The sequence below is a fragment of the Camelus dromedarius genome, chromosome 4 (assembly GCF_036321535.1).
Source record: "Camelus dromedarius isolate mCamDro1 chromosome 4, mCamDro1.pat, whole genome shotgun sequence".
In the NCBI taxonomy this organism is placed as follows: Eukaryota; Metazoa; Chordata; class Mammalia; order Artiodactyla; family Camelidae; genus Camelus; species Camelus dromedarius.
Window position 1 is genome coordinate 58,109,148 of NC_087439.1, and position 288,358 is coordinate 58,397,505.

General features: G+C 33.4%; 2 protein-coding genes across 6 annotated transcripts; both read right to left on the bottom strand.

Annotated features, from left to right (window-relative positions):
- Positions 1 to 24,403: 24,403 nt before the first annotated feature.
- Positions 24,404 to 119,161, bottom strand: CALCRL (calcitonin receptor like receptor). Of its 2 annotated transcripts, XM_064484969.1 has the most exons (16): positions 118,799 to 119,161; positions 100,470 to 100,537; positions 64,937 to 65,023; positions 64,699 to 64,778; positions 63,599 to 63,691; positions 61,162 to 61,297; positions 58,531 to 58,641; positions 58,321 to 58,433; positions 56,810 to 56,901; positions 42,998 to 43,124; positions 40,110 to 40,263; positions 38,700 to 38,760; positions 38,548 to 38,614; positions 33,145 to 33,363; positions 32,950 to 32,991; positions 24,404 to 27,720 (listed from the first exon to the last, which is right to left on the bottom strand). In XM_064484969.1, exons 5-16 carry the CDS (start codon positions 63,650 to 63,652, stop codon positions 27,505 to 27,507), a joined length of 1,392 nt encoding a protein of 463 aa, XP_064341039.1. In that variant the 5' UTR covers positions 63,653 to 63,691; positions 64,699 to 64,778; positions 64,937 to 65,023; positions 100,470 to 100,537; positions 118,799 to 119,161; the 3' UTR covers positions 24,404 to 27,504. The 2 variants fall into 2 exon arrangements, with proteins under 2 accessions (XP_064341039.1, XP_064341040.1); XM_064484970.1 differs by lacking the exon at positions 100,470 to 100,537.
- Positions 119,162 to 129,206: 10,045 nt separating this feature from the next.
- Positions 129,207 to 183,172, bottom strand: TFPI (tissue factor pathway inhibitor). 4 transcript variants are annotated; one of them, XR_004136767.2, is made up of 9 exons: positions 182,854 to 183,170; positions 160,248 to 160,370; positions 154,729 to 154,926; positions 150,644 to 150,685; positions 147,257 to 147,433; positions 146,482 to 146,577; positions 134,529 to 134,553; positions 131,160 to 131,339; positions 130,365 to 130,449 (listed from the first exon to the last, which is right to left on the bottom strand). XR_004136767.2 is itself a non-coding variant. In XM_010991781.3 (8 exons), the coding sequence occupies exons 2-8, from the start codon at positions 160,366 to 160,368 to the stop codon at positions 130,343 to 130,345; spliced, it is 921 nt and encodes a 306-aa protein (XP_010990083.1). In that variant the 5' UTR covers positions 160,369 to 160,370; positions 182,854 to 183,168; the 3' UTR covers positions 129,207 to 130,342. The 4 variants fall into 4 exon arrangements, 3 of the variants coding, with proteins under 3 accessions (XP_010990083.1, XP_031307632.1, XP_010990090.1); XM_010991781.3 differs by lacking the exon at positions 134,529 to 134,553 and having other exon boundaries at positions 129,207 to 130,449; positions 182,854 to 183,168; XM_031451772.2 differs by lacking the exons at positions 130,365 to 130,449; positions 131,160 to 131,339; positions 134,529 to 134,553 and adding an exon at positions 135,471 to 135,554.
- Positions 183,173 to 288,358: the final 105,186 nt, after the last annotated feature.

Consider the following 288,358-nt stretch of genomic DNA (forward strand, 5'->3'; position numbering starts at 1 on the left):
CATGAATGAGGATGGGGCACTTTTGTCTCATAAGAAACATATTGTTTGTATAAAATCTTTCTTAAACTCTTGGATATTAAGATATTTGAGTAATTCTGTGTTTTCTTGTGTTGAAATGACCACATTTCCAAACTGGAAAGAAAGAAGTAAAACAGTTACTGTTTGCAGATGATATTATGTATAGAAAATCCTAGAGATGCCACCAGAAAACTACTAGTTCATCAACGAATTTGCTAAAGTTGCAGGATAGAAAATTAATATATAGAAATCTATTGCATTTCTATACACTAGCAGTGAACTTTCAGAAAAAGAAATTAAAGAAACAATCCTATTTACCATCACAATGAAAAGAAAATACCAGGGAATAAACCTACCTAAGGAGGCAAAAGACCTGTACTTGGAAGATTATGAGACACTGTGTTGTCAATTTATTTCATCAGATGGAAAGATATACTGTGTTCTCGGATTGGAACAATTAATTTTGTCAAAAAGACCATACTACCCAAAGAATCTACAGATTCAATGCAATCCCTATCAAAATATCAATGGCATTTTTTCACAGAACTTGAACAAATAATTTTAAAATTTGTATGGAAACACAAAAGACTCCAAAGAGCCAAAGCAATCTTGAGAAAGAAGGACAGAGCTGGAGGATCATGTGCCCTGACTTTAGACTACAATACAAAACTACAGTAATCAAAACAGTATGGCACTGGCACAAAAACAGACACATAGATCAATAAAGCAGAATAGATAGCCTAGAAATAAACCCACAAACTTATGGTCAATTAGTCTATGACAAAGGAGGCAAGAATATACCATGGAGAAAAGACAATCTCTTCAATAATTGGTACTGGGAAAACTGGACAGTTACATGTGAAAGAATGAAGTTAGAACATTCGCTAACACCATACAGAAAAATAAACTCAAAATGAATTAAAGACCTAAATATAAGACTAGAAACCATAAAACTCCTAGAGGAAAATATAGGCAGAACACCCTTTCACATATATCATAGCAATTTTTTAAAAACCTGTCTCCTAAAGCAAAAAAAAGCAAAAATTAACAAATGGCACCTAATTGAACTTATAAATTTTGCACAGCAAAGGAAACCATCAACAAAACAAAGACAATTTATTGAACAGGAGAACATATTTGCAAATGATATGACAGATAAGGGATTAAAATCCATCATATATAAACAGCTCATATAACTCAACATCCAAAAAATAAACAACCTAATTACAAAATGAGCAGAAGAACTGAATAGACATTTTTCCAAAGTGGAAATGCAGATGGCCAACAGGCACATGAAAAATGCTCCACGTTGTTAATCACCAGGGAAATGCAAATCAAAACCACAATGAAATATCACTTCACACCTGTTAGAATGGTTATTATCAAAAAGAATACAAATAACAATGTTAAGGAGAATGTGGAGAAAGGGGGGACCCTAGCAGACTACTGTTGGTAATATAAATTGGTGTAGCCACTGTGGAAAACAATATGGAGGTTTCTCAAAAAACTAAAAATAGAACTACCACATGACTCCGCAATTCTATTCCTGGGTATGTATCTGAAAAAAACAAAAACATGAATTCAAAAAGATACATGTACCCCAATGTTCCTAGCAGCATTATTTATGATTGCCAAAATATGGAAACAACTTAAGTGCCCATCATCAGATAAATGGATAAAGAAGAGACAGCATATATATACAATGGAATGTCCAATAATTCCCTATTGGACAGAGAATAAAAAGAAGTTTCCCATAAGTCAGTAGTAGCTTCCCAAACCTTTGCTGTCCAACTGATTATTCTTGCTAAATTGCTCCATTTAAAAAATTATTGACATATAATTGACATAGAACATTGTAAGTTTAAGGTATACATGAATTGATTTGATAAATTTATATATTGCAATATGATTACCACCATGGCATTAGCTGATACCTCTATCAGGTCACTCAGTTGTCTTTTTGTGTGTGTGTGTGTGTGTGTGTGGTGGGAACAGTTAAGATCTAGTCTCTTAGCAACTTTGAAGTTTTTAATACAGTGTTGCTTTCTATAATCACCATGCTGTGTATCAAATCTCCAAGTCCTCAGGACTTATCTATGGTTGCAAGTTTGTACCCTTAAACAACACCTTCCCAATTCCTTCACCTCACCTCCCTCCCACCCCAACCGTAACCACTATTCTGCTCTCGGTTTTTTACAAGTTTTGACTTAGATAAACTGCTCAAACATAGTGAGAATTCTCTGACTCCCTATAGTTTTGTGCAAATTCCTAGTGTCAGTATCCTCCTTTCATGAAAATGAAAAATAGATCCATTTCTGAAAAGAGTGGAGACTTACACTGTTTGTAAAAGTATACTGGATGGTCTCTGATGACACCATTAGATGATCCTTTGGCTGTAAAATCACCACAGTACATTTAGGTCAAAAGGGCTCTTAAGTCACAGTTAACATTTTTGCTTCTATAGGATATTTGGAAGATACTATAGATAAATCGTTTTTATTCTCTATAATGCTCCTGTGTCTATGTATAAACATTTAGATAAAACATTTTGAATGTAGTACAGGATATGTAAAGTAAATTTCAAATTTAACTAAATACCCAAATCTAGATCACTCTTCTTGGAACAATGTCCCTACTGCCTCTCATCTCCATGTTTGGCGGCCTTGGAGCTCTCTCTAGCGGTGACTTCCTCAGGGAGGACTTGCTGATCCACCTTCCCCTTTTCCTAGGGTAGGTGAGATATCACCTATATTTCTTCTTTCATAGCACATTGTACAATTTTTATTATTTTGTTGGGAATTATGTTCCACCCTTCCCAGAAACAAATTGTAAAACTTCATTATGGTACACACTTTATTTCTATCCATCTTACCCATGCTGTATCCCCAGCATATAGCAAGTTGACTGACATGAAATACTCAATAACTATTTGTTGAGGCAATAATTGATAGATTAAGTTTTTAATCTTACTGTTGGAATAACTCAGTCTATCATATTGATTTTTAGTTTCATGCGCATACATATGTTACCTGACTGGCATATCTTTACAAGTTACTTCCAATAGTTGGTGATTGAAAATAATAGGTGGATAATTATGGCCACATCAGCAAATTTGAATAACATCAGATAACTAAACAAATAAGTATTCCATATCATTATCACCAATAATAATTATTTTCATTCATTCATACATTTGTTCAAGCAGGATTTATTGAGCATCTATCTTTAAGCCTGAGAGAGATAGCAGTCAGCAAGACAGAATATCCCTGATTTATGAAGCCTACATTTTAATGGAAACAAACAAGCCAATAATATATAAGCAAATAAATGAAAAAATCAAAATAATTAAAAAAGTAAACCAAACAGGATAGTAAGATCAAGAGTAACTAGATGAGGAAGAGGGATGGAAAGGTACTTTGGCAGGCTGCTCTGAGTAGGTGATATGTGCCCTAATTCATGAGGAGTCAGTCAAATTGGTTATATCAGAAAAATTCTACTTTTCTAAGATATTTAATAAAATGATTGACTGCATGTAACACACCTGAAGGACATACTAACTCATTTACTTAGTCCACAAATTATGGATTTTAAAAATAGAACATTGAGAGTAACAAATTATAAATTAATTTATAAATTAAATTAGGTAAAAAAAGAATTTCTTTTTTTTCCAGGATTTTAGCAGTGAATATGAGAGATCTTCTTGGCATTAGTTTCAGAACTTCATACTGACACAATGTAAGATCTATAAAAACCAGAGTAGATTTTAGGAGATAGAGAGCTAGAGATACTATCGGCCTTTGGCTTTTTTCTTTTTAAGTATTTCCTCAACAGCCATATTATCATCCATGGGAGAATATTTTTCCTTAAATACAGACAGTTGAGAATAAGAATGGTATCATTTATGGACTTTGTGTAGTGTTATGTGCAAAGGAAAGGAGATGGAAGGGTAATCTGGTCAGTTTAGTAACCACTAAGCGTGGGATACTCCCACTTTAGTATGGAGTGGATGGAAAAAATGGCATCAAAGGAACGTCTACGACGTGTAACTCACAGAACTGAATGGTAATGTGTGCAATATTGCTTTGTTTGATATTTCAACTCTCGAGTGTTAATTATGAATAAAAATCAAAATGTTAGCTAGCATGTTTCAATTCTATCAGTCTATGTTTAACAGAAACAGTTTTTATAAGAATTGTATCAGTTTTTAATGTTCTTGGTTATACATACATAAAACTGTGACTCAAAATTTTTATATCACTATTGCCACCCAAGAAAGAAGCATCAATTGATAAAGAAGTATAGAGCTAAGCATAAAACGATATCTCTTTGCCTTTAGAATGTGAAATAAAACATCCTGGAATGGTTTTATATCACTATTTATAGCCAATGTTAATTTAATTGATATTTATATTTTCAAGAACTACAGTTCTTCAGAGCAGGGAACAAAAGGGCATCTTCCTCTCTTCCTCTTCCATTTGTCTGCATATTTGGATACATTCACAATTTGAATGCCTTAAATTAGATATTCTCACAGTCTTTCTTGGTATTTCAATGCTAGATATGAAAATATCAACAATAGTTATTGGTGTGCTTAATTTAACAGCTTTTTGATATTTGCAAAATCCCTTTTTCCCATGTACTTAAAAAATCATACAATATAAATATAAACATAGGTAAGTTGTCTCTGTGTTGTTTTGTTTTGATTTGTTCTATTTTGTGTTTTGTTTTGTTTTGTTGGTAGAGACTGAGTTGCAACCAGAAATGTCTGCTCTTTATCTTGTTTTTATTTTCTGTTTCTTTAAATAGTGAACATTTTCTTTACTCCAGAACTCTTTGGGCTTCTGGAACCATGGAGGGGGCACTAATTGTCCTTTGCTAACTTGCACAAAGTCAGTACAATGTATCTACTAGTAGCACAGGCTCCAGCAGCAGAGGACCTCCACTCAAATCCTGGATCTGTTCTCTCTATACCTCTAAAAACTCCTGGAAACTACTTACCTACTCTGTACCTTCTTTCTTTCACTCCTTGATAAAACAAGGATCCTACTATTGTAGTCACTTACTTCATCAAGTGGTCTGAAGACAGACTGCACTTAAGCATGTAAAGTGCTTAGGAATACCCTGATATATAGAAGCAGTGCACAAAATGTTAGCTGCTATTATTATTCTCACTTCCCTCCATCTGAGGGAAGGGGAAAATGTAGACCATGCTATCCTACTTCTGTTGGTGAGCCCCTGGGTAATGCAAGGACATGTGAGGGAATGAAATTTTGTAGTATCAGAGAAAATGTGAAGATTATGTTGTAAAGTACTTAGAATTGGTATCTAGAACACATAAATAAATGTATTCATCCAACTTTCCTTAGTTCATGGAATTTATAGATTGTTTTTTATTGACGTATAGTTGACATATGGCACTATATTTGTTTCAGATGTGCAGTGTATGATTTGATATTCGCATATATTGCAAAATGATCATCACAATGTCTAGTTAATACCTGTCCTCATAGTTTCAAAATTTTTATATATATAACCATGTACAGACTATTTTTGATTCATTTACTTTTTAACCAAATGAGCACAGAGCTGAATGGTGGATAAGAGGCAAGAGATTTGATTTTTGTCACTGTTTAGGAAAGGTTCCTTAGTGTTTATTGACCTAGGGCTTTTTAATATATATTAAATGTTTCTGCTCAGTCACACCTGGGATGAATGCTAACTCTGCTCTTTACTAGTTGTGTGATTTGGGGTAAGTTAAAAAAGCTCTATGAATCTCAGTTTCTCACCTGCAAAGTGGAGACATAATGACTGTCTAAAAGTTTTATTATGAAAATTAAGAAAATAGATTTAGAAAATGTAGCCTCAGGTCAAGCACATAGGGTAGCACTAAATAAGTGGTATTAGCTGTTCTCTAATGTTTTCCTAAATATCTAAGTTATAATTTACTGTCTGGTTGACCTCAGCTTTTATTCTTTCTCTTATAAAGTCTTTCCCCTTCCCCATCAAGTCAAATGAGGCAACAGGCATATGAAAACACTGATGACACAAAATGCAATACAGACATGTTATAATTTTATTTTTAATTTTTTCATGTTATAATTTTAAAAGAAGTATCAATAACTTCTCTACTGTGGCTATTATCATGTTTGACCTTAGACCATCTGTTTTCCTTTAAATGTTCTCTCTCTATTTCTTCTCTTGCATGACTTCAACAATCATCTTTCCTTGCCCTTGGGCATAAAATTTCAGTCTTGCCCATCTCTGCCTTCCTTCTCTCTTTTCATAATGAAAATCTTACAAAATATTTCTCTGTATTCCTCTGAGAAAAAATTTTGTTTCATTTGTCCCCTTTTATCTATCCTAGTAGGATAACCCCTGGTAAAAGTTTGAGTCACATCACACAGTTTTCTTTCAAATCAATGCCTCTTTAGCATTGATAAAAATCCTCCACCTAACCTGAAGATTCTCTTATTTTTGGACTTTCAAGTTCATTGCTGAGCACCTCAAGATCCTCAGATTCCTCCTTAACTATGTGACTTTTCTTTCTTTCCACTTCCACACAAACCTCCCTTTTTCCTTCAGTTTTTGTTAGTGAATTGAGTAATTTTAAGATTCATTAGGGTTAATGACCATTTTCTATAGTAACAAAGGATATAAATATGATTTTAATTTGTATGACTGAATTAATATTGTTTTGAAAATTGAGCAATATAAAGAGCAACAAGTTTTTATTTGTTCAAATGTAGTAAATTCTAATTCAAGACATAATCATTGTAATATCAGTTAAACATCTCTCAGAAACTCATCTAGAATAAATGTACATAAATATATTTATAATGATGTAAGGATCACAGTTTTTAAACAGAAATAAAGGAAATTATTTTAATACATGTAAAAAGCCACATATACAAAAGGAAAGATTTTTTTCTGGCTACATATGTGTTTGTTTAACTCACTGGACAAACAGTGGCTGGGAAAGTACAAATCAATCTGTGAGTCCTTTCAAATTGGGAGTGATTCCAATTTGATGAAATGAGAAAGGGGAGTATGGGGAAAGGAAAGATTTGGAAAATGTTACTCTAGTGGCATTTGTCTTCTTTGTTACTCTTAAGTTTTGCTACAACAGATTCATAAACTTATGACATTCTGAGTTGGATTGAATTCAGCTGTTTAGAAGAAAGTAATTACGACTATTGTCCTCAAGCCAAGATAATAACACACCAATTGTGACTAGCCAAAAATCCTGGAATTCACAAACTGCCCTATATTTATTTATTTCTCCATGTTGGCTGTTTATCAGGAAGTGACTTCAGTAAAGAAGAGCTGTAATTCATTTATTAAGTAAACTCTCAAAACTCTTAGAAGAATGACACATATGCTATATTCAAAAACTACTCTTTCAAAATATGTAGACGTTCTTTGCATTCAGTTTGACTAACACTTTTTAACCATTTGAAAAAATAAGTCATAATGATATAGGTGAATTTGATTTTTAATCTCTTCACTTTTGTTTCTGAAATAAGTTATTTATCTATGTACAATACTTCATTTACAACAGTAGATCAAATGACAATATAGAATACAAATTACAATTTCAGACATTCTGAAGAGCAAAATTCAAAGTAAAGTTTATGTAAGTAAACTGAAGGCAAGTTTTGACTGAGATGACTTTGATAATTGTAGATGTAAAAATACATTCTCAAAAGTTGTTTGTAGCAAACTCTAAAACATCTAAATGACCAGGGAAGTTTTCTGTTTCATTTACCCCTTTGTCTCTATTCCAAATAGTAAATAAAATAGCAACATGGGAGATAATTATTTTTTAAAATATCCTGCTTTATTTTAGAATTCTCTCAAGATTTTTTTTTAATTGAGGCTCTCACAAGAACTCTTAATTATTGCCTTGGAATTATTTTATTTCTGTTCTTATTCTTTCTCTCTCTCTCTTTCTCTCTCCCCTGCTTTTTGGGTTCTTAAACTTCTGGGTAATTATAGGTTCCCTGGAGAATCTGATAAATGTTATTGACTCTTTTTTTATTAAAAAATACTGCAAATTATTTCCTGTCCTAAAGCCCATTCATGGTACTGCATTAAGAACACTTGCTTTTCCATTTCACTCTTCTTTCTCATCTATATACTAAATGCATATTAGCAGACAAAATAATATCTAATAATCCTTCACCCCAATAGGAGAAAGGGGCATGATGATCATGGCCATTAGAATTGCCTTGAAAACTATACTTTTTCGCAAAGGCTTCTGTATTACAGTTCTGGGCTATGTTTTGCATGTATATTCACACTGTCATGGAGATCATGGAGCATTTACTATTTTGTGGCAAAGAATAAGGAAAAGAAATTCCTTTTCCTTTTCTGTATTTCTAATATGAGTTGTTTAACTTGTGAAATTTGCTTTTCTTCAAGATAGACAACTTGGTGGTATAATTGTATAAATAATATTTTCTTAATCACCTCCTATATACCCTTTAAATCCTTCACACCTCACTAATTTATTAGCTATTTTAACTACTGAATTTCATAACTTCTTTCTCTTTCAGTATATATAGCATACTGATTTCTATCTAAAATTTAATTTGTTTATTATAGGAATTTTTTTATGTTTTTAGTAACACAGTGCTTTGCCAATCTCTTGGCCAACAGACCTAATAATGTAGACTGTAATGAAGACTGTAAATGCTGTGAGGACAGGCACACCATCTTTGTTCACCATTGATTGCATCTCTTGCACAGTATAGAAACTTAATATTTGTTGAATAAATGAGTAAATTAAAAAGAACGTAATTAAAAATCAGGCGGGTTATTCCAATTGCCATAGAATAGAAGTTGATTACTATAGTTCCTAGTAAATGTCAGTATTCCTAAACATAACCTGCTACCCTTACAAGGGTACACTAGATCATTGAAATACAATTTCTTCCATAAAACTCCATCACTAAAGCCATAGATTTTATTCTCTAAGAGAGGCCAATAGATTCTTCCCTGAGGGATATTTATTATTTATAATGTAATTTTAATATTATATTCAAACAAAATCATATTTTTAAAATTATACATGAATAAACTGTAATCTGTAGACTTAGCAATAGCAAGAGAAACCGTAACTAATAACCTATCATGTAGGCCTGCCGCACTAAGACTAAGAAACAGATCTAGGGTAAGAGATGTAATTCATATTGATGAATATATGCATGCCTATAAGGTGGCATGCAGATGACATTAAAGGTCATCATCATGCAGGTCATCATTTTAAAAAACATAAAATATTAAAATAATATATTTCAAATAATAAAATTACATTAGTGTTTGCCAAAATTTTGAACTAGTCTAAATCATTACTACACTGACCACAATAACATTAAGCTGAAAGGACAATATGAAATCATTTTGAAAGAATATTTGAATTAAATTTTGGCATGTAATTTGTGCATACATAAATTCAAATTATTGTACAATTATTGTATTAGGGATGGAGGCACAGATGAATAAAGCAGAATAGTGGAGAAGACAGATACCAAAGCCAATTACCATTATAGCATGTAACCGCTGATATAATCACCACTGTGTAAGCGTGACTCCTTTGGGAGAAGAAAACAGAACTACTTGCCTGAGGGAGTGAGGAAAGGTCATGGATGAGATACATTTGGACTGGCACTAAATGAAGAGTAAGGGTTTGCCAAGAGGAGATGGAGTGGGATAGTCCAGGCACAATATTCTGAAAGCATGTTGTATGTTCAGGGAAGGAAGAGGTCAGTGTGCTTGGCACAAAACTATGGAGAAGGGAGGAAAAGTTGGGTAGAGAAATAAGTTGCAGCTGGGTTACGAAAGACATAACATTCTGTGTCAAAGGTTTTGGACTTTACATTGTAGGTAATGCTAGGGCAGAGGTTTTAGGTAGAAAAAAATAAAATGATCCAATTTGATGTGGGCAAAGAACATCGTATGTGGAGAGCAGCATGTAGTTCTTGCCCAGATAGAGGAGAGATCAGCAGAAAGAGGCAAGGCAGGAGGAAGGAATAATACCCCAAGTGAAAGATTTTAAGGGACTGAACTAAGGCAGTGGAAGAAGAAGAGTAACAGGCCTGAGATATTAGTGAGAACAAATTAATAGGTAATGGAGATGGATTGAACAAAGATAGCCAGCAAAGGGAGTGTGTTAGAAGGATTCTTAAAATTTGAACTTAAGCAAAGACAGAAGATAATAGTGATCATTAGCTGTAGAATACTGGGGGAAAATCAGGACTAACAGGAAAGGTAAGTAGTTCTACTGTAGACATAATGGTATGAGAAGATGGTGGGATAGTAGTTTGATATTTCCAATAGCCAACTTCCCTTCCTTCCTTCCTTCCTACCCTCATTCCTTTCTTCCTACCATCCTTCCTTCCTTCCTTTTCTTCCTTCCTTCCTTCTCTCTTTCCTTTCTTCTTTCTCGCCCTTCCCCATTCTCTGTTTCTTCAATATAAATATGATAGTTGGAGCCTTGGCAATGATTGGGATCACTCAGAGAGAGTGAATATGATTGAGGAAGGTACTTAAGAACAACCAGTAAAAACTTGCACTCAGCAGATGGTTAGAAGAGGAACAGTCAGTAAAGGTGAGAGAGAAAAAAATGATCACAAAAGTAAGTAGGGTAAACAAAAAATGAGTAACATCATAGAAGTTAAAGAGAGTTTAAAGAAGTCAACTTGTCAAACTTCGCAAATTCTGCAGAGGATATTGGTGCCCTTGGTTAGACCAGTAAGTGTGAAAGATTTTAACTAATCCATTTATTTATTTCTTCAATAAGCATTTTTCATAGATCTTCTATGTGCTTGGACTGGAGACATGAATATCAACAATGCATGTCACAATGTACATTGCAGTGAAATATGGAGATTTCTGCAGTATCAATAATTTTGCCAGCAAAATAGTCCATCACGGGTAGGTCATTATGGTTATGTTGGATGCTTCTCCTTCAAAATTCCTTCTCACCATTTCCTCCATCTTTTTATTCAATTTCTTATATTTAGCTTTTCCCATAAATTGTTAGCAGGCTTCCAGAAAAGCAGAATTCCAGAAAAGTTGATTTTCTGAAATTCCTTTAGTATGTGCTTGTTCCTAGCATCAGTTACTTGGAAAGCCTCAGCTTACAGTTTCACAGAGGTCCTATCCTATGAGATCCCTCTAGGGTTTCAGTGATTTTTATTAGATTTAAGATTTTATACATCTAACCATTCAAAATATTTTCACCAAGACTAAGATTTTCTCTCTTTCTGACAGACACACTGAATGATCGCTTTATTTCATTGAAAGTAATCACTCTGAAAAGTGGATCCCATGGACAAGAAAATGGGAAAACCTGAAATGATAACTAAAATAGTCCTTAGGAATGCAAGCTTCAGAGCTATATTATGTTTACTTTTCATGAGAAAGAGACTAGTATCAAATTAATCAAGTGATTGGCTGTTATCAGTTACTATTTAGTAAGTGTTCATTCTCCCTTGAACATTTGAAAAGATTAAAGATGATAATAATTCTACTAATAATTTTCCCAGCTGCTTATTCTTTGAACTAGAGTAAATCTTGGAATGTCTTAGAGATCTTGGATGCTAATGAAAGTTTTTATTTATTTTGATGAAAAAGGAAACTAAGAAGTAATTTGCTTTTATAGTTTAGTATCTGTATTTCAATCATTCTCTCCGTTGCTTCCTTGGTCAGTAAAAAGTAATGTTTGACAGTGAAATGATCCAGGCTTTATCCTTTGAGAAATCTAAGTGTTTTTCTATTTGGGATTCTCAAATTCTAAATGCCTGCAGTCAGGCATTTGGCAGGACTTACTCAAATTACTAAACCTGTTTGATTGCTGATGTTTCCACATAATTAGTGGTGTCTTCACTCTGAGCTATGACAGCTACCCACCATCCTGGAAATCTCGTTTGAGTATACACATTTCCTTTAACTAACACACATTAATACTGATCCTCCATACTTTTTCTTACTCTGACTTCCTCCATGCTCAGTCAAATATTATCTTTTCTTTTAATATATAAGTTAATCTGTAATGAAATGATTGTATGGGCAAAGATTTGTGTACACTAGGTCCAGGAGAATGGAATGACATTAGAATTCTGATCTGGACATCACTTTCTAGAACATAGTGTGGAGAGAACACTTCATGTATCGATTCACAGTCACACCATCTTTTTTCCTTTCAACTCTTGTCTGTGCATCAGTCTCTTCTTTCTTCTAGGAAGTGTTGCTAAATGTGTAATCTAATCCATTAACACTCACACACATAACTCAGGAGCTAATGCTAATTAAAAACCTGCAGTCACAAGGAGGAGAGGCTGTAAAACAAGAGTTTATCACCACACGACGTTTTAAAATACCTCTGCTTGAGAAGAAACAGACATGCTCAAGGGGAAATTAAAGACTCCATGGGCAGCTAATCTAATTTGGAGCAAGATTGACTCTGAATTATAAATGCAAAATCAACCCTCAGAATTTAAATCAATTATAGATATAAAAATCCCTTTACTATTCATCAGTTCATATTAAGATCTATGCAATTGGATTTAAAAATTTCCTGTCTTGGACAGGTTTCTGAAAAATGGCCTGGGTTGGAATAAGAGGAGTAGAATGAGTTCTCTGTCATTGCAATGACTCATTCATCACTCAAAAGCGAGACTTCACATGCATGGTACACTTAGAGACACTGAGTTTTGAAGGATATACATTTGAAAATACATCCCGACTTGCAGATTTCTTTCCTTCATCAAGGTGAAAATGTTTTATCTTTGATAATGGTGTAGATGTTGTCTATTAATTTGTATTGTTATTGTTATGAGAGGAAGCCAGTTGTTCAAAAATCTTCCTACAGTGGGATTTGCTGTGCTCTGAGATCAAGAAAACCATTTGAGCATCTCTTAATGTGTGTGATCTTCAAGTTTTTCTGAACTATTACTTGCCAATATCCCTATAATATTTTTAAACAATCCTAGGCTTTGATTTTAAGAACTTCCCATCCTTTCTTCCAAGCAGTGTTTTTGCATTCATTTACAAAGTGTCAGCCTTGGACCAGTTGAATTAGCATCACCTCGGAACTTGTTTGAAATGCAAGTTCTCAGGCCTCCCCAGACTGGCTGAATCAGAAACTCTAGGGATGGGGCTCAGTAACTGATGTTTTAACAAGCTCTCCAGGCGATTCTAAGACACCTCAGTTTTGAGAACCTCTTCTCTTCTGAACTATGTCTTGTCACTATTTTGTGTTTCCTTGACACCTCAGTTTTGAGAACCTCTTCTCTTCTGAACTATGTCTTGTCACTATTTTGTGTTTCTTTGACCCCTTTGGCAATATGGTGAAGCCTATGGATCTTTTATCAGAATAGTATTTTTAAATATCCAAAATAAAGTACATGGATTACTAAAGAAATAGGTTATCTTGAAATTAAGTTATCCAAATATTAAAGACAAATCTGTGATACAATAATACATGTGCTTCTTTATTAATACATTTAACTAACAAGATTCATGGGTGAGTCTAATAACTATCATAGTTTTAAAGTATTGGTAATCAAAAAAGTTATCCGGATATCTGCAACAATCACAATGTGACATGATTATATCTGTGGTTTATATTAGTGACAACGTCACAGATAAGACTAATGCTCTTGTGGTTTATGCCTACATTCATAATTGAAGGAGACATTGAATTTTAGTCAGCAGTTAATGAAAATGAAAATAGGAGTTTTTGTGCATCTAAATTAATCCCCTGAGTTCTATCCACAAACCCTAGGAGAAAAGAAGCCTTACAGAATGGGTCATTTTTAGCCCATCTAAACTATGCTTATCTTGTAATCTAATAAATATACTACATTTTAAAACAAGGTGGGAGACAAGATGTGAATCAGAGGTATTCTGGAAGCCATAGGGTGTTCTCCCCTAGGGCACCCCATGGCCTAACACCTGTGACTGCTAAAGCCTAGCTGATTTCATAGTTTACTGGAAGGACCACCCATGCTACATGTTTTCCTGCTTGGTCACCCAAGACCTTTATATCCATTATCGCTTTACATTTCTTTCCACGTACTTTGCAAATCTTTCCTGTCATTTACGTATTGACACCTCTTGATTCTTTAGAACCTCTTAGAAACAGTGAGTTTTCAACTCTCCATATTGTCACTGTGAACTCCATTTGAGGAAATGGGTATTCAAAGATCACATAAACAAGTCAAGGTCATGGAACAGAGTTCAGAGCCATGACTCCCATTTGGGTGCACATTTCAGGCTCTGTGTTCTGACCTTGCTGCACAGAGGCAGGGAGCCAGTGAGACCTGACATGGTCACCATTTGAGATAGCTGAGTGGCCATATCAGCTGAATAAGAAAAGCGAAAAAGGATTCTTTCTATGTCAGCCACTTATGACAGACTAGTCAAACAGGAAATAATTAGAAATAATTAGAGTATAAAAGGATGAATCTACTTTCATCATGAGACAGAAGACAATAGACTGTCAGAAAAAAAAAAAAGCCTCCCATTTTGTAGATGGGACAGTGTACAAAGGAAGTTTTGACAATTCCTTATTTTGGAAATCATTATTTTAAAACCATGTCTTTAAGCTTTCAGCTCCTTTCATTTGACAGATTTTTTCCCCAAACCCTGATTATTAAAGGATAGCAAAAGGTCTTCTGAGGGGCTTTCTTATAAAATATTTTCTTCTATATTGTCTCTTGTTGGTATGAACATTTTGATACTGTTTATAGTATCAAATACTGACACTCATTTCTAGTCTTAACTTTATATTTTGGAAACAGTGTGACTTTGACATGTGTTTTCAAAAGCTCAATTTTATTAATCAACTGAGGATTACATTTGCCCTACTGATTCAAATGTATTTTTAATTGAGTGCCTACTATGGCATTCAATTAAAATATTTATTTATATGTAAATAGTTGAGTGCCTACTATGTGCCAAGCTCTTGCAATATAAAGGAAGCACTGTAATGCAGGAAATAAGGTAGCACATCCAACTGGACAGGAAGAGTAGAGGAAAAGAAAGTGAGTCTCTGCAGATGTTACAGCTGTGCAGAGAGCCAGAGGCCAGCAGTGAGCAGGCACACAGCAAAAAGACTGCAGTGCAGGAAGAACCCATGAGCATCTTAGTTGGGTGTAAGAGTCTGCAAAGGATCAGCTGTGGCAGGAATAAAACCAAGTATTTTGGTCAAGCAGAGTACTGTGTTTTCTCCTTTAGCGTTAGCCAGGGGTGTAGAAATGTCTGCAGGCAGCTGCAGAAGGCAAATTTAAGAAAGATAAAAGACAGGGCATTTTTACAGGAGAGAGAGAAGGGAAAGCAATGTTTTCTGTTAACTTCTGTTTCTCATACGTAATATCCACATTTGGAGAGTTGAACGAAAGCAGAGGAGGAAAGCTTGCAGAGTTCCTGTGCAGGAGGGCGGGGGAGGGTCCTTTGGAGGAGGGCCTTCTTCATGAGAACCAGTGTCTCCAGAGACAGAACAACTGCCCCCAAACTCTGGAGCTAAATTCAGTGTTTGGGAATGCAGTAGGTATTTACTATTATGTTAATGCCAGGAAATAAAGATTTCCAATGAGCTTTGGAACAGGAATAAATCAGGGTTCTAAAATGTATCAGTGGAAGGCACTTCTGACTTTCATATGAATCCTGTGCAATTCCACTTAGCAAGTCAAAGACTGTTAGTTACTTTCAGGGGTGGCCCATGCTTTACAGAACCATGCAAGTATAATATCTGATCGATAGAGTTGTCAGAGTAACACCAACAAAACTAGCTGTTTTCATGTTTATTACCAAGAATTAAGCTATGACTGACTGAAAATAATGGGTAAATGTGAGGTTTAGTGTACATAATAAAAGCATGAAATAGATCTGAGGGGGAAAAAGGGAAAAGAAAGAAAGGAAAGGGTTTAACTATTTAATATCTACTTTTCAAGTGGGGTCAGGGAAGGTTTAGAGTAGAAGTGAATAAGGGAACATATAATTCATTATCCAAACTAAGAAATGTTTATCTAGGAAGATTGCTCAGGCTCTTCCCTAGTATCTGTGGAGCCTGAGTCCAGAGTACAAATTCAAGCCCATATTTTGACATATATCAAGTATACAAAGGAAGCCACAAAACTGTTCTGTAGCTTTCTATATCTGTCTTTACACATAAATATTCAAAACACCCAAGAAGGTAAGTTTCCAATTTACAGTTCTCAGAATTCTTAGGATCCTTGGAGTTTTATATAGGAACATGCTGATTTGGGGTAAACTGGCCCCTGGCCTCCAGAAGGGCCATCCCTTTTCTGTATCCCTGAGCTCCTCCTTGCACTGATGGGGCCTCTCAAGTGGAATGCACACTTCAGCCTGCACATCTGTGTTCCGTTCATTTCTCAGTGTCAGCACTCCTCCCATGGCCACTTGTTGAGACTAGGGGTGGGCATAGAAGAGGCAAGATCTGCCCTCAGAAAGAAGAGCCCAGCTAAAAGATTCCTGCAGTTCCTGGATATGAGCATAAGTCATTTGGCTTGGAAGCTCTGGGGCCCCAAGGTTCCCCAGACATGGATAGAAGGGGAAGGTTAAACTTCAGTTGGACATGCTGCCTTGGCTCAGATAACTCATCACATGGAAAGAGATCAAGCTAGAGTGAAACCAGTATTAGAGTCTCTAAAGTGCCTGGAGAAGAACATAGCTCCTTTCTCATGGATCTGAGACCAGTACTGCAAATGCTAAGCTGGAATTGACGCCAGGACAACAAGCAACAAACATAGACTTGAGCAAACAAATATATATGGTTGCCCTAAATTTGTGGAGCACATGCACTGGAGTGTAAACTGCAGTCTGGAAAACTGTCCTGGGTGTGTAGACCTGGATCAAATAGGTTTTTCACTGAAAGAGCTCTTTGTATATCCTGGGAAATGAAGACCATTCTCCTACAAACTTTGTATGACTAAATAACAGTAAAAAATAAGACTGATACAGTTGGGCAAAGTTCCTGGACACAGAATCCAAAGGAGAAAAATGGCTCTGGCTGCACTGGTTACATGAACACACACACACACAAATTTAAAGTAACCAAAATGAACCTTTCATAGATTTTGAAGTTTATGAGGAAACTGGATGCCCTATGAAGATTAAGAGGATAGCCATTAGCAACTGTCTGGAAATAGACTTAAGCAATGACATAATTTTTGCAGAACTAATTTCAGGAAAGGGAGCACTTTCTGATTTATAGGAAGAATGCAAATTTTAGTTTGTTGTTTTGTTTGCTTCATTTTGAGGTAATGGGTTATACACAGAGAACCCGTAATGAAATAATGGAGTGTTATGCACTGAATGTGTCCCATCTGTCCCCAGATTTATCTGTTGAAGTCCTAACCCCCAGTGTGGCCGTATTTGGATATGGAGTCTCTGAGGAAGTAATTAAGGTTAAATGAGATCAAAAAGGTGGGGCCCTGAGAAGCAGGATTAGTGTCCCTCTAAGAAGAGACACCAGGTAGCTGATTCTCTCCACATGCCCAAAGAAGAGTTCATTTGAGTACACAGCCAGATGGCAGCTGCCTAGAAATTAAGAAAAGAGGTCTCAATGAAACCTTAGTCTTGACATCTTGCTGGCACCTTGAGTTTGGATTTTCCAGCCTCCAGAATGGTGAGAAATAAATTTGTATTGATTAAACCATCCAGTCTCTGGTGTTTTTCTTATGGAGCCTGAGCAGACTAAAGACATGTAATAAAAAAATAAGAAACTGGGGATTAAATATAAATGTTTTTCCAGAAAATTTAAGACAATAATGGGATGAAATACAGCATATACCCAGAGATAAGATAACAAGAAAAAAGATATAAGGAAAGTTAAGTGTAAAGGACAAACTGAATAGCAAAGTTATTTAAGAAACACTTTAAAACAAAATTATGTAAAGAAAATATTTGCGCTTTCAGGAGCCCTGAGAAATGCCCTCTAGCTGGGGTCTGAGAGAAGAGAATATAAATGGAATTTAGAAACAAACGAATATCCATTCAACTTTGCTGAAAAGATAGGCTAAAGGGGTTTGCTTAGGATTTAAGTACTCCTAGATCATTTACAGGTGTGGTTCAGAGTCCATGAGTCTATTAAATCACTGAAATTATATACAAAGTCTTACATACTTAGAATAGTAACCTGAAGAAACAAAGCAACTGGCATCTCCACTTTTTTTCCAGGCAAAAATTAATGAGGAGGCTGGCTTTTTTTCCTACAGACTTCTATACTTAACAGGTGATAATTTCAAATTTTAAAGCCAGGAGAGCAACCATTACCAGTTATTCCCATTTCTTACACCTGGTATTCCAGAGGTGGCACATTTTTAAAGAGAAAGTGACAATGGAAAAGAATTAATAGTTCTCTGGTGAAAATCTCATTCCACTCCCTGTTTTGATTACTGTTTTCTGCTCCAAAGAGTGGTCTGCATACACACTTCCTCTCCTCCTGTTTTCTCTGTCCTTCTAGTCATGTTACCACTGTTTTAATTATTGGGTTACATTATCTCTGTCAGGGCTTATCTCCTACCCCCAGTTATTTAGAACATTCATGACTATTTATTTTTATTACCCTACAGTCAGCCCTCTTATCCAAGTGTTCTGAATCTACAGATTCAACCAACTTCAGATGGAAAAAAAAAATTCTGGAAAGTTCCGAAAAGTAAAGCTTGAATTTGTCACCTACCTGGCAACTATTTACATAGTATTTACATTGTATTTACCAACTGTTTATATAGCATTTACTTAGTATTAGATATTATAAGGAATCTAGACATGACAAAGTATACCGGAAGATGTACATAGGTTATACACAAACACTATGCTATATTATATAAGGGAGTTGAGCGCCTGCATATTTTGGTATCTCTAGGGAGGGGAAGTGTCCTGGAACCAGTCCCCAAGCATACCAAGGAATGACTGTATATTAATAATTAGCTACTGTTATTTTTATTTGGCTCATGTATACTTTATAATTTATTTAGTGGCAAACAGACATCTTTATGGTGTTCTTCCTAGTTAAGAACATGAACTACTATCCTCTGTTGTGACTGTTAGTAGTATTTAAAATGTATTTCATTCATTTCTTGTTTAATTTATTCTTATATATTTTATTTATACTGACGTTATTACAGATATACTCCTTTTTCCCCACTGCATCTTCTGTGTGGTTGTTATATGTATATTAGGAAAATAATGATTTGTGCCCATTTACTTTGTAGGTTTCTACATTTGTGAATTCTCCTACTGCTTAGATTAGCATTCCAGGTGTGTCCATAACTATCATCAGAAAATCTTGTTAGTCTTTTGCTCCTTCCCATAGTTTTGACCTCTATTTTGTTTAGTTTTATTTTATTTTGCATTGTTGAATCACATTGGTTGGTTCATCTAGTTGGATATTAAATAATAGTCGTGATATGTAAGCATTCACATATTGATCCTGACTCTGGAGACAAAGCTTCTAGTATCTTTCTATTGACATGATGATGATTTGGGGGCTGAAGTATCTTTTTTCATATCAGTGAAGTGTCTGTATATATAAATTTCTTATTTATATTATTTTAAAAAATAAGTATGTAATTGAATTTTGTCAAATGCTTCTCCACTGTATTTGGAGATGACAGTTTGATTTTTTCCTCTTAATACTATTAACATAATGTATTAAGTTAATAGATTTCTAAATATTGATTCATCCTTGCATTCCTAAAATAGATCTTACTTGATCATGAAAAATCTTTTAATATGCATTTAATTCTGTTTGCCAATATTTTACTTTATCAACATTCATAAGATAGCAATTGTACTACCTTGATGCAATATCTGATTTTGAATTCAATGATGTTCTCACTTTATAAAAGAAGTTTGGAAGGTTTACTCTTCCATATATGTTAATTATGTCTTTGGTTTTTTTCTGATATTTCTATCCACTTTATCATTGTTGAGAGAGGTAAAATCTCCTACTACTTTTGTGGTTTTATCTAGTTTTCCAATTTCTGCTATATATTCATAATTTCATGGCTATTCATAAATGTTATGCTTTCTTTTGGAATTGTACCAGTTAAGCATTATAAAATACCTTTCTTTTCCTCAAATAATGCCTTATTTAAAAACCTAAATTCCTCCCTGCCTGATATTAAGAGCAGGACTGTTTCTTAGTTATTTGGATTTGCCTGGTATCCTACCTTTGCCGATCCTTGTATTTACAAGTGTTTAGGTTTGTCTTTTGTCTGCCTCAGAAAAGTGGTTTTTCTTGTGATTCAAGCTGAAAATCTATTACTATATGCGTTAAGCCCTGTGCCTAAGTTTACTAGATGCATTGGGCTTGATTCTGTCATGCTTTCTATTTTTAAATTTTGTTCAAAAAAGTATTTTACGATAATCCATTTCTCAGGAAACCACTCTAATGAGGATTTTACCTCAACAACTCCACTGAACCTACCTTTGTCAACGTTACTAATGATGCTTATATTGCAAAAAAAATTAATGAAATTCTCAGCTTCATTTTGGCTAATGCCAAGTGTCAGTACACACAGACTTTCAGAGCATACCAAGTAGAGTGAACCAGAATTTTGCGAACCTTTTTAGTTGCATGATAGACATGTTGGTGAGATTTCTAACCTGAGATGCAGCATAACAAGAATTAATTTCACAGGACTGAAAGAACTGATTAGGGAAAATACTCTATTGTATTTATGTGGAATATTTTTAATATTTCATTTTAATATTCTATTTTCTGGATATATCAGTAAACGTCTTTCATTTCAAGAGTATAACTCACAATAATTTTATATATTTTATTTTTAAATTGAAATAAAATATTTAAAAATAATAGTAGATTCTGATACACCAGAATTTTATGTAAAACAACCTTTATTAAATATTCTTACTTTTCATGATAATATAATTATTTGCATAGGTTCAGTAAGAATATACCCTCCTTCCTACCAGTATGTAATTTTATAAATAGATTGTGTACTGAAGGACCTAACCAGAAGTCACATATTTGAGAATGATAAATTAATTATGATCATTTGGGGAAGAAAGTTTGACTGTCCTTACAGAGCCAATGACTACAAAGCCCTCCTGCAAAAACTGGCTTGGTGCTTGCCTTACAGGTCCCACCCAGGCTTGGTGGTGGTAAGGAAGAACAATTCCAGGCATGCTAGGAATCATATCAGATTTGGGGAACCTTGAGAAAAATGGAATTCACTCAAATTTATAGACACAGCAAGTGAAATCTGGCATAGAGACTTTTTTTTTTTTTTTTTTTGGTGTGATTGATTAGTTCCAAGATGGCAAAAAATATAGACTTTAAAAAATCCAATCATAGATTCCTTGTAAAATTTCCAGGGAAAAGTTAAGTTACTAACCTTGGTGGTTGATCAATACTGTATGGTTAACAAATTAGACAAACTAGATGAGATGGACATAGTCCTAGAAAAACATCAACTCCCAAAACTAGCTCAGGAAGAAATAGTTAATCTGAATAGACTTATACCAAGTGAAGAAACTGAATCAGTGATTAAAAAAATGCCCATATCTGGTCCAAGTTCAGATGGCTTCACCACTGAGTTTCACTAAACATTCAAAGAAGACTTAATACAGACTCTTCAAAGAATTCTTCTTCACAAACTCTTCACAAAAATAGAAAAGGAGGATTACAATCCAAATTATTCTACGAGGCTGATACTACCATGATAACAAAACCAAATGACCGCACAAAAAAAACTACAGACCAATATGTCTTATGAATATGGATGCAAAATTCCTCAACAAAATACCAGCAAACTGAAATTAGCAACACGTAAAAAGAATTAAACACCATGACAAAGAGAGGTTATCCTAGGGATGCAAGATTGTTTTAACATCTGAAAATTAATTAATGTAGTACATCATATAAATAAAATATAAAACAAAAATCACACAATTGTCTCAATAGATGTAAATAAATCATTTGACAAAATCCAACACCTTTTCATGGTAAAAGTAATTAACAAACTGGGAGTGGAAGGGAACTTCAACTTTATAAAGGACATCTACAGAAAACACACAGTTAACACACTTAGTGATGAAAGAGTGGATGCTTTCCCCTAAGATCAGGGACAAGACAATGATGTATTCTCTTGTTGCTTCTATTCAGCATTTTACTGAGCGTTCTAGCCACGGCATTTAGACAAGAAAGAAATAAAAGACATTCAGATTCAAAAGGAAGAAGTAAAATTATCTCTGCAGGTGACATGATCTTTTACATAGAAAATCATAAAGAATCCACTAAGATATATTATAACTGAGTTCAGCAAGGGTTGCAGGATATAAGACCAATATACAAAGGTTAATTTTATTTCTATACACTTGCAATAAACAATCCAAGAGTAAAATTTTTTAAAAATTCCATTCATAATAGCATCAGGGAGAATAAAATGCTTAGGAATAAACTTAACAAGTGAAATGCAACACTTACACTCTGAAAACTATAAAACATTGTTGAAAGCTGAATATAAAGTCATCCAATGTTCATAAATCAGAAGATTAAACATTTAACATTATAATGACAATACTCCTCAATTATCTACAGATTCAATGTAATCCCCATCAGAATTCCAACAGACTTCTTTGTACAAATTGACAAGCACATGCTGAAATGCATATGGAGATGCAGGAGACCCAGAATCCCAAACAACTCTGAAAAATAAGAAGAAATGCAACAACTCACACTACTTGATTTTAAAACTTACTACAAAGCAAAGTAATCAAGACATGTGGTTTGGGCATGAAGAGAGAGATAGACCAACAGAATTATTCAGAAATAAACTCATACATTTATAATCAGTTGATTTTTGATAAGGATACCAAGACATTCTTCAATGCCAAAAACGATATTTTCAACAAATAATACCAGGATAAATGGATAGCTACATGCAAAAGAATGAATTTGTCCCTTTATCTCACATTATATACAAAAATTAAGTCAAAATGGACCAAAGACCTAAAGGTAAGAAAAAAGAAACCTATACATTCCTTAGAAGAAACCATAGGAGTAGATCTTCGTGACCTTGCATTTGGCAAAGGATTTTTAGATAAGACACCAAAAAAAAAAAAAAAAAAAAGCAAAAGAAAACTAAAGAAAAAAATAAACATTGTATTTCATCAAAATTGTAAACTTTTGTGCTATGAAGGATACCATCAAGAAAGTGACAAGACAACCCACAGAATGGGAAGAAAATTTTTGCAAATCGTACACCTGATAAGGGACCTACATCTGGAATACATGAAGAACTCTTTCAATTCAATATTAAGAAGACAAACAATCCAATCCAAAAAATGGACAAAAGATTTGAATAGAAATTTCTCCAAAGAAGATACACAAATGACCAATAAACATGTGCAAAGATGCTCAACATCATTAGCCATCAAAGAAATGCAGATTAAAACTACAAGATACCACTTCACACCCACTAGGATGGCTAAAGTACAAAAGATAGTTAATAACAAGTGTTGGGAAGCATGTGGAGGAATCAGAATCTTCATTACACTGCTAGTGGGCATGTAAAATGGTCCAGCTGCTTTGAAAAACAGTTTGGCAGTCCACAAACAAATATAGTTAACACGTGACCCAACATTTCCACTTCTAGGTGTATAACTAAGTGAAATTAAAACATATGTTCAAAACAAACCTGTACACAAATGTTTATAGCAGCATTATTCATAATAGCCAAAAGATAGAAACAACACAAATGTCCATCAGCTGACAAATGAATAAACAAAATATGGTGGATCCATACAATGGAATAATTTAGGAATAAAAAGGAATGAAATATTGAAACAAGCTAAAACATGGATGTACCTTGAAAACATTATAGGTGAAAGAAGTCAGTCACAAAAGAGCACATTCTATATGATTCCATTCAAATGAAAGTCCAGCACAGGGAAGTCTATTGAGACAGAAAGAAGGTTAGTGGTGGTTAGAGCTTGGGTGGGAGCAGGGATGAGCGGATAGAGGAATAATAGCTAAGGATCCATGGTTTCCTTCTGAAGTCATGAAAATGCAATAAAATGGACTGTAGTGATGGTTACACATCTTTGCATATGTGTAAATCTACTATACCAGTATAATACAGTAAAAACTAAGAGAGTGAGTTATATATATTTAAATTATATATATTTAAAGTTCTTTTCCTTCTTTTTCTTTCTGCTATTCAGCACAAAACTATACAATGGAATATAATGATGAGAAGAGACAAATCTGTACATTTTCCTATTTCTGGTCATCTTTTCCTTTCTTTCAGCCTAGGAAGGAATTTTCATATACTGCAGTTTATTTGGAATTTTCTAGCTTATAAAACAAATTCATAACTTAAATAAATTGGTATGAAATGATTTATAGGTTTATTGAAGACTTCAAAGAGAGTAATAGTGATACAGTCATTGATTTTAAGAGGTATTCCACTGATTGCTGTAAGGAATTATGTTTATAATTTAGAGTATTCAGCACTCCAGTAAACATGAGTGAAGATCAACTTTAGCTCATAACTTTAATATTTTCATACAATCAAATGACAGAGATATACATTAAGTAGGCATAATATGAGTTGTTTTAATTGTTCAGAATAACTTGGGTATATTTTAGATGTAAAAGAAATGGTGATTTCAATTAGCATATTAAAACCAAGAGAAAATTAAAATAAGTTCACATAAAAAAATTATCAAGCAATAAATACAGCACTACAGCTACCACTACTTCTATGTACATTGGATTGCATTTGAACAAACAATAAATTCCAGAATAAATATTTTATGAAAAAATGCACTAAATAACTTTAGAAATTAAAAAATGACAGAATTTTTTTAATTAAAATGACTCTCACAATTATTTGCAGAAAAGTAGCAGATTTGCATTTTAAAAGTTAGAAATTCCCCAAATAAGTTTTTAGATGCCAAAGATGTTGGCTTTTTAAAAGTATAGATTTTATTTATTCTTCATGAGTAAGATACAAAGAAGAGCTTAATTATTAGCACTTCAGCTTTTGAGAAATCTAATACTTAAAAATATTACTCCTAAAAAAAACGGGTACAAAAACTAACACTGATTAATCATGAAATGCCTATACCTGAAGACAGTACAATAGATAAATCCTGACCGTAAAGGAAATCTGATCTAAGCTTAATATGATAAAAAAAAAAAAAACTTGAAAATTACAATGTAATTTTAATATAATGCTCACTGATAATTTGACATTTTCTACTGTTATTTATGGTTGAGACTCAGTAGTTCGTCTGGAAGAATGCTGAAATACATGAATAACACCAGCAAAGAATATGAATCTGTGTCTTTAGCTAAGAATATGAATCTATGTCTTTAGCTAAAAAGTGAGTTTATTTAAAGGAATTTTTGTATAATTTAGGCACTAAGAAGTCCAGATTAGCCTGTGTTCTTTTTGTATGACAGCTTATTATGAAATTAATAAATCTGAAACTAACACTGTTTTTTACATGCATATAGATAAATCATAAATTATAAATCTATTGACCAGGTCATTTAATAAATTAATTCTTACTAATTTAGATAATCTACCTGGACAATTTCAAATGACCTTTGAACTTACCATCTTTTGACAGCTTAAAAACCAACCTATGATGACTAAGTCATTGGTTTAATCCATTTTAAGCAGACTGACACACCACACAAAAAACACATAGACAATGAATTCTCCTGCCAAAATTAACTTTTTCTAATTGAAGTCACTTTTGTTTTCCAGAAATTTCAATGGAAAATAACATTAGGGATACTAATTCCCATTTAAATGTTACTTTAATTCATTAACATGGATTTCTTCCATCTAAATTATTCGATAAATATTCTGACAACAGTTCTTCCTCACTGATAGATTAAGGTCTTTCACTGAATTGTATTATCATATAGAGTAGCTCTATTAAAATATTAAAACATTGTAATATGATATATAGTATTCCTTTTGCAAAATAGCCTGGAACATTTCCAAAGCCATACATCTTCATATAGTAAAAGTCAGAAAAGTATTATTTTTAATGAGGTAAAAACCATAAAAGTAGCAGATTGGCATTTACTATAGGACTTGTTTAAACTTTCTGGATTAGAATGAAAGTTCATCATCAAAATAAAAGGAAAACATGTAAAACATACCTGTTATTAAGGTATGAATTACCAAAGCTAATATATTTAATAAAACAATGGCCTTGAGGGTTTTTTAAAATAAATACTTTATATCTTATCATAGATATTTCTGTTCTCTTGGTTCTCAGATAAACTTCTGATGCTGGCATCTGGTTGTCTTTAAAATATTTACCAAATATAGAATTCCAGATTCTATTTTATTATAAAATCAGCCCAGACACAGTATCAGATATTAACATGCATATATTGTTACATTAAGTATTTGTTTTTTAAAAAACTTACCTAGATCGAATATGTTTGGTTTGAGACTATAAAATAGAATAACAGAATATTTATAAGTTCATTTTTCACAAATTTTTTTTAAGAAATTAAGAAAAACTTTTAAGAAACTTAAAAACTTTTAAGAAAATAAGAAATCCTTCATTGATTTCCTTCATGTAAAATAATTGTTAATTTGTCCACACAGTGAAAACGGAAGGGGCAAAATTTCTATTTACAGGTACATGGAAATGGATTCCATTCCACTTGTGTAGTAAGATAGGAAAGAAATTGACATGTTTTGTAGTATCAACCAAGATGTCTCCCTAATGATACCAAAGTAGGACTGCATATAATACATACTATTCATCAAGTCACAAAAATGTATATGACAAAGGATATGACTGTGATGTATCAGGAAATAAGTAGCTGATAATAATTCTGCTCAGTTATTTTCTTGAGGAGAAGAGTGTAAGCCAACAGGAATAATTCTTTACCTGGTCCATTTGAAAGGATAAATCAAGTAGGGTCAGAATACTTTTGGGGCAAAAAATCAACTGCACCAATGAATATGGGATAAAGATTTAAAAATAAACACATGAAAAGCTCATTTTCTCTCCAAGTCTATAGGTGTTAGCTAGGTTTCTTTAGGAAACAGAAGTGAACTCATACCCAATGTGAATGTTTACAGCCTATTTACTTGTGGATTCACACAATGCTGTGCTGGAGCTGGCTTACACCAGCCTACAATAACTGACTGTGCCCATCTGTACCCAACTCCACATTCAGTGATGTCAAGTTGACAGCTTGAAATCAGTCATGGTGGGAGTATTTACACCATAAAAACTGGCAAACATTACAAATCAGGGCTATTCCCCCACCCCCACAGAGCTATTGTGAAACATTTATCAATACACTACTGAATTCATGGGAGGGTTTTCTTTGTCACCTTCAAGAAATTCATATAATATTGAAGTCTTCTGGTTGCAAAGTCTTGGATCCAAGTCCTTGAGTTAGAAGTGGCACAAAATAGTTCAGCAATACTCCCTCTACTATCAATCATATAACTTTTCCGGTTTTATGACAACATTTTCAATATCGTGGATGCTTTTTCCATTTAAGTGTTCACTTGAACAATCATGACTGTAACCTGCACCATCACTGATGGTTGACACTGTGTAAGATGCACTACGGAGAGCATCTGAGTGGGAAAAGCTGTTTCCAAATTGGATTTTATATTGATTCCAGTTTCTTTTCAGAATTGCTTGAACCTGTAAAACAGAAAAGGCAAGAGCAATTCATTAAATGAAGCAAAGATAATGTGTTTAATGGTACAGTAAGTTATGTACAAAAGCTGTTTTTTTAAAAAAGCATTGATGTTAGTGAATAATATTACCTATCTTCTTAATTAAAAATGAAATTGAGTAAACCGTCTTTATATTAGGAAATTCATTGCAATTACTTTCTACTTTAGTACAGAGTACAGAAAAAAAAACAAACTCATTTTGTTTGTGCCTTATCTTTGAAGGTCTATAATGCATATGAATGCCTCGTTGTCAGTTAATCCACACCCTCAAAAGCTGGCACATGCAGCTTTTAATTTTATATCAATATTTCTATTAAAAGAACGAGAAGATAATTAGTGAGAATATGAAAGAGGAGGGAAAAGAGATAAAAGAAAAAGAAGTTAGGGATACAGGGAATATATATCATTATCATCATCACCATCAACAGCAGCAGCAACAACCTTTTATTGAGTGATTACCATATGTCAGGTCTTGAGCTACATTGGGGGGGTAGGGGAGAGCAGGATTTTTGTCTTAATGGAGCTTATGATCCAGAGGGAAGATGTGTTGAACAGGTAATTACAAATGGGATGAGTATTATGAAAAAAAAGTTTAGGAATGTCACCACTCCACTTTTTTGTATTTAGATTCACCTCTGCCTGGATAAATTTGAAGTTTAATGACTCTTCTTCTCTGCTTGGGATTAGAGATCAGAGCTGGGTAGGCCCTCTGTAATGACTTTGGTTTTAACTGAATGTAAGACACTCAGGTGGTTGTATTCGTATTGAGTTGGTGAGCATGTAATGAGAAGATTCAAATACATCTCCAACTGGATCACCTCCACATTTCCATGTCTGATGAGGGAGCAGACCCGTTTGGAGCAGTCAGCTTCTAGGCGAAAAATGTATTAGCTACATCCTGTGACCTGATCTATGTCTTTCCAAAGCATGTATAGCTTTGAATTGTCTACCCCAAATCTCTACAGCTCTTTGACCCCTAAAAGAAACCTGAGCATCCAAAAGCAATTTTCCAGTAATTCATGTACTACAAACATACTTATGAATACTGTCCAGCTTTCTACTAATTATATAGAATTCCTGAACTTTTTATTCACTATATTCAAGTGTACAAATCGATATTAAACTTTAAAATAGGGCTGGCTTGTTTAAGTCTTTTCATTTTCTTGTCTAATATATCAAGAAAACTTACTTCTCCAAATTACAAACACTCTATGGTAAATAGGTATTCCCAGGATGTCTACAGCTCTGAGGGATACTTTAAAGTCTTATTAGAGTCTCCTCTATTTTGTCACTTGAAATGAACACAAAGTTGTACTGTTTCATTTCATGTTTTAGCATGTAGAAAAATAAAAGAAACAAATGGAAAGTTAGTGAGATTCTTTAGCAAAAATTCAGAATGAGTTATTAGAATTTCCAGGAGGCTTTTATCTACGCTATAATTCAAAAATTATGTAACTAGAAATGTAATATATTGGTTTTAAAAGTTACATTACTATGAAATTCAGGACCTCAGGGATTTCAAGCTTACTTCTTTTCATATGGTAATATATCTGAAGGAAATAATTTATATTCACATAAATTTTCTTTGAAATAAAAGTATTTATAGGACAATAAATACACTTATCTTACAAAAATTACACTTTGTTTTTCTCATGGTTTGTAATGTATTTCTAAATTCTCCAAATAACATTTAAATTAAAGAAATTTAAAAATAACATCTGCATACATAGTATCTTCAAGAACATAAGCAAATGGTAAATGGAATGGCTTTAGAGTGTGACTTTTAAATATTCAGAGATTTAAAACAAAAATTATATTTGGCCAATTATCTAGATATTTCTAATGGGAATTGATTTGGATCCTGAGTTTTACACTAATCAACTTCTCACTTTGTTACTAAACGCTGGACTGGTTGAATACAAGTGCTATATAGTTTCCACTTGAAATGAAGTGGAATGGAGCTTTGTACAAATGACTCTACGTAAATGTTGGGAAGCAGTTGACATGAAGAAATATTTTAGCTGTGAAAGTAGTACTTATAATCTTAAAAAAGAAAGCTTAAATTCAATTCTAAAAGCCAAAATGGCTTTTGAAATATCTATTTGCTCTTGAAGTATATACTTTAAGATCATCACCTTATTTCTTCCTTGCAATTAAATCATCAGAAAAACCACAGAAAGACAATTTCCTGACTTATCTACTGAATTAAAGATAAAGCTAATTAAAGACCTCTAGTCCTTGTAGATGTCTGTTTATCTATATTATTCTCTATAAGAATGTTATTTTTTCAACTGCTTTCTCTATACAATATCACAGCTGTATCAAAGTGGCCACTCTTAGCAAACTTACAATATGAAAAATTTAATCGGGAATGATAGCAAGGAAAATGTTGCCATTGGCATTCGGGAAGAGAGCCTACCTGGTGTTATTAAAGATATGGAAATGTTTTCCATTGTTTTACACATAAGTGTTATATAAATAGTAAGGTCAACTTTTTAGATGATAACACAGTAATATATAACTTTATGCAATATAAAGAATATAGCTTTACATGCCCATTAGTACCTGATAAGAAACCAACTCTACACTCCTTAACCTAGATCAATTAAAAGATGTTTAATAGGGCTTTATATAAAAAAAATTCTACCTCGTTCTCAATACAGAATGTGAGAGTGGTTATTCTGAACAAATCTTTTTGTTCACTCTTTAAAAACATCTACTCTCAGATGTTAAATATAACCATGAGATGAGGGAGGGCCCTTCTGGTTAGACTAGAGTCACTAGTTAGCTAATAGTGCACATTTTTTGGCTGAGTGGCCTAGAGATGAGATGAAAGTGGTCTGAGTACTTGTCAGGCCACAGTTATTTAACAAGTGGGAAATGCAAATAGGAATATTTTGGCTAAAAAATAAAAATAAAATGTGACAATAAAAAAACAAATATACATATTAAGATAAAGGCAAGCCATTTGACTTGACGTGGAAAACCAGAAGGAAACTGAGCCTGAGCAAATGATTTTAAGAAGTACATGACATAGTTGGAACCACACAAAATGAATTTGGCAGCTATGTCTTCATGTCATGAGAGTGGGAAAAACTAGAGGCAAAGAGACAAAAAAAGGAAGGATTATAGTATTTCTTAAGATGAGAAATGAGTCATACATAAACGGACTGAGTCTCGAGAGATGAAGAAAAGGGGACAGATACTGGAGATGTTGTGAGGAGCTGAAGGATTTGGTAACAACTTGGCTCAAAGGTTTTATATTATTGTAATTTTCCAGTGCCAAAATTTTCTCAATCTTAGGACATGGCAAAAGATCAAGTCCAGTATATCTTCTGCTTACACAGATAGAATGCAGCTAGAGTGTTAGACATTCATTTAGATATTCTCTGAGCACTTTTTCTAAATACAAAAACCAATTCAAGATTTGATTCCAATAAGATTAATGTTCCCATCTGTACATATATTTATGAAAATGAGTGATTTGACAAATCTAATAAGGAATCTATAATGTAATGAGTATCTTACTGAGGGTGGACCATGGGGCTAAGAACTTTACATTCCTAGTTTACATTATTCCCAGGAAGATTTGTGTAAGGAACTTGCATTTATTCCCCTTTAAAAATAAGTACACACTGAGACTCCTGGAGGTTCAGAGCACTGCCTAAGATGTCACAGCCAGGAACAAAGTGGCATCTTTGAGGTTTAAATGTATTCCTGTGTCGGTGCCTTTATTCTGCACTGCCTTCCATCACAAAATATTTTACTAGTGATTATGTTTTGTACATTTTAAAAATACCCTTTAGAAAAATCAAATCTCTTACTGCAGACCAAAGGTGTATCTTCTGTAATTTCATACATGCTTTCTGACACATTGTCCTTATCTCTCTCATCTATATTTAATTGTAAAATCCTATACAGGCAGTAACTAGGATTGTCTAATTCAGTTTATATGACAATAAATTTATAGAGGTACACAATAAATACAATTTGAATTTTATTATTAAAACAAATGATATATGTATTCTTCCTAATTGCATTCTCTGTCTGTACTTCTCACTGAGTTCAGAAAAAGTCACCCTTGTCCTCTACTCAGCAGAAGAATCATGGAAACAACACCTAAAGATAGAGAATATAGTCTACTATGCTTGGTAGTTCTACATCTCGTAAATAATAAGTATATAAAGTAAATACCTATATTTTAAAGTTGATTAAAAATCAAATACGAAATTTTATTCTATGCCAAGAGAAAGAAGTAAAATATTACATAACAAGGGAAAGCAATATTTTATAGTTTTTCATGGCATGTACATGATTTCTAACATTGATTAGTTTTATAGGAATAGTTCTTATAATAAAGTTACACCCACTGGTTTCATGTATGGACCATCTGAAGCTTTGTGATAAGCTTCACAGATACCAAGTGTTTAAGTCTCACTCAGTTGCTGTCTGAATTTCTAAATTTTGTTGAATTTTGCCAAAATCCTCCAACAGATTAAAAATTTATCAAGTGGATTAAAAACATACAAAGAACTAAAACCTCTGAGCTATAGCACTATTCACATGCATAAGAAATAGGGTACAAATTTCTAAAATGCCATAGACTTTCCAGTTAGGAAAGCCTTGGATAAAAATCTTCAAATATCCAAGAAAATGTTTCTATATTATGAATTAGAGCAATCTATTGTTTCCTAACCCATCGCAGCTCCTTCCTTCATAACTGAGAGTTTAAATTTTTTAAAACCCTCTTTTATTCACTGTAAAACTGTTTCCAAAGACCACGTTGGAAGATAGGCAAAAAGAGAGAATGGGGAAAATGAAAGAAAACAATTCTATTTCTTATTAGAGTGTAAGTTCTAGGAGGATAAGGAATGCCTAACATTGAACCTAGGACAAAGTCCAAACTTAGGAGGAGTAGTTCAAAAGGTAGGTTGAAAGACTATATCAATAAAAGCTATTGATGGAATATTTTAAAGTGAGTCTGAATTTGCCCTAGCCTTGAGCTCCATTATGACCTGAGATTTTGGGAAGGAGAGTTGCATCTAGAAAAAGAGATTCTATGGTTCTTTTCCTTGATACAAATGGAATTTGAAATAGTTGTTCCTAGGGCACATATAATTCTGTCTCCTTTTTTTAAAAGAAAAAATGTATTGCAAATATAAAATGATAAAAGGAATAAAACCAATCACCATACCTCTCCATTAAAGAAGCAGAAAATTGTAGATACCAAAAGACCCTGTAAAAGAAAAACAGAATTATGTGATTCCAAATGGAAAAGATACATTATTTATAACCAACTTACTGCATATTAGTAAAAACTAAAACCAAAGCTGTATGTAAATTTAAACCAAATTTCACAGGGTACCTTCCTGATGCAAGAATACCATACCTGATAGTGCATAAGGATGCTCATGATGTAATCGTATACCTCCTCTGCAATCCTTCCTTCAGGTCTCCATGGAAGCAGCACAAATTCAATGCCGAGTAATGGCACCAGGATAAGCGTAGCTCTCACAGCTTTCATGTAGAGATTGGATTCTGCTTGGTGAGTAACTTTTAACTTAGTGATAAGAACACGTACAATATTTAATAGGAAAAAAAGATTCACCTAAAAGAAAAGAAAATGACATATGGAAATTATTTCATATTTCATATTAAAAATCATTATTGAAGGATCTTTATTTTTATAAACCTAATAATATTTTCAGCGTATAAGACTATTTTCTAGTGAAGAGAATATTTGTCTAAATATTAATTTGTATTTTTGCTATTGAATTTTTTCTTTTTTTTTCTAGTTTTACTGAAATATAATCAACACTATATAAGTTTAGGTTGTTTAGCATAATGATTTATCTTACATATATTATAAAAATGATTACCACAATAAATTTAGCTAACATCAATTCATCTCATATAGATACCAAAAAAAGTATATATATATTTTTTCTTATGATGAGAACTCTTAGCATTTACTCTCAGCAACTCTCATATATATTATACAAAAGTGTTAACTATAACCATCAAGTTGTACATTACATCCCTGGTACTTATTAAACATGGAAGTTTGTGCCTACTTATTAAACATGGAAGTTTGTGCCTTTTGACCGCCTTCATCCAATCCCTTCTCCCCCAACCCCTGCCTCTGGTAACCACAAATCTGATCTCTTTTTCTAAGCATTTGTTTGTTTATCTGTTTAAATTCCACAAATAAGTGAGATCAATACAGTATTTGTCTTTCTCTATCTAACTTACTTCATAAGTAGGTACATTAGCATAATACCCTCAAGGTCCATCCATGTTGTCTCAACAGGCAGGATTTCCTTATTTTTTATGGCTAAATACTATTCCTGTGTGTGTGTGTTTGTGTATCACAACTTCTCAGGTTGGTACCATGTCTTAGCTATTATGAATAATTATGCTATGAACATAGGGTGCAGATATCTCTTTGATACAGTGTTTTTTTTTCTCCAGATATTGGAATTGGGATTTATTAATTTTAAAAATACATCAATTTTAATGGACTTAGGTTTTAGAAAAATAAAATTATGATGGAACTGTTGTGGAACACATTCATTTGAGGAATATATGATTGTTTTGCTTAGCTCATTTTCTTGTGCAATTTTTAAAAATTTTGCTATGATTAAACTAAAGTGTTTGAATATTTTCAGCTCAAAGGAAATAATTGTTTATAAAAATGCTAATTTTTAAAGTGTCTCCTCTGTATTAGTGTCCATACTAGATAGTTTTCAAATATGTAGTATACCATAATAACCATTTTCCTCTTCTTGGTTTATTCTTCCTGTTTTTTTTTTTTTCTTGGTAGCAATAATCCTCACAACTCCTCATGGTAATACTATAATCCTCTATCCTTATGACGAGGTTGAATCACACACTTGAACCATTTGATATTTAACCTAGATCATCCCAGAGATTAAAAAAAAAAAAATATGGGCACCTAACAGAGCCTTTGGTTAATTACTTTCTGTAATTATAAATTTACCATTTGTTAACAACACTTCCGAAGAGAAAGCATTGTCTTTGAAAGGGAGACATAAAACTTCAAAAATACAGCGGAGATAACTAAGTTACTCAGGAAATGAACAGAGTTCTGCTCAAATCATTTTTTTCCCTCTCTCTCCCTGAATATTACTTTCTCTTTCTTATCTTCCTCCAAGTCAATATCTTTTACTTTTGTCTGTTTCTCTAGGCTCCTTCCTTATGCTTTTCATAGAATTATGAACATTAACTCCAGAAAGGCCCTTTAGGGCTCTTATGCTACTATGCTATTCTCTTTCCTTTCTTCTCGCCATGACATCTAGCCTCTGTGCTTTGTTTAATGATTTAAAATTTTCAAACTGCAAACTGCAAACTGCAAATTTTCAAACTGCAAACATACTTTACTTAATTGGAAAAATAATGGTAGCATCTCATTTAATATAGAAAGCAATGAACAAATAATCTACATTTGTGGATTTAAGGCAGGTGTTATAAAAATAACTGGGCCTAAAAATACTCCACTACTATTCTTTTAGAGAATTCAGTGGAACATATGCTTCAAAAATACGCAGCTAACTCTAATCCTGATGGAAACACATCTATGAAAAGTAACATGGTTACAGACACAGGAATGTCTCTGCTAAAGACAAAAGCAGAATAAGCCATTTCAACAGGTGTAGAATTGAAATACGATGAATCAGCACATCAGCTGTTACTCCACCCACCCTGCTCTATCCCCTTCCTAAACGTTCATTGCTGTTTTAATAGTTTTTACTAAATGGAAATTACTACAGCCCATAGAAGAAAATATAACAATGCCCTTTTATCTGCTTATAAATTTAGAATGCAGAATATTTTATAATCCTAATATGTAAAAATGATAAATTATAAAAATCAGTATAGATGTTACCGTTTAGATGCCCATTATATGAAACTTTCTAAATGCAAAGTGTTTCTCCAAGATGGCAAGTCTGATTTATACTGTGAAACCAGAAACTATAAAATCATCCTACTTTATTTTCTTCCATTTATTTTACTTCCATTTGTTTTAAGCATAAATAGAACAAGAACTGTGAATTTCAGATGAACTACATCTGAATTTCATCTATCTTAAAGCTAGGTAAGGAGAAGAGAGGAAGTTTGTTTTTACTCCAACACCCATAAAGCTCACACAGCTGTACAACGGGACATTTTCACATCGTGATACCATCCTGGGGTCAAGACAGGAAGCTGTGTGAATCAGCACAGTGGCGGTAGGATTCCTGGAAGCCACTCTCATGCTAGATCAGCCAGCAATCACTTAACCATGAAATGACCTAAACATCTCTCACTAAGCACAAGTTAAATGCATCCCCTCTCAACTTCCTCTTAGCAGGATCTCAAAAATACTGTAGCCACACCAGTGCCACCCTGCTCAAGGGGAAATGTGACAGAGGAAGTCTGGGTGGAAAGAAACTGATTGCGGTTGAAATATTTTATTTATAAAAATTGCACAAAAACATTGACCATATAAACACTTGCTAGAGCCTCTTCCAAGACCTTGAAATTGGCCAGGACCAGTGAAAAGCCCTAACTTAAACAAGGCCAGAACATTTTATCCTGGCAGAAAAATAGACTCCTAATCTTTTTTTTTCAGGATAAGAAAAGTGGAAAAATCTTTATGTAAAGAATGTGGATTTTCACTTCCTTTTTTACTGAGCAGCTTGATGGGCGATATTCCTATGTGACGTTTTATCCTAGCTGCATTATCTCCACTTCCCTCCCAGAGCTGGTGTGGACAGGCTCTTCCAAGGATTTAGTTAATTGCTGTTACATTTTTCATTTAGTAGGTACTTCTACTTATTTCCTGAACCTCTCTGATTAAGGAGTTTGGATCACATATTCCTCTCTAGAGTCAGATCTCTTATAAGAAAACTTTGCCTTATATTTGTTTTGTAAGTTCCTGGGTGGCCCCCAAAAGAATCTCAAGTTCTTTGCACTTTCCTCAAAACAGAATCATGGTATCATGTGGACAATACAAGTGAAGATACTTTTAAAAAGCATTTTTTTGAGAATTGATTATATTCTAGGCACTGTGTTAATTGCTTAACAGGACATCTCATTTAAACTTTACAACACCCTGTGAGGTATTTATTCTTATTATTCCATATCATAGATGAGAAAACAAAGGCACAGAGAGGTTGAAAACAAAACAAAGCAGAACTTGCCCTGAGATACACAACCAGCAGTGGTAGGGCTAGGCTTTAATGCTGGCTCTTTCCAAGAATACAAAGCTAGGATGTCTCAGGATACAGCTTAAATAGTGCAGTACATGTGTACCCAGTATGTGCAGGGTGCAAGGGAAAGGAATGCTTCTGCTTCCAAAATTTTCACTACAGTCTATGTTAAGGTATAATAATATTTTCATAAGAGATATAATAAATTCCATGTATTGATTTTTGAACTGGCTGTCTTGTGTGGCCTGGCACAAATCAGAAACTTGACATTTGCTACGGGCTTTACACATGCCAGCTAACTACTTTTAATGTATTGACTCATTTAATTTATCATTAAAAATTAAAATCTCTGCTACTGCATTCTCTATTTTGCAAACAAGGGACCTGAGGCACAAAGCGATTAGTTTAATTGCATAAGGTCACACAACACACAACGCACAACACAATAGGTAGAAGATTTCAAACCCAGGCGGTCAGCTTCCAGAATTTACTCTCTTAATTATGACACACTTTGAGAATACCGTAACAATGATACACTTGAGAATGGCTTGAACAGTGTTCTAACATAACCATATAGTAAAATGCATTACTATATACAATATTTACTAAATATAGTAAAATAATAGAATATTTCTCTAAAAATATCTGAAGACAAGAGTTAGGAAGCTTTAAATCTTGGCTGAGAATCATACCACCTTCATCCTTTTATATATAATTAAATACCAGCTGTAATTACAGCCTTAGAGACTAATTGCATTCTGGTCTCTAATGCTCTATGAGAGAAAACATGTTAATTGAGATTAATTTATTTCCCCATTGAAACAATGTAATAAAAGCACTGAATGTGACTTCTGTTTCCCTGCAACCACACTTAAAAATGTCCAGTTGGTGCACTTGTATTAAACACTGATGATTATAATAATAAAATAACTGTTTAAGCAATACTATCTTTTTCCAAATTAAAGTTGTTTCTTTATTGGAATATTACTCTTATTACCATCACAGGTACATAGGTTTTCCTGTTTGCCATCCCCACTCACTAAATCCATCCTCTGCCCTTCTCTGCTCTGCTCTGTGCCCTGAGAGTCTCTGAGGCAGCTCCGAGGACTGCATCATCAGCCAGGCTCTCCCACCCTTGCACATTTGCTACATTTGGCCAACAGGAGGAACCAAGAGATCAGGGCATTGGGAGAAAGAGAAGTTTACAAATTTCTCCTTTTTCCCTGTCTGGTTGTGGTTTTGGCAATAATGTGTTCTTCTACCCAAGGCCAGACCCCTGTTGGGCCACCTGTCCTAGCACTCACCCAACTCCAGGAACACTATTCTGGCCCATCTTCAGGTCCAGCCTTGATAACAGCTTCCTGCTGTTAGTCCCTGGTGCCTCACCATTCCTTATGAATTAGTTCCTTTACTCTTCCTGCCAACACCTAAATATAACACCTTCATTAAACCCTCTTCAGTCAAACACTGTAGGCACATAATCTATGTCCACTGAGATCCTAAAGGATACCATAGGTCAGATGTTTCAGGAAATAAAGTTGAAATATGAACAATAAGGAAAAAAGGAGCATTTTAATTACCAGTAAAGCAGCACAGATTGGGCCATGGATAATGTAGAGTAGTTGGGTGTCAGAACTGATCCAGCAGCTGGGGGGAGAAAAGCAGAGAAATTACGTTGAAGATTTTCATTGTACTTGGCTCCAATAGAAATCAAAAAGAGAGTTTATCTTACTTGTCATTGTAATATAAGCTTCTGGCAACAGCATGTATACAAGCAGGAATCAGTGGGAATCCTGTAGGTAGCAAACAAAGAAAATAAACAGACAACTGTCTCCACAGATGGAATTCCTAATGTATCATGAAATATGAAACTCAGAGACACTCTCAGAACAAAAATAACTGTCACCATATGCCTTTTGAGTAAATATTATCTGTTCAGTCAAACAGTAAATGTGGTAAACTATTAGGTATTTATATTTTCAGGGTTGTGTGTATATGTGTGTGGACATATTCTAATATGAGTTATTCTGAATCAGTGGACTCCAGAGCCTGCATTTGTAAATGTGCTGCCTATACTCAAAGGCTTAGGAGAAATTCAGCATCCACATATTTTCTATAAGATAGAACTGGGCCACTATTTGGTAGATTATCAGATGTGAAAAGAAGTTGAGACTGATTATGTGAAGAAGAAGAGAAGGAAGAGGGAGACAGTTAATATGTCAGAAATTTTGCATGTTTTTAGCATTCTAAATCAGACTTTTGAAACATAAAATTAAGTTATGTCTTACAGAGATAACCTGAATATACTAGTAGCCTCAATATATACATAAATTTAATCGAGCAAAAATTGTACTCACTTGCCAAATACGTATCTGACATTATTATCAATAATATCAAATAACCGGAAAAATATTTCAATAAAAAATAAAGAAAAATAAAGATGGTATGTGTGTGTACACATTTCTATATATCTACATCTATTATCTGACTGGATAGATAGGTAGATGGATGGATAGATAGCTACAGATATATAATTTCAGTTATGTTTCTGGAAACTAGTCCTAATGAATTCATTTTCAGCATTGTATGTTTTGCATTTTCTGGTTATTTTTAAAAATATACTAGAAGTGTATCATTGTTTGCTTTGTGAATAATATGCTAGGAGATTGTGTGAAAAAAGTAGATTTTTTTTTTGGCTGCCTTTATCCAATTACTGAGCCCTCTACTCTTAAAATAAAAACAGTATATTTTTATAACAAACATTTTTAGAATGGAACTTCAAAGCTGGTGAATCTCAATGCCCTCAGTTTGCAGATTAGGAAAAAGAAGTTTCAGAATAGTGCAAGACTAGATCCCTGATTTATGATTCTAATTCTGTTGTTTTAGTCACTGTGTCTTTGGCCAAGATACACACTGGAATATTAAATAGAAAAAAACTATTGTTAATTGACCTGTGACTACTGAAAACAATGAGTCAGTGGGACTTTGTTTAAATATTTCAACTTACAGCAGTGAGCAAAGTCAAATTACCTGATATTGATTAAAAATGACCAATGACAAGTATATTTTATTACAAAGGAACTCTGCATCCTTCAAGTCTTCCTTAAAAGGCGAGTCCGTAGGTATGTGTAATGGCACTTACCCCAGCCAAGAAAATAATACCAGTTCAAGTGCTGCTTCTCTGCAAACACAGCCACCACGATAAGCGTGTGCAGGTAAATGCCTTCGCAGAGCATCCAAAAGTAGTTACAGCCAATCAGGTAGAGATGAATGAACTGGAACACTTTACAACTAACCTGTGAGGAAAAAGGGAAGCAATCAATATTTAGTTGTTCGTGAGTACCCAGGTGAAACAGCAGTCTAGTTCAGCTTGGTTATACAGAAATACAGGATTTTCTCTCTTCCACACAAAATCTCACACACGAATGATTCAGATTTGTAAAAACCAGTCTTCATCCTCATCTAACAGTGCCTCTAAAGTGTGTAGCCACTGACTCCAGAGATTTATAATGATACACCTTCCATGAAATGTGCAAATTCTAAATTTACTACATTTAGTTCATGTATATTCTCCTAATATTTCTAATATTTCCTAATATATGTTTTAGGTATTATGTAATTTACAAGTATAAAAGTTTCACACATGAATGACTGTATCTGTTTTAATTATGTCATCATTAACTCCATGATTGTTACATTCTGTTGGAAAAAATCTTAATAATCATCCTGACAATTTTAAAAGCAATTCGTGAAAAGTGCCAATACTTGGGAAATCTGAATATCGTGTGCTACTAGTGCAGATACTTACTAAACAATAATCTAATGAGTCCATACTTTATCTTATTCAAATATGAGGTTTGAGGGTTTCATGTAGCTAAAAGGAAGAAAAGTTATGGTTTACCTTCCTCATTCCTTGAGGTCTCCACATTCTGTTTTCTACTCTTAAAGGGATAGGAAGAGGGAGGTTTAAGTACAAGGTAAACAAAACAAAGGAGTAAGAGATATAGTTTACTCCCTTAACAAGGGGAATGAATTTAAAGCTCTCCCAGAAATACATGGCCAATTACTCCCATCAGCTCCAATTTCCAGTCTACAACTCAAATATTTAGTGGAAATTATTACTGTTTTTAAAAGAAACTTTTTTTTCACTAAAAAGAAAACTAAAATTGAATGCACTAGCAAATGAATATTGGATTATCATAGAAAAGTAGTAATAGCATTTGCATATATGTTAGCCTAAAATATTTTACCACGTATTGTTTTATTTAATTCTTAAAATAATTCTGTAAGGCATGATTTATCACTAGTTGCATATTTTATAGTTAAAATCTGTGTACTGGAGAAGTTAGATCATTTGCTAACATTCATACAACATCAATCACAGTTACACCCTGAACACAAGTCCTGTAATTCCAATTTTGTGTTCACGACTATACATAATGCCTTTTGACTGAGAATATTTATAAAACCTATTCTTTCATTAAATACGTCTGCTAAATGCATGATGTTAAATTTTAAATATTGTACCTTGAGGTCAAACACATTATATTAAAAAATCCTCTCAAAAATAAAAATGAGTTATCTAATTATGTTATATAGAAATGATAAGCTTCAGCTTCAAGATTTTATCTGTATAGTTTTTAGACATGCATATCTAATTAGACTTCTCACTCTTGACTTCATTTAAAAATTAACCTATAAACTATTATGGTAAAAAAGAACTTAAAACATGCTTTAGAGAAATATTTTTATGAAGGGCATGGTGATGTAAACAGACAATAAATTTTCTAAGAATATATTAAAAATAACTATGATACATTTTGTAACATGTGTGTTAAACAGAATATCCTTGCATATAAATGTAAGATTTAGAATCTCTTTCTCTGCAGCCTCATGACAAAACTCCAAATCTCCTTGCTCTAGAAAAATGCATACTAAAATGGCCGGATATTCACCAGTTTTTTATATTACTAATTATACCCCAGTGTTTCCTCACCCGGTGACTTTAGAGTGGAACATATACAAGATAAAGCAGTCCGGATACATATGTGCAAACAATGCAGGGAATTTTAGGATTTTGGAAATTACCCTAAAAACACACATAAAACACATATGAGAGTATTGTTTATTGACCCATTGAGTGAGAATTCCTTCCTTTCCCTGATTCCTGAAATCTTTAAAAAACCACTTTATATATACACATATACACACCCCTCCACAAATCCATACCCAAAACTGTAGTATAAATACTACAAACATTATGAAAGCATATGATTTTAAGAACTTGAATATTTGCTATTTATGCAGATATTTTAATTTAAATATAGCTATATATGCATATAATGTGCATAAAATATATACATATGTATAAGTAAATTTCAGGTTATGTTATTAATATATAGCTTTTATGTTATGATAGTCTCTGTCCTTACTTTTGTGTATCTCTTTGACATTTATTCTAAAAACTAGGCTTCCAAAGGGATTGTATGGGAACAATTTATAAATGTTTGCTGAGATAATGAGAATGTGGTAGAGCCTTTTAAAAATTTTATGTTGATAAAGTTTAAACATTATATAGGTATAATTCATTTTCCCCCTGGTTTTTATTAAAGTCTCTTTAAAGTCAGCCTAATAGCAAATATATAATTTAATTTAAAATTTCCATTTTCATGTGCTGTCTTTTTCTAGCTTTGATTTTTTCATTCTATTGAGTAAATGTTATGTCCCATCAGCAGCAAGATTCTAACCATAAAATGAGGTGAAGATATATGTAACATGCAGATAATTGAAACAAAGAAAGTATTCTTCTTTTTTCTATTCAATCTTTATAAATGGAGAATACTGAGATTTACCCTTCTAGATTGGAATATAGCTATATATACATACTCTATGTCATACCTTAAAATATACATGTATTACTAAATAATATACATACATATATCAAGACCCCCCCACCCCCACCCTCGGTACTTCTCCTGTGTCTTCCCCACTAACCCCTTGAACCTAAGGGCACAATCTCGTTTTACTTACAGGATTTGTAGCCACTAAGGCCTGGTTGTTGGCCACTGCAGTGAAATGAATGATTGTTACAATAGAGTTACAAACGAAAGAGAAGAACAGATTTTTGTGCAAGGTAATCCTTTGGCAACTTAAGCTCCTAAAAGGCAAGAGAAACCAAAGTGTGTTGTCATCATAAAATGTTTCCACATTTTGATTAATAGTCATTCAAATAAGATACATTCACAATTCATAACAACTGCTCTAGTTTTGAAAGAATTCTTTTTTCTCAGGATTCATTCATGATATATTCTTAATTAGGGAAAACTTTTAATTCTTTAAAACACAGAGACACATGAGTTGCTTCAGTACAGGTAGACATATGTAGGGATAGGAAATTTATCTATACAGGGCCTCTACATAAATTTCTTCTGTTAATCTCTCAACATGATTAATATTCTAATTCATTCTGAAAATGTAGGTACTGTAGATTCAGTGAAGATAGATAACTGATCAAAAATCATGCAGCTAATTGACTTGAAAACTTTGGATTTGTCTGTCAGATTCTCACACAGATAATGCTCTTCTCACTACACCACACAGGCTGTTCTGTTTATATAGCCTGCTTATGGTCTTTTGTGGTGTTCTGTTTATACAATCTCTGTGTGGTAGTGGTGATTATGTAGACAAATCATGAGAAAGATAATACTGTATTTAGAAGAAATGAGTTGATAAAAATATAGATTTAGCCACCCATGAGGTTTGTTCAGCTTTACTGAATTTGCTTTACTTGGCCCAGCCATACACAAAATACAAGAAATTCTTATCTTTTACTGAAGGTCCTCATGTATAAAACAAAATTAAAAACCTGGCTGAATGGAGTTCATATAGAAACAGATTTCAGGAGCAGGCGTCACTAAGGACAAGTAATGCCGCCCTGCAGACTGAATCCACATCTGCTCTACAAGACTGTATGTGACTGCCTCACCCATGATCAAAGACCATCTCCAGTATACCTCCCTCATGAAGCATTATTCGAAGACTTATTGTGGGTAAATTTTTAAAATAATAGAAAGGAATCCATTTGAAACTGAATACGTAATATCAAAACAAAACACACATGTAGGAAAACATAAGAAATCATTTCATTATAAAGACTTAAAAGTTCATTTAGGGTTTTATAAGATTATGCAATTAATCTGGTCAACCTAGATAATCCACCCTATATAACTCAAACCAATAATTTCTACTTTGGAAACTTTAAGGAGATTTTTAACTGAGTTTTATCACTACATCACCTTATTCTAAACAGACTATGTACCCAGGATATTATAGTTAGGCTGGGATGCCAAGGTATTCTGTATCTAAAAATGCAAAGTTTAGGCTACATTGTCTCTGTAATTACTTGCAGCTACAGGTCTGTGAGCCTATGTGTAGCTCTAGTATTTTAAAGTATCTGGAAGTAAATCTAATTCAATCAGTATTTATGGAGTTTCAATACATGCCTTTCACAAAAGTGAGTGCTGTCAGGGAAATGTCTTTGAAAGGCTTCATGAACAAGATGGCCCTTGGATCAATCACTGTGTGTGAGTCAGTCATACAGCAACAGTATGTGAGGTCCAGCTGGAGTCCATCAAAGTAGAAACAGCTGAGAGCTGCTGGTATTTTTATATTGGAGTCTTTAATTTGACTTGGCTTTGCAGTGCATGAGAGTAGTGAGCAGGAGGCAGGGATCAAGCTACAGAGTACAGATAATATTCTATACAGATGAAGAATTTTGATGTTTTTTGAACAAAGGAGAGGCATGAGTCCTGTTACTATTTAAGTGAAGTCAACACTGAGGTAAAGATGGGTCTATTTTTAATAAAATACCACAGTAGTAACATGAGTGCTTTGCATTAAGAGAACTAACGAATATGAGAAGTCTAGTAAAAAATAATTCTTTTCAAATCTATTATGATTACATATAATGTGTTGTTTATTTCTTGTAATTCATCACTCTTCTGTGTTGAAAATTATGAACATGTAAAATTTGTCCACATGGTATTATTTTTAATATGCCTGTATTCAGCTTACCCTGTGTCTTTGGAGTGCCAACTATTATTTAGGGAAAAACTGCTTACCCATGAAAATATAAAATACTCATGCACTTTTTTTAGTAACAGATTTAAATAACTCAGCTACCATCATGGGAAAAAAAGAAAATGTTTTCTTTAACTAGGCTTTTTGCCCTTTTCTGCTGAGCACACTTTTATCCAGGTCACACATATAAACAACAAAATTTCATAGTTTTCATATTATGACCAAAAGACTGGAAGAGTTTGCTTAAACAGCAAATCAGAAATATTTATAAAAAGTAAATTGGAATGAAGGAAAACAAACATTAAAGAAGGCCTTCAAAAAATAGCAATCCATCTTGGAAGAGTTGAAAGATAAGCGCTGAGGAACGTGAAACAAACAGCACTTATATAAATGTGGACATTTATAATATTCACATGTGAAAAGATTGAAAATAAGTAAAATAAAATTCTAACTGTAGTCAGTTGAAAACAATTTTAATTTTCCTTGTGTTCATTTAAACTTCCTTCTTTTCTCTATGATGGTCTGTTTCTGTTCCTCTCAGAATTCTTTGTTTTTTTTTTTTCCTGAGGGCTCTGCTCCCACCTTAATCTGGCTTGAAAGTTAAAGACTTATAAATGAGCTGCAGGTATCTGTTCTCTTCTAATGATGTGGTTATTGTGTGTACAGTCACACACACACACACACACACACACACACACACACACAAATGGTTTCTTATTCTCTTACTATGTGATGAAAGAATATACCACATTTCCCTCTTTTAGATCCATGCAATGCCATATTATGACAAAATTTTGAAATGATAGAATGAAATTCTTTTGTAAACGAAATACTGAATGTCAAAACCAAATACTTAAGAGGACACGTGAAATCATTTCAAGAGACACATGAAGCTTATTTTGAGTGTTCTAAAAAATTACCCAAATAATATGGCCAGTGTAGATAATCCACCCTATATAACTCAAACCAAATACTGCTTTGCAAACCCTGATATCCAGTCTAGCTGTACATGTTGGTGTAACATACTGGACCACTGCAAAATCATTTCAGTCTGTGTTATGTAAATGTGCCCTACTATCTACAGTATTAGCCTTTTGCTTTGGTTTCTTCTATTTCATCCTCTGGGTTCTGTGCAACTTAAATGCAGACAAATGCTATATGAGACATGTTTTCTATCAATGTCTAGTGGTAACAATGGCTCAGATTTTTCTAGTGGTATCTGCTGTATTCTTCTAAGCATATTCATTAATACATATAAGTACAATAGTACAAATAAAATCAACTTGAAAACGAAAACCAAAATATGTACTTGGGAAACACACTGGTTTGCTAAAGTGAAATACTAAAAATATTTGGGTATTTTTTTCAAATGTTGACCTGCAACCAATTTCACCTATTCTAAAAGTTTTTAATGTGCTTATATTACTCAAAATATTAAAATAATTGTTTTATAGGCTTGGAGAATGTTTTACAAAAATCTCTCTCTGTTTCTTTAAATGTTACAATCTCTCTTTCTATCCTAGCATAACCACAGAATAGAAAATGTAGTTTGGGGGTCTGGATTGTTTCCATTTCATATTTTCTACATACAATTATTTTAGAACACTACTTCAACATGCAATTTTGACAAGCAGAGTTACAGAGGCAGTTGACATAAGAGTGTCAACAAAACCATTACACTCCATGTGTATTGCAAGTATGCCCTTCAATTCTCTTTAGGAACAGTTCGAAGCAGGTAGCATCAAGTCAGCACATGTTGTTCAGATGGGTTTTGAAACCTGACCTGAGAGTGAATCTGGACTGTGTCACCTACTGACAGTGTGACTTTCGACAAGTTATTTAAAAATTCTAGTCCTCAGTTTAGTTTCTTTACCTGTAATATAGGGATAACAACAGTACTTCGTAGGATTGGTGAAGATTAAATGAGATAAATCATGTCTAGTGCTTAGCATAATATCTAACCTAAGCTAAACACTCAATGTTAACTATTATTTTTAACATAGTGATCATATGGCTATTTTTAATCAAGTTCTCGGAAGGTTTTCTCTCACAAATAACAAAATAGCATTAAGATTCATGTGAGTAATATAAAACTACCCATGTTTTAAGTAATGCAATGACAAATTACATTGCATTGTCATTTTTTTGTTACAAAACACAAGAATTTAGCATTAGAAAGATAATTTCCATGTGATGAAAGGCAGTAGGTCAAGAAATCTAAATTATCTTCCCAAGGAATTTCATCCTTCCCAGAGTTGTCTCCCAATCACCACTTTCATTATCATGCTTGACCCCATGCTACTCCATATTTAAAGTTCTGCTACAGAACAAAAAGACTTGAACAAAAGAACTTGCCTTTGTTTCCTATTTGGTTTTGACATGAGGTAGAAATTTCCAAACTACTTTCCCAGTACTACTCCAGAGCAAAACTAGTCATGCAAGGAGGAAATACAAGGAGTACAAGGAAGAATAGCCCACTCTATGAAGCTCTGTTTCCTTATGCTAGTTTATCTAATTTAATTTCCAAATGCTCAGCTCTTTTCCCAAGAAAACACTAACAACACTAACCATGTATCTGACAGGAAAGCCCATTCCAATGGGAATATTGCCAAAAACAACAGGCAGAAAGCAATAAATGTATCAAAAGAATAAGCAGACTGGTTATCTTTTGTCTACTGAGTACAGAACCTTGAGTTGATGGAATCACTTGGTTGTGGATGACAAAGTGACATCACCTCTATCAACAGCTCTCCTTTGGAGGCTGCTGGTGATCCATCTGGACAGATCAGAAACAGTACAAGAGTGTTTCAACCAAGGTGCTCAGTGAAGTCCTGCTAGAGGGGAAATGGTGGCTCTTCCTCCATCCTGCTCCCTCCTCCCCTGACCCTGCCTTTCAGGACTGCTCGTTTAACATCATGTGTCAGTACAAGCTGCACAAGGAACAGACATGCTCATTTTATGTGGCCAACTGGTTTTCCTCATGTGTGAGCAAGGGCTCTTCCTGGCCTCCTAAAGGGCAGAAAACTAAGAGAAGAAATAGTCTGGCTTTCTGAATGCCTACGATTCTTACAGTCTCCCACCCACCCACCCAAACAAACAAACAAAAACAAAACAAAGACCAAAAAATAACCCTTTCAGAGATAAAATTCATAAAAATAGCAGGCACCATAATAACAAGCCTTTATAATATCCCAGGCACAGAGATAAATACTTTACATTCATTATCTCATTTAACAGCCCCTTGAGGTATCATCAGCCTTTAATAAAATTAAGGTAAGCTGCTTCAGGTCACACTCTTATTAAGTGATCTGTTGAATTTGGATGTTTAAGTTTTTAAGAAAGTACTATGGCTTTTGTCTCTTTTCATACTCATTTAGTCACTTATAACCATTTGTTGATGTATAAATAATATATTGTGCACTCTCGATCCTGGGGAAACAGTTGTGAATAATGCAGAGCAGACCCTGATCTCAGGTTACCCATGGGACAGTGGAGGGTAAATAGACACATAAGTTGCATGATGTAATTCCAGATAGTGTTTCGTGCTTTTTAGAAATTAAAACAGGATTTGGAGATAGATGAAGACTGTGGCCAGAGTGAGAGGAATACTCAAGATAGAACTGAATGAAACAGAAGATTGGGGAAAAAAGCATTCCAAGCAGAGAAGCACCCTGTGTCAGTTTTTTGGGGTTTTTTTTTTAAGTTAAAGCTTACAGTTTTTGAGGAGCAAGAAGGACAGACAATGTGAATAAAAAGCCAAAACTACACATTGTTTTTCTTCCATTCTAAAATGAAGAAAATTAAATTCAAAGAGCATAACTTATTAACTGACTTCTTGACTCTGCAGCTCATATTCTTGTGTTACATCTTAATGTTCCAACAGCGAATGTTAGCAGTGTGATATCCAGTCATCCGTGGTTTTTGTTTTTCCTGACTACTAAAAAGGTGCTACAGTTTGGAGGGTTTACTTTGACTTTCTTCTCATATATAGTCATATTAGTGGGTATGGTCTAGGGAAATAAACTATGTCTGCAACAGTGGAAAACCAGACTGCAAAACATATTATGACTTTGGGAAAAAAAATGTTATTTTATATATGTTCCTTATTTCAAATTACAAAATTTTAATCCATTCAAATGACTATATAGTTTTTACACCAAGCAACTGATCATTAGCATTCTTAAAATGATTAATCATTTTAGTCCCATGAAAATTCAGTTGTGCTTAAACAGTACTTATGTTTCAGCTTGCTCAAGCAAAATAGACGAAATACACTTATAAATAAGTTGCATATTTATCAAAAATAACAACAGAAGTATGTGATCCTTAGCATTTGGTTATAGTTTAAGTAATAGATATACTCTTTAAAATAAGTAAGCCCAAATTCTTTAATTCAGTAATTTACTTTATATTTCCATACTTGGGGCTCCTCTCCATAAACCAGTACAATTACATTATAGAGGAACTGGTTTTTGTTAGAGTAAATCCATTACTTCTTGCACCAGTTTGTCCTTATTTAAATCTGATACTCTAATGTGGAAATGCAATGCTTTTACTATGTAATTACAGTGGACATATTTTAAAAGCTTTCCAGCCAAGACTAACATGACTGGATAGGAATGTTTTCAGCTCTCATCATGTTCAGCGTGAGAGGGAAGGATTTTTCAACACGTTGATTAAATTCACTAATTTGGAAAGAGACTTAAGTAGTATGATCTAATAAAACATTATATGAAAAGCTATAGTAAATTTAACAATATCCAGTGTTAAGTTGAAGGAAACCAGGGATGCATACAACAAACAGAACAGAGTATTTCTCAGAACTGTAGTGCATAACAATCTTACAGTAAATAAAATGTACCACAAGAGTGGAGAAAGCAAGGACGATAGTGGCTGGGCACTGAGAGGTATGTGATTCAAGGACTGCTAGGTGACTTTCTGAACTAAGCCATTCTCAAACTTCTGACAGTGCAGATTTGCTAGGTTTTAAACAACTGATTTAAGTGATAGTTCTGATTTGCAAAAACAGGTACATCAGAGTATGATTTATAGAGGAAGACTCTCTATTCTTAGTTTCAATGTAGGACTTCTTCAAATAGGTAGCTTTGCTTAAAACCAATTTAAAGATTGAATCATGAATAGTTTTCAGGAGAAAAATTATAGCTTAAAGAAGAAAACCAGACATGCTATAATTCAAGAGATTTATGAAGAAACTGGAAGTGAGAGAAAACTTCACAATGTTGATTGAATATTTTCATATATGATCTAAAAAAAAGGTGAGAATTTGGGTCACTTCTACTGAAAAGCAGAAATATAAGCATTAAAGGATTATTTTACAAACTTGAGAAATCTCTGGTCTACTAACTGGATAGATTTTTTTTACTGAATTTTATTTAGAACTTTATCTGAATTACCTAGAATTGATATCATTGTCTACATAGTTGCAAATATACAACCTGGCCTTAAAATTACTTGGACTCTGTTTTAAATGTCAACAAAATTAAGATGGTTTAAAAAAAAAAAGAACCACTTTTTCCCCATGCGAGTTAGATTTCTACATGTGCAAGAAGATGGAACCCGTTGTCTGGGTTGAAAGTAAGAGCAAGATTTGCTATGCTCTCAGATTTTAAACAGTAATTAAAATATAATTTATAACTAATTCCAGTAAAGCTTATTTATTTTTTTATCTAAAGGGTTCTGCTTTGTTTTTCCAAGGATCATTATGAGTACGAGTCATTGCCTCTCAGGGCTTGGCAAATCCCAAAGTTCTGTCTCTCTCTCTCTTCCCCTCCCTTTCTGTTCCCTTTCTTTTTATCTCCTACTCTGACTCTTTCCTTTAATTGGCTCTAATATAAAACTGAAGTATATCTGGTAAATAGTGTTTCATGTTCTCTGGTTCTAATTTAAAGCATGGGTGAGTAGTAGAGTTTTCTTTTCTCTCTGTAAATAAAAAAATAACACAGTATCCTAAATCAACTTCTTGTGCGGTTCTTGGTATTTATCAGTGACCTTCAATTAACAATTGAAGGAAAAGTTACCTCTACCAAAGACTAAGCAAGAATGACTATAGTATGAGGAACTGGGTTCAGAAGCAGAAAGGGGATATTGATAGTTTTTTTGTTTTTGTTTTTTTTTATACACAATGATTTTATGTGAAACATCAGTCCCCCTAGGAATTGTTTCCAGGTTAGCTGGAAGAAAGCTAAAATTTCTGCTGCTCCTGATTATATGAGCATGCTTCACAATCATTCAGTTAAGGGTTTTCTGAGACGGCCCTGGTCTTCTTCTGATCCAGCTGCAGGGTATTCTATATTGTTTTACACAGATGCTTCTCCTGCTTGGAGTTGTTGAGTCCTGGTCTAAAGCCTCTCTTTGTTGTTGGAGACAGCAAATGCCAGGCAAACTCAAGGAACTGGTCCAAGTTCACAGATAAGTCATGGGAAAGTCAGTCCCAGAAATGTTTCCAACTCAGTTTATGTCTTCATTCCTTAAAAATATATTAAGTGCCTACTGTGTGCAAAGTTACGTGCTAAACCCTGGAATGTGTACAGAAACAAAGCAGAGATGTTTCCTGCTCTCATGGAGCTAACTCTGTGATATTATTTCCCTTCCTGTTTGAGTGGGTAGTTGTTTTTGGTAGATAGTGGCTTTTCCTGTTTTAGTACATAGTTCTGTGGAGTATATATTAAAAATGTCTTAAAATCAAAGACTACAAATTCTTTAATATGGATTCAAGTTCTGAGTAAGCTATATGGTACCTTATGAGCATAAAAAAGGTTTTATTATTTTTGACTAATTCACTTAACCACAAGTTTTTTCTAATATAATTATACTACTAATTTGGTTTATAAAATTTTTCATTCATTGTGTACTTATTTTTCTGCATGAACATTATAACAATTTTTTTTATAAATATGGTACATGTAAAACTAGAAATTGTGTTCTTTAATTTTGTTTTTAAAGAGCCCCCTGGTACAATATACCTATTATGGCTAAATATTTATATACAAATATTTTAATGGATTAATAAGAAAGATCAAGAGCAATAACTATGACAATAATAGACCATAGAATAATAATAGACAATATAATAGACAATAAAAGACATGTTTTCCTAAAGAAGACTTTCCACTTAATAATGCATTACAGATTATCTCAGCCCTAAGACTAAATCTATCATATAGATACTAATAGAATCTGGATTTTAAAGATGTGAAAATGATGATTAGAGAAATAAAAGAAGTCGCTCCATGTTATGCAGCAAGTATGTGACAAAGGTGGAATCTGAGACCAGACTTGCCTGTTTAGGGAATACCTGCTTCTACACAGAGGCCAAGAACCAAATTCCATGTATAGGCAAAATAATTTGCCTGTGTAACATGCCACAAATTTTTTAAAAAGCACAGAAATTTTAGCAATTAACATATATATTTATTTCATATAGTACTCAAATTTAAAAAAGAAAACTTGCTCTTTTTCTGAAGCAAAGAGACCCATTTATATGTGAAGCATGAGGACAATGTTTGGGGCAACATGAAATTTCTAGTCTCGCTTTTAAAAAGAGAAATGAGTCTTGTTATTGTATCTTTAAAAAAGTACTCAGCATGTATATACACAATTTCAGTTTTTTAAAAAGTATTTTTCTATGGAGGAAATAAATTAATTCTGCAGTTTTAAATTTTAACACTTTGATTAAGAATTAAAATCACTTGTGAGTATTGGTTGAATAGTGTTGGCTTTTTTAATATAATGTACATTAAATACAGGTATAAAAATACTGAATCAGATTTTCTTTCAATTCTTATTCGATAATAAATATAGTTTATCTATGTAGACTGCGTTCAGCCTTCAGAATACTTTCACAAATGTTAACTTTCTTGATACTGAAGTTGTGTATTTTGATTTAAAAAATTAATTCTTTCTTTGTAATCTTCTTTACTAAAATATAGACTTGGGCTTGGAACTAGCAAAATCATGAGGTCCAGCTATGAACCCAGTATAGAAATCTTCCATTTCAAAATTCCTCATAGGTTGACATCTAATATCCGAAAATCTTCTGGCTTAACATTTTTGGTACCTTGACTCCCTGATCAGCAGACATTATCTGCTTCAATTTTATCACTATCCTGATAAGTCAATTCTTGTGACATCCTCTTTTCCTCTTACAATTTCAGTCCACAGTGGACAGAGTAAATGACTGGTCTGATTAGAGATCTGGAACTGGGTACTTTGCACTTACTGTATACTCTGGCTTGCAGTACTGTTTTCACTTGGCAGTCCCACTACTGCCTCATTGTCCCACATCAAGCATTTGTTTAATTAAATCATGACTCTTTCATGAGGAAACTTTGCTAATTTTGCATTTGATTTCATGGAATTAGTTCAGGATTTTGTTTATATTCTTGAAATTCAAACTTGATTGGGGCCAAAGGGCTTGGAATTCTAGGACACCTTTTTTCTCTTTTTGACTACTGATTTTGGCATGCAATATAATTACTATACTTCACTTTGTTCCTTCAGAAATTTAATGTGCTTGAATATTTTGGCTTATTACAATGCAAAATAAAAAGAGATCATTTAATCTGAAGGATCTCAGCTGTATCAGCTTTAAATCTGCAGACATGGTGGTCTCCTAAATGGTAATTAAAAATTTATTCCACATCCAGCACAAACTAATTGCAGTTTCAGAAACACTACATTAAAAAAAAAGTCACAAAGATTTCACTGAGGAAATGATGCTAAAGTTTAGATCTGAAAGATGAATACATTTAACTGGACTAGAGAAGGCAGGAAGAGAATAGATATTCAATTATAGGATATGTTAATGATTTTGATTTTATATAAATTACAATAGGAAGCTTAAAATTTTTAAAGCAAAGTATGACAAAATCAGATCTATATTTGACATAAATGTTTGAAAATATCCTGGCTACAGTGTTTAAAATTGAATGAAGGTGGTGAGAGTGGACTTACTGAGGCTTAGTAAGACTCGGCTCGTGGGGGTGGCAAGAGAGATGAAATAAACTGGATAGATTGGAGAGCTGTTAGGAGGTTCTATCCACAGAGTTATAAGGAGAGAATGATAGGGAGGAAAGCTGAGAAGGTATCACAGATTGCTCCTAAACTTATGGCTAAGGCAAGTAGATTGCTGGTGGTGGTATTTGTAAAGATGGGTCACTCTGAGAGAAAAACTACTTTGGGTTAAGAAGTGGTAGATATTGTGAATTTGTTTCGAACATGTTGATTTTGAAATACTCCAAAGATGATGTATTTTAAGAGCCATAAAAAGATATACACTCTGTGACCAAGAAATCATGTCTCTGGGAATGTAGCCTAAACAAATAGTGCAAAATATGGGAAAAGTTAGGACTGAAAATGTCCATTGCAGTGTTTTTTATTAATAGGAAAAATTGGAAGCAATGCTAATATTCAAAAATAGAAGAATGATTTAGTAAACTTTTGTCAAGTTACTAAGTGGAATATTAATCAGCCAATTAAATGGTTGTTTTAACTTCTTAGTGACATGGAAAGAACTGTATAATGCTGTTATAAAAATAGTTAAAATAACTTGTACATTACAATAAAAACTCAGTAAAAACAAATGGATATGAAACAGAACTGGAAAAATACCTGAAATTACTCAATTGGATATTAGGATTATAGATGTATATATTTTTTTACTTAAAAAATAGTGATATGCTTAAATTATTTTCAATATTTAAAAAATATTGCAAATTTAAGTGCAATTCTTGTTTCTGGATTATGGTTTGTTTTAAATTAATGGTTGTATTCTTTTTACTGAAGCTAGAAATACTTAAAACATAACTTTTTTCCCCAAGGGTAGAGGCTGATCTACTTCATACTTAGTCGTGGTTGTAAAACTCTTAATGTGAAAAAGAAGAATCTTAGCTAATATTAGTTATATTTAAATTGATTCTTTCTGTGTTTGTATGTGTGGTAATACGTAATTTTCATGAACTGAAAACCTGAGTTCTAGAATATTGCATAGGTTTAAGGAAATTACTTGCATCATTTAGTTCCAAGATGCAAGAGGTAATTTTTTCAAATTTAGATACCTTTCATTTTTAAATTGTTAAGATTTTGTTTACAATGTCGTGTCAATTTCTGGTGTAGAGCATAATGTCTGTCATACATACACATACATATATTCATTTTAATATTTTTGGAAAAAAGAACTTTATCTTAAGCTTATACTGAGATTTTGAAATTTTAATTTCATTTTGTGTTTTTAAATTCATTAAATTGAATATTAACTAAGTTTTATTGCCATATTTTACCAGTAAGTTTGTTAGCATTGGTAACATTATTTTACTTTGTCAATTAGCATAAATAATATATCACTGTAGCCCTGTGGACTTTATTTAAAAATTGTCACTTTGGAAAATGGTTTATTTTCCATATTTTAGAACAGATATTTTTAATCTATTAGAAAGTCATAATGAAATTTTTCCTACTCCAAAGATAGTATTCACTTCAAAAATCTTACAAAAGCTAAGAAAGAATGTGTGCAAGGGTAAAGACATGAAGTTTTAATAAACTGCATATAAGCAACTGATATTACATAACTAATTATAAAGGCAGTGACTGAGAACTAACAGCTTGATTTGAGCAAGAACATTTTGGAAATTCGTTGCAAAATATAATATAGTAAATTTAATTCTTTAAGAAATGATTTCCATATTTTAGTATAAAAATTATTTTCAATGTATTTTGATACACTTTTTTACAAAATGCAATCTGTAGATTTCCATGATTTTGAACCCATGAGACATAATGTTGGTTGGTTCATATATTATATGATGTACTTTGAATACCTGATGGACTATGGACTAAAAGCTAGTATTCCAGTTACATATCAACCTAACATCCAGCTGTCTAATAATTTCTAGATTTGGATATTTTGATGTGCTACTACTTTAGCTGGTTCTGAAACTGCTAGTGTTACAAGATGGTTGCTGAAGAAGGGGAAAGAGGGAAAGGGGGGAGGGGGAAGAGGATGGGGGAGGAGCAGCAAGAAGGAGCAGGGGAGGAAAAGGAGGGAAATAAGAAGAGGAGGCAGAAGAGGAAGAGGACGGCAATGGCAGTGGTGATGAACACATCATAAAATACTGCGACTTGCTCTTTACGCTGCATTGTCGGTACTGGGGGGCGATCAAAATTATGAAAATCATGTTAATGCATAAAATAATGTATGCATGTTTTAGAATTAACCTTCCTATCAATTAAAAAAAATCACTGTCAGTTGGTTGAATCAAGACATTGAAATTGACTCTCCCTCCCCAAACCAGGAAAAATAATCTATCATAATATATTGAAATTATTATTTTTAACAGTATATATTACATGCCGTGTCTATAATTTACACAAAATACCAGTTTCTATAATGTACCTTGTATCCTGATACCAAAATTGACCAAGAAGCTAAAAATTTAATTAGGGAGGCCTATAATGTTTGGCAGTTTCCAGAGCAAATACAGATAGATTTACATACTGGTTTTGGCTCCCTTCTTAATACATGACTTCATTCTTATAGGTGAACTAATTTTGTAAAATTGGCTTCAGATGTTTCATCAGTCTCCTTTCTCTATATTTTATAAAGTCAAGATAAAGTCAACATAATTTATTTCAAACATTGTAAATCATCTACTTTTCATATATTTTATCAGCATGACATAAACATGCATATGACACTGCATTCACCAAAGACAATTAAATTGAAAAAAATATTTTACATGTACTTACTTGAAATAAAAGAATATACCAAGTGAGATAAGGAGTGATGCAATAGATAATCCATGTCCAATTATAGTCAGGTAAAACAAATTCAATGCCGTCTGTAATTTACATAAACAAAAAAATTAAGGTACATGTCAGTACAATAATTCTATGTGTATAAGCTCAAAATCAATGAAATAAATTATATTTTTAAAAACATGTGATGGTAGCCTTACCATTTAGCTGGCAAATCAATAAATATTTAAATATACTAGAATGTAAAATATCTGTGCAAATTTATTAAGTGATTTATGAATTGTCTGCTATTTTTATTTAAAAATTAGAAGTTAATTAAATAAATGAAGGATTAATTTTCTTGATCTAGGTTGGTGTAATATATAAAACCAGCATTTTAAATTTTGAAGTGTATTGACAATTTTCACTCTATCACTTTGTACACCGTAAATAAAATGCTATTTAATGATTTTTGTTTGTTTAGATTTAAATGCCAAATAAGGCTTACTTTCCCAACTGGCTTTTTTTTTCCTTTGACCAATTTGAGGCTCTGAAATAAATCTCAATATAGTAATTTATGGGGAAATTCTGATCTATACAAATAAGTTATTTCTCCTGGTTTTGACTTTTTCTGTTTGATTTTTGTCTTTATTCTGTTTGCTTGTAACTTACTGTATTATTGTGCATTTTTATAATTCCCTTCAAGCCCTTCTCTGAATAAGTAAAGAATACATGATTAATAACTGTAATGATAGCTGACAGTTATCATGTGTTTACTATATGCTTGGTAGTCTTCTAAGTGTTTTCCTTGTATGAAGTCAATTCTTATGAATACCCTAGGGGTGGGTTTATTATCCTCATTTTATACAGGAGGGGACTGAGGCAGGGAAAAGTGAAGGCTTGCCCAAGGTCACAGCTGGTAAGGGGCAGAAATAGGAACTCAGACATCAGGGCTCAATTTTAATCTCTGTGACAAACAGCCTCCACATACACTCACATGCAAATATATGCAGACACTTTGTAGCACAGTTTTATTGTTGTGACGAACTGTGACTAACCTTGACTTTAATGTATGGTGTTAAAAGTGAGAATGCCAGTGCCAGTGACCTGACAGCCAGTCAGAAAACAAGCCTTCTGCTGAGGGACAGATAGAACTGTTTAAGCCCTACTGGGTTTATCTTGTTTACTTGAATACAACTCCTGAATGTAATTCTAGAAATTCCACCACAAATGAAAATCTTCCTTTTTCTTACACTTTAAAAGTATGTTTTCTTTGGAAAATGTGAAATTCCAATACTGAGACATTGACTTGTAAGTACACTATTATCTAGTAAGGTTGCTTCCTCAGTGTAATGACCAAATCAATAATAATTGTTTTACAAAGCTATTTTCTTCATTGTCTTTATTATGAAAAGCCTTTAAAGTGGAATGAACACTAGCTAAAATTTCCCCAATACTGTATTGGTAATTAACTTTTTAAATAGATACTATAAGTTAAATTTTTATTTATAATTATTACATACCTTTACTTTCTCATGTGTATTAACATTACATTGGGTATAATTTGTCCATGTTCTGTTGCTTTCTGGATGTCTAAACCAGTTTCCATCTTGGTCACAGATTTTTGTAACTTTTTCTTCAACATTAAAAAGGAAAAAAGGAAACAATAATTTAGTTAACCTACGGTTTATTAAATAGATGTCGAGGAGATTTCTAAACAAATTTCTGTTTACCTGAAGGATCAAAGTCCTGAAAGTAATCAGGGCAGCGCTGCATTGATTCCGTTCCTGCGGCAACATCATTCCAGCACAGCCAGCCATCCCAGGTTCTGTTGCAGTAAATACCTCAAGGGGGAAGTAAAAATTAGGGCTTACTAACTCCCTCTAGTTATATATAAAGACACAATGGTGGACTTACACTGACATGGAATGAAGATGTCTACTGAAAATGAAGACATCATATAAAATCTAGAGCAATTACTTGGATTTTTTTTCATCAAGTAATTATTAGAATAACTAATTGTTAAGTTTAGGAATATCTGAAAAAAATTTATAAGAAGTTTAGTTTCAGTTCTAATTCTCAAAGGTAGCTGTTTATTCAATAAATCAAATGGTCTTTCCTGGTTGTCCTTAACCATAAAATAGTGGTTAATAAGTATCCCTATGCTTGCAATTAAAACAATATGGGACACTGGAAACATGTTTTATTTTAGAAACTCTGTTCTTAGGGCAAGATACAGTATTTTCTGAAGTGAACAGATTAATATTCTAGTATTTCCTACTTCACCACATTAACCCTGACACATACTTATTTAGGTCCCTCCACTAAATTCTAGCTCTTCCTTCCTTCCTTTTCTTTTTAAATGGAGTAGAGTGTCTAATATGCTCACATTTTTCTCTTACTAACATTAAGAGAAAGAACCTCTTACATAAAAAAAAAATAGTTTTTTAAAGTCATAGAAAAATAAAATGACAACATTCCAATGTTAGTCTGTAATCAAAGAAAGTAATTTTCTGCCTTGTTAGGTAAGCACACATGGAAATTTGAATGTTCCATGAGATGTTTATTATTTTTAACAGATTTGTACAGCAGTCTCAGAATCAATCTAGGCTTCATGGAAGTAGAAAAAAAAATCTATTGGCCTGAAAATCTAAATAATTCTAGTTTTTTAAAAAAAACCTCAGATAATCTTAGTATTCTCTCCTGAATTTTTCAAATAGTTTTATTATTAAAATAGTTTTCTTATCTAGATAGTTTTTGTCCACATATTACTACATGAAATGCATTTTGTGGCCTATTAGAGAAAAAATTTCCTGATATCATTTTAGAAAGCATCTCAAACAATTCCTTATGACTTTTCCAGAAGATTCCACCTGATTAAGGACAGCACTGGCAGCATGACAGATTGAAGATCCAGAAGTTTTTTTAACTGTGTTGTATATCATTTGAGTGGGCACATGAGTAGGTATTCCACTTAAAAAATTTCTGGGGTCAAATAGACTTGAAAAACATGAAGTTAAAACAAAAATGTTTCTTTATCACAAGATTTTCTAGAGTATTTAAAATTATAAAGTGCATTATGAAGCTCCAAGGAGAAGACTGATTATGCACTAATCTTAAACTTAGTTTAATCACAAAATTATTTTATTACAAAACCCTCATAAATATATTCCTATTGTTCAACAATTAGATTTGAAGCTCACTTTAATATATATCTAGATGATTTGGAAGGCATTAATTCAATAGTTTTAAACTAATAACATATATAACTATATAATAGTAATAAAAATATTTGGGCAGATATCTAACTATATCTCCAAAGATGAACAAATTATATTATTCAGTTATATTAAGGTTAAGGACTTGACCAATGTGAAAAAATTGCTGCTTTCTCTTTCTCACAAGCAAGTTCATTTTGACAGTTACAAATATTAATAATAACCTACTTTTAACATTTCATGTATATAACAAACATTGTATTTTATACTATCAAGTATTTTCCATCAAATTTCAAAAATTTTGTTTCCACTGATGGTTTAAATATTTTAAAATATCTAAAAAACCTTTACATTTTGCTTGTTACACTATGAGTTTTGCATCTTATAGTTTGAAGATAACCCTGTCTTTAGAGTTGGCAGATAAAACACAGGGCTTGTTTTTGGTTTTCTTTTTGCTTAATTTGGCAACTCTACTTGTGCTACTCTTCTTTATATCCTCAGAACTGAGACAAATATATGGCACTGAGTAGGTGCTCAATAAATGTGACGTCATTAGCTTTACTACCAAACGTACTATACAAAGTATATGTTATGCAAAATATATATGTGTGTGTGTGTGTGTGTGTGTTTGTGTGTGTGTGTGTGTGTGTATGCCATTTTATTGAGAAGCGCCTATCAAGCAGCTTGTGAAAAGAAAGAAATACAAAACTGAAGATCAACTGTCACTGATTTTTTTGGGGGGGAGGTAATTAGGTTTTTATTTACTTATTTATAATGGAGGTACTGGGGATTGAACCTAGGACTTCATGCATGCTAAGCACGCACTGTACCACTGAGCTATACCTTCCCCCTCAATTGTCACTGATTTAATTCAAAACACATACATGTTTGATATTTTAAATATACCATAAAAAGTTAGTAAAACCTTCCCTGTTGCACATATTTTTATTAGAATTTTTTAAAAGGAGCAAGATTAATTATGTTATAAGATGTTCTTCATAAATAAATAATTAAAACTGCACATATACCAGAAAAAATAGCAACTAACCCATTTTTAAGAATGAACCTAAGGAACCCATAATGATGTAATAGGGTAGTTTTCTTTTAAAAAATATATCAAATGCATTTAAAATTAGTCATGTTTACCTTCTGTTTGTTGAATAGGGTCTTGCATAATTTTTTGGTAACATTCAAATTGAGCTGTCATGATTTTATTTCTAGTAACAGGCAACTGAATTGAGCCATCAGGTTCCTCTTCTTCTGATTCTGCTTTGACCAGAATCTAAGGGAATAAAAATAATAAAATTTCAGAATTGTGAGACTATCTGTCAGAGTCAGTCTATCACAGTGGAAAACAGTAAAAGCAGTGATGTGCTGCATGGTCAACAGGCTCTGGGGGGAAATTCCTGATACGTAGGGTTTGCCAATTTCCATGGTGTAAATATCCCCACCATGTCCAAGTTCGATCCATCAACAAGAGTTGCCAGTGGCAGCACTGGGAAACATAGTCCACAGTCTCCTCTCAGAAGCCTGTGGGAGCCAGCTCCAGGACAAGTATTCTGGAATGCAGACAGCTGTATTCAAAATCCACCTCTATGTTTTACTACTCTGGGAATGTAGGCAAGATATTTATCCTCCCTAAGCCTCTGCTTTCTTATTGTAAAATGGAATAAAATAACATCAAGATAGCAGAGGGGAAGTATCTGGCACATGGTAAATGCTCAAAATCACTACTGTTTTTATCATTACATTTTGATAATCAAAATAATGACATGTTCATTTATGATGTTGGAAAATAGAATTTTTATTGTATGCACATCAATAAAGATTTTAGAAAAGGTATATAGGTGGTTTTAGACGAAGTATATAGGTATATTCTTCCACTTTAGTAGAAGTATTTTAAGCTCCACTTATGCTTTAATTTCTACATGACTTTTCTCCTGTTTTGTAACATGAAGACTATATAAACTTCTCTTCAGCCTTATTTCTTCTTTGCTTTTGCGTTCTTTCTATTAACTATTTTCCGTAAGCAGTTATCTTTCTACTGTTATTTGTCCCTTATTCTTGATTTTCTGTTCTCTAGCAGGAAGTTGAATTTAATTTAAACTTAAATTTAAATGGTAATATTCCCTTAGTGTATGGCACCACCCAAGTCTCACCATCACCTCACCAACAATGAACATTAACTCTTTCATTCTTTGATTGGTTTTAAGTTCTTAATAAAGATTTATGCAGCAGTTGTGCTGCACAAGTAATAAATAGAAATTTACAACATTAAGAAAAGTTGTTTTTCTCCTGTTCTCATAATGTTTATAGAATTGCATAAACTGAATATCATTTTTATTCTTACCTAAAAACTCACATTTGCACATTGTCTGAATGAATTCAAGAGAAACGGTCACAATTCCTTAAATTACAGTAATCAGACTGGTCATCTGTTACAGAAGTACCTGCAGGGAAGCAGCTTTGGCCTGTGCAGCTCATTGGCATGCTCAGAGGGGGGTGGGAGCTGTAGGAACAGGAGTCCTATTTCTTGAATTTTAGTCTGTTTACCTAAGATAACATCTAAGAAGTGTAGAATTTGGACTGTTCCTAGACTTGAGAATGTTTTCAATACAAATGCTGACAGGAATGTAGTCTTGCTCCCCGCCCTGTTTAGGTTTTCTATATTTTCCTTGAGTTTCTTTGTTTGAAAACCTGTGGAGTTTACTTGGAAACACCACAGAAAACTATTTGCTGGCACAGAACTAAATGAGATTATGTCTCTCAGTTTCTCTTACATATAATGAGATAAGAGTACAGTCACTGTTTTCATGTAAGACAGAGAAAAATAGGAACACAACTATTTCTGTAAATAAAAATAAAAGTAAATGTCTAAGGAGACAGAGAAAAACAGGAACAAAATAATTCTGTAAATAACAATAAAGTTAACTGTATAAGGCACACAGCCCCTCCAGTATAGTGGTTGTTTTTAGTCATCTTAGTCTAGCCTCCACCTCCAGCCCCACATCCCCTGCACATGCAGGCAGAGGAACACAGAAGTGCACACCTCACTTCCACGTCTGCCTCATCAGTGCCTCTCGGACACCTAATACTTTTCTGAATGAATGGATGAGGATATTAATTTGAAACAGTGCATGGTTCTGAATTGCTTTTCAATTGCTATGAGTCAATTAGTTGGCAGAATGGGAGAAAAATCAACAGGTTGGAATCACTGTTTTAATAGCTCTAATTCAGAATCAACAGTTGAAAATATTTCATCTATTATTTATGACTGTAGTATCGAGCCAATCCATTTTTTTTTAACCTCTGTTACTTTCCTCTGGTGTCTGCATATTTGTATCCATTGTCCTTCCTCTCTTTTACACCCCCCAACTGCTTGTTGTAAGACAAAAGCCTAAAAATGTGTACTGAAGGGAAATAAACTATTGCCATGTTGATTAGATATTAAAAGGTATGTAATCTATGCATCAAATCACTACACGTAATTTTGTGTTATTACCTTCATCAATTATGGATATACTGGAAGTTAAAACAGAAAGAATCAGAGATAGGGAGATACATTAGGGGAATTTGTGCTTACCATAAAAAAAGGCAAGAGAAACAGAAAACACAGGATGCACTTTTTCTCCATCATTAAAGCCAAAATGAAACAAGCTATATAATATAAATCAAACTGCAATAGAAAATAAAAGAAATATAATTTATCAATATTTATGAAATAAATGAAGGTGGTTCTCAATGGAAATTTTATTTTAAAACTACACAGTAATTTTGCTTTAAGGCTTTGATTGTCTTACATATTACAAATATGAAGAGCATAGTGACTTAAAGTACTAAAGAGCTTAATTAAACACATTTTAATTTAATTTGTCTTACAGGCAAGAAAGCCTCTTACAGATTTTTTAAAGTAATTAGAAAACATCTTTCTTTACTTTTACCAAAATTGGAGTAAAATAATTAAAGTATCAAAATAGTTTCACAAGAACACAAAAGCACAAATTTTGACCACATGTTTTACTATAAAGTTTGCCTTTATTTCCTATAAGTATTAATTTCATTTTAATTTTCTGATCCTTCAACAATTTCAGGGAGAAAATTGTATTGGGGCCAGTTTCTCAAGAATTAGCATCCATAAGCCATAAAAATTGCCTTACAATTTAACAGAAATTATTCTTCACTGCAGGATTCAATTTTTTAAAATCAGGAAATAAAAGATTCCTTAAGTCATCTACATTATTAAAATAAGGTTATAGGAGATGGACAATAGCAAATAAAAGTATTTCTGTTAAATATTTCTAGTGGTAGATACAATTCCCTGCTATCTTCTTAATTCTAAGAGACAAACATTGCAGGGGTCAAGTATACAATGCTTACCCCCTTTAAGGTCTACCAACAACCTTATTCTGGCAGTAGTTTTATGAAATATAAATAACCATGGGGTAGTCATAAAATATAATAATTTTCTGAGAAAATAAAACATTCTAATCAATAGATATTTGCCAGTGAACTATGAACTGAGATTTAATTTTAAGAAATATGTCATGATTTTTATTATAGGGCAAATGTTAGAATAAGAATTATAAAAACCTTTTCTGTTTTTTCATTATCCCATGCAATGAGAGCACACCATTAACTAGCACATAGAATCTATGCCATTGCTTCCCCTCGCTAATGACTCACCTAGAAGAAGCTTTTCTTTTTAATTGTAGCAATCTTCTGAATAATGTCTTCTCTTCTATCAGGGTTTTTATTATTATGATCTTAAAAATACAGCCAAAAAACAGGAAGAATTGCATTAATTTTAGATATAAAAATCATGTAACAGGATCAAAATTTTTATAATTCAGTAATTAATGAGTTGATATTTTAGTTTTTATTACATTGTATCATGAGAAAAATCTAATTTTCCAATACTTACAAGCACAATTGTCTCCAGTCTCAAATCACATTTTCTCTTGGATCATATTCAATATTATCTTGAGTTTTTAAATCCAGAGGTCATGACCTGAAATATTGATTGGTATAGTAATTTAATATTATTTTAATGAGCCAAAATCATTTCCATGATAAACTGACTTTTCAAAGAAAATACCACTATTAAAATGATATTTTTATTAAGCTACTCCAATTTTAAAAAATCTCTTTGCTTACAATATATTTGAGTTTTGTCACAAATATTTGTTGTTTTCCATTATATGGAGAAACTTACATCAACTCATTTATCCCAGGATGGTCAAGACACTGAGAGATTAGCTCAATATTTTACTTAGATAAATTTCAAAGAACTAGAATTTGATAAAAAGTCTTTTAAATTAAACTATAGTTTAAACTTCCTTTGAATAATTTTATCAAATCATTTATTGAAATGTTATTAGTCTTAGTTACTTATATCTATTTTCCTAGCTGGGAAGGAACCATATCTGATTGATCTTTGTATCCTTTGTGTCTGGTAGTTAATATACATTTACTGTATAAATGAATGAAAAAAAATGAAACAATAAGTATTTTAGGATTTTCAGCTTATAATCAGGAACACTAATCATAACTATTAGTCAAGGGTCATTTCTTCTATTAGAAGTCTTTAGATAGAGTTTGAATCTGTACTGACAATGAAAATTGGGGGGAAGTTCTAATCAGTATGTTTACTTTCTTACAAAATAAAGTTCTTTATTCAGTTTTTGAGTTCTGTGGATGTTTGGATATCAAACAAACAGTAGTTTACTGTACTGTCTTTAGAAATCATAAAGCTTAAGCCAAATTTAAAACATCAGTAGTTCACATTTTTCTGTATTAAATACATACAACACTGAAACATACAAATAAGAATGTAAAGAAATATCATTTTCTTTGGAAATCAGATAGGTTTTTATAAAACAATGCTTTGATGATTTACACGTGTCAGGATTAAATTACCTGCAATGTGTATATGGGCTAAAAAACTGAAGGGGAAAAATATCTCAAAAAACATGTTTGGAGTATTCTTATATCCAGCATATTTGAAAAAATTGTATCCAAAACCAGCAGTTATTTTTGTTGCTTATCTAATAGGTTTCAAAGTCAGAGTTCCAAAAAGTATCTTAGTGAAATATCCCTTAGTGTTCAGTAGATCATCCTGGCACCAATAATTTGAGTTGAATGATTTATTCAACTCACAAAATATATATCAACACAAGTAATTCCATTTTTATAGCTTTCCTTCTTCATCTTATTCCGTAGTGATCTGGAAAATGTGCTACTAGGAACAAGACTGTATTTTGCACTATGTAAACTTGTAATACTCCCAACCAAGGGGGCAGGTCTCTGGTCTCTGGTTTTATAAAGGATGCAGCAGAAGTTTGAGTGGCAATCTTCCAAACACGTGGTAGATACCTGTACTCTTCATTAGATCTGGCAATGTCCATTTTATGTGGCAATCCAATTCAGCTGAGTCATCTGCTCTACAAAGGACCCTACCAGTGGGGAGTGGTAATCATGGAAGAATCACCCCTTTCACCAAGAGTTCCCTAGGTCAATTACAGCAGTATCATGACTGGGCATGAAGATACCACCACTGCAGATATATCTGAAAGTCAGTTTAGGTTGAGTCTCATATTGGTGTGTCTGATGGCATGATTATTATCAGAAGTATGTTCAACTCATTGGTTTCGCTCATTGGTTCTTAGCATATGACCTCTCATATGTTCATTCAGCAAGAGGTTCTCTCTTCTATATTTGGCTTATTCCAAATTTATTTTTGCTAAAATATACTTAATATTAATTGACCAAAGCTGTTAAGTAAATTACTATAAATTTCTCAGATCTGGTTAAATTATTGATTGACCACTGAGTTGCATGTTGCCTGGTGAAAGATATTAGTTCCTGCTCAATTGTGAGGAAAGATCCAGTACATAATTAAAGGAGGTCAAGTTAAATGACTAAATCTGGCCGTGGATTTTTCCAAGTGAGCTTAGGTTTGCTTAATGGGAAAAGGACTTTTTTGAAACTGAGAGAGCTCTAATTGAAACTGGTAAGTGAATCTGTATCACAATAGTGCCAGCAGTAGTCACTGTTATTTTCTCTTTCTAACTGCTAGCCTCATGGATCCTATAAATATTATTTTATTTTCATTCCTCAAAATTAAATGGGAGATTTGGTTCTACTACTCAAACAAAATAACTTTTTTACTGTACACATGGAATAAAAAATAGCTTATTTCTAAATAGGCTTCTTGCCCAAAGAATCACCAAAATAAAATTAAAATGATTTATTTCATAACAGAAAGAACTTTGACTTAAAGCCTCAAATAACTTTTGAAACATAGCTTCCTAGTCATTCAAGGTTTTATGTAAAATCACTCTGGGTTCATTTCTTAAAATCACAATAGATCTGCCGGACAAGACAGTTCTACATTTTTTACGGTTCTACATTTCCAAGTTCACAAATTTTAACCAATCTTCTTGGCTTACTTCAGTGTGAAAACATACTTTATTCTACATAAATATTATAAATCAGTGTGCCTTAATCAATACTAATTTACCAGAACACAAAAACATTAATCCAGTGCCTTTCAAACTTGCTTCTTAATCTCTCAAATTTTTATTATACCTATACACAATTTCCATTAACTTATTTTTCTTAATAATAATTCTTATTTTTAGTTGAGTCATCTCATCACCCAGCCCTAATATTAAAAGTGTATATTCACTCTAAGATTGAGGAAAAAACCCAACTTTCATATTCCATTCCTCCATTTCCAAAATATCTTGGATTTTCACAGGCCCTAAGCCATATCCTCTTCTCCATTTATTTATCCAGTCACTATAAAGTTGGCTAGCAGAAGCTTTTCCCACACATATCTAATTTGCCATTAAGTATCCTAAACCTTTGTGTGGGGAAAGTGAGGCTGTTCCCTATCCAGTGCATGCCTTCCTTTATGGCATTTTAATCAAGCTACATTTCTGCTGGATCAAAACAAGGAAAAAGTACTCTTCTTCTCCAGTCCCTATATTTCCTACCTCTATGGAAAATGAAAACTTCTCTCTGTCATTCTTCAGCATGTGGAACAGATTGTGCCACTGAGAAAAGGGTATAAGATCCTGGTTACCTTTTATGCTCTCCTCACTGCTTATTTTTTGGCAAAATCTAAGTCTTAGTGTTGGAATGACTTTTACAAATGATAGTCTTTACTTCCACTGGTGTCTTTGAGAAAGAAATGCCAGTGTAAGATTTTCATTCTCCATGCCCATCCTGACCTGGAATGTTCCTGAGACTTTCAATATGTGAAACAGTAAGAAAATTAAAATAAATTAAATTAAAATATAAAGAAACTTCTCTTTACTGAAGATCTGCTACTGATGTAAGAAATTCAAACTGTAAGTCCTTTGTCATAATAAGGCCTGGGCTTTCGTTACTGAATGAACGGGTGCCAAATCACTGCTGTAGCATAAGCCAGTGTTCCTCAGAGTGTGGATTAATGCGTCGCCTGTATCAGAACTTGAGCATGTTAGACTGTCTAGGCCCCACAACACACCCTCTGAATCAGAATATTCCAGAGGAGAACTTGGGAGCCTGCATTTTTTTGTAAGCACCCAAGGAAATTCATGGCTTGTTAAATCTGGGGGAGCACTATTTAAATACATCATCCTCATTGGGCCGTGCTGCAACCTGGACACACTTATATTCTTTTGTCTCTAGGTACTGGCCAGGGTATTTGAAAAAACAAAAACTATCAAGTATGTATCAAGCAAAATATTCTATAACATTCTCAGGCACACTAACTGTCTCAGAACTCCCAGAGTAAGTTATTCAAATATCTATTTTAAAATATTTCATGTAGTGTTGTAATTATTCTTTTGTACTGTTTGTGCCACTAGATTGTGATCACAGGAAGAAGAGGACATGCATCGTGCCCATCTCTGTGACTCCAAACCCTAACAGTGCAGGAGCATAAAGAGGGTATATAGAAAGTATGTTTTGAGTGGATTATTTACAAAAATGAATTTAATCAAGTTGAAGAAACCTGGTATTTGGGGATATTCTCAACCCTCTCAAGTATACTATAATTTTCTGACACCTTAAAAAAATCACCACCTGGATTGTACTACAAGAAATTTAGATTCAGTTCATCTTGATTGGGGTCTAGGGATAAGTATTTTGTCAAGTTTCCCAGATGATACAGGAATATACAGCGAGAGTTGAGAACCAGTGGGCTAGACAGAAGAATCCTGTGGTGGGCAGAATAATGAGTCTCCAGAGATTTCCATGTCCAATCCCCAGACTTTGTGATTTTAAGGTTATGGACCTTAAAATAGGAAGATTATCTTAGATTATCATGAATTTTTCTGGTAGGCCTAAACTAAGCCGTTCAAAGTAGAAGAGGAAGGCTGAAGGAGATGCAGCAGGAGAAGGAAGCAGAAGAGACACAGTGACAGAAGGAGTTGCTGCACTGCTGCTGGCTGAGCCACGTGGGAGCCCATGTGCAAGACCAGAAAGAGACCTCTAGGAGGTAAAGGTGGCCCTCAAGCTAACAGGCAGCAAGGAAATGGAGATCTCAAGGAATTTAATTTTCCAACAGTTTGAATGAGTCCAGAAGCAGATTCTCACCAGAACCTTCAGAAGAGAGCACAGCTCTACCAACACCTTGACTTCTGCCTGATGAGACCCAGAACAGAGAAAGTAGCCAAGCCCATAGGACTTCTCATGTATAGAACTGTGAGATGATAACAGTATGTTGTTTTAAGCTACTACATTTGTGGCAATTTGTTACTGCTGTGATTAAATACAAAACAAAACAAAACAAAACAAACCAGAAAAACTAACTACAAATCCTTACCTGATAAAAAATTACTTTTCCCCATCAAACCTAAGTGGTAATTGTCTACTTTTCAAATGGCCAGTCATTCCTCCTAACTTTGGAATACAGATCTCTTTCAACTTACGATGAGGCTACATCCTGATAAATTATAAATTGAAAATATCCTAAGTCAAGAATGGATTTAATTCACCTCACCTGTAGAACATCACAGCTTAGCCTAGCCTACTTTTAATATGCTCAGAACACTTACAATAGCCTATAGTCAGGCAAAATCACCTAATGCAAAGACTATTTTATAATAAAGTGTTGAGCACCTCATGTAACTTATTGAACATGACAGAGAAAATGAAAAACATATGGTTGTGTAGGTACAGAATGGTTGCTGGTCCATCAGTTGTTTATGCTCACTAGCCTGCGGCTGCCTGTGAGCTATGGCTGCTGCTGCCCAGCGTCACAGGAGAATGTCACACTGCACATCACTAGCCTGAGAAAAGACCAAAATGCAAAGTACGAACTCTACTGAATGTACATTGCTTTAGCATCATTGTAAAGTCAAACCATCACTGGGGAACATCTGTACATTGATTATAGTGCAAGGCAATCACACTAGCTAGCAGAATTTCTTTCCAGCTGCTCCTAAATTGCTCTGTGATTTTGAGAAAATCCATTCAAACCTTTTTCTGTTTGGTTTACCCAACTAGAAAATGAGTATTCAACTTGATCCTTGGCTTATTGTTCTCTATTGCATACTCGTTAGAAGATATATGCTGGAATCAGAAAGCCACGGCTTCAAACTTCAACTCTTGCAACACTTAAACTCACTAAGTCTATTTCCTGACCTGAAGGTGGGTATACAAGTAGTGGCTTAATCACTGCTGCCTAGAATTTTTTATCGTAACTCACCTTGTTGGGCTGTTTTAAATGTTAAACTGCATGACAGAAAGAATTTGTCTTATAATAAATACCCAATGAGCATTAGCTATTGCTATTATCATTATGACTCTATGATTTCAATTAGTTGTGAAAATGATCATCTCAACTGAATTAACCAAGGAAGTCCAGCGTACATATTTTAGTGACTTGACCAAGGTCACCTAAATGCTTAGGGCTGACACCAAGCTAAAAACTCAGATTCTCTGATCCTAAATTTGGGCCCTGTTGCCCTACACCATCCTGACTCAGAGGATTGACTCCTTTATTTGGATAATTAAGGTTTAAAAAGTGCAGATTACATTTCTATTTTGCTTAGTTTGCTATTTTGCCTAACCACTTTTTTGCATTGCATTTCACTTTTATTCATTAAACACGTTTCTATTTTTTCTCAAACAATTTCTTCTTTTCATTCCTTTCCTTAGAAATGTTGTGATACTTGATTTTTTTTTAAACTTACTTATTTGATTTTTTTTAAACTTAGTAAATTGCCTGACAGCTCAGACTTGCCATTCTGTTAAGGTACCAAAATCAAAAACATATGCATTGTTCTCACTTTCAAGCACTTTAAAATGCAGCTGAAATTAAGAAATACTTCTAAAAATTCAATTAGCCATCTTACCCTATTTACTGAGCATCTGCTTTCTCCTAGTTGTGCAGGGTGCCACCAGTGAACATAAGTTTAGATTTATCCCATCAATGAAAGTGTTTATCAAATTAGAGAGCAGTAATCTTGTGCTGGTTTCACAGGCTCAGTTCAGTACTTTTAAACACAGTCCCTAAGAGTCATGCATGAGGTTCTAAAGAGGGATGATTTCACATTTAAGACAGGGAGCTAGTGCTGGGCCTCAGTCAGTACACTGTCACTCAGCGAGCCTGAGCGAGTTCCATTCCTTCCCAGGCACCTCATTTGCAAAGCAACGGAGTAGGAGAAGGTAAATTCAAGTCTTGGATTGGGGCTCAAAATTTATACAAAAGAAAAAATGGTTAGCATAGGAACATTGTTGTTCAAAGTAACCCAAATCCCAGTATCCTTGAAACTAAGTCATTCCTGATTCTGTTTTTTCTGGCTTGGGAAGACTTTCCCTCGGTCTCCTACTAGCAATTGCCCAAAGGAGTTTGAGTTTGAATCTAAGACAGTGGAAAGTGGACCATTTGGCTAGATGCTTTTTCTTTTCTTACATGGGGATTCAGGGAAAAGTATCAAGGCCAAAAAAATCGCATCTTGACTTCACCTCTTCATATACTACCATTCTTATTTTTTAAAGGCCGTTTGGAAAAAAAAAAAGTCTAGTTCTTTCTTCTCCATTGCAGAAAACTGAAATCAGAAAAGCAAGCATACTTCTTCATAAGCTCCCTTGCCAGACTCCTCAGAATGGAATCTGATCAGTTCATCTAGGCCAAGATAAACTTATTACAATCATCACTGGAATAGCCTTAATACTCTAAGACTGGAAACCAACAATTTCTGAAATTTAGTTACATTGAGTTTTTATCTCTTTTGCATTTAACGGAAAATGACCTAGGTAAAAACTTAAAAACTATGTACATGTAGAGCACCAAAAATTACAGAACATTTTAAGAAATGATTCACCAATAAATTCAACAAGTTAACTAACAAAAGAGTAAGATTATTACATGTAATTTATCAAAATCCTATGAGTGACTTAGTATATAGAAGCATATCTAATAGTCAATTTTAAAAGTCAATAAAATTTTCTCATAAAAACCTCCAGAAAGTATTTTATTTTTGAAGAGACACTTTAGTTTAATAATAGCTATTAAATTCCACATGCTAAGAAAATACGCACTGTAAATAGTGTTCCATTGACTAATGATACAATTTTCCTTTTTTCAGAGTTATTGAAATAACTAGAGGAACATTGAATTGATATTTATAATTAGCATAATTAGAGGGATAATGGGTAGTATCAGTTATAAGTAGAGGTGATAGTTGTACTGATTACAAATATGAGCTAGATTTCCTGAGTTTAAAACTCAGCTCAGCCTCACACTTGCAAATTAAAAAAAATTCTGTAAAAATAGTTTGCTCATTTGCACAACAGTTTCTAAGCCAGAAGGATATTGTGAAAATAAAATGAGATAATGTACACAAAAATTTTAGAACTCAGTACATGTTAATTTTTAGAAATATAAGTAAGCTTACACATGTTTTAAGTTATTTGCCACAATTTCAATAGCACTATCGGTGAAATTAAGTCTGTATTTCAAGGACATTGTCATATACATCTTGAGTTTTTTTATCTTCTGCAGAAGTGATATGATTGCTTTTTATTCTGTCATTTAAGTCAGTTAAGAAAATGTCAAATAAAATGAATGATAGCAAGCACATTGCCAAATATGATGTCCATCTAGTTAATAAACAACTGCGTATTTCCTACGACTGAGCTGATATAAACTAAAGCTCTAGCAAATTGTACACATTGTAATCAGTCACATCTTAAAGAATATAATGTGCTAATCCAATTAAGAACAAGACATAAAACTTACCAAATTTGACTTTAATTTTAGCCTTTAGTAACCCCGTATCAGAACCAAAAAGAAAAAATATTGACTCAATGCTTACTTGCTAATCTAATGAGCATTCCAGATTGAATAGCTGCGCAACCATTAAAGAGAGATAATATTGTGATTCAATTTCAGGCTTCACTTTACACTCTGAAGTCCCTGCTCACGGGAATAAGTTTCCCATTGTGGGCATAATTAGCCATTTCCGGTGATTTTGGTCACTCTTTATTTGAAAGAGGCAAGTGGCCAAATTTCAGCCCAATTAATAAAAGGTGGGAGGGAACCTGAAAAAAATGCTTTGTACTTGATGGAACACTCTCCCTCCAGGAGATCTGCTATGGAAAGAATTGCTTGCCCAAGAGCATAGAAACAAAACACATCTTTCCAGCTCTTTGGACGAAGAGCTTTATACCTATTTCCCTTCCACAAAGTCAGGAGTCAGGTTCGACGTGAAAACATGTTTTCTTCCTCAGACAGTAGAATCATAAAATAAATAATTCTGCTGGAACTTTAATATAAATTAACATAGTAGTCCACTATCAAAGTTATGACATTTTTGTTATTTGGAGTTTTCAATCTTTCTCAAAAATTTTTTATACAGCACCTACTAGTATATCTCAGCATTTAGGAAGCACTGGAACTCTGTTGACACTGTCACTCTAGCACACCTTTTTTGTGTGTGTGATAAAACAAAGCTCTCTTTCCAATGGAAAATCTGTTCCCTTTGGTTCAGGTAAGGCTGCCCTCCCAATCACTGAGGTAGGAAGTGACTGAAATCTGGTCAGATTAGCACAAGCCTCTGATTTAGGTTGACTTAGGCATGGAAATGTTTTCCAAGCTACACTGTCAGAATTCTCTCTGGGACGTTTCTCTTAGGGTTATCAAGGAAGATTTTCTCTTTCTGTTGGGTTGCAAAGCAAGTAGGGCATGGTGAGTGGGCTATCCTCACGCATCCTTCCTACTATGTGCAGAAAACCTATTTTAAAAGTGGAGCCAAGCAGAGACAATCAGCTGAGAGCTAGGGATTGACGGAGAATCCCATGACATTATTAGAACCCTTAAATCTGGCCATATCTGAAATCAGTTACAAAGATAGACTTCTTCATCAATGTCATTGTTAAATTACACTTTATGTCTAAACAGGATTGATTTGGAGTTTTGTCTCTTGCAAACAACACATTTCTAACTAACAGTTTGAGAAATGCTGATCTAGTGGAAGGATTACTAAAGGTTCCGTTTTGCATTCTGCCTAGTTTACAGAACCTGAAGATTCTTAGTTAGTCACATTGTCAGCTTCCTGACCTGTAAATAAGTTGACTTCAAGCTCTTTTCCATCTTGTAATATAAATATCTACAGATTATTTTCTTTTTCATCAAAGCAGGATATCATTATTCATTTCCGGGGCATATTCCAATCTCAGCCAGTAGGAGTTCATAAACTAACTTTTCTCCCCAACATATCTATGAAGTTTTTTTTAAATCTAAAAGAGACTTAGCAGAATAAGCCTTTGGATAATCCACAACTGATATGTGCCGTGACAAGATATTTATAACTAGCTCAAACATTAAACACAATGCATACATGAAAACAAATAAGTAAATTTTTGTGACCTTGGGTTAGGCAAATTTTTTTTAGCTGTGATACCAAAAGCACAAGTGACCAAAAAAAAAGATAAATTGGACTACATCAAAATTAGAAACTTTTGTGTTACAGAGGATACCATCAAGAGAATGAAGAGGCATCTCACAGAATGGGAGAAAATATTGCAAATCACATATTTGATAAAGGACTTACATCTAGAATATACAAAGAACTCTTACTACTAAATAACAAAAAGACAATCCAATTAAAAAGTGGGCAAAGGATCTGAAAAGACATTTCTCTACAGAGATATATAAATCACCAATAAGCATATGAAAAAATGTTCAACGTTAAACATAGGGAAATACAAATTCAAAACCACGGTAAGTTATGACTTCATCCTCACTAGGATAGCTACAATAAAAAAGATAAACAATAACAAGTATAAGAAAGGACGTGAGGAAATTGTAACCCTTATATACTGCTGGTGGGAATGTAAAATGGTGCAGCTGCTTTGGAAAATGGTTTAACAGTTCTTCAAAATGTTAAACATAGAGTTTTCATTTAACCCAGCAATTCCACTCTAGGTATTTACCTAAGAGAAATGAAAACATCTACCCGAAAAACCACTTGTATATGACTGTTCATAGCAGCATTATTTTTAATAGCGAAAAAGTATAAACAACTCAAATGTCTATTGACTGATGACTGGATAAACAAAATGTGATGTATCCCCCAAATAATAGATTATTTGACATAAAAAAAAAAAAGATTACTAATATGTACTACAGCATGGATAAACCTTATAAACAGTGTGCTATGTAAAAGAACCCAGCCACAAAAGACAAATATTATATGACTCCTTTAATATGAAATGTCCAGGATATGTAAATCTATAAAGACAGAGACCATGTTAGTGGTTACTTGGGGCTGGGGGCGGGCAGTGAGGGGGTAACTGCTGATGGGTACCAGGATCCTTTTTAAGGTGATAAAAATGTTCTAAAATTAGATTGCAGTGATAGTTACACAACCATGTGCATATACTAAAGCCATTCAATTATATACTTTAAATTCATGGACCATATGGTATATGTTTTATAAATTAATAAAGCTATTTTTTTAAAAAGTAAATGCAAAAAAAGGTGTATGTATCTAAGGGAAGATGCTGAGTAGAACATCTGGTAACCCTTCTCTCTTCTTTGTTAAGGGACAGATAATTTTCACATTGTAAAACAAAGCACATTGACCAAAAAACCTGCCTAGCTTTCAGAGCATCCATGGATGTGTACTCTGAATTGTTCCTTCAATTTGATGCTTTAACTAATGAACAGCAAAAGCCAAAAAAAATCACTCTATTTTACTCGTTTAGAACTATCTTCACTTGTAAGGAAAAGTACATTTTCCTTTTGATTCAACTCACACACAAAAATTTTATATTTCCCTTGAGAAATAAATTTTTTATTTAAAATAACAGTTATACGTAATTGAGGCAAAATGTATAGTAATATCTTAGAAATTTTCTTTTAGGTTTAAATAGGATCTGTAGTTGTCCTGACAGTGATTTCTTTTCTTTACATTTCTATGATATTATTTCATTTCCTTATAGGAGTGAAAAACAGAAAATTTGTATATAAAAATGCAGGTATTTTTATCCCATTTGTGGCATACTATATTATTACAAACAATAACAACAAAGAAACAGTATACAAGAATATTAGCAATAAAGAGGAAAGAAATGATGAACTTTTAGTTGGAAATAAACCCTGGCTAAAAATCTTATATCCCAACTATTTCCCTTGTATGAAGTTATTAATAGGTAAAATAAAAGTGAAGGAAGGATAGAAAAAAGAAAGGAAAGAAAGGAAAAAGAGAAGAAAGAGGGAGGGAGGGGAAATAGGAAGGAAGGAAAGAGAAAAATCAATGTGTGCACCTCAGGTAAATGCACACGAATTAAAATTAACTATATTTTTCATTATTTTTATAAAGAATCAAACAGAATGTTGATAATACTGAAATTTGTTTCTTCAGTTTCCTTTTCTCATGACCATTAAACATAATTCCATCTGAGTATTTTTAGGATATTCATTCATTTATTCATGAATTCAAACATTTAGAACAATATATTTGAAAAGATATGTTAAGTACTGAGGGTCCAGAAAGGCTATCATTTTTTATCTTAGACATAATAAAAAATCTTGTAGGGGAAAGAATGTACAAATATAGATAATAGAGTGTTACAGGTAGTCAATTAATGTATTTTAGTGTCTGATCAGCTAGAATGAGGCATTTTACATTGCGTGTGTGTGTACAAGCGCACATGCGTGCATGTGGAGAGAGAGAGGGACATACAGAATATGACGCTTGAGTTTCAAAAAAAATCAGTAATTTGGAAGTGTCAGATCCTGGAAAGACGTAGGTACATAAGAGATAAGGGAAGCAAAGTAGAGACGGTGTCTTCTGTCGTATTGAGGGGTGCTGATTTCATGCTTTAGACTAGAGGTCGCCATCTCTGCGCCCACTCTGATTTGCTGGTGGGGGTGGGCAGCGCTGCTGCACTGGGCAGCGACCAGCTTCAGTCTAGACTCGGTGAGCATCGCTGATGCATCAGCGATGTCCGCAATGAGCATCGCCCTGAGAAGGGATCGTGTGTACTCCAAATACTTCCTAACCCAGCTGCAAAAACACCACAATCAGTGTAGGGGAATTCAGCAGTAGAGCACTATGACAAGATTTTCATTTTATAAAGTAGGAGGACTAATTTGAAGACAGTGACAAGAGTACAAGAGACCAGTTAGAATACTGCAGGGACTTCTAAGCAAGTGAGGCAAGAAAATAATCATGGAGGCTGGAAATTAAGATTAATAATAATGAGGATGGAAGGAATATTTAACGTCAGAGATATTAATAAAGGGTTCAGTCTGTGAGGATATGAGAATTCAGTGAGTGTAAGAAACCTAAATAAATTTCCCCAATTCTGAGTATCTGGGTTCCAATCAGTAATGTAGGGGATACAACAGAGGAAAAGGCGTGGTGGGAAAACATCTGAGTACAGGTCAGATATTTTAAAGAAGAGCATGCCTGACAGTGTTTGTCTAGATAGTTCTGGAAATCAGTAAGGAAGGGCCTTGAAAAAAAAAATGTTCACACTCATCATCACATCACAGAACAGTGAAAGGTGCCATTTTGTCCAAAGGAATGTCTATAATGGGAAGGGAGTAGACAGTGTGCTCTAAGAGGTATGTACGTGATTGAATTAGAGAACATTTCAAAGCATGAGTGGAATTTAAGGAATTCAAAGGAAGAATGTGTGTTGATAGAGGTAGAGCTTTCTAGAGACAAGGAAGGAGAAACACAAAGGCATAGGTACAGGAAAGAACAAGTCTTGTGTAAGTGAGGGTAAAGGTGCAGGCTGGTGAGGAACTTGAGATGCTTTGTGGAATTAATGGGTGGAAACCTGGGTTTGTGACTTGAGACATTCCCTAGGCACCAAGTCCTCTGATGCACTCTACAACTGCTATAATTTCACACATACCAAACACAACTTATTTTTAATTATTTAGTCCTGTGACTAAGTCTGGGTTGTAATTTAAAAATAGATTTTCCAGTGCAAAAGGACTCGCACAGGAAGAAGTTCCTTGCTGAATTAAGCCATGCTTAAGTGAGAACTGCTGCTTAAGAACAACACGTTCCCTGTGAAAAACGATGGCAAGTCCATCTCAGTGAGTCCAGCCTTTGCAGAGTGCTATTATCAACTCAATTGTATGTTTTTTCCTGTTTCACAAACATGTTCCCAAAAGACTTCTAAAATAGCTTTCTTTCCTGCTAAACTGTTGTGCCAAGCACTTTTTCTGAATCTCAGCCTTCACTGGACCAGGATGTGTTAAAGAAATAAAAAAAATGCCCTGTCACACTTGACATGGTGTAATAGGCCTTAACAACAACAGTAAAACATTTTCCTAACCTGACGGCCCCCGTCTCTCACTGAATCTAAAGACAGTGTATTTTCGTGAAAATGCAAAATACCCTGAAGAGACAACAGAGAAGAGACAATTTACCAAAAAACTCACCGTCTTAAATCCAGTGAAAAATGTGTCCACTAAGGTAGGATTTTTTCCCTAGTAAAGAGAAAAAAATCACTACAGAAAATGAATGTTTGTTTTGAAAAAGTTAAAATAACCTAAAAGAAAATAAATTAATCATGTGAAATGGTTCTCTAGGTACCCAAGTTGATTTTTTTTTTCCTCTTGGAGGAAAAGAAAAGAATCACAACACTCTGAAATCTGTCTTGGTAACTTCAAGTTGAGTCCCGTGCATTGTTGGGCTCGTCCGTCAAACTGCACCTCAGGCTGTGGTACTCTGGGTACCACTCCAGAGAGAAGGGTTTTCCCACCAAAAGTCTTTCTGAACAGTAATAACAATAGCAATCTCAGGGGGGAAAAAAGTGAAGGAGAAGAAGAGGAGAAGGAGGAAGACAAAGGGGAAAGTAAATCAAAGGAAAACACAGCTTGATGGCCACTTCGGTGGAAGTTATGGGTGGAAAACCCACAGGTGGCTTTCTGGGACAGGAGTCAACACATCCATCTGACCAGCATGCTGCTTTTGGCAGCGGATAACAACTTTTTAAAAATAACAGCAGGGAACTTGTATTGGAAAAAAAAAAATGACAGGAAAATGGCAGAAAGCAAGATGCAGGGCAGAGAGCACAGGTCTTTGCATCAATGGGCTCTGGGTTTGGGTACCAGCTGTGGTATTTACTAACTGGGAACAGAGGCAAAAAAACTCACCTGCAAACTTTATCTGGGTTTCTGTGGTTCTCAGATGAGTATAACACTTCTGTCTTAAGTATACTGTGGGGGTTACATGTAATAACCCACCTAAGCATTTACTGCTATCTGAGAAGTGATACGTGCTCAGGAAGTAGTGGTCTCGCTCCCCTCTGCAGCAGAAGGGAATACCTTGGTTTGCTGTAATTGGCCCTAGGGACAAGACTTGCAATTTGGGGTAAAATTATATGTATATGTTTAGCAATGACAGTTTTCTCAGCTTTTTGTTAAGGAGGAGATTATTAGCCATCAAAGGCATGGGATTTAACATATTCAGTATATTCAAGAGGGAATGACAATGGGCACTATATCTAAAGTCACTTGTCTTCTTATCAAAACTACTTTGTTCTGTACCTAACACTGCTGATCCTTGCTCTGTTATGGGGTGCCATTTCCTCCCATTTCCTCTCTCTCTATGTATATGTGATATACATGTGTATATGAATGAAAAATGTTGCCTGCCACATCAGTAAACAAAGGATATGTCAGCCAACAAGTCACTACAGCTGCCCTGGATGGCCTCAGCCCCGGCTGTCACCCACAACAGTGCACCCAGAGGGTACTCAGGATGGGAAGGAACAGGATACTGGCCCTGGACAGCTAAGGCGCATATCAAAGCCTAGACTTTTGCATCTTCTCATACACAGAAAAGCGCTCAATTTCTTAACTTGAGATACCTGTTTTCTTTAATTAGCAGTAATCCTGTTGTTCCAACTACCTGGTCTTTGTTGCAAAAACTCCTATAAACCTGGCTCCTCCCTTACCTCTTCAGAGAAGTCCCTATATGAGAGGCTGTCTCCCAGACTTGAAGCCCTCAGGAAGTCCGCTTAATAAAACATAATTCTCAACTTTTAGGTTGCATTTTTTTTCAGTCAGCATATGTATCAGGCCTTTCCTCTAAGAATGGTAATAAACACCAGTACTCAAGTCTCATCTTGGGATCTTCAGGACAATATTATTAAGGAGGTGAAATCTTTCATGCTTTTTCAAAAACTCTATACCCTGTAGAGGTTGCTGCATCTGGGTTATCAAACCGGTTTGTTACTGGTTTTGATTTGCTTAGTCTATTTCCGGATGAAGAAAACCTGTAAACTGAAGGTATCAGACATATTATCTAGAAATAGCAAGGAGTTATTAGTTCGAGACAAAATGGTGCAAAGATATGAAATGTAAATAGTTGAAGGAGAAAGGAAAGCTTGTAGCAGTTTTTAGTTAAGCTTATTTTGTTGGCCCAAACAATTAAAATTTAATACAGACCTCTACCTAATATAAAATAATTAAAAGCTAAAAAGTATTATTTAATGTTTTAAAACATAATGTTGCCTTTTGATGTAAAATAGTACAATTATGGGCCTATAAGCAGCTGGGCTTTATCACTTCAGTCTTATTGTCAAAACTTAATTCTAGACCGTCTCACCACCATCCTGAGCCAAAAAAAGGAAAAAAAGACAAAAGTTGATATGTTTGTTTGTGGCAAAGAAACAACAAAAACAATAGTTTATCATTTAAAATGAGTTTTTAAACTTAAAAATAATTTCTTATTCTGTAAAACTGCATAAAAATTTTGATTTAGCTTTATTTTATGAAAATTATTTGTAAGAAAACATATGCTTTAAAAAATTAGAAGTACATTCACTAACTAATAAAGATGTTTAGACTATTCCATTCACAATTCAAACTTGAGTTTTCTGCTAAATACCTCCATCATGAAGAAAGTCTTAGGAGGATTCTGTCTTTGTATGTAAGTAGGTACAACTGATAGGAAAAAGAAGGAAGAAGGAAAAGAGGAAGTATTGGAGAAACTAACATGTCAGTCTGTGTATATCTATGGTCTTACATTGCTTCTAATGCTATGGTTGGTACTTAAAATATGCACCCAATAAGTATTGAAAAAATACATGGTTTGGTCCTTTTTTGCCTCTCTCTCTCTTTCTGTGTGTGTGTGTGTTCATACATATGAGAGAGAGGACAGACAGACAGACAGATCTAAAACTATAAGACAAGAGGATGGGATTGCCTATTTTATTTTCTGCTCAAGGAAGGGGTAATGGAATCCACGTCATTAAATACACATGTAAATTACTTAACTGGAAAATCTTTTAGTTGGATATAAGAAGAGTAGAATTTCTCAAAAAAAAAAAAAATAGAACTATTCTGCACAATAATGCTAATGATGCTCTATGAAAGATCTTATTACTATCTTTTCAGGACAACTTTAGCTCTATCATCCTCAAGAACTTGTCTCTGAAGTCCTTATTTCCCTAATCTTCCCAAATAGAGGGGCTGCACCCTGTAATGGCACATCATCACACTAGACTTAGTTGTCTGTATTTTGGTAACTCTCTCCCACCTAGTGTGACTGCTATTTGAGGGCATTTGAGGACACTGCCTTAGGCCCCCAGGACATCACCTGGTATATATCTTCACCAAAGTTTTTAATGAATAAACAAATGAAATAAATATCCATTACGAAGTGTTTGTCTATAGTGATAACTATTGTCATTTTTTAATGATTTACAAAGACTAGTCACGGCAAAATTCATGTACATTTAGGAAGAGTATGGTTTGTCTCATCCATTTGCCAAATAAAGAAAAGGACTTAAGGTAAGCACTTAAATTTTTTCTCTCCTACTTCGGAAGAAAAATTTTAAAAATTAAAAAAAATATTATGGCAATAAAAATTTGAAAGTTGCTAACATTTTCAAGTGAACTATTTCTTTAATCCTAAAATAGTGCATTTTCAAAGCTTTAGTATATATTTTTGCCTGTTAATCCTAGAAATTTGTGCTTTTATATTCTAAAAAAATCCAAATTTAAAAATTAGAGAATGTGAAAACTTTGGGTATAAAGTGAGGGCTGAGATAAAGTGAGATAGAAATATATAATGTTTGATATTAAAGTTTTCTTTAGCAGTAAGCAAATGCTTAGATAAAATGTTGCATTTAAAAAATTCAAATGACATCTGGTTGAGTATGAATAACCCAGGGTTCTGATTTTAGAGGATCAGGGGATCACAGAGGAAAAGGCCTGAAGGCTGGTTCTAGCAAGAGCAGATACGACCTAAGCCTTCCTGTGCATAGTGCATTAGCGTTACTAATATTCCCACCTCTATTGTTGTCTAGGTTTCTGTCTGCTAAACAAGCTCTATGTAATATGAACAAAACCATTTATCTCTGGTGGTCTCAGCTTTTTCTTTTTTCTTTGTAAAGTAAGCACATTGGAATAGATTTGTAAGGTCCTTTTTTGTTCTTTAATTCTGTTGTTCTTGGGGGACTATCATTGTTACTGTACCTAAGGTATATATTAATACAAATATATTAAGTATTGAAGGACAAACTGAAGGAAAACTTTCCTCACTAATTTATTTCAGATATACATGCAATAAAATATTACAGTTTGCAAAATAATGCTATTTTGATATTTATTTATATACTTAGAAAACATTTTTGGATTTTGTTTTTTAGCTATAGTGAGGTCTTTTTCTATTCTTTTTCTTCCTTAATAAATGAGTAAGGCAACATTCTTAAGAAGCATGACAGTGTATTTTAAAGTTTATTTAAAACATTATTAAGATATATACAATCTAGAAATAAAACTCAAAGATGTCTGATGTGGGGCCAGATGTCATCCTTCCAACCATCCCCTTTCCTGGGCTCTCAGCTGTCTGCAATTCTTCAAAAGATGAAGTACGTTCTTTACTAGGTGAGTTTAACCTAACAAGCTAATAGCCCTAAGTAATGCCTAATCTCACAATAGCTCAGGGTGCCTTGTTTCAGCCCACCTTACTGGAGGCAAAAACCCCACCAGTCTTCCTGGACCCTAGACTTCTTACCTCACCTACAACCAATCAAAACTTGTGCACAAGCTAATTACACAGCCCCTCAACCCGCTGTGTTCACCAACTCCTCCCCCCATAAAAGACACTGTACGTCCACCCTGGTGCTCACATAGGCCCTTCTCGTCTCTGTGGCCCACAGAAGCTCTAACACCTACTAAATGAAATAAATAAATGAATTCACTATAACTTTGCACTGGAGTCTCTGTTTTGTACAAATGAGAATTTAAAAACTCCCTTTGCAGCTGGCTTTATGTTTGCCCTTGTGATAATATAGAACGGCTTTTGAATTTCATTGTTATTCATATATAAATTCTGCCATCTCAGAAAAGCTACCAACAAAATTTCAGTTTATAGAAATTAAGTAATGTAATCACTATATGGTTGAGTGAAATGATTATATTCAAGTGGTAGCTAAAGAGTAGTCAGACTAAGGAAAAAAATAAGATTTACAAATGCAGTTTTTTTCTTTAACATTTTTACTCTATTCTCCATGCTCTACATAGTTCGTAATTAAAGCAACATTTTATGGAAATTATAGAACTTGCTTTTTTCCTAAAAATTACAAAGCAATTACATGTTAAAGAGAGCAGAAATAAATTAATTCAGACCACATATAATGTTTATAATCACTCTTGGTTAAAAAGCAAGTCTTTTTCCTACTTCCCTTTTTGTCTGCTTCTCCCCTGTTTTCCCTCAGGACTGTAGTAATCACTGTGAGCTCTTTGTAAAGGAATGTTTTACATGTGAATGCCTTAAATTGACTCCATTTACTAAATAATGATGGAGAATAGACTTGAAATCCCTGGGAAAAAAATGTTTACAACATTAAAGTCTTTTCTTTTCTTCCCCTCCGTTGGATCAGCTTTTCAAACTTACTTGTTTTAATTTAGGACATAACCTTAGTAGAATGTCAGGATTTTCTTCTGGACCAATAAAGGAGGTATTATTGTGATGTAAGCATTTGTCAGAGAGAGAGAGAAAGAGAGAGAATATACCAGATGGAGGAAGAAACAAGCACAAAATTTTTTTAAAGACAGGGAGAAAAGCATGACTATAAAATAGGCACAGTGTTTACCTCTCAGAACTCTGAATTTTAAAGAGATTCCAAATTCATTCTGTTTTCCTTGATATCATATATTATTATATGTAATTATTGTCAGCTGTTATATTTTAAACCTGTTAAGCTATTCATCTGATGGCTGCTCTACCATGGTTGTTATATTATATTTTTTACCGGTTAATTAAATTTATCTATCCCCCCTCCCAAAGCAAGAGAATACTATAGGACTACAATATTATTTAAGACACTGTTATTCACAGACCAAAAGGACAAAGGCAGCTTTGGGGCAGACCAAGTTTCCAGCAAGTAACGGAACTTATTCTTCCCTTCAGCAATTCTGATAGAAAAACTCCCCGAGGTAATTGTTATTGGCCTGACCTTGAAATAATCTTTATTCAAGATAAAATTGTGTGTTGACAGCACCAGGGCTGATACAAAAAACTAGGATTTATGTCTCAGTAGAAATAAAATACCAGAGAGGGCAACCTAGAGTTATTTTGCCCATATTTACACCTTGGAAGAAGTGAGAAAGATTATTTTTATAGAGTTAATCACTGATTGAGTGTCTGTATTTCATTGAGCTCTGCTATAAGCTGATACTATGTATCTATGTAACTTAGGCAAATTATTTTACCCCTGTAACATTGATATCTACATAAAATGGGAATAATAATATATCCTACATAGGACTGATGTATTAATGAAAAACTAGTATGTAGTGAGCTAAGAACATTTTCTGGTATATTAGTAAGCACTCGATAAATGTAAGTTATTATTATGTTGCAAATTTAATTTGGATATCATTAATTTTCACACAGCAGGAGGAATGGGAAGCACTGTGTCTAAATAGGGACATCAGTGTAGCAAATATTTTATTTGTGCAAAAATTTCGTTTATGGGGAGAAGGTTCTCTTTTCTACCATGTTCTATTAGGGTGTGACTATGGGAAGGCTGTATAATTGTAGTTGCCTAAGAAAGTCAATTAACATATTTTTATCCAAGGAGGTGTTTGAATTCCTCAATATTAGTCAACAATATTTCATTCCTAAATATTAAAATAATTTTAAATAATCAAGTTATAGATAGATGACCACAGTTTAAACTCACTGCTCACATATTAATGTAGGCAGCAGCCTGTCATAATGAACACACTTAAAATCCACTTTGCACTAAGAGAGGTCATAGTCATTAGCAGCCAGATCTGTAGGAAATTGAAAAATACAATCTTTCTTTCATCAAAATAGAATAAATAGTGTCTAAAATTAAAGCATACTTGTGAATCTTAGCTAAAAATGGCATCTACCTACCAACCTATGCACCGTATGCCATCTACTATCTTTATGCCAACTACACACTGAATACACAGAAGTTGAAGAAAAACCCATAGAAACACTGACATTTAAGACGGATTTTCCCAGGACTATGGAGGCATTTCAGTTAATTTAGAGCTGGACTCAGAGACAGCTGGTGCCTACTAAACACACATTAAGTTGACACACACACCATCCCGAATTTATTATCTTCTCTGAAGCCTAGAGGATTGCAATATGTGCTCTCCAGGAAGTCAGTAAGTGTAGGTGTTTTTGTTTTTAAAACAAAGTCCGAGAAGTGTGTCTATTCTTTTTGTACTTTTTCCCCCTCATTCATCCAGGAATTTAATTTTCCATAAAACAAGAAATACATTTTGTGTGGTGATTGATCGATTAGTTGATCTGGTTAGGAGTAGACACTTGTGCGATTGCAATGATCTCTATGGTTAAGAGTTAATCCCACAAGTCAAGCCCAAAAGGGAAGAAAGCAGCAGTTACAGCCCTGGTGACAAGGTTTTTATGCATTCTATTGGTCAAAGTATGACAGTTCCAGATGATAGGATATTTGACAATTCCACACCAGAAAAATCTAGATAAATGCTTTCTAAATTTTGGGACTTTGGCAACAAGCTACGTCTATATGCTTGCCTTTAAACTTCTGACATCAAAAGGAGTTTTGATGAAACCCTAGAGAACAGTGACCATAACCAAGGTCAATTCTCAAGATGTCTGTTAGCAAGCAGATCTACCTTCAAGCCATTATCAGCCAACAAAATAAACAAAGTTTTTTAAAGGGGCATGCTTGAATAATATTGAATCACAAAAGAAAGAGAGACAAATCCTTCTGAAGAATCTGAGGAAAAGTACAAATCTGAAAAGTGTACTTAAGTAACATAGAAACATTTTGTAAGCTGTTGTGGCATCTAATAATGTCTATGGAAACTAGCAGTGTTTCTGGTATCAATTTGATATTCAGCCATGAAAGAGTTTTTAATTATGAATAATTTATAAAATATTTGGTTAAAAGTTCTTATTAAAGGGCTGATATATAAGAAGCTCTTACATAACAATTTAAATTAGAGAGTTATTGGCATATAGAAGATACCAATTGTAAAAATTAATAAACAGAATCTTCAATTAAAATAGAGGCCAGAAATGGGAGCTCCCACAGCCGGCACTGGTAGCAGAGCCCAACAGGAAGAAGAAAGACTCCATCTTCTTTCTTGGCAAGAGTTCAATGAATGAGAGACTGTGATAATTCAGCAAATCAAAAGCCATGGCGTCTGTTTACTGTAGCCCTCCCAATTCCCTTTTCCCCTCTATAAAAGAGGTCTCCTCACCATTTTTCAGGGTGACTTCCACGTGGCTTGCCATGTTTGCCAACCCTGAATTGCAATTCTCTTCTGATCCTGAATAAACTCATTTTTGCTGGAGAAATAACTGGCAGTCTATTTGTTTCAGGTCAACAGGAGGATTATTTTTTTTTACTTAGGGAATCAACTCAGTGATTACCTGAGATTAATTTAAAATTTTCCAATAACTTTTATCAATTTTCAAAGAAAGTTTTCAAGGTTTTCAAGGAAAACTCTATTTTGTTTGAAATAGTTTCTTAGAAATTCTTGGCATTATGGAGTAAATTATCCCCACTCCCAAATTCATATGTTGAATCCATCACCCCGCAATGTGACTTGGAGATGGGGCCTTTACAGAGATTATTAAGGGTTAAATGAGGTCATAAGTGTGTGGCTTTAATTGAATAGGACTGATGTCCTTATGAGAAAAGAAAGAGATATCACGGATGTTCACATACAGAGAAAAGGCCATGTGAGGACACAGTGAGAAGGTGGACGGAGCCTCAAGAGAAACTAAACTTGCCAACGTCTTAATCTTGAACTTCTAGCATCCAGAACTGTGAGAAAATTAATTCCTGTTTTTCAAGCCTTCTAGTCTGTGATCTATTTTTCATGGTAGCCCTACCAGACTAATAGAGTTGGGTTGAGTTAGTTCTGAGGGCTTGGTTCTAAATAAAATCTGAAGAAAAATTTCCAAGAATTTTCTAAAGGTATTTTAAAAAATTATCTCATTTTAAACACTTTCTTATTAATAAGCCCTTTCATTTATTCAAAATTAAAACAAAGAAATATATTTTCATTTGCTAAAGGGCTATTACTTAAAGAAAATAAATACTGTATGCCAGGTTAAATCAAAATGCATTAAAAAGGGCTTCCATAGATTATTTTAACTAGAGGCATAAATCTACCTCTAAAGGATCTATGCTATCTGCCTCAAGGCATTATGAAGATGAATAGCATACTATTAAGTCATTAAAAATAGCAGTTGAAAAATGCTATGATTAATAACAATTAGTTCAGGAGCCGCATGCTCATCTTTTTAGAAGCAGAGACTATTTCCTATGCTGACTTAAACCTGTTTGCCCTACTAATCACAGAACCATCATTTGCCACTGTCACACTGAAACACACATTCCTGATAGAAAGTACTCTAAAATCTACAAAATGAAATAGATGCTAACATTTTTAAATGAGCCCTCATAATAAGAACATTAAAAATAATTTTTATGTAGCGCCTGAAGTTAATCAAACCTATTGATAAGTTCATGTGTTTAAAAGATTGTATCTTTGCCAGATGAATTTAAAAGTTTCTGTCTTTTGTATCAAGAATCAGTCTCATTAAAAGAATCATTTAATGAACTAATTCTGGAAGAGATCAGAGTTCTTTCATGAGATTATGACATGCTGTTCCTAAAGTATAGCTTATTTACTGAACCACTGTTTTTTCAAAGTATAAAAATGACATTAGAACGAAACTGGTTGAAGGTACAGCTCAAATAGGCTAATGGTCAAAATTATATTTCTTCTTTTGAGATGTTCTGGAAGAGAAGTGGGTGGATAGGGAGAGGCAGCTGTCCCTACGGTGAAGATCAGTGCAGAGGATGATGCTTTGCCAAGTTTCACCTACTTGCCTACAGCCATAAACAAAGCTCAGGGCAGGCCCCAATTTTTTTTTTTTGTATCTATTAAAAGGACACATTGAAACCAGATATGAAGTATTGTCAAATACTGGCAGGAGGAAACCAAATCATTAAGAGCCTCATGCAACTTAATTTGGAATCTAAACTTGGCAGGAGATAACACGAATTTATATTTCAGGAGTATATGTGTTTGAGTGGTATCTGGAGTGAAAAGAAAGAAGAATTTTGAAACATACATGTAAGGGATATAAGAACATGGAGTGGGGAAGGCTAGTGTCCAGAAAAGAAGATGAAAGAAAGATAAATTCTAGTATCCAGTCTTAGGTTATTTACACACAAACACAGTAACAATTCATGTCTAGAAGTTCATTTCTAAGTAGACAACATATCAGAATCTTGAATGCCCTGCATGGGTTTTGAGAAGGGATTACGTTCAGGGTTTCAAAGCCATTTGAGAATTTCCTCTGAACACATGAAAGGGAAGGTACCTGTGAATGCTGACGTACAAGAATTTACATGTTACCTTTCTTAGGTCGAACTGTCTAAGCCATGACTAGATTAATCCTTACGGTTACATAGATAAGTAGCAGGACCTCCCATGTGCAAGTAGCTGTATTCATTTTTTCCCATCTGAAAATAATCTGTTAGGAAATAGCACATACCTTCTCATTGCCAGGTGACTCATGTAAGAGCACCAAGTACCTCAAATCAGCTAGGTAATCTCGCAGTTCATTTACTATTTTCATAAATTCAAATACTTTGAAACTTACTTTTGGTTTCATACTAGATAAACATTTATCTTAATAGTATCTAAATAAACTTTTCCATAATTATTCTTGTGACTGAAATCTTTCTAGGCTCCAGAAGCCTCTAGATATCAAGTCATATTATCAATAACCCCCAAATTTCTACTTTTGTCTGCACCTTAGAACATGGGACCTTCAGCATCCTGCCAAGTCCCATGTGACTCTTGAAAACTCTAAAGAAATGCTTCACAGGCCAGTCTCTTCTGTAGGACCAACACACACCCGTCTTTCTCTAGCACTGACTTCTTTTTTCTATGCCCTCTGCTACTAGAATCACTGGAAGTGACCTTACCCTTGGTATTTCTTACTACTATCCTGAAAATGATAACACGAAGGCTCTGTCTCCTGATGCTCTCAAAGTCTTCAACTCTTGGGCCCAGAGTCCTGCTGTGCCTGTGCGGAACTGGTAGAAAATGGTATTTAATGTTACTCTCTGCTGTGTTGCCACCTGGGCTCTAAGACTCTAAGCACACTTCCTGTCCAGAGTTTGACTACTATACTCATGAAAATGCTTGCTTCATCTTGAGCTCCCTCTCAGCTCCGACCATTCCAAATGCCCAGTCACGCATAGGTGCCGTGTCACCCTCCTGAGTCTCATCACTGTAGATTAGTTCCCATAAAACAAAACAAAACAACCTCTTCTTTCTTTCCTCAGCAACATTGAAAGTTCCTTTGCATATTACTAAAGCAAATGGATGCTGGGAGAGGAAAGTAGGATGTGCGGATAAAGAGGGGTGTTTGGACCAAGCATCCTATTCTGGCTCCACTAACTCATAAAAGGAGAGCAGAAACTGTCAGAAATTCAATGGGGTGGCATTCAGAAATTTATTAGCAAAAAATCAAAAGTAGATAGTAGGAAATAAACGATGATAAACCAAGGCTTATTTTGGTGTTATTTATAAAAACAATTGATATCAGAATTGCAGGATAATTTAAATAGTAATAGCTACCACTATTCAGTGTTTACTCTGTGATAAGCACTGTCCCAGCAACTGTAAAATTCTGTCATATTCAATTTAAAGAGTAACAGACTATTACACTCTCCCTTTTACTTTCCAGATAAAAAAATTCAAAGACATCTCACTAATGAAGTGAGAAGCTAGAACTCAAGCCCAAGACTCTGACTCCTAAACATACACTCTTAACCAAAACTCCTTCTGGAACCCAGTGTATTTCACTCCCCTCAAATACTCACTGGCCATGCAGACATTTATCAGCAGTATTCTAATGTTTATGTGAAGCACATACTACCCCCCAGAGCAAAACTATTCCCGAAAGACCAATGTTCATGGACCATTTCCTTACTGTGTGCCCACCATCATGCTAGATCCTGGAGAGAGGATATTAAAATAAATAATCCTCACCATTCTCTTACATTGAATTGTTTCTTTGCTTATATTAAGAGCATTAAAGCATACTTCAGGGAAAAAGTGGACCATGTTAAATAATGCTATGTAATTTCCATCTTGAAATTGTTCATTTTATGAACAATCACATAAAGCTTGAGATCTTTCTGACTCCAGAAAGGATCTCCTTTTCAGAATTAGTGTAACAGTATACAGCATGACTTTGGAAGTTCACGTAGTGAGGCATCCGTAAATTCTAAATGGATCTTGTTTATACTATGAAACTACCTTGAAAGTTTATGTAGTGAGACAAAATATTTACTTTGTCGATGAGGACACTTCAGACTCAAGAAGTGAAATGTCTTGATCGCGTTCATGCAACTGATTACAGGCAGAGAAGTGACTAGAAACATGTCCCCTAACTCAAATACCTTTGGTTACTGTATGCTGTCTCTGGGAACTTATCCTAAGTATTCAGATTCCTGTGAAATGAGCTAAAAACATCCTCAAGATAAAGTATGAACACCCAATTATACCCACAAGTGATCAAGTGATCTTTATCAGTTGAAAATTATTTTTAAACTAATGTATTAACATATGGATTCAGGCAGATTTAAAAATTAATGACTCAATCTGACTGACTTTACTTAGTATGATAATCTCTAGGTCCATCTGTGTTGCTGCAAATGGCATTATTTCATTCTTTTTTATGGCTGAATAGTATTCCATTGTATATAACATACCACATTTTTTCTGTTCAGTTGTTTTTTATTAGTATCATTCTTTTTTTTATTAAAGTATAGTTGATTTACAATGTTGTGTTAGTTTTTGGTGTACAGTGTAGTGATTCAGTCATACAAATATATATGTATTCTTTTTCATATTCTTTTTTAGAATAGGTTATTACAAGGTATTGAATGTAGTTCCCTGTGCTATATAGTAGGACCTTGTTGTTTCTCTCTGTTCAGTTTTAAAAAATGGTTTGCATGTACCTTTTTTAAAAAGTATTTAAAATTTTTAAGACCTTTATTGTGGTATAATTCCTGTACAGTAAACCACGCATATTTCAGATGTACAATTTGATGAATTTTGATAGCTATATATACCTATGAAACCACCACCACAATCAAGGTAGCTAAAATTTCCATCACTCTCCAAGAGGTGCAAATTTCGAACTCCTGATTTATCCCTTTCCACCCTCTTTACTTCCTGGTAATCATAAATTTGTTCTCTATGTTTGTGAGTCTGTTTCTGTTTTGTAGATAAATTCATTTGTGTCTTTTTTTTTTTCTTTCCGATTGCACATATAAACGATATCATATGGTATTTTTCTTTCTCTTTCTGGCTTACTTCACTTAGAAGGACAATCTCCAGGTTCATCCATGTTGCTGTAAATGGCATTATTTTATTCTTTTTTATGGCTGAGTAGTATTCCATTGTATATACCACATACTCTATCCAGTCTTCTGTCAATTTTGGTTGTTTCCATGTCTTGACTATTGTAAATAGTGCTGCTATCAACACTGGGGTGCATGTATCTTTTCAAATTATATTTTTCTCTGGTTATATGCCCAGGAGTGGGATTGCTGGATCACATGGTAAGTTTATTTTTAGTTTTTTAAGGAACCTCCAACCTGTCCCTCAAAGTGGCTGCACCAATTTACATTCCCCCCAACAGTGGAGGAGGGTTCCTTTTTCTCCACACTCTCTTCAGCATTTATCATTTGTGGACTTCTGAATGATGGCCATTCTGACTGGTGTGAAGTGATATCTCACTGTAGTTTTGATTTGTATTTTTCTGATAATTAGCACATTGAACATCTTCTTATGTGCCTATTGGCCTGTATGTCCTCTTTGGAAAAATGTCTATTTAGGTCTTCTGCCCATTTTTTGATTGGGTGTTTTTTCTTTTTTTAGACAAAGGCAACTATCATATGATATCACTTATATGTGGAATATGATACAAATGAACTTTTTTTATAAAACAGAAACAGACTCACAGACATAGAAAACAAACTTACGGTTACCAAAGGGAAGAGAGATAAATAAGAAGTTTGGGCTTAGCAGATACTAACTACTATATATAAAACAGATAAACAACAAAGTCCTAATGTATAGCACATGGAACTATATTCAATAGTTTGTAATAAACTATGATGAAAAAGAATATGAAAAATAATATATACGTATAAATGAATCACTCTGCTATACACCAGAAACTAACAAAACACTGTAAATCAACTATACTTCAATTTTAAAAAATCAATGACTCAAAAGAGTTAGATTTAGTGAACAGTCTCTGCTTTATCTTTATTTTTGTCTACTTCACCACTGTTTGAAGGTAGCTTGATGCTCCTGCTAACAAGTCCAACTTTATCTTGTGTGATAGAATATATCTTTTCTCAACCCTTTTTCAACATAACTTATTGCCCAGTCAGTTTCTTAGGTCCCTGGTGCTAAACAGGTCCCACTTGCTAAAGAGAAAAATACAATAAAATGGCAATTAAGAGACCTAGTAGAGACAGAGTGACTACCAAGTCTTTAAGCACATGTGTGTGCTCTGTGTTAACTGAGTAGTACCCTCATCATGTCAGGTTATGGAAAGCAATTTCAGAAAGTTATTTGATAGGACCAAAAATGTTTAAAACAGAAACGTCTTTCACTTATCACACTGCTTATTTGTTCACATTTGCAGCGAAACTGCATGAGAGATTTTTGTGGCAACCAGTATCCTGAAATTTAAAACATCAGCATATTGTGTGATACCAATTAGAAAATAATTTGACAATTCAGTGGACAATGGACTGGAGATGAATCCAAAATGGAGTAGTTTTTTGAAATTCAGATTGAACAATAGGTGGCAATTTGTTTTGGGGCATATGAAAGAGAAGATTTATCAAATCTGTCTAACAATAGTGATGATCTTAGAGTAAATATCAGAGAATGCTTTGTTAGGTTCCAAGTTAAACATATAAGAAAGGAGAACATGGGGAAAAATTAAATTTATGTGAAGAATAGAATGCTACCTGTAGATAACTTCTAAGAAACATGATTAGGTAGTTTGTGGCCATATATATAGAGTAGTCAATACAAGTGTATTGAAGAAAAATGGATACTAACTCTGGTTGTGACATCAGATTACTATTTTGTTTTTTTTAACCAGTCATTTTATTTGCTTGCTTCTCAGTTTTTCATTTCAAAAATGCAGGTTCTATAAAAAAACTTCAAAGCTCCTCCTAGTCCTACCATAATATATTAGAAGATTCAATATAGGACTTTTAAAAGCTCTGTGCCTAGAAATGGGACCAAGGAACTTCCAGCAATAGACTTGTAATAGACCAGAAATTACAATTTTCATTATAATATTTAGATAGGGCTTGTAAGAGAAAAAATTGCTCTTCTCCGTTCACTACTAAAAATTTTTAAAGATGCATTTAGCCTTCAAAGATAGCAACAGACAATAATAGACATTAATAACAAGACGTAAGAAGAGATGTTCTGGCTACAAAGATACAGACTTTACCAAATCAGCCACTACAAAACGTGACCCAAAAAATGCAGTCTTACGCTTTTTAATCTAATAGATTTATGTGAACAAACACACTTCTTTCTCTTCATTTCCATTACATGTATTTTTTTCTCAGAATACATCTGAAATTCAGCTAATGTGGAAAGCTTACTAAATTAAAGCACTAAAAACTCCTCCCTCTACTCGTGTCTATTAATTCATTTACAGAGTGGCCACCAAGTCCGGAAACACCAATGATATATAATAGCTGATTTGCAAACTTCTATTATAATACATTAAAAAGTAATATTTACCTTTTCAGAATTTATGATCGCATTATTAAAAACATGTAAGGTAGGCACTACTTATCCCAGGATTACCTATGAGGAAACTAAAGCACAAGTAGGTTTACTAACTTTGCCAGGTGATTAAAAACATTGGTTGATTCAGGATTTGAGCCCCAGACAGTTTTGCTCTAGATTTATACTCTAGATCAAAACATAATCAAGTTTTACAAATTTTGATACATAATTTTAAACTCAAAAGTAAAATTTTAATAGAAATACATTATTAATGAGATGAAGAAAAGGGGACGTTCACATGTCCTTTTGAAGGAAGCAAGGCAAACATAATGTATCCGTTGTCCCTGTGCCCTCATTTAAGGCCTGGAAGATTGTTATACCTTGCAGGAATGCTTTGTAGTAGACTCAGAATAGTGAAATTTTGTGTGTGTGTGTGCGCACATATAAAGAAGTAAAAGGAAGACTATGAAAGAAAAGGTAAAAAAAGAAGAACTAGCCTAAAGCTTAGACCGTAGGCATTTTCTATGGCAGATCAGTTTTAGGATGGAGTTCAAATGAAGATTAAGAATCTGGAAACTGATTTCTGTAAAACAAGCTGATTCTGCCTACTCCTTAGGGGGTACACATACCCCAGTTTGCAGATCACTGGTCTAAAGTGTAACACATATTAAATGAAGAAATTCAATTCTACCAAAAATAAAAATGCATTGCATTTGAGAACTATTATGCTGGGCACTGTAGTCAGAAAAATGAGTAAGACAAATTGTAACTTAATGTAAAGCATATGTGAAAAGGAACAAATGATAAGTAAATAAATGTAGGAAAGTTTATAGTATCTATACTATATACAACATGGTTCCCATTAAACTTCAGTGACAACTTGTTTTTACCTATTAAATTAAATATTGAAAAATTGTCATTATTAACAAATTATGATCATAACATATTAAATGATTATTATCATTAACATTGGCACCAGAATTCCTATTATGGAAGAAACGATTCTTCTGGTAAAATACATAAAAAATACCATGGGGTAGAGCAGCCACATGGCCATAAATGTTAGCAGTTGCTCACACATAAGAAGAAAACATCTCCTCTCCATAAATCAAGATCAGAAAATGTATTGTTTTCACTCCTAGAAGGGAAGCAGGAAAATGAGTGATAAAGAGGAAGAAGAGAGTAGATCCAGAAAGATGGAGAGGGGCTGGAAATAGATACTGGAAGAGCTAAGTGACATTTGAAAAATGGTGATGTCTACCATTTGATTTGAAGTTGTGTACATTGCTAGTATGTGAATCCCTCCTGAATCTTTCACATGAAAATCTCCAATTAGGTCTACTATGTTTATAAGCAATTTATGTGTATGGACTTTTAAAAGATCAAAGAAAGGACTATTTCAGGAATTAATACAAAGTAGGACAACTTTATGCACTAAGAGAGTGATTAAAAGTTAGGTTTCAGAGAAGTATATTTATAAAGAATACTATTATTTATAGGATGCACAGTAATACAGAAATGTTTTTGAGATTAGAAGGAATATTAGTAGACATTTTTGGCACTGAAGATGAGACCCTCAGGTCACTGGATCAATAAAAGTACTGAGTTATTGAGCTGGTGCGTGATACTTAGGTTCATGCTTTATTTATTTTGCATGTGAGATACGTAAGTTAGCATAAATGATGAGTATATATAGCAAATGTTCCTCATCAGTTGCACTGAACTCATTTTGTCGAATCCATAATTTTCATCTGGTTGATTTTTATTGGAAACATGGCTTATTACACAGCAAGATGAGAATAGGTATTTTTTGGACATTCTATTAGGAAATTGCATCTTTTGACTCTTTAAAAATTGCATTTAAGAAATCTATGTTATATATTTTTATATCTACTTTTTGTAACAGGTCATTAATTATGTCTATAAGAATACTTACGTATCCTAGTTTACCTATTTTTAGCTCTGAGTAGTAAGACAGTGTGGTATAAAATTTTCAAGGGGTGGTAAGACAATTACGAAGTTGATCTATAAACACAGTTTAAACAATAAGGATATAATTTGGGGGGAGCATTTTAATACAATTTGTAAATGTACTTATTGGTTTATAGGCACTTTAAGGTGTACTACAGAGAGATTTAAAATAGCTTTTCAGAGGTGCTTCTTTAATTTAGCTTGGGGACAAGAAACGTGGATGTGACAAATTAAAGGACAAAAGAGAATGTGAAATGCACCTCAGAGACAGAGATAATACCATGAGCCAAAGTGATCAGGAACAGTTAGAATTAGGGAGGATCTTAGAGCTTACTTAGAGCAACTTTTTGTTTGTGTGGGTTTTTTTTCAGATTTAGTTTAATCTCCTATTTTACAGATGGGGCAAGCAAACTCCAATTTATTTACATGACATGCATAAGTCAAAAGCTTAGCTAGCAGGACAGATGTGCTACATACTAGGCCAGTCCTCGGGGGCCAGTCTCTCATACTACACACCGGTGCCCCCCTTGTTCCTTGTCTGCCCTCAACCTCTTAACAGATGAGATATAGCAACCAAATCACTGCAACTTGGGGATTTAGATGCTATGCTCTTGGATTAGAGAAAAATTATATGCTTATAGGAGTCCGCTTTAAAAAAACAAAAACAAAAACAACAACAACAACAACAACAACAACGAAAAACACCAAATCAGAAACACGAAATTAAGAAAGGGTCTTATTCAAGTAAAAGTCCTGGAGTTTAAGTTTCATTAGTTTAATGGAAAACCTACATTTTCCCCCTAAATTTACCTTAATTTAGTTCTTACTGTTCTAACTTCTCTGACTGACTCACTCCTGATTCTCTGAACTATTCATATTGTTTATAGAGAAAACATCTATCCTGCTCTGCGTGAAAGTCTTAATCGATCTGCAAGAACCAGGCACTCCTGCGTGGAGAGCCATTTTGAAGAAAATATGTAATTATTTTATGGACATAAAATGATTTTTAATAAGAAGAGAGACATTTGTATTAATAGATGCAAAACTAAAATGTATAAAGATGCTTAATTGTTCCCCCAAATAATATATAAATGTAATGCCATCAGGTAATAAATAATTTTACTTATTTAGTTCAACCAAACAAATAACAAACAATAACAAGACAAATGGACCATAGAATCCAAAATAATTTTGTTAATATAATTTAGTAAATAGCACCATTTCATTATGTTTCAAATCAGTAATAGAAAGGATGAATTATTTAATAAAAAGTATTGCTATAACTGTCTATCAATTTGGGAAAAAATTATTATCTGAGGTTGTTTTAGTTGGATTAAGATTTAAATGTGAAAATGGGCCTATTAAATTATTATAAATTTAAAAGTTAATATTTTTACTCTCTTGGAATCAGAACTTTCAGTAAGAATATAAAACTTTAGTGATAATTAGAAACAGATCCTTCTATTGCCAAAATTCACTCTAGCCAGAGATATTCTCCTTATTTTTTTCTTTCTCACCTCTTCTCCATCTGTCAAGTTTCAGAGTCTACTGAATGATTATGTAAATAAAGCAATGCAAAAACATCCAAAGGTAGAGGAACTGAGCTATTACAAATCACATTATTGTTACAGAGAACTTGAGATGATATTTTATTTCCAGCTCCTGTCTTTAATTCAGAGTAGTTATGGTCAGAATTTCTAGAACCTCAAAGCTGGTGTGGACCTGAAAGCCTCACAGTCTAACCTGCTCATCTTACAGATTTAGAAAGTTCAGGAGAGTTTGGAGATTCGCCTCTGTCCCACAGCAGCAGTAGATGAGCTGAGGCAAGGAGTTCCCTTTCCTAAGTCTTAGGTGTGGGCTCCTTTTATTAGGTTAAAATTAAACCATATGAGTCAAACTAATATGATAGCCAACTGCAATCCTGACTCTCAGTTGTATTTTTAAATCTCTCCAAAGATAATTTTCCACCCTTTTCTTGCTAGAATTTAAATACATATCCATCTTAAACTGTCCTTGTTAGAAATGAAATTTTAAAAATCACCATTAGGCCTATTAACATCTCACAAAGCATTTTACCAATACCCTACAAGCCAGAAATCAGTCTAATGACGAGAAAGCAGTTTAAATTTGAACCTTTCATCTTCAAGCCACTTCCAGTTTGTCTCCTTCAAACTATCCAATATATGTTAGAATTTATAAGTTGGAAAGACACTTAGAAAAAATATTGTGCGATCCTCTTAATTTCCACATGAAGACGACTGGTACTCACAGATAGTGGAAGTCAAAAGTCAGTTTTTGCCTAGTCAGTGAATCTTCTTCCATTTATGTTCTTTCCTATACGTCTTCAATAAGCAAAATATGGGACTTTATAAAAATTGACCTGGCGCCACTTCACAGAAAATAGTTCAGGAAGAAAAATCCAGCTGTCAGATAGAAGTAGGCACTTGGAGCATTCAAACCTTGCTCTAAGGAACAGTGAGTCATCTGAGCAAAGGAAGCTGACACATAAGGATGGAACAACAATGATGAGTTCCCAAAGACATGCTGTGGGACAAAGCTTAATTACAGAGGGTCTATTTTTGGGTCCAGCAGAATGACTTGGGAATTTAAAAGTTAGAAGAAGGAATTAGATCACTCAGTTTTGAATTTAAGATAAAATAATTCCAAAGCCTTTACTTTTCATTAATGCTATCACAGTGTATTAGGATGATGTATGATGGAATTGTTCAACACTTTGCAGTCTAAAAATAAATGAGGGCAGGAAAGCTACTTTAATTTCGTCAGGAAAGGAGATGTGAGGTGTAATAATAATTGCATAATTAATTTCTTAGTTGATGTGAAACTATTATGTTAAATATAAATAAAAAGACACATCCGTCTGTAACAGTAATCTTTTTGGAGTCACCAAAGCCCCTGAAGCCTGAAATTAACGTCCAGGATTGAAATTGAAACTGCTTTGCCAGGGGGTTGTAAAAATAGTATCTAGATCAACTTAAATCTTCAATTCAGCTCACCCCCCATTTTCCTGTTCCCTTATTTATAAATGTTAGCCTCTTATGTTCCAATTACAGGAAAGTTCTACAACCATTTATGAGAATATAATAGTGACTGTGAATCAGAAAACAAAGAACTCTACAGAGCAAAGGAATTGAGTGCAAATGAGCAATCTAGCCCTATTATTTTATACATTATACATAATTTGTTTTCTACATATGCATATATAAAAACATATACATACAATTATAATAAAATTAGCCACAGACATTATAATTTTTTTTATGTGTGTGTTTGTGTGTGATGTTTGTGGCTAATATTATCAAATTACTAATATTACTAAATCTGGTAAGATCCATTCAAATTAATTTAACACTAAATGCTCTGGCCAAGGGAACAAAAAATAGGAGATAAGTCCATACCCAAAGGTTTCAAGGAAACAACTTTGTAAGTTTGACATGTCCAGAGGTCATCTTTGTCAGTATTTTGTTAGATTGACTTTCAAAGTTTTCCTTGATTCAGAAGTTATTTGGAGTTATGCATCATTCTGTGAAATCTTTCTTATGATTGTTAACATGATGATATTATCCTCAACTTAATTGGAAATCCAACATGTTGCTTTCATTAGATCATGAATGTTCTTTTGTAATATATTCATATTCAATACCTGGAAGTAGGGCCATCCATAGTTTTGACAGGTGGCAGCACAAGTGGTTGGTGTATCATCGCAGGACCCTGGATGACAAGAGAACATTCCTGTGAATTTGGTAATAGTATTAGTGGGTCGTGGGATTTTATAGAACTTAATTTAAAGGTATATGCTAGTGTGTTTTTTTTTAATCATAAACATATGTATTTTAAATGTTTAATTTTAATGGGATGTTAGGAGGGGATGTATCAGGCATATCTAGGTTGCCACCATGCTAATCTGAAAGTAATCAAGAACTTTGTTCTTGGACTTCATTTCTTAAGGATGAGGACTTTAAGGGGCCCAAACATGGAGGATGGTCCCTGTTGTTCAAGACCTTAGCACTAGGAAGAGGTGGATGTCCTGAAGTGTTCAGGAGAAAGGTTGTTCTGGAAGAAAGGATGGCTTGGTCAATGGTTCTGAGAAGGGAATGATGTGGCTTGGTTCAAAGTACAGAAAAACGGCCAACATGATCAAAGTGGAGTCATTGCAACAGAAGAGTGACACACATCTTGGCAAAGAGGAAGCCAGACGCTAGATCATGTCAGTAATGAGATTTAACTCTTCTTAAGCACAGGGTATCACTAACAAATGAGATTCATCATTGCTAAACCAAGAGTTAACATATATAAATGGTTTACATGCATCTTTTTAGAATCAAACTAATGTAGAAGGCAAGATATAGCTATAATCTAGTTTACTTTGCTTTGCATTTACACAGTACTATTTGGACTTGTAGAACTTCAAAAATGTCAACTTGGCACTTGCAAATTATTTATCTCCAGTAGCTCATATTGTGATTTAAGGGGCTTTTATTAAACTTGCTCCTATGAATCAATTTGCTGCTACTTATAACAATAATCTCTGAATTACTGTCAAGGATATCCATGAACTCAATAGGGATCCTTATATGAAAATTTGAAAGCATTAAGAAAACTTAAGTTAAAAGCAATCTCTGTAATCAAATCTTTTAAAATATAAATCAAAAAAAAGTTTTGAATTACTTTGTAAATTTTTATACTTTAACATACTTTAATACTTATTATATATTATAAATTTCCTAATATATGTCACAGTTAGGATCATGATCTGGTCATATTAAAGAGAGGCGAATTTGTTACATCAACAGACACTCTGTATATATTTAGAGTCTGGATTTTCTAGAAGCTGCTTTGGAAAAGATGAAAATTCTTGTCTGTTTTAGGCTTTATGGCATTCATATGGAATTCATGGGGTTCAAAGTTGAAGTTTATTTTGAGTATTTTCCCAACTTGCTAGAAAATGCCACTAGAAATAGGCATGACCATCAAGTGTTATTGGTTTGTTTATCTGCCTGGTTCTAGAAATTTCATTTTTCATCCCAGCTGAAAATGCTATGAAGGATTATTTGAACCTTTTTGGTGATATGGAATGAGTAGAAGACAAATATGTCAATGATTACTTTTGGCCATCACAGAATCTATTGATGAGTTAATTTCGGTCAGTAAATGTGTTGCACATGTTAATAAAATACCTGATCTTACTTCTATTTTCCTCTGAAAATATCAGTATCTGTGGTAGCAAAAAATAGATTAATACCCAAGAAGAGAGGATACAAAGAAAATATCATACAGCCTTAATAAAAACGATAGAGATACTTAGAGAAAACTCAAAAGAAAGCTAATTTTGTGCAAGTAGCACCATTGGTTGAAGTGATTAGACAGTGAAATCAAAATCAACTAAACCTTAAAAACATAGAAAACAAATATATTACATAAGAATATTGGATAAGCTTTCTTGATGTAATGTTGCCATGGTGAAGCATAACAATCAAGCTAAAAGAAAAACATGCAAACCTGTGTTTTTATTAAGAGGAAATCAGAACCTTGAAGAAATATATTAGCTAATAGATAAAAGGGCAATCAAGTGGTTTCCAAAATGAGGAATTATGTGAAAGACACAAACTCCAATGCCTTCTCTGATATTTTTATGTATATGAAATAATTTTTACAACAGTAGAGAGATATTATCTCTTTCAGGAGACTTGTAAGCTCCATGAACGATTTAAAATATTCAAAAGATTATAAAAAACACACATTACATATCATTATATATTTGTGCTAACTCAGAATATATAACACCAACAGTGAATCCTAATGTGGGTGAGCATGATGCGTCAATATAGGTTCATGGGTTGTAACAAACATATCACTTTGGTGGTATGTTTGTTAACAACAGGGGAGGGCAGGGACAGAGGTTATGTGAAAAATCTTTTACCTTCTACTCAATTTTGATATGAATCTAAAACTTCTGTAACAAATAAAGTCTATTTTTTTAAAAAGCATACATGCATCTGAATAGAATTATTCATTTTCTTCCTCTCTATTTTTAAAGAAGATGTATATTTAATGGGGTTTTTGAATAAAAGGAAATAGAAAGTTTGGGGTGTGATTCTGAGTATTATCAATCTCTGTACTTTTTCATAATAAATGCTGTTCATACATTCCTAGTTTTAAAAGCAATAAAACATAATCTTTCCTTTCCTTGGACTACCTAACCAAAAATAGTCCTTTTCTTAAATAATTATAAGCAAAAAGTGGTTTAACCATAATTCAACAACATCAGGTCACTGCTACCCAATTAGAAACAAGTGTTTTAGAGGGAAATTTTAATTTGTTTTACATACAAATTTGCTGTGATTCATTATCAGAGCAATGCAAATTAAAACCACAATGAGATATCACATTACGTCCACCAGACTGGCAAAAATTTAAATGTTTGACAGTAAAGCAAAGTGTTGAAAAGGATGTGGTACAATGGAGACCTCACACACTGTTGGTGGGAGTATAAATTGGTACAAGTACTTAAAAGTGCTGGGAACCTGAAATCCCATTTGTAAATATATTCCGTGAAGAAACTCAGACACATATGTACCAGAAATGTGTAAAAAAAAGTAAGTTCATTGCTTCACTGTTTGTAATAGCAAAATGGTGGAAGCAATCCAAATGTCCCTCAGCAGGAAAAAGGATAAAAACATTGTGCGTTCATACCATGGAACACTGCAGCAGTGAAAATAAAGAACCACCGTTACACACATTAACACTGATGCATCTCCAAAACATAATGCGGAGTGAAAGAAGCAAGTCTCCAAAGACTATATTCAGAAGGATTCCACTTGCACAAAATGAGAATAAAAACAGTAAAACTAAATAATACATTGCTTAGAAATACATATATATTGGTCATGCCATGAAGGACTAGTATAAGTATAGATTAATGGTTTACTCCTGGGGACATATGTGTGGCTTAATCAAGGAGGAACAGGATGGACTAGATGGGTTATAGGTACAGAGGCATTTATTTATTTAGACAGTATATTGTGTTATACATAACATTTAATATGCATGAGATTTTAAAAAATTATAACAAGCTTTTGTAGGACCGAATACAGAGATTGATTCCGTTGGAATCATGAATTTTTTGTGAATCTATGGATCAAAATACATAAAAATGCAATGTATTTCAGATAGGTCAGGGGGCTTGGGAGGGAGACGGGGATGCCTCCCTCACACAGTCCTGATCCAATTTGAACGTTTACTTCTGGTCAGAATACCGTTAAGATTAGACCCCTTCTAAGATTTCGCTGTTAAATCACAGTATACTCACAACTTTGAATTTTACAAATATGATTTAGATGTGTGGATGTTACTTGAATTTAGGTTACTTTCTTAGTTATATGGAGGAAATTTTGGAATATCAATGATGAACAACCTGTGAATCAATGTATGTATGTATGTGTGGATTTGTGTTTGTGTGTGTGCGTATTTACCCTGGAGTGCAGTGAAAAAGGAAAGTTGTATTTTGGATTGTTACCAAGTTCCTAAGACTTTTAAGTTACAATTCAGACATGGAAAATATGCCCCTCAAATCACAAAACTAATAATTCTCAAAGGCAGAATTAGAAGGGAAAGCAATACACTTCTTGATGACTTGTTATTTATATGTAGTTCATTGTGAATTTATTCTTATTATTTCATCATTTAGAAAGAGAATCACTTGATTTAAACCAGTGCCTTGTTCACACTTTTATTTTGTTATTGTAAATTTGAGCCTAATCATGTTATCATGTCTTATTCTCACAATATCCAGACTTCAGTAAAGAGAAAGCTGTTTGCAAGGCACACAAGGATCACTTAAGCATCACCTCCCTCTGTCTGCTGAGCCCTAGACTGGTTTGGTAGATTTGGAATTAGCCAAGAGATTTGCAATTTACCAAACAAGCTCTGCTGTTTTAAATGTGGTTTGATTAACGTAGCCTAATTTCTGGGCTACCTTTTGAGAAACTATCCTAGACAGAGAGATTTCCCAGTAGGTCAGACACTATGAACCTTCCACTATTTAAAATAGAGCCCTATCTCCACCATCTGGGTCCAAGTCTTAGAACATGATTACCACCCAGGAGGTGGTATTTGCTTCTCACAACTTCTTCATAAACACTCCTCACTTCTTATCAGAATGAATAACCCTTAGGCTTAACACTCAGTCCCATTCCTCAAACTAAACAGCAGATAAAGTTTTCCTGTTCACACTGTTAGACCAAGCAGCTGGAAGGTATTTGCATACTAACTTTTTGTCCATGGCCATGTATCCAAAGTATCTCCACATCTTAACTGATACAGTTCAGTGCTGGATTTTTATTTCCTAACCTTTCTGGCAAATAAAATACGTCCTAATTTATCTTCTTTTATAGGCTAGCCTTTTATCTTCTCCTTATTTTCCTCTCTTGATTCTGTTCACTCTCATTTTCTTTTTGTGGTTTCTTTTACTTACAAATCCCATCCCTCACTCTGGCTTTTTATCAGTTTTTTGACTCAATGAGCCATAATTACAAAGTTAATTACATTGTTACAGTCATACATATTTATTCTCTAGATGAGAATTTTTCTGAACCTTTTCTCTGTTCTGATTAGTCCTTCACTCCCTAATTTTGTTCCTTTCATTTCTAGTTTCGTCTACTTCTGGTTGAATCTCTAAACCTCTCACCTTGCAATTTACTAAGACACTGTCACAAGTCCTGACCTGGTTTTACTCCAAGGGAGAAAAGTTTAGGGTTTGTACAATTTTTAAATTATATGTTTAAAAATATGCAATTAAAAAATGTGATACACTAAGTGAAGTAAGCCAGAAAGAGAAAGAAAAATACCATATGAGATCGCTCACATGTGGAATCTAAAAAAAAAACAACAGCAAAAGCAAACAAATAAAACATAAATACAAAACAGAAACAGACTCATAGACACAGAATACAAACTTGTGGTTGCCAAGGGGGCAGAGGGTGGGAAGGGATAGACGGGATTTCAAAATTGTAGAATAGATAAACAAGATTATACTGTGTAGCACAGGGAAATATACACAAGACCTTATGGTAGCTCACAGAGAAAGGAATGTGACAATGAATATATATATGCTCATGTATAACTGAAAAATTGTGCCATACACTGGAATTTGACACAACATTGTAAAATGATTATAAATCAATTAAAAATGTTTAAAAAAATGCGATGCGATACATGTAAACCAGGAGAGCACATCCACTCCTTTACAAACAAATGAGGTGAGGACCTAGAAAGTAAGAGGGATTAGCTAAAATAAAACTAATCAGAGAATTGTTCATATCGTTTGTTTGTGGAGAACATTATGACTTACAGAATCAACTTATGATCATAGCCTCTGCTATGGGCTAGCTAGTTACGCCTCTCACGTTACTATCAATCTCCTGGAAAAGATGTACTTAACACAGTCAAGGTGATCCAGCATATATAAGAGTTGCAGAACTGCTAAAAAAAAAGATATAAACTTTGTTCTATACCCTTAAAGCCACTATGAAATGGAGAGTCAGTTATAATAACTAGTGAAACTCTTTTTAGTTGACAGAAATTGTTTTAGATTTAATTTAATATTAGATAATAATTCAGAGTTCAAAATAGCCTTATTCATCCTACAAGTAGCAGTCTATTACAAAAGGCTCTCAAGAATGTGTGGTACCTCTGCTGAATCTAGATGAGGGTAAACAAACATGTTGGCATTGCCTTTTTCTAAACAGGCTGGGAGTACCCATTTCTCACTATAGGGGCTGATACTAGCTTGAGAAAATGTGGAGTGTCTCTGCTCACTGTGAGAAATTAGTCATTTTTGCACTCCAATTTTAAGTGCAAAGTACTTGAATTGAAAATTCTATGGAGAATTTTATTATGTAAAGTTTAAGTGCCCTTTCCACCATTTTATCAAGCCCATCCAGATTAGAAATTGTCACTCTTTGGTCTCCTTAAAATTATTGTTGGTTTCAGCTTTATTTTCCTATTATTATTTTTGTCTATTTTAAGCTACTTGGGACAAGGAAAATGTGTTGTAGAATGTTGAACTGTCATGTTACATATAAACATACCAAAAATGAACTGAATGTAGACTAATTATTAAAACAAAATACAGTTTTTGTTACGGCATTATTATCATTTATGTAGTGTAATAGTAACTTTTTAAGTGTACCATTTGATAATGATAGAAAGTTCAGGAAGACTTAAGGAAGAAGCTATTTTACAACTTACTCTTAGGTTTTGAGCAATACTTCATTTAGGACAGAGAGTTGTTTAATCCAAATTAGTTTGTTGCTTGTGGTTTAAAATTCAGTCAGTGTGTTATTGGATAGTAGAAGGACAGTAAAATTGCAACCTTGACACATTATCAAATGTGTCATATTTGTATATATCATATTGTATATATAGTATGTATATATAGTATACATATAGTATTCAGAGAAAATCCATATTTTCTCTGAATACTATAGACAGATTTTGAGAATCAGTCTTTTTCTCAAAGGAAAATTGTTATTTCCCTGAATGATATATACTCTGGGCTCAAAAGAGAAAGAACTCAGTTATGATATTTCTAGGTGAATGAACAATTAGCACCTATTTTAAAAGAAAATAAAAGTAAGCTGTATGAGTCTCAAATACACAGAGACTCTAAATTAGATAAGTATTGCTGTAATTTGTGAGTTGTATAACGTCAGGATATACATTTTGTGAAAATCCATCATGAGGCTTTCTAGCAAATCGTGATTTTATTTAATGACAAATACATATTTTAATTTATAAAATAGTCCTTTGGCTTTAAGTTTAGATAAGTTCCCAAACTATACAATGATGAAAGGGCATTGACAATTGGCATTCTTTTTAGAATTATCTTTGAATATTTATAAATCAACACTTAAAAGCTTGGGAATATAGATTTATAAACATGTTAACTCATCACTTACTAAACAGACGTCTAATTTTTTAGCAATTAAGCAGAATTTGTATTCTACCATACATACTTTTTTAAAAGATTGTTTTGATTTCTTTCAATTTCACTGCTAAGGTATTTTTTTTCTCCTTGTATAGACTTTTTAGTGCTTTTGTCCAAAAAGGCAATAAGTAATGGAGTAAGACTTTTGTTGGGAGGCAACAGTTGGCAAGTCTGCCAGTTTCAACAAGAAATTCTGCCAATTTCAGCCATTGTTTGGCCATTTGGGGAAATGCTTCAACATTCTGTGTTAAAATACTGAGCAACCTTCTCATTTACCCCAGTTTGAAAGGTCACTCCCCGGAATTCAGTGAAACCTGAACACTAAATACATTACAGAAAGCATCTTTATTAATTTATTTTCCTTTACAAAGATAGTGAGGGGTAAATATTAGGTTGACCTAAGAATAATAAAATGGTGATTAGTTTCTGAATATTTTCCCTTTGGCAATAAGTAGGGATTCTAACACCTTCGGAATTTCAGCTCTGGCATCTCTTGTGTACTGCATACAAAATCACGGAGTCACTACCTAGTTTTCTGTGGAGACTGGTGTAAAGACTCATATTTATTTATTAACCAATTTTTAAGCTCCCATTAGTACAGGTACTTATCTAGGTCTTAGGATATGTCAGTGAAAAAAAATAGAAGTGCTTGTAGTTGTAGAACTTACATGTTGGTGGCATGGGCAAAAAATATAGGAAATAACAGAAAATATGTAAATTATAGTAGATGGTGTGTGGCAAGGGGATTGGTGTTATAGGAAAAAGCGAGGACATTCTAAAATAGATCAAAATGAACAAGAGGGTTGTGGTGGTGTAAGCGTAGGTTGACTTTGCACGGTGAGTAGACTAGGCCCCATAGAAAACTTTTTATCTGAGTGAAAACTTAGGGAGGAGAGGGACTTAGGTATATGGATATCTGGGAGAACAGTATTCTATGCTCATTAGAAAAAACTCATGGGTAAATTTTAATCCTCTCTCAGATAATGTGTTTACCTTCCCTTAAATTTTATGCCAACTGATACCAAAAGTACTAGCAAGAAGTAAATTTGTCTGGAGGCAAAGGACTCAACAAAAGGAAGAAGAGATACTAAAGTCCAGAATCCAAGAACTACAGGCCCACAAATAAGAACTGTTAGCATTTTTTTTCATATTTATGAAAATGATGCTATAATGATGCATATGTGATAATGAGTTAGAGTAAAGAGAACATAATAAACTTAGAAAATTGCTCAGTTGATTCACTCAAATAAACATTCCTTCATTAATTTCTATTATAATTTTGTCAGTAAAGCAATATGATACACAATGATCTTTGTTGTTTATTACAAATTTAATTTCAAGGATTTATTCAAATTGGAATTGCTATACTGTGATAGCTCTCCAGATAGAGTAGCTTACATGCTGCATTTACAGACTATTTCCCTCCCATGATAATAAAATTATGCAATTATGTGTGGAAGAAAAAAAAAACATAGTCCAGGATGTAGGACAATCCTGGAAATTGAAATGATTTTAAGTAATTAGGAGCAGAGTGTTGTCTCAGTGTAAAAATCTAACTTTTTTTTTTAATGCACATGCTATTTCAAGACCTACATCATAGTTACACTTAATGAAACTCTCTGAGGACACAGTGAGCTGGAGTCTACTATTTCTAAGTTAGAATCTCATTAACTAAATTTATTTAGCTTACTCCGGCCTCTAGCTTCAGAAACTACATTTAACATTAAACGTTTTAAACATGTAGTCTTTTATGGTACATATAGTACTGTAACTGAGAAAGCTGAGAACTTGTAACTTTATATATGCAGCCTCTTATGGTATTGGAATTGTGACACTTGAGAATTTAGGGAACAAACAGCTTTCATGGTTAATCTGAAAAACACAATTAGTGGGTTTTTAAAGGATGTTTGAGTTATACAAAAGTTCAAATACAAACTCTTTTGATTTTGGTACATGTACTTTGAAGGAAGTAGGCTGGAATCTTATTCATTAAATATGGATAAATATTAATTTTATGATCAAAAGACAGTAAGTCTTCTAGTAATTTTTGAACTGATAACATGGAGCATAGTTCAGGAAATCCTTTTGGAAGTTGTATAATTAAGGAAGTTAATTAATGTGAGAAATTCAATTAATTAAAATTTTAAACAATATTTAGGAAACTCATTTTGTGAATTTCACCCCATCACTTTGTTCTAGACCTTAACACTTGCTCATATCTCATTTGAAGACCTTCCTGTTCAAATTAATGAAACCAAACATTCTTCAAAGCTTTATTCTGAAGAATATCACTTTCCTTAACTACATTCTTTTTGCCTTAAACAAGTGAACAATTTCTGATACACAACCATGACATTTGTGGTGGATTTAGGTGCAAGGAAATCTTTCTGTTAAAATCTGAAAGGTCAAAGTTACATTAAATCAGTTGAAAGGAAGATATTTCAGAATATCTTAACTGAAGCACATACAGTTGTGAGCTAAGTAGAATCCATAAGATTGTTCTTTATTTCAGGGTTTAAAAAATGTTTTATCTATAATCTGTTTCCTAAATATAATAAATATATGCAGAAAATATCTGGTTTATCAGATTTTATCATTTTAGAAAAACCCTAGTTAAGGCATTCAGTCCTGATCTTGTGACAAGATGAAAAATAGAGTGGCAGCTGGCAGTGTGGATAAAGAGTTCCCAGGTACTTTAATCAGCACCAACTTATACTGCACTGAGGTGCAGCTGACGTTGTCCAGAGCCAGGTCCTGTCCTGCTACCTTTAACAGCTAACATAGGGCCTGGCACATCGTGGTGCTTGCTAAACTGAGGAGCATACTGTTTAATCTTAGCACACCTAATAGCATTGATGGCATAGCCATTGAGTTAAACTACAACTCTTCTCTGACAAGATTAAATTCTGGTGTGAACAGTAATTTCCCCAAGTGAAATATACTGCAAAGTGAGCATATTTTAATTTGATAAGAGGAAGAGGAATTCTGGATGGTCATATGTGGATCACATACAGGAAAACATGCGACCTTTCTCTCTCTTTTTTTTAATGTGGAAACTTTACATCCTTTCATAGCTCTTTACCCTCCCCCATTTATATTTCTTTTAAATATATCCTCAAGATACATTTAGAGCCACCTCAGACTGCCAGCTCATGGTTGGATGACAACATTAAGATGTCAAATCCTTGTGAACTTAAGTAGTGAATTCATTACAATTCAAGTTATCATTCCAGAAGGAATTTTTGAAGAATTTCCCACATTTAAAAACCTAAATAATTTCTAGAGGAAAAAAAAAGAGCAGATATGGATGAATCTCTCTAACTACTTAAGATGGTTAATTTTTTGTGATAACTTGGCTAGGCTATGGTGCCCAAATACTAGTCTTTGTTCAAACACTAGTCAAGATGTTGCTGTGAAGGTCTGTAGATGTGGTTGACATCTACCATCAGTGGACTTCAAGTGAAGGAGATTATCCTTGATACTATGTGTGGACCTCATCCAATAAGTTGAAGGCTTTAAGAGTATACACTGAGGTTTCTCAAAGAAAAAAAAAAAGACTTTTTCTTCAAGATTTTTTCCCCATGCTACTCCTGACCATCTGAGGCCAGACACTTGCTGCTAAGCATTTGGTTTGTAAAAAGGTGAGGGTTAGGCAGGTGTAGGTACAAGTGTAGGAACTTAGTGAAAGGAAAGGGGTGCAGAGAAGAGATAGAAAATTACAGATTCTACCTGCTGTGTAGTTTTTCCCTAGAGCCCTGCAGCACTGCCCTATGGTTGATGAAAATAATCTTATAAGCCATTTGTTTCTAATGTTCATGTCTGTTTTTTGAGTGCTTAGGAACTTTGGTAGCTGAAAAAAAAAATATATATATATATATAAAATTTACCTCATCCTAGAAGAAAAACTGTCATTTGAATTAATTAGCAAGTTTCATAAATGTGAATCCAAGAACTGTAAATAAATCCAAAAAGGGAGATCCTATGAAACTCATGCAACTATAGGCAAAATGTGAGTCCCTACGAATGTAGATTAGTTTGTATTGTTCTGGAGAAAGACTTTACAGTTCCTTTATATTCTTAATGTGGGCCATAATTCATAAAATATTCCAAAACAGATTTTTAGAATAAATTATCCTAAACCATAAACCTAAATGAGTGTTCACCATCCTGTTGCACAGGTACTTTCTCATCCTATTTCTGAAATATAATACCTAAGAAAACATGTGTCTACCATTAGGCAGTAGTAAGAAGTCCCTGTGATAGAGACATTTTTACAAAAGCAAAATAACCACCAAAAACTTGGAGCCCTACAAACTGAGTTTAATTTAATCATTCAAAATGTTCTTTAAATTTTGAGTTTCTGCAGCTGCTATAAGTAAGCAAAACTAAAAATTTCTTGGCTAATATCTTGATGTATCTCTAATGTACCATATTCCACAAAATCCACATAAGCAACATAAATTTACTTTTATCATCTTATGTTAGAAGAGACTGAGTTTAAATTGGTGGATCATTATCCTTATTCAACTTTGTGCAACATCAGTAATACATCTACTAATGGTTAATACACAATAGCACAATAAAATAGGATTCAGAGTCACAGTAGATGTGTGTAAAAATCAGAGCTTTGTCAGTGATGACCATTTGGGACAAATGACTTTGGGAACACCATGTACTACATTGGACTTCATGTGTAAAAGAAACAAAGAATAATTTCGGTTTAATATACCTTTAAAATTCTTAGTAGAAAGACACTTTTTAAGTGCTCAAGTTCAATAGAAATAGTGGTTAACAATGTCAGCTTTATTAGATTCTGGCATATATTATATGATGGCAAACATGATCTGTCTAAAAACTGATTACAAATCCTACTTGTTCACTCTGTCTTATGAAGAGACTGTATTCTAATCGTATGCTGATTGCTTGGAATGAGCTTTTGCATAAGCACGAGTTATGTCCTTGTTCACAAAAGATTTATGATGAACACTAAAATGCACTGAACACCTACTAAGTAACAAGTGCTGTGTTAAACATTTTCAATTTCTTGGACTCCTCACCAAACCTTATAAAGCAATATGATTATTATTCCCATCGTACAGAAGAGAAAGGGGAACTGAGAAGTGGTGAATTTGGCATTCACATGTGAATGAACTGAAGCCAAAGTCCATTAAACTGCACTTCTACAATACAGCTCATATTTGAACTGTGATATTTTAGTTTTTTCTTTTTTTCTTTTTTTGCAGTTGATAAGAAAGAAGCAGGAAACAAAAATATAACTAAACAATATTAAACTCATGGACTAAGCTGGGAACCTAAGATTATTTACACTATCACTGTTTCAATAGAATTTCAATTCCTTCTACATTTTAGCCAGCGTTCTGAGAATAGCATCCCTTTGCGCTAGGGATGGCGAAATACTGGCCACTAGTTGGAAAGGGAAGCAAAGTGGTTCAGAGCATGAGCTCTGGAGCCAGATGGCCAGGATTCAAGTCCTGGCTTTGCCACTTGAGAGCCATGTGACCTTGGGCACATTACCTAGAGCTCTGTACCTGGTTTTGGAGTTTCTTATCTCCAAAGTTAATACTATTTGCTAAGGCTTTGGGGATTATTAAATGAGTTTATACACGAATATATTAATAATGTACATGGCACATGGCAAACCGTCAAAGAAATTAGCTAAATAATCTCAGAAGCAGCAAGCCACCCTTTAAAAGGGGGTTCTCGTGTATGAGTGCAGTGTGGACAGACTCACCCACTGCCGAGGGAGTGCTGCAGCAGGGAAGGCAGACTCTACTGTTTGAGGCAAAAAAAAAAAAAAAAAAGTTATTTGTCCCTCAGGGATATTAAGGTCTATGCATCTAATAATGTGTCCTTCATCTAATAATGTCAAGGACCAAAAGGTAAAGCTGATAATAAGCATAAATTCAACTAAGTAAACCTGACAATTCCAAGGTATTTTAGTTAGCTGGGAGTTCAATGAAATTGTGCTTAACACATTTTAAATGTAGCATATGTAGTATGTCCTTACTACATACAACGTGGAAGTTGTCTAAAGTGTATTCCATTCCAGGCAACTGATTCAAACAACCATATCTAAATTTCAAAAACAAAAATCTATGTTACATTTTTGCCTTAGCTAATAAAGTATATTGGCATGTCTTAAAGATCTAAAACCAAGAAATTTTATTGAAAATAAATTTTTAAAGAAGACATTTGTAAACTGATTAACAAAATATTTAAGCATGTTACCCTAATACTAGGTTTGTGTTATCTGAGTAAAAACAAGCCTCTAGTTTGCATCACATTTGAAAATAACTACCAAATTAAGGGAAAAAAGTCAAGTTTTGTATTGATGACATTCTTTCCAATAGTTTTAATTCTCCTTATTTTTGGCTATAACATTATTCTTCTCCAGTACTTACCAAAGATCCAGTTTTCCCTTCAAATTATCCTCGGAAGGGAAGCAAAATTGAGGTTCATGCAAATATCTGTGTAATAGTTGGTCTCAGGTTAACTAATAGTTATGGGTTCAAGTTAATACTCATTTGTAAAATGTATGAAATTAGGGCTTGGATATAAGACAAATTAACTTAGTTTTGATTGATAAAACCATGCCTGTGTGCTCATGAATATGCTAATGGCCCTCCAGCTAAGCTGTAAAGAACAGGCGCTCTTTTAAACCAGCTAGCTGTGATGTCACTCTGTCTCTGCTGTTAATACACCAAGTGACATGCTCACAAGTCACTATGGATGAGCAGCTCAACTGAGTTCAGGTTAACCTAAAACTGAACAGAGAAATAATGACAGGTTTATACAAAAGTTTATGCCATATGAACACTTTTTAATTAAAAAACATGTTCAGGGATTAAGATTTCTCTGAAATTTTGGATTCATCCAATAACTTCAATAAAGTGTAGAGCAGTAGCCTCAATACCACAGGGTTAGGTTGGTTATTTATTTAGATTTATGTTGGATTGAGTTGAGTTTTTTGTTCTTTTAACTGGTAATAAGGTAGAAAATATGATGCATTTAATTAAAACCATGAAGGAATAAAAAGATTAAAAAGTTTTACATTTAAAGAGTAAATACCCTCTTGTGAACATTTTTGCAGACAATAATATATTGGTATGTTAGTTTTATATAATACTGTCTCTTTTAAGTAAACAAGCTAATTTAAAGGAAGAAACATGTTCTAGGAAAATGTTTGCAATTTACCATTTGATAATAATACTGATAACCCAAGAAACATAGACCCTAACTCAGTTCACAACCAGTGATTCCATTTTATATTTTTAATGAGACAGCTTTTAATGGGTCTTTAAAATTCACTTCTTCATTTTTTATAAAATAACTTATTAAATTAAAAAACAAATTAATTTGATTTTAAGTTTACTCGAATATGGAAAATACAGATTACTTGATTGAGTCTGACTGAACAGTATTATAATCCTAATAGGACATGAAAACATGGTAATCTGGATTTATTGAGGATGAAAAGTTTAAATTATTTAAATTGGAATGGCAATGGGATGTAAAAAATATATTTCCTATTATTTAAATGGGTTTTGTTGATTTAACTATCATATATCTACTCGTGTTCTTTTTTCCTAAATCATAATAGTGCAATATTTATATTCCAAATATTATAATTAAATATATTCTATAGTATTTCTTCAATTTAATACTAATTAAGACTATATATCTTCAAAATTATAAACCAACTTATAGGTAGGTAAACTAAAGTTAAGGTGTGACAACTATCCAGTTACTTTGAGTTGCATAACAACTATTGATGAAAGAATTTGGGCAGGAATGGTTGTCTACGTGAATAAATGGGAAAATGATCGAGATATCTGGTTAGTATACAGCTTGTGTTTCTGATAAATTTTTATTTTCCACTTAATTCCATTGGAACATTTTCTGATATTAAGTGAGAGGATTTTTTTGAAATAATTTATAGTATAGCATGGTAGAAGTACTTTGTTAGAAAAAAAAGAGCATTCCTGAGAAATTATGAAGGTTTGTATAGTTCATGCATGGACTTCAAAACCAGACAGACAAATCTTTTAGATAGCTGTGAACTGATTTTCCAACTTAAGTATATTCTGATAGTCTGATTAAGTCAAGAACTAAGAGGTACTACAAGCTTGACTCTGAGTGACTTTCATTAACACAGCCACAATGATATATCTTATGTTTATGGGTTAAGTTTCTCTGAATCCTAAACAAAGATAAGATAAGGAATAAAGCCAGTAAAATACTTCAAGTTTCTTTAAATGTATTTGTTTTCTGAAATGTTGACACCATAATCATGATATTTCTAAGCACAGAATTATTTTTTCAAGCTGTATTCAAAGTCATACACACAGTGTGAAATAAGTTTTGTTTAGTGAAGGTGTATTTTGATCTTCAAAAAATTATCTGAATTGTTCTATAACAGTCTCTTAGGCAATTCTTAAAAATTTAGTAACTATCAAAGTTTAACCACAGAGATAAAGTTGAAAGCAAAAGTTGAAAGCAAAATACTGTTATAATGGTTACAAATATGATCTAAGTTAGAGATATGTAATAGTATCATTAACTGAATTCTTACTCATTTTCATGTGTTTATCAAAGAACGTTTCCACATTAACATGAAGCTAATAAGGTAAACTTTCTGTCTAAATATTACTTTGAATTTTTGACTAAAGTAAGTTTCTAGTATGCATAAAATATTGGTAAAATATATACAGGTGGGTGTGAATTATGCTGGGGTGTCGACTCCAGTTAAACTTCATTATGTCCTAGGCATCACCGATGAGGAAAATGCATACATTGTGGCATTCATTTAACATAACTTAAAAAATTATAGACCCAGATATAATTTATTTTTAATTTTGGTATTCCACTTTTTCAAAGTGAATTAACACGCATATATTCTAAAAATTTGCATATTTTAACTAACAAAATAATGTTTTGGCGTGTGCTAAGATATACTGGGGAAAAAACTTGTAGCAATAACCAAGAGCATATTCTTGAATATAACTGAATATTGCAGATAAAACATATTTAGGCTCACTTTACTCAGGTAATTACTCAATTCTACATTTTATTTTACATATTTAGAGCTAGCATTAGATCCTGTGCATTGATTTTGTGATCTATAGGATAATATCATCTAGCAAAATAAATTAATTCTTTATGGCTGAAAGCATGCATTTTTGCTCTGGTACTCTCTTACCATTAAAGAAAGCAAACTTTAGAATATAGTGATATGAGTTCTTATTTCAAACTTTCAATTATGTCCTCAAATAATAAGTCTTTGCCTAATGACCCTCAATACTCATTGCCTAGTGGTTTTCAACAGTATTTTTGAAAATAAAGATTATAAACCATACAATTAGCACAGTACAAAAAATAATTAAATTATGTAAGAAAATCGAGGGTTTTAGTTAACAATTAAAGATTAGAGAATTTGGGGGAACTCCTTTCTATAAAATACGATATTAACTGAATATAGTACCTCTTTCCAAGAAAATAATCTAAATTTAAAATAATGCTATTTTAACTTTTGTTACTGACCCATAGCATTGGGTTAGGCATTTAATGTGTTCTTTCCATTTCCTCCCTTAATTATCTAATGGCTATTTACAAAGTCACATTCTAAAAACACTATCCATTTCCACAAATGTGTCAGGGAACTCAGTCTAATTAATGAATGACAGGAGATAGGAAATCAGCCACCCTATTTTTAAAGAATCACAAAAATAAGACTTAATTGAAGTTTCCATCTGGAGAAATTTGTGGAAAAATTGAGTAGAAAAGTATGAAAGAATTACTCAGAATGAGTTTGTAGTCCACCATTAATGTGTCGGATTATGGGTAATTTAAGTATAGGATTGCTCTGTTGAAGGACATTTTACACAATATAATTTAATTTAGGTAAGAAAATATATTAAAATTATGTCAATCAATATAATTTGAACCTAAATCTGACACCTAATTTCTTAAGCAACAAATTTGTCATGTATCTCTGCTAACAACTTACTAAGTAGACACTAGTTCCTTAAATTGTCCAGGACAGTCTGTCTATTGATAGAAGCATTAACAGACGTTTCATCTCTACATTTCAGTACGTTTTTTAAATACATGCTTTAATTTCTCTTTTTAATATTCTGGTATACTCATTTGGGAAACCTTTGTTACTTTTATCTACGATTATCTCAGTGTCACACCGTCCTGGAAAAAGCTTGCAGAGGGATACCAGACAAGTGGAAGTCACATTCTATTAGCTACACAGTTTTAAAATTAGAGTTAATACAGAACTCTCAACATTTTCTCAACCCTAGTTGTTTTTTTCCTTTGTTGCTCACCCCATGATCCAATACAGCGGAAACAGTTCAGGCAGGGTTAGTAAAAGAGATTTAAACACATCTGGCAACAGCGAACAATGAAAATTCCAATTAGTTCAATAGTTAGATATATGTGTAAATAGAAGTGAAAGGCAAATAGAAGACAATACAATAAATCCAAAGTGATTACTTTTCTCCATTGTGTTAACTACAGAGTGAGACTCCGAGACCCTCATAAGTAGTTATTCTTTCACCCCCTTTGTAGAGTACTGATTATATGGAAAGTTTAAAGACTCTTCCTAGGGGAAAAATGTTTTCCAGCTGTCAAAATTCAGGCTTAGCTAATAGTAGAGCTAGTTTTAAAAAGGATTGTTCCCTAATTAAGATACTTTTCAGAAGTAAACCTTTTAATCCATTTAGATGTTTTGTTACTTGCTAATTTTCTAGAATATCACCGTCCATAATATCATCCAGTAGTAATAGATTTTGTGTACATCTTGAGGTGATACACTGTAGTTTCTCTAATGTGAAATAGACAAGAACTGTTTCAACACTATTTCAATATCACTAACTAAATTCTATAGCAGAAACACTGTCAAACTACATGAGAATACGATTCAGAACAAATATATGTATTTTGAATAATGCACTTACCCAGCACAGCTCCTAAGGAAATTCTTGGTGAAATTTTCTTTGAATAGAATTTGATTTTCTGAGATTCCGCAGAAGAAATTTATCCCCGGGCAAGGTGGGGAAGAGTGAGAGCCTTGCAGTGTGATCCTGCAGGCAGGGTGAGATCCAGTTAGCAGAGCCTGATGATCCTAAAGCAGGAGGTGACACTCTGCTGGAGAGAGAAGGTTGTTCTCAGTATATTGGAAGGGTTGTCACATTGTATGTGCTCAGCAGCAGAAGGGAAACATCAGAGCTTCCTGTTACATCACTCTGACCCCGCCTGCAGTTAGTGTTAGGTTACTTTCTTTCTCAAATGGCATACCGCAGGAAAGCAGCACTCCTTTCTTATTTTGAGACAAGAGCAAGAAGCAGCCTGAACAGACAGAGATCATATGCTGTATGAATACACTGTTAGCAGCAAAAGCTGGCTGGATTTCACCTTGACTGAGTTCTGTTAGAACTTGCCAGACAGAGCTGCCTGTGATTTGAAGGAAATCTGAATATAGTACTCTGCTCAAAGAATTAAAGGAGTTAGGGAGTATGTGTGTGTCTGTGTGTTTGTGTTGAATTTTATTTTACAAAGGATCAAGGATATTTTCTATTTAACATGTCTCTCTTCATAAACGAACACAGAAAAATATTAACTATTTTCTCATCGTAATTAATTCTGTGATCTAACTCATTAATTTGGAGCTCTGATAATCAGAGCTATTCTCTGGTCAGTTTTCTACAATTAAATGATAAAATTTTATCCTGTAGATTTTAAAACTTTTTTTACTTTATTCATGACATAAGTATGTGTGTGTCATAATCAAAAACATTTGTGTGTATGTTGTTTGTGTATACATATACATAGAGAATTATTTTTCATTACATAGTATATATTTTAGAGAAAACAACTTTTGAGAACATATTCATAAATTAAAAACAATTGCACATATTTTAAAATATCTGACTTAATCATATTATCACCCATGAAATGCAATGTAATTTATACCACTACCTTTATACCTCAAGATAGCCTTAATAAAGATGCAGATAGTTTATAAACATAAGTTATGAAACAATGTAAAATATGTAACTTACTTTAATGCTTTAGAAAAAGTTTTGCCTCAAAACATAATTTTATTCTAAATGTGTTTAATAAATCATTGGAAACTATCAGGGAAGAAAGTTTTAAATTTGAAGTGCACTTGTCTTTTTATAATACAGTAAATGTGTGAGGTACAACAATAATATAATTTCTGAAACCTCAACAGCACTGAAAGTCAATTAACTTATCTGGGCAGCAATTTTCTCACCTGTAAACCAGAAAAGATGAATCAAACAGTATCTAAAATCCCATATATCTCAAACACTTTGAATCAACAACTTAGGTAACATTTAGAAATAGATAAGACAGTGTGATGATTACTCAATTCTTAGTAAATTTGAGATCAGAGATACTGAGATATTGGTAAGTTACTGTAATTCCAGAACAAGAAGATATGCTCACACTCCTTGTAGACTAACAAAGGAGGACAAGGCAACATAAATTATAGAGAATTCATGTTTTTTAAGCAGTATGCTCCTGCTAAAATTTTTATTACCTGGATCCAAGGAAGAAACTTACTACACAATTGTTGATTTTAAGATCAATAGGATCAAGGTCAATAAAAATAAATACATATAAAAATAGGATACATACTAATCTCTATCAATTATAGTCATAAAGCTTGTAAGAAACTTACACCTATTTGGTTATTGGGATGATAGAAAATAACCAGAGTAGTTAAATTGCAAGGTTATAGAATATTGTCATGTCCAGTTAGAGCTTGGTTTTGCTTTGCTTTGGGAGGCTGCCGAGATGGATGTACTTCATTTTGAACTATTTCCTTCAGCCCCTGAGAAGAAAAGTCAAGGTTGCAGATTATAACTGGCTCCACAAACAGCGGCTCTTTAATCAGAAAAACAACGTGGATGTTGCCAGGTGAAAGCGTTGCTGAATTCTGCTGCGAAGTGAATACATTGCTTAGGGAACCACTAAGAAGTACAAAGTGCTGGGGTCAGACCAAGAAACTTTCCAGTCCTGGTACTTTCCACTGTGACTTTGACAAAACTTTTTAGGGCTTGGTGTTCCCTTCTTAAAATTCAGAGCAGAATCAAATACTAGATTTTAGTATGTACCTGAATGATTACTGTCCGTGTCTTCTCTCTTTCTCTCATGCTTGGTGTAGAACATCTGACCCCTGGAAAGAGATCAATATATAGTTTTTGAATTTAAGTTATGAAAAACTAAAACTTTTCCTCATAAGTTTGCAAAAAAAAAACAAAAAACAAAACATTATTTTCCCAAAGACTCATTGATTTCACTTTCCCAACACTAGTAAAGCCTTCAGTGAGTGAAAAATCTCTGCTTTGAACTCACATCCTAAACCAACCTTTTTCTCTTCTGCTATACACCAAGTGCTATACTTAATGGGAAGGCTAATAGAGGTTATAGTATTTATATTTAAATTATTAGTCAGGCACATGGTTATACTCCATGAAGATTCTTGGGTAATTTTTATTAGCATCATCTGAAAGCCTTATTTAGCAATACCAGGCAAACTGCATCCCACTAATCAGATCCTTCAAAGTTCTCATTTTATAAACTCCAGGTGGAATCAATGGCATGGGGACTTTTTTAGGGAGTTACTCTGAGTATGAAAGGACCAGTGAAAAGATAGATAATGCAGACTTTTCAAATACACACTGAAATGTGACAATAAATATTTGGGAAAATGCAGTGGAACAAAATGAAACTATTTCAGCAATCAAAGATTCCTAGCCAGTTTGGCATTAATCAACACATTAATTTAGCCTTATGTATTTTATGTTTTTAAAATGATATTTTTTCCAGAACAGATTGAAGTTACTTGTAATCATTTAATAAGTAGTGAGGAAGCCTGTGTTTTGAGCTAGATACTGTACTAGTTGTGTTGGGGAGTTAAAAAATAAGATGTATCTAGTTGCTTACAGCACAGATTGACTAGCATATGAGGAATCAAGTGTCAGATTCTCTGCAATTAGCAGCTAATTCTGCCAACACAGAGTCTAGATGTAATCTGCAGAGCAAGGTTTTTTTTTTTTTTTAATAGAACCGTGGAATGATGTACAATGAAGAATGACATATGTAATAATAATTAGTCATCCTTGTCCATTTCAGATGCCTACACACAGGACCATGCCTACATTTGTGGCCCCATGCAAGGCTCATGAGAGCCTTAGTTCTCCAATAATGAGTACTAGTTACCAAGTGAAATACACTTTGACTAACACTCAGGAGAAGGCTAACTTAAAATCTCTGGATTACTATTTATATTATTTGGCTAAGTCAAATTAGACTAAAAATGTGGCTTGGGGCTTAACTGACCACTTATTTTGAATTTGTGGCTACTGCCTTGGAGCATAGTTCTGCCTCAAATACAGACAAATCAAAACAGAGCACTTTCACATGAAACATTATGGACAGACTGTCCCTGGTGAGAGTGCAAGAAAGAACATTAAAAATGATTTCTGTGACGTTTTTCATGTATTATGTTGAGTATGAGTATATTATGTATGAGTTAATAATTCTTCTGTGTTCTCAAATGTCTGAAAGTCATTACTTACACTTAGAGATAATTTATGCAGTCAACAAAATTATGCATACCATGCTTTACTAAAAATGCACCAATAATTTGAGGAAAACATGATTTTTATAATCTTTACATCAAAAATTCTAGTATGGAAATAAATCGACCTGAGCTTTTATTATTTTACCTAGCAATTGCTTAGCATTTTTTAAGTTACTTTGTTACTAAATGAACTGCATTTAGTGAAAGGACCCAGATCTGATGGCGGAGCCATTGATAATGAATATGCCATTTTCCATTATTGAAACCAAAGGGCTGATTTCACTCCAACTATACACATAATTTACCATCTGCAGGGAAATCATAATGTTGTTTTTAAAATATTTACTATAAATACAAATTTGGAAAGAGTTTAAAATAGTTCTTATTTCTAGGATAATCATCGAAAAAGATGCTGTTTTCATCTTTGGATATGCATTTATTGTGAATTTACTCTGAAGTGCTTCTTATTTGCTGAATATCAATCTTCATCGTGAAAATAAATGGTTTATTTAACTTTGTGTTTATGCATGTCAACCTAAGTATGTTTGATTATATGATTAAGAGACTGCATCTTATATTTTGCTTAAAAACGTCATCATTAAGTTCTAAAGACGCCTAACAGTATGAACATTTTTCCAGTGCAGGCTATTTTATTCAGCTATTTTCATACTCACATAGCTTGTAAAATTATTAGCAATTTATATTTACTCTTCAATAATTCATTCATGTTTATTAACATCACTCTATTATATGGAGTGAAAATTTTTCAATGTAAAGGAATGTAGAACTATATATAAAACACATATATTAAAGAATAATACAATGCATTTGCCTATGAATTCTTAATACCTTAAGAAAGTTATCAGATTTTTTTTATACTTAGCATTGAGGAGCTGGGTATCTACAGTCTCATCCTGCCACCTAGTGTTAAACATTCTCAAGTTGCCAAAGTTGCTCTCTGAAATAATAATGAAATTCTGTTCTTTAAGTAAAAATAAAAATCCCCCAAACTAGGGAAGACTCCAAGAAAACATTCTGATTCACATGACTAGACCTATAAAGGGTGGGTACTGACTGTAGACCATACAATTAAAGTATCAATTTATGTATAGTGAAAATAATAAGTACTTCATACAATATTCAGATCCAAAGGCAAACAATCACTAAATAAGTGTTAAAACATAAGTGAAACATTATAAATTAAAATAACACCACCTTTTGTCTTCCAATGAATGTACGTAAGGGAGCCCGTCTTTCGTAGCTCCTGCCTAGTCGCTGTATGAGCCACTCTGGGAGAGGGGAACATAACTCCCAGGGAAGGTAACTACCATCAGCTGAGGACAATTTGCAGAAGGATGCAGCTGGGAGTTATCAGCAGCCAGGTCTCCCAGCAACAGGGAGATGAGTGCACCAGCTCAATATGGGTGGTGAGTAGGGCACCAAAATAGAGTTTACTAGGAATACTAATGCAAGTAAACAAAATCTGTTCAAGTGCTGCACCTCCATCATTCCTAGGGTCTGGAGACCAGTGAGCAAGGAGAGAGTCCTGTGTGACTGTATTAGGATATGGGATGTAGGACCATGCAGGCTGTGATAAGGAATTTGTATTTTAATCTGTTTGCAGTGGGTCATGCACTCCAAATCATGCACATTTCCAATATGATTTATACATGAATAAAGGTGTAAGTTTCTGAATATTTGGAAGGTGACGCAAGGAATAATGATGATCATTTTTTAAACTTCAAATTTCTTAGGAACATAAGATATATTTAAATATTTTAAGATGGTTTTACATAGGTTCATTAGAGAAATGAAAATAGCATTCACTGATTTTTTTACCCTTTTTACCCAGGTTCCATGTTAAAAATATTATTTGCAATTATCTCAAAAACAAATTAAAATGTACAATTTTTATATTTTCCTCATTTAATCTTGTTAACAGTAAAACCACTTATATTATTCTCCTTAATTTCTTATCTTATAAAATTTTTACTTTAGCAAACAAAATTTCTCCAAAATTTCCTATTCTAACTTTTAATTGCCTGACCTATTTGAATAATCGTTACAGCTCAAACTATGTTCTAAACTTTGGGAAATAATAAATATTCAACAAGTTGTAATAGCAGTAGCTACTGTCTTCCTGAATAGTTTTGTTGTAGCAAACACTGCTAAGTACTGTACATATGTTCTTTCATTTACCTTCACCGTCATTTCACAGGGAGAGATGTACCAAGGCTTATTGAGCTCAAATCCAAGTTCATGTGAATCCAAATACTATGCTCTTTATTATTGTATTTGATTTGGTGCTTTATTTTTTCTTCCACAATACTTAAAAATCCTTAATTTGCATCTAGCAGTTTGACAGCCTGAAGATGTAAGAAAAGCTGTGGGATTTACTGAATTATAAAGATTTTCTTCCTAGTTAAATGAATCTGTGTGTGTGTAACTTGTGAAGGAGAAAAATAAAGAGAATATTCGAAGGGTTAAATAAAATTTTTCTTAACATATAGTTAGCTTTACAAATCCAAACACTTTTCCATTGAACAGTGGCAGATATTTTGAGTAAAAAATGGTAATTGTTTATTTCTTCATCTCTGGAGTAGCAATTTCTTGGCAGGATGAATCATTTAGGTAGCTCACAGCTGTTCACATTTTGAAACTCTCTAGAAATCTCCCTAGAGTAAATTCAAATTTTGTAGAACATTCTATTGAGAGTGGGGAATATGTTAAAAAAATGATTTTGGAAAGTCAAAATTCTTGCTTTCTGATTCCAAAAATTGACTAAGAAGGAAGTAGCAGTTTCCTCTGGCTTCTAACTTGAGAGCACCTGCAGCTTAAGAAAGAGAGGTCAGTAAATTGGAATTACACTGTGAAAATACAGATTAAATATGAATTAAAATCCCTGAGACATTCAGGTTCATAACTGATTTAGCTGCTGTTATATCATAATAAGTGAAGGAGAACAAATCATCAGTAATGTTGACAGGGATGGGTTAATTTTGGTTACAATTGGATTTGCTTAAAACTTACTGGAATAAACTGTAGATTGAAATAAAGTATTTTGGTACTAGAAATGATTTACTTCACTAAATGTTGCTAGCTCTTTTAAGATGATTACAAAAAGAGATTAAACACTTTTGAAATTGTTTCAAAACTTTTTATGAGCTTGAAAAACCTTGAATACTTCCTGTCAATCAGAAACACATGTATTATTTTCTTTAAAATGCATATAATCTTAAGAGGGGGAAAATAAAGTTAATGGTTCAGAAAAAAAAATGTCTTTAATCATAAAACCCAAAACGTTAAGCCATTCAAAATCTTCCAAAGTGAATGGGGGCCCTGTAAAGTAATAAGTTGGAAACTTCTCATAAAAACGTCTGTTGTTTGGGAACCAGTCAGGCATTGAAAAATCTGTTACAGGTGTTGTCATTTTGGGGTAAGGCAAGTTGTATCTACACAGGCTAGTTTTGAAGGAATATAGCAGACCACTGAAAATGACCTCCTTACTCTACTAGGGATGTGGTTATTATCAAGAGAAGAGCCTAGCCAATGTTGATTTTTGTATTGTAATCACAGAATATCTTTACTTTTTTTTCTTCTTGGCTTACCATATATTGGTGTTAGATGCTTATAAGTAGAGAGGATTTTCATAAAATCCTAAAATGCCAAACTGAAAGAATTCTTATAGGCAGTATAGTTCAAAACACCCATTCCAAGTATGACTAAATGTAGAGCTAAAGAAGTGAGACCAACAAATTCATCCACCAGGTGTGTCAATAGTCATACAACAAACAGTATCTCTTAGTTCGTATTTCAGAGCTTTTCCCCTCAGCCTCTGATGGAAAGTGAACACATTAAACAACTTTACACTGATTTTAATTAACTTTTATTTTTCAGCAAAGTATTCCAGGCACATAATTGAACGATCAAGTGGCATTAAAGGCATATAAAAGTAAACAGCTCTTCCTCCTTCCTCAGACTTCCATTTCCAACTTTATTTTGGCTTCCTTCCGTTTTTCCCATTGAGATGCACAATCCCTTTTTTATTTCTACTTCTCTGAATGTGACCTATTCCCCCACATTATACCCTGTCCTTTAGGAATTTTCTCTTCATCTCTAGTATTTGAAATTTCGTGTGTGTGTGCGCGTGTGTGTGCGTGTGTGTGTGTGTGTGTGCAGGGAGTGTGTGTGCTGGGTGGGTTTTCCCTTATTGGATACAATACCCCATTTCAATAAAAGAAACCTACGCCATTAGTTCTATAAAATCTCCTTCCCCTAGATTTTATCTCTCTTATTTTTATAGACCTTTTGTTACTTTAAGGTCAGGCTCCTGAATTGATTTCCTAATTTTCTTTTTTTTTTTAAAGCCTATTTTTTTAGCGACTTTTTCTTTCTATATAGCTTAGAGATTTTCATCATTTTTTCCATTCCATTTCTTAATTTGAAAAAATCTTTATTGTATTTTAGTGTTTTTTCCCTTCATAATCTAGTGTCCTTGTATTTTTCTCTGCAACTAGTTGTAAGAGTTATAGTAAATAGAAAAATATTTACATATTTGAATTTTCTTTGTGGGGTTTTTCTCTCAAAGTTTTTTACACATTTTTTGTAGAATTTAATGTTAAGTGTATGAGAGTTTTTATTCTATTGTCGCTAGTACATATTTTCTATTTTTCTACTTAGCGTACAGAACTACAAATGATTTCATATGTTGAAATTGCATAAAGTAATCTTGCCGAACTTCAGTGTTCTAATTGTTGTTTTAGGTTCTCTTGGATTTTCAGTAACGACGAGCATATTACATGAAAATAACTATGATATACTTATAATATGTTTACCTAATTTCCGATTCTTGTCTTTCTGATTTGGCTATAAAATTAAGACTGCCTGATTATACTAACAGTAACGGTAATGGAGAGCATCTTGCCCTTGTTCCTGAGTTGAATGGGGATGTTTCTAAAATTTTACCACTAAGCATCATATTATATGTTTTTGGTAAATCCTTTATCAGATTAAGGAAGGTCTCTTCCCCTTAATTTGCTAAAAGTTTTTAATCATAAAAGAAATGTTGGATTTCATCAAATGATTTTATCTGTTGAAAATGATAATTTGACTTAAACTTTTTCTGTTAATATTTTTCATTACATTAAACAACAATCACATTTGAACCATCTTTATATTTCTCATAAATCATCAGTATTATTGTTTTTTCCTTTTGCCTCAAATTCCAGTATGGCTCAGTTACTACTGTTCCTGTCATTTCAAAAAAAATGTATATTTTCATTATGGATTTTTGCTTTATTTTTGCTTTAAAAAATACTATATTACTGTATACTTATCTTGAGAATGAGATTTTTTTATGTCCGCTCAAATTTTGTGCCTGAGGCAACAAAATTTGCCAACCCTGCTAGTCAGATCACGCATTTCAGACAGTGCTTATACCAACCAGATATTTTGGAGTAGACTTGGGAGTGAATCAAACCTGGTCAATCAGGAAGCCACATTTCTCTAAACACGGTGTTTGGCTCAAGGCTGGCCATAAGACATTTGAGAGTGAGGCCAGGATTATTTTTTAATTAAGATTTTACTATTACTATTGATATTGTTAGGACGTTTTAGTTTCACAGCAAAATTGAAGGGAAAGTACAGATTTTTCCTCTATCTCCTCTACCATAACACATGCATCGCCTCCTCCATTATTACCATCCCTCAGCAGAGCAGTACATTTGTTACAGTTGATGAACCTGTATTAACACGTCATTATCACCCGAAGTCCACAGTTTACATTATGGTTCACTCTTGCTGTTTTATATTCTATGGGTTCAGACAAATGTATAATGACATATATCCATCATTACATTATCATACATAGTATTTTCTGCCCCAAAAATCCTCTGTGCTGTGTCTAGTCATCCCTTCCTCCCCCTATCCCCAGCCCCTGGTGACCACTGATCCTTATCCTGTCTCCATAGTTTTGCCTTTTCTAGGCAAATGTCATATATTTGGAACCATACAATATGTAGTTTTTTCAGATTGGCTTATTTCACTTGGTAATATGCATTAAGGTTCCTCTATGTCTTTCCATGGCTTGGCAGTTCATCTCTTTTTGGTGCTGATTAATATCACATTGTCTGGGTGTAACACAGTTTATCCATTTATCTACTGAAGGACATCTTGATTCTTTCCAAGTTTTGGCAATTAGGAATAAAGAATAAAACTGATATATATATGTGTATATATATATAAAACTGGTATATCATATATATATTATATATATATCTCATATATGTATATATATGTGTGTGTTTGTGTGTGTGTGCATGCAGGTTTTTGTGTGGACTTACATTTTCAACTCTTCTGGGAATACCAAGAAGCATGACTGCTGAATGGTGTAGTAAGAGTATATTTAGTTTTGTAAGAAATTGCCAACTGTCTTCCAAAGTGGCTCTACCATTTTGAATTCCTACCATTAATGAATGAGGTGCTCTTGCTTTAACATCTTTGTCAGCTTTTGATGTCAATATACCTAATTTTAATCATTCTAATAGGTGTGTAATAGTAGTTAATTTGTTTGACGACTAAGAAATCATAATACATGGATACATATTTGTTATTGAAGGGGTAATTAGCAAATCCTAACTAAAAGAGATGAGTAGAGTAGATCTTGTAGAACAATTGTTTTCCTTTGTCTTAGAAGTCTTTATTTTTGCAACTAAAGACCGTTATATTTTTTTGAAGTATAAAAACTTCATGACTACAACATTCATATTTTATTATTCAGGATAATATATTTTATTTCTTATACTGTAAAAAATAAAATCATTTGAGCAGTTTTCAGCACAACCTGTTAATTTTGAACAGAGAATAAACAAGGTCAGTAAATATGTGTATATGTTTTATAAGGTAATTCTATATAAAATTCACAGTTACATCATTTGATTATGCAAAACAAAGGAAGACAATACCACCATAAGGGAGACCCTTATTTAAAAACACAGCAAAAATAATATTCACATGCATTAAGCATTGCAAACCATCTCTCAGTATGTGTCTTTCTTGACTAAGTAATGAACCCACGAATGGTTGTTGGGGAAAATAGTCAACTCACCAACTTGTTGTTTATATGACCTTGATGGTAACTTGCCACTTGACCTAAGACTTTTTTTTAAACTGCTTTCCACATATAAAAGACAACAGACATATTTCACAGAGGATTTTGATTTCCAAAAGTTTTAAAATCCACAGCAAAGATCCTGTTTAAGGCAGTAACTTATATACTAAATATTTGAACTCAAGATGTAAAATTTTTCTTATGTGAACTGGTTAGTACAATAGGAGAAAAAGTATGTCTAAGGAGGGAATCGCATGACAGAACTGTGTTATTACCAGCTCTTTCCAAATGCACAATTGAGTGATCTTTAGCAGAAGAAGGTGCTTGTCACCATTTTAGATGTGAAACTCCAAAACCACTTGATCTTTAATAGCTGTACTTCTTAATCTGGACATAGTCTATAAAGAAGATCATTGTATCCATAATCAAAACAAATAAGTGACAAAAAACACACTCTCAAATATACGATTACCAAATAGTAAAACGGACTTACTTGATGTGGCCATTAGTATGATAATTTGTAGGTAAATGGCAGAAAGTTAGAAAGGGAATCAAGAGAATAAGAAAATTCATAGGAGTCAGTTAATAAATTATAGCTGTAAAATAAGCAATCTGATAAAAAAAGAACTCTGGTCCAAATATATTAATAGCAGGTAATATATGCATAGAAAATTCATGAAAATGTTCATTAAAAAGATTTCAGGAAAGAAAAAAATAGGAATCATAATGAAAAGTTTTATCCAAAATATTTAGTAGAAATGATGTTGTAATATAACAAATTTATATCTTTTTAACAAAAATTTCTTCATATACTATTTTCACTGGCTGCTTCTTTCTTTTTCTTTTGGTTTTAATTAATCCTTCCTTTGATATTCTTTGTATGAAACCTACAAAAGGAAGATAAACAAATTTATGCATGATAAAGTAACACAATAAAACTTTTCATCTAAAATTTCCTTAAATTAGTTTTTAATGCTTAAAAACAAAAAAAAAAATTGATTTGGTTTAAAAGCATTTAATCTGTCTATGTCTTTGTGTAGAACAATCTCTTCCAAAGGAAGTCACTTTGCATATATTAGTAAAAATGGGTAAACATGTTATTGATTTTTATTATTCATATTCAGTTAGAAATCATGCTCATTTTATTAAAGTGGACATGTGGCTGTATATGGTTGGTGAAATTATAGATGACTTTTATTTACATATTAATATTCTATAAATATGCATTATTTTTATATTTATACTTTTATAAATAAATAACAGTAAAATTTTGGCACTAGAAAGCATAAAGATATTTTGCTATAATCCTTTAAAATGAAAGCTTAGTATGTAAAAATTAAAAGAATAAAATATTTTGTTTACAATTGATTCTTTTTCTTGGAAGACATTAAAAACAACTGCAGTTAACATATCTGGCAATGCAATCTAAATGTAGTTGAAAAGGGGAAATTCGTTAGCTAAATCATAATATTGTGTCTTATCATAAATAAAACTAATTTTATGATATTTTTCATAGATTAAAATTCATTCATAATTTCAATACAATTTTTATCTTAAACAAACACTAGTGAATTAATGAGAGTAATGTCCTCTATACCTTTTTTACAAGTCCTGAGACATGCTTTTTTAGAAGTAAAATTGTTTTCATTCCCTCCGCATCCACTGTACTTAAACGGGCGGCATTTCCCAATGCTTGAATTGTAGTAGAATCTGCTTTCATTGGCTTGACACAATCCTCTGTCTGCTGGGGTCAGACACCAGGAGGGGCCATAATATTCTAAGAACATCAATAAAACAGGGTAAGCCATGTCTGATAGTTAATCCCAAACTTTCATATTTATTGTTTATAGATTAGTCTTGTGGCATGTTTATGTAAAACAGTAATCTGAATAAATTAAAGTAGAACTTAGTAAAATTCATGTATTTCAATTCCAGGAGAATGCTTAACCAGTCTCCAAGTGTCCACTATACTGAGATCTTCAACAAATAAAAAAGTAGATATATTGGTGATTACTCTTTATATGACAAAAGTAGTTGTACATAATGTCAACAACCACTGCTCAACAATTTAACTTATGGAAATTTGTTAACCACATCCATTTAAAAAAATTATCAATGTTTACGTATCATTTGTTCACAAGTATTCAATTTTGTGAAAAAGGTCCTGATGAGCAAAATCCTTATTTCATTCTATGACACAAACACTGAAGCTGAGAAAGAGTTCCTTCCCTTGACCTAAGTTCTAAATGACAAATCACAATGTAACACATAGGAATTTACATATAGCAAATTCTAACCTTAGGCTTTAGAAAAGTGCAGAAGAGATGATTTGGCTTAGAAGTCAAGTTTTCCTGTGAATTGAAGTATCAGTTTTAGATGAGTTAGATATTTTTGCAAAGGAAAGAATATTGCTAAAGCCAGTAAGATCAAACATTTACAGATTTAAACCAGACAGGCTGGTCTGTCAGTGAGATCAACCACTTTCAAAAACAAAAGGGAAAAAAGTACAACTTGGGTAATGAAAGGATCACTCATTTCTTTGAGGCAAAGCAGAAAAATGGTTTCATCCCTCCAGAATTCCTGTCAATGAGGACAAGCTGGTACTCGTTAGCAGTAGAGCTAAACTGCTTCGTATCAGTAAACCCAAACTGCAGGTATACTGGAGTACAGTCAGGAACTTGGTCGCTTGGCCGAACAGTGAGATGTGGCACAGCAGATTCAGACGAAGAGCATTTGCTAAATGTAGAACATTGGCAGAAAACAGAACTTTAAGGAATCCAGTAGCAATGAAGGTAAATAGATTGTACACAAAGCAAGAAGCAGTTTGATGGCCAGTGTGAACCACAGATAAATAGACTGAAAAAGGGATAAAACAACTTGAGGAAAAAATTTTTAAAAACTTTATTGATAAACACGTTTTTATAACCCCCTGCCTTCTAGATACTTAAAGATTAGAGTGTCTTGATATAATGGCTCATGTAATAGAGAAATTCTGGAAAACATAAGATAAGGAGTGGGAATTCTAGGGGGGAATTTATGATACAACATTTTAGAAAGGTGACATTCTGTGCCAAAATTGAAGAACTAAAGTCATGTAAAAAACATTTGAATTATTTAGTCTTTGACTAGGTCCATGGGCACTGTGATTTTAAAGAAACTCCTAGGATCTATAAAACTAAAACATCATTCGAAATCTTGTAGTCTAATTTATGTGTTACCTCACCCTACTTAGGGGTTATGTTGCATGATTACTGCCATCATAAATCAAAATTAAAATGTATTTGGTGAGAATGTGTGCTTAATTTTCTAGAAAATGTTGAGGTCTCCCGTTACCAACAATGGTTTATGAAAGAGGAATTTCCTAACATGCTAGGAGAGATACATTGTAATTGAGCCCTACTATTGTGCAAGCTTTTCCAATACGTATGTTATGGATTCTCATCAACCCACAGCCAAGAAAGATGATTATCAACTGCCACCATTTCTAATTCCATGAGCTTTCAAAATCATCACCTATGTTCAGAAACAAAAGAATTACCCCACAAGCAATTAGCCTGATTTGAGACACAGAGAAGGCAGAGAAAATTGCTATTCTCTTTAAATAAATATTCTCAGAAAGCACTGCAGATACTTCATAGGAGATGTGTAAGTAGGATGATAAATGATTTACACATCAATTTCACTTTAGCATTTTGTACACAAGATGTATGAGCCCACAGTAAGTTGAAAATAGTAATACAGATGTACTTGTAAGTTGTACACTTCTTTACAAATGCTACTTATTATGTCTTAATAGCAAAGTTTCTACCTAAAGTTTCTTATTCCAGGACAAAGAGAGTTTTCTGATGACAGAGAACAAATTCATCCTTCTTTTTGCCTAACACACAACCTACAGTAAAACTGGCCCCATAACAAAATCAATGCTATTTCAAAGTGCAGGTAAGTTGGCTTGGTATATCTGGGGCTATGGTTCCTAGATTGAAGGTAATAAGGGAGGTACCTCTCTTATCATAGGCCAGGAGCCTGGAATATCAGGTGAAAGCTAGAGCCAAAATGGCCTCTCCAGTGGGGTTGTTTACCATGCGGAATACACCACAGTTTTGGTGGGGAGATGTACCATAGCTGCTATCTTCCTTTGGCCACTCAGCCTTCCAACAGTTTGCCACTGACCAAATCTACTCAGAAGCCAAAGGAAAGGGCAAGAAGGCAGGGGATTGGTTTGAAAGCAAACAGACAGTTGACCAGCACAGATGCCATCAAAGAGAGTTTCACTATCCATTAAGTTGTCCCAGGCATCATATTGCCTCTACCTGAGACTCTTTGTGACATCTGAATCTGAGGGTATCTGGCATATTGCTTTCTGACAACCTTGGGTCTGGCATGCAGACTTGAACTGTCACTCTTACTAGACAGCCGCTTTTACTCAGAAAGTGTCTGTCTGTGACCAATCTGATGATAGTTTGTCTCATTTGTTTGCCCTATTTTAATGACTGCCTACACAGATCATTGAACAGAACTCACATTTGACCCTGCATATTATTGAGAAATAAGAATATTTTGAGAGTGGCTTAATGTTTGAAATTAATCACTAAGAATATTGTATTTAAATTTGTAAAATTATGTTTTTAATAATGCAATGAAATATCATCAGTTGAGGAGTCTTTATAAGGCCATTACTCTGGAAATACGAATTATACCCACTATATAAACTAATCAATTTCTCCTAAAATCATTTTAACTCTAAGCAGTAAGACTAGCATTGGATTACTCTAACATAAACAACAGAATGAAAACAATGAAGCAGATGGTTTCTCAAGGACATTTTGGCTTCAAGATTTTTTGAGTCCTTGATTATCATCTGATTCAATCTCCAGAAGTGAGGAAATCAAAGATTTTTGCACCCTGTGAGGAGATAAGCTTGACTGTCCAATTAACATATTTATTCTAGATAAACATAAGCACTCACCTATTGAAAATCCAGACTTTGATATCTACAATGAAAGAAAATATAAAGATTTTGAAGTAGTTGGACAATGTGATTTTTTTTGGTCTAGATTATAATTAGTCACAGAAATTTAAGATAGAATAAAAAGACACTAACCTGACTTCTGTTCACTTTCAAAGGGAATTTAACCAAATGCATTGGCTTGATCTCACCATTAATAACAAGTTGGCTAGTTTCCATTTAGAGGGTCTATGATAGGTTTCAGAACTCAGACTATTTATATTTGCCAGGAACTGCCATGATCTAGTATGACTGCTTAACTGTAACATGATGCTCCAAAGCCAGTTTTATATGGAAGTGGCTTGCTTACATAAATTTGCTTTGAAACTTACACAGTAAACTTCAAATTTTATACTCACTTTGAATCTTTATTGTGGTAACTTTCTTACTGTACTGTTTTATGTGACTATATTTATGCTTTTATTTCACCAACCAACTTAGGTTTTATGAATCACCTCATCACTTGTTGAGTAAACTATTTTTTGTCTTCTGAGACTGTCTTAGGGAACTGAATAACAAATCTTTCCATTGAATAACAAATTATTTTTCCCCATAATTTTATAGTGAAGAGAAATACAAAGATTTTTAATTTCTAATTATACTTTATCATTGTAAAATGCTGAAATAATACTAAAGTATAACAAATATAAAACAAAAGTTCTCCATAATTTGACCCTTGCCCTTTAAACCACCATCAGTGATTAGCTGAATATCTTTCCCCAAATTGTTTGCATATGCAAACATATATTAGTATATTGCTCTGTGTCTTATTATTATACTTGACAATATTTTGTACATCTGTTTCCATAATGTTGTTCATCTATATACCTTATTCTTTTTAAAGTATGCACAATATTTTATTTTTTGAGCTGCCTACAGTATATTTAGTCAGTCACTACTCACGTATTCATAGATTACTTCTATCTTTTTTTTTTTCAATTCCAGACAATTACTCATGAACATCCTTATATGCTGGTCCAGGTATTTCTAAAGGAAATAGTTCTAAAATTAGAATTGTGCAAAAGCTATATTCAATTTATAATTTGGTAGATGCTGCTGACTTTTCCACTGAAAGTTTATACATAATTTATACTTCTACAGTAGTGTTAAAAAGTGCCTAAACAATTTAACAAAAATAAAAGTGCCTAAAAATTTTTAACAAAATGAGGACCTTACTGCATTGCATTTATTTACCATTATTGCTTTTATTCTCTTTATATCCACAAAAGTGGAAGTAATTGCTCATAGCTCCTTAAGTGTTCTGCAAAATATAATTTAGATAGAACCTAAGATGCTATTGATTTTAATATGCACGACTATTTTATGTACTGCTTTATAAAGGAAAAAAAACACACACTATTATACACCATCAGTTAAGTTTCGTCATGATTTGAACCATGTTAAAATGTGAAAAAAATGCATCTTAGAATCAATAATATATGATTGTTTATCTTTGTGTGTCAACACACCAAAATTAAGTACTACATATGCACATATACACATACAAACACACAAAAAACTGAGAAAGTGTGCAGCGGGAAAGATGATCAGTATAGAGGTGTTTTTTTTTTATCAGGTAGGGAGCTTAGAGTTTACAATTGGAAAAAACAGATTATTTGATGCTGAGCCTATTCTATACTGCTAGGAATCCTTAGAAGCTACTATTCCAGTGTTTTATTTACTTCATGATGAGCCAAAAAACAAAAGTAGCAAAAACCATAAAAAGAAATATACTAGAATATTGACAGTGAGTGTCTCTGTGTAATGCAAATATGGTTGATGTTTTTCTTCTACTTTTGTATTTTTTCCAAGTTGTCTGCAATTATAATGCTTAAATTATATCACAAAATTATTATATTATAAGTATTAGAAATAATATTATATAATAAAAATATTTTTAAAGGGATACAGGTGTCCTGGGATCATAAAGAAAGGCTAGAGACTGGAATCTGTTTCTGATTAGGAATGGAAAATAAACTTGCCACTTATTAATTTACTATTTACAGATAGTAAATCTGTACAACAGGGAAAAAGCACGTATCTCCATTCACTAATGAGGTAGAAATGGTGTTAAACTGGCAGAAACCGACATGGCATATAGGAAAGAGGGCAGGGAGTGGGAAAACAAGCACTATGGAACTTGTTTTTTTCTATGTGTATTGGTCCACTTAGCCAAAGTTGAAAGGTAAAAGGTAGGCTGCCAGGGCATTTGAAACTGAAAGGTCATGAGGAACAGACTGCAAGAAACCTTGCCCAGACAGGGAAGCTCCCACAGGTTAAAAACGAGGAAGAGAAATTAGGTAGGTATTTATTGGGTTGGATTTCTTTGCGTAGATACTGCTTAATACATGGACAAAATTCACAAAATTATCTTCATCCAGGAATTTTTCTTAATAAAGTCAAAAAGGAAGAAAGATATAGTAAAATTACAAATTATGAGACTGTTGAGCATAACTTAATCTAAGATAATTATACCTTATAATACATTAGAAAGACTTTTCTTCATGACATATCTGAAAAATTGAAAACCTTTTAAGATTTTAGTAAAAGTTCAGAATTAATGCTTACTTGTCCCTTGATCAGCTTTCAAGGAAGAATGAAATTTTAAAGCAGAGGAGATAGAGGGGAATACAAGTGAAAGGTCAGAATATTCCTGGTTTGTTTGGGGTACTTTATAAACTCCAGGCTATCTGAAGAACAGATTGCAAGGAGAGTATAGTGGGATGCGAGGCTGGAAAAGTAGATTTAGACCAAATTCAGAAGGTCCTTGAATACTAATATATTTCTATTTTATGATGTAGACATTAGTAAGTAACTGAAAGTATGGAAGGATGGAAGAGACAAGTTCTGATCTATCTTTATACATGAAACAAACTCAACTGGGGATGTGTAGGCTGAATCTAATAGGAGACTTGCAATAGAGGTGAATATAAAATGACCCTAATTAAGCAGTTATAGTGTGAATGCCTAAATTAAGCACCAGAGTGAATGTAGGTAGAGAGAGAGCTAGAGAGAAGGTAATTCTAGTATTTCTAGACTGGTTGACTTAGAAGATGGAATATTTTCTAATATGTTATAATATTTTCTAATATGTTACAGTATAAAATATAGTCAATAGCTTCATAATTTATAATTTTATCATGGGTTACTTTAAATGTGGCTTTACTTAAAAAAATCCCTGAATGAAGATGGAATTTTGAACTATGCTTTAAGATTAGCCAGCATTTAGCAAACAACTTCAAGATGTTAGATAGAAGATAGAACTTAGGTTTTGAGAAGACAGGAAATCTAAATTTTGACGCCCTTCAACGGAAGCACATCATGACTCTGTCCTCCCTTAACACTTCTGTAGGTCTCTGTCTTAGCACCCAACAGGCACTGAGGTCATCTACATATCTCCTTCCCCTATTTCACAGGCATGCCTGTAAAGGAAAAAGCCACCCTCTGATTTATCATTATCAGACTCCCAGTTGGCATGGCAAATCCTGTTGTACAGGAGGCACTCAATAGTTGTTGAACTAAACCGAAAGTAAGACGCATAACAGATATTTAAGTCATAGCATAAAGCTGGAAACACAGGTTTGCAAGTCCTCTGATTAGAAATAAGATCCAAAGACACAAAAACACATATTTTATAATTATGCTTGAATTTTACAAGTGCTTTATGTTATTTCAGATAATCATAGTTTTAAGTATATTAAATGAAGATATTTCAGATCGTTACACTTGGTTTAATACTTTAGTTGTATTAAAAATTGTTACTAATAAAATGTATGCAAATGATACTCCTGATTTTATTTTTTTCTGCTATAAGCCTCTGTTGACATTGGGTAATCACCATTTTCATCATCATAAAAAAAGCTCAAGTATTAATATTTTGCGTTCTTATTTGTGCTAAACTGTGGGTTAAGATATGTCAGCACAATCTTCACAAAATTTTATGAGCTATTACTGTTCACATATAACCAATGAAGAACCTGAGGCTGAGAGTTCTGTAATTGTTTTCAAGGCTGCTGAGAGTCTACAAATAGCAGAACTGGAATTGAAGCCCACCTCTTTCTGCTCATAAAGCCAATGCTCCTAATCATTCTGATATGTCATCTGAAAACTAACTAGAAAATAAAAATAACTGGGCAAAGATATTTTAATAATTATCAGGTAAAATGAAAGTTGTTACAACTTCCCCTTTATGTTCAATTCTCAGTCTCTCTTTTTTGAAGCTCAGGTTCAGAATGTCTTAGGTTCTTCTTACCCTCAAGTTACATGAGCAAAACTGGAATTTATCAAGTCTGAACAGGAGAAAGATATCTGATTAAAACAGATCATCAAAGGAGGAGGCTGAAAACAAGTTTTGGGAGTAACAGTGCTGAGCCAAACAGAATTCAGAGAGCTCAAACATTTAGAGGCAAGAATTATTGCGTTGGCATGTTCAACCTGGGAAGTTTCTAGAAACAGACCACAGTTCCGGATTTTATGCTCTCTCTGATTATATCTGCACTGGCCAGTGAGGTCCATTTAATAGCATTAAGATGTTATAGAAAACCAGAACCCTCATTCTGCTGTGTCCCTAGGAAAGAGTTGGAATTTTCCTAATCAACATATCTTATATCAATGCTTCTCAAATTGATTCCTGCAAAGATTGTCCAGCATTCAAGCAGAAAAAGGGCAGAGAATTATACACAACATAGGGCAGGACAGGCTCTTCTAACTTATTCCTAACTCGTTCCTAACCTATCCTATAGCAATCCATACCAAAATCATATTATCATAGGCATTTTTCCCCTTTAGCAAAAAACACGTGCCATCAAATAAGTCATGAATTAGTATCATTAATTTATTCTTTTGCAGTTTGTATTATATTAATTTATGAATGTTTTGTTGACTTATGTAATGGTCACATGCATAAGGATTTTATTCCTACCTATTTGCATGTTCATATAAAATTGTCATTCTAAATAATTTGGTTTCTGAAATGAAAGTCTGAATTTTCTCTTTTAGAGGTATCTGTATATTGAGAAACAACTTCTCTGGAGGAATATTATGACTGAGGCAAAAATTTTTCCTTGTTAAAACCAGAGATGGTCCAGGAAGAAAAGGATTAACAGAAGTAGTCAGTAGTCACCTTGAATGACCGTATTCGGATGACAGCAATCTTGGCAGAGATGAAGTGTTACAATTTTGTTTCTCACGAGCTCTCCTGGCAGGAAGTAAGTTCAATGGATTCTTACCACAAGTTGTTATCTATTTTTGGGAAGCCAGCTTGAAGGCACCAAATTCACCATGCAGGCATATTTAGATTATGAGGGAAGTTTCTTCTTGGTCTGGGAACACAGTATGAAAAACAGGATACTTCTCTGGGACTATGGAAGTAGGCTGTTGATGAAGTGGGGGTTTTCAGAATTGTTGACAGTGCTAGTGATTAACTGTGGGATACAGCTAAGCATGTAACTCTTTCATCTGATGAGATACATTTTCTTTCCAAAAAGTTTCCAAGGTTGTGATATTCTTCTATATGATATCACATCTTCAAAAAGAGGCCAAATAGAAGATAGTATTCTCTTGCAAATCTGTAAATTGACTGTATCAGTGATGGTGTTTGGTGTCAATCAGGCAATGTGTGAGCGTAACACCTCTTCCAGAAGGCTAATGATAAACATTTTTTTAAAAGGTGTATTATATATGCATATATGTGTGCATGTGTGTGTGTTTCTTTTCTACCTTTCTTTTTTTTTTTTTTTTTTACATATGTATGGAATCTGGCCACTAGGTTATACAGTGAATACAGTCAGGAGAGAGAAGAGTTCCAAGTATCCAAATGGCCTTCAGAATAATATCCAATCATTTTCCTTTGATGTGGAAGCTGCCAGAAAGCAACATGGGACTAGGCCAGGTATATAGGTGTTCCTTTTCCTAATCATAGAGTGAGTACCACATTGGGTTGACAATAGGCTTTTGAAGTCCATTCAAAGATTTTTTTCCAAAATATCATAAAGCTTATGTAGTCCCAAGGCAGCTATTAAGAGTTGATATATAGAAGCAAAGGGAGCTATAAGAACCAGAAAGACTACTCACTTTTTTCATGAATGAGTCAGTCAAAAGGTCCAGAACCCAGTATGAACACTTGAGAACATTAGTTTTTCTTTGCTAGTTAGACATTTACCAATGAGATATATTGAGAGGAATATATTAACTCTCTGCATGTAAATATTAAAACTTTATTAATAGAATGCTATAGAAGGCATCATATATACTATATAAATGTTAAAGAAATGTCAAAAGCACAATTATTAACATATGCATAAAATGCTACGTAATCTTAAAATGAACATGGATGCATGAATGCAGATGATGTTCAGAAAGACTTGGTAAGTGTGATCAGCATTCTTCCAACCATCATTTGTTCTTTCTGTTGTAACTGTGGATTACAAAATTAATACATAAAAAAAAAATGTAAGTCATTTGTCCTGTGCCTAACAGTGAGATTAACACTAGGGGAGGGGAGTCTATAAAATAAAAAATCCATAGTCTTTTCCTTCAAAACCTTGTAATGTAGTCAGTGAGGCAGAGTTAATACAACATCACACAATAAAAAGCCAGGGGAAAGAGAGAGAAAGAAATCTTCCTTATGGTGGTGAAAAGGCAGCTTAGATACAATGAGGAAGGCAGTGAATTTTAGATGGGAGACAGCACATAAAACATCACATGAAATGAGAATGGATACTTTGTGTTTAATAATAATGAAGAGAATGGATAATTTGTGTTTGTTCTAAATGGACAGAAAATTTTTATATTTACAGGACAGTGAGACAAAATCTGGAACAGGTAGAGGGCTAACAGATAACAGAGACAATTTTAAGACAAGCAGATGAAGCTAGACTAACACAGAAAGAAAATGTATCCATTAAGTTAATTTTTTCTATAAAGCAAGAGAAATATGTAAATTTGCTTGATTAAAGATAGTTTGACCCTAACATAATGGATGTATGGAAGGAGGACAATCATGTCTAAGAGGTCATATCTAATACATGCTATTTATAATGCTCTCATTCTCTGCCTCTCTCTTCTGTCTCTGAACATACACATACACATACACATAAAATGGCTTACCTGACTTATGCCTGACATACAACTATTTTAATAATATATGTATATAGTATATCTGAGTTATAGCTGATCTTGGTGCTATCTATCTGTTTATCCTTCCCTGTCTACCTAACCAATGTCTATACTGCCTGGTTTGCCTGAACTACTATCAGTTCATGCTTAGTTTTTAGTGTATCATGTTCCAACATATATGAGTTTTTAAAAAATTGAAATACTTAAAAAATAAAATTATTTATTTATCCACCAAAGTAACAAACCCAATATTCTGCCCATACATATATATTTTAATAAATACATAATTTTTATAGCATCCTCCTTTCATTTTCATTAGCATTCCAGTTTGGATGACATATGATAGCTGAGGTAATCTAAACACAAAGGATCGATAGTCTGAATAGAACAGGCGGTACTGAAAATGGAGAAGACGAAAATGGACATTTCATCAGAAAAGGCAATAGAATTTAACAACTGACTAGGAGAGAAGTGATCAAAAGTGATTAACAAATGCTCATGCTGAAATAATTGGGAAAATGGTGGCAGAAGTCTGAAAATGTGGATAGCTGGAAATATTGGAAATGATAAAGAAAAATTATACAAATAAAATTCTTTTGGTTTCAAAGCCTCATGATACTTCTGCTTGCCAATATTCTCAACTTCTTTCCAGTAAACACATTTGAACTTTTTGTTTCCCCATATGTATTAATTCAGTTCTATTGTGAATTCTCTTTTAAAGGTTAATTGTAATTTTATTATAGTAGATGTACTGAAGCACTTATCTGAATAATTAGAGGTTTTATAAGTGGCTGAAATATCACCTTTTCCTGAAAATGGGAGTTTACAGAGTTGTTTTATAAATGAGAAACTAAGGCCTGGAACTAAGACTTGTATTGCTCTGAACTACATGGATAACAATGATAAGTTACACTTATATAGCACTGAATAGGTATCAGGGAGTATTTTAAGTGCACTATGTATATTGACTGATTTCACTTCACAAGAAAACCTATAAGGTAAGTACTATATTTTCATTACCTTCATTTTGCAGTTGGAAGAAGAAGGTTCAGAGAGATTAAGAAGTATCTTAAGGCTGCACAGCCAGTAAGTGAAAGAAATGGGATTTGAGCCCTGGTCTTCAGGCTCAGAGTTATTTCTCTTATCTTCTATGTAACAGTGCCAATCACAGCAGGGAAGTCAAGAAGGAGCAGTTGTGCTAATCTTTCATTCTGAAGATCATACACAGAACTGCACACATTTAGAGATACTACATTAGAAGTATTTCTCTCCCAGGTTTATTGAGAACAAACATTTATTGTAACTACATGGACATCTTCATATTTCAGCATGATAAATCAAATTCAAATCATTCGCTCTCACTTGTGCACAGTGGCATGCTTACAAAACATTCGTAAAAATCTCTTTAAGGAAGAGTAAGTTTCAGTCTTTGCCTATGTATTAATATTGAAGTATGGAATTATTAACTGTTAATACTGAAATATGGAATAAAAGGGGAAAATTAAACCTCAGTTGTGCTTACTGAGCATTCAAATATCTTGAGTCAAGAGGGTTCATTGGAAAAAATATATTCTCAAGCTAATTGGCAGTATTATGGTTAAGAATAAATAGCAATTAAAAAAATTACCAAATAATTTTCTGGTAACATTGAACAAAACTTCTCAAATGTTTTTTTAATATCATCATAAGGAGAAATATTAAAATTATATTTACAAACATTTCACTTAATAACAATGGCATAATCTAGCTATATTTTTGGAATATTCAAATACCTGAGGATTGTTTTTAATGGAAAGAATTTTAAATGAATGCTATTCTATTTGTGTTGTGGGGCATGTTATTATTCCTGTACACTGAATCAAAACCCTTAAAGGATTTACATTTTCCCAAAAGAAACGAATATCCACAAGGAGCCTCACACATTTGCTAAAACCTTGAACATCAAGGTTATACATAGACATATATATAATAATTTCTTAAATTATTATAAAATGTATTAATAATAATTGCAAGCAGTGACAGATGTAATTCTTTTTGAGCTAGAACGTTGAGTATCTTCATAGACCTCAGCAAAGATTTTGGTGGAATGGGGGAGGGACAATCTAGGTCTAGGAAGAATGGAGGCACAATTGCCTTCCTACAGTCTGCCACTTGGATGGGATGAAGAAAGGATCACCTAGGTCTTAGATGATGGAGTGGGACAGCTGCATTCCCATCTTCTGCATCTTGGATGGGTCAGACATGGGATCATGTAGGTCTTAGGAAGAGTGGAGGCAAAGCTTCACTGTCACACTTTACATGTTAAGTCGCCCTTCACATCAAACTTCTCACAGAAGTTACTGTGACATTGTTTCATGTTTTAAATTAGGAATGTTACAAAACAAAAAATAAGAAGAGAATGCTCCCAGAAAAAGAGGAAGAGAGATCAAATGGCTGGAGAAATTTAGATTTTGAAGCAAATGTATACAACAAAAAATAAAATAGTTCTGTAGACAAAGGAGACCATTTGCCCTAATTTTAAATGCAGTTGCTATGAAAGAATTTTCCCTTAAATGCCTATTACTTTAAATAAAAATTCTCTTAATATTGTTTTCTTTTAAATTTATATTGTGAATTTGCTTCTTTAGTTAAGTTAATAGTTTGCTCATGTCACCATTACTTTGTCTATTATACATTTTAGCGTTCATCTACATAAAAAATTAGAGAGGACATTTATTAGACAGTATTTAAAACTCATTTATTTTCTCCTCTTATGTTCTTTATCCCTCTCCCCTTTCTATTTTGGTAGTGTGCCTGCCAAAAATCATGCTTCTTATACTTCATAAAACTTTAAGGCAAAATCATCCCCTAACCTACTCTACTCATTTTAATGGTAAATGACTGAAGGTATCTATTTTAACTAGTAAAATAACCCAAACAAAAAATATTGAAACATATTGAAAACTGATTTTATACATTTATTTGTAGATATATTGTATCACATGTATCTTTAAATTCATTAATAGATTTGTTATTCTAAACTTTCACATCTTTCCAAGCCATAAGATTTAGCATGCTTTTCAACATGTGATATGTAACTGGATTAAACAAAATGTTACTGAAAGACAAGGGGTGGGGGAATGCAAAGAAACAATGCAATGGAATTACTTAATTTCATAGATTAAAAAAAATCAGAACTACAAAAATACTTATTATCATTTTTACAAACCAAGTAGCATTTAAAAATTAGACTTAAATTCATCTGGCACTGAATTCACAGCTTAGAATCTAAGGACTTGAAGGCATGCTGACTGTATCATATTGTCCAAGTCCTCTGAAATTTTGCATAACCTCTATGACATCTCAAGTGCTATTGGAACACTGCTTGAAAGCCTACAGCTTATTTAATCCCTGAGGCATCCATTAATTTTTGATGTACGCAGAACCTCACATTAAAAATAAACACTTTACAGAAAGAAATTTGTGCTTTAAATATCATGCATTCACCCTGATTCTTAGGCTGGGTTAAGGGAGGTAAGGAACGGGGTGCAGGGAGGGAAAGGGATGTGGACAGGGAAGATTGAAATGGAGAGGACTGAGAATGAGGTATGTACAAAATGTAATTCTCCTTTCACAGATAGTGTTTCAGGTACTGAGAGCATGTATAACGTTCCCTCTTAGATCTCACGTCCCCTTACACTTTCCAGTCCTTCTGGAAACATGTTTCCAGTTCTCTTTGTGACCTCTAAGATACTGCATTCAGGGCTGAAGCAAGTTCCACCAGATCAATATGGGACTATATTCCTCATTCTAGAAAAACCACAGTCAACATTTGCAGTGCTTTAAATCCATCTGGGTAGAAATTTTGTTTGCTTTCTGTTTGCCTGCTTGCTTTGTTTGCTTGTTTGTTGTAAAGAGAGTTGCTTAAAGACATTCTGATTCCAAAATCCATCTGATTCTGATACAGGGACAGGGTGGAGAACTCTTCTCCTGGACACTATGTCCCTTTTTACCCTAAGGCTGTAATTTTAATAGCCACAGAACTCTTTCAATTCATGCCAACTTTACATTGAACACTTTTACACTAACTTCTAAGCAAAATCCCCAATTTCTGAATGAGCATGTGTGATTTTTTTAAATTTAGAAAGGACCTTGCATTTATCCCAATAACTTTCAGCTTTTTAGGTTGTTTCTAACTGCCGAGATATTTGTGGTATCTGGTTATGTTTTCCAGTATTTTCACAGCTCTGCATTTTTTGGGCATATTTACTGCATGTTTGTTCAAATTCGATAAATATGTTGACAGGGTAGTATCCAGACAAGAGTTCTGCATACATCCAAAAGAAAATGCCCTCAGAGTGACACAACCTCTCAGATGGTTAGTCAACAAATTCCTAATAAGTCCTGTGACTAACACCAGAGACGTTGCCCAATGCTGTGCTCAATTTAAGAGCATTTTATACTGCCTTTGACACAGTGCTGCCGTTAACAATGATTTACCATTAGACATTGAGGCTGATAATTCCTGGCATTATTTTACAGGATAAGTTTGGCATAGAGTTAAACATCATATAAAAGTTTTCATGTGATATGTAATAAAAGCATACTTCACAACATACTTTAAAATAGATGAGGAACATAATCACTTTTATGGGATTAAAGGTCTTAAGCAATTTTGAATCTCAGTATTTCAACACACCTATTATTATATAACAGAAGAGGTATAATTTTTTAGAAAGCATAGCTCTAATACACGTTCTACTTCTACTGTTACTATGATAATGTTTTCCTGGCAACAATTAAAATAAAATGGGCTTACCGAAGAAGCTGGATGCTTTGGTAGGCTGAGGAGTCAAGGAATCATTATTCACAGCATCAAGCGGGGTTCTATAATCATTCACCTGGAAATCATTCACTGGGACAAAATACAGCCAATTAAAATACAAGACACTGTCACAAACTCATAATTGCACACATAAAGCAAAGCACAGAAGTTGTGTTAAGAAAAGTAGATGTCTAGAAACTTTATTCACGTTGCTATGTTAAATTAGTGAACAGTGCATCCTTAAATACATATATATGTGTATGTATGTATATAAATTTTATATATATATATATCTTATAAGACAATGTTTCCATGAATAACTTTGTGGTTCTTGGTTTAAAAAAAAAAGGTAACAGTTAATGTCAAAGTCACTCCTTAAATTAAATTTATGGTCAGATAAAACTGACTGATTTTAGATGGTAGGTTCCACAGAACAATTTGCCCTCAAATTGTAATAACCCTAAGGAATTTCAGCAGTCCTACTCTTGTGCCTAAATTGTACCACAGTATTCTTAGGAAGGAAAATTACATAATGTAACCTAAAAAACAATCAAGCCTATGGAAATAATTTCTGCTATAAATTTCTTAATTCTCTGTTTCTTAAAAATAATTAACATAGTGACTAACTTCTGTCAGCTTTAGAGTGAATACAAATAGCTCATTTGCATGGCTGAAACAAAATCTGGGTAAACCTGAACATCCTCTAAGATGCCTTATTTTTAAAAGGACACCTACAAAATAAAGTAAAATAAGATGAGAATAAACATACATTCATCCCCGCAGGTGTTCTTGCATTCTTCCAGTGATTCAAAGTTGTTTAAATTGCCGAGGCACCCGCCATATTTGAAGCGTTCACACTGCTTTGACTGATTGTTATAAAAATACCTAGTAATATAACCTCGACAGATTCCAGCATCTTCTTCCAAAAAGCAGAAATCTGGCTTTCCTAGAAATGATAAAAATGTCAAAAAGCAATATTCCTTTTTGTGAATAATTTATTTATGTTAATTAAACATATAATTAACTGGTTAAGTTGAAGTTATTTAAGGAGTAAATATGAAATTTAAAGATAAATGATAAAAATATAACTTTACCCACAGCTATATAATACTAATATTACTATATCTACTGTGACATTTAGAATAAGGAAGATGTAACTATTGTCATACATTGTGTCTATTGGAATTTCAAGTTCTAAATTTTTCATAATAAATTAATTGGGCTTTAACTATCAACTCTTTAATGAATTGAGAGAATAAAAGATATTGGATTATTTACCCTTGGTTTGGAAGTGCAAAATTTTGGTGTAATTATTTTTATTAAGATTATGTACATTGTCATTTAGGAAAGATCTACAAATATTTCATATTTTTCAGGTGTGCAGTTCCATTACACAATGAGTGTAATGTGTTCTTCACTAAAAATAGTTTCAATATTTTTTAGTGCAGAAGCAGCTTTGAAGGGTATGGAAGCTTTCATGGCTATACTTAGAAGTTCCTGAATTCTTTTGCCAAAATTAATATCTGTATTAGGTATGACATCCTCCACCTCTGTGTCTCTTAGTTTTCTTCTTCCAGGCATTGGAATGACTCCAACAGTGCAGAGGCAGAAAGGAAATACATGCTCAGGGATTGGCGAGGCTTTTGAAAAAGTTTAATACCCATTCTTTGATAGTGCTCCAAACCAGGCTCTAAACACAGCTGTCGCAAAAGTGCCACTGTGATCTACATTACAAGCCTTGTTTACATGCTTACTTTGTAAAGAAGAGCATTAAATTACTCTTTAAGTTATTAGGATTGCAAGACATACTGGGCTTGAAATTTTTAGGGCAAAGCTGCAATCTCCCCAATTTCCCCCTGCAACTATGTATTACCATAGCAGCAAAAATAAACCGTAGTATCCTTTCACATTTTAAAGCATCTTGCATCTATCTCAGGGAAGCAATATTCACAAGTATTTTACTATAAAAAGAGCAGGTATTTAATAATGTTAATGATTTCTTCAACAGTTGCAGATCTGCAGAAAAATCAATCCCCTGTGAAAAAATTGCCTTATTAAATAAAACATGCTATTTTAATATAGTGTAAAATATCTATTTTCTAGAACTTTTCAAATTACCAATTAGAAAGTTATTTTGTTTATTGTTTACTACCTCTTGTTTCTCAAGGTGAATTTACTATTATTCCCATAGTAACAATTTGTGGTTAAGTTTAACATGTGAGACAAGGAAAAAACCCACTTTTTAAAATTTTTATAATACTATATTATGAGAAAGAGAAAACTATATTCTATTACTAATTTGATTTGTTTTGGTCTTAGTATGTACTTCCTATGACATTTTAAATCATACTAACAGGTAATATAAGAATTCTATGTTTAACAAAAGGGAGTAGGTATAAATATTGCATATAACAAACAGGAAACAGTAACAAATTATGCTGAAAATATAATTAAGGAATTATACAACTAGAAGTTGCTGTTTAATATAAGGCCCCATTCTAGGACATAAATTTATTTTGGGAGTTGAAATTGCTCACTTGTAAAATGATTCTGCTTATGCCTACAGTTTAAAACCCTTATGGTTACAAATTAAGAAATTCATACTCAATATTCTTCGGATAAATAAAGTAACATTTGTATTGAATCTGCACACACAATTCTTGCTCTAAATTAATGCTCAGTTAAGACACAGAATGCAGACTTTAAGCTATAAACCAACTTCCACAAGACACGTGATTTTTACTATTAACTTTTGTTTGAGGCTATATGCTTGGCAGTTGTCTTAAACAGAACTTTCTTCCAAAGGAGTTGTAAAGAATCTTTGCTGTCTTTATCATGTTCTGATTCTGATGCTAGGAAGCACATCACAAAGTTAACTTCCAGTCAATATGCTTAGAGGCCTTTACTATGGAACGGTTTTAGCATCTGAATATTTTTCACACATGTGAATAGAATTGATAGCTTTATTCTCTCACTTTCATGAACTAAGAAGGACTGAAATCTGAATCATTAAATACAAACTATATGGCATAATTTTCTAGTAGATTTTCCCTGCATATAATTTTTTCCTAATTCTACATGTTTGAAAAAATATCCCAACATTTTAAATGTTGAACATTACTGTTTTTACTTGTGGACAAAACCTCCTATTTATAAATACACTGTATTCTTTGATATTACAGAATGAGAACTTCATTTAATTGAAGTATTGAACACTTTTGTTAAAATTAATTCAATATTTATAGAAAGTTACTTTTAAACTTGTAAATAAATACATTCACTTATGTTGTTTGTACAAACCTTGCTGCTGAATTTATGTTATAAATTTTGATTGAAATTCTGGCCAGTATATTAGTCTTAAGCTTATCAGTAAATCACAGCATTTTTCAACTCTTTTTCACATAATTAAATCAATGTCAGTAAAATTAAAGTTCACTTTGAATTGTGTAGCTCTTTCATGTCCTAAGTTAAGTACTTTGATCTTTTTCAGTATTTTCTCATCCAAACGAAATGCTGTAAACGGTAATTGGGCCACATCAGTTTCTAGACCCTTATTAAAAGGAATGTGTCTTTTTTGATCTCTTGTAACAGCTTTGTGCTGATACAATATATTCACCAAAAGTAATTCTTTTAGTTAAAAACTATAAATAAAATAGTTTAAATCACAAAATAAAAAATATGCTAGCATGCACTAAATACTGGTGACAAGCAATTATTTATCATTAAATATCTCCACCTACTTTTGCATATAGACTGTTGACAGTTCAATGACATATATCCATTGAGGGGAATATTGAATAAACTTTACTAAAGCCACACAGTGCTGAGATTATCAAGAGATTAGAGATCTGAGAACTAAAGTAAGAACAGCAACATCTAAATATTTGGGAGATGTTAAAATAGCATGTGCATGGCTCTCGATTGTTACTCATCTAATTAAACATCATGCTGCTTTAGAATGAGGAAATATGTTTGAATTCTTCCTTACCAAATATCATGTATATTATTTCTAACTTTTCCTTATGTTCACTAAAACAAAACAGCATTTTAAAGATCACATGGATTTATGATGAATCCTCTATCAGAGAAAGCTAAGAACTGAAATTCCAAGTGCTTTATGTAAATGCTGCTAATTAGCACACAAATGAATGTTCACCTTTTTGCAGTATTGTCTTTGTCCTAATCTTCTTTGGATAATCTGCAAGAATAACAATATATGTGTATCAAGCACTACAACTTATAATACAATGTTATGAATCCAATTTAACAAACTAGTATGATATATTTATTACTATTAAAATTGTTCTTATACAGAATGTCAATAAATTTCTTTTTATTTTCTCTAAAGATTAAATTATTTAAATTATTATAACCATGGTATCTATATTTTAATATTATAATGTACAAAAACTATGTTAGAACTTTTATAAAAATAATAATTCATGATAAACTAAGTTTGCTATTCAAAATATTTAAGATTAAAATATTTATTAAAATAATGTGAAATATTAAAGTAATTCAAACAGCCTACTTTGTCTATAAAAAAGATCATTTCTATAGAGGGATGAGAGTAGGAGTGAGAGTAACCAGAATTATCTTCTTTCCTGATTCCTTCCTCTGCCTCATTATCTCAATTCAGTTATAAGTTTCATTATTATTTCCAGGTACAGAGGAGAAATCATGCAAAAGGTATCTATGATGTATTTTTTGGCTTAATCTCATAGGACTATTGGAACTTAACTTCACTCAAGAACTGGAATTTTACTTACCTTTGACCTACTGTATTTCAAGTATGGATTTTAAGTTCTAATGTAAATGATAGATAATGAAATTCAAATTGATATAGTATGTAAAGTTTTCATTTATTCATATAAACATTAGGAAACTGATATTTGTTTTGTTTTATAATCATTTGTGTTATTGACAAAAGCTTTGGTCAAGGCAGCTTATTATTAGTTATATGGCCAGAGAGACAGACAGGGAGGCAGAGAGGGGAGAATATGAATTGGCTTAAATGCTCCTTTCAGCCAGTGATCTGTCAGTTATTCTTTGGAGAGTAGAATGTTTATAAAAGATAAGGTGATGGGATTCATCTCCTTTTTGAGTTTTACCATGTTTTAGTCTATCTATAGTCTTTTTAAATAAAAAAGATGTATATATATATGGATGTGTATAATTCTAATTATATTTTAAATGTTAAAAAAACCTGATTTTTAAAAATTAATAACAACCCCCAATTGCAACTTAAAAAAAAGGGAAACTTAAAAAAAATCTATTTTTATATATAGTGACTAACATTTGTAAATCTCAAACTCCCAAATTTATTCCCTCCCACTCCCTTTACCCAGTAACCATAAGATTGTTTACTAAGTCTGCAAGTCTGTTTCTGTTTTGTAAATGAGTTCATAGTGTACCCCCTCACTTTTTTTTTTTAACATACCACACATGAGTGATATCATACAGTATTTTTCTTTCTTTTTCTGGCTTACTTCACTTAGAATGATGATCTCTAGGTCCATCCATATTGCTGCAAATGGCATTATTTTATTTTTTTAATGGCAAACTAGTATTCCATTGTATAAATATATCACAACTTCTTTAGCCAGTCATCTGTTGATGGACATTTAGGTTGCTTCCATGTCTTGGCTATTGTATATAGTACTGCTATGAACATTGGGGTACATGTGTCTTTCCAACTTAAAAGAGTTCCCTCTGGATACATACCCAGAAGTGGGATTGCTGGATCATATGGTAAGTCTATTTTCAGTTTTTTGAGAAATCTCCATACTGTTTTCCATAATGGCTGTACCAAACTACATTCTCCCTCTGTAGGAGGGTTCCCTTTTCTCTACACTCTCTCTAGCATTTATCGTTCTTGGACTTCTGGATGATGGCCATTCTGTATTGTCTTCTTTTAAAGAATGTCAAAGTGCCTTTTGGCAGGTAGTAAGTTACATATGGATCATCTGGAATGTTTAAGTTTTGTTTTGAGCTTCACTATGGCAAGCCTAAAGGAACTTTTACTCTAGGTCTAACTTAGTCCTAGTACTAAATTAAATGCAAAATTTCTCTTAGTCATTTGGGAACTTTGGGAATTGTTCCACTTACATATCCCTTTAATAATTTTCTCAAACTCACAGAATTTCAACAAATGTATGCAATTTTATTATTCAGTGACAAACTCAAAGGGACCCTTATCCAGATTTTTTTACCTTTTTCTCTACCTATGCCCATTCTCTCTCACATATTGTCCCTCAAAACCCAGCCACCTCAGTCTACCAGTCTCCAATTTCTATATCCTCCACCAGGGAGACGACCGTGCTGTGCTTGGATTTCCCTCCTTTAACTGTAGTCAAGAAGTACCTTCATGCAGAATGTAGAGGAGATTGGAGGGCTCACCTCACATGTTTCTCTTCTCTCAGAAATCACAACCCTGTACTGCCTTTTAATCAATGTCTGTAAAAGATGGCTCATATATTTTGTCCAACTTTCTGGAGAGAAAGTTCAGTTCCAGTTACTCCATCACAGCTGAAGACAGAATTTTCTCCTTAGATGATTTTTTAAAAGCTTAGTAATTCTTTTTCTATATGTCAGCTATATTCTTAATGGTTGCTTACTACATAAAATACTTATATATTCAAAAATGATATTAAATGGCTTTTAAAGAGAGAAAGTTGAGATGGGGTCAAAAGTCATATATTTGTGGTAGGCAGTAATGATGTTTGAGAAGACATTATAGCTGGGGATTCAATGAAGAACAAAATGATTATATTTGATTAATTTCTAAGGAAAAGGGTAACTTTTCACAATAGTGAAATAACAGAATTGTGAATTGTAAAAACAAAATAGGTATGTATTTCAGAGGAGAGGCCAGTTGATTAAAATAAGCAGGCTGCTACCTGAAAAAAGTGAAGATGACAAAGAATGAGGCAACCAGGCCTCTAGCCAAGGTGCTGAACCTGAGTGATAGTTCAACACAGAAGTATACTTGGCCTGGTACAAAAGAGAACAGGGTATAGAAATCTGTGATGAATTGAAAATGAACAGGCAATCAGAAAAACCAAAGGTACCACAGAGAATGACTGAACTGCTTAATCTGTGTTACTAACATTTCTAGCACATCTGTGGAGCGGAAATAGGGAAATAATTGCTCTGAGATAAAGAAATATATTCACATCACTTCCTTTCTGTCACCTCTAGAGTATACAACAAAGCATCTCACAGAGTCACAGAGGAGATAAGTTCTCTTTTTACCACATTGAGATTTTCCCACAGGCCAACAGCATTATGATGCCAAGACCATTTTAAAAAAGCTGTTTAGGAAAGCATTATGAGAGTGAGAATACAGAAATGCCCGCTTTGCAAAAAAACAGACACCAGTGTTAACTAAAGATACCATCTCTATAACCCTACAGTTCAATTCACCTGGCTCTAAAAACATACAGTGGGAAAATCTGGGGCTAGAAACTGGAGAAATAAAAACAATTCGGGTTCTTCTATCCCTCAAGTAGCTCACAATTCAGAAAAATAAAAATAAGATAAAAATGATCAAAATTTTGACCAGTAATTTTTGGAATTCATCTCAGTCTGAAGAGAGGAAAACATATAAAATATTGTAATTTGTAAAGTTTTCTAAAAAATGTTGTTTTAATATGATTAAAAGAGAATAAGAGTGTTCAATAAAGGTTGATAACAATATAATGTGATATGCTTTTAAACTTTATAACTTTGCAGAAATATGAAGAGAAAAGTTGGGTTCAGTAAGGTCTTCACAAGTTAGTAGGGATGATATTTTCTTTTCTCCATTATTCCAAGGTTCCAAAGAAAATGATTTAATTTTCTTATATAAATTTCTACAATATTCTAATTAGTAGCTATTGAGAGCCTCAGAATTGATTATCAGGTTTATTATCTTGGCAGCAGACAGCTATGAGATCATTGTATTCATAAAGGAAAGTCTAAGTCATGATGAATAATAATTTCTTTGTTACCAACTCATAGCTGCCCATGAAGGCTGAATTACACTTGATTTGTCTGAGATATAAAACCTGTTCTGAGAACTTAAGGATTTTTTTCCCTCTTTATTATAAAGAAGAGTATAGGACAATAAGCTTAATATATTTTATAATGCTTCATTGGAATGTTAAAATAGTTCTAACTTTTTTTCTAAAATTATCTAATATATGATTAGATCTAATAACCCTAAATGCTCCTGAGTGATAAATGTCTCTAGAAACCTACCTCTTGTACATTTTTCTTTGCATTCCTCCAGACTTTCAAATCGATTCTGGTTTCCTTCACATCCTCCATATACAAATTCTTCACACTGTTGAGTGTGAATATTGAAAAAAAACCTCTTCATCATTGCTTTACATGGACCATCATCTGCTTTCAATGCACAAAATGAATGTACAAGTTTCAAAGGTGGCAACTCAGCATCTACAAGGTAAAAATAAAAGAATAACATACAACCCCAAAATAAAAGAATAACATAACAACACTGCGATAATGTTATTTCCTTTTTAATACATCTTAATTTTAAGGAAAAATACAACAATAATAAAACAGGCTAGTGATAAAAGAAACTATGAAAAGTTAGCAGAGGTAGATAAAGTATATAAATTTATTAAATGAGAGGTCTTATCAACCTTATTAAACTTTAATAGTGATTGATTATTCATTTGTCGAATATTTTTTTAGACCCTTGTTATAGATATTGCTTAAGCTTGTACCAGTTGACCAATATGGAACTGAGTAGTAGTTGTAAGATGATATGTTGACGTTACACATAAGAAAAGACATCTCCCTAACACACAGTTGTGTCATATTTTTACATATAGAATAACTCTTTAAAAGCAACAGATCAGGGATTGGACATGACCACAACCCTAATAAAAAAAAGCAACAGTATATTTATATTCATATATGTGTGTGTATATATCATACTATATTAAGCCACTCCCTAATTATGAAAATTTAGGTGGTTAATATTGTAAATTATAAAAAGTATTTATTTTTCTTAAATTTGCATACACAAGTACTTTTTCTATAGAAATTCATACTATATATTATAAGGTTTTAGATTATTGATGACAATATTTTTAATAGATAAAAATCTGCATATAAACAAAAAATGACCTAAAAAATGTTTTTCCCTTCATCACTGAAGTTATCATTGAATTATAATGTGAATTGAAAAATAACTGAAGCATTTTCTGAGTAGTACATTTATGAATAATTGTAAATGCAGTTTATATTCTCTTTCCTTACTTAAAGATTGAGAATTCTATAACTGACATTCTGAGTAGTTAAAAAGTCGTGAGCAGCTAGAAAGCTTTGCATTAAGGATGCTAAGTGATGCATCTGACTGAGAGATGGCCCATGATGTGTCACTGAATCAGCACTTTATGTTTGTCTACTCTAGATACATTTTTCTAAGACTGACAAAAATTTGACCTATCAGTTCTATAAATATTTGATCATAGAATTGAATCTCAGAAGTCACATGAACAATTTTTGAGAAACCAGTTAGGAATAAAACTATTCTGACATGTTGAATCTTATGGCTATATACTATCATTTCAGAAATTCCTATAGCACTTCTTATAAAATTATGGTCCTGATTCCGAAGTTAATTTCACTTTAGAACTTTTACAGACATCAGATTACTGAAGCAGTGCTTCAGACAGGCACCTTTAATAGAGATATCCACCAGTAGAACACAGACAGCTTTGCCTAATACCTGAGTTGCCATATACTATATAGTTAGGGAAAACTGTTTCTTATAAATCAATAATTTATATCAGATTCTTTCTCATTGGTGACTGCCCTGCTTTTGACTCTTCATATAGTTGACATTCCTTATCATCATACCAAATCCCTTATTTTACATTTTGTGTATTATGAAGGCTATGCCTCAAGTTCAACCTGCTATTAGTAATTACGCCACAAGATGGTGACAGTGCATCACAGACACAAAATATAGTACACTGTCGTTCTAACAGCAGTAACAGCTAACGTTTACTGAGTAATGTGCAACAAACTTTTTATAATTATATTACTTAATGATTGTAACAACTTTATGAATTATATATCACCATCTGAATTTTACTAATTATAAAATAGCACTTCAAAAATTAATTGCTCAGTTCATACCATAAGTGATGGCTTTAGTATTGACCTCCACAGTTTTATACCAGATATCTCACACCTTCTTAATAACTGAGCGATATTGTTACAGATCTGTGTGGCAGTGATTCCTAAATTAGCATTTAGGTCAAGCACATAGATTTAATCATACTATTTCCACTCAATAATTTTTCTTCTAAACTTCACTTTATAAACACTAAAAATGGTTTCAATGATGAAAGCAGGTGATGATTTTACAGCAAATTCCTAAAGAAAATACTAAGAATTCACTTTGATTGATATCTTGTATTAGCTATTATCTAATTATTCATCTTTACCATTCACATTTTAATGTATGTCTTACATGAATTCTATTTTAGAATATTCTTTTGTGCAGTGAGCTTGCAACCTCTCACTCAGGCACAGCATTCCAGAATGGGGGGAGTGAACAGGTGGCCTCACTGGAAACACAGCCATGCCACTCCACTCAAAAGGGATGAACATTTGTCTTGTTTTCATTCCTTACTCTGGATAAACCTTTTCAAAAGTTAACAGCCGTGCATTGATCATGCGTGTCAGGCACTGTGCTGTCATGGCAGGTATGATAGTAACTTAGATGGCAGTAACCCCCCGCCCCTCCGCCTTCATGGAGCATGCAGACACTGAAGACTCACTTATGAAAATATTCAAGAAGTTCAGGGTGCTTCATGAGTGTATAATGAGATACTTAAGCTTGGGGGTCAGGGGTTAACTTCCTGGGACTTGAAACTGAGGAAAGAATTGACAGCGACAAGAATCTACCTAAGGCCATAAAACTGGAAAACACATACTGGGTGATGTAACAGGAATTTAATCTGATAAAGCAACATAAATAGAATTACAGTTTATTAGTTAATCATTTTCATAATTAATTGCTTGTATTTTTATATCACATAGTCTGAGGATTACAATCTCACTCTTCTCTCCCCCTGTCCTGGGATGTTGGATGGAAGGCTTATGTTAATATCTGGGAACATACCTGTCCTTGACTGTTAAAATTATTCTCCTGGAATTTGTTTGGGAATCTAGGAGTCTGCATGTTACTTGACTCTGACTAAAAGCTTTTATTTCTCTGCAAGGGAAGAACACAGATATGTGCTCTGCCTTCTCTGTGCTAGAAAAAGTGCCGCATGCTTTTATGCAGTTTACACAACCACCATTTGGATGTAGTCATTTATATCACTTATTTATAGATTAGGATACTGGGAGTCAGAGAGTTTACATAAACTCACCTAATTTTGCAAAGCTTCTGTGTGGCAAACCACACAAGCAAACTTATATCTATCTGATTCTAAATGTTATGAAAGATACTTGCCTTTCTCTAAATGCTCCCTGCTAATCTCTCTCCTAGGCCAAAGGATTTTTTTTTTTAAAGCTTATCACCACTAGTTTTTTCTTATCATTTTTGTCTTACCAAGAAATTTCTTTTATTTCATCCTCACTACTGGTTATACTAATTTTAAAAAGTCTACTATTGACTTGTGAGAGAAGCCATAAAATCTTGTATGTTTTTCAATAAAATGATAATACATTATTTCAATGAAATGGTATCCTTCTATAAAATGATGGCATGACCTCGGCATAATGTGATAAATAGTATCTCCAAAATTGAATTGATTCAGATGCAGGATCATGCTATTGCAAGATTAATTAAAAACAAACACGAAACCAAAACTAGATAAGACTGTGCAGCCAGTCAGCTAAGTGGTGTTCAAGTCTAACTTTAAGATCAAATGTTTTCCTTCTCCAGCTGGGTTTGGTCTGGATTTATCCAGAGATTTTAAACTCTGGCTTAATTATAGGTGAGTTAATTCTGGTTCCTTGACTCAACAATGGCAGCAGCAACAACATCAGAAACCTGATTAACTGGCAAGCATTTTCTCAGCCTAAGGGAGGGAGCTTAGACTAGGTGAATATTGCGAACACTTGGACTTTTTTCCTCCTCCTGCTTGCCAAGATGAGATTGCCTGCTTTTTCCCTGTTGGGACTTACTTTAACCTCCACATGCCGTCTTTACCTAACCTCCAAAATATTAGAACTTCAGCCAACCCTTTTGAGAAATGAGCCAAGTGAGGGATTAGAGCTCATCTCATACATAGTGCCCAAATTTCTGTTTTCGAAAGATACATAACGGTTTTTACTGTATCAAGTAATGTTCCATCTTTAGGAAATTTTCCTAACAATATACATTTTTTTTCTGGTGGCATATAACAATAAGCCTCTAATTTTCACCCATTAGTAGGATGTGAGTGGCCCTTCTGATCCCAGAGAAGTTTGCTTCTTGTCCACTGGTCGGCCGGGGCAGATGTAAGCTGGGTCTGCCTGGGCAGGTGGACGTCAAGCTGTGAGTCCAGATCTTCAGATCTGTTCCCAATGTCTCATTCTTGGGTGCAGACTGAAGTGATGCAGCATGTACCACTTGGCCACTTCTCTGTGTCAAACTTTCCCATTGCCAAGCCTGATGGGTCCCCTTCTTTGCATCAACAGCAGCACCCTATGCCTGGCTCTATCAATTCATTTACTACATTATACTAAATAATCTGTCAACACTTCAGTCTCTGTGAAACCCTGTGAAACCAAGAGATTCTGGAGAACCTCGTCTCAGTCATCACTTCTTCCCTAGCACCAGCCAGAGTTTCAGGCACTTAAGATGTATTTATACAATCTTTATCAAAGGGAAGTACACTGAACAAAATCACTTTAAAGAGCTGTTAGAGATATGAACTAAAAATGTATGCAAATCTTTTTGTACATCATAAACATACATACAAATAGAAACTATCACTTTGTTCAGTCTCTCATTATTAACAATGCTTGAGATTTCTATCAATGTTTTCCTAATTTGCCACAAAATACTACTTTTAAGAAAGAAATAAATCTATAATAACAATCACTACACGCTCTTCTCCTTGTCCTATTGTTTTATTGTTATCGAGTTGACCCCTGAACATCATGGGTTTGAACTGTGTGGGTCCACTTACACACACTAGTAAATACTATGGTACTATGTGATCCACAGTTGGTTGAATCTGCAGGCAGAACCCCAGGCATAGGGGAATCGTGGATATAGAGGGCTGACTGTAAGTTATATATGGATTTTTGACAACACAGATTTTTGGTGTCCCTAACCCCGCACTGCTCAAAGGTCAACTGTAATTTATTTTTAGACGCAGAACTCTATGGGATTAGATCTCTTAGTGTCCTGCTTGACTAGATTCTCACATTAGACTCATCTGGAAAGTTCTTATTTGGGGAATAAGGGCAAAAAGGAGAGAATGGCTGAAACCTCAGATGTCTGCATTTTCCTTTTCCTTCTCATACTCTTCCCAGCAAAAGGGTAACAGCAAGGTTCACAGAGCATTGTTTCTACAGCATTTTGCTCCTTGCAATTTTCCAGAGATACTTCAGTATTTAATATAGAGGCTGCAAAAGAGAGATCTTTATTGCTAAATTGACCGTTTTTGGACCAAAGTTTTGGAAAAATGTTACTTCAATAAAAACTGATTCTCCTACAAGACGGAGAAAAATGTTAAGTATTTGGATTAAAATTGAGAGATATGACTAGCTTACAATGATGAATGCTAAGATTTTACCTGTGCTGTTTGTATGTTCTTCATCTTCCTCAGGGACAGCAGTAAGAGGGGCAGAGGCACAACTAAGCAGCAGGCATACAAAAGCCAAAAAAATCTGTTCTTTCTTCATTGTGTAATTCATCTCTGAAATATAGAACCCAGATATATCTAATAAATAAAGGGTTAATGTGGGATTATATATAGACTAGTAGGAATCTTGTGCACAGTTCCAAATGTAAATTTATATGACATTTAATGTGTATTCTCATACATATCTGCCCACAAATTCCACGAGTCAGATTTAAAACATGTATATGAAGCATTCAATATTGTAGACACACTACTTTCTGTGCATATATCTAATAATATCCAAGTACATAGGTCTTATTTCAATCTTAAAAATACAAATTAAAATGGCAATAACTGAAAGACATGGGTAAATGCTGATCAACATGACTAAGTATGTATTAAGAGCCATTTTCATACGCAATTCTATTTGCCACATCTTTCTCATAGCTGTTGTTTTTTGTGAGTCAGTACTAATAATATTTTAATTTTTCTTGCATTTTTCTATTATTTATTTAATACAACTTTGAATTTCTAATTTCTCCCCCTTTACTCCAATGTTTTAAAAAGAAACATATTTCCAAATTTTCATCTTTGTTTCCTTTAAAATGTATTTCTGTTTTCATAACTAATTTCCTAAACAGGTTTTCTTTGAGATTGCAAACCGAACTGTTGAAAAAGAAATGTCTAACATTCCAGCCAGTCCTTTACTCTAGTTCTTCTACCTCAACTTAGAGAGTTAACTGATTCAAGAATTTCAGTGATTTAAGTGATAAACCCACACATTTACACTCCATAGGAAACATTTTAGTAGGAAAGTGAAACTTTCTGTTTTAAAGTGATTTAAGGATTCATAGCAGAAAAATAATGGAAAAGCATATATACATTTTATCTTTAAGGCTATTTATCCTTTATATTCAACAGTAGAAGGAAATGTATATTGTTTACAAAGCAAGGGAAGAGAATAAGAAGGGAAGGCATGCGCACGTTCAGCTGCTGCTGCTGTCAGAATCAGGAAGGAGAGAGCAATCTTATCAGTAAACAGTCACAAATGCAAGAACAGATACTTCATCAAAAACAATTTAGAGAATTCTCTGATTATGTTTAGTAGATCACAGCTGCAATATACATCATTAAAGTGTAGCCTTATAATAAATAATAAAGTAATAAATGTCATTTTGCTTTAAGCTTCATTAAAATCACTAGTGAAATGTATAACCTATTTTCTCACAACACTTTGGAAATGTTAACACACTTTTGAATTTTAGTCATGCAGTTATATACTTTCTACATCATATCATAAACTATTTGAGTCCACAAATATATATGTATTTAAATGTATGCATAGATATACATATAAATGGTTGACCCCTGACCAATATGGGTTTGAACTGCAGGGTCCATTCATATATGAATTTTTTTCAATATAAATACTACAGTACTACATGATCCAAAGTTGCTTGAATCCTTGAGTGTCCAACTGCTGGTACAGAGGACCCAAGGATATGAAGGAATCGTGCCAAATCAAAATAGTATGCCTATTTCTATGGGCTAGGTTCGAACAGCTTGAGAACAGCACTGATAGTTTAAATTTGGAAGTGTCCCACTTTGGATGTATACGTTTGAAGTGGAGAGCTACAGGAGACTAGCACAGATTTGGTGGACCTTAAAATGTCAGGGGTCAGGGAATAGAAAAATGTAAAAACACTGCAAATCTTAATGTAAGTATATGATTTTAGGAGTGGAGTGGACAGATATAACTCCCAGGAGGAGGGGACTATTGCTTCCAGAAGAAAGGAAGGGTATTGGAAAGAAAAAAACTATGCATACACACTATAGCAAACCATAGCTAATTAACAGCAGATACAGAACTTGAATCCAAGTCAGCAGATTGCTAGTTCAGTGCTCTTCTCCACAAAGTTGCCTCTGAAAAGAGGCCAAAGCACCAAATAATTCAGTTTCCCAGTAGAAGACTGATCACTGAAAAAATAGTATGTCTTATTACAACACTCATAAAACTATAATTTGTGGAGATAAATTCAAGTGAACTAAGCTAATTATATATTATTGTAATTAATTTTTTAAATTTCAAAATGCACCATTAACATTGCAAAATCACAAACAAGAAAACAAACTCAAACTGAAGCAGTGCACTGATTATCTTCTTACACATCCTTGTACCTTTCTACACTCTACTGTCTTAAATAGCTGGCCCCATTAAAAATATGTACTCCTCAACCTGGTATTATACCCAAAAATTGATTCAAGAGAATTAAATGATCTAAATGTGAAAGATAAAACATTAATTCAGAAAAAAACAGGAGAATATATTCACGGTTAGGTTAGCAAGGATTTCTGAGTCAGGATACAGACAGCACCAATTAAAATAAAATATTGACAATTGGATTTCATTAAAATCAAGAACTTCTGTTCATCAAAGGGAGTACCATTAAGATATTGAAAAGACAAGTTGAGAGGAAGTATTTGAAATTCATATATCTCGAGATTACAATATTGAAAAAGTATAACAAACTACAAATAAATATCCTATTAAAAATGGATTAAAGAGTTAATAGACACTTTTCAAAAGGTTACATACATAGAGCCAATAAGCATATTAAAAGATGCATCACTATTCATCAATAAAATGCAAATTCGCACTATAGTGAGATACCTCAACTAAAATTAATAAAAACTGACAATACAAAGTGTTGTGGAGGATGTGGACTTCCAACATTGTTGGTGGGATAATACTATGGTCTAAACATTTGTTTTTCAACAAATCCTTTTGCAGAATTATAACTCCCAAACAGTGATGGTATTAGGAAGCAGGGCCTTTCAGAGGTCATGAGGGATGGGATTAGTGTTCTTATAAAAGAGATCCCACAGAGGTTCCTTGTCCCTTCCATCATGTAAGGACAGAGCGAGAAGGCACCAGTTATGAATGCAGAAGAGGGCCTTCACTCTTGCTAAATCCCCTTTAACTTCTAACATGTCATCAGAAGTTATTTAAGCAAGAACATATTATATGAATGTGTTGTGTCATGTCGTGTTAGTAACTAGTTGCACATAGCAAGATGTTTTAGACACTAAGGGAGATTTAAAAATCTAGAGAAAGCCTTAACCCTTACAGAATTTATACGCAACCAATTGAGTTAAATAAAAATGCAATGTTACGTGCCAAGATGAATTATGAGAATATCTTTGCATATACCAGGAACATAGTAGTGGAGAATAAATATATGCTAAATTATTTACCTTGAATAAAAACAGTATTTATACATTGGGGCAATAAACTAGAAATTCTAAACTCAGCTCTGCCACAACCCAAGTAACCTTTGGAAATAAATTTATGTTTCTGAACCTGATTCATAAAAGGCATGACTTTGGCTAGATTGTCCTTAATTTCCATTTCAGTTCTAAAAATTTATGCATTTGAACTAACACATTTTACTCACTTGCAGAATAACTTACAGTTATGTTGTATAACTTACATTTTCTATTAACTTCAATGATAATTTGCAGCATCAATTTTATTCCTTTAGGTCAAGGTGTGTTCTTACAATAGCATTTCAGCAGGATGTTATTATTTGTTACATTAAAAAGGTGTTCATAGGTTAATACATACTTATACCTGAGTTAAAAATTAATATTGGTTTCTCAACTGTAGAACTTTTAAAGAATCCTTAATATGGTAATGTGTGATAGTATCTTCTATTGGAGAATATAGTAACTGTATTTCCAAATTTATATGTCAAAGGACTATTTCTCATAAAATATTTTGGAAACTATCTAGAGAAATAACGTTATAGATAAGGAAAAGCCAGATTTTTCTGAGCCAGAGAAATATAAAAAAGCATAATGTGCTTTGTGCTTTAATAAAATCCAGCTTGTGTTGGAATGATGTTGAGTTGGAAAGATGTTGAAAGGGCAAAATTATAAGTAGAATTAACAGCTAGAATGTTGCAGATCAGATTGAAATTATGAACAGAGGGTTATCAGTGGAACTACCAAGAAAGGGGCAGGTGTGAGAGACGTTTTGAGTTAGTATTGATAAAACTGAATAATTGAGTAGATACAGGATATGAAGGACAAAGGATTCAAGTATATCCTGAATGAATTGTGTTAGTCATACAACTTGGTAAATTCATACTAGTACTAATTGGTGTACGTATTAGGCATGAATTATGTCAGGAGAGATATGAATCTGAGGTTATGTTTTCTAGGTGGACCAGTATAAGGGCAGGAGCTAGGAAAAGTTTTGCTGTATCATCATCACGATCATGAGGTAGGATCATTTTTTCACCAGGGGAAAGGGTGTCCAATAAGTCATTCCCAGTTCCCACTTTAACTTTATTTTCTGTCAGTCTTTTCTTTAATTACTTAGCTTTATGGATACTTCCTCCTAATCCTTTGGCTCCATTGAAACAGTTGATTCTTGATCAGACAATACTAATTCTAGGTTTAGTACTTTAAAATTGCTATTTCCTGTCCTGGGAACACTCTTCTACAAGATACAGGAATGACAATGTCCCTTCCTTTAGTCAGAACACTTGTCAGATATCCTGTCCTCCAAAAGATCATCTTTGAGCACCATATTTTAAAAGTAACAACCACCAGTTCCTCTGTTACTCTCTCTATATATAATGTGTATATGTATATATATGTATATATATATATAAAATATTTTATCTTGCTCTATGGCTTATCTCTTCAATTTTATACAAGTGTCTTTTGATGAGCACAAATTTTAATTTTACAGATTTGATTTTAAAAATATTTCAGTAGGTCTAAGTATATTCCCAGAGTTGTACAAATATCACCACAATCAATTTTAGAGCGTTTTCATTACGCTATAAGGTAACTCCCCATCCTTTAGCAGTCATCCCTCACCAACTTTCCCATGTCCACATCTGTAAGAAACAATTAATATAATTTCTGTTTCGACATATTACCTAATTGTAGACATTTCATAAAATGGAATAATACAATATATGGCCTTTTGTGTCTGGCTTCTTTCATTCAGCATAATATTTTCAAGGTTCACCCATGCTGTGGCATATATCAGTACTTAATTTCTTTTCATTGCTAAAAATATTCTATAGATATACCACCATTTATTTACCCATTCATTATTTAAAGAACATTTGTGCTGTTTCCACTTTTTGGATATTATGAATAATGTTGCTATAAACATTTGTACACAAGTTTTTGTGTGGACATATGTTTTTATTTCTTTTATATATTTACCTAAGAGTGGAATTATTGGATCATATGATAATTCTCTTTAGTCATCTGAGGAACTGCCAGACTGCTTTCCAAAAGCAGCTGCACCATTTTACATTTTTCTAAAAGTAATGTCTTGCTTTGTTTTCTGAATAGCACTTACTACTACTTATATATTTATTTGTATACTTATTCACTGTCTCCCTCACTAAAGCATTTTCCATTCTTGGCATTAACATTCACAATTCTGTGTTCAGTACCCCAAATAATAATGATATGATGAATAAGTGAGTTAATTAGGATAAACTTTGTGAATTAAAATTATGTTATAATATGGATCTTTAGATATATCCACAGTTTTATTTGTTTCTACCAACAGCACCGAAAACTAAGAGAGATTAGAAACAATGTGATGGAAAGCCATCTATTCATGCTCATTTTTATAATGTGTCTTCATGTATTGCTTATTCCACTTTTTTGTAAGTACGAAACATTTTAATTGAAAATTTTGTTTAAAAGAAATTTTTCAAAGAAAATGTAACACAAGTAGTGCAGATTTCATATTTATAAAATTTTGCTTAAGTGACAGATATTTTTCCAAATTGAAGTAGGAAAATAGGGTGATTGCGTAAATCAAATCAAAAGAGATAATACTAAATAAAGATATGCTTAGAAAAAAGGTAATTAGTGAAAGAAATGTATTATTTGTTGTTTCATGATTTATTTATGATATTAATATTCTTGAGATGGTACGTGAAAGAAAGGCAAGTTGTCTGTGTGGATCTAGGAAGTAAGGAGACAAAAAGAAAAAGAAAAAAGGAAGAACTTTGAGATTTTTCACTTGTTGAGGATATGAGCTCATCTATGAACTTCATATCAAATATAATCCCCTTAAAAAATCCTATCCTATATGAAATATTACACCTATGTTAAGAAAACTGGAGCACAGAAAGGGAGTATAATTTTTCCAGACAGAATGCTTTCTATTCCTATGTTGAAGTCTTAACCTCCAGTACCTCAGACCGTAACTGTATTTGGAGATAAGGCCTTTGAAGAGGTAATTAATGAGAAATGACGTCATTTGTGGTGGATTCTAATCCAGTATGACTGGTGTCTTTACCATATGATATCACTTATATGTAGAATCTAAAACAAAAGCCAAATTAACTTATTTACAAAACAGAAACAAACTTACAGACATAGAAAACAAACTTGGTTACTGGGGAGAAATCAACCCTGCTGACACCCTGATCTCAAACTCTGGCCTCCAGAACTGTGAGGAAATACCTTTCTGCTGTGTAAGCCGCCCAGTTTGTGGTCCTTTGTTACAGCAGCCCTAGTCAACCAGCACAGACCATAAAGCTTCAAACACCAGTGCTGTAACTTACTAATTATGTGAATTTGACAGTGTATTTATCCTCTCTTTATTTATAGAATGGGTATGTTACTAAAATGTACCTCACAGGATGTGAGGATTACATGGGAAAGAATTAGAATTAGAATGATGACTAATTCAATAAATGTTAGCTATTATAATTGTTGTAATTCTTGACATCATTTTGGGTGCACTGTAAAAATGGAAGCACAATATTCATGGAGCTTATTCTTTGTTTAGAATGTCATCTCAGGCTCCTTGAAAGTCTAAAAGATTGAAAACATAGCACTGATTTGGAAAGACTTTAGGGCCAAACTGGGAGACATTTTTGTTCTAATTTGGTTAGGTATGGGAAGTTTGCTGGACTCTAAGTTATAAGGTGAGGCAATACAGATCTTTATGTAAAGTGACTGTTTTTCTAAGAATCCAAGTCCATTGGAACTAGAAATATGTTGGCAATTTGACTTTGGTGACTGATACAGAACAACTCAAAGGAAATGGCAGTGGATGTTGGTGTGGATGAGAACCTGTGCCAAGATTCAAAAAGCAAAACGCTCACAGAGAATGGAAGAGACCAATAGTAGGCTGGAATGATACCACTAAATTTCTAGCACATCATTTTGGGAAAGACATGTAACAACATGTAGAAAGTATTGTTCCATCCTATCATAAGTTTTGCAGTAAACTCCTGTTATTTAATATCATCTTATAAATTTATCTGGAAAATTACATATTGTGTTTGCATATATATTATCAGCATGGTGCTTATACAATTTAAACTTTCTGGTTCAGATTTTCTTTATCACATATCATTGAACTTACTCTTTTTAAAAATTTTGCTATTAATCTCTAAGCTCATGGGTACTTTGCCATGTCTAAAAGAAAGATCTCAATTTTGACTGCTTATTTATCTGCAGTGTACCAGTGAAAGACAGGAGAGACAAAACCTGACAACCAGAAAGAGAAAAAATGTAACTTGAAAAATAATTCCAATTTTCTGCTCAGCAGTGGCTAATGTTGTTATCTTCTTGGTCAATTTTGCTAATCCCCAGGGAACTGCCCACTGAAACCTAACACCTGCTTTTATCTCTAACCTATGTATTTTTTTGGCTGCTTCTCATGTTGGGTGAGTTTGCAGCACTTTAATACCAAGGATAATGAATGAAGAAAGGAAACATTAGAATAAATCTATGGTGGAGGGAGCGAGATAAAAAAAATCTAATGGAGATTCTTACAGCTTTCTATTTTCCTTTTATGTTTTGAAGTTCATTTTTTATAAGTAGTATTTTCAACTGAAAATTCCAAAATATTCATAACAACTAGGATATGGAAATGAATTTTTGTTAAAAACAATTCTTACTGGAGTTACAACTTGTTCCTGAATAGAGAGTTACTGACCTTGTATATCTCAGTGAGAGGTTTGAGAGCCAGATTTTTCTCAGGAAAAGAGTGTTTTCTAAATAAATACATTGTGGAAATGCAAATGTTTGGGCAGTTTCCCAAGAGAGATTTAAGGCTGTGTAACTGCACATTTGCCACATACCAAATTCTAACAAGTCAGTACAGAGTCTTCTTTATCTATTAACTACCTCCCTGGATCCCAAATTCCTCAGACTTAGAGTCATCACTATAAGCATTATTTTGGCATCAGGGTTATTTATCTATGACATGTGATTAAAATTAAGATCAAATTTCATGAGGCTCTGGCTGTATGGTGTAAACACCACGTTTATTTTAAGCATGATAATAGAAATGCAATGATATATCATTATAAAATGTTTGTATTTTGTAATGATTTATTATTTTTTGAAGTGGTTTCTTATCTATTAGGTTACCGCATCTTGATAATAATGCTGTGTAGCCAATGGGGCAGGTATATTGAATTTATGATACATGATTTATTTTCCAACGTCATAGGCCTAGATGACTAGACTAGTAAGTGACAGAGGCAGGGCAGGATCCTATAGCACCCTTCGTGTAAACAAGATTTGTGAAATAGAGACCAAATCTAATTTAGGAAAGTGTATTAATCACTAAATCTTTCTATACTTCTCTTTGAAATATTACCTTTATTGTGACTTGAAGAAGATGATTACGTAACATCACCAAAGGAACTACAGGATAAAAGTTGATTTCTCAAAAAAATTGATTTCTGTGATTTACTAATCCTACAAGTATGATTAATTGATCTACATAAGTTTTTACTGTGATCATTATTGTAATTTTTGATTTAGTAAGTTGCCTAAATGTTTTCTATTCCTGGCTTTAACTTTATACTTCGTTAGTGATTATACTTATTACTGTGTAAATATTCCCACATCACTCTATCTATGTATATGGGTAGTTGGTTTTTGGCCCAAGCCTTAGCAAGCCATACTGGCAAAGGGCATGGGCCATAAGCCTTAGAAAACCTTGGATGTTTGCCCCTCACACCCGGGGAAAGGACACCAAAGTTCACCCAGCAGTGAAGGCCTAAATAAATAGATTAGAACAAGCCAATACAAGGGGACATCTAAAAGAGGTATTTGAAAAATCTGTTTTAAGTATCATATTTTCTCTTTTTTCCCAAACTTAAGAAGAAATAGATACCACGTATACACTCATTTAAAAAAATCTGGCTAAAGACCAGAATTGAAAAGAACACATTCCTATTTTATTTAGGCCCCATTTCAAACCTGTAATTAGAGTCAGCTGTGGAATTATCTGGGATTAATTTTTGTGTTGTAGATTAGGTCTTTGTTCAGATTTTCTCCCTGGATGCCTGCTTCTCAGCCACTTTTTTTTTTTAACCATGGGTTGTTAAATTACATTTTGTCACTTTAATAATAATAAATCATAATGTGAATAGCAGTTTCCAATAATGAGTCTTAATTATTATTTTTTTCTTATTTATACTTCACACTTACCCTAAGAGGATATTAATTTATCCTCAGTTGATACAGAAAATAAAGTAGTAAAATAAAATAGAAAATAAAAATGATAAATTTTTCTAAGAAAACAGCTTGTAAGTGGTTGTATAGATATACCTAATTCTAAAGCAAATGCCTTTGGCATTGCTTTATCCTGTCAGATTAAAAAGTATTTTTTGTAAAATAAAATTTAAATATTAGTAAAAATTACATTTACAAATTCATCTGTGAATTAAATAGTGTGATTTGTTGTAATAAAGATGGTAAGTAAAGATTTGAGAAAGACACTACAGATTTGACTATAACAGTCATCATCTTACAGTGGAATCATGTTCCAAACCATGTTGGCAGGATAAGGTTTTTGGAACTCTGAGCACACAATATTATAAATGAAGTTTATGTTGATAGGCCAGCTGGTAAAAAAATGAATAAAAGAGCCTCAACGGTTAAGATAGGCAATCTTCAGTGACCTAGTCCAGGTTTGAGGTCAGGCAAGAATGCTTAATCAGACCTAGTTAGAAGGTGGTTTTTCTTTGACATCACTTCAAACCAGTCAACAAGACTTGAAATGGATTTTTGTTAGGTAAGGATACAATTGATTTTGCAGATAAAGCTCACAGGAGCTGTCTTAGTCTACTAGGGCTGCCATAAGAAAATACCACAAACTGGATATCTTAAACAACAGAACAAGTTTCTCGCCGTTCTGGAGGCTGGAAAATCTAAGGCCAAGGTGTTGGCAGATTTAGGCTCCTGGTGAGAGCTCTCTTCTTGGCTTGCAGATACCACCTTTCCTCTGCGTCCTCACATGGCCCTCCCTCTGTGTGCGCATACAGAGAGAGAAGGAGCTCTCTCTTCCTCTTCTTATAAGGCTACCAATCCCATCAGATCAGGAGACCACCCTTATGATCTCATTTAACATTAATTATCTCCTAAAAGTCCGATATCCAAATACAGTCATTTTGGGGGTTACAGCTTCAACATACAAATGTAAGGAGCAGGGACAATTTAGTCCATAGCAGGACCCCTCCTCATTTCTTAAGAAAATGATTCTAAACTTGTAAACTGGTAGTAAATTGGCTAGTAAATTGGTTTCAGAAGTGAGGGCCACATCTCTTTTGTCATTAGGCCGTGGGAGGAGATACATCAGCCCTTGAGCCTACTTTTTAATGTGTAAGCAAATTCTTTACTTCCTGAACAGCTACAGACTTCCATGTCCTAGTTCTTTTTGCATTATCAAGCTTGAGATGGGACAGGCCATGGCCTACCACATTCCTATAGGAAATGTAGAAATCATGTATATAAGAAGGACGCTTGGTATCCAGTTCTTCCAAATTAGGTATTTTTGTAGGGCTTTTACTGTTGTTATTTACTAAGAGGGGACATGTGTTCTAAGAAAATAATTCTCTATAACCTCTTCTGGGAAGAAAGTATCTTTTAAAGTTCACAATAAGAAGGAAAGACTCGGCATTCATTCAACCGTAATTGCAAATCATATGTTCCAAAGCAGAAAGTACTGCCCTGTATGTTAGTTCTTGTAACTTGAAATTGGAGGATAATTTTCATTCACTTACTTTCGTGGGCTAACTATGAAATTACTGAGAAATTTTATTTTAAGATTAGATTTTTCATAATTTTGCATAATCAAGTTTATTAAAACAAAATCCTAAGGGCCTGAAAGCTAAGTATATAACATTTGCCACAAGATTTTAGGAAAATGAGAAGTCAGGGCAGTGAGGAAATTCTGGGGTAAATCCCTTCTCTCAGGGCCCTCCTCACCTCCACCTCTGGAATCGTGCTCTGACTCAGTCTCATAAATGCTATGGATATACTGGTTCTGTATCAAATCTCTGCTCAAATGGTGTCTTCTCAGAATCCTGTCTTGAACACCTCACACAAAATCGCTCCATGATTGTGTTCAATTTTGTCTCATGTTTTTTTTTTTAAATCACTGCATCTATCCCTATGTAACACATTATATATTTGCTTACTGTCTGTTTTGAAGCACTGAAGTATTTTGAAGTTTGAAGTATTTGTGAGATGTTCATTGGAGCTATGAAATAAGAGGCTTAATACGTAGATGTGGACCTCAGGGTAGACATCTCTGATAGAGACAGAAATGTGAGAATATATAAACGATAATTACTTCTGTGGAATGGAGGATGATTTGTTTAAAAGTACTTACTTAGCATTCGATATGAAGCAGGTAGTATTCTAAGTGCTTTTACAAATGTTAATTCATATAATCCTCATAGTGACTCTATGAGGTGAATGTGAAAACTGGAAAGGGACACCCTGGAAGTGAACTCTGGAGAACAAGAATAAGAGAAATAGGTCTAAGAAGATGAATAAGAAATAGCCAGGAAAGCAGAAGAAACCTGGGAGGCTGTAGTGACGCAGACGCTAAGGAAGTCAATCCTTCATAAAATTGTCACACGTTTACAATGTCTAGCGCACAGAGGGTTCAACTGAGGCAAGAGCCAAAAAAAAAAAAAAATGCATTGTGTTTAGTGACAATGGCATTGTTAATACCTTTGCAAAACTGCAAAAGAAAATTTGGTACAGTGTTGGGGGCAGCAGCTGGTGACCTGAGGAAGGAATTGGAACAAAGGCTGTGAAAACAGCAATTAAGGATACCGTTTCATAATCTAAGCTGAAAAGTGAGAGAGGGGAAACGTTTGGTTAAAACATAGTTTAATACATTTCTGCCATTAGAGAGGAAGAGACAAAGCTAAAACAAAAATAAAATAAATAGAGGCTGAGTCCTAGACACAAGTGAAGAGGGTCTAACTCTGGCCTGGAAAAGAGTATCTTTCGTTACAATGGGAGTTCTCTGACGGTGGGGGAATAGGATACATTTTCAGGTGTGTGTGTGAGCATATATTTTGTGATGGAGTTGTTCAGGAGCAGAGAGAAAACTGAGATTTTCTTGTAATTCAATTTTCTAAGTGAAGAAACAGTTGAGATTTTCTGTTCAAAATGTCAAGAATTAGTGGACTTTTAGAAGGTTTTAAAAGGATTTGCCATTTTCTCTAGGTAAAATAAAATGGGGTATTAAAAATGTTAAAGGATTTCTGGGCTGCTGGAATCCTAAACTTTAAATACATAGTAGTTTAAGTCTTCAAAATTCAGTGCCCCATCCCTCCAGATTTAGAAATTAAACTTTTGAAGGATTCACAGTTGGATTTTATCAATTGGAGACAGATAAAGGACAAAAAAGGCAGGGCTTTGAAGAGTATTGGCAAGAGGAAGTATGTAAGTGGTTTATTATTTAATCATCAACTAATAATTTTTCCTAGATGTGTACATTCTTTGTTAAAAAATGTAAATGATACTTTAAGGTGGTTATTATCACACCTGGGAATTTAAAAATATGAAAGTGACTAAATGCACATTCATGTTCACTTTAGCATAGAAAATAACATAATATTTTTTAAACAATGTAGGCATGCAACTTGATGACAATTATTAGAATAGGCAGTACCTCCATCCATCAGATGTAATATTACACAAAGCTAAATTGGTAATGACGATGACTAGAAGATAAAGTGAGGATCAATCATGGTAATATGAATTTTAAAAGCTGTATGCAAAAATATATGTATACTTTAAGATGAACTAAGCAAAAATTGATGTTTATGCAGAAAATACGCTTTACTAAGGGAAAATACATCAGGTCAGTGAGATTATGGATGAAATTTTCTTTTTTTTCCAACTTTTTAAAATGTTGTTTCAGTCATGTAATTTGCTTATGCAACAACCATTCTCTGCCACACTTTGTTGAGAGCAGGTGAGCTAAACATGTTCATAAGTGCAGCTCTCAGGGAAGGACAGCCTAATGCCCACCTAAGGAATAAATTTATAAAAATAATCCCTTCATTAATCCACATTAATCATGATGATTCCATTTCCCTTACAGTAATTGATTTAGAAATTTCAATATGATAACTCTCTGACCAATTGGATGAGAGAGGAAGTATGCTATCTTCCAGGGGTGGGATGGGGTACTTTTGACAAAGATCCTTGTTCTAAATGAAGCTACATGGGAAGGGTCACGTGATGTTTCCTTCCACTTGTTTTGTCTGTATGTGATTCCTGTGACTGAAGCATCCATCCTGGGGAGAACTACCCCAAGATTAAGACAACCTGCTTTTAATAATAAAGTAAGACGATGGAAAGAACTTGGATCTGTGTTGAATTAACAAATCTTGAAACATCCTCTGTACTTTGTATAATGTGAGCTAGTAAATGGCCTCATTTTTAAGCTACATATGCATGGATTTTTCCTTCTAGCAACCAAACGTAACCTGACAGCAATTTTGCTTTTTTTGCTTTCACTAACTGACTATTAACCACTTTTTTGGCGCTTTTCATTGGAGGATGCTTGTAGGATGGGAAAATAATATCATCACTGTAAAGCTCAAGTCAGAATCCCCTTTTCTTATCATTAAAATTATTTTTCTATTAAAATAATGCCTGATATTCTGCTATGAAACAAATATTCAGATTCTATTTTAAAAATATAACCAGACTAATGCTAAAATGTGGGAAACAATGAAGCAAAACATTCTGAACCTAGTAAGTAAATTAATATGAGAAAAATAATAAAACTAAACCACAACAACAACAGAAAACAAGCCTCCCCAAATAGTTGCAGACTATTGACTCTAATCATGTTTACTAAAGGACTGACCAATCCTCTAGGAAAAGTCTGTTGGATTTGGCCCTTGTTACAGGAAGTCATATTTCTGGAGAATTGCTTAATGTGGAATTCTTTAATGTTAGCTAATAGGCCAAATCACAACATTTCTCTGTATTTTCTGCCTGGGAACAAGCATGGTGACAATTTCACAGATAAAAAAGTTTGTTACTCTACCTCTTTTAGATATAGAAGTAGTTGTTAGCTATGATTTTATAAAGTAGGAAAGTTTCCTCTAGGAATGATACATTAAAAGCTGTTCACTATGTAGGTTTGATCTCTTGTCATTCATAATATGAGAGATAAAACTTAAAAAAAATACCCTAGAAAAGAAATAGCAATGCCACAGGAAAAAAGTGAGTATCTTCAGTTACAATCAAGCATACAACATGTGTTAACTAACTTTATTTTAAAAATTAAAAAAACAGAAATGAAGGACAAGATCAAAGAATTATATACTGCTAGAGATAAAAGAAACTACAGGGATAAGTATCTGGAATATCCTGGGGTTTTTAATGAGTAAATTGAAGCCCAGAGCTAATTTTATCCCCCAAAGTCTTATATCTGCATAATGGCAGAGCTTCACCTCAAGCATAGAAATTGTGACCATCTCAAAAAAGGGCAACTGCAAGCCTAAGAAAGAACCAGTTATTCTTACAAAAATCTTCCTCTTTTTTTTTTGGTAAAGTGAATTTCAGATTATTTACAATCTCTAGGAATTAGCAATTTCTCAATTCATAAGTAGGGGATTTTTATTCTCTGGTTTGGGCCAAACTTCTATAAGTAAAATAAGAGCGATAGAGTAAATAATTAGAAAGTTAAGAATATGTAAATACGTAAAAATATTACTGAAAATTAGTAAGTAAAATCTGAAAAGACTAATGTATATTTTTTACTAATAAAAATACAATGAACAAAGGAAAATAAAGTATAAATACATAATAAAGGAAATAATAACAAAGATTCTTCCTCCTTAGAGTTGCCCATAACTACTAAAACTCTTAGAAAATAATATGTAGAAATATTTTGTCTAGATATTATAGTTAAATTCATAAGACATTTTGCCAAAAGAAGGTAGCATTCATTTCTTTGAATGAGTTCACCTTTCTTCATCACAGTGACTCTTATTTTTCATCTGATCCAGTTTGTTTAACAGCAAAGCTCTTCATAGTATGCTCTTTTCATTTCTTTCCTCTAAGTGGGAAAATAAATAACTAAATAACTAAGTAAAAAGTTGGTACTACATGTCTAAACCAAAATGGAGATTTCTGCTCAACTACTGAAGCCAGTAGCACCAAATGAAAGGAAATAAAAAATAATGCAAATAAGTAAATAAATACAATAAATAAATAATACAGTGAGTGGAAAAAGAAAAGGATTGACTATATTAACGTCTTTCTCTATCATCGTTACTGTCCATATTAAGAAATAAATGATATAGAAAGACCTACGGCTGATTCTGGTTTTTATGCTGTTTGTATCTGCTCTTCTAGGTACCCATTATTTAGTAAGATAAGAAAATGGTATTTCAGAACCATGGTTTCTCTAGTTATATGTCTATCAATCAATCTCTCTCTTTTGATTATACAATTAATTTATTAATTCTAATTAATCTATTAATTAATATTGAATGTGACGTCTTAGGCAGGAGGTATATGTATTTTTGGAAAGACAGAAAGATAGTTGAGACTTTCCTAACAGGGTTCTAATTAGAACCTTGATTCACAGCTTCTGTAGTTCAGGTTGATAACACCTTTTTTTTAAGGATCAATAGCTAAAGTAAGGTTTATTTCCTCATTTCCCCTCAAAGTCTGTTGCTATCTTAGATTTTGTCTCTGGTCAAACATATTGGAGAATTCTCAACTTTCTGCTTTTTATAGTTGTAGTATGAGAGAAGGAGAGCAAAATGTTAGCCCATGTACAGGACATTCTCACAAAATATTCCTATACTATCACTTCCTTGAGGGAAAGAGAAGCAAAATTTATACTCAGTATACCTGAGACTAGATATTTAGGACATACTTGGTTTCAGATAAATGATCAGGTAACTTTCTTTCTGACTTTAAAGGTGTTATGATTCCAAATATTAGCTAAAGTTTTTTTAACCTTTAAGTACAATAAACATAATGAACCCATAATAATCAATTTTCTCCCTTCTCAGTGAGAGTAATTCTGCAGATGAAATAAATCCTAATGTGAAAAATCCAGGAATTTCTGATTGTGCTCTAGTGAAAAGTAACTGAGCTTAGTTCAAGATTGGAACTGCAGCTGTTGGTGACTACATGCATGTATTTAAATGACAGTCTGAGTTCAACCTTCTGAATCATCTTTGCAAAGGAACACGGGGCCTCAGGCAGCTGAGTCATGGTCTTCCAGGAACCATCAACTTGTTGATCTTCAGCCACTTCCATTCAGAATTTAAAATGTCAGACCCGTGAAAGAGTGAACTAAGGGCTCAGAGAATGACAGGAAATTGGTATCACTTACTTTTTTTACTCACAGCGTCCAATAAATAGTTCTGTTTTTCTCTTGGTTCCTCACATTGAATGCTCATTATTTTACATTTTTATAATAACTGGCTAGTTTCTCCAAATTGCCATTCCTTTTTCTCCTATCCAAATTCTACCTAACACATAATCATATAATCAGGAATTGGAGAGCATATTCTTATTAAATGCCCTACTTAATTCCCCTTAATGTAATTTTCTGAGAATGAAAACCAGAGTTTTGATCTTTTGCAGTTTATTTCAAATCCTAATAATTAGATTAATTTAGAAATGGTTAAAATGATCACACTGTATACTTTTTGTATCTTGCAAAAGATCTAATATATAAAAACATATAGTTAACGCTCAGCTTGCAGATATTAAAAATTGAATCTGCTAATTGAAGTGTAATGATAGAACTGAAGGTCTTAAATGATTTAATCTCTTTCTAGGCTTCTCAAAAAGATCTTTTCTCGAAGATTTCTTATCCATAGGATAACTTATTCATCCCTCCCCCACCCCTACCCCTCCTAAGTTAAGTTCTGCCTTTCAAATCTTTAGCGTGCTTTTTGAAGGATGTTACTTGATACTCTTTTTGATCTTGCTTTCCTTAGATATTTAATCATCTCTCAAATACATCTTTCATGGTGAAGTATGAGCTATAGATTATGAGATTCTCTCTACAGATTGTCTTCTAAAGTGCAGTACATGCATGCCCAGATATCTCTTCGCACACACTTTTGAGGAACATCCATGAATTCCCACTCACTCATGCCTTTTCACATGAGGCTTCCAGTACCTATTAGGAAGGACAGATGGTCTTTCTTTGATCTCCAAATAAGGAGATGATAATATAGAATGCAGGTAAGTGATGGTGGGGAGAGTAATGTTGACATAGTAGTGATAGGATAAACACTGGAGCCTTTTACTTTGCTAAGGGCTGTAGTTAATAAATGCAAGTTAAAATGGCTTTAAAGGAGTTTCATCCAGTGGTGACCAAAAAAAAAACTCTTGCCGCGTGAATTGAACCTAATCTAAATTCTCCCTACTTAAACATTTTTCTTCCATTGGCACATTCTTCAACTATTTAGGAGAAAAACGTACAAAAAGATGTTAATCCTGGGAAGTCTGGAAGTTGAATAAAATGATTGGCATTGAAAGGAGGGCCTGAGTGTTTCTAAGAGAAATTGCTTATCTCATAATTTTCTGATAACTTGCATTAGTGCCAGGATGTGGATGTCATACCCATTTCCTTACTGTGTTACCTGCTTCCTTTCCTCATAGACTGAATACGTTAAAGGAGAGCAAAACCATAGAACTCAAATAAGATGCATAGAAACTTGAATAATTTACTTATTATTATACTTATGTACACTCTTACATAAGTATAAAAACAAATTCTAATGCTACATATACATTTTGTCTATAATGCTTGTCATTTGGGACTATCTATTTACCTCAACTGGTATATATAATTAAGCAGGAAACACCTGAAACTAAGCTTCCTTTCATAAAAAGAGAAAGTTTTAATTTGTGCTGTCAATGAACATTCTGAGCTGTCAACAGAAGTATCCAGGAAGCAGGGAAGGAAAGATAATTATGAGAAACTGTGATAAGAAATTATCAGGAAAGGCAATCTTTAATTCGTTGTAAAACTCTGGAGGCTTTAGGTAAACAACACTCAGCACTCAAGAGTTTTGGAAATGCCTGCTCAAGTGACAACTTGATTGGTTTTAACCTTGTAGAATTCATTTGTCATCTAAAATAAAAGAGAGTAAAATATTAGCTGCCCAACAGCTACTGTTATCAGAAAAACATAATGAATCAAGCTGCTTATCTGAGATGAAATAATTATTTTGCAGAAATAGTGAATTTAAGTTTTTCATTTATAAACATGTAAATGTATTTACTTATCTAGCATAATTGCTGAGATACAGCAGGCAAAAAATGTTTTATCTTATCCAGGACTATGAATGAATTACAGTGTATATGCCCTTAAAATTTTCCTTTCTACTTAAGTTTATTTTTATTTTTTAGGATATCATTAAAATATAATTTTAAAAAAATAGCTCTTCCACTTCCAGCCACAATAGATTAACATTGGATTTATCCTCCCACCTGAAACAGCTTAAAAAATAAAACAGTCAAAATATAGGAAATGATGGTTTTCAGCTAATTAAGTATTGGCCAGTGAAAAGCAGAGATCCCACAACTATGAGTAACATGATTCAGCCCTATATTCCGATTTGCTCCAGCACACTGACTAAAGGGAGTTTCCGCACTGAAATTCAGGAAGGGGGATTCTGGGATTGCCTGGTGATCTCCCTGAGTTTAGGAGACAAAGTACATTGTCTGGAGAGGCCAAGGCATCTGGAATATGCAGGGTAGAGAAACAGAGAGTAGAGAGCTATGCAGAAGTAGAGATCAGAAATCTTTGGATGATCCTCAACTCTTCAGCTTAATATTGATCAGTGCATGCATGAAGGAAAAATACTCAAGTTTGGGTAAAGAACCACCTCAAAGGACTAGAAGGGGTAACACTTACAACACATATAAAGCTGTGAATATTTCTTGTCCCAGTAGAGTCATCAGAATGTTTTCTCCTCAGTACTGGTGAAAAATTAACCATAGAATAAATATTTCTCTGATTTTGCCTAGCAAAGCTTGACAGTGAGATAACAAAATACTAAATTGCTTCCAAGTAATTAAACTACATTCTAGAATAGGGTTCAAGATTATTTATAGGAATGCATCCCAGAAGGAAAATTCATAATATCAGGCATTCAAATAAAAATTACAAGGTGTATAATTTTAACTGCATTCATATGTGCAAGAAGCTAGAGAAAGTATTGAGTGTATTAAACAGGGAAAGAAGATAGAGACTCAAATTGAATTTCTAGAGATGAAAACAACAATATTTGAGATTAAATATACACTAAATGGGATATAAACAGATTAGACATAGAAGAAAAGATAAGTAAAGACATGATGATAGAAATTATATAAACTGAAAACAGAAAAAACCCAAAATACTACTATTTTTCTTTTACTATTTTTGATTGTGGTAAAATAAATATATCATGAAATTTGCAATTTTAACCATTTTTAAGTGTACAACTCAGTGGCACTAATTACATTCACATTAGTGTGCAATCATCACTACTATCTATTTCCAGACTTTTTCATTACCTTGAACAGAAACTCTGTATCCATTAAGCAATAGCTCAACATTCATCCCTTCCTCCAGACTCTAGTAAACTGTATTCAACTTTCTTTCTTTATGAATCTGCCTATTCTAGATATTCCAGAAGAGTGAAATTATACACTATTTGTTCTTTTGTGCATGGCTTATTTCACTTGGCATGTTTTCAAATTTATTCATGTAGCTTGAATCAGAAATTCATTTTATAGTCATGTATATTTGAAATCAGTTGCACATAAAAGAGTAAGAGTAGGCATATGATATTTTGATATAATCCTTTTGATTCATTTTCTGGGATACTCTGAAGTTTCTTCATAGATGAACTTAAAAAAATGTTACCAAAATTTTGCAATAAACACTATTATTCTAGAGATTAACCCAATTTCTGAGATTTATTCCATTCCTAAAGCCTTGCAAAACGAAGAATGAGGTAATGCTAAGAGATGGATTATTGCAAGATTCAAGGATGGGGTAGATGTTGATAAGAATCATGACTAGAAGAGATAGAATGAGGTTGGCAGCAGGATGGTGGTGGCACTGAGGGTGTGGTACAGTCAAAGGCACACTATACTTGGTAAAAAAACTTTTTATCAGGGCTATACTGATGATAACTTTCACATTCCTGATGTTGAAATAGCCTAATCAAAAACATGTAATATTTATTCAGTCTAGAAAGAATGCTACCATCACACTTCAGTTGGGGAATTCTTTACAGAAAGTCAGTGTCTCCCCAGGGACATGTACCAGATGGAACAACTGAGAGAGAAATATCGCAACACTGGGATTTCTACCATGAACCATGATGTCCTTTTACCCTTTTGTTTTTAAAATAATTTAAAAATGTGGTTGTTCCAACTAAGAAGGAATATAGAATTCCAAAGGAAGGCCTGAAGAGAGGTGAACATAGCAGATTTGATATGCATTCAGTGCTTTTTTGTTATTGGTTTTGGAAAGAAGAAAAGTGGAAATGACTAGATTGCCCTCATCCTATTGGTAGTTGCTGGTTCTACCTGCTACCTGGCACCTGCCACTTGGAGAAGTGAAGACAGGAAGAGAAGGGTAATGGGAAAACTGGGCTCCTGGAAATGATACCTCACACCAAGAAAGCAATTATTGAGGATCTCAGAAACCCAAGAGAGATGATCTAGCATTAGAATTTTAAAAAACAAAGACAAAAAACAAAACCCAAAAACTCTCTGGGGTAACTTGCACCCCTTCTTCACTTTGGTGAGACTTACTATCCAGAAACAAGGACTTCAAGAGTCACTCCATATCTTGAATTCAGATTTCTCCCAATGCACATTATAATAACCAGAAATAATTACAGTATTGGTAGATCTCTACCAAAACATATAATGCATTTAAAAATATTTTTAAAAAGACAATTCTGCAAATCAAATTCCCTGAGCTAAATGTTTTAGATGGTATACAAAAAAAGGTGGCTGGAGATAGCCTTTATTGAGAATTTTCATTTTTAAAGAGATTATTTACACTTTAAGGATTAGGTAAGACATAGATAATATAGCTTGAAATAATCATGCACTAGAATGATGAATATAAAACAATCCTAAAAGTGTTTTATGAAAGGATCTTACCAGGTTAAAAAACTTTGCAGTATCTCAAAATTGACAAAACTTCCTCTCTGACGTAAATATTATGCTTTTACACATAAAATATGACTTTCTGGGCTGTATGTTTCCTGCCTGGGTTCTGCCCTTTGTGTTTATGTTATCACAGTTATACAAAGTCATCTTGTGACTAATTTCCAGAGCACTGAGTCACAGTGTGGCTATTGCTTATCTTCTCTTTTTTTTCTGCACGACACTGCTCTTAGCTCTCATTTTTTTGTAATGCTCTTATTCCAATGAGCTCTTTCCAGAGTTATATAATTTTTTGTCTCATTATAGTTTTGTGGTTGTGTACTTGTATATTTTGTGGTTTCCTTTACTATCAGAAGTTAAATTTAATATTGTTTTATAAGCAACAAGAACATGACAGTACATCATATAGATATGTAATCTATTGCTTTAATTTATGTAATTGTACCACATATAATATAATCCTATCTATTCTTATTTAAGTTATCTCAAAATATGAACTTTTGTCTTTGTAGAATTGTAAAATATTTCCTTAGAGAAATTAGCTAATGCTGGCATGAAATATTTAATTTAGATGATAAGAATTCTCATGGTTATACCTCATTTTAAATATCACCAATTAATGACAATGAAAGATGTTTCTTTAAACAGAACTCTGCCAGATGGCCTCTTTATTTTATTTCTTTATATGTTACTAAATAATATTTAAACGTAAAAATATTCTTTAGAAAATTCCAATTAAAGACATAATTAGTAAAGAATTGCCGCAACAAGCATAAAATTATAAAGAAGGCTATATCTCACCAACTTAAAAAAGAAATGTTCATGATCTTAAAAGCATAAGCATATATTGCATATATATTTGCCTAAGAACCAAATGCAAAGTGCTGAGATCTAATTTTGCATTGCAATATGAGTTTGTTTACAGAGAAGGGTGGAATTTCATTGTAGGGTACAGACAATGGTTCTCTCCTGCAAGTCTTTGCCTCTCAGTACCCTGCTTTTCACCCAAGAAAAAGAAATAAAGGTTATTTCTCGTGGGCTAGAAAGTATATTGCCAAGTACTCACGAGTAAAATCTCTGAAGAAAGTTCTTGGAAAGATTTTTTTCAAAGCGGAGTTGAAGTCATTTTGTGTTCCCTTCCAGGCATTGAAGAGAGGATTTATCTTTTCTACTTCTTCTTTTAAACAGATCAAGAAACTGGAGAATGGAGAATAATGAAAGAAATGCAATCTGATCCTGCCAGCGGTGAAAGGGCGAGGTAAGAATTTGACGTTTATCCAGCCCAAAGTCGCTCTGTCTGTTGGAGCAAAGAGGAGCCTCAGAGCCGGTTTCAGAGATCACTGGCAGTTGGGAATAGCCAGGCTTCCTGTTTAGGTCACTCCAACTCTTTTTAGGCTAATTTTGCCAAACTCTTCAAAAGCCTTTTCTGTTATGGAGGAAACAGACAAAGGAATCAGCTTACACTAAGATTTCAAAATTACTATTCCTTTTTCTTTCCAGGATTCTTTTTGTAATCAGTTACAAAAAACACACTTTTTCCCCAGAGCTACATATTTTTTAAACATTATATTTTTGTCATTACATTGTTAGTTAATTAAATGACCCCTTTTTGCAGTTTATTTTCTTATCCTCTTCAAATTATTTCATCTGTATTGTCACTGTATTTATGAAAAAAATTTGAGTGCTATTGAAATTTCCTCTGCTTAGAGAGGAAATATAAATTATTGCCTGTTGCAGAATGTCAGGCTGTGAACCCTGCCTCAACTACTTGCTAGCTTTGCAACTTTGGTCAATTATTTAAACTTTCTGTGCCTCGGTTTCTTTTTCCCTAAAATAATGATAATAAAAGTTCCTAGGTTAGATAGCAGTAAATGGATTAATACATATACATGTATGTATACATATAAATATATATATAAAGCTCTTAAGACAGGCCTCCAAACCTTCAATAAATGTTAATGATCATGTGTATTGCTATTGTTTATGTCATAATTATTATTTTACACAATATGTAAATATTTAGAAGGCATCACTTAGCTTGCTCTATTGTATTTGGCTATCACTGAAGTTAATCCTGTAATGGAAATATGGTTATATCAGACTAAGATTTTATAAGATGGTAGAATCTACTTTGCCATGAAGGCTGAAGTCATTTGATCAGAAAATCCATCAGAAAGTTTGTATTTTCCATCTCTGATTCTCTACCTTCAACTTTTCTTGCTTCTTTTCTTTGACCTCTGGGTAAGGAGTAATTTTTCCTCTTGTGTGTTTTTAGTACTTACTGAATAATTCCTAAGTGTCTGTCATATAAATTACCTCATTTAATTCTTACAGCTAGTTTATGCAGAAGGCCCTCTCTACGTGACCATTTCATGGGTTTGTGGAGCTCTGATTCCAATCAAGTAGTCTGAATTCAGAGCACAGATGTTTAAATGCTCTTCTGTACTTCTTTCTCACCCGTGTTCTGGGTTTTACACCACAACAAAACTTTGCTATGCTTTGAAACTTTATTTTTAACAGAACTTTGTTATATAATTATTACCCCTTATTACCGCACACGTTGCAACTCTAGCACATTCAGTGTTCCCTTTTTGTTCAGATTGTTGAGGAAATTGCCTGTTTTTGGACAGGAGTGGACACTGATTCATTTTTTGGCTAATGTACAGGTTCTACTCAGATAGAGGTACACTTAGCCAATCGGATTTCCTTTTTGGAAACTTGAACTAAGAGCTATAGAAAAAAAGCATACAGTAAATGCCAGGCTCTTAACTAAAAAGCCATGAAGGCAGGAGTGCTGACAGCCATGATAGTGTGTGCAAGATAATTATGTGGAGAAAGCTAGAATAGTGAAAGGAATAAATGAAAGAGAATGTGTTACCTCTGAGAGAGAAATAGGGAAAGAATGAAAGCAAGAGTCAAGTGTGAGAGCAAAAGAGATGAGAGAGTGATGCCTGAGCTCTACAGTGACGGTCCTTCCCCAGGCCTAGTTCAAGTTTTCCTAAGTACTCAAGAACATATCCCCTTCTCATAAGTTCCCTTTTTTCCCTAAGGTCATGTAAGAAATCTCTTATTTTTATCTGTAAAGAACCCTAACTGAAAGAGCCCCAGCTGGGCTGAAATTATTTTCCCAAAGATCATTGATTTTATATTTAAGTTGCATGTGGAATCAATGAAGACTTTTTACCATTTTGTTTCCATGTAATTTACACATAATTGGATATTCTTGTGCTGATGAGAATGTGGGTACTTGACATGAACTACTGTTAAGATAACACAGCCTGACTCTGCTACTTAAGGGCTCTGCAGACTCAAGTTTTCTCTCCCCAAGGCTAGTGTGAGCTCCTTTTGGAGGTTTTATTACTAGTGATACAGGAAAAACGGATGTGGGGCGTGAGGAGGGAGTGTCCCAGGCTTTGGTTGAGCCCCTGGGACATGCCCTGCCAAGTGTGGGTCCTTGGCTTCACACAGGAAAGAATTCAAGAGCGGGCCACAGGTGAGTCGAGGTAGATTTATTCAGAGATACAATGAAAGGCAAGAGAAAGGCCATGAGGTGTGGGGGTTGGGTGCTCAGATTAAAAGTAGGTACACACTCCATAGACAGAGTGTGGGCCGTCTCCGAAGAGGGAGAGAGAGGGGCGGCTGTGAGGTACAGTGTTGCCAGTTTTTATGGGCTTGGTGGCTTCATATGCTAATAAGTGGAAGGAACAGTCTAAGTAGCCTGGGGAAAGGGTTGGGATTCCCCAGGAAGTTGGCCATTTCCCACTCTTTGACCTTTTGTGGCTAGCCTTGGGACTGCCATGGTGCCTGTGGGCATGCTATTCATCATGTTAATATATTACAATGAGCATATAATGAAGCTCAAGATCTGCTAGAAGTCAAATCTCCTACAATCTTGAGCCTCAAGGCCTACTAGGGGTTGTATCTTTCACCATTTTCATGTTAATTGCTGTGGCATTCCTTGAATGGCTGTGCCCTGCCCTCTTCCTATCTCACTAGTTCACCTTTCTATTGTGTACAACTCTAAGTCTGAATTATTCGGATAAAAAGATTTTCTCACCAACAATTTGACTGTATACCATTATATCTTAAAGTTCTTTGTATCCAGTCATTATCTAGATGTTCCAGTACCCACCTAATACTAGGCACTCTCCTTTTCATTCCTCACCATGTTCTGTTAATTTTTTCTTTCCAACTTTCACAAAATTCAAATAATATTTCAGGCTCTTCCTGTAAGTTTATTTATTTCTTGTCCAAGAACTAGTCATTTTCTTTATCTTTACTTGCCCTATGTATTAAAAAAACATTTCCTAATTTTATCCATTAAGAATTTTGTCCACTAAAAGATATTAAATGTTTCAACAAGTTCAGGTAACCCTATTTGAAGTGACAAATCTGGAAGGAAGTTGGTTCCTTAAAGGCACTGTGAGAAGAGTACACATTGTAGGACAGAACATCAAAATTAGAAAAGATGTTAAAAAGAAATTATACAGAAGTTTGGACAAACATCCAAAACAAAGTTAAGTTTTATCACATTGAACACTCATTTCATGTATTTCTGTCTACTCCAAAGCATGTGGAAAATTATATATTCCATTATTTCATATTTCAACCAATTACTTTCATACAAAGTGTGACTGCCAAGGTCTTTAATTGGATTAGGGGGAGGGATGAATCCTTGAACTCCACTCTTTGCCTCAGTTTTCATCCTTTTATCCAAAATCTAAATCATGTACAGCTTGTGATTTGCTTTTCCTGAAAGTGAATTTCTGAAAACTGATTTAAAAAATGAAAACAATACATTTTCAGATTTCAGATGTAAAACAAATGGTATCTAGACTTTGTCAAATTACATTCATTGAAACTCTGCATAATATTTATGACATATACAAACATGGGTACCTAGTTGCTTCTGTATTTATTTCCTCACTAACAATTAATTTTACTCTTAAGTCCCTATTTTGGTTGATGTGAAAAATACAGCTTTGCCTATTTGCTACTGACTTAATTACCAGTTAAAATTTGGCCACTTCCAGGTTAACTCAGGCAGTTCAAATGTTCCCTGCCCTCACTCCTTCTCTTCTCCCTAGGGCTCTTGAACCCTTGGGATGGGAATGGGGACCACTTGCTGCAGGGCTGCACTCTGCCCTGACTGTCCTCTGCTGAGAGACAGGCACATTGTCTCGTCATATCTATTAACATTTGACCAAGATTTTGTAATTAAAAATATGTTCCTGCTTTAGATCCTAGTTCTCACAATTTAAAGCCATAGATTTCAAGAATATTTTCTCTCCATTGGGTTAAGACATATATTCAGCAAGTCACACAAAGCCTCTGTTCTTTGCTCTTAGCTTTATCTGCCCAGGGTAAAGAGTAAGGACAAAAGTAAACGAACAAAACATGTCATGTGGTTGTAAACCAAAATACAACCAGCTACAGTCCAGCTGCCTCATTTTTAGCCAAATTTAGTATCATGTTCATTTTAACAATATTGACATGCTCTAATGGTATTAAGTGTGAGTTTAAAGTCAGAGTATCTGCATGATTAATTTATCTTCAGATATATGCATTTTTTTTTACACTTAGCTTAGTTTTCTTAATTTCTAAGTGGAAGTTTCAAAAAAACAATCCATTCATAGGGAAGCAGGGACAACTGGATCTATATCATGAAGAAAGAGAATACTTAGCTTCTTTTCTGACTCCTCTCTGTGGTAGATTATATCATTTGTTCAAACATTTTTGCTACCCTTTCCTCTGGGTCACCAGTGAGAAGAGTTATTTCCTTCCACATTGACTTCAAGTTTTTGCTACATTACTAGCTTTGGCTAATAGGATGAGCAGATAAAAAAATATAAGCCACAGCTAAATAGATTTTTATGAGATTTATGAGAAGTTTATGAGTTTTATGGTTCTATAATTATTTTTCATTTTCTCTGCCAGATAATGCTTGCCTCATATAAAGGTTACTCTTTAAAATTGGATCACAATAAAAAAGAAATGGAGAACGAATAAAGATGACTCACAAAGGTGACAAAATAAATCCTTTCTTGATAAAAACCTTGTAGATTTGGGGGTAGTTTGCTATCAAGCATAACTTAGGCAGAAGTAAACCATATACTCCCTACTACCTTACCTTATTCCTTTAAAGATATGTTATCTTAACAGCATATATATTATTATGTTATGTTATTTTAGACACTGAACTAAATTAGACCCTTGGACCCCATGATCTCAGTCTCCCTGGTTTCCTGTCTTCTTTTTCATTTCATGAAATTCATTGCAGGATATGAAGTAATTTGGGGGGAATTCTCTCTGGAAATTTACTGATGTTAAGCAGCAGTATAAACGAAATTAAACAACCAACAATTTGAAATATGTTGCAGATTAAAGTAAATTCTTGTTAAGTGATATAGTAGTAACAAAAGGGTTTTCAGAAGTTTTATGGTCACAAGCAAGCTGCCTCCATCTGTGGGAAAACAAGTTCTTCTCAAATTAGATTAAATTTTCACAGGGAACTCAAAATAAATGCAGACAAACTCAGCAAACATGACTGCTGAAATCATTATGTTATCTTTGTTTATCTAACTCATATTCCTATTAATAAGATATTCCCTCCCCAGTTTAAAAAAAGAATGATTATTGAGACGTAGTGGTAACATGTGGGACCATGAAGTCATGACTAAGGATTTCTCAGCCCTTTCAGGAGAGTCACCACCGGAATCTCAGTGATAATTTGCATTATTAACAGGCGGAAATTTTAAGTGATTTTCCTTCATCAGGCAAAACATATTAACTAACAGAGTAGGAAAAAGGGTAATCTTTATCATCTGTGTTTAGACATTGCATTTCACAATAAATTATTGCTGCATATTCATATTTTAAAAATATATATAATGTGTCAAACAGGGAAAATAAAATGAGTTGAGTTCCTAGCTATTTCTTTAAGTTTTCTAGAATCAGATATTCTATTAGATGGCATGGTGATACTACTTTGAAATTTCACTTCAATTATGTGCTTTTTTCCTAATCTTTTTTAGTTTGTCTACATCCTTCTGTGAAAACTTGGGAAGTATACCTGTGTCTCTAATACATGAATAAAGAAGTAAATCATTTTGCTTTTTGATGATGAATAATAGGGGTTTCTTTTTATTTATTTATTTTTGGGAGGTAATTAGGTTTATTTATTTTATTTATTTTTTAATGGAGGTACTGGGGAATGAACCCAGGACCCTTTGCATACTAAGCACACACTTTACCACTGAGCTATACCTTCCCCCCTGAATAATAGGGGTTTCTTATATATTTATTTCTGTGAAATAAGTCCTATAAAAGTAACACATTTGTTAAAAGCGTATTGTACAATCCTAGGTCACAATAACTGATCTTCATTCTCTAGCATAAGAAAAGTAATGTTCTCTTCAAACTTGTAGTATTTTGCTCTCAAATCTGGACCAAATCTTAGGAGAGAAATTGTCAAAGCAGAGTATTCAGAGGAGTGAGATAAAACCATGTTATTTGAAGTGTACACATTTAGATACCCTAAAAAAAAAAAATATATATATATATATATATATATATAAATGTCTCCAAAAATGTTGAAGCAATCTAGGGTATTTAACTTTAGGAAGAAAAAGCCTAGAGGGTAGGAAGAGTCATAATGCATGTTATCTTAAAGTATTTAGGACACAGTTATGTGGAAAGAGAGTAAATATAATCTGTTTTCCTTCAGAGAGAATGACTAGGTGGATGAAAATACTGGGGACACAGTTTTTAGCTTATAATCAGGATAATTTTCCTACCAATCGTAGTTCACAATGATAGGATGAGCTACTCGACAATAAGGAGTGTGCCCATTCCAGAAGTAAGGAGCGAGGGAGAAGGAAGAAATGTGGAAGCAGTTCAAAGGACATCCTGATATTGCATGAGAGAACTGGACTAAAAGTCCTGGAGAATTACCTCCGATGTTCAAAACCTTTTAGTCCTTCTCACTCCTTGATCAATGGTAAGGATAATATAGCTAAGCATATAAAAACAATAATATGAATGACAAACATGACAATAATAATGTTTGCTGAAGGCTTACTTAGTGCCAGACATTATTGTAAGTGTGTTATTTATAAAGATCATCATGAGACAGGAAATATTATTTCCCCATTTAGAGATGAAGCTAAATGGTTAAGTCGCTTGTGTAAGTTTAAACAGATAATAAATAAGAACGAGATTTGAATCCAGATAGTTTAGATTCTGAACAGTCTTAACTGCTAGGCCGCACTACTTCTCTGTTACCTTTTGTATGTTCCCATAATAAATAATAAATATTTATTGTCCTTCTTAGTGAAAGAGAAAAAAAATTTCCCAAGGCCACATTGTAATTTTGAAATTATGGATAATCTTTAACTCATAAACCTACCTCTATTATTCTAAAAAATATTTACAAACTGTATTTGTATATCAGAAGACACCTGTGCAATATCAAGTGCAATATTTTTTGTAAAAATGGAAAATTGAAAACAATTTAAAAATCAATCAAAATGCATACATACATTGTGGTATAATCATTTGATAGAATACTATTCGGAAAAGTAGGTATTCATGAATATGTATAAACATGACCAAAACTAAAAAATTAATCAGTAAGTAAAAAAATGCAAAATCAAGAACAATGTCACTTAACTAACTTTGGAAATACACACAAAAATATTATATATTAAATAAAGATATGTATGGAGTAAAAGGACACACATCTATGTTAGTTGGTTGCTCTTGAAAAAAAATGAGAGGAATGCAACCAGGAAAGGCTATAAAGAATAGTATGGACTTCAACTATATTTGCAATATTTTATCTTCTGTGTAAAAGTTCTACATAACACTATATTGTATATAAAATAGTATGTGGCATAATATAAATAGTTTTAGATAAAGTACATAGAAAATATAATGGAAATGTTAGCATTTCTTAATTGTAGATGATCATTATTGAGTTTTTGGTTTTTATTCCTTGTACTTTTTCTTGATTCTAAACATTTAAATAAAAAAATCATTTAGAATATATAATAATAACAAAACATTAGACAGCAGATAAAAATCTCTTGTTTCTTCCTGTCCCTCCCTAACTCTATGTGGAAGATGAAAATCTGGACAGAGCCTTCTTGCTCAGCTTGCTTTTTCATCCTTTCTGGGAACTTCCCTAAGAGAGAAAAAAGTCTAGATGGAAAATATAACTCCTGTGAGATGCTATTTGATAAGCAGTGAGAAAAAGTCTCAGTTTGCCCATCTGTTATCCCAGGTGTGAATGAAATGCACCATGTATGAAATGCACCAATAATGAAGAATGAATTTGTCTGTTCACCATACAGTCTTTTAAATAGCTAGTCTGTTATTCAAAGAATTTTAACTCAGTGAACTCCTGTGATTTTCGTTAACAGCTCTATGATAGCCCACAAGAGTGTTTAAATAACTTATAAATAGTAAGTCCAACTCCAGAGTCCTTGAGCTTAACATTTATGATACTCATAATTGTCATCTCACTACATTTTTTAAGACCAAAGTGGATCCCTATTTCATTACAGTATGGTTGGGATCATTAAAGATACATAAAACCTTGGCTGGGTGATCACAAAGTGAGAAAAGGCCATGGAAAGGAAAAGCAAGAATGCTGAGAATACATTCAGAACCCTATTCCTGAGGGAACACTGTTGAGCTCACCTGAGTTTCAGTAAACACTCTCTTTAGGATGTCTGCCTGGAGAGTCCCTTCAAAGAAAAGTCCAACCTCGGAGAACAATGGAAAGGAGTAATCTTGACTTCTGTGGTTTCTACCTTGCTTGCTTCTGCACTGGAATGTTAAGCCTTGAAGCTTATACTTTTAACAACTTTGTGCTTTATTCTTTAATCTTCTAGATTTTAATTGCTTTGTTTCTATTTATTTAAAACTTGTTTTAGGCTTTTAGTTTTATGGTTCTTTTATTTTAATTATTTTGTAATACCATTATTTTTAATCAGCCTTCTAATTTATATTACTTGTACTGTTAATCCCATCTATAATATTTTAACTAGCTTTATTACTTTTAGTGTTAACTCTCATTTTTATAAGAGTGTCTATCTTAAGTATTATCATTAGTACTACACTGATAACAATATGATGTATGATGCTCACGTGTGTGAATACAGCATGGTGTAAACCAGGAAAGTTGGGTCTTTATTACCTTCAAGTTGATTTGCAGCAAGTCCTCAATCCTCTAGGACAGACTATCCTTCCTTTAACCAAAGTGGGACTCAGTGACTTGAAGATCACCACACTGAATAATCTGATAGGCCCACAGACAAAAATTATTTCCAACCACAGGTTTACCTATACAGCCAAGAAAGACACTGGCAAATTACATGAAAAAAATCTATCTTCTCACAGAACAAACTTTCATTCTGAACCTCCCAGAAAGATTGTGTGTATGGATAGGAAAGTTTTATTCCAGTCTCCACTACCAACATGCACATATTAATTTACATCTCTTTACTGACTGGGTTTAAGGGGTAATTACTTATACCAAAACTTATCTCTCTTATTGATTAGGAATGCTAAGGGAAGTTTGGCCTCAGAGAGGATAATCCTTACATCCCCATTGCTATTGTTTTAGATTCAGGGAACTAATCCAATTGATCCTACCCTCAGAGAGACTTGCTGATTAGATAATGAGATCCTACCCAGAATTTCAAAGTAAAAGAGACCAGCTATTATCTTACTCTCTCCTTGACTGTAATCTCAGCTGCGTTTGGATAACAATTTTACATTCACAATATTTTATTTTTATATCTCTTAGTTAAATATATATTTGTGTTTTCACTATTCTTTTTTAAGAGAATCCAGAGAAGCAATATTGTTCAGTGTCAATTTGGAATTCTGGAGGGAAAAAAAGGCTCACTACAATGGTAGTTTTATGGTTATCTGTCTCCCTTTGTCCAATGATATAAGACACAGCTACAAAAGCAAGAATGGTTGGCAGGCAGAGTTGACTAGATTTTTGGTAAGAATCATAAAAACATTGCTAACAGATACATTTTATTTTAGAAATTTAAAAAGTTGTTTCTCATAAGTTTATACAATTTTATTAAAATATTTTTACTTACAAATTTCTTAGGAAAAATTTCAAAGTGTAAAATAAAATAGCACATAAATGTACCACACAGACATATTTATTGAGCACCAACTATGTGACAAACACTGTTCTAGGATTTAAGGAAACAGCAAAGAACAAGACAGATAAAACTCTGTCTTAGAATTTTAATCTTAGTGCCTGCCATACACTGAATGCTACTAACGATCACAGTTCTCACTCAGTGAACGAGGATTACAGCGAACAAAAGAAAGAATACCTCACCTTTTAAAATACCTCCTTTAAAGCTGCTTAGAAAGAAGTTGTTCCAGGAGCTGCATGTGAGAGTTTATTGCTTCTTTCTAATTTATAAAAAAAAAAAAAAAAGTGTTAGTTTATCTTGTGGAGGTTTTCATTGATTATTCAATTATTTAATACTGAAATGAGAAGACAATTTGTTATTCATTTCACTTCTTGATTAATTTCTCAAAAATTTCAGAATAGAATTTCACGGTTAAAAATTACACTTTTATATCAGTTTCTAACCACTTGAGCTTCACAGTCTATGTTAGTATCCATGTACCAACTCCCTCAATGACATTTTAAAAGCTTTTTCTCAGTCAGTTTTACAGGCAAAACATTGCAAAAGTTTTAATTTGCAGTCCATTGAGTAAAACTGAAGTTAAATGTTCATTTTCTCATTAAACATTTTTCTTTTTCTTTTGTGAATTGCTATTTATGGTCTTTGCTCTCTTTTATGGTTTGGTGTGTGTTTCTCTTATTGACCCATAAGAGTTCTTATTTAGTATCCCAGATTCTTCTCTTTTAAAATGCTTAGGATTGAGATAAAAGCTAAACTGGTGTTTCTTTTTAATTAATTAAAGTATGTATAAATTATCCAAAATTTGGTTCAAGAAAAGAAAATGTTAGTCATTTTTAATAAAGGAATATATACATATTATGTATATATGTTCACATACATAAATACAAATATATTCAAGGATAAAATGCAGTATTTCTTCTGTTATTAGACTCTCTTATACTAAAACAAGGAAATAGGTATGACACTAATAACCTATAATAACATTAGATGATAATAGTAAACATTAAGTAGTAAAACTATTTACCTGCTGTTCTGTTATACTTTTTACAAATAATTATTTTGATCCATAAACAATCCTCTAATGTAGCTATTGTTACTATTGTAAATATGAAGGAATCTGAACATTGGAAAGCTTAATTCAGTTGGCCATAGGTTAACATTTACAAATAATAAGCAGCTGAACACAGTGTAAATCCTAATATGTAGTAATCCTTCTTCTGCAGTCTCTCCAATGGATGCTACTGCATTAACATCCACTGTGCAAGGGATCAGAAGAGAGGAATGACAATCTGAGTCCCACTGACAAGGCCTCTTCTGTCATCACTAAACTCACTTTAAATTTTTCTATCTCTTACCATGTTTTATCTTATTAAAGACTGAATTTTGTGAGACAAAGAAATGATTGAAGTGCTTGTGAATCTGATCCAAATTTTCAGGAACAGTGAGTAAAACCGTGGTACTCTGAATATTATCTTCCTTCAAATTCTGTGAAAATGATTCATTTCTTGCACATAGAGAACACGGAACTACTTGTGGTTAAGTACTGCCCTCTGTTGACAACATGGTATATAAGTCTTAATTTATATTTTAAGAATATTTAAGGTTAGAGTTAACAGAAATCTCACCAATAAGATGAGTAATGAAATCACAGGGAATAGAAGTGCCTTGTCCGAACAGCCATGGCTGCTTAAAGACAAGGACAGGATGAGACCCCAGGTATAATGATCTACCACCAGTCTTGTGTTGACTAACTTAAAAACAGTAGTTTTATTTTGCCTGAGATATTTTCCACTTTCTGACACAAAAACAAAGTTTACAATAATCAAATAAATTAAATAAATTATTTTATTTAAAAAATTTAAATAAAATGTTTGTTCAGGTTAAAAATAAATCATACAATAGAGGAGGGAAAGATGAGTAGCTTTCTCTCACTGTCATCTGATTCAACCCCCAGAGGTTGCAACTGTTAACTGTTTCTTTACCATTCTGGAAATTATATATATATATATATTTTTTTTTTTCCCAAAATCAAAGTACTATTCTTCAACTTTTTTCAAATGTAAAACATATATTTTAGAGTTTATTCCATATTATGTTACAGATAAAACTCATTTTTTAGGATGGTTTCCTTTTATTGATACTTTTGAGGATTACAAGCAAATTTAGAATCTCCTTATTTAGGATTGCCTGATATTTCTCATAATTAAGTTATGAATCTCTTCTTGGACTGTTAGAGAAGTGAGGCTGTTTTGTTCTCATGTCTTATTAGATGACAGATGTTAACTTTGATCACTTGATCAAGGTGTTGTCTGCAGGCTTCTCCATTGTAAGCTACCTAATTTTTCTGCTTCTGTGCACAGATAGGATTTGAGGGACAGAAATGCTCAGCTAAGACACAAAATCAAAATAATTACCTTGTCATATCCTTTCTCTCAGGTAGCAAGAAGATCTTAGATGCTAGGTACTATTTTCTCAATAGTGCTGAGTGTCCATTTCCTGACTTCTTGTTTAATTCCAAAGTCTCTTTCTGAAGAAACACACAAATTAGTGAGGTATCTGCAATAGTTGTTCTTGGAGTGTGAGGAATGGTTTGGTATATTAAACAATTGATGTAACTAAAATTTTTTGTATGTAAGTGTATACATAACATGTGAAGCATAATAATTCTTTACACTGGCAACTAGATGGACACTAAACAGTAGAGCTGCTGACAGTTTTACTTTTCTTAAAACAATAATACCGTCAGATTTTTAAAATTACAATAAAATTTCAGTCATGTGAATTTTTATTTTAAATTGTGATATTCATTAAAAATTTGCACTTTGTATTTTGATAAATTTGAATGTTTTAGAAGAAAAAACTTTTTTTAAAAAATGAAAAATTTTTAAGTTTAAATTTAATTTAATTTACACTTTGGACTAAATATTTCCAATTGTATGCATTAAAAGCATAACAAAATTATGTGATATCTTGATTGTCACATAATTATTAGTTTTGCTGAAATGAAGGCAGGAAAGATCAATGGTATGGAATAAACATATAAATACTTATAAGTTATGTATATATTTAGTTTATTATTTGTCTAAGCATCACTGGCCAATTAACCAAACACCCAAATATGCACAGTAAAAATTCAACTGTGATGTCTTAGAATTCTGTCAGCTTTTAGCCATATAAAATTTATGGCTTTACAACATATCTTACAATTTCATCTTTATGAAAGTATATTTGTCTAAGTAGGATAGAATATAATTTATATGGTAGTTTCTAACTTGGTTAATAATTTTAAATATTAAGTTTAACATATGTTCATCATAATGCGTTGCTGCCTCCTACTTTCCTATGATACAAGCACAGCATTTTCTGAATCATCCATTTACCAACTATTTATTGACCTTCTACTGCAGGCCACTACTAAGACTACTGCAGTAAACAAACCAGATAAACATTCCTGTTTTCTTGGAACTTACATTTTAGTACATTTTCATCAGGGTACGTATTCAGGGACATGACATAGCTTTTGCCCTCTTAATGGCATACATAAAACTTTCTCAATTTTCCCCATTGGCATGGCAAATTTTGCTGAATTACCATGTGGGTTTTGGTTGGATAAAGTCATAATTGCAGCAGGATTTCTCAGAATTCTTGGAGGAAAGGTTTGGCCTTGGAGAAAATGTTTAGGGGGCAAAAGAAAGCAGCAGAATAATAGAAAATTGTCACACAGTCAACATGATCCTCAAAATTTAGTGAGTTGAATTGAAAGAAACAAGAAAGAAGGGAAATATAAATTAAAATTGAGTTTTGTTTCAAGTTAGAGCAGTTTTTAGAAAGTAAGCAGAATAAGCTTGATTAATTGGTACCATAATAACCAATCACAAATCCACATCCTCTGTATTCCCATGGAGATAGTGATAAACAGCTGCTGCCCATCTTGCACACTCAGAAAAGCAAGGTTAATCAGAAATACCACAGTTGCAAATTCAGTTGCATTAATAGCAGAACCAATTCAGGAAACGTATTTTCATGGCATGACTTTTTTCCCCGAGAGTTCTATTAGGATTGTGTCTGATTACTATATTAGTGATTCATTAGATAGCTTAGAAAGTGGGATGCCTGCCAAAAACTCACTTGGACTGAGAAGAATATCTATTTCTACTTCTTTGGCAAGAGTCATTTTTCTCTTTCAATGTGGAAGTCATTTAGAACCCAGGTGACATTCATTATAACCAAAGTCAGACTAAACAATGAAGGCATAAAGACAATACTTGGTTTTCATTCTCTCAAAAAATTTAGGTAATGAAATGCATAAATGAAAGATCAATCTAGATTTTTCATGTTTATCTTAAAGTCAAGGAGTCTACCTTTTCTTTCACAAAAATGGATGACAGCTTAACAATGCATTTACTTCAGCGTGGGATCTCAGACTCAGTTCCCTACATGTCACTAAACAAGGAAATAATCTGCAGTGCGTATTAACATTCCTTTATAGCACATGGATGGGGGCTTTCTTCATCTTGGATGTCTTCTGCTGATGCTTGTTATAGTCAAACTTTGTGGACAGTTTTACCTTTCATAACGAAGAAGGATCCAGATTTACCTTAGTCTGAAACAGCCTTAATTCCAGTCCATTCCACAGTCTTCCTCTTCAGAAGTAGTCAATATCCTGATGTTGAGTGAATTTTTCCCATTTTTGATGCTGTAAATTGATGTATATAATATTCACACAAATAAATTATACAATTGCTTCTTTTTAGTGTGCATAGATAGTATTAGACTCAATTTATTCTTTTGCAGTTTTCTTTTTCAACATCATCATAGTTCTGAAATATATATGTTTGGATGTACTTCTTTTGCTTTTAGCTATTGTAGAGTATTCCATTTATTAAAAAATACAATTTTTTTTTCGATTCCTCTACTGAGGAGCAGTAGATTGATTAGTTTCCTTGCATTTCTTTTTGCTTCAGTGAACATTCTTACACATGACACCTTGTATAAATGTAGGTGTATCTTCGGGTATGGAAGAATTAAATCACTGTAGAATAAGCAGTTTAATTAACAAGGTATTATTAAGTTGCTCTACAAAGTAGTCTTACCACAGCACTATGTAAGAGTACTTACTTATTCCTCTAAATGCTTTCCAAAAAGTGTTGTCAGAATTTTCAATTTCTGCCAAGCTAATATGTAAGAAAAGATGTATTATTGTTGATTTGATTTGATTTCTTAGATTTCTTGCGAGGAAGTGTTAATGTTTACTGGTTTAGTCTCCTTAGAAATGCTTGTTCATATCCTTTCACAGTTTAAAATGTTTGATTTTCTGTTCTGTCTTGTTCTTGTTTACACAATAGATGTTTATTATATATTCTGGAAAAAAAATCCTCTATTGGCTTTATGGGTTAGAGATCCCTTCTCCAAATGTGCCTTGTCTTTTTAGTTTAGCATATTTTTTGTCATATTTTTTATCTTTTCAGAGAAATTTTGTATTTGCATATGCTGGTATTGCAAATAACTATTATTCCACTCAGGAACTTTCGGCCAACTTTTCTAGATGCATTTTATTCCATAAAATTGTCATAATGCATTAAGTTTATTAGAACAAAACAACTTACTGCCCTTTCTGGAAAACTGCTATAGAACATATACTATCTATGTGTCAAGGTAACTCAGTCTTTGAAAGAGGCACCACTGTGTAGTGAAAACTGGCAAAAAAAAAAAAAAAAATCCATGGTGTTGGTTTCACCTATTTCCTAGGCTGTAAAACTGGCAGGAGGCTGGAGATTTACATTTCAAAAAGGCAGAGAAAGAACAGACAATTTCAAGTTTTCTAAAGAAAGCACTCTAAAAAGAGGAATGTCAGGAAGCTAGGAAGAAACCTGTGTACAATTTAGTCAGCTGAGAAGAGCATTAAGGCCACCTTGGTCAAGTGCCGTCAGCAACATCTCCATGTAACCCTGCAAGTGCCTGCTTGGCTTCCTCAAAGTAAGGGTGATTGGGTTCCAAAAGCAAGCATCACAAGAAAGAGCTGCATACGACCTAACCATACTTCTGCTGCATTCTACTCAACAAAGCAGTCGCAAAAGTCCACACAAAGGCAGAGGGGAGAAAGTTTCCAACTCTTGTTGGGAGAGTGACAAAATACTGGAAGAGCATATAGAACTAGAAATATCATTGCAGCTGTTTTTGAAAAATGCAGTCTGCCACACTGGCATATGGAATATTAAAATTCAACAATAATTGCAGAAATGGTTTAATATTAGACCAACAAAATATTTTTTTTGGGAGGAGTATTTGATCACTGATTGTTTAGAACTGCTGGTGCATAATTTTTTTAAAAAAAGTCTAAATTGATTCTATTACCATTTTTAGGTTTTCTAAAGAAAATGCACACAATTACTGCCTGTACTCATGGAGTTCCTTTACACTGTCCTAAACTTGTGAAGACATTACCCAAATTGTTTCAGAAAAAAATACAAATTCCTGATATTGTCTTAAAAAGTACTTCATAAACTAAGAATTGCCTTTTCTTTGGAAGTGTTATGTCATAATCCCCAATTGAGCCTCATATTCTAAGTAATGCTGAGTATCTTGCAGTTCTTGGGATTAAAAAAGGGAACTGACTTACTTTTTTGTATGTTCCTTCCTTCTGCATAAAGTGAAAACTGCTTTAGCTGTACCTATCAATCTAGGTTTCACTCTCTAAAAAGCCTTCTTAGGCCACTGTCTGAGACCTTGGACCATTTAATCTCAGACATAGATATCTTTCATCTAGCAGAGCTGAGTTACGACTCAGTTTTCTCTGTCCAGTGCCTAAGCCCAAGACCCGACTCACTTGGCAGTCTTATCACTTTTCTAGGACTCAGGTCACCCCATGATAAAAATCTGAAATTAGATCCATGCCTTCTAAGATCGACATTAGGGCAAAGAGTTGTTGACTTGTCCATTAGCTAACTTGTGTATTTGTTCCATAGCATCAAACGGACACTGTAGCTGTGTCATTCACACCACTGTATCACTAGGCCAAATGTTAATCTGCTTTAGATGCACAGACACCTATCCTTTGCAGAACGATTGTGGGAAAAGAAATCTGCAGTTTCTATCAATAATGCTTTCCTATGCTTATAATTTTTGCCAGGAAACTATTCCTTAAATAGGACATAAATCCTTTGTTCTCTATTCTCTTTAGAAGTAAAACAGTCAACTTTCTACTTGGAAAAAGCTTTCAGGTACTTCAGTCCATTATCCAATCTCATCCAGGGTCTTTAGCAGAGATCCTGATCACTTTATGTTCCATCATACATCTAATTTTCTAGTGTTTTAGATGGCACTTAATTTGCTTCATGGAACTTTCAATTGATCATTTTCTTTTTCAGAGACCATACATGTACATAGACTATGTACTTCATATACTAGGGTGCTTATTTCATGGTTCCTACAGGCAGTAGTCCTACTTATATACTTAAGTAACTTGCTTACTTGTGAAATTCCTGTGATATATCACAGAATGAAGCTTTGCTTTTTATTTGCTCTTGCCTGGACTGTTTCTTCCTGTCTTTTCACATAACTAGAAATTTGCCATCTGTGACTTATACAGTTTGTTTTTCAAGTTATTACTAAATTTCCTTTTTTATTTCTTGTTTCTGAATCAGTGAACCAAAGTGTCAGTCCTGTAAACCCTGACAGCTTTTTTTTTTGTAATGCAAGTGCCTGACTTAAGCTTTGATTGCTAACACAAACACTTCAAAGGGGCATTCACTTCAAAGAGGCATCCACTTCAAAGATGGCTATCTCAAGTAAACACACTGTCAGCCATATGACTAGGTAAAGAACCAGGTGGCCTTCCCCCATGGAGGTTCCTTTAGATCTTGATTGACTTTGATAACTGACCATTGGACCAGTTTTTTTTTTTTTTTTCTCTTTAAATTCCCACTCTCATGTTTTAAATTCACTAATAAAGAGTAAGCCCCGTAAACCCAGGTCCCCATCTTCCACCCCAATGAAAGCAGAACCCCAGATGAGTTCTCTCTCTTTCTCTCTGTCGATCCTTGCTGATGTAGTCCCAAGTGGCCACATGATGTCCAGGACTTGTAAGTAGTATACCTCTTTTTTCTTTCAAAGTTCCCTGATGGTTATTGCTGAAGGGCATCTTGCAATCATAATAAGAACCATAAGGGACCACCTTATGGCACAACAGTGGCTTTTGATAGGCTGAGACCTGCACAAAACAGCTGGTGCAGTCAGCAGGACTGCAAGATTACCTTTGCAATTAACAAAGGGGAATGCCCTATACCTGCAACTTGTTTACTAAACGCCTAAGTCAGCTGGGTAATACCATCTGGGGAAGGAGCTTTGCTTGCTGAGGGCTCTTCTGCTGTTATGTGCTTTCACATATTGCCTCTGTTTAGTGTTACATGTAGGATCCAACCCAAAATGTCAGGGCTACCATAATAGTCCAGAGCAGTGTGATCATGGCCATATGGTCTAACCAAGGTAATCAGACCACTGTGTATAAAAGCCTTAATTAACTAACTAGGGTCCTCCATGTCTCAAGACCAAGGAGAGTGAAGGGGTTGATTGAATCAAAAGGCTATTGTCACTGCCCAAGGAGAGGCTTTGAGCTAAAAGGCATGAGGAAAGGATTCCCATAGGTGAGAAGGATGGGAGAACCCCACCTGTGAACCCTGAGTCAGTGGGTCATGCTTGGACTACACGTCCTAATCTGGAATAATGAAATAGCCTCACGACAGAAACTAATGGCATCATCAGAAAGAAAACACAACAGAGGCCTACAGTCATTTCACTCACTAATGTCGCTCTTAATAATAATGAACAAATACAAATGTCCTGAAAATCTGGTTCCAGCAACTCTGAAGAACCCTGAGGAGGTACAGCAGCATCTGGATAAATGCAAAACCCCGTGGCTTCTAGGTGTTGTTCAGCGCCATGCGTACCAGCATGCCGAGACTCTGGTATTACCTCTAGAAGCCAGAGGCTTTCCCCAGAGACCATGTGTGTACTGTGCAAGTGGGGGCAGACCCCATTCCCAGAGAGGTCGACTGGGACCCTCTGAAAAGGAAAGTGACCACCCATGAAGAGGGTTCACAGTGACATCATCCCAACTTTTCCAGTAACAACACATAAGATTCAGGTAACAGGAGAAAATCAAGAAATAGAAACTGGGGTCAAAAAATGTTACCTTAACTGAAATTCAAGCCTTTCTTAAAGATATTATGTAGCAGGAAGGAAAGAGGGGAGCTAATTGGCCATTGTAAGATGTTTGTTTGGAAAAGGTTTTGAATTGTTACTTAGGGCTGCCAAAATATCTCAACTGGCTGCTATCTTCTAAAGGCCTTAAAAAATCCATAACTCTCTTAAAGATCCTCCTGGGCTATAGGCTTGCTTCTTCTCAGATACCGCAGATCCCAAGCCCTGTTGGTCCTCTTCTGAATGGGGCAGAGTTAAGAAACATGCCTTAAGAGGTGTCCTTGCTTCTAAGGGAAAAGCTGACAGGTTATCAATGCCTCTAGAGAGGAGGAAGGTGAAAGAGAGGGAAGGCAAAGGCCCTGAGAGCCATTTATATTCATACCAGGGCCGTCTCTCTCCTCACTTGGATATTTACTGCCTGGCACTGTGCCCATTCTTCCATCACAGTGATTGTGCTAAGGCTCACAGTGAATGAAAAACATTAGATGAGGCTGGTCTTCTGCTGTGCAAAGTTGCTATGGTCCAATGGGCTAATGATTTCCATGACCATAGTGACCAAAATGACCCCCTTTTCTATCCCTAGCCCTAAAGATGCCCCATTTGACCCTGAGTCCAGAGAGTTATTTTTACAATTTGCTTTCCTAATTACAGGGCAGTGCCACTACATTTTACTGGGATTGCTAAAACCATCCAAAAGGGACTAAAACTGCTAGGAGAACATTTACATTCTTTCTCTATCCCTTGAAGATGTAAATCTTACCATGTCTTTGAAATGTAAACACCTCAGTTGGTAACTAAAACACTGCCCACAATCACTTGAGACTGAAGGTAAAAAAAGATGGGAAAGAGCCCTTTTAAAATACAAACTGCTATAAAAGCTCTCTTGCCCCAAATCTAACCCATAGCTTCCTTAAGATTACTTGTCAAGGACAAATACAAGTCTTAAAATCTTCTCCACAAGTACTAGTAAAATATTATAGTCACTGAAGCAAGTGACATTAACTTGTTCTGTCCACCAATTTGGTTTCAGCTATTATTTATAAGCTAGTGTGTACCTGATTCATGGCTAAATTTTGTAACAGAAGCTATAGGGTTTCTGTGTCTGTCTGCATGTTTACAAATGTCTATGGATGCATGTCATGTACATGTGATTATTTTTCTTCTCTACCCCTAGATGGTATTGCCAAAACTAATTCATAAAATTAACTCTAATTGTCTAAAAAATAAACTCTTATGAATTAACTATTCCTTAACCTCAGAAATACAGAAACTAATCCAAATGTTTTTCAAGTTTACATGATCTGGGATTATTTTTGATAAATAAAAGCTAGTTTATGTTTGGCTTAATTAAAATAGGTATGTCTTCAGAGTTATCAGCATAAAATATAATGCAGATAAATGACTTGTAATATTTTACCTGAGTTTACCAGACAAATTCATGTTATTTCTATTACAAAATCTGTCAGCAAGAAAAGTAGCTTGGGATGATGACTGACTTTGTCTATTGTCTAATGAAGTTTTCATAGGTAATCCAAACATAAATGTTGGGAGCAAATGATTTAAATAGATGTAAGTAGGAAAAGACTAGTTTTTAGGTGAATCTTTCAGTAGTAATTATAGATTATAGCATGTTTATTTAAAAATAGTTTCCCAAATCTTGTGACATCTATGCTTAGACTTCTGCTAAGTTAAATTAATGATGGAAATTCACTGAATATCTAGATCATTTCCAAATAAGATAAAATACTAAAACATTAATTGACAAACAAGTCTATATTTACCTAATTTTGACCTCTTATTACAGAGGAACTAAAGATATTTGAGTCTATTAGTAAACATGATTTCTGCATCATTGAAAAACTGTGCCATGAGGAAATGTATATTTCTAGACATAAGATATACTCATAGATTTGGTAATCTAAATAATGCTGGTGTAAGAGACAGTTCACAATTGTTTACTTCTTAGTTTTTATTAGAAAGTGAGATTTGTAAGGGTTAAGGATTTTAGTTAATATATGTAATTAAAACTACTAGAAATAATAAGGAAAAATCTCAATATGCAAGGAAGTAGGATATGTTTTGGGTAAGAAAAATAAGAAATATAGAGACATTTTTAAGGAAAATGAATTTTTTTTTGTCTTTTGTCCTAAAGTAAAGCTGGTTATTTTATAAAGAGAAAGAAGTGAATAAAGGACAAATGGTATAGAAAGTTGAGAAGAGGGAGGAAAAGAATATTACCTTCTGTGGTTAAGTTGGCTAAAATTGAATTATTATTCTAAGAGTTTTTTTTTCCAATAATTTTAGTATCAATAATACACTCATGTACTTTTCTTCCATCTGCTAAAAGGACAGTTTTCTTGGAGTATTGGTATGCTCCTGTTAAAAGATTGTGAAAGGTATTTCATTACTTTTTTAACCGATCCAGCTACAAAGCAAAGATTGTGAGTTTTATCAAAATAATTTTGTGCTTCATGTTGCCTTAATGAAGTCTTTGATTACTTAAGAAAACTGAGTTTTCTCAATATTAAAAGAGTTAAGCCTGCTCATAACTATGTAACCTCCTGTAGTTGCCTTTAAAATCTTTTGCCACTTTAGTTAAGTAGATAATTATTGTTTCATAATGATCCATGATAAAGTGTCCAAAACCATTTGATATTTTTGACAGACTTCCCAAAATCAAATTCTAAATGAAGTCTTTTGACCTGGAAGTAGCTTTGGGATTTCCAGAGGGCTCCTGAACATCTCAAAAGATTTGTTCTCTCTCCTTATAAAAGAGAAAGACAAAAGATCTATAAGAGATAGCAAAATTATAAAATATTTAGATTGATAAAATAGATATAAATTCAGAAAAAAAGAAGAGGATAAAAGAACAAAAGAATTATAAAATATTATGAGCAATACTATGGCAATAAATTAGAAAATCTTGAAAAAGGGATGGTTTCCAATACCAAATTTTAAATGATTACAAAAACATAGAAAGCAATCACTGAATAATAATCAACAATTACAGAAAATAATTGGAAAGATATCTGGAAATCTCTCATTCATAGAGCTATAAGACTTTTAATGTTTTACAACTGAGCTCTAGCTAAACATTAAAGCGCTATGTAATATGAAATATTTCAGATCATAGAAAAATGGAATGTTTCGCATGTCATTTTATGCATTTATCATAACTTTAATATTATCTTAAGAAACTCTAGAATAATTCGCTTAGCACTATTAACTTTCTACATACATTGTTTAGAAAAATAAATTCCCATATTGTGAAAAGAATAACACCAGAAACAGAAAGGATTTAGGCAAAAGTGTAAGTTTTGTCCAAAATTAGGACATCAATCTTAAGTAATTACATATACACATAAAAAAAGAAAAAAACGTATGCTAAAAAATATTTGCTAAAATTCTGTTTCCAACCTGAATTAAATTTCTCAACTTTATTAAGGAAATAGGAATGGAAGGAAACTACTTAAAAACAATGAAGAATATTCACACACACACTCACAGATCAACAAACAACATATAAAATAGTGAAATGCTGAGATAATTAAAAATAAGAAGAGAGGGATGCCTATTATATTTTTCAAAATTATTTTTCATATTTTAGATCTGTACTTTCCAATACAGTAGCTGCTGTTATATGTGCCAATTTAAATTTAAATCAATTAAAATTAAATGAAATTGAACAGTCAGTTCCACAGCTGCACTCGCCACATGTGCCTAGTAGCTACCTATTGGCAGTGAAGGTTTAAAATGTTTACATTATTGCAGAAAGTTCTGTTGGACAGTGTTGTTCCAGATAATGTGATGAGATAATACAAAATAAAACAAGCTTTATATGCATTATAAAAGAGAGAGAAACTTACTCTTAGATCTAGATAACTCGACGTATGCCTAGAAAACTAAAGAAACTGGAAGTATGTCAATAGGAAAATTTTCTGATTGTTTGGGTTGATACACAAAAGTCAGTATAATTTTTTATCTTTACTAACAATTACAGTTGAGAAATGGAAATAAAAATACCATCATATGGTAATAAATAATAAGTACATAAATAGTAAATGATAAAATGCCTATAAATAAATTTAATAGCAAAAATGGAAAACATACAATTTTTTCAAGACCTGCAAAAATGGAGAAACCACGTAGCTGAATAAAAGTTATTGTAAAAGTGACACTTTCAAGCAATTTCATAAAAATTTGATTTTACCTTAGATTTTAAACAGGTTTTTATAGTTCAGAAGAACTATAACTAGTAAAATTATTAAGAAAAATTGGAAGACAAGGTTCTGTCTTGCTTTATTAGATATTAAATTTGAGTATGAAAACATTGTATGCAAAGGAAAGTGCATTGTCATACTAAGGCAGACAGTAACAAATGGAATATATAAAAAGCAGTTTTGAAAGATATATAAACCCTATAAAGGAACCTAATGTATTAGAAATATTTTAATTCAGTGGGAAATAGATTGTTTATTTAATAAGTGTTGTTGATGGGGTTGCTTAATCATCTGAGAGAAGAAAAGCTAGATTCTTACACTTCATTATTTAAAAATCAACGCCAAATGAAGTAAATATTTAAATATAAAGAAAGTGAATAAATATTCTACAAGAATAATAGTAGAAAAATGGAGAGTTTTCTTGTAAGGCAAAGGATACCACAAAATAGCTAAAGACAAATAAATAATAGGCTAAACAAGCATATCTTAACTATTAACATTTCCTACAAATACTTCTGGCAAACTGACTTAAAAGACAAATACCGAGTTATGAAAATGGTAGTTGTTGTAGCCATGGTTAGTAGCCATAAAATATTCACCAAATACAGCTTGCGTGTGTATCCCAGTCCTACTAATAGTTAGATTGGTGCTATGGAACTAGTTAGTATAAAAAGAAGTGATGAATATTTTTTTGGAACTTAAGGCTGCTATGACCTGATATGCCTCCTTTATAATTCTTTGCTTCTTTGGAAGCTCCCTTGGAACAAATACTGCAGGTGGTTCAAATATAACATCGAAGAACATTTTTTTGTCTGAGTCCCTTGGGCAACAGTGGATCTGGGCTTGCTGCTAATCTACTTTAGGCATGTAACATGATTGAGAAATAAAATTCTCCTGTGTTATGCCATTAAAGTTTCTGCTTTAATATATAACCACAGCCTATTCTAGATTTTCCTGACTGATACATTGGGAAATTTGCAGGAGAAATATAACAACATCACAAAAAATGTTTTCAACCTCACTCAAGGGAATGCAAATTAAAGCAATAATTAAATAATATCTTTGTCTTCAGATTTACCAAACTTTTAAAATTTGGTAATAGCTAGTGCTATAACACAATGGGGGAAATGAAATTCTCTTTCATTTTCTTGCAACACTGGCTACAGTATTTTAAAAAGTAATTTGTAATATGTATTAAACAAACAGAAGAAATATACATAATCTTTAACCTTGTATGGATATATCACCATTTTTTTAATCCACTCACATTCTGAAAGACATTTTAATTGCTTTCAGTTTTGAGTCATAAACCTGCTATAAATATTTGTTCAAGTTTTTGTGTGGACCTAAGTTTTCACCTTATATCAGTAAATACCAAGGAGTACAACTGCTGGACCATAAAGACAATGCTTAGCTTTGTAAGAAACTGCCAAACTTTGGCAGCAATATGGCTGTAACATTTTGTATTCCCAAAAGCAATAAATGAGAATTCCTGTTGCTCTGTATCCTTGCCAGCATTTAGTATAAACCTTTAAAAAAAAATTAGCCCTTCTAATAGGTATATGGTGGTTTATCATTTTTGTTTTAATTTGCAATTCCTTTTTGACATATGATACTGAGTTCTTTGTGTATTTTGGATACGAGCCCTTTATCAGATATATGTTTTGCAAGTATTTTCTCTCAGTCTGTAGCTTTTCATTCTCTAAATCACTGACTGGTTTTTATTTTCATCCAATGATGTTTTTATATGGACATATTCTTAGAACGTTTAAAACATTTAAAACAGAAAAAAGTGTGTGGGTTAATATTTAGTAACTTTTTCTTTTGCTTGAATGGCAAATCTAAATAATATTCCTTGAATAAATCTGAGTTGTCACTGGATGTCACTGTTGCTTTACCAAATATGACTGTTTTGTTCATAAAAAGAATGATTTAGAATATCTCCTAAATTAGCACTTTATTCAGAGAAGCATATCTACATCTAAAGTATTTGTCAACTAGGTTTAGGTCCAAACTACATAGGGTATAAAGAATTAGGAAAGCACTTTGTTTTTTAATTTACAAGATATAAATTTCTTCCTAAACTTATAAACATGCTTCAAATAGCACCAAGAATTCATTCGGAAGACTGTACAGAATCAAAAACATTATTTTAAAAAAAGTTTTACATGTAATAATTTTGCTTTCAAGATAGAAGATTAAGATTTAAGCTATATATGTACATGGCTAAAATATAATACATTAAATGTTTTCCAAATATTTCATTGCTTTTAAAACATATATGCATATAAAATATATACTTATATATACTCAAGAATTAAAAACTTTTATGTTTAATATAAAATTGGAATAAATTCATCCTATATACATTTTCCCATCACATTCTGATGTACGTGTGTGTGTGTATACATAAATAAAACAGTTTATCACAACCTTGGCATAACAACCAGATACTGTAACCACAGCTAAAACTACCTATACAGACCAGCTTCTCTTGCAAAGTGCCTTATGCTAAAACAGCTTCTAGCCATGTCCTTCCATGCTTTGAACATGTCCCACCCACCACCTCATTGTCTGGTTAAACTATTACACCTTAAATATCCTCTCCTCAGAGGCTCCTATACTGGGTTAGAGTCTCTCATTTTACATTACTTTAGAACACTACTTATCTCTCTCTTTTTCTTTTAATTCACCATCTATGTTGGTACTTGAATGCCTACCTGCTGTACTGGGCTATGAACTTCTTGAAAGGGCACAGTATCTGCTTTATTGATTACTAATGTCTAAAAGCACATACAACATTATTCATAAAAATGTGTTAAATTGTGAAACTTTGGTTAAGCAATAACAACTTTAGCATTGTAAAATATACTAAAAGCAATAAATCATCATGAAGATTATAAAAATTTATTTTGGGAGATAAGGTTAAAAGTCCAAATCTAAAATAAATTATAATTGGTAAATAATCTACTTAACTATTCCCTGGGTCAAAGGACATATGAATACATACAGCAAAACCTCCAGGATTTAACTTTCTATACACCATTTCTACTTTTGAACACATATGTATCATCATTGAGAAAGTAATAATAGAAAATTATTTATATATACTTAAATATCAATATAAATATGATTTTGATGCACAAATATTAGAATTTAAATTTTATACTTTCTTTTCCTTTGAACATTCCTCAATATCAGGCAAAAGTTGTTTCAGACTTACCTTGTACCAAATGGAATCAATCATTTTCCAAGGAATCTTACAAGTTTCCTTTAATTGGAATATGGTATGTAAAGCAAACATTTTCCAGGCTTTCTCGGTGGAAAGACATAGGGACTACGTACATGTGTGTATATATGCTTATATATATGCATGCATGTGCAACTATATTGTTTCTCTATCTATCTATCTATCTATCATCTATCATCATCATCTCTTTGTCTAATCTAACTATATTGGAAACCATGAGTTCACATCAGTATCTTTAACTCCAGATCAACACCAATGAGTCCATTCTATTTTTTTAATAGAATGATAACATTAAATTGTAACACAGAGTATAAAATAAATAGAGCTAAATCCATACTAATATGCATAAGTGATAGAATAGGTGAAATAGACAGATTAATGTGACAAATATCTCTTACAGAAGGATTTTAAATATTAAATGTAAAAAGACTGAGGAATTTGCCATTAGAACACCAGAATGGGTGAAATTTTAAGGAGAAACAGGATATGTGCTCAAAGTATCACTTCCAAACTATGTATTAATTACTATGTTGGTTTCAATGTATGTCAACACACTCTTTGGTACCGTTCTCACTAGGAGGTGGAGCTAAATTCCCCTTACTTCTCTTCAGTGTGGGCTGGAATTAGTGTCTCACTTATAACAAATAGATTATAGAGAAAGTAAAGAAAGGAGTTTTATAGTGGAGAAACCTGGCAGACATCACTATAACCAAGTAATGTAGGTTGTCATTACCAATTACCAGTAATGAGTCATGTTAATGTTATGGACCACCTGATATGTGATGAGGAATTCACTTTACCTTTGTGGTATTCTTCCTTCAAATCCATAACCCATGTCTAATCATGAGAAAACATCAGATAAGCCTAAATGGAGAGATGTAGGGGAAAAAACAACAAAAAAACTGGTCAGTGCTCTTCAAAATTTCAAGTAGATACAGTTAACTCAGTTCTTCCCTTACATTGTCATAACTCAGGTGCACATAGTAAATGTATGTATATACAAGATGGCATGCATATATATATGTCTGTGTGTGTATTTATACTGTTCAATATTTCATTAAGTAAAAAAATGTTATGTATTTATTTCCTGTCTAACTTAGCAATGGCTTTTATTTTTCATTTTTCTTGAGCCCTTATCTCTGAGAAATAGACTACATAAGGTTGTCTATTTACTTATTTATTTTCCTTAAATTATTGGAACTATTTCATTAGTCTGTAATTCTTTGTTAGACTGGGAATAGTCAAACAAAATTACTTTAAATATTTGTTTGAAACAATTCCAAATCTTAAAGAAAAATATTAGTATGGCTACACACAGTGAAATTAATGAATTACAGCAAAGCAATATTGATCAGTTACAAGGAGAAACCACTTTTCAATTTATCTTTTGACAATCTAAATAAATTACTGACCCTCTCAGCTGACCCATAGAGACTGATTCTTTGTATTTCGATTGATATGGCTATGTTTGCATTTGGCTTTTGTGAAAACAAAGATCATTATAAAGAGAAGCAAAATTATACAAATAAAAGTAAAAACTTCTTAACATTGGAAAATTTCTTTAACTCAAATTTTGACAAAACATACAGAGTATCTTAGATTTTGCTTCAGTAATAAAACAGACACATATATACAAATTAAATATATTCATTAAGAGATGTCTCTACAAATTTTTCTAACATTTACTGGTGGCCAAGCACTTGACTCTCCAAATTACTTTATATCGCCCCCCCAATTTTATCTTCATAATAGCTCCATGAACTAATGTTTAGTATGAGTTTAACTGAGAATAATGATGACCCTTCCATCTAATTTAAGCAAAGGGAAACTTAATACAGAGACTGGTGCTTACAAAACTATGGAAAGGGCTAGAGGATCAGTCATTAGTTGGACTCCTAAGAATCACTTTCAGCAAACACCATAGAACCAGCCCATTAAGGGTTCCATCTGTAACAAACACAAATCTGGGAAATCTGGTTGCTGATTCAAGAATCACACTACTTTTGTCACTCTTAGAGCAGCAGAGTAATGGCTCTATGAACACACTACCTTAGCTGGAGACTAGGAATCAGACAGTTGCTGACCAAGAGTTGGCTTCTACTTGAACTATTTAAGGAAAAAATATTTGTAAGGAATCTAGGAAACGTAACCTTTTTAGTTTTTTGCCCATCTACATTAGACATGGGTTGGAATGTATATTGAGTAAGTGCAGGAATCAGATGTAAAGGATTTAAAGCAATTGTAAAGGTGACATATTTAATTAATTCCTTGCAATTTAAGCATGTGTTCCTATTACAACAATTTTCACAAAGAACATTTTCAATCGGAGAAAACTTGAATGCAAACCACCAGCTTTCTAAAGAGGGGAGAAGTTACAAGATTAAAAAGTATAAAGATTGACAATTCTGTTTTTCATATGTAGATGATTAATATGGATTTGATATGTACTATAACCTCCTAGTTCCTAAACTGGACAGCATCTGGAACATCCCAGATTCTTAAAATAGCACTACTTATGTATAAAATATGTGCTTGCTTAGATTTAAAATATTTATTGAAAGCAATTTTAGGAAGTAATTTTGAGTATTGGCTACATCACTATTTTCTAGTAGTCAAAAAACAGCAAGATAAATGCTTTACCTCCCTTTCTCCTCTGATTCTTTCTTGGACAGCCCTCTGAAGTTTGGTGCCTCTAACCCAGTCATCCTCTCGGCTCCCTTTCTCTAGTATTCTCACTGAGTAACTCAATTAGAACATCAAACTACAATACAATTTTGATTTGGAAATGAATTGTGTATTTTACTTAATAACAATAATGTACCGATGCATCTGTAAAAATTATTGACTAAAAAGTAAGTTTTCTTATTAACTTTGTTAAAACTGATATTGTCTATCTTAGTTGACTTTTCAAGAAGTCAATGTTATTTAGTTTTAGAAGTTTAAAATACAAAAAGAGCAGCAAGTTGTAATTTAATTTCACACAATCCATCTAGTATATCAAGTAGTAGCTGATATTATAATTCTACTTCTATAGCTATATCTCTGTCCATATCTGTGTCTATATTCATATGTATTTCTCTTTATTACCATTTTCACTTATATCTTCAGTTCACACCATATCTTGCTTTTTCAATGTCATAATCATTATCTTACTCTTTGCTTAATAATTATGAGCTCTACTCACCCAGAATGTGGTATAAAGAAATGAAGCTATTTTAGGGTTTAATCATTTTGAGAGAGTTTACTCAATTTTTAAAAAATTAATCTATTGTGTAATAGAGCAGACTTTGAAACTTCTTGCTATAAGATCAGCAAGTCTATAAGTATTTCAAAGAAATGATACAAGAAAAACATTTTGGTTCAAGATAAAAACAACCTCACAAGCACTAGTTTCAATAGAACAAACAGAAATTTAAAGGGAAAATAAATTTGCTTTGGTTTAAAAACTACAAAACATCACACTGATAAATATAATTGTATTATATAACTTGTTTTATATTATTATTTTATGTTTCCAAAAGGCAAATAATGAACTACTTTAGGAAATAAATATGGACAGGAACTCTTAGAACAAAGTAATATTTAATATTACAGGCAAATTCTTATCATTTAATAGAGCTTGTTTGTAGCCTGTTTGTTTTTCCACAAATAATATTTTGCCATATAAGAGTAGCTTGCAGCATACTTACATACTGATAAAAAGTATTAAGAAAATATATTCTTCTGCCATGAAACTAGAAATCAACTACAGAGAAACAAAGGAGAAAAAAAGGAAAGCATGGAGATTAAATAATATGCTATTAAAAAACCAATGGGTCAATGATGAAATCAAAGTTGAAATTAAAAAATACCTTGAGACAAATGAAAATGAAAACACAACCACACAAAATTTATGGGACGCAGCAAAGGCAGGGCTAAGAGGGAAGTTTATAGCGATACAGGCCTTCCTCAAAAAAGAAGAACAATCTCAAATAAACAATCTAACCCACCAGCTAAAAGAATTAGAAAATGAAGAGCAAAAACCCCCAAAAGTCAGCAGAAGGAAGGAAATAATAAAGATCAGGGAGAAAATAAATAAAATAGAGATTAAAAACACAATGGCAAAAAATCAATCAAACCAAAAGCTGCTTTTTTGGAAGAGTAAATAAAATCAACAAGCCTCTGGCCAAACTCACAAAGAAGAAAAAAGAGAGAGCACAAATAAGCAAAATAAGAAAGGAAAATGGAGAAATTACAACAAATAATATAGAAATACAGAATATCATACAAGAATATTATGAAAAAAATATATGGAACCAAAATGGATAACCTAGAGGAGATGGACAAGTTTCTGGAAACACACAGTCCACCAAGACTGAATCAAGAAGAAACTGACCACTTGAACAAAGCGATCACTAGAAATGAAATCGAATTAGCAATTAAAAACCTCCCTACAAATAAAAGTCCAGACCAGATGGCTTCACCAGGGAATTCTACCAAACATACAAAGAAGAACTCATACCAGTCCTTCTCAAACTCTTCCAGAAGATTGAAAAAGAGGGATACTCCCAAACTCATTCTATGAAGCCACCATCACCCTGATACCAAAACCAGGCAAAGACAGCACCAAAAAAGAGAATTACAGACCAATATCACTGATGAACATAGATGCAAAAATCCTTACCAAAATATTAGCAAATAGAACCCAACAGCACATAAAAAAGGTGACACATCATGATCAAGTGGGGTTCATCCCAGGGACACAACAGTGGTTCAACATTCGCAAATCAATGTAATACATCACATCAACAAGAGAAAGGACAAAAACCACATGATCATCTCAATAGATGCAGAAAAAGCATTTGATAAAATTCAACACCCATTTATGATAAAAACTCTCACCAAAGTGGGTATAGAGGGGACATATCTCAACATCATAAAAGCTATATATGACAAACCTACAGCCAGCATAGTACTCAACGGTGAAAAACTCAAAAGCTTCCCACTAAAATCTGGGACAAGACAAAGCTGCCCACTCTCAACACTCCTATTCAACATAGTCTTGGAAGTCCTAGCCACAGCAATGAGGCAAGAGAGAGAAATAAAAGGGATCCAAATTGGAAAAGAAGAGGTAAAAGTGTCACAATATGCAGATGACATGATACCATATATAGAAAACCCTAACAGATCCACACAAAAACTACTAGAAATAATCAAAGAATTCAGCAAGGTAGCGGGTTACAAGATTAATGTTCAAAAATCAGTTGCATTTCTTTACACTAACGATGAATCAACAGAAAAAGAAAGTAAAGAAACAATCCCCTTTAAAATAGCACCCAAAGTAATAAAATACATAGGAATAAATTTAACCAAGGAGGTGAAAGACTTACACGTGGAAAACTATAAAACACTGATGAAGGAAATTAAAGAAGACTTAAAAAAATGGAAAGATATCCCATGCTCCTGGATTGGAAGAATCAATATTGTTAAAATGGTCACACTGCCCAAGGCAATCTACAGATTTAATGCAATTCCTATCACATTACCTAGGACATATTTCACAGAGCTAGAACAAATCATAATAAAATTTATATGGAACCACAAAAAACCTAGAATTGCCAAAGCATTACTGAAGAAAAAGAAAGAGGCTGGAGGAATAACTCTCCCAGACTGCAGACAATACTATAGAGCTACAATCATCAAGACACCATGCTATTGGTACAAAAACAGACATATGGACCAATGGAACAGAATAGAGAGCCCAGAAATGAACCCACAAACTTTTGGTCAACTAATCTTTGACAAAGGAGGCAAGAATATACAATGGAATAAAGACAGTCTCTTCAGCAAATGGTGTTGGGAAAACCGGACAGCAGCATGTAAATTAATGAAGCTAGAACACTCCCTTACATCATACACAAAAATCAACTCAAAATGGATCAAAGACTTAAACATAAGACAAGATACAATAAACCTCCTAGAAGAAAATATAGGCAAAACATTATCTGACATACATCTCAAAAATATTCTCCTAGGGCAGTCTACCCAAGAAATAGAAATAAAAGCAAGAATAAACAAATGGGACCTAATGAAACTTACAAGCTTCTGCACAGCAAAGGAAACCATAAGTAAAACAAAACGACAACCTATGGAGTGGGAGAAAATTTTTGCAAACAATGAAACCGACAAAGGCTTGATCTCCAGAATATATAAGCAGCTCATATGACTTAATAAGAAAAAAACAAACAACCCAATCCAAAAATGGGCAGAAGATCTAAACAAGCAATTCTCCAAGGAAGAAATACAAATGATCAATAGGCACATGAAAAAATGCTCAATATCACTAATTATCAGAGAAATGAAAATCAAAACTACAATGAGGTATCACCTCACACCAGTCAGAATGGCCATCATTCAAAAGTGCACAAATGACAAATGCTGGAGAGGCTGCAGAGAAAAGGGAACCCTCCTTCACTGCTGGTGGGAATGCAGTTTGATGCAGCCACTATGGAAAACAGGATAGAGATTCCTCAAAAGACTGGGAATAGACTTACCGTATGACCCAGGAATCCTGCTCCTGGACATATATCCAGAAGGAACCCTACTTCAAAATGACACCTGCACCCCAGTGTTCATAGCAGCATATTTACAATAGCCAAGACATGGAAACAGCCTAAATGTCCATTAACAGATGACTGGATAAAGATGTGGTATATTTATACAATGGAATATTATTCAGCCATACAAACCTATAACATAACGCCATATGCAGCAATATGGATGTTCCTGGAGAATGTCATTCTAAGTAAAGTAAGCCAGAAAGAGAAAGGAAAATACCATATGAGATCGCTCATATGTGGAATCTAAAAAAAAAAAAAAAAAAAAAAAAAAAGAATATAAATACAAACCAGAAACAGACTCATAGACATAGAATACAAACTTGTGGTTGCCAAGGGGAAGCGGGATAGGAAGGGACAGACTGGGAGTTCAAAATTTGTAGATACTGACAGGCACATGCAGAACAGATAAACAAGATTATATGGTATAGTGCAGGGAAATATATATAAGATCTTGTGGTAGCTCACAGCAGAAAAAAAAATGTGACAATGAATATATATGTTCATGTATAACTGAAAATTGTGCTCTACAATGGAATTTGACACAACATTGTAAAATAACTATAAATCAATAAAAAAAGTTAAAAAAAAAAGGAAAAATATATTCCTCATGATCATTCTCTTTACAACTCCATTCCAGAACACGTCTTAAGAGTAAAACACAGTATGGTCAGAACCATCCAGTTCAGATGATAAATCTATTAAACTGTGCATTGTTTACTTATTTATCTACCCTATTCATCACAATATCTAACTTTTTAAAATTTGGAATTTTATGAAAACAAACTTAAAAACAGAAGGAGGTGGGGGGGTAGGGTATAGCTCAGTGGTAGAGTGCATGTTAGCATTCACGAGGTCCTGGGTTCAATTCCCAGTACCTCCATTAAATAAATAAGTAAAGAAATAAACCTAATTACCTTTCCCCCAAACAAACAAAGTAACAAACAAAAGTAGAAGAAGGTATTAACAATCACAATGCAGTTGACAATGTTTAATTGAAAATTACTATGTCAGAGAATATAATATATATTCTTTTTGTCCACATTAGGAAACTGAAATACCCTTAGTCCCATACAGCTATGAGAGTACTCTTGTACTATCCTGATGGGATGGTTTTGCTTCAGATATTTATCAAGTGTTGCTGATTCCTTTTTGTTAATTATGTATCATTCTTCACACATGCTGATTTAAGTTGTAATGTTTATTTTATATGAACTATTATTTTCAGCAGAAAATTTCTATCATCTTCTTATGTGTTATCTCACTGTTTACTTTTGAAAGAACATTTGTTCATCTATTGTTCCAATAGACCGTACAAAGTAGCTGCCACAGATTATATGTTATACAATTAATAGCTTCTGTTCTACTTGTGAAGTACTGTACTTGTGGGTTTGTCTCTCTGCCCTGGTTTCCCTATTCCCGCATGTATATTCTGCTTCCTGGTTTTTTAAGTGTGTGTGGGTGCGTGTGAGACCTGAATCTCTTCTGTCTTCAGTGTTTTCTACTTTTAGGGTGAAACAAAAAGAAATGGTCAGAGTTCCTACAGGAAACAGATGGCTCACATACATTTAGATAATTTAAAAAGCACTTATTTTCAGAAGTACTAATTACAAAGGTTTGGGGGCTCGTGGGGAGACACTAGTATAGTGTAGGGATCCAGGCCTAACAGCCTCTTAGCTCTCAGTACCCAAGGTCTAAAGTGTTAAAGAGACATAGGAAACGAATCCAGGAGTGAGTCATGGTAAGAGAGATCACCTTGAGAGGAGACACAATGATGGTTAGTGCTCCTTATGTAAAGAACATAGCTAGTTCAAGGCAACTTCACAAAAGAGAGCCATAAAGATCCATACCTTGATCTTCCTCCTCTCCTGTCTCTCCCTCCCACTCTCTTCTTAATCTCTCTGTCCCTCTCTGTCTCTGCCTCTCTCTCACTTCCTCCCAGGACCCCCCAAAGACTGAGTCTAACCCCAAACCACTGTGACTGGTGGTCTTATTGATGTAGTCTTTGGAGATCAGCCTCCTGAAGATAATAGAGCAGATTGAAGAAATGAGGTGAAGTAACCTGGAGGGGCCATTCTTTTTGCCTTTCAGTCTACTCTTGTCGTCTCTATACACGTAAAGTTTGCATCTCCAACAGTAGAAAACATGAAGTCCAATAATCTACCTATCGTAAAAGGGTGTCATTAACTAGTTCTTACTTCTACCTAACACCTAAAACTTTAAGCACTCTTGTATTCTCCATATAAAGTGGTAGAGAAAAAAGGGATGTTATGGGCAAGAACTTATTAAGCAATATAAATATACAGCTACTATGGTTCCTTTCTCTGTCATCATAAATGATATTGCCCAAGATAGCAATTATAGCTGCTTTCCACCACTATTCCATGTTTCTCTTATCCTCTGTCTCAGCCAAATGAGACTTAGTGGATGATCCAAGCCTTCATTTTTGCTGACACTGAGTCCTAATTGCTCTTATGTCTTATGCTCATATGCAATATCACACAAGGGAAAAGGATGTTCTATGGAAGGTTACAGTAATGAAATCAAATAAAAAACAATTTCTTGAACTCTAAAGTTGAAATAAAGCTTGTCTATATCCTCAAAGAATAGGTTATTTATAATATGGTGGGTTCTTATTTAAACTCAGAAAATTCAGGAGCAAAATTAATACAGAACTTTTAGTTTAGAAATCTCTAATGCTCTGTGACATAACAGTTGACTGGTGGATATAAAATTGTGTTGCAAATAAGGAATATAAAGTCCCTGATTTAAACCATATCAAAAATAACCTCTGCTAACATGCCCTCAGAAAATAGCAACTTCATCTTTGAAATCAGCCTTACTTCCTTCAGGGTCGAGGCTAACTCTTATTCATTTGATTTTTGATCAAAAGCAATGAAAATTTGAAAAAAAAATTCAGTATCCTGTGCTAGAATTCTTTACAAGTTGGCATCAAAAGTTTAGTGTAGAGAGGATGGACTTTAGAGTTTGACAGATCTGGGTTTTAATCTTGCCTCCACCACTCAAAAATTCTGGAACCTCTGGCAGCTTACAGAAACTCATTGGGACTGAGATTTCTTATCTCTAATATGAAAACACAATATCAGACTTGATGCCTAATTCCAACATTCACCAGCTGTGTGACTTTGGTCAAGCTGTCTTAACCCTCAGCGTCTCATGTTTCTTGTCTATAAAATTATGATAATGATAGAACTTCCTTTCAGAGGCAGACTAACCAAGTGGCTAATAAAGAATCCTTCCAAGATCCTGTACCTAATTATATATTCATAATTGTATATTACTTTTTACCTTCCCATATTAAAATCTTCAGGCCCCAGAAAATCTGGATCCTCTTCTGTTTACTACCTTATGCAGTTCTGATATTATTATTGCTTTTTACAATTACTATTATCTTTCAGGATTAGATGGAATCATGCATTGTCTCTGAATCAAAATAAGTACTCATTTTTAAAGGTAGCTTTAATAATAATATTAGTGGTTGTTATTACCATTGTTATTCTATAAAAGCAAATTCATCTCATCCACTCATTGATTGTACAATTTCTGCATGTGCAACTTAAGATACTTATATTGTTATTTAACCAAAGGAAGTTCCTAGTCCAGTTAGTTCTCATTTGCAAAAATATCTTTTGATGTACCAGGATATATTTTGTTGGTTAATAATAATAATGATGGTTACTTTCACTGTCACTGTAGCTAGCACTGATCAAGTGCTTACTTAGTGCCAGGCACTCTGTAAGTGCTACTTCTAATACTGATAATACTAGCACTAGTAATTAGCCCATGCTGACTACATTTAGAATTATACAGTTTTTTAATCTACATGATGACTTCTATGAGATTAACAGGGGAGTGCAATGAGGCATAGATAAGTTATGAAATATGCTCAAAGTTCTATAACTTGAAGAGATAGAGCTAGAATGTGAGGCAGGTGTGTCTGATTCTAGGGTCTATATTGTTAAAACTCTAATGTATAGTGGCTCTTCATATTTATAGAGAACCTAAAAGTATAGCTGTGTCAGATAGAAGCATTGATTTACCTTAGTTATGAAATGTCCATTATTTTTTGCTATTTTGTTTGTTGAATATTCATTTCACCCTTCTTCGGCAACCCTAATTTCCTTTTCAGGTGTTACTTCACTCTCACTTTGGATGATCTTAGTGGAACTGTCAATCAAGATGTTATGCCTTCCTCTAGGGTCCATGTTAGAACCTTCTCATAAGGTAGTGGGGACTTTCTCGTGGGCAGGACTCCCTATCCATTTGAGTCTAACCCTGGCTTTAAGCTTCTAATAAACAGTTCTGCCACAGAGATCAGATTTGTAAACCCAGGACTGCCCGGATATTTGACAATTACAAAGCAAGTCTTCACAACAGCTTTTAATGTGCATTAATAATAACTATAAAAGACACTATATAAACAGTTTATCTTGGTGTTAAACGTATTGGAAAGTGAGGCTTACAAGACAATTATTTTGGTTAAAATATTATTACTTTAAAAAGTTAATAATCTGCTCTGGATGAGTAAAAAATGTCATAGTTTTCCATTACACTAAAAAACAAAACCAAAAAGCCCCAAGAACCGCCCCCCACAAAACCCCTCTAGAATAAGTTCCAATTAGAAAGTAAAAGCCATCTTATACTAAAGTGAAGGCTATCTTCTATGGTGTCACATAGTTCATCGAATCAGTGCCATGTTTAGGGGTACCCAAGTTCCTGTAAGTCCTCACACTGTTATATAGTACACAGCACCAAAACTATACAACAATCTCTTGACGGATAATATAATCCACTGGAAACACAGAATAAAAAAGAAAGCTCCTTTAACTAATCATAGAGAATTCCTATGTCATGTCTGGCCAATGTTAATGAGCAGTGAAAGGATCTTTAATGAAACTGTGTGATGTGTCAGCTTGGTAATTGCTGTGGTCAAATTCTTTAAATCACTACAAGGCTTCTAGAGGAAGATCCAAATGCCCTTGATTAAATGAGGCATGCTTCAGCAGAATGCAAGGAGCTTCCAGCTGTGTGGCATTCCATAACCACTCATGAGTTAGTTTACAACACATTATGTAAAAGATTTAGATAGAATTTCTGTTAATAAAGGGAATTTTATTTGGTGGCATACACTTTTGATTTATATTAAGATATTAGCACTTTTCACCCTCTTTTTAAAAACCATCCACAAAATGAATTTCTGCCATAATTATTTGCAGAGTATGTAAAGCAGAGCAATTTAAAAATTTGTTTTTCATGTTCAACAACCAGATTGCTCCTTCACATCATGTTCTAATGGCTTTTAATGACCTGAAGGATGCTCAGAAGTAACTGATAAGCAAACTGCTTTTGGTAGACACACCAATGGCCAATCTGCCTGATGGAATAGACCTAACAGGCAAGTAAGTGGTAACTGCCTAATGAAAGCATTTAAGGAAAGAAGAAAATCTATGTCATGTGTGGCCTGAAACATTTCCTGGAACTCTAGCCATTACTGTCTGCTTTTGGTAAATGGCATTTTAGAAACAGTGTTGGAGATATGAGACACAATTGAAAGGAAATCAAGTGCAAAATCACAGAGAACGAAAAACACTTTAAATATGCCAAAAAATATGCTGCAGTTTATATTTGTTCACCTTATTTGTGCCTTTTCTCTATCATATATGAGTATATGAGCCATATACTGAATGGGCATATAATTAATTTTGGTTTATGTAATAAATTAATGGATCAAGTTTATAGATTATCCATATTAGCATATTTTAACATGATAATAAATCATATGAAAATATGAATTCCCTAAGGTAACATTATATATTCCTGCATCAATGTGTGTAACCATATCAATATCTATATTAATATCAACATTATATTAGCATTTCTCCAAATATATTACAAAAAAGAACAGATGTTTACAATTTGAAAATAATATTTTGTTTTTTTCTTAATTTCTCAGATTAGGATGTATTTTGTGAGTCTTAGTAAATACTGCATAAAAAATTATTCAACTCATTTTTATATTATATTATATGTTAATAATTAATAATATATTAATTAATGTTCCTAGTATCTCCAATTGCTCTGGTATCTTACATATAAGACAGCACTTAGATTTGTAGATGAACTTTACATTTTTGTTTGTCACAGGTCCTTGAAAAACTCTCCCTTTCATGGATATTCTGTGTATGTAAATAGTCTAAAAGGAAATATAAAGAAAATCTTGTAACTCCTGTGAGAGAATGAACATAGCCTAAACAGATTATTATGAAAGAGAAGAGATTAAGTTGTTTTCTGGAAATCACAGGTATGAGCTGAGAGGATTAAGTTACAAGATTGTGTTAGAGATTTGTTTTTTCATTTAGTCAGTAAATGCTGGCCAAAAGTTCTCTGGAAGTTATATGATTCAGACTTTAATTCTTTAACAGTATAGATATCTCCAGGGTTACAAAAAATATTAAATAAAGCACAGGTTATTTACACAACTGGACAGAAAGCAAATGAATTTCTCTAATGTTACGTTGTCTAAAAGAAACTAAAAGATATATTTATATCTGGCCAGTAAGCAAGCTATTAATATTTCAAACACAAGATTAAAAAACAGAGTAGCTATATTTTATGAGTTATTGTTATACCAAAGAGAGAATTGAAATTTCTGAATATTATGATACCAGTCAGAAGCTGAGGTTTCAGCAATATTTATTCACACACAGCAACCATAATACTTAATGTAAGAAGAATAACTCTTTTAATAGTAAGAATCCTGTAGCTTCCTGATGTAACTTACCAGAGTAGGTGAGTTATCTCCTGGTTTTGAATTGCAGTAAACACAAATGCAGTGTCATATCAGCAAGAATAATGACTGTTAGGGGAGTAATAAAATAAGCCAATGGAATATTCGTAATAAAGAAAGAGTGAAGAGTAGCCTCACATTAATAATGAATGATTATTACTTCCATTTTTCTTCTCCTTTGCCAGGTATTCCTAATTTAGGATGCTTATTCTTCTTTCCTAAACACAAAGTCGAATTTAAAAATTGGTCGTATGTGTATTTGGCAATATCTTTAAATTAAAATAGCAAAAATCCTGGTTTTCAAACTTTCAGCAGACACTGGGGGAATAGCCAACACAAATTTTACTTTGGGGAATAAAGAAACTCTAAAATTATAGGTAAGTTGAGAAACTGCTTTTTGAATTTTTATATGTGAGGTCATCTAAGGAGAGTACATCAGGGATTTATACGGCTGTGATGTCACTGAATACAGAGACCGTGTGCTCTTTCTCATAATAGATTCCCTGCATCTTACATGGTCCTTAGCACATGCTATGACACTTAATGTCTTCTGTAGTCATCAGCATTGTCAGTCTCCACAAATAGAAAAGGCACAGAAAATTCCTATAACTTCAGAGATACTTTTCTATAGTAATAATTTCTTTTTCCCTCTTCAACTACTAGAACTTTCCAATATTCTTTCTTGGAGAAGATGTTATTTTTTGTTTCCATTTAATTTTAGTTTTTTTAAAACTTCTGGACAAACTCGAGAGAAAATCTGAGTTGTTATCCTCTGCAGAGAATCTCTAAAATGACTAAAGCAATCCTTAATTTATAATGTAGGCGCAGGTTCTCAGGATACCAGAAAATACGGCCTCAACTCTGAGTGCATGCAGCAGAATAAGAAGAAAAATATACTGTTTGAGGGAACGAGTTGTTTTTTCATCTGAAGAGTGAAATTGTTTTTGAGGCTCAGTTGAAAATGCACAATATTGAGCAATGTATTTCTATGGTAACAACCTCTGGGAATGCTACATTTTACTAAATCTACTGAGACAAAATTAAAATTTCTGTATTATAATATTCGTGGTTTGGGAACCCCTGCAAGAGACTGATGATGTGATGTGATGAATATAACACATGGATATTTAATAAAGGCAAAACTTTTACAAGTTGAAGAAGTAATCAGCTACACACAGTTTTTCTTTTTTTCCTTTTTTAGTTTAGCTATTTATTGATTTATTAGCTATTTATTGATTAATCACTAATTTTCCTTTAAACATCAATATATACTATTATCTAATAAAGAATGCACTTTGCCATTAAAAATGTTTGAAGGAGGCCTAATTTATTATCTGTTCAAGATCATAGGCATTAATTATAAGGACTAATTTTTGATGTATGGATTCTTTTCTTTCTAGTTCCGCATATGACTCATTGTTGGAATATTAAGTAAAATAGACTATGTTGGCTAAATGAGGAAGGATAGCTGTTTGAAGCAAAGACTGCTTTGCCAAAGTAAATAGCTGTTAACCAAGCATAAGGAAGATAACAGTCCAAGTGATCAGAACAGCAAAAATAAAGGCAACAAAGTGTGAAATTAAAAGTTAAGCTGAGTAGCTAAGATGGGCAGAAATGGACTTTTAAAATCAGAATAAAACCAATTAAAGCTATCTCTTTGCTGAACACTTTCTGCATACTGCTGGCCTCTCCCCCTAAAACCTGAGGGTACAACTGTGATATACCATACTTTCCCCCATTTGAAGGGAAAGTAGACTCTCACAAAGTTGCCACAAAATCTTGAAGATAAGGAGGGGCAAGAGTGGACACCTATCCCTCTGTGCTTAGATGTGCTGGAGTCGCACTTGCCTGGGTGCCAGGAGGGCAGAATTGAAGAGGAATTGATATGAAAATAACACAAACATGTTGAAATAGGCATGGCAGCCAACTTCCTGTGAGACGTCTGCCATTCAGGTGTGACAGCCAGCTTCCTGTGGGAATTCTGTTATTCATGTTGCATGTGCTTCCAGTGGCATTCTGTTTTCCAATTATGAAATGACACTGGGGGAGATCACTGGCTGATTTTACATAAACCATTGGTGACTAAGCAGCATAGTAGAGCATAGTGATTATAAGCACAATAAGTAGTAAGTTTCCTTATTAATTACTTCTTTTGAGTCTCCTTTTCCCTCTACGGAAGTGAGGTTCATAATACCTATCTCTCAGGATTCTGTGTGGGTTAAGTAAGATGAGATAACAAATGAAGTATTCTTTATTGTGCCTGGCATTTGGAGGACTTTGTTAAAATACACTTGTACCTGGCATCCACAGATCTATTTGCATTGTGAATTGAGCCTATTCACATGTATTCTGAAAGAGGTTCCACAGAGATTTTGAGTATAAGCATAATGAAGAAAAGTATAAAGGAGAGGGGGTCACAAATGTAAACTCTTTTCACATGTCTTTTAGAAGGTACATTATTAGGACTTTCACATACAAAAGGAAACACTGATTTTGATTATGGAGCTTTTATATTTGAAGCCATTTCATTTCCTTGTAAGCTGCATTGCTTCATAGTACTTTCAATTATCCATGGTCTATCAACATGATGGTTGTTGGTTCTAACTATTGGCCATTTTGCCACTACCTAATTTTAGTCTTGACTCTAATTCCTTTTGTGCCCTTTACCATTCACCTAGTAGAAGAATGAATTTTGTAATATCTTACCACAAATTAATGAGTTATGCAAAGCCTAATTAATGATCAACAATACCCAGATCTGCAAAGAATTCCAACTTAAAAATTTATACATTATAAGTAATTCTCAAATATTAAATCACAATATTTTTAAAGAAATAGAACTATTGAATATATAGTATATTTTAGAAGTAATATAAGCAATAAAAATACACCTACAAACAGCTTTAGGAAAGGACAGAGGAAATTAAGAGGTGAGTTTTTAAGAGATAATGTGATAAGTTTAGTTTTATGGTCTCCAGTTTTACTTATTATATGAGGAGCTTTACATTTCATCAGTAATATTTGATGACTATGAACATTGTAAATTTCTTTCAAAATGGTTGCTTTTAAATAACAATGAATAATATGAAACATGGAGAGGCAGTGGAAGACACACTATGTAATAGCAGTAATGAGTTAAGTACCTTATTAAAAGATAAACTCTAAAAACAAAAGTTACCAAGAATAAATCTAACAAAAGGTGTGCATCACTCCTAAACTGAAAACAACAAAACAATGCTGAAAGAAATTTAAAAAACCTAAGTAAAAGGAGAGGTACACCAAGTTCGTGAAATAAAAGACTTGTTAAGATGTTAAATCTCCCTTAAATTGATGTATGGATTCAATGCAATACAAACAAAAATTTCAGCAGGCTTGTGTGTAGAAATTTGTAAGTTTAATTATAAAATATTATGGAAAAGCTATGGACAAGAATAGTCAAAACAGCTTTGAAAAAGAACAAAGCTAGAGAACCACATTTAAGACTTACTAAAAGCTACAGTGACCAAGTTGTGGTATATTTATATAATGGATTACTACTCAGCCATAAAAAAGAATAAAATAATACCATTTGCAGCAACATGGATGGACCTGGAGATTGTCATTCTAAGTGAAGTAAGCCAGAAAGAGACAGAAACATATCATATGATATCACTTATATGTAGAATCTTAAAAAAAAAAAAAGACAAATGAACTTTTTTACAAAACAGAAACAGACTCATAGACATAGAAAACAAACTTATGGTTACCAGAGGGGTAAAGGAGTGGGAAGTGATAAATCAGGAGTTTCAGATTTGCAGATACTAACTACCATATATAAAATAAACAACAAGTTTATACTGTATAGCACCGGAAACAATATTCAGTATCTTATAGTAACCTATAGTGAAAAAGAATATGAAAACAAATATATGTATGCCTATGTATGACTGAACTATTATGCTGTACACCAGAAATTGACACAACATTGTAAACTGACTATACTTCAATTAAAAAAAAAAGACTGCTAGGGACTAGCAAAGAAACAAATGCAATAGAATAGAGACTGGCTTAGGGTTACCAACAAAGTTATAGTCAAGTTGTCAGTCAGGGCTACAATCATGTCCCACATCCAACATAACTCATATGATTGTTGGAAGGCCCTCACCTGTCTAGTTGTTGACTGGAGATTTTAGTTCTTTCTTTATAGGCTTTTCTGTAGGGATGCTCACAACACTGAAGCTTGCTTGCCCCAGAGTGAGTGATGTGAGAGAGAAAGAGAGCCCAAAATGGAAGCCTTAGCTTTTTATAATTTAAATGACATACCATAATTTCCTCCACATGCTATTGATCACAAAGAACAAATCTAGTATAATGTGGGAGGGCACCGCACAAAGGTGTGGATACCACGGATGTGGGCGCCATTGACAACCATCTTAGAGTCTTGACAAAATAGTTCCAGACACAGAAGCACTAAACAAGTGTTACAGATTCCCATTATGACTATACTAATTATTTTGATTATTTGGTAGCAATAATAAAATAACATTTATATCTAGGGTATTATTACTGTGTTTATGACATGTTTATAATTATGGATTTTTTTCTACTTATACAATTGAGGTATAATTAGTAGTTCAATATTGCTCCAAAAATTTAAGTTCACTAAATTGATGTTATAATGCAAAAAAATCATTTTACTATTTACTGTTAAGTTCTTGGAGTGTGGTTATTGAATGAATACAAGGACTGTCAATTCAGTGTTAATGTGAATTTAGAGAATTGTCCTCATAATTGCGTGCTGGCCCTGACTGCATTACATTCTATATTGAATCTTTATCCTTCTAGACTTTGATAGATAATGCCAAATGTCAGGTTCCAGTTCCAGTGTCAGCAAGTAGAGCCAATGTGCCAGGTGCAAGCTGAGATGGTGTTTCAATACATAACAATTTGGATGCCAATATCAGTGCTTTGCTTCCTCTGGGTCAGCTCATCTTTCTGACATTGAGATGTTACTGGCTCAGTGCTCTGGTGATATGAGGTCAAAATAAATGGAAGTCATTGTGGATGCTTCTTGCTACACATATATCTTTGTGCAAAAAGTTGTTAATTTTATTGCTGCTTAATATCTTCCTTTTCAAAGTCAAAATCATGACCTCCTGGAATTTTCATAGATTGAATGACTGGATTTACAGCATCTCTGAACGTAATAGACCTACTTATAAAGTGAGGAATCATAAAATTTTAGGTTTGAAATAGATAACTGGTTCAAAGTTAAATGAAGTGTGTTCCTCAGAACTGCAGTTCTATAGGATGTTAATAGCTGTTGCATGATTTCAATGGCATTTGTAACTTCTTGGCCATCTGCAATCCATATTCCTTTCACAATAATCTCCTAAATTCTTTCCAGTAAATTACTTATTCTTAGGGTGCATTAGCTTAAACTCCCTGGAAAACAGAACTTAAGGCAAACTTTCACAGCACAGTTTTATTGGTAAATGTCATTCACATGAAGAAAACAGGCAGAAAGGAAATGAGGCAGAGAAGGAGGAAAAGCAAATACAGGCACTTCCAACTCCCAGGAAGACCCAGATGTTGGCTCAGTCATGAAGAATACCTCCAAAGGGGCAATTTAAAATCACTGCTCATTGAACAGTCCTATTTCCTGTCTCCCATTAGATGAAGTCCATCCTTTATAGTGTTATGTCCTCCACACTTCTGAGCTGTGTTGACTGTCTCCTCTTGATAGCATCTGGGGGAAGACAGAGCTGCCATTGGTTTGGTCTCCTTGGCACCGGAGTTTCTATGACTCCTTCAGCGTTGCTCTTAATAGAGGCCATGGGAGCCTGTTCCTCACCCCCAACTCAGACTGAGATAATGGTATGTGTTATAAGACTGGCTTTATGACTGTGGGGACTGTGACAACTACTGTGTGAGGCTATTGGCTGGGAAATAGGGCAATGAGGAGAGGCCATAAAGGCAGGTAGTGCTGAGCTATTCTGTAGAAGGCATAAACAGGTACCATACACAGGATGCATACTTTTGGACAAGAGGGAAAATTTCCACTGAAGTCAAAAGGACCCTATCATTCCATCCTTTCGTTCAGCCAGATACAGTAAAATAAATGAAGTCTTTGTCCACTTATCTTTTTCAAAAACTATATCTGAAGCCCTTGGCTTCTCAACCACTTGATAATATAAAAGCTAAGCTGTAATGGCTTTCAAGATGGAGTTACAAATTTGCTATGAAGGAAACATGCTTCTCCTTTACGTCAGATATAATGATGAGAACTTATATAAGACTACCTGGAGAATTTGATAGGTATCACTGAAGTTTGGAAGTTTGAGGAGCAAATAAACTTGTATTTCCTTGCTTAGGAAAAATAAAAGAGTGTGGTAGCAAACTAGTGGTCTAGGGTGGTTTAGAAAAGGACTAGCCACTAATGGCTAGTCAAAGGGCTGGGTTTATCATAACTATTAGAGAAGGAGAGAAATGAGAAGGGGTCTAATTAAGAGACATTATTTGGAAAATAAGCTGAAGGAGGATTCATAAATGTCCAGGTAAAAGTCTTGTATCTCCTTTACATTAATCTGTAGATAAATGAGAGAACTTCACTTAAGAAAGACCCCATTATCATTTACATACCGTCCCCAGTATCTCGCTAACCCTGGAGTTGTTAGACAGGATAGGAGAAGAAGCTGTTCTAACTGGAATATGGAAGAATTTCAACTTTGAATTTATTTGAGAGTTTTGATTATTATTTATGTTTGGGTACATTAACTATAGAGACAGACTGTTTCAGCACTAACGTGAGCAGGGGAGTTTTGTTAACTAAGAGTGAATAGCTATAGGGTTGGCCAAATTTTAACCTGGACAGAGACAAAATGGTCTCTTGTAGTCAGTTTTCGGGGGCAGTCTTAAGTAAAAAACTTAAGGTTGTTTTATATTATTTTCTGATTGTTCCCTATGACTCCTGTTTTCTCAATGTTCCAGTAATGTAATATTCATTTTCTTCTTTCCTATTTGCAGAAATGAGTTAAGGAGCTTTCTTCATTGTTATTTTTAATAGTAAACTATCACTCCCATCATGGGCTACTTTTTCATGCTTTTTGCTCCAATGTTTCCATTAAAATCTTTTAAAATATCTATTTTTTTAGGTTTTAAATCAAGTCTTTTTTTAATTGAAGTTTAGTTGACTTAAACGTTGTGTAAAATACCTATTTTGATTATAGTATAATTTATTATTTATTGTAAAGGAGGCTTAAAAGTAGTTTATGAAAACTTATGTAAAAAATAAACTAGAAATGTACTACACAGGGAAAATCATTATTATCATCTTATTTTATCTTTCAATATATATATTTGTATATACTGTATGAATATTCCATACACATGATATTTTACAACCAATTTTAAACATCACTTGTGGTCATTTCCCCTGTCATCAATTTTAAAGTTTCTATTGTATTTCACTGTATGGACATCTCAGTTTATTTAATATTTCCATATTTTGAGGCATCTTAGTTGCTTCCATCTAAAAAAAACAACACTGACATGAATATTCTTAAAGATAAAATTTGCTTTGGTTTTTGCAGTAATATTTTCTAAAATTCTTTTTTTTTTTTTACTTCTTGCATTTGATGCTCATTTTTTTTGTTTTATACTTTGTTCATATCCTTGTGGCATATTCTCTGACCATTCAGAGATATTTTTCTTCTCATTCATTCTTGGATAAAGAGAACTCTGTCTAATGTGGGTAGAACTGTGCTGAGCCCCATAAACCATTTACTTAACAATTTTGGAATCATCTTAGGTCTTAAGCTTTAGGTTATGCTCGTTTTCTAGATACCCAGCAAGTATAGCTGCAAGGAAAGAGTTGGAGCTGGAGCATTGTTAAAAGAAAAATCTGATCTATGTTTTGTCTCTGAACTTTAGTATTGTGGACCAAAGGTCTAGAACTAACTTGGCCTTTCCTCTCCTCATGATACATGTTTATGGCCTCTTTCTTACTCTACTATTAATACAAAAACTAAATCAACTTTCTTTGTATGATATATAGAATATCTATTTCATAAGTGAGATACACCTTTCAAACCCCAGGAAGTTCACATTTATGTTGCAAAGCATCAGGGTAGGATGGACTGTGATTCACAAAGGTTTTATTGCAGAATTTGTGACTAATTCATTATGTTAAACAAAAACAACAAGAATAAAAACAACAGCAAAAAACCTAAGCAATTCATACCACCCTAGTTTTAAAGTCCCACATTAAGGGAACCTCATTAAAATTAAGAGTTTAGTCTTAACAAGGCATCTCTAAGACATACTCTATTTTTAATAATTTATCAGTTGAAAGAATAAGGAAGGAAAACTAGCTCATTATATATACATGCTGTCACTTGACCAGATGACACTAATGTATTTAGGAAGAATTTTAGAATGGATCTTTACTAAAGGGGCAGAACATGAAGAATAGCAAACTAAAGTGTAATTCCAACAACTGCTTATTGCTAATTTGGTAGGTGACTGAAAACAAGTCCTACCCAATTATTTAAAATATGGAATATTTTAATTTAATTTATTTTACATTTTAGATATATGGTGCATTAATTTAAATATGGAATACTTGATATGCAGAAAATCATATACAACCATAGTTTCTAGATGAGAAAATATATTTAATAATCTTAGAACTATTTCAATAATGAAGGAATTATAGAAGATCTAATTTAAAAATCTAATGCTGAAGCAGATTTCTCAACAGTTTTTCTTTCTCTGCAAAGATGTATTCAGCAATACTGTCATTATGTTCTGACTTACTGATTGTGTTGGAGGAAGTGCTTATCCCCCAAGTCTAATTTTTCAGGTAAAAAAGGGAACTTGCTGCTACAAGTAGAAAATGTTGAAGAATATGATGACAATTTCCATCCTGTTTCTTCACACTTACTCCTCTACATGTCTTATTTGAGTAGTGATCTTGTCTTAAGATTGGGAATTTCTAAATTGGCTGACTTTTTCATTAGGAAATCCTTGTTTTCAGGAGTACATGTTCTTTCCTCACACAGGTGAAAAATGATCCTGGAAATGCTCTATCCCTGCAGAGGGAGAACACAATTTGAGGGTTTAATTCTGGGAGGAGAGTATTGGAAAGCCCATTTGACCTGGGAATAAATTCTGTCAACAATAAGCTTTCTGTATTTTTATCTCCTATCCTGGACCTCCTACTTTCGTATTTCAGATGGTTCCGAACTATTTAACTATCATTGGCTACAGTAACTATACTTGAATATTTTATACCTTACTGTGGTATCATGAAATCCCTTGTGCTCAGTTAACACCTGTAAAATTGTCCACATTCCTGGCTCTTGGGAAAGACAGGCTCTGAGTGGGAAATAATTCAAGGAACTTTATGTAAGTAACTTAACATCAAGATTGAGTCACTTTTGCACTTGGTTATTCTTTTCCCTAGCTCCTATTAGAGTAATTTGTCCTTAGTCCCTGCTTCAAAGCACACACCTAATACCTCGAGGGTTTTGTACATATTTTTCTCTCCTATACTCAGTCCTTGCAGTATTTTTTTTCCCACTGTTCAGCACTTTCGTGTCTGTAAGCTGGGTTCTTGACCTATCATGAGTTCTCTATTTCTGATGTCCTATCTTCCACCTACTAGTTTGCACTATTATAATACTGGCATTTAAGTATATATACATTGTAAACATGATAATACCAGTATGTATTATCATAAATATGTGAGATAGATTTCATTACAGGTGGGTTGGACACAATATTCTGGGGACTCCTGAATGTCTGGTTTTTGACTCTGGACTAAGATAAGGGCAGTAAGATTTATGATTTATTTAAATTTCTAAACAACCCCTAGAAATCCCCCAAACTTAGTTTCTTTACTGATGGTTTGAAACCAGCCTAACTAGTTAAGTCAGCCTGGCTGATTATATAGCTAGAGAGGCATAAAGGCCGTACTTGGGACTCCTGCTATGAGGCCTTCCAAAGTTAACACTCTTTGCACAGATCTTGGTGGTTTAAGCTGAAGACAGCAAGGTCAGCATGTGTAAATTAAGACTCCTGGAGAGCTTGCTCCTGGGATATTTCTTGGAACCCTAATGCTTGCAAGTATTCTCTCTTTCATTTACCTTTAATGAAATTCTACGTAAGTATGCTGTGTGGAATATGGTGAGTCTTTTCAAATATCTGAATTTGGGAAATCTTTGCAATATGTACTGGGAGATTGAATTAAAGCCCCCTTGTGATATTATCCTTATGGAGGGGAAGTGGCCTGAAGAAGTCTTAAGCTTAATTTATTATTTTCTTAGTCATTCAGCAGATGTATATCATAAAGTACAGAAAGCTGTATATCAGGGAGGTGAAAAATTAATTAGAACAAAAATATGAAAGAATTTGTGCTAGTATTTTTGGATGGTTTAGCTGTCTGTTTAATTCCATACCAAACCCAAACATTTGAGTATTACAAACATTTGGAATCTGTATTTAGCTTTTGATGATCTGACTATATGTTATAAGGCAAATATTGTTAACAAACTGAGAATGAGCATTTTGTCATAAGAAGGCCTTGACTATCAGTTGGCAGAGCGACTATTCGATGAGGATTAATTTCAGTAAATCTGGAATTAAATTAGTTCTCCTATCGAAATAAGAAATACACATGCATGACACTGCCCTCTGGTCAAGGTATGAGACATTGATTAACAGTGTTGCTTTGTGACCATGGATTTTTGCCTTTTCTAGCCCTGTGGATCCATCTAATCTTGAGAGCTTAACTTTTACTAGATGACTTTTATTAGAGTGCATCCTATGAAGAACAAAATTATATTTCTCATAAAACTAGTTTGAAAAACTTTGCTCCATTATTGTGCAGCCTGTAACTTCTTTAAGGTGGGTAAAATTAATCACCCTTGCCCTGCTAAGGCATCTATGTTAATATCAGAAACCAGGACCTATAGATTTCTGATTGGGAACAATGTTAATTTGGAATTTTAGATCATATAACCTTAAAACTGGAAGAGCCAGTTGTCCTGATGATTCCTAAAATAAATGTTATAGTGAATTCATTCGGGATATATTTAAAAACTAAGTCTGAAAGTTTGTACCTTTGAATTGCCACTATGAGAAGAAAAGAGGGATGTAACAAAACTTTATCAAAAGCTCTAGTAATTGTTTGGCCTATTAATGAATTCAGTAAGGAACATATTTAGTACTGTAAAATTGCATCAAATCTGCTAAATTTAATTTTATTCTAATACCTGATATATATTTAATTTAAAAGGTCTATGCCAACTTATATGCATAGTCATCCATGTGAATAAATTTTAAAATTGTTTCATGTCCTCAAAATATATTAAATTTAAATTGATCACAGTAAATATATATGACAGTAAGAATATCTAAGAATGATTTGGGGAGTACATTAATGTAAATTTATTCAGAACAAAGGAAAGATGTTTAAATTATTGCTAACATCTTAAACAGAATAAGAGAAACAAGTTTAGTATTGAGCAATTGGTTAAAAAAAATACCTAAAATTGACCTAAAATGATTAATTTCCCTTGAAATCATTTTCCTTCTATTTATTAGTTAAAACTTTTAGTAGTTTGATTTTAAAAAAGCAATAGATCAAATTCTTTTTAAAACTATATAATTTAAAATACATTTTTTTGGATCAAACTTAGCAATTCATACCAAATGTAAAAGGTCCCTATTGAACATTTTCAAAGGGAATTGATTTAGGGAATGAGGATTACAAAACTGTCTTTATTTCATGTCAATCTTAAGAACTAAATTATCTTTTGGAAATGTCCATATTTTCCTACATTCCTCTGACGGTTTGGGTTTCTAAAGTCTTATTAAAACAAGACTTTTAAGGACAAATATCTTGATAGTTTTGTTAACTTTTCTTAAAATAAATTTACTTCAAAGCATATAAAGATAAATTATGGCTTTCTAATTGACATTTCAATTATTGCAAACCCAATGCATATGAAGTACATCTTAAAGAAATAGAAGAGGAAATGGAAATAAAAACAAGAGTATAAGTAAAACTAAGATTATAAGAGAGGATAATTTTTGAAATTATAGATGACAATACAGGAAATTCCATTTAAAAAGTGAATCCTGCTATATTTGAATGTTAAATTTATTTCTTCTAAAAATTCCATGTATATTCATACCTATTGCAAAACCCAATTAGTCTGAACTGCATATTGCACAAATAAGACCAAGAATCCTCTAAAAGAGAAGGCTTTATTTTTTTGGTCTTCGCAAATCACAAACTGAGCACTGTAGATTGGACTTTGATCTAATTCCTCCAGAGAGAAAGCCCCAGACTAGCTCCTTCCTGATGACACGTGTAGGCTAAAGGGAGTTCTGCGCACCCCTCACAGACAAGTGGAATCCTGAATGGCAATAAATGCACCCTCCCTTCCCCTTTCTTGTATACTCTACTGAAGTGTTTAGGTGAGGAACAGCTGCATTTACGTCTCCTCCCCTTCCCTCCTGCTACTCTTTTTCATCCTCCTTCTTCTATTTCTTACTGTATATAATTAACCATAATTCAAATTATATTTATTAATTATTACTCTATGAAATCAGTTCTGATCTATAGATCCCTGTTGATTCACAAACTAAAGAACTTGTCATTACCCTACTTTATCTGCTAAAGAATTCTGAAGCTATCAAATTATTTTTAAAGAGTTCAGTTTCAGTGATTTGATAATCAGCTGTTGAAAGAAACTTGAGGGTTATATGCAAACAATGGGCACTTAAGAGTCTGTCACTATCTGCATGACGAGGAGTAGGCGTATATGCTGTAGGCTCTGTAATCACTTGTGATTTCTCCTTCAGAGCCTTCTTTAAGATTTTTTTATAATCTGATACCACTTGGATAAACACCTTGGTGAGAGATGAGAGGTACTGAATGAGAACAGAGGAAATTTGAGGATATTGTTGGTAGGCTTTAAGTTCTGTGTAGCATACTGCAGTTCATAAATTTATTAAATTTTAAAGAAATTTAATGAAAAGTTATTTTTCAAAAATTCCACTCCTCAATTAAAAATTAAACAAAACAAAACAAACAAAACTCCCCATGTTTCAAATAGAATTGCACATCCAAAATAGGTAAACACAAGGTCAAGGGTGGTGGAAGATCATATCTGAAGATCTAATGTAATAACGAAAAGGGAAACATAAAAATTATAAATGTTTTGGTTGTCATTTAGCCATACATATTTTAATTGCCTAAACTAAACTTCTTCCTCAAAATTGGTTTTGTAATTTAGTATAAATCTGTATTTAGTATAACAAAACTTATACTGGCATTTAGTACAAATAAAATGAACTTTATTTGAAATAAATAAGTTCGTATAAATAAAATTATACAGCTATCATTAGATGGAAATTTCTCTCTACCGTAAATTTCTACCTACAATCTTGGTCTTGCTACTTAATTTTCTCATATGGAAGATTCCTCAAAATTTAAATGAAGATTATAGTATCATTTATAGCAGTGGTCTGAGCATTCACTAAAATCAGAAGTATATTAAATCAGTGATTATGAATATAAACTATTTTAGGTAAAATAATTTATATAAATAATAAGTTACAACAAAAACCTTACAAATTCAGTTTATAAAAATTCAAATTTTGTATGAGGAACTGTGCTCATCATCCATATTAATATGAAGCTGAGAAGTAGTTACTGCAAATAACCCAGCATACTCAGAATAACTTTCCTTGATTTTGAAAACGGCTATAATTGAATTGCTCTTGAAATATAGTTGTGATGCAAGCCATTTTTCGATATGCATAAGAACTTGACTCATAGTTAGATCATTTATACTTAGCTATCGAGTCATGAGTAGCTTGCAGCTGACTATGGATTTTACATACAATCAGAAGGGACACATTTTCAAGGACTTCAAGAGGAAATACTCATGTTAGGCAGTCATACAAGCGGTGGGGTACCAGGCAGATAAGGTGGAGGAAAGAGAGGGTGGTCCAGAAGATGGTGATATGCCTGCCTTCAGCACAAGTGACTTTACTTCCTCTAAATGAGTATCAGCCAGAAACCGGTTAGAATCTGACAGGCACGACTGCATGGTAGCGACAAGGGACTGACCAGACACAACCCAACGATCATTGCAATATAACTAGCATTGTGTCTTAGGCTCCTCCTCCCACCTTGGGCTTTTCTGTGTGTATCGTGGGTAAGGACACGTGCAGAGGGGGATAACATGACTAAGCACTAGAGGGGCAACAGCCGTCGATAAAGAGACTGCCCCTAAGCGAGGGTATAAGACAGGAGGGACCAAGAAAGACCAGGGCTGCTATCCTCTCTTGGATCAGCCTGCCTTGCGCACTTGGAAGTGTACTTTCACTTTGCTAATAAAAATCTTTCACTACACAACACTTCTGTCTCCCATTTGAATTCTTCTCTTTCAAGAAAGACAAGAACCAAGGCCTTCCACTTTTGAGGTAACACGCATGGCACATCACATTTTCAATTGTGATATCTCCAAATCCATATTTAAGTGAACATTAAGCTATTATCATGTTTCCAAATCCACATTTAAGAAAAAAATAAAGCTTTCATTACACAAATATTACATGTTGTACCCTTCAACATGTCTAACAACAAAGATACCACTGAAAAAAGGAATGATTGAGAGATAATAAAAGAAACAAAGTACATTTTAATGTGATTTCAACATTATAATCCATAGAGACAAGAATAGGTCCTATTTAAAATACATATGTATATATCTTTATACACTTTATTATATGTGTATAGATTCTTATTTTTCCTAAATGTAGCATCCAGTAATACATTTCAAGTACTGTTTGGGAAAAAAAAAAACGCAATGGTTTTTCTTTTGAAAGAACAGCACTTAAATAAATGTGGTATAATATATTTTCCTCTTCTCATAGTTTCTTTGGCTGATTATGATCTAAAGAAATGTTCTAAATGGGGACTGTGTAGAAGAGATAAGGGTGGTTGGAAAGAAACATTTCAAATTCTTGTAGAGATGGAATATTTTCTAAAACAAACTACAGATAACAAAGAATTATGACATTTCCCAAGGTGTTTTATCATGTGGTTATGTTTCTATTTTACTTAACTTCAAAATCTTATACAAATTTCCATAACTGTGAACAATTTTAATGAATATCCACTAATGCCAATAAATAATTTACTAAAGTAATTACTAAAATACATTGAGTAATTTGTTTGAAGTAATATTTACTTAAAGGAAACTTCTAGGTACTAAAAACAGTATTTTAGTAATCATATAGCTCGAGATCCTGTTGGTTTTATTATTCTGAGACTAGTATATTTCTTACATGAGCTAAAACATTAAAAGAGTATGTTGGGGTCATTGAGAATAAGGATTTTTAACATTGGTAGGTGGAGATACAGAGGTAAGATCAATGAAATTAAGTAAGAATAATTCTGATACTGAACTGGAAGTATCAATATACTTATCTTGAAACTAAGTGTGTTCTCTAGTTCTGTCACCTAAAAAATACTAAAAATAATGACCAATCCAATAATCAATGAGCATTCCTAGTATCAAGATTGTGCTAACTACCATTTCTCACTAAAAGGACATAGAACTCCTTGGAGAAATAGCTAATTCCAGATCTACAACAGGAAATGTACAAACTGAGTTATTCAAGTCAAATGGAATAATGAGAAAGGTATAAAAGATTACTGACTCTCTAAAAGGACTCCAAGAGCTAACTTGAAGAAGCTCTCTATGGCTAAATTTGGGAGAATTTGAACATCTTAAAAATAATAACTGTAATGGACTGAAACACATAAAATACATTTCCATTCATGACTTTGTAATAATAAAACCATTGTCAGTGATCACCTATACAAAATGCTGGGAAGCCACTTCATTATTTAAAAAGAATTGGCTGTTATGCTGCTTTTCCTATATGCTTTAGGGTAAGTGAATAATTGATCAGTGAATGTTTCTTTTTATAGAAATATTTCAGCTAAGAAAAGAAGTGATCATAAAATTAAGACAACACAATTTTGCAACTCTAGTGAAAATGATGGAGCTAGGCAATAATGACTTATGGAAGACAATAAAAAAGAAAAGCAACAAGTCATCATGTGTTTCTATAATGCCATATACAAAGCCAAAATATAAACTTGATTTTAGATCTAGCTGCGAATTTGTGGAAAGTACTAGAGTTAGAGAAACATGTAAAATGATACCACAAGTTTTCAGCCAGCAAAATCCAGAATGTGGGAAACTTTATAGCACAAGTGACCTGGTTATTCCAATGAATGCACTATGTGGAAAAAAACAGAAGTAGAAACCTATAGATCTAAAGACCTAAGAGTAATACTAACCAATTGCAAATATATATTTTACAAGCTAGTCATTGAAATATACTATAAAATTATAAAATAATCTTGTCATTAAAGAATTATTGTCATTTTTGGCATAATATTCTATGGTTATATTACAAAAGAGTACTAATATTTTGGACATATAAAATGAAATATTTGTAGACAAAAGGATGTATGTCTTGAATTAATTTCAAAATAAGCAAGGGTAAAGGAGTGTGCAGGTACTAAAAATTGTCATGAATTTATTGTTCAAATTAAGACATATATATAGATGTATGTTTATTAATTTATTCTCTCTACTTTTATATGTATTTGAAAGTTTCCATAAGTGAGTTCTTAAAAGTAATTCTACAAAAGAACAATTACAAAACAATTCATTATCAATTTTAAAAATTGAATGTAAATACCATTTTCAAAAGTTTCTTTCCGTATGAAGTTAAATAATATTTACATCAACTCTGCCTCTAGAACATGAAGTAAAAACAAGATCAAAGCCAATTCTTCCTAATAGGTAAAAATCTCCTTGTTGATATCTTTCACAAATAGTATAAAAATGCATAGAATTTATATCATGCTATTAATTAGGAGTTGGCAAAAATTTTCTGCAAAGGACAGGGCAGCAAATATTTTAGGCTTTGCTGATTATGACCATTGTGACAAATGAATTTTGCTGTTGTAATGCGAAGTAGTCATAAAGAGTGCATAAATGAATGAGTGTTACAGTAAAACTTGATCTACATAAATAGGTGGTGGGCTAGATTTGTCGCTTAAATCCATTCACTTTTTGCCAGTTCTATCAACAACCACCTTTTTACCATTTCTTATCCTCTCCCTTCTAGATCATTGCAATAGACACCTCACGTCTCTGCAATGTTTTCCTTATGTGAATATAAAATCTGAAATATATTAAATTGTTTTATTTTTTAATGTTCCTGTACTCAACATTTGTTTGGTTAATTAATGTCATATATGTGCTACAGTGTAGAAATGGAATGAGAAGAGAGAATTAAAACAGTTGTGGTAGGAAATGCACATAATTAAAAAAGATGCCAGTCAATGCTTAGATTTTATGACCAATGAAAAAAATGTTTCTTGGGCCTTAAAAATATTCCCTAGCAGTATAGTAGAGTCAAGTTGGAAGATTTGTCTCATTTATCAACCTCTTATTAATAAATCATGGACCTGGATTAGTGCTCTTGAATATCTGTTTCATCATAAGCAAGAGACAAATCAGAATATCATGGGTGGGTGTTTGGGGGAAATCCACCTCAGAGGCCGTGAAGGTCAAAGGATCCAACATCTGCGTCCTTACATCTTGACCTCGATGTGAGGAAACTCAATGTGTGCATATTTGTGGTTCTGGTGGATGGATATGATGTTTCTAGGGATGCAGTAGGGTAAGAGAAAAATATGAGAACACTGGAACTAGTGACCCAATTCCCTGGATGGAAATAATGAAAGGCTTTTTGGCCCTTTGCCATATTCTACAATAGTAGATATGGGTGGATATAGTAGCTACAGAGAAGAATCCGGGGTGACCTAATGTCCTCCTATCGGTTACACAATTCTGTAGAGATCTAGATGCATCCTCATTTCCTAGGTAGCAATGGTGGGAGGGAGGGTGGTTGAGGAATGGAACATGGAGATGCTTAGAATATCCATGCGTCTAAAGAATGCTGCAGTTGGAGTAAGAAACCACAATGTTCAGGGCAGTCTAGCCAGAGTTGGATAAGCAGTTTATGGCTCATTAGAACCATTTACAACTCAGTAGGTACTAGGTCAGGAAATAATGACAAAAACCATATTGTCAGAGAGACCAATGGTGACTCAGAGGGCAGTGTGAATGCTTAAACCCAGAAATTCTTTGGAGAGAAGCAAAAGAAGGGGAGAGAGAACCAAAGAGTGAGCACTTAACTGGGAGAAATTGTTTTAACTGTTCTAAATTGTTTCATGTTTTAAAATATAAAGAACTGGTAGTATTGTGTAACTTAAATTATTATCCTTTTACTTCATTTGTTCTTTTTCTCGTACGTTTTTGCTTTCAAGCAGGCAATTTTTTTTCAATACAAATCTACATGTTACCTCTTCATTGAAAATGCTTATAGTTTTCTCATTGCTCTTATGATAAATACCAACATTCTTCATATGGCCTACACAGTCCCATAAAATTCAATGCCTACTTTTATGTCTAATTTCATATTTCACTTGTACCATATTTCACCTGTACCTGCTATGTACCTTCACTTCAGCCACACTAGCCTTCTGTCTTATCAAACAGTCCATATCTATGCCTGACATGAGATCTGACATGCCTATGATGTACCCTCACACTGAAATGCTCTCCCTTCTTTGCCTCGTTTCTCTTCCACCAAATCGTAATCTTAATCAGCTTAATTTCTCTGATTCTCAAATTTCATTCATTCTGGTGCCATCATCTTAGTATTTGACATGTCCCTGTACCACTGTATAACCCTTTCATTTGTTTTGCTATATCTGTTAAACATTTGTATTATTTTGTACTTAAAATCTCCTCCTTTAAATTAAATTTCAAAAGGAACTGTTCAATTATTATACAAAAGAAAATTTATTTTCATAAATAGATTCTTTCAAAATATTTTTAAAAATATTACTGGGACATAAAAATTATAGGAAGGGTCATGGAATGGGCCAAGAAGAGAGTAGCAACAACTGTCTCATATATTTAGAAACAAAACCCAAGTAATTCATCTTCATTTCCTGGCCCACAAATTATTCAAGGCCCTATATCTCCTTTATGATCTATCCTTTACCTGATGTTATGCCAACTGGCTCTCTTCACTCTTATGAAAATTATCACATGCAAATTATATTGATGTTATGCTGTTCTCCCTATTTTATTATACTCTATGATTCTAATGCTATACTTTGTCTATTTTTATATCTCATACACTGGTGAAAAACGATACATAATAGACAACTGATAGATATTTAATCATTTTAAGTTAAAAATTACTTTTAGTTTCAGGTATTTTGAAGAGAAAAAGATAAAAGTTTTTAGGATCATAAGAAAAGAATCATACCTTACAGCATCTCTCTCTCTCTCTCATCCTAAATAACCCCCATGCCCGTGTGTGGAAAATAGTTTCGTTTGATAAATACATCCTTAATAAATTAATGGAAATTCATTCCTCATTTAAATAGGAAATTTATGTAGTGGTTGTTAAGATGACCAAAACAATTTCATGATAACCACAACTCATGTCATTCACACAAAGTGCATATTAAAAGGGGAAATGATGTTTTGTGGAAGTAATTATAACCGTGACAATACTGATCCTACTGATCATTCAAAGTTCAATTGTTTAAGTTTCATAATTTTCATACCATTATTACTCTAATGAAAAATAATTTCTATTTCACACAGAATATGCACAACTTTAATAGCCAGCTAAATTCTTATTTATAATAAATACATAGCTAGAATACCATTTGGGGAAATTTCAAGTAGATTACTCTGTGAAAAAATAATAGTAAAGTCCGATAAATATCAATACCTCGCTCTTACCAGAAAAAACATTTTAGTAATATACAGTGCAGTCCACTCACTGTTCCCTCAATTTTAGCAATAAAAACTGTAAAATAAAATCTGTGATGAAACCATAATATATCAAATGTAGCTTCTTAAAACCCACACAGTCATTATAATAAAGCATGCATTCTCAGAAGCAGAGTTTACTAAATACGAACAGCATAGTCTTTCAGGCACTATTTATGTTTTTCTCTTGCATCATACCAAGTTATATTATTATATCAATACAGATTTATGAGCATATTATTAAAATGCAATGAATTTTTAGAACAAAGCAGAAGACCAGAAAATGATTTTTAAAAATATATATTCATGCTTAGTAATAAAAGTAGGAAGTACAATGAAAATGCAAACACCCATTCCTTTATTTATGTCTGAAAAAAAAAAGCTGAAGCACTGACTGGTTTGATCCAGGTATAACTCTAGAAAGGATCATTTATGAAAACTCTGATTCTTTTTAAAGAAGCGAAATTTGAAATCAATGTTATTTAAATGATCAAAAAGTAAATTCACCTTAACAAGATAGATTTCCCCTGTAAATCATAGAATTAAAAAAAAAAGATACTAAACTTACAGAACAGTTGCCCATGCACTACAAAGAACTTTTTATTCCCTCTAAACCATTTGACACTAAAAGAGCTGAAGCCCTATAGGCCTGGAATACTTTGTGTAAACAAGGAGATTCTTATAAATAACCATGTTACAACCATCAGAATCAGGAAATTCATATTACTATATTACTATCATCTAGAAATCATCCTATTCAAGTTTCACCAAATGTCACAATAATGCTTTTTATAGTAAACCCTCCAGCTCAGAATCACAAAGTGATTTTAGCTGTCATGTCTCTTTAACACCTTTTGGTCTCTTGATTCCTGTGACTTTTCCTTGACTCCTTTGATCCTGACACATTTAGAGATTATAAGGCACTACCTTTGTAGAGGATCCCTCTGTTGGTGTTTGTCTGATTGGCCTCATAATTAGATTATTTATCTTGGCAGGAATATTACAAAAGTGATGCTGTGTTCTCATTGCATCTTATCAGTTGATTTTAATTTTTCCTATTACTAATGATTCTGTTTTGATGAGAGCAGGCACTTTTGACTTACTCCCAGATTTACAAGGAAAGTTTTCAACATTTCATTCTTATGTATGGTATTTGCTCTAAGATATAGGGACCTACATAATTTGATACCTTCAAAGGATTATGAAATTTTCATTTAATTTATAGCATGCTACACATTTTATCATGAAAGGATATTGGATTTTCACATACTTATTTTGCATGTATTGAGATCATTGTGTAATTTTTCTCCTTCATTCTGTTGATATTGTAAATAATACTGATGGAGTTTTCAAATGCTTAACTGTATTTATATTACTGCAATAATCCCAAAAGGTTGGGATCCTCTTTTATTACTGTATTCAGTTTGCTAATTTTCTGTTTCAATTTTTTGTTATCTATATTTGTCAGAGACATTAGCCTGACTTTTTAAAGATCTCCTTGTCAGGTTTTGATGTCAAGGTAATGCTTGCCTTATATAATATTTGGAAGTTTTCCCTGTTTTTCTTTCCTCTGGGAGAATTTGTATATGATTAGTAGCATACACTTACAAAAACCATATGGCCTGGAATTTTTGTGAGAAGCTTTTACTTACAGCTCCAAGTTACCTGAAATCACATTGGATTGTCTTTGCCTGTGTTGAAAAAAAAAGAAAAGAAAAGAAAAAAAGCAGCTCCTAAGACAAATACTTAGATGAAGGTAATTTAATTAGTAAGGTATCCTATAAAATAGGAGTGAAGAAACTGAGAAAGAGAAAGAGGAAAATCAATGCAGATTTGCATAATTAAAGTGTTAACTACTCTGAGTACTAGGGGTTGGAACCTGGTAAGTAGGTGTGAAGAATGCACCTCAGAATTGTCTGCCTTAGTCCTAGATAAGTTCAACCAAGTGGAGGTAAGGCAGAGGAGAGAGTTTAAAACGAACACGTTTTAGATTTTCTACATATCTTGTGTCTGTTTTGCTACAGTACATCAAAAGATTAAACTTCAAGTATTGTTGATTTTCTCTGTTGTGTGTTTATTTGGCATTTCATTAATTTCAGCTCTTATTTTTTATTATCTCCCTTCCATTTCCTAGTGTTTAATTTTTGTTTTTCACAGTTTTTGACATAGATCTGATTTTTGATTCTCTTTGTACTCATTCAATAAACTTTCACAATTTTCTTTAATCCTACATTAGTGCTGACCCTTCTGTTTACTGTGTTCCATTTTAACCATCATTCTTTTCAAAATACTTTCTATTTTCCATTATGATTTCCTTGTTGGCCTTTGACTTTTTATCTCAAAGTATATAACAATTTACAATGTTTTGGGTATTTCCTAGTTATATCTTGTTTCAAAGATTAAGCTTAACATCATTTTGGTAAGATACATACTCTGTATAATTTATTTAACATCTGTTGAGGCCCAACATTTGGTCAATTTTGGTAATCTATTCCAGTGTTTTTGAAAAGAGTATGCATTCTGCAGTTGCTTGGTGTCATGTTTTACATATGTCAATTAGATCAGTGTGTCTAATTTTGATCCTCAAACCTTTTATATTCTTAATTTCTTTTTGTCTTTTGCTCTCTCAGCTCCAGAAATAAGAAGTATTCAAGTTTTCCAATATGATTGTGGGTTTGCCTCCTCCTTGTAAACTATGTCTGCATTATAGAGTTAAGACTATGTTAGGCACATCAACTTTTAAGACCCTTTTGCCATTATCATATATCCCTTTTTATCACTTTTTTTGGGTCAAAGTCTATTTTTATATGATATTGATATAGCTATATCATCTTTCTTTTGGTTGATATTTGCATGCTTTTTACTTTCAATATTTCTATAGTTTTGTATTTAAGGTGTGTTTATTGTAAGCAGCAAATGATCGAGTTTTAAAAATCTGATTATCTTTGTCTTTTATTTGAAATATTTGGTTCACCTGCATTTATTGTAGTTACTAGTGTATTTGTATTTAAATCTAACGTCTTACTATATTTTTCCTGTTTGATTCATCTGATTTGTATTCCATTTTACCTCCTTTATTACATGTTTTGCATTAATTAACCTTAGATTTCAGTTATTTCCTCTACTATCTTTACTTTTTAACATTTTTAACAATTTTTAATGATTATACAAGAAATTACATGTCATCCCTGATTTGCTCCACTTTAATATATAAATTGGTGCTTTTATCACTTGACAGACAGAGCAAAGACACTGAAACATTTTACTTCCATTGGTCCTTTCACCTTATAAAAATTATTTTGTGTATTTTAACTTTTAATAATCACTAAGGAGCAGAAATAAGCTATTCCTAGTTTGCTTTACTTGAATTTCTGAATTTGAAAATTGTGATATAATGTTTTTGAGTTTTGTTTTGTTTTGTTTTTTTAATGCAGTAATAGCTAACTGGCACAGTTTTTGATATCAAAAGTGGTATGGTACCATAACAGAAATCTGAAACACCAGACACTGAGTTTGAGATTCAGCAACAAGGAGAAGCTGGAAGGGCCTCCAGGAGACATAATAGTGAATGCTGGAAGGTCTTCAAGGAATATCTTTGTGAACTTGAATGGTGTGGAATTATCATCACTGATAAAATATTTGGGATCATGACAAAAATCTGCATACACTTTGTTCTATTGATGTCTACCAGGACTATATTAAAAAATTTTTTTTAATTGAAGTATAATTGGTTTACAATGTTATGTTAATTTCTGGTGTATAGTATAGTGATTCAGTTGTATATATGTATTTATTCTTTTTCATATTCTTTTTCATTATAGTCTATTACAAGATATTGAATACGGTTCCCTGTGTTATACAGTGGGATCTTATTGTTTATCTATTCCATACACAGTAGTTTGTATCTGCAAATCTCAAACTCCCAATTTATCTCCCACTGCCTCTTTCCATAAGTAAGACCATAAGACTATTATCTATGTCTGTGAGTCTGTTTCTGTTTTGTAGGTAAGTTTATTTGTGTCACTTTTTAAGATTCCACATATAAATTATATCATATGGTATTTTTTTCTCTTTCTGGCTTTATACAATATGCCAATCTCCAGGTCTATCCATGCTGCTGCAAATGGCATTATTTTATTCTTTTTTTATGGCTGAGTAGTATTCCATTGTGTGTATGTATGTATGTATGTATGTATATATGTATATGTATGCATGTATGTGTGTATACATATACACATGTGTGTGTGTGTATATATGTATGTGTCTCACAACTTCTTTATCCAATCATCTGTCGATGGACATTTAGGTTGCTTCCATGTCTTGAAGAAATGGACAAGTTTCTAGAAACATACAGTCCACCAAAACCAAGTCAAGAAGAATTGATAATTTGTACAGACCAATCACTATTAGTGAAATGGAATCTGTACTTAAAAAAAAAAAAAAAGAAAGAAAGAAAAAAAACCACCTCCCTGCAAGGAAAAGTCTAGGGCCAGATGGCTTCACTGAGGAATTCTATCAAACACACAAAGAAGAACTTATACCAATCCTCTCAAACTCTTCCAAAAGACTGAGGAGGAGGGAACACCCTCAAAGTCATTCTATGAAGCTACCATCATCCTGATACCAAAACCAGACAAACACACTACCAAAAAAAGAAAATTATAGGCCAATATCTTTCATGAACATAGGCGCAAAGATTCTTAACAAAATATTAGCAAACTGAATCCAGCAACACGTAAGAAAGATTACACACTACCATCAAGTTGTGTTCATCCCAGGGACACAAGGATGGTTCAATATACACATATCAATCAATGTGATACACCACATCAACAAAAGAAGGGACAAAAATTACATAATCATCTCAATAGATGTAGAAAAAGCATTTGATAAAATTCGATATCCATTCACGATAAAAACTCTTACCAAAATGGTTATAGAGGGAACATATCTTGACATAATAAAAGCTATTTATGAAAAACCTATAGCCAACACAATACTCAACAGTGAAAAATTGAAACCCTTCCTGCTAAAATATGGAAAAATAACAATTTCATTTATTAACTGATCCACATGAAACCGAACTTATTTTCAGTATCAAATCAGAATGTACATTAGGCCTCCATCAGCATAAAGAAAATATAATCCTAAATTGTCCATTAGCCCTATGGTATAATTTCAAGTTCATCAATAATCTATTCAAACTCGTAATTTTTAACATTATATCTTATTCAAATTTCTAGTATTTTAATTTTCCTGTAAATAATCGAGGCCATATAGTATCATGCAATTAATAAAAATACTGAAAGAGATTACTGAAATAAATGGCCCTTTAAAATCACTTTTATGTATATTTCAGACTTTAGCCTTGTGAATTCTTAGAAAATGGAATTCAAAACTCCTCTTAAATTAGATAAACATCTTTAAGCTGTTCTTTTGCAAGCATAATGTGAAGCATAATGTGAACTGTGCAGAAAATCAGCTTTTACAGATACTGGTTTCTTTTTAAGAACTAAATGGATACAGGTATATGCATTAATAAGATAATAAAAATACAGACAGTTGCTACATTGATTCCTCATTGTTTAGAGGACAAGTAGTACCTTGATAAATAAGATAAAAGCAAGCAAAATTATAAAAGCAGTATAATTATTTTTAAAAGAGTGAAGAAAAGTATTGCTTCTAAAGATAAAGGAACTCACAATAATCACAAAATATCTCTCCATCACAATAATATGCTAATGTGTCTATGAAAAATTTTAGAGGAAAGATGAAGTATTTAGGAATTACGCTTTAAAATTAGTTATCTTCCACTATCTAACAAATTTTATGGTATGCTCTGTTGAATAACTGAATGGTAAGGCAAAATTTTGACCTTTTCCCACTCTTTAAGTTTCTCTTGTTTAGTGACAGTGAAGCAGAAATTTTAATTAAACTAATCAAAAGGCAGTTTGTGATGATGAATTTTGTTTACAGAAAAACTAGTGAAGCTGCACTGGTCAGAAAATGAATCACTGTCCAGAAAAAAATTAGTCAACAGGACAAATTTTTCTGTCAATAATATGCAGAACATCTTTCAATAATTAAAGCTTCCTCCTTCCATTTCAGCAGATTTTTTATTTCTGCCATCTGTTTGGGGTAGACATAATGTTGATGTCTAATGAGCTCATGGAAAGCATTTTTCACATAGATTTCCCTGAGTCATACAGTGTCTATAGCTAACAGCTAAGTGGATCACTGATGTTGCTCAGACACCATGCTACAGGAGCAGTTCTCAGAACAGAATTTGTTGACTTGTGATAATCATAAGTGCCGTAAGCCAAGTATTCCCATTTCCTCCCACCTCCCCACTTTTCAAGCCTTCAGTAAGATTGCACTCCTGGCTCCTGTATTTAGAAATAGGTTGGTGCCTAGTTTTGGCCAATGACTCATAAGCATTTAATTACTGAAACCAGAACTTGCTATTTACTTGCAAGAGCATGAACTCTTCTCCTTCCCTTGGACATAGAAGCCAACATCATATTGTAAGGGAGCTACTCCATTGTCCTGAGTCTCTGAGTGATTGCAAAAAGCAAGGTCCACGATAGATACAGAACATAAACAAGAAGTAAATCTTTACCATTATTAAGCCTCTCAGATACTTGTTGTTTGCTACTGCAGTAATCCTTAGCCCTAGCCCACATTACGCATGAATTTCAAACTGGGTTTCTATCCCTAAGAGCACAGTACTTTGTTTTGCAAAGACACATTAGCATATTATTTTGATGTAGAGTTATTTTGTGTCAAGAACTCCAATTTCAGGTGAATTTACTGTCCAAAAATCACCTATATATCTTTTATCACATTCCTTCAGCTTCTTGTTTCCTTGCACCAAGAAAAAGTTAAATTTTGAATAACCAGCTTAGCACAGTCTTAGTTTAAATGTGGTCTACCTTCAACATCACCACAATTAGTGAGTTTGCTTATTAAAATCCAGATTCTCCTAAACGTCACTGCAGAACTATTAAATCTGAGTTACAAGAGAGTTGAGACTGTACAGAAAACCAGCTTTTAAACAAGTCCTCCAGCTGATTCTGGCATATATCAATGTTTGAGAATCACAGCATGACAGAACATTTTTATACAAAAAATGATGACATTTATTTAAAGCACTAAAGTATCAACCAACTCATGCATAATTTTTAGTATTAAGAGGACTGGTAACTGACAAACTTACAAAATTGGGACAGTAAGCAGATATTTTAGATGCCAAATGGGCTATTGATTTTTTTTTCAGAGTCCTGAAAGCTGGGAACAGCTTTTGCATCTAATTTAATTTTTTGTTTACAGGTTAGTTGTTAAATTGTGCTTCTTGGTCTTTCTGTATGCAAAGAATTCAAAATGTTGACCATGAAGAGTTACAAAAACATAGTCAGATATGTTGTAGAGTGACTATTCAGATTTTTTTTCACATATGAGTTGTCAAATTTTCAAGACAATCCTATCATTTTCTTTGTATGAGATGTATCATCATTCTTGTGAGATACAGCATCACCTTTCATTCTCAGAGGTATTTTAAGGACTACAGTATGATGCATCATTCAAATTGATATTGGTGTACCATACAGCAAAGTCTGAAAAACTATTCTGTTTCTTATAAAAATGCAGTTACAATTTTATTGCAATTGTATTACACATATGCAAACAGAATCTACATTACTGGCACCTTTGACGCCTATTGGTCTCAAAGGCATCATTATCAACTACTATGAGACTGACTACTAGAAATTCATTGGTGGAGAAAACATATGTTTGTGCAGATATATTTTTGAAGTTTGCTCAGAATGATGTGATGGACACAGACATAGTCTACTTACACATGTTATATATTGCCATTCTGAGACATTTTGAAGAGAAGTAATCAATAGCTAAGTGAATCTGTTTAAGTGAATCTGGGGAAAAAATCTTCATCAAGAATAGTGCTTTTATAAATATCCTCCCAAATAACTATCCGTATGAACCTATCATCTATTCTTGCATAACAACATACTAGTTAACACTATTTTTAAAAAATCCTACGTAAGTTATCTCACATATTCTTCATGACTCTATGAGATGTGTACTATTTCTGTCCCCATTTTATACATAGGCAAACTGAGGTTCAGAGGCATTAAGCACATTTTCCAATTAGTTTATTTTTTCACTGTTCAGCTTAGTTTGTGACTTTTCCCTAGTCAGATCATAAACTGAAAGAAGAATTATGCAATAATTAGATGATTACTGATGATTTATACTGGCAGTTTTAATGTTATATTAAATACAAAGGTTATATATCTTTTCCACACAAGAAAGTTGTACAAATATATCTCAGATAAAAATAAATCAATAAATGTGATCCTAGCCATATATAGATCATATAAGTATGAATTTATTTTTTGATGAGAATTGACTTTTCTTGACATTAAAATACACACACACACACACACATACACACACACAGAATTTTGGCATGTGCCAGACAATGTTTTATGTGCTAAACATACATCAGTGAACAAAACAACAGTGTTTCCCTCAAGGATTTTGTATTCTAAAGGGGCAGTGATCCGTGAAGGCATTAGTAATAAATGTAATTAATAATACTTATTGCATGTTGCAAAATGACAAAACTATGACAAAGAAGAGAAACAGAGCAGAGTATTCTGACTTAGGAATACTGTGGGTGAATGGTGAGAACTGAAATTTTACATTAGAGTGCTCCAGAAAATACCACTGACAGTGAACATTGAGCAAAGACCTGAAACAGGCAAGGAGGAATTAGTTCTATGAAAGTATTAACTATTTGGTCTCATCAAAATTAATCAGGTATATTTAAAGATATTTAAGGAGTACACCTATTTCATGAATTCTCATATGCACTTTCTCCCACAATTTAAACTCTCTAAAACAAGCATACATATTACCAAAGTTTGTGGCTTATAAGATTACAATTCCTAATAGACAAGGGGCTGACATAACTTGGTTGTGTGAAAAATTCTATTGAAACTTTGTGACAAGATTGAAAAAGAGCTATCATGAAACCCTAGATTCTGTAAAATATAGGTATATGAAACCAACTCATGAGTTGATACCATAGCACAGTAGTTCAGTAAAGAAGCTTTGGAGGGTTTGAACCAGCTCTGCTATTTATTTGTTGTGTGACTACTACCAAATTCCTTAACTTCTCTGTACCTATTTCCTTATTAGTGAATAAGAGACATAACATCTTTAGTACTTATGTCACGAAGTTGTAATGAGGACTACCCTTAAAGGGTTCAAAGCCCTTTAAGTCTCTGGCACATAGTAAATGCTTTACCAGTACTGGCTGTATTTGCTCTCTCCCATAACCCTGAAAAACAAAGATTGAGTCTGTCTTATCTATGTCCTGAAGGATGCAAAATGTTTAATGAAGGTAGTACTTATAGAAATAAAATATTTTATAATTGGAAAACAAATAGCTACTTGAAAATAAATGAAGGTATTAAAATCACTACAAAATAATGTACCTGAGACAAAATACTAAAGTAAATTAGCCATTAGACTTATTTGACCTGAACACTAACATATTTAAAAAAATTCAACCCAAACTATATAAAGCAATTAAAATAGCTCAAAGAGGTTTGTGAATTTCTTTTTCCCTTATCTGTGATTCTAAAAAGTCATGAATCTCTTGATCAGTGTTGACAGACATTCCCTTAAGAAGAGGTCTCAATATTTATAATAGGTAATTGTATATAGATTAAAAAAAGAAATTCTATGATAAGAAAAATATTTCCTTTAAAACATGTCTGTTTAATGGACCTCCATATTTCACTTTATGGTATACCTTACATTTATTTACTTGTTTTGTGGAAGAATAGACTCAGATAAGTTGAGAAATGGCTTAGTCACATTGAAGGAAATCATATATTCCTATTGAGAAATCTGTAGACTTCATATAATAATACCATAACATACTACAAAATTATGCCATACTCTGACTAGGATTATAATATTCTATGTATTTCAAATGAATAAAATTTTATAATCTCAAGTGTAGAATAGTTTCTGGAACAAAAAGAAGAGTTATTTTAAATCTTATGTGTTAATATCTACCTTTGACTAATGATGAAACTTTATTTCTCTAACATTTAGGGTAGAAATTTCTGAATTGGAGAATGAAACTAAAAGGCAATTAGTAGCAAGAATCAACAGTGAGTGCAAAACATTTATAATGCTTTCGCTTTTTCATTGTTTCCAGGAACTGCTGCCAAAATGACTTAAACAATAATGGACAACTGTATTAGTCGGTATAGCTTGCATTATTCCTTAAATTAATCACAAGGTGCGATTTCTCTGACAACTCAAAATAGAGTAAAAAATAAAATTCTCATAGAGAGGTGTTAGTACTACTTGTAGTGATTTGTGTCTCCTTCCTTACACAGTTTTCTCCATATAAATAGGAGACAGGTAGAATTTTGTTGCCCATATAACGTGCCGTGAATTATATTGATAAAACAATGTGAGTGCTGTCTGTATATTCAGTCTGTCTTAGTTCATGAAAATCTGATTTGAAAATTATCAATTTGCAAATGTAGATATATTTAACATTTGAAAGGATCCATCATAGATTTTCTTTAAGTAAACAATTTTCTCTTTCAACATTTAAATTAGCGCGCCTCACTAATAATTAGAAAAAATGAACACTGACCAAAGATGTAGGACGTGCGGATCCAGGTAATGACATCCGTCGGACGTGCAGACCTGACAGACGACGTCAGACATGTGGCTCTGACAGATGAGGACAGACATGAACACCTGTCAAAAGACGTTGACGTTCAGCCCTGACATATGACGTCAGACGTGCGGCTCTGACAGATGACGTCAGAAGTGCGGCTCTTACAGATGACTTAGGCTGTGCGGCGCTGATAGATGACGTCAGACGTGCGGCTCTGACGGAGACGTCAGACGTGAGGATCTGAGAGACGACGTCAGAAGTGCGTCTCTGAAAGATGACGTCAGACGTTGCATCCCTGACGAACAAGTAGGCCGCGAGCGTCCAGGAGGTGACTCGGGACACGTAAAAATCTGAGAGGCGAGTTGTGGCGGCAAAACACAGACTCGCTGGCAGACATGCTGTGGACGTGGTGATCTCAGCTTACCTCGCGGCCCCTGTCTGGAATAAGGTGAGGCTACGTTACAGGCTGCAGGAGCCACTGAAAGTTGTGTGAGCCAGAGAGACGGGGAAGCGGGCTGCGAAAGGAAACAAAGAGCTGATTGTAAATGTGGCTCAGAAGACCGGCCACTCTAGAAGCTACTGGTCAATTCAGGTCTTTGAGAGCTGAAGAGGGTTAACGTATAAACCACGGAGGGAGGGAGGGCGGGGAGGGAGAAGTACTATAAACAAAACAAAGATAAAGAGCACACAGCAACCGGGTGTGGTGGTGCTGTTTAACTGAGATGCAGAGAGCATGGAGGAGGAACGGTTTTGAGGGTAAACAGTTTGGATTTGGACATGTTACATTTGACAAGTAGAGGGTGATGTTAAAATAGTTAATAGCTGATATTCTTATAGGAACTTTTCTAAACAGAACAGATGTAATTCTGTTTCTAAACAGAACAGATACAATTTCTAAACAGAACAGATACAAAACAGATAATTGATATGTACCAATGCTGGAGGTTTTTTTTTTCTTTTTTTACTGGAAATTATTGCGTTATATTAAGTAAGCACTATGTGGTATCAGTGAGAACCTCAGGAAAGAGATAAGAACTGAAACAAAAAAAGATACATGGGTCATTGGAAGGAAACCATTGGTTTTGTAATGTGGAGGTCCCTGGTGACTTTGACAAGAGTAGTTTCAATAGTGAAGTGGGGTTTAGGCATTTGGCTGAAGAAGGTAAAGGGGACTGTGGGAGATAAAAATGTAGAGGCGGTCTCTGTAGACAATATGATCAAGCAGAAGAGGTAAGAAGTGCATGGTAGCTGGAGAGAGGAAGACTCAAAAAAGTGTGTTGACATTTTTTTATGATGGCAGATACTGAGACATATTTGTAGCCTGGTAGGACTGGTCTAGTTTGGAGGGAGAAGCTGATGGTACAATAGCGGAGAGACCAGGGAAGTGCTTTTGAGTAGGCAAGAAGAGGTAAGATGCAGGGCACCAGAGAGGAATTGGATTCTGATAGGGGAAGGGACAAATCAGACATTGTACCAAGAGAGAAGGCAGAGGGCAAGGGTGTAGAGGTAGAGAGGCTGAAGATTTGGCGGTGAGAAGCTAAAGAAACTATTGTCTGATTTGTTTCCATTTCCTCCATGAAATATGAGTCCAGGTTATAAGCTGAGAATAGGAGAAGAGAAGGGACATGGGAAGCTTGAAAAGGGAAGTAGAAGTGTCAAAGCATTATTTTTGAGAATGGAAATGAAGTTTACCTGGGAAGCTTAGTGGTGCAATTTGGGGTCTGGACGCTTGAATTCATACTGAGACCAGTCAGCAAAGTGTGTTCTTCTCCTGAAGCCATGCTCTGCTCGGGGGCAGGTGCAGGTTAAGTGGAGAGTTGGGTTTAAATTGAGTTAGTTTTGCCCAGTGAGTGCAGTGGTATGGAGGTGGGGGGCAAGGGAGTTAATGATGATTGAAAAGCACTGAATTTAAGATGAACCAGAGGGAGTGAGGGCATAGGAGGATGATGGACAGTGAGCTCATGGTAGACTTGATATTTTCACAGGGACAACAAGTCAAATAAATTCTGAACAAAGAGCACTCAATCATGTGAAGTGAATGTTCAGAAAGTAGAATAAATGCCAACAAGATGTAGGAGATGGAGTAGTTATTAAAGATGGCAAGATCACAGGAGATGGGAGTGAAGGTAAAGGTCACTGAAGGGGATAATGTCAAGGAATGAAGAACAAGGAATAGAAAGGGCTATCCATGTTTCACATGTAATATGTTCCAAAGCAGGCAGAGTTCATGTGTGGTATACAGTGGTTATTTGGAGGATGAAAGAAGGACAGTGGCTTGAGGGACATATGGGAAAGCTTCTGAGGGCTGATGATGTTCTGTGTCTTGATACAGGTGCTGACTGCACAAGTGTGTTCACTTTGTGAAAATTCATCAAGGTATTACCTTATGAGTTGTATACTTTCCTCTTTATTTGTTATAATTCAGTACCAATAAAGCATGTAAACAAAAGCAACAAAAATGAACAAAGATTATAAGTCAAGTTGCATCAAAGATGCAGATGACCTTCAATAGAAATTGTTATTTTCTTTCTATGCATTTTTGGATATAAAGTTTGAAAGAATTAACTCAAAAGTTAAATTAACTCCACATTTTTAAGGTGAATAGAAAGTGAAATAATACAAAGGACTTAAAAATCTTCAGGGAAGAATCAATTTTTTAAAAGAAGGTTATACTATGTGTAAGGAAAACTAAAAAGGAAAAGTTACTAATAGATGTAAAATGTACAAACACTGAGAATTTCAAAGTAAGAAAGTCCGTGTACTATAAGTAAAAAAAGAAGCTTTATTAAGGCATTGGCTACATGAATGAGGTATTAAAGGAAATATAAACAAAGTTTGAAAGAGAGGACTTCCAGACAAAGAAGAGTGCCAATGACCCATCAGAAGGAATAATCAAAATTTCAATATTAGGTGATAAGGAAATTGGTTTGACAAGTTAGAAAAATTAAGAGAATGCTGCGTGTTGCAAGTTCTAGCAGTAATCTACTCCACATGATCATCTCTTCACGTTTAAAACCCCATTTTATTTGCAGTTGATAATGTAAATCTTGATATTTCCAATACTATTTAAATTGTATTTTAAGAAAATATCATCTTTATATGTATAAATACTTACTAATTCTATGTAAAGTTACCACCACATAACAAAGTAAAATATATAATTTCACGTGAATAGGATATTAGAGAAATACCATATGTAAAAGTAAAAAAAAGAAGTTATAATCTATGAAGGAGACCTTTTCAGATAATTAATATAATGAATTGCTAATAAAGTATTTTAGATTCTTCATTCAAGTTCTGAAAAATATTCAAAATCACATAAAATATAAATATTGCTGAAATCACCTAATTTATCATATTTATTTTAAAAACTAAAACTATAGTTATATATTACCAAATCTGATTTTCTGACATGATCTCTTGTATCTGTAGAACTCATTTCTTTATTGATTTTCAGCCAATGGGTAATGATATTTCTTATTTTTCTAACACCAATCCACAATGTAATCTAATAGCAAGCCAGTAAGATTTAGGCCTGTGACTGTTTTCCTAGCAGGGGATACTGATCCCTCTACCTTAGTGAGTTACCTGTTCTATGTCCCTTTATTTATAAGTGAACATTTAATGGCATTAATTTGGTGCCAAACCCTGTTCTAGGAACAAGGGTTTCATAGTGGACAAGTCCTTAACATGTCAGTATAGACAGACAGAAGTAAATTAGATGAGGTAACTTCACTGTGTGATGACAGCTGTTAAGACAGTTACCTCTGTCTTTGATAAGACTATGGGGTATTGGGCTACAGAGTGAGTACTCTGTGGTGCTACATTAAATAAGATTGTGCCTGTCTGGGTGGCAGATACTTACTTTAAAACCTGAATATTGGAAAGAGAACAGGAAAGTAAATAACAGGAGAGTAGAAGCATTCCAGAAGTAGAGACAACAAATAAAGAGGCCCAAAGCAGAAATGAACTTTGTGGATATTTTTAAAACAAATGGCTCTGAGGCTGGCCCATGGGAAAATCTTTAGAGCTATGTAAGTCTTACATGTTGGGAGAATGATTTCCTGCCTTCAAATTATAGTGAGTTTGTTGAGTCGATGGTGGACAAGCAGTCAGAAAACCAGTTACTTATTGACATCTTTCCCTTCTGCAGTATTTTACTCACACATGTGCACATTCTCTCTACTTTTCTTTGGCTTAGTTGCTGTCATGTCTATCCTCCAGGTGGAACATTCACAAGGTACAGCAGGACATCAAGGAGACCTCTTGGCAAACCTACCTGTCATACAGTGCCCTCTGTGAAAAGCAGTGAGATACTGAATGGAATAGGTTAGTCAAATTTATTTCTGGTTACAAAATTCTCCTGAGAGAGGTGCCACTTTGTTTATATTTTCTTTCATCCAATCCCCATGAGGTATTAGAGGAAGTATAAAAACTTTTTTTCTGGCCACCCAATTGACTATGCTCATAAAATTGATTTTAGGCTTCCACCAAAAGGTTGACAAGGCCAGAAAGATGAAATGCGTTTCAAATTGTTCCATGTAAAAAAAAGTAAAATTTCCAAGAGTCTTCCTTAAAGGCTAGATTGAGAAAGAGTGTTAAGTTATTTGCATAATGAAACATTAAGAATTTATATTTAGATTCAAACAGATTATGCTATTTTCGACCTCAATTAACAGGACTAATCAAGAGTGGAATGCATTTCTTGTACATATCACACTTTACTGACAGTAAGTGGCTGGTGGACATCAGTTACTGCCAATCATATTTCTTTGGTCTTCAACAGTTCTATAATTTTTTTCTGTGTGGTGAGTCCCATAAATTGGAATCATGCTACTAAACATGGGTAAATCTGCAGTTGCAGTGGGTTTAGAGGGAGGCCAAGAGTGACCAAGTGATTGGCACCTTTGTGAGGCCTGTTTCTTAAATTTTTGGTCAGTTCATTAAGCAATGATTAAATGCTTCACACAAGCAACCCATTAAAGAGATTGACTTACAAACTAAAGCCCAATAATTCAGTGATGATGAGAAAAATACAATTTGGCAGATGAAAGTGTTTGTCTCCTCTATTTAGGACTAGTTTTGACAATGTCAAGGTCCCATGTTTGAGGAACAAGAACCCAGAAGCAAAGAGCTTTGAAATTGTTCAAATTAATTATTTCATCTGAATGTGACAGCACTCAGAGAATTATTTATTTTCTTCCATAATATGGACTTCATAGTTACAGGGACATGTATTAATCAGTGCCCATCATATTCAGGCTATCCTGGACTAAACTCAAAAAGAAATATAAACAGATGTACAAAAAAAAGAGTCAAGTTACATCTTCTATCATCTTAATATAATCCTTAATTCATCCTTAATATAATTAAGTTGTATATTTAATGTATAGAGGGTCATTAAGTAATTTTCTCTTTACTCAGTATTTGGTAAAAATATTAAATACTTGTTATTAAGGATTAAAGTCCATAAACTACTTAATTTTCTTATACTTGTATTTTAATCATGTAATTAAGTATATATTACTAGTAATAAATCTTATATGTTGAAAATATATGGGTATTTATAATATCTATTTCTGAATAATTCTAGTGATAGGAAAATTAATGGAGAAATATAGAGAATATCAATGTTATAATTTAAAAGCATCTTTAATGTATTTATGAGGGTGAATACAGACACAAACACATGTCTAACATATAGAATTATGAATCCAGGAAACAATATATACATATTATTTTCAAGTGTATTTGAAATATTTATATTTAATGTAGAAGTCAGCAAAATAAATCTCAATAAATTAAAAATATTTAATATTACATATTTTCTGGAAAAGGCAATAAAAAGAAGTGAATTAAATATACATAGTTTATTTTCCATTGGAAATGAAAGAATGTGTTTCTACATATATCTTCAGTTAGAGACAAATAGAAATTATTTAAGATTGAATTACAATATATTAAATAACATAATGTTTACAATGGCCCAATGCAGTTCTCAGAGAACAATATATATTCTTAAATTCAATAAGCTTGAAATTAATAACCAAAATTTTAAAACAAACTCAAAAAGACTAGAAGGAACAAAATAAAAAAGATAAAGATAACTGATAAAATTACAAGGAGTTGGGTTGATAAAACCAAATGTTTGACAATATTCTGTAAACTGTCATTCACCATACAAAATTTTATGTGATACCTTGTCATTTTAGAAGGTTTGTATGTCCTGATACCAAAAACAAGCAAGCACAGAATAAGAGAATTTTAGAGTAATTTCATTTCTGCATTTAAAAACAGAAATCAAATGTAATTTGATACCTCCTCCTGTATATCACATCATCATTCTTCCTTGGGCCATCAGGTTAGCCAGAACATGTTCCTCTCACAGCAGAAGCAGAAGCAGAAGCACATGAGGACAAGTGAAAACAATACATCTTAAGGTTTAGGCTTCAGGAAGGTAGAGTGACTTCTACCCACTTGCTGTTGATCAAAAGTAGTCATATGTCCAGCCCAAAGTCAAGAGGTGGGGAAATATATTTCTTCTGTAATTAGGCCATGGAGAAAATGTGGGTGTATGGAGGACTGAAAGATCATGCCAGTTAATTCCATTAGCCATGAGCCTCGTCATTAGATCATCATCTACATTAATAGATGAACGTAGAAAAGCATGTAACCAACTAAATAAATGTTCAGAAAGCATTTGCTAACATTTAATATACATTAATAATAAATTATTGACATGTTAAGAATAGGAGTGTCTTAACTTCATAAATTGTGCCTACCAGAAACCTACTATAAATATCCTACTTAATGTTGAAATATTAGAAACATTCTTATTAAAATAAAGACAAATGGCAAGGATATCTGCTGCCACAGCCTTTCAGCTTTTTACTAGAGTTTAGCCAACACCATAAATGGAAAAAGAAATACGAATTTGAGCACCAATAATAGAGAGACAAACATATAACCTTGTATATTTTTAAAGTTACATTTCAAGTCAGTGGGAAGAGCACAGCCTATAAAATAAATGGTGTACAGCAGTGCTTCACCCCAGGTCAAGTCCTTCCAGGGGTGGCCGAGATCCAATGATAGATTGATGCTGACCCCAGACAGTTCTGACAGGCCATTTCAGCTTCAGATCTCCCTAGTGGGGTTCAGTGAGACTTTCGGACCTACGTTGGAACTCTGCTTCTCCCTCTGGACAATTCTGCTTCCTCCGCTTCCTCCCTCTCCACTGTACAAGTGTTAATCTCTGATAAGCATTGTGTAAACAAACATTTGCCTCAGAGTCTGTTTTCCAGAAAATACAACTTCCTTCATGCCATAGACCAGACTTACACCATATGACAGGTATTTTCTTACCTTGAGGGCAAGAGAAATAAGGTACAAAAGGTTTAAGTAATTGGGAACAGCTTGGCCGTTTAATCCCATCTTTCATAAACTAAATAACAAGACTGTGAAACCTGATTGAAAAGAATTGGTGCTCAATTCTTTATTCTCCTAAAAGTCCAGTATATTCTTAACTGCTTCATAAAAATGTCCTTGATGGACAGAACTTCTAGTAGAAAACTATATTAGGTAATATGTATTTTACTTATATCAAAAATTTTAGTTAGAATAATTTGCATTAAATAATAATATGAATGTTTTTCTTGCCAAAGTCAATTTAGAAAATGGAGAACTAATTAAAACTTCATGTATGGAATAACTATACTATAGACATTATTATTTTTTGTTTCCTTTTTCGTTTTTGAGAAAAGGATTCTATTTTTCAGTCTAGTTGAGAATTAAAATATACTTTCAATGATCTAACCTATAATTTTCTTCTACACACTTCTCCATTTAAATAACAAGGGATAAAGTTCAAAAATTATTCAAGAGAGTACTTTTTAAATTAGCCTAAAGAATTTGTGACTGGGTGTACTGACTAATCAGATTTGAGATTTGAACAGACTTCTTCCAAGTCTCATTAACCCTAGCAGTAAAACATCAGTATAATCTGCAATCTCCTAGAATTCTCACTGGTCATTATAGTATTTAATAGTCTGATACACATTCCATTTATCAGTACCTGTATACCTGTATAATTGCATTGTGGCAGGGAATAAATGGAAAACAACAAAAACAATAACATTAAAAGCCCTTAACATGGTGCTCAGTTAAAGTTAGCTATCATTATTATAAAGTCATAAGGGGAAAGGGAGTGTCTCTCTTAAAGAAGTATATAAATGATTCCATTTCAGTTGTCAGCAACCATCACCAACTCTGTTCAAAAACTAAGGATTAAGACAAAATAAAAATAGAAGAGTAAATGAGATTCAAATAAATTTAATGCACAAAATGAATTTTATTCAGTACTATATTGTAAATGAATACAAACAGTTTTGTCATTGAATCTCTCTGTAACTTTGTCTTAGTTCATTTGGGCTGCTATAACAAAAAACCATGGGCTGGGGGCCTTATGAACTGCAGAAATTTAGCTCACAGTTCTGGAGGCTGAAGTCTGAAATCAGAGTGCTAGGTGGTTGTGCGAGGGCCTTCTTTCAGGTCACGGACTTCTTATTGTATCCTCACACAGTAGGAAGGGCTAGGGAGCTCTGTGTGGTCTCTTTTATAAGAGCTCTAATCCCATTCATGAGCATTTCGCCCTCAAGACCTAATCATCTCCCAAAGGCCACACCTACTAATACTATCACCTTTAGGAGTTAGGATTTCAAGGTATGAATTTTGGAGGGACACGAAAGTTCAGTACATAGCAGACTTTTTCCACAAAACTAAAAAAGGTGAAGAAGTTGATTTCTAAGATTTCTTCCAACCTTCCTGGTTATACAAACACTTTCTCTTTTTTTTCTCTCTGGGAGGATATTAAAGAAAGTATTAGATAAAGAAGTAGATCATTATTCTTAAGATTACATGTAAATGAGCCAAGACAGGAAAGGAACTGAATTATTTCACTGAAATTAATTTAATTTTTATTTATGTATGTATAAAAATAAATAAGCTATTGGAATAAAAATAAATGATGCTTTTTGTTTGCAACTCACCAGAAGCCAAACTCTTACCTCAATAAAAATGAAATGTATTACTCTCGTAATTAGGAATGTCGTAGATGATAGCACCAATGGAAATACGCTTTTATTCACTGTTAAGACTAGGTCTTTTATCTTTGCTCCCCTCTACCTTTTGACATCTTCGTTGGAGACATTATCACAGATAACTTTATATTAATATCCTGAAAGCTCCCTTGTTAGAGCAGAAAGGGACTTTCATTACCAGCTTCAGTATGAAAAAATTTGTGAGTTAGACTCCAGTGTTTTAGCAAGGGTCTTTGTGGCCAAAGGTCTTTTATCAGAGGAAGGGAGGTAATGGCAATAATGACCATTTAGGGAGTTATTGAGCAATCTCTTCTATTAGGTGTTTTTGGTGGTTGAATAAAATATTTTTAGGAATCAGGAAATAAATGAGTAGCATGCTTATGTACATTATTTTTAAACTGGGCCATTACTGAGAATGAAAATGCTGGTATTTGGGAATGAAATTGTGACAACAAATGTGAAACAGGACTGTACTGGGCCAACAGGGAAATGTAATTACCTTTTATATGACTACAAGAGGCTGATAATTATTGTGGAAAACTAGAAGAACATTGTCCATTTAAAGGGCTATTCACTCCAGAGCAGCAATGTGGGCTCATGTTGTTAGGTCTAAAATACATTTCAAAAGATGGGACTTCAAGAAAGATTCCTAGGGTGAAAAACTAGCAAGGGTCTTATTTAGCTTTTTAAAGATTTATGTACAATGCAAAGAGACAGAGAAAGAATTTACATGAAAGGATTTACAAGTACAAGTTTAAATTATAAGGAAATGCTATAAAAAAGAGAGAGCAAAAAGGTTCTCTTCACATTTGGCACTGGGGAAAATTTAAAAAATTACAGATTTGTTATTATCCTTACTCTTTTCACAGTCTTTTATGTTAATTTTCTGGCAATTTCTTGTATCTCCCTGAAGCACAATGTGTTTGTACGAATTCATGCCATACCTTGATATTTTCATGCCTTTACTAGTGTATTTTATTCTCTCATCCTGAGATACCCTTCCTTTCTTTTTCTGGAAAATATCTAGACATTTTTCAAGGATCAGTCCAAATACCGCTTTCTCTATCCATTTGTGAAGATCAAAACTGCTGTATGTAGTAGGAAATACAAAAAATAAACTAAAAACATACTGTTTACCAAGAGAAGATAATCACAGCATTCCAATAGTATATTTCTTATAAAAAGAGATGAGTTTTATAGATTTACATAGAATAACAGTGGACAAATTGTGACCAAATAAGGTAAATGTGAATAGGTTGTTGACCTGAAACAAGTAGACTGCCAGATATTTCTTCAGCAATGATGGATTTATTCAAGATCAGCAGAGAATTGCAGTTCAGGGTCTGCAACCATGGTGATCCACATCTAAGTTCCCCCACAGCAAAGGAAGGAGACTGCTTTTATAGAGAAAAGGAAGTTGGGAGGGCTATAGTAAACGAAGAGTCCATGGCTTTTCACTGGCCAAGACCTTACCAGGAAAGAAGTGAAGTCTTTCTTCCACCTGTTGGGCTCTGCTGTTGTCTCAGGGCATGAGAGCTGCCCCTTTTGGTTTCCCAGCACTATTTCATTGAGGTTTTTGCTTGCTAATTTTTTACAAGGTGCATGAGAAATACATATGTTTTATCTATATTTAGACCAAGAGAGAGAGTCATGAATCTAAATCAGCTGTGAGCACGAGTCCACAGATAGCTACTTTTGATCCCTATAGTGCCCTTCAGCTTTCCTACTTCAGGAGTTTCATAAACGCATTAAGATGAAAGAGTTAGGGACTTGGAGTTTCTCAGTTTTTAGTAAGTTATTATAAAAACATTGTCTGTACAACATATTCATAAATTATGATAAATATGCTGGCAATTCACTTTGTGGTATAATCAGACATATTTTAGCTGAGAGGAGTTCATGAGCCTATATATCTTTCACTCTTTGCAGTCTGTATTTAAAGTGATTAGTCATCCCATGCTACACCTTTAAGTAGCATCATGTCTAAAACAGAAAATAGAGAAGACCCTCTTAATTTCCTGAGTGTGGGATTTCATTTCTTTGGCAATATAAGTTTGAAATAATCCATAAGAGCTCTAAATGATTTGTTTTTATCTCTATTTTTAAAGTATTAGTCAGGTAGTCTTTATGTACTGCTATGTATTTTTTTCCTGAAAAATAAAACAAGTATTTTTGTCTTAAAATGCTTTTGTAGAACATTGAAACAAATGAAAATTGATAATATTTCAATTGAAGCGAAATAGAGAATAGCCACATTGAAATGCATTGCAGATAATCATAAACAATTTTCTAGTGGTTTGAGACTGCGACCCAGTAGCACATAGAAGACAGAAATAGGTAATATGAAATCTCGACACAAAGACTTGGGTAACGTGAAGAGGTGTTATGGGAGCATAGGAAGGATATTCAGTCTTGAGTCCAAATCAGGCTCCAGCACTGATTAACTGCTTGTCTTTGAAAGTGTTGAATATCATGCTTGGTGCATGTATACTTCCCCATCTGAGAAGAATTTGTCTCCAAGAGTTGTAGAGAGCTGAAATGAGATGATATAAACTAAATGGTTTCTCAAAGCCTGGAATGTTTGAAGATCTCAACCAAACTTATTTCCATTTTCCTCTTTTTCTGAACCTTCTGCTAGGAATATACCTAATGTTTTGCTCTCAAGCAACAGGGCAAGGTGGATTTATTCATGACAAGAACAAATGACTGTAATACAGATGGTTAATATACTGTTCATTAGCAAAGCTGAAGCTTACTTACTTTATATATAAGGGAACTTAGAAGCAGACATCTTTTTTTAAAATAGAATTTATTCTTTTAGAGCAGTTTCAGGTTTACAGTAGAGTTGAGCAGAATATACAGAGAGTTCACACATAGCCCTCCCCACCCACACATATATATACTCCCCTACCCTCAACACCCCTCATCAGTGTGGCATACTTGGTACAATCGAACCAACATGGGCACGTTATTATCAACCAAAGTCCATAGTTTACATTCAGGTTCACTCTTTTGTACATTCTATGGGTTTTGACAAATGCATAATGACATGTAGCCACCACTATAGTATCATACAGAATAATTTCATTGCCCCCAAAATCCCTTGTGCTCCATTTATTCATTCCTCACTCCCTCCCTCTCCCCAAATCCCTGGAAACCACGATCTTTTTATTGTTTCTGTAGCTGTGTCTTTTCCAGAATGTCATTTGGTTGGAATCATACAGTTTGTAGCCTTTTCAGACTGGCTTCTTTCATTTAATAATATGTCTTTTAAGTTTAGAAGCAGACATCTTAATTGTAATGTTATATGGAGAAAAACAGTCAAATATGTTTATTCTGCACCAGTTTTATGCTCTTGGCAAAATTGCTGATGTTTAATTGACTGTTGGGAGCGAATGCTACGTATGCAATTGCACTAATAGTGATTCCACTGGAACCAAATGAGTCATATTAACCTCTCCGAATGAAACCCTGCACTGCTTCACTTCTCTCCTTCTCTCATGTACCTTTCATTATATGATATAAAACATGTCTCCATGGAAACAAAAAGCATTTCCCTTAGAAGACAAGAGGTGAATAATTCCTGCCTAATCCTCTCATTATTCCTCAGAGACTCTTTTATTACAAGTGAAAGAGCTTCACCAGCAGCCTGTACTCTGCAATTAAGAATAGGACAGTTTAATCATTTCAATAAGGCTGAACCAACAGCCACTAAGAACTATTTTATTAACTTCCTAGAGGATTTGTGCCTGTACATTAAAAGGTGCCTCACGGTAAACTAAATTCCAGGAGGAAAAATAGTCCACTTCAATCACATATGAAAGGTCAGAAAAGTGCCTGAGGGGGTATATGAAGTATTTAGTTCTTCTTAAGTACCTATTGACAAAATGACACCATGTCATAGCTGTGTTTACCACAGGTTCTTTATATCAGTTCTTACTTGTTTAAGATTGATTTTTAAGGTTAAAAACTTCTGATAATGATTTATGGCTTCTGGTTACTAGTGTAGAAACTTTATGTAGCAGGGGACCACAATCTCCTACAATGCATACAGCTTTTACACATTCGTATTTTCATTATTTTTTTCACATATTTCTTTAATAAGTGTATATTTGATTTATAATCATAATGTAAAACATTACATTGTTTCATCTGTATCCTTTCAAAAAGATCATACAAAATCACCAATGGCTTACTTATCTCACATTCCTTACCCCAATATTTAGGGCTTTCTGTGTTTTATAAGAAATTGCCTATTTTCTGTGTTCCTTTATTGTCTTTTAAAAATATATGGATACGTGAGCAGCATCAATCTTTTGCAGCAGTTGTGAGAAGTTTAAAACACCCTATTAGCAGAAAATCCATAAAAATAATAAATAGGAGCACTTCATGCAGATAGCTATCAAAAACTTCACCAATTGTTACACTAGACTAGTGGAGTTTTGAGAAAGGCAAGTGCCTTTAGGAGTAGAGAAGTAATGTGTGTGTGTGTGCGCGTGCATGTATGTATAGTGTGTATGTATGTAAATAGGTGTACATATATGTTGTGTGTGCATGTGCTTCATATTGTTCATTATTTTCTCTGATTTATGCACCATTTTTTTAATGGAGGTACTAGGGGATTGAACCCAGGACCTCATGCATGCTAAGCATGCACTCTACCACTGAGCTATACCCACCCCTGACCATTCTTAATTTCAATCAATATTAGAAGTAAAATACAAAGGAAATGTTAGAGTATTGTAGTCTGGTTAATTAGTTAGTTAATTTAAATCAAAGGCTGAAAATAAAAACTGATGCAAAAGAATAAATGTTTATAAACAGGTGAGAGGACAGAAGCTGCTATAACCTTCCCTTCTTGCTTTAATAACAGAACCTTAAATGTTACTTGGATGCTGGGCCACCTAGAATAAAGACTAGAATTGCATACTTTATTGTAGCAGGTTGAGGACATATGACTAATTTTGACTAATGTAGTCTAATGGAAGTAATGGATGCGTGTCCTTGAAATGAAAGAAGTTGCAGTGTCTTTTTCCTCTTTTCACTGGACTTGAACACAGCTTTTGGTTGTGATCCAAAGGATCATGTGGATTTGAGTAATGCCATAAAATGGCAGAGCAAAAGTTAGAAGGAACTTATTTCTGACATACTGATATTTACTACATCTCAGGTCACTGTTATTCTGATTCTTTGCTGCAGAAGCTGAGCTTGTATTTTCATTAATACAGAACATAGCCTTTTATGTGAATGCAAATATTCATTCCCTCACTCATTTAACCAGCACTCATTGAGAGTCAACTATATGCCAGCAGCAGATTCTTTTATGGTAACTGCATTCTTGTGTGATATGCATGTAAGAAACCCAATGTAAGTATGAAATTAAAAGCAGGTTGTAATAAAGTGGGCCTCTTCATGCAGACAGCTTCACAAATTCAAACACTGGAAAATTGGAGTTAGGAGGAGGTGAAAATGCCTTTAAGAGGAAAAAATGATAATGATTAATAAGAACATATAAACTAAATAATAATATATAATACTTGATGGGAATAAAGTATTGAAGATGTGATACTTTCCGAAAAGAGTAGTCACAAGTGCAAAATGACTGAAGGACACTCAAAAGCCACAAATTGTGATAATAACTTTCTTTTGGTATGGAGATATTCAGAAATAGGCATACATATTTATAAATGTACATGAATAAGTATAAAAGTTACATTAGGAAGCAATATAATATTAAAACAATTAAAACATTTTATTTTAAAACATAATACTTAAAAATTATAAAGCCACCAGAAAACACATAATGCACTCTAACAAAGGAATGGAAAATTCAAATTGGACAAGTGTTGACAGGTATAACTATTGTGTTTTTAGACCAAATGTAAAATTTAATATCTAAAGAAGAAATGGAACGTAACATTTTTGGTACACTATTTTAGTGACATCTAACAATAGCGAAGTTTACTGAGTCTATCTTTATTTCCTGTATCTGTAATTATGGTTTCTTAGTCTTTATATCCTTTCTTATAAGTTTTATATGTGTGTTTGTACATGTGTATATATTGCAAACCTATATTATTTAGAAAACTTACATATGCATTGCAAACATACCATGAAAACTGGTAATTGCCATGAGTTAAATTGTTAACATGATGAAATCATCAAAAGGGTTTTATACCTATTTTTAAAGATTAGAATGTATAAGCCACTAGTGGAATATATTAAGACATTAGGAAAATAATTAAACAGAAAGAAATGATAAGCTGTGAGATTTTTGAAAATCAAAATAGTATGATGTAGTGGAAAGTGTCTGTACATTTCACCTCAATTTAATGACTATGACCATGAACAAGTTACATTACTTCTCTAAGCCTTGATTTCCTTATGTGCAAAAATGGGAAAAACGGTATTACCTTACATGCCCTTATATTTTTTGAAGGAACACATGAAAACTCTAATTAAATAAATACATATAAATTGTATGTAACAATGTACTGCTAAAATACAATTGCAATATCTTTGTAACTACAAATCTAGTTGTATATGTATACGCAAATATGTATGTGCCATGTATAAATTATACATACGTTACATAATATGTAAATGACCTCTAGTGCTTCTGTGCTTCCATTTTGTTTGGTTAATGATGACACTGGCCTTAAATTATGAAATGTATCTAAATTGTCAAAATGGACTTAAGTGAATTTTTATCTCAAGTACACTTATTTCTTTGAAAATTAAATTTTGGCATTATAACTTTTAACCAACTCAAATTTACCATAACAGTTAATTCCAAAAAGAGTTCAAATAACAGATAATGTATCTTTTACTATCTCACTTTTATACTTTCATTTTATCCCCAGGAAATTCTTGTGAGCAACATACTATAAGTGTCATTGTTACATGTCATCAAATAAGTTTAAGGTATAGGACAATTTGAGACAGATAGTTTTTAAGATAAACATTGTGTTTTATATACCACCTTAGATTTTGTTTTAAAGTTAAAAATCAAATGAAATATGAAAACAGCTTAATAATGCAGCATAGATAATTTCTCTTCTCATCATTTGGTAAATCTAAAACTGTAATTAAACAGCACTTTTTATTGGTCACATGGGAGTAAAAAATCATCATTAAGAATTTTATGCCAAAAGTCTTAACACAAGACATTTACCTTGCACTCACCTCAGTCTCTTCCTCTGCTCTCTCATGGGATGTCCTGAGAAAGATAATATGGAAGCATTGCTAGATTTTTGGTCATTAAAAATGCCTCACAATGTCCAGTGCAATTTATCCAATAAAAAATATAAGTGGGGGTAAGATATTTAAAAATATTTTCCTCCTCTAAAGCAAACATGTATTAAAAAATTTTGTTTTAAAGATTTCAGTTGTCATTCAGCATGCATTTAAGGAACAAACTGGCTAACCAGCTTTTTGTTGTAAAAGGAAGATTATAGTGATTTCAATAGCAAAATGTCATATAAATCAATGTTGGTGCATGTGCCAAATGATTTTAAAATGAAAATGTTAGATGTAGAATTTATTCCATAGCTTTGGGGTGAGATGTTAGCAATTGATTTGATAGCTTTATATATGTATATGTATTTAATTTATCTTTACTTTAACTATACTTTTCACTTCAAGCACCATATGCTTGTACTTTCATTAATGTGAAGGATATTCATTTTAATCTTTCTATAAAATCAGTCATGAATTAATGGACACAGCTCAGATGATCTTTGTACATATTATAAAATAACATATCAAAAGGAAATATTTAAAATGCAAATTGTGAAACATTTATTCCTTTTTCTCCATTTATTAGTTGATCTTTGAGCAAATTTCTTACTCTCTCTAATCCATAGTTTTCTACCTGTGAAGTCATATTAATAATAGTACTTGACTTACATGAAATACCTTAGCCTGATATTTGGCACAGAATAGCAATTTAACCTACCCTTCCTTTCTTGCTTTCTTCCTTCCTTCTTTCCTTTCCTCCCTCGTTTGTAAAATAAGGATTTTTATACTCACACACAAGATTATTGTTCAGGATAAAATTATATAATACATGTGATAGCATTTGTAAACTGTAAGTTAGTACATACTTTTTAGGAATTATTATTATTTTAAATGTTTTTACTTGTCTGAGGTTATGTACCTAGCAAGCAGTGAAGTCAGCACCAAAATTCAGCATTACGCGTATAGAGCTTGTTTTCCTATCAAGTGTGTCATGCTACCGAAAGACCATTGCATTTGCCATCATGTCATTAACTACTGTGATCACGGCCACTTCCTGTTACTCAAAAAGCTTAGGCAACAGGTATGTACATAGCAGCACAAAGGCAAGGCAATATTTAATGAAAATTTCAATGAAATTCTTGTCTTAGTAATCAGAGTGAAATTATGATATTTCATTTGTATATTGAAAATGTTTATATAATTGAAATTGGTGGACTATATTAGCTCTAAGGAAGATTCCCATTTCATATTATTAAATAATATAAAATAAAATAGCATTAGTAAAAATACATACAGTAGATTTATTCACTATTCCTTCAACTATACTTTGTTTATTTTTCCCTTTAATTTTGTGATATCTCTTTCCTGAATGCCTATCTAAAAAGACTCATATTTCAAGACTTCCTGGATTAATTGATTTTTGAGTTAAGTCTAGAAATATGGTTCTGTATTAAGATGGGAATCTGTAAACTGGGCATTTTTGTTTGTTTTGTTTTCATTTTTCTGTAATCAGTGAGATGTTATTGAGGGATTTGGAGCAGCAAAAAATCATATTGAAATGATATTTTAGGAAAATGTATCCATGAGTGTTAAGTGCATAGATTAGAGCAGAGATGCCCAAACAGTCTCAATTCAAGGTTCCTTCATGTCTCAGTAATTTTTTAAGTCCCTGATAGACCAAAATACCTAACAATTCTATTTATCAAGTAGATATGTCCAAGCCACAGAATAGAAATAGTTCATGTGGCCTTTGACAAATGTTACCATGTTTCCCTTGCAAATTTAAAGGACCTTAAGGTGGTTCCCCAGTGACTACAGTGTAGTGCCTCAATGTACCTTGGCTCACATGTCTTAACCACAAGATGAGAATTATGTAAACAGGAAGCCTGGAGAAGGAAGACCAGTTGAAACAGGGTTGACAAACTTGAACCTGTGGGCCCAACTGACTCAACTGTCTCTTTTTGTAAAGAAAGTTGTATTGAAATACAGTTAGGCTCATTTATTTATGTAAGATTTTCATGCTAGAACAGCAGAGTTGAGTATTTGAGAAGACACTATATGGCCCACAAAGCTGAAAATATATACTACCTGGAACTTACAGAAAAAGCTTGCCAATCCCTGATGTAGAAGGTTAGCCCAACGTCAAATTGTAATGTGATGTGATGTTCAGAGGTAGCTCTGGAAATTCAGTTTTATTGTATTTAATTCACAAACCTTTGAATGTCTATAAAGTCAGACACTCTGGGGAAGCTATGAGAGGTTTGTCATTAAATTTAAATCCCATAGATTAAAATTTGAAATCATGGCAATTTTAGATGTTTAATATACTTTTTTGTAAGTTCTCTTATTGAAGTGTCTCAGGAAATTATATTCCACCAAGTGTCAATTCCTTAATCATCACCATCCTTTTTATAATTGATAAGCAATTAAGATAATTTAAAATTGGCCCCTTTCAGATTTTAAAAACCATAGCAAAGCTGATGTGCTGATGTTTTCAGGAAACCTAGGATTCACCCCTTGTTCACTAGCAAGATTACTGATAAAATTTTAAGTAATGGATATAGAAAGCCAGCTCAAAATATATTGTAATAGACTTGTTCCTGAACAGCCTGTGATGCTATATTAACTTAGGAGAAATTCTGTCTCTGTTTTCCTTTTGGAAGCATGCTTCTTTAACACATTCAAGCATAATTGATATCATCCCTTTTCTGTGTTAAAGATAATTTTGGAGATTGCAAATAACAGAATCAGCCCATAGAGCTGCCATTAGTCTTTACCCCAAAAGCCCACATCATTTATCACTCACGGTCCATTCACCCTAACTTCTGGATTTCAAAAATACTCTGCAAATAATGCATCCAAATTTATAAGGTATAATCTTGGGAGTTTGTAATGTTTTGTAGGGTTGAGATGACACCTGAACTATACATAAATACTTTGGCATAATAGGTAAAATTAAAACTTGAACCTCACTCTCTTTCCTATGGGAAAAGTCTATATATGAGAGAGAGAGAGAGAGTGTGTGTGTGTGTGTGTGTGTGTGAAAGTGAGAGAGGTATTTGAAGCAGATAGCATATAGCATTTCGCTATGAAAGTAGAGTAACAGAACTTGTATTTTCTGATACAAATAAAATTAAAATTACATCTCAAAATTTAATGATTTACATAAGGAAATCAATGATATTTCTCTAACAGTTTGTTTAGCAAGATATTCATTAATAGTTTTACACAGAGGTGTTTATTCCTTGAAGAATTTTCTTTGTTTATTGTGGTAATTTTTTTTTAAGCTAAAAACCTTTTTTTCACAGCTAAAACAGTGTTTTGTTTATAACAGTTATTAGTGGGGAGTGTAATATTCCTAATATGATTGTAGATGCAGTCCAATGATGGAATTTCTTGTTGGAAATTCCAATACCTCTGGGAACAATAATGAATGAATTGAAGAAGACTTCTAGGTTCTGGTTCCTTGAAGGATGCGTTAGTTCAAACTGCCTAGACCCTTTATTCTTCCCTCCCTTACACTTTTCTAGTCTTCTATCCTCCCAGTACATTTTTGTTTCTTCCTCCTAAGCAGTCCTCTCTTCCAGTTACCAACACTGACTCCAGAATTATCTTTCTTGCCATTTTCTTATCTCCTGCATCACTCCTCAAACACTGGGATATTTTAGGTAAATTGTGCCCTAGAACACTGTCCCTTAGCTGCAGGTGCTTTTTCACTTCTTATAGCAACTTTTGTCATCTGTGGTGTCTTGTCTTCAGGATCAGCGCTCTCCACTCTTATCATCATACCACAGATGCTAGGACTTCAACTGCCATGTTCTTTCCATCCTCCAGCAAGGTGATCACTTCCAACTAATACAGAAAAAAGACCAGTTGATCTTATCTTTGCCCAGACCTCATGGTTTCAGATATTATGCATCTGATCTTTTTTTTTTTAACCCAGAGGACATTTTTAGGAAGATATTATGGTCCTTGCAGTTCAAGAAATCAGCATTTTTTGTTTATAACTCTTTATATGGTAGGCCATTTTTAAGGCATAACCTGAGAATGAATTGTTTGGTAATAAATAGTGAATCATTTACTCAAAGTTGTAAAGAAACTTTCTAAATAGTTTTCCATTACTATAGACTATATTATTCAATTTTTATAAAACAGAGTAGCAAACACTGAAAACTCATTTAATCAGAGTATCATCAATATAGTCTTGAAAATTAGAAACTTTAAGATTCAAATTAATGAGTAATCTTGGGTATACATTTGGAAATACATCCAAATATATTTTCAGTCAGATTTTATGACTCTAAATCAGAAAATTCTAGCTATATAATCATAGTTCCTATAATATATGCCAAAGTGAATGCATTATTTAATTTAAAATTATTTAATTAAAAAAATTATCTTTCATTTTTGATTACATGTTGACTCTTGTGTTTCCTTAAACATAGCTTATACTGTGTCTCTTTAGAGCAGATCTAATAAGACATTAGTGAATTAAAGTATATTAAAATGTTTTTCTTAAAGAGAAAATTCCTGTTTTTGACTTAATTCTAAGACAAATATGCGAAAGTGACTGACTTTTTACCAGTAATTGCTTGCTGCAACAAATTTCATTTGGAAAGCTTTCCAGCCACAGCTTTGAAATCAATGAATCGTAGCCTTTCTTTTGAGAAGTCTTCTGATTCTGTATTCAGATAGAAGAATGCACATAGTTTTATTGAACTTGTTTTGACAAAAATTGTGCTTGATACTTGTTTTGAAGATAAATCTTTGAATTTTTCTGTGCCTTTTCATTCCCTCTGGTGTCATCCTAATCCCTCTCCTCCTGTCGTTGTATGTCTAGCATGTGCACACACACACACAGCCTATACCTACTATATCAAACTATTATCATTTCATGTTCACCTGGTACTTTTCCAAGTAATGGAAGTGAAATGGTGAAGTTGTGTTTATAACTAGGGAAATAGTTCTGATTTTAATAACAAAGTAGTGATATTTACAATGGAAAGAGCAGACATCTCTGCAGCTTAAAGTACCATCAAGACATTGATTTTTTGCTCATTTCTCTTTTTTACATATTAAATAAAAAATGGTTTCACGAGCTCAATCTGTCCAATGAATTGGCAAAGGTTTTAACTTCTAGGTTATTTGTAGGAAACTACAGGAATGATCTAAACAAAGAAATGTTTAGCGTTGTTGTTGGGAAGGTAAACCTATATGTTATTTCACAAAGAATGATCAGCTTCTCAGTGCCTGTTCTTAGTTGCAGTCTGCAAATCAGTGGGCTCCGAACATCTGAACAGTAATCAAGAGCATCAAGAGATTAATATAGAAGGCGGTGTTTACTGAGCTCCCAAACGTTGTTAGTCACCATAAGTTATCTTTCAAAGATGAATGCATTTCTTTGGTAACAAAAGTCCTTTTATTTGAAAATAATTGGTCATGGTTTTCCTTAATAGAAGAACCAATGCTGCAGTGAATACAGTATCAGTCACCTTCTCTCTCTCTATGTATGATTTTATTCAATCTCTTTTTCATTATAAGCTATCACTATGAGGTTAATTTTCTTACATTTTACATATGTCATGCATAGTGCTGATATTCTCTTTAAAGACTTTTATAACTGTCCTTTCCTTATGAGATGATGTCAAATCTCTGGAGTTAGCATTTAACACTCTAAAATATGTCTCAAAGCCTAAAAACTTTATTTCAGACATTTTTTCACAAACATCAATAAAAAGCTCTCACTGCTTTTTTCCCTTCACAAATCTATAAAAAGTTCTCACTGTTTCAAAATTATGTAGCGCCCTCTATTTATGCTCCCTTTTTTTTTGTGAGTACTTGTTGAACCTTGCCTTCCTCTTAGAATATGTTCCACCTTCTTCTGAAATCATCAAAATCCCAACTCTTTGTTCAGGACCCAGGTTGTCTTATCTTCTCTATAAAGTCCTCTAGGCTACTTCAGGAAAGAATTAGTTCTCTCTCTTCTAAAGTCATCATACTTATAATTAATCATGCTTTCTCATCATTACTGATCAATTAATATATTCAAAGCCAATATTTAGAAGTGTGACTTCATGGAATAGGAGGTCATAATCTGAATCCTAGTTATTCATAAAACAGTATTTATCCAGCACCAGTTTGGTGAGCGTATACTCTGTGTTGCCAGGAAGAGGGGAATAAAAGTTACCTCAGTTCTTAGTCATCCGGAAAAAATGACTTTTTAACGAGAGACAGAGAGCATGATATAAACAGAATTTTTTTAGTGAAGTAAAAAGGTAGTAAAATACAGTACACCACCAAGAATTGGGGGCAGGCCAATCCAAGAGAGGAAGAATGGCACTGTTCCTTTGTTTTTCCTGTTTTTATATCCTGGTTTTCATGATTGATTATTGATGGCTTCCATTGAGTGCTCAAGCTGATTGAAGGCCCCTGTTCCTTGTGCTCAGGCATACCCATCTTTTTTACTCATGTTTTTACCCTTGATGCACACAGAGAATCCTATGGGAGGGGGCTCAAACTGTAATGTTAATTACATTTTAATGAGCATTGGATCAAGTTGAGCCAGGTCCTTCTCTCTCCTGTGCAGCCACAGGGTTCGACTCTAGCCGATTCCTTTGTTGGCCTTCATTTAGACAAAGTGAAAGTTTTTTGGAGCTCCTTATCCTGAGTGCAGGTGTACTGTTCTTTTCTGGATTACTCTCTCACCTCTTCCTCTCCCCTTGCCTGGTGCTCATTTCTATCTAACTTCCTAACATATGGGCATTGCTCTAAATGTTGAGTACAAAAGGATGACCAAAGCAGAGCAGAAGCCCTGCTTTTATAAAGCTGTTATTCTAGTAAGTTACACAGTCCAAAAACATTAGATAAATAAATTCTCTAGCACATTAGAACTTGTCAAAGAAGGAGGATATAATGGCTAATTTTTGTATCAGTTTGCTTGGACCAGACATTTGTTCAAATGTCATTGTGGATATGTCTGTAGGCTGTTTCTGTATGAGATTAACATTTGAATCAGTAGATGAATCAGTAGACTGAGTAAAGCGTGTGCCCTCCTTAATGTGAGTGGGCCTCCACCCAGTTGAAGACCTAAATAGAACAAAAAGGCCAACTAAAAAGGAATTCCTGCCTGACTGCTTGAGTTGAGACATTAATCTTTTCCTGTCTTTGAATTTGCACTAAAAATTTGGTTGTTCTTGGCTCTCAAGCTTGCCAAATTTTTGACCTAAACTTAGACACCACTGACTCCTTGTCTCAAGTCCTCAGACTTAGACAGGAACCATCAGCTTTTTTTGGTCTTTAGCTTGCTGACTGTAGATCGTGGGGCTTTTCAACCTTCATAATTGCATAACCCAATTCTTGGTTCTATAATTCTAGAGAACACTGACTGATACAGAGAGGATAAACTAGAAAATCAGGAATCAGAATGCTAAAAGTTAGATTGGGCCAGCTCATGGAATGTGGGTTTGTCACCAGTTCTGGATTCTGGCCAGCAGAAGTCCCACCGAGATGGAATGAGTTACTCAAGACTCTGGAAAAGTCAAGAGAGCGAGAGGGAGTCGGGAGCCAACTCCATGAGCCTCTTGAATCTCCCGTATTTATTGAGTGCAGTCAAAGGAGGAATGCAGGAATTTAGGGAAGGACAGGGTGGGATCACATGAGTACAAAGGCTTTGTTTATTGTTGGTGTTTGGCTCAAGGTCAGAAGGCCCTTTTTGGTGAATCATGTTCCTGTTGAGCCTTTCAGCTTATCAGGGCTGGACATATGAGAATGGGCTGCTTAACAACTTGGACTTAGGCGGCTGTGCCTGTCTTAGGTTGCCCCCCTCAGGGGATCTTACCCATCATTGGCTAACCAGCCTTCTCACCTCTGAGTCTGCAGCTTTTTATAAGTTGTTCACCATTCCAGCCCAAGGCTGTTTTGGGGATAGAAGACTAACAGCAGGCACGCCCAGTGTTTATAGCCTTATAGCCGGGGGAGGAGGGGGGGGGAGCCTGGGTCATTGCTAAACCTCCAGGCAGTTACTAAGCACATCTTCTTTAAGGAGATGAACAGCTGGGATCTGTTACAATTTGTTAACCCAATCATGGGCTCCCACAGTGGCAGACTTTTAATGTCATCTTAATGAACTTAATTTACTTCTTAGGTAATATAAACACGTCAGAAATGACTAAGAAGGAGTGTTCCTTAAAAAAAAAGTCAATATTTTAGAAAAATTCCTCAGGCAAGAATAGACTGAGGTTGGGTGATGATGAAAATGCTACCAGAGTGGACTCAGTGAAAACTGAAATGGGGTCAACAGGACCTGACAAACTATGGGCTAGAGAAGATTAAAATAATTCCAGTCATTTTTTTTTTTTTTGAGTTAAAAATTTTTTTTTATTGAGGTATAGTCAGTTTACAGTGTTGTGTCAATTTCTGGTGTACAGCACAATTCTTCAGTCATATATGAATGTACATATATTCATTTTCATATTCTTTTTCACCATAAGCTACTACAAGATACTGAATATATTTCCCTGTGCTATACAATATAAACTTGTCTATCTGTTTTATATACCAGTCAGTATCTGCAAATCTCGATAGTTTTAATCCTAGGGAATGGTGGAGATGGTAATGCTACTCACTGAGCTCAGAGGAAAATCTCAGAGCAGAGGGAATAGAATGAGCAGATATTTGTATAGAAACTGGGAGCCAATAATCTGAACCTAGACTGTTGATTATTTTCTTTTAATTTGTCTGACGGGTTTTAAAAATTTTAAATTTTTGTCCACTCAAAAATTGTGGCATTTTATCTAAAAAAAATCTGGAGGGACATTTTAACACAAAAAAGAAGAATTGCTCTCCTACAGTTTAGCAATCTCTGTTAGACAAGGCAGGGACATGACACTTTGGTTTGGCACAGGCCCCTTTCACAGACTTTTCCTGAGACTGAGTCAGAATCAGGAACCACTTTGTAACAGTTTTCCTGCACTTTGTAAATATCTCAGCCACAGTTGTGGATTGAACATCTACCTTAGACTGTAAGCAACCCAGTGTAAGGGACTGCCCTGTATATACCCTGAAGGTTTACACCAGAGCCAGGATCTTTGCAGCCACCATAAATTGAATTTGTTATTTGGTTGAATTAAAGTTCTGGTGGCTATAAAATGCAAAGGCTGGTTAGAGCCAGGCCTCATTTATTTCTAATTCCAGGTGGTTTAGCAGGGCTTTTATTTATTTATTTATTTATTTATTGATTGATTGATTGATTGATTGATTGCCTAAGATTCTCCACGGGTGAAATGATAATTGTCGTCCCACCTGTGAGATGGTTATGAGGACTTTATGAGCTGTTGTGCAAGAGGCACTCAACACATTGTTTCAAACAATGACCAGGAGAGTTTAGCCATAATATAAGATTAAGTCAAATTGTTACGGAAACGACAGGCCAGTCAAGAAACAAGCACCACTCGGAGGGTTGGAGTTACGCCGGTGGGCTCAGAGGGGCTTCTGCTCCAAAGCTCTGAGCACCTCCAAGAGGTGCGCATGAGGTTTTATAGGGTAAAGTACAAGCTTGGGGTATTCAGCCAATAGGCATGCAACAGCTTTAGCATCATTATCATCACAAAAGTGGAGGTGGGGAGGCAGCAAACCAACATTCCAAAGCCAGATATGTATCTTTGAAAATCCAGCTGGCTAGCAAAAAACGTGAACAGCAAACCAACACTAATTAACCTAGATTTACAAGTTAGTCTAGCAGAACTCAGATCAGTATTCCAATACTTAGATTTGTGAGTTCTCTTGTTAGCCCTGCCCAGCCCAGCCTCTCCTTCACATTCCTAGACTTGTGAGTTATCTTGTTAGACCAGCCCGGTTTTTCCTTCACAAAATCCAGCCTGTAACTACCTTGTGAAAAATATGGAAAGAGCAAAGTCATGGCTTTCTAAATTCCAAGTCCTTCAACTTTATTTCTTGGGCAAGTTTTCTTTTGTCCATAAACATGGGCAAAAATAATTCTCCTTGCTTAAGGATGTAATCAAATAGTTTTCTTATGCTTAACCCATTTCTGTATTTCCAAACCCTCAATAAAATGGAGTGTGACAATTTTGAAAAGCATAGCATGCAACAGTTTGGAAAATTTTGTCATAATTTGGGAAATTTTGTCCCAAAGGCAGTTGGTTTGCTTTATATCAGTTTATATGTATTTATGGTGAGTGCCTGAGCCTTTTGCTTACTATTTTATTTTGTTTGCATACTGTGAATGCAACTTAAACATTCGGTAGTATTTTCAGCAAATAAATAACAGATGTTAAAATTCAAAATGAGTGCATTATGAGCAATAAACAGTGCTCATTTAAATATAAAAGACATTATATCAACTTACGTACAATTAGAACATTTGGAAAAATGTACCCACATAGCCAAGAAGAGTAAAACAATTACTATAATATAGTATATATTGAAAAACTATTTTAATATTTGCATAAAATAATTGTCTAATGAGAATATTCACTGGGGGTTAAAAGAATTTAGAGCAACTTATAAACTTGAAAAGAATAACTTTTCTAATGTACTTTAATTTTATGAACACTTCAGCATTCCAGGCCCTCCTGCTCTTATTTTGAGCAGAAGTGAGAATATAGTTAATTTTGTTCCTTTCTGCAATTTGTTCCTTTCTCTTAATTGCAAAATAAAATTTAGATTTTATGTATCTGGAAAGGAAAATCCATTGTTTGTAAACTATCTTAATTTCAGATTTAACTACATCAAAACATTTAAAGAGATCCTTTTTAAAAGGTACTGACACTGAATTAGAGGGTAATTTTATCTGGGTAGAGGCAGCTGAATTAGACCCATTAACTTTAGTTGGAATTGAACAGCCACCCTGGGAAAGCTTGTCCAAGTGAAAATGAGTTTAGTCAAATTTAAGGCAAGGTGTATGAGAGTATCTGAAAGTGCAATGTGATGCAAATTATTTCCATATGATCTATTAGTCACACCTAGAAGCCTGTTTTATAACTATAGACAGACAATAAAAATAGCTATCAGAGGAAATAAAGAGAGATTCTAGATGCCCACAGGATTTTCTTTTAGTGAGGAATAATTTAAGCTAACCATACAGTACCCCTCCACTATCAAATAACTTTAAGATAGGTTAATTTTAAATGGAAAAGTCACATTTAAATATTTTCTTAAAATTTGGCTAGTTTTTTTTCTCAGAGCCATATGGCTTTACCCTGCTCTAGACAAGGAACATTAAAACAAACAAAAAATTCCCTTAAGCTTCTATTTTAAATATCATAGGGGGCTTGTCATTTAAATCGACTACTTTCCCAGTACTTTTAGAAACAAGTAATTGATCTTTTTCATTGTGTCTTCTGCAAATCCAGAGCTCTATGTGTATATTTTACTGTTTTCCTACTTTTTGGTGGAGGTGTTACTTACATTTGGTTATGTAACTATCCACTTCTGAGGGCACACATGTCTGTATACATGTATCTATTAATCCATCCATCTGCATATGTTTGAGAGCCAGTTCTTGGGAAAGGTTGTGTTAAAAGATAACCTGAGACACAATAAAATTTTCAGGAGTTTATCTAAGCATACATCCATTTGAATCAGGCAACCAAACGTGGTTAGGAGCACTCCACTGACAGGAGCTGAGAGGAATGGGGAGAGGGGTTTATATAAAAGATGAAGCAGCAAAGCAAGGAAATTATTTGATTGACTGTAGTTTAAACAGTTGCCTTATTTGGGAGAGTTGGTTGTTGGTGATTGATCTTAATTTTCTTGGATTCAAGTGCATTGATTCTGGCTTAGATTTTTTTTTTTTCCTTTTTTTTTGGTTTGCTCATGTAGGCTACCAAGGCTTTAGAGCCACCTCAGTCTAATGACCTTGCTGAAACACTTTAACAGAAGAATAGGATCAATGTTTCTGTGCCTGTAAACACTTGTAATTTCCTGCCACATGGGAATTAAGGCACACCTGGTTCCCCTGCAGAGTACAATAGACTCCCTTAGCACTGATTTATTTAACTTCCTAATATCTACTAAATGCAGTCATCCCCAGGATCCCTGGAAGAAGTAATCTGATTCCTACAGAGGCATGAAATTGAGCTGTATGTGCTATAATGATGGGGAGTGGAATAAATCATGGAACTCCGAGAGAATTTAACCAGGTCTTGCTTTGGCATCTCTACCTAACGTGTTATATTCTGCACTTGTATTTGCAAAAAATTGTCATTCTATGGAGATGAAGCTGCAGGGAAAATTTAAGATTCTTTTGTGAGATCAGATTAGGAAGATAAAACCTGTGAAACTTAATAGAAAAATGATGCAAGATGCAGGAAGTAATTTCTATCTAAGAACTGAGGGTTTAGAAAGTGTTCAGACATTACAACTCCAAAAGTCAAGGTTATATTTCAGGATCAGATGCTCAGTCTGAAGAATTAAAGAAATTAAAAGAAGGGGTTGGTTATGACAATATTTACAATAGTATCAGCGTTTTGACCAGAAATGCTGCCTATGATTTGAAGGACATTTCATGAGAAAAGCACAAGTCACTTTATAGCATGACAGCAACTGACAACCAAAATATGTTATTATAGTACTTTTCGTATTTATCAGAAAAAATAACTAAGGTTTATGTAGTTCTCTGTGTAGCCAATCACTAACCAAATTTAATTGATCTGATAATATAAAGAGTTGCACAAAACACATTCAGTAAATTATTAATCTGTTGGATAATTTTAGAAACCCCAAAAGATATATAAATAAATAACATTTATTAGTTCATGCATTGGAATTCACCAATATCTCTGAAAATGATATATTAAAAATACAAATAGGAGAAAGAGAAAAAAATGAATTTACTCAAAGTTGCTTTTATTTCTATTTAGAGGAAACAAAAGCAAAATAGTTACTTTAAGAAATTATATTTATTTATGATATACCTGTTTTTACCTTACTAAGTATAGCTATAGAGAACTCAACTAGAAACACAGTTTAAACAGAAAACTAGGTGCTACTGATCAGAAAGGAAAATTTGTGTCAAAATCAAATGCTGAATACTGTTGCTAATACTGAAATAAAGTTTTATTTCTTTTTTCTTCTATAATAAATTATCTGCTAGAGATTGACCTGAATATATTACTTCAAAATTGTTGTTTAAGATTTTATGTTATTTCACATTATACTCTCACTACAAAATTATTTTTATGTCATTGAATAACATAATTATGTACACAACCTCTTCTATATGGAAGTAATTTGAAATACAGTCTATATTTTATATATATTACAAGTAAAAGTTCTTACGCTTGGAACTTACAAGCAATAGTATTTAAGAGAGAAAGGGTGGTGATGATGTAGCAGTTAATTTTGATAGCATCATACCATGCACTGATTTGTATATTTGTAGAAACATGTAAGGGGGTTTAAATGGGAATTTAAAATAACTCATTGCTGAAGAAAGCTGATGTACTCCAGGAGGAAATGTCCTACCAGAAAATATTACATTCTTATTTGGAAAACCATATCTGGGAAACACTCAAAGCAGGCAGCTGTGGAAGATTTCTTCAGAAGAGCAAATACAAAATTTTCTTTTTAAACCATTTGAAAAGAAGGTACATGCTGAATACGTATCCACCAAAGATACAAGAAGCTTTAGAAATGTTTAAAATGTACATATTCTATAAAATTATTTTCAGATATTTAAGTCTGAGACAAACCACAAATATATGTAGAGGTTTTTCAAATGTTTATATCTTCTATACATCTCTTTTTGACATGTAACTTAATGGAAAATATTTTTTGGAGTCTCTAAGATAAACTCAGTAATTTGGCTTGGAATATATATGAAAGCAGTGACAGCCTTTGCCCTAGTGGAGAGCTGCACTGGAGCAAGAAGGGCTGGAGCAGACTCTCAGTTCAGGCTGGGGTGCATGTTAGGGAAGTCATGGGACACTGGCCAGAGCTCTGGAAAATTTTCAGTCTATTACTCCTGCCTGTTTCTGAGAGTAAGCAAGCATGTGCACATTCTTCACAAGTGGAGTCTAGTTTCCTACCACCCTCTTGTAAGTCCCACTGGTTTTCAAGCCAGCTAAGGGGACTCATCTTTCAGTGTTGGACCCCAGGGCTCTGGTGCCCAATATGTGGCTCACACCTCTCACTCCTCAGGGAGAATCATAGGGTTCATTATATCCTCCTCTTCTTGTGTCCCCTGCTGAGAGTGTGGGTTCCAACCTGATCACTTCTCCTCCATTTTTGCCCAACTCCATGTGGATCTTTCTTTATAGCCTTGGTTGTGGAAGAGCCTTTCTGCTAGTCTCCAGTTTGTTTTTAGTGAGAGTTGCTCCACATGTAGATGTGTTTTTGATGTCTTTGTTGGGGGATGTGGGCTCAGCACCCTCTTACTCATCCATCTTATCTCCTATCTTTATTTTTCATTTCATAGATACTCTTAAATGTTCATTAATTTACTGAAGATAAATTGAGTAGCTATAACTTAGCAAAGAAGAATGAATAGTAGAACATGATTAGGGTACTGGAAAAACAGAATGTTAATGGTAGTGATAATTATAATAAAAGTTCATAAATATAAGGCCTTGACCCAGGCTGATTATAGTAGCTGCCATAAATAAATAAATAAATAAATAAATAAATAAATAAATAAATAACTTGATCAATCATAAAGTGATGATATTTCATAACATATGTCTCAGTTAAAGCACTGTCCATGGTGTTGATACAATAAATGCCTTGACAGAATTGACTTTTAAGGTGTACAATTTAAAAATTATATTTCCTCCATCAGTAGAGTTAAGCATAATAGCAAAGATTAGAGAAACTCTCGATGTGTTCTATAGCCCTCATTGGATTGATGATTGTTTGTGACTGGAACTTGGATCAGTGGCTGTGAATCAAACCTCAGCTTTACCTACATATTTGTATCTGAGAAAGGGTTTTGAGACACATCTAAGTAAGCAGCATACAAGGGTAAAGGCAAACTATATATATGAAAATTGAGCAGGAAAGTAATTCTAACATTGTATATAAAATCACTGCTGCAGCAGAAGTATAACTCCTTCAAATCATTTCTAATGATACCATCAATACTCAATTTTGGAATTATTTATTATGAGAAAGAAAAATAAAAAGGAACAGGACAGTTCTTATTATCTATTTGGTCTCTATAGAAAAAGATCCATAATGAAAAAAACAAGCAAAGAAGCTCAGATACTTTCAGTGTATAACTTAGATTGAAAATATCTGTAATTATAGTTACGGAGGAGAACGTTATTTAATATGGCAGTGTCGATATGATAATATTTTTAACAAAAATCACAGTGTAAAGAGGGAATCCTAGCGAAAAAGATAATATATTCAATTTAGGAGAATTTAGGGAAGGTTTCCATAAAAGGGACTATCTACAAAGCTGTGGGTAGGGTATAGTGAATTACAGAAGATAGTGTAATACTCCTCACACTAATAACAGAGCAGGAAAAATGGCTCTAATTAATAACAGGGCAGTTCTAATTCCTACGTCTGAGAAGTAAAGGCTAGGGAGTAATTACTATGGAGAAGGACATGTTAAAAGAAGCTAACCTATTTTTTAGAAAAAAATTAATTAAAAAATCATAATGTAGGATGACTGTAGTTAGACAAGAGGCTCAAAGAATTTCAAAAACTTACTTTGCTTACACCTGTACAAGTAAATTAAAGTGAACTGGATGTAAATGCTAATACTTTATCAAGTTGCCTATTGCTAAAACTGACCCTAGAAGAGGCAGATAATCTGAACAATTCCTTTAAAGAAGATCTAACTGGATGAATTATTCCTAATAGAATGAGAAAACTGTCCGAATTTTACAGCAATAAGTAGTAATACCCTATCATTTCATATGAACTAAGCAAAAATAAATTTAATACATAAATACAGAAGAAACAGGAATCTCAAAAAGTATACAGTATTATTTAAACTTTCCATGAACTGATAGAATGAAATGTTCTAAAGTATTTTTGAAACCTAGAATATATAAGATAAATGTAAAGAAATGAGTACTACAAAACCTCTTTCGTCATGAATGTCAAGAAGGAAAAGAATACCAGTTTGAATAGTAGAAATGCAATCATGAAATACAGTTAAAGAAGAGTATTTCATGGAAAAATGAGGTTCCTTTGCATAGAGTTTTACAAAACCAAATTTCCCAGCCATCACCATTATCTTTATCAAGTTATTCTCTGTATTGAATTAGATGTGGTAGAATTATTCCCTTCAAGATCCTCAAAAACTGCTTTCTTTTAAAAATAAAATTCAGTCTTTTAAAACATTTAACTTGGTACTTAGGATGATTTATATTTGTATTCTTATGGTTAATTTTTACTAGTGCCTTAAATTATACACGTTGCTTCCTCTCTTTTTTAGAGATATTGTTCATTAATATTACACTATGAACAATATTGAAATTAGTAACTTTCTTTCTTTTTCCCCCACCTCCAAGCATCTAGTTTAAAAAATATATTTTTTTTCCCAAGGTAACACATACAGGGTTTTTAGTGAGCTTTTTCTACCAGTAATTTCTCTTCCCTTATTTCTTCATTTAGGATGTTAATATTAGTATTACAACTATATATGTATCACATTTATGTAAATTGTCAGAACATGTAACAAATGCAAACTCTGATCTCTATAGCTTTGTTTTATTTGCACAGATGAGTACATTCACTGCTCAGCAGCACTTCTTATGCTGAAAATTGTTAAGCATGTCTAGGCTATTTGAAGCTATTTCAATAATAGATTTTTCAGAAAGCATTGATCAGAAAAATTTTTCACTGATTTATTGCATATTTATATATATTAGTTTTTCCTTTTCCTCTGGCTTGAAATTTAGTCTGAGCAGATATAAAATTCTGTATTCATATTGTCTCTCCTTGGATATCTCAGATACATTTGCTCCATTGACTTCTGGCATAACCTGCAACTGTTGAAAAGGATAACATATTTTTGATTTTTTTTCTCTTTAAAATGTCTTTTGTCTGGATGCCCATAGGCCTTTTTTTAACATTAAAATTTTAATAATTTTGCCAAATTTCACCAAATCTGAATCAGTTTGCCTTGTCATTGCAAAATTTAGTTTCAACCATTTTTCTTAAAGAGAGATTCTTAATTAGATTTTTTGAATATTTTCAATCTCATTTGTTTCCTTTCAGGAATTTTAAGTTTATTTGTACTAGATCTTCTTTTCCTTCTTCTATGTTTATTATTTCCTTTTAATCTTTTTCTTTCTTATTTTCTGCTTAATTTTCTTTTGTTTTCTCCTTTCCGTACTTTATTTTCCCTATTGTATGTTTATTGTCTCTTTGCTCTTTTATTCCTTCCTATGATTTTTTAATTTATTTCTAATTTCCCCTCACCTGTATTAATTACTTTTTGGATTCTCCTTTTGCTTTCTTATATCATTTTTATATATCACTATTCTATTTTTGAGCTGCTATTCTCTCATAGTTTTATCATTTAGAATGTTCTTTGAATTAGTTTTGAAATAGATGGCTACATTTCTTATCCATATCTTGTGGCCATTTGGACTGGTGTGACTCTCTTTTTTAGTTTTTCAAATTATACTCTTTCACCAATTTTTTTTTTTAATAGACTTTATTTTGTTAGAGCAGTTTCAGGTTCACAACAGAATTGAGCAGAAAATACAGAGAGTTCACACATAGCCCTCCCCACCCACACGTGTATACTCCCCTACCCTTAACATCCCTCATCAGTGTGGCATATTTGGTACAATTGATGAACCAATATGGACACATTATTATCAACCAAAGTCCATAGTTTACAGGTTCACTCTTGATGTTGTACATTCTATGGGTTTTGATAAATGAATAATGACATGTAGCCACCACTTTAGTATCATACAGAATAATTTCATTGCCCTAAAAATCCCTTGTGCTCCATCTGTTCATTTCTCCATCCTTCCTCTCCCTAGACCTCTGAAAACCACAATCTTTTTATTGTTTCTGTAGCTGTGCCTTTTTCAGAATGTCATTTGGTTGGAACTGTACAGTTTGTAGCCTTTTCAGACTGGCTTCTTTCATTTAGTAATATGTCTTTTAAGTTTCTTCCATGTCTTCCATGGCTTGATAGCTCATTTCTTTTTTTTTTTTTCACTGCGCATATATTTTAAAATTTATATATATGTATTGTTCACTGTTTCTAAGAACGTTTAGAGCTTTAGCTTTTTAAACTTACATAGTTCTCAAAGGAATAAAGCCAACCACAAAGTAAGAATTAATTCAAAAAGATACATATACCCTG

Coding starts and splice junctions, on each gene's coding strand:
- TFPI (XM_010991781.3), bottom strand. CDS start 160,368: ATGAATTACACAATGAAGAAAGAACAGATTTTTTTGGCTTTTGTATGC. Junction 147,434..150,643: donor AAAGACAATACTGCAAAAAG/GTGAACATTCAT, acceptor TATCATTTCTAG/GAAAGCCAGATTTCTGCTTT. Junction 131,340..146,481: donor CAAAGCATCCAGCTTCTTCG/GTAAGCCCATTT, acceptor TGATGTTCTTAG/AATATTATGGCCCCTCCTGG.
- CALCRL (XM_064484970.1), bottom strand. CDS start 63,652: ATGATGGAGAAAAAGTGCATCCTGTGTTTTCTGTTTCTCTTGCCTTTT. Junction 56,902..58,320: donor ATACACATGAGAAAGTAAAG/GTATGTAATAAT, acceptor TGTAAATTACAG/ACGGCATTGAATTTGTTTTA. Junction 32,992..33,144: donor GCATCCTTATGCACTATCAG/GTATGGTATTCT, acceptor TTTCTTTTACAG/GGTCTTTTGGTATCTACAAT.